The sequence below is a fragment of the Camelus ferus genome, unplaced genomic scaffold (genome assembly GCF_009834535.1).
Source record: "Camelus ferus isolate YT-003-E unplaced genomic scaffold, BCGSAC_Cfer_1.0 contig299, whole genome shotgun sequence".
Classification (NCBI taxonomy): Eukaryota; Metazoa; Chordata; class Mammalia; order Artiodactyla; family Camelidae; genus Camelus; species Camelus ferus.
The window spans coordinates 1-288,358 of NW_022588424.1; the positions used below are offsets into that span (position 1 = coordinate 1).

A 288,358-nucleotide genomic window follows, 5' to 3' on the forward strand; every position below is an offset into this window, starting at 1 on the left:
CCTTCTTGGGAGAAGCTCTGGGTTTTGAGTTTTCTCTAGTTGTGCTGGGGGTGGGGCTTATGTCAAGATAGTATGCCTGCTCCCATGTGGTTTTCTTCTTGTTTGCCAGATGTGTAGTGATCACGCAGCCAGACTTTAGCTTTTTTTTTAAGAGAAAAATGTCCCACATGTGCTGCAGACTCAGTGAGTCTTATGATAGGGAGGAGGTGAGTTCAGGATCTTTCACTGTTACCACCTTGAACCTGAACTTTTCTAGACTGAGTTTCAAACACTCTTCAAATCATGCAAAAGGGATGAGCTTGCTGCCTATAGGTTTTTAGAGAAAGTCATAGGAAATGAACTTTTTCAGTAGCATCAATGCTAAAAGAATTATCCTGGAGGCATAAAACATTGTCAGGGTTTTTTCGAAGTGCTTCTTGAGACAGTGGGGCCTCAATGATTGAGATTTGAACTCCCATGATCTGCTTAATACTGACAAGGTTATTCTAAGGGCTTTGTGCTCTCAAACGTGAGCAGCATTTCATTACTGAAGATTTCAACAGAACTTCTGAAATGCCAAGAGTTTGCCTGCTGTTCCCAAGCTCGGAGAAATATAGCCTGGTCCAGCAGGTCAGAGGACCTTACCTTTGGAGGTGGCCCTCCGTGAATGTGAAATGCTAAGTCTTTATACCCAGAGCATTTGAAATGGCCTTTCGGTTCTTAATTAGTAGATGCTTTCTCTACCACCGACTCCCTGGGAGTGACGTAAAGAGCATTTGCCTGGTTCACAGGGGGTGCCTGGGAGAGCCATTATCGCTCACAGTGTGTTAGAAATGAAAGATTGAGGCAAAGATGATTAAAGCCCCAGCAGCTGCCTTCACAAATGAATTTCAGGAGAAAACGCAGTTTAGTGTAAATGTGGCAAGTCTGCATATTGGAGCTTGATGAAATTAAAGGCAATGTCGGGTAATATAAACCATTGTTGAGTCTTTCTTTTATTAAAACTGGGCTAAAACAAGGAGTAGGAATTTGTCAGGTGCAGGAATTACTTTGGTACTTTACTGATGCAAGCCCTCTTGGGCAAAAGCCTTCCTCTCATCTCTTCTCCATTTCCCCCTAAGTTAGACTTTCAGCTGCTGGAGGAGAATAAATATGAACCGAGGAAAGGCTAACTTCACAGCCTGTTTATGAATTAAATATTTCTAAAGGTAACACTGGTGATGTTTTTCTCACTCTTTCTGTTGCCCTGAATTACAACCTTGAGAAAACCTCTAGATGATTTGGCCAAATATATCCTCAGGAGAACAGAGAAACATACATGTTGCTGACCATAGAAACAGGGAAAAAAAACCCTGATGCATGTGAAAATGCTGTAGCACAGGTACTGCAGCTGGGGAGGGAAATGGAATGATACCAGGGTGTTAACAGTGGGATAAAAGGAACTGGTGAGGAAGAGATGGCAAGTCTGTCACCTTGCTGCTTGCAGTGTGGTCTTTGAAGCAGCATAAGCATCTCCTGGAAGCTTGTTAGAAACACAGAATCGCAGCCCTTACCCCAGAGATGCTGAGTCATAATTTGCATTTTCGTGTGATCTGCAGGTGACTCACGTGAACATTAGAGTTCAGGAAGCTCTGGTTTGTGGACAGCCCTTGAACTGCACGCTGTCAAAGCCAGGGAGACCCATGCAACCCAGGGGACCTTCACAGGTTCTCAGAAGGCATGTGCAGAGGGCGTGCTGGTGGAAGGAATTACACATTCAGTGCTGGTGAAGATAGGAAAAAAGAGTTAGAAATATTTATAGTTAAGGCAAGAAAGCTCTCTGCTTTAAGGTCTGAAATGGTGCAATAGTAGAAGGGAGTTAAAACACTTTGCAATACATTTACTTGTTATGAAAAAAGGCACTGAGTGGTCCAGACAAGGGCAGCATCGTTAAGTGTCAGACATGGAGCTACTGGAAGCAGGAGAAACACTCAGCATTAGGGAGCAAGACAGGGATGTGGTCCAGGATAAAGATCTGCTTCTCATCACTTTTTTTTTTTTTTTTTTTTTTAGTTATTGGAAAACATTTAATATGGTTGAAACTACTTAGATGTGTGAACTGACTTTTTTAACAGTGAATTTTATGAAACCTAAATACAGATTTTTAAAATATATATTCTTTTTCATTATAGGTTACTACAAGATATTGAATATAATTCCCTGTGCTACACAGTAGGACCTTGCTGTTTATTTTATATATAGTAGTGTCTGCAAACCCTAAACTCCCAATTTATCCCTCCCCACCGTTTTCCCCCTGGTAACCATAAGTTTGCTTTCTCTATCTGTGAGTCTGTTTCCATTTTGTAAATAAGTTTGTGTCATTTTTTAGATTCCACATATAAGTGATGTCATATGATATTTGTCTTTCTCTTTCGAATCACTTTTTGCTGATAGCTTTTGTAGTGAGGTGGAGTTAACAAAAAATCCAGGCCATGGTTATCTATGTTAATTCTTTGTAATTTACTGTGTATTCTTATGTATTTCAATGTACATTTAAATTAACTCTTGATTAAATTCAACATAATTTGTTCATAAATGGACTTGGTTTCCTCACAAGCATGGGCTCATTTCCCAGCTTTTACATGCCGTGCGACTTGGACAACCTGTATCTTAGCCTCACTTGCCTCAGTTTCTTCAGCTGTAAAATGGGGATAACAGTAGTACTCACCTCATAGGTTTGTTTGAGAATGAAATGAATTTGTACATATTATTTGCTTAAAAGAGCGCCTGACACATAGTTAGGGCTTGATAATTATTAGTTATGATTATTATTTATAAAGTCGTGAAGTAAAAGTATCCATTCAGGTACTTGAAGGAGAGGCAGCTGAACCTGGAGGATTTATCCAGCATTGGCAATCACTCTGCTGGAACAGATCACGTTGGTCGGACATACAATTTTTAGGTGCTCCTGACTTAAATATGGGCGATAACATGAAAATCAGGTAGGATTTGGAGTAGTCGTAACTTAAAATGTTCTTTTATACAGCTAAGAAATGAGCTCCCTAGAAATAGAAAATCCATTACTTATCTTTGCTTCCAGAAATTTCATCCATTTTCTTGGATCCTTTTTATTCTTGCTCACTTTGAAGGCCAAGTCCACACCAGTCGTTCTTGGATAAATAGTGACAGTTGAAGTATTGTGGCTGAATTTCACTCTTTATAAATTTACTGAGGAATTGAACTTAATTTGTAGCTGTATTATGCATCTTGATCCATTGTGACAGGAATACTAGGATTCAATTAAAATGCGGTGAAATTGTAAAATATTTAAGATCAGCTGGATCTCATTGAGAATGAGCTATTTATGCTCAAAACCAGCTTTAATGAAAAACTGTTTTCCTCAACTACTTTGCAGGGGTTTTTCACGTGCACTTTGAAGATTTTCCTTCTCTTCCTGTTTCTTCTCCTTTCTTGAAGGGTATTTCTGTAAGAAAATGTCATTAAAAACACCACTTGTCAGTGGTGATGGCAGTAACCTCCGAAAGCAATGAGTGTGAATAGCTCTCCTTGAAGAGGCAGAACAAATATGTAAAGTAAATAAATTTGGCCCATGTGGTAGACTGGATATCTGAAAACTTTCCTCCTGGTCATGATTCTGCTCTGATGTTTTTATCATCTCCCTTCTCCAAGCCTTCAGTCTTGGTGAAATCTGAACTAAAATATAAAATTACATATTCAACCAAACTGAAAATTCTAGGCCTCTATGATTAGGACCCTACGCAAAGGAATTATGAAAAGCATTTCTAACCAGTTAGTTAAATTTCATCTGTTTTAGGAGACTTGTGGTCAGGAACCCACACGAGACCACCCTGGGGAGAAATGCACGTGTTTCCCTAAAGATAAAATTTTCCTTGGGTAAATGTGATTCCTGAGAATAATTTCTTTACCTGATTTTCCTTCAGTCTGGGGCCATGTTGGTCAGTCTTTTTGTAATAAGAATTTTCATTTACAAAACTGACTTTGTTGCATCTGCTCTCGCTGTACCATTGAAGATGCTGTTGACAGCCTATACGCAATCAAGAGAAAGAGGTCCTTGGGATGCTAATGCGTCACACTGAGAGTCGCTTGGCCCCTGTGGCCCAGGTTTGGCAAGAAGGATGTGGCAAAGATGCAGGGAGGTCCTGAGCCAGCAGGGATTATTGTAATTGAATTCCTGGGCAGCCCCTTGCTGCCTTCCAGCCCAGGCACACGTCTTTGCCTTTTTTCTATTTTCTTTCTGGCTTCCATAAGTAATCTGCAAAGTGGGCAATTGGCAGCCAGAAAATCAGCTGGCCCTTATATCTTCTCTAATTAATTTCTCATTGTCAAGCACTCACAAGGCATTTGTAGGGAATAAACTAACTCTTCTACCTGTTCTGGTGCTTTTGATAGGTGACGAAACAAAGATAGATTCAGGGTGGAAAAAAGAGGTAAAATTCTGTAACCGAGTACACTCTCTCTGGACTCCCTTTTACCTTGTGTATCTGTGGAGGACAGTGTTTTCCCAAATAACAAATTATATAAATAATAATTTAGATTTAAATATGTTAGCTTTTTTGAACTCTACTTTTTAAAAATTACGTTTTAGTGTTGTGTGACAAAAACCAATTCTATATAAATAAATAGAAAATGGGGATGACAAAATGAGGAATAAAATCATAAAGTACATGAACATTCCTCAGGCTCTGAAACATGGATACGAGGAGTCCAGCAGACACATACTAGATGCTTAAGAAATATTTAACGTGTGAATGGATTTTCCAAAACAGTTCTTACTTGTATTTCTGCCTACCAGCAGCTTAGGGGATAACCTATTTGTTTTATACTTGCCAATGCTGTTCAATTCTTTTCCATTTTTGAATTATTTAAAAGTAATGTATTCTTATTATACACTTACTAAAATGGCTAAAATTAAAAGGCTGAGAATACCAAATGCTGGGGAGTATGTAGAGCAACAAGAACTCTTATCCATTGCTGGTGGGAATTCAAAATTGCACAGCAGCTCTGGAAAACAGCTTGGCAATTTTATATAAAGTTAAATGTACCCTGATCATTCGGCTCAGCAAGCACACCCCTAGGCGTTTGCCCAAGAGGAATGAGACTTTGTGTTCATGCAGAAACTTTAGCTGTGAAATGATATGGTTAGACTAGGTGAATCCTAAAATTCTGCATTACCTCCATTTACAAAATGAGGACATTGGAGTCACGGAATTGAAATGATTTGCCGGTAGTCACCCAGGAAGTAGGGTGTAGAATTGAGCCTTGAGCACGTGTCTACAGATTGCAAATCACGGCTGCACCGAGCCAACCTGAGAGTAAAGGGTACACATCCTCCCTGAGCACCGGTTCCTACCATGTGTGGACGCACACAGAGGCTGGCCCAGGAGGCTGGCCCAGGAGGTCGCCTCGTGGCCCTTCCACGCCCGGCTCCCGCGGACAGAGCTGTGCTGTGGGGCGCTCCCCGCGCCGCCTCTCCCGGGCGGGGGCGGGGGCCGGGGTGCAGCTCGGGCTCGGCCGGCACCGAGGAGCTGCGCTGTACAGATGGCGGTGCGGCTGCTTGCACAGTGGTCGGGCCTCCCAGTGCCGCAGAGCAGGAGGGGCTCGTTCCGAAGTCGCTCTGACAACGTTCCTCTCCTGGCAGCCGTGTACTCTCTCCTCCCGTCTTGTGCAAGCAAATGGCTTTGCAGCTGCTCCCCTCAGTCTCGGTGTCAGCTCGGACCGAGCACCAGGCCCGTGCATTTGTACACTTCGCTTACTTGAATCTTTCCACGAGGCCTTCTCCAGATTTTACATCCTCCTTCCTTTCCAAGGATTTCCCTTTGGCTTGTATGAACACAGTTCTTTTTAGTCAATGTTAGGATTATTTTTTTTTAAATTCCCAACAAAAAACTCCAGCTCCTCCAAACACCCAAAGAAGCCAACAGAAAATCAAACCCGGAAACAAGCATCCCACAAACCCATTTAAAAGTGCTTCTTCCACATGATCATACCGGCTTCTAATTAGGGAACAGTTTGCTTGTTTCTGACATGGTTCAAGAGTCAAGCGTTGGTCAGTTGCCACACACCTTTAACTTCTTCTGGATATGAGCTTTCAGAATTCAGATTTGTAACTTTTTCTTTCTGGCAGACTTCTTCCTTCTTCATTACCTGGTTCTGTCCATTCCTCGAGTCTTAAGCAATTATACCATCTGGCCAGCCTTTTTGTTACTCCAGACCAGCCGTTCTCAACTTTGGCTGTATGTTAGAATCACTTGGGGATTTAATTTGTCTTTGTCGGATCCTAGGTGTGTTTATGTTTAGATATACCTCAAGTGACTTGTAGGTGGAGAAGAGTAAGAGATGGGTAGTATTTGTTAAAGATCAACTCCCTCCTTTCTCTACCTAGCTAATCTAGACTTTTCCTCTTTCAGTGATTCTCAGAAAATAGAAGGTTCCATTGGGTGGTTGTTGGCTTACAAGCCTCTGATCTGACAATGCATTTATCACTGTGTCTGGAAGTATAGTACCCACCCTATGGACTCATAGACACTTTTAGAGGTCACGGGATGAACACAAGGTACAGCAAGATTTTTTGCTTGCTTTTTAAATTTTCACTATATCACTGTTTCATTCATAGTTTGGAATCAGTAGATGAACGATATAGGATTTTTAGACTCCTCGATAAAATGAGGGAAAAGGGTTGCAGAAATTTGCATAGAAAGAAGGTATGCCCCAGTTACTGCACATTTCAGAATAAATGGTATCAATATTTGCAAATTATTTTGAGTCTGATTCTTTTTAAAATACTTGGGGGCATCCTGGCTATAACGACACAAGGCATTTTGCACAGGGTGTATGTTTAAGCTCATGGGAAGAGAGTCATAAAGCACGTCTTCCATGTCCACCTTCTGTTGGGTGTTGAGAAAACTCTTTTCTCTTCATCTAAGCACCTGTGTTGAATTTGGTAGCTGTGGTGTTTGGACTGATTCAGCAGTAATTAATCTCCAGGCTAATTATGAGCTCTGTTGTCATTTTGCTAGATGTAATTAAACTGCATAGCTGGAGAAAGTTGGGGAACTACGGTTTCCAAGAAAACTCTTCCCTGTAACTTGGCAAGGAGCTCAAGAGTGACAACATAATCAGCCAATTAAATATAAGCTGGAAGCCTGATGTCCTTCAGGATGAGTTTACAGGAAGAAGACAAATGTATGTTCACAGGAGGCACCTGCTGTTTTACTGCTGCCTTTTTGGAAGGAGCTTGGCGTATTCTAGAGGTTTTCTCTCATTAATCCTTTTGATAGCTTTATTAAACAGGAAGCAGAACAAACATTTTAGTCCCTTTCAAACAGATGAGATGATTAACATCGTGAAGGTCAACTGTCCTGTCAAAGAGCATAGTGCCCATGGGTCAGAAGAAATTTCAATAATGTATTTCCTTAAAAAATGTGATGATTGTCTACGTAGATTCCTAGAGTGACCATCAAATATATGACAATACTAGCCCAAAGATGTGAATTGGTGAATAAACTCTTAAAGTCTTTTGGGACCAAGGTTCTGTTTCCTTTTTTAGTCTAGGGTAAGGAGAAACAGACCTCATATGCCAACTGTAACCTAACAAAGGTGGGTGTTACTGAATCACACTGGCCTTGGTCTTGCTCAGAGGGGCCACTTTGAAGAGATGAGGAAGAAAGTATATCTGGTTCATATTTCCATAGAAATCAGTCTTGATAACCTGTTTGGCAAATAGGCAATAGTCTTCCAATGCCTGATATAGGTAGAAAGACATATTGCACATTGTAATTTTAAGTAGTTTTTAATGCTTTACTACAACTCTAAGCTGACTCTTTGCCTTGAGTATACACAGAATACATAGGCAAGGAGAAAGCATTTAAGGCATGGGACAGCTACTAACATCGCTGTGTTTCTAAAAGCATATGTGGGTGTGTATATGGGCCCCCCCAGTGACACTCAAGACCTCAGGATGATTTGGAGCGGTGCATTGACTCATATAGGAAGAGTTGTATATTGCTGGCTATTTTTCATAGTTCTATTTATGGCAAGGGACTGCTATTAAAAATAGTTAGGAATAAGTTTCCTTTTGAAAATAAATTTATCTCAGTAAAACTGTGAGCCATATAATTGTTAAATAAATAATGATATGGGGGGTAATTTGCAGGTAGAGGCACAGTTATGAAGGTGGCACTTGAATGACTAAAATTTGGGTAACAGGGACCTCTATCCATTCTCTCCTGGTAAGAGGTCTAACTTCTTTATTCCTTTGCCTCAACAATAATTCAATTTTGCAAAAGATGGGCTAGGTAAGAAAACGAATGTATAGTGTCATTAAGTCACAAACAAGTATGCCACTGCTATCACAATAATGAAAACACGAGGAAAACCACACCCAAGCTCTGCCTTGAGTCTCCCAATTAATTTTAGTGCCCAATCATTTAACTAACAAAGATTTGGGTCTTATGAACATATGACTTAGTGCCTGTAATAACCACAGATTATGATTATCCCCTGAGAGTGTTTTTATTCTTTCCCTGGTATGCTTTATGAACAGCCAAAATAAAATACCTGTCCCTTCTTAACCGTGGGCAAAGCTGTAAATGGCAAGAGACCCAGGTTTTGCATAGGGACTTTGGCTTTGAAAAATAAGGAAACCCTGAAGGACAGCATCCCAGTCCACATTTCCTGAATGACTGACACAACATGGATGAATCTCACTTCCCTTGTGCTAAGTGGAAGTAGCCAAATTAAAAAGGTTATGTACTCGCTGATTACATTTATATGACTTTCTGGACAAAGTAAAACTATGGGGACAGAAAACTTACTAGTGGTTGCCAAGGGGCTAGAGGTTGACTTCCAAGGGGCAGGGAAAATATTTCAGGATGCTAGAACTGTTCTCTGTCTTCGTTATGGTGGTGGTTGCATGACTATATCCATTTGTCAAAACTACTAGAACTGTATGCTAGAAAGGATGAATTTTCTGGCTGTAAATTATACCTCAATAAACCTGACCAAAGAACAAATAAATGTTCTTAGTGTTCCGTAAGAAGAATTACAAGTAAAATGTGAAATAATAGTCAAACCAAATGAAAGGCCAAGAAAACCTGCAAATCATTTCTTGAGGGTGGAGAAGGCAGGCTCAACTTTCAAACTGATTTACCTTGATAGACAGCCTCTTAATCGGGATGTCTCTAGTGGAAATGTCAAGTGTATGCTTTTATACAAACTGTTCCCATTCAATCATTTTGATTTGTTCATGACTAGATTCATTTCAGCCCTACTGCTCCTCATAGTTTGAAAAATGTGTCATGGCAAAGAGTGGTTTCTCGGGTTGGGTATCATGTTAGTAAATCGCTGTTAATTACTTGCCTGTAGCAGTCTTTCCACATAGAACACACAGTTTTTTGTACACTTCGGGAATTCCTAAGAGTGGAAATGATGGAGAAATTAGGAACGTATAAAGCTTTGGAGATAACGTACTCAGAATTATTTTGGGATGACTAACTTTTTTTTTTAACCTTAAATATCACAATTTATATATGTATATTTAATTATGTTTTTATATGAAAGTATAGTCGATTTATGATATGTTAATTTCTAGTGTACAAAATAGTGATTCAGTTATACATATATATGTATAACTTTTCATACTCTTTTTCATTATAGGTTATTACAAGTTACTGGATATAGTTCCCTGTGCTACACAGTAGGACCTTGTTGTTCATCTGTTTTATATATGGTAGTTAGTATCTGCAAATCCTGAGCATGATCAAGTACAAATAGAGTTTGTAGCCCTCTTACCTTGCATGTCCTTCTGTCCCACTGTGCCTCATACTGTGTGGAGGTTTTTGCTCACCTGGGTGTCTTTAGTCCATGAGTGCCTTAGGAGCAGGAGACATATTTCGTTCATTTTTGTATCCTCCTTTCTGGCAGTGTTTGTAGGAACTAAAAATTGTTTCTGCATTAATAAGTGAAAAATGACAGGTTTCTAATTATTTTAAATGAATCATTGCCACGTAAAAATGGACTTTTGCAAGGAGTTGGGCAAGTGGCATGAATTGTGAGATGCTGAGATTGACATGTGCAGCCTTTTGTCTGTGATACTGTAGGTGTAGCTTTTCCTGGAGGCACATGGCTGGACTTGAAGTCTTCTTGAAACTTATTCTAGTTCCTGGTTGGGTAAAGTAATAATTACTCAAAGCTTTTAATGCATTAATTAAAATTTGTTTAAGGTAATATGATAATAAAAATTAAGTCATTTAAGAAAAAAGCATTGACACATTTTTACACATTTTCAAAGGTTTCTCTACCTTACAAATATACTGCATTATCAAAGTTTATGTGTCTTTTTATAGGCATTGTCTTTACAAGACGAATTGATTTTTTAAGTATATATATTTTATTGAAGTATAGTCAGTTTACAATGTGTCAATTTCTGGTGTACAACATACTGCTTCAGTTATACATGAACATACATATATTCATTTTCATATTCTTTTTCACCATAGGTTACTACAAGATATTGAATATAGTTTCCTGTGCTATACAGTATAATCTTGTTGTTTATCTGTTAAATATATATATATATATATATATATATATATATATATATATATATATGTGTGTGTGTGTGTATATATATATGTGTGTGTGTGTGTGTGTGTGTGTGTGTGTGTGTGTGTATTAGTGTCTGCAAATCTTGAACTCCCAATTTATCCCTTTCCACACTTTCCCCTCGGGTAACCATAAGTTTGTTTTCTATGTCTATAAGTCTGTTTCTGTTTTGTAAATAAGTTCATTTGTCTTTTTTTTAGATTCCACATATAAGTGATAGATACCATGTGGTATTTTTCTTTCTCTTTATGGTTTACTTCACTTAGAATGACAATCTCCAGTTCCATCCATGTTGCTGCAAATGGCATTGTTTCATTATTTTTTTATGGCTGAGTAGTATTTCATTGTTTGAATATACCACAACTTCTTTATCCAGTCATCTGTTGATGGACATTTAGGCTGTTTACATGTCTTGGCTATTGTAAATAGTGCTGCTATGAACACTGGCACACACATATCTTTTTGAATTACGGTTCCCTCTGGATATATGCCCAGGAGTGGGATTGCTGGATCATATGGTAAGTCTACTTCTAGTTTTTTGAGGAATCTCCAGACTGTTTTCCATAATGGCTGCACCAAACTACATTCCTACCAACAACGTAGGAGGGTACCCTTTTCTCCACACCCTCTCCAGCATTTATCATTTGTTGATAACTCATTGTAGTTTTGATGTACATTTCTCTGATAATTAGCAATATTGAGCATTTTTTCATGTATCTATTGGCCATTTGTATGTCTTCATTGGAGAATTGCTTGTTTAGGTCTTCTGACCATTTTTGGGTGTGTGTGTATGTGTTTTTCTTATTAAGTTGTACGAGCTGTTTATATATTCTGGAAATTAAGCCCTTGTTGGTTGAATCATTTGCAAATATTTTCTCCTATTCTTAGGTTGTCTTTTTGTTTTGTTTATGGCTTCCTTTGCTGTGCAAAAGCTTGTAAGTTTAATTAGGTCCCATTTGTTTATTTTTGCTTCTATTTCTATTGCCTGGGTAGATTGCCCTAGGGGAACATTGCTAAGATTTATTTATTTATGTTTTCTTCTGAGAGGTTTATAGTGTCTTGTCTTATGTTTAAGTCTTTAAGCCATTTTGAGTTTATTTTTGTGTGTGGTGTGAGGGAGTATTCCAACTTCATTACATGTAGCGGTCCATTTATCCCAACACTGTTTGCTGAGGAGACTGTCTTTAATCCATTGTATATTCTTGCCTCCTTTGTCAAAGATTAATTGACCAAAAGTTTCTGGGTTTATTTCTGAGCTCTCTATTCTGTTCCATTGATCCGTATGTTTGTTTTTGTTTCAATACTATGCTGTTTTGATTACTGTAGCTCTGTAGTGTTGTCTGAAGTCTAGGAGGGTTATTCTTCCAGCTTCATTCTTTACTTCAGTGTTGCTTTGGCAACACTTTGGGTCTTTTGTGATTCCATATAAATTTTAGGATTATTTGTTTTAGTTCTGTGATAAGTGTCCTGGGAAATTTGATAGGGATTGTATTAAATCTGTAGATTTCTTTGGGTAGTATGGCCATTTTAACAATATTAATTCTTCTAATCCAAGAACATGGGGTATCATTCCATTTCTTTAAGTCATCTTTAATTTCCTTTGTCAGTGTTTTGTAGCTCTCTGCATATGTCTTTCACTTCCTTGGTCAGATTATTCCTAAGTATTTTAGTTTTTTGGATGCAATTTTAAAAGAGATTGTTTCTTTACTTTCCTTTTCTGATATTTCATTTATACAGTAAAGAAATGCTACTGATTTCTCTATGTTAATCTTGTATCCTGCCACCTTGCCGAATTCTTCTTTTTTTAAGACTTCCAAAACAACAGAACATTTATTTTGAGATTTGATAATAATGGAAAACTAAATAATGGGAATTGGACCCTCATCAGGGTCTTCTGGGAAATCGGAAGCACCACCCTTTTCTGCTGCTCGATGCTTCTCCAGTTTAGCAATCAGTTCTTTCGCTGGATTGAAGACACCATTGGTCTGCTGGTCACAGACGTAGCAGCGTTGGGTGGTGCGGAAATGCTGCAGTGCACAGCTCTCACAGAAATAATGCCTGCACTTGGTGACAACTGGGTTTTGGAAGGTCTGGCGACAGATGAAACACTTGACTGGTATTTCCTCCTCATCGCTTCCCACTTCATAGTTTTCGTCCTCATAGACACCATAGCGACCCTCATCAAGCTCACGTTCGATCTGCCACCCATGCTTGTAATCTGAACGGTCATGGAGGAATTTGCAGCTGTCTCCGAAGCCACAGAAGCCAGTTTCCTTGTAGTCCTTACAAATGTCGGGCTGGTAATCCCAGCGCACCGTGGCACGTAGGTGCTTGGGAGCTCGGACGGGGCCCTTCCTCAGCATGCCAGAGGACGCATGGCTCGTAGACGTATCCCTGGGCTTCATGTATTTCTGATAATTATTGATTCCCCGGTAGATCTTGTCGTCGTCCTTGCCCCCCAGCTCCTCCTGGATCTTCCGGCTGCGCTCAAAGATGGCTTGTGCGTCTCGCTCCTTCTCTGTGTCTAGCTCGGAGACAGCAGTCGCCCCCATGTCCTCTGGCCCCACGGGTTTCGCGGAGTGAGTGGACTTGTAGACCACGCCGGGACTCTCGGGCTCGTTCTCCCCCCTCCCCGCCTCCTCGCTACTGAGGTCGCCGAAGGCCGCCTTCCGTTTACCGCTAACACGGGTCGTCTGCATCATCGGATTGTGGGTCTCCCGCTTCTTTTCCGGGTGAACCACGGTGCTGCCTTCGTCGCTGCTGCTGTCGCTGTCTCCGGACTCTCGGCCGCAGGTCGGGCGTTTTCTGCGGCCTGTAGCCCCTTTTCGCCCAGGCTTTTTGAAAAGGAAGGAGCACACCTGGTCCGTCGTCTTTTCTGGAGAAAGCTGCTCTGCCATTGTAAGAGTCTCGGGCCCCCAAACGGCTGGGGCCTGCCGGGCGGCGCCGGGCTGCACGTCACTGCACCTCGCGCGCTAGGGCGCGAGGCGGCGCAGTCAGCCCGGGAAGAGGCCTGCGGTAGCATGAGTGTCCCTTGCTGAATTCTTTCATCAACCCTAATCGTTTTTGTGCGGAGCCTTTAGGGTTTTCTACATATAGTATCATATCATCCGCATATATTGATTATTTTACCTCTTCTCTTGATTTTTTTGTTTGTTTGTTTGAAGTGTTGGTGTATCGTTGCCAATTCAGATCATCCTGTAGTTCAAATAAGAGTGACCTTTTCCTCATAGCTTTTTTAGGGAAACCCTTTAAAGTGATACACAAAAGCTTGATTAATACATAGTCTGGTTTTCATAACTGTATCTGTTGGCATCCACAGAGTGATTTTAAGATTTCTATTTCGTTTTATTTATTTTTCTTTTCTTGTGTCCTGGCCATCACAGTTAGCCATGTTCATCTTCTGGTACCTGTGATACCGTTTTCATATCACAGAAGGCAGAACTTAACTTGAGCAAACCCTCAGGGTTGTTTACTGATTACAGACTCAGTTAATCCTTCTCACACAGTGCAGACAGTGAAGATCAGCTGCGTTTTGTTGACTTATCCAGGCAGGCTACTGTCCACCTCTGTAGCTTCATTTCACAATTTATCTTGGCTGTGTTTCCCTTCACACATCGGATCTATCATCGTCTCACTTATTCCAGGCTTACTAATCAATACATCAATTAACAAATATTTGCTGAGTACTTTTTATGATGGGCACATGATGTTTGTCTTGCCTAGAAGACATTTTCTTTTCCAATGGTAACTACATTTAGGTTTCCCTTTGGGAAATCTCCCCATACAGCTCTCAGTCGTGAGCTTTGGATCCCTCACGAGCTCCAGCGGTGGGCATGTGACTCAGACTGGCCAGTCAGTGTATTCCATTCATCTGGCCCCAGCGACTTCTGTGGTGATGGACACACAACCTAAAACACTCCTTTAGGAATGAATTCCATGACTTTTGACAAACATTGGTGGGGAGAGAAACTCTCTTTCTGCCAGGATTACTCTCCAGGTGCAATATTTCTGGGGTTATTTTTAATCCCACTATTAGAGGATCTTTGAAGAATGAAGCCAATATAGAGAAAACCATATCCAAGGAATGCAGAAAGACATTCTTATGTCCTGTTCAAAAAGCCTGGCCCAGCTGTGCCTGCAGCTGATATCAGGCAACACCTGTATTTTAGATGTACCCAATGTCTGTTCTTCACTAAAAAAGACAGCTGATTTAAACACCTATATATGCAAGGTTTTGGAAAATACAAATTTCTGGTTTTCAAGGGTTTATAAGAAATTAGAAAGTATAAAATATAATCACATCAAGTTAGCATTGCTCTTCAAAACTATACCATTTTTCTCTCTATCCCTGAAATTACTGCTTGATGTCAGAATTATTTGCATATATCATTTTCTTCAGTGATAGATTTCAGAGGAGCTAGCCTGATTTTCTATTTACCTCCTCGTTCTTAATATCTAGTACCATCCTTTGCACATGGAATGTATTCAGCAAGTTTTTATTGAGTTTATCTGAAAAGATAACTAATGTTACTCAGAGATTTATGGTAAATGCCAAACGAGTAATTTAGATCATAATGTCCTACTGTTTTCAGTCAAGGGGCATTTTTTGGTCCTCTGGGCCAGGTCTTCATTCAGATTGCTACCACTAGATGATTTGTGTTTTGTTTTGTTTTATTGAGCAAAGGCACGACTCGGTCTAGACAGAGACAGCCTTGTGGAGATAGAAGAAAGGGAATTGAGAGATTAAGTATCCAAGGATTTATGTTTTACAAGGAATGTGCTTCATTATCAAAATACTGTTAAATTATCTTGTTCACTTACCAAACTTACATTCGTTAACATTTTAATTTTAATGAGAAGAAGAAAATGAAGGAAAGCTCACTCCCACGCATCAAAATATATGCAGTAATCACCATATCTTGATTGTAATCGTTGTTTTTTGACCTTCTCTAGCTCAAATGATTCAGCTAATTTTACACAGTTGCACTGTAGAACAATTTTGTTACTGGTTAATTAGAACCAAATGTCCTGATAAGGTCTGATTCTTTCTTTATTCTCAGAACTGTGAATCTTTGTTCTTCCTGGATCAAACCAAAGTGAACTTCCCTCATATTGGAGATTTCTTCATCTTCACGTGTAAAAACACCTGAAGCTTCTCGGTCCAAGGTATACAACTAGATATCTCCACCGAACACTTCTGTCTTTTAAATTTTAATCAATACAGGCAAGAGTGGTCTTATTATATGAGGATGGACATAACACAATGCTCAAAACAATGCTTTTAATTATAACGGTAGCTAAAATTCAGAGAAGGAACTGAAAATGCATGGGTGATATTCAAAACCTGTATCCTCTTCATCTTGGGGGTAATGTCATTCTGTAGGTTGGGAAATAATGATGGTTTAAGTTTAATAATTCCTTTCTGTGGTTTTATTAGATAAATAACATCAGAGTTGTTTTTTTTTTTTTTTTTATAAGAGAGGGACCCTTGAAATCATACAGACCCAAGTATGAATCCAGCACCACCAGTTTGCCAGAGCTCTTCATTGTAGGCAAGTCACTTGCCTTTTTCAGCCTGTTTTCTCATCTGTTCCTCATGGGCTTGCTGTGAGGACTAAGTATTCTAATGTTCTAAGTATGTCTAATGTATGACATCAAAGCACAGTGGTAGTAGTAGCAGTCATTACATTAGCTGAAATAGTATTTGTGGTACAGCTTTCCCTATATCCTTCCTAGGAAACTTGATGTAAAGGCAGTTCCATTTCTCCCCAGTGTTGAGTGGGCCATATGGCTGGCTAGGACCCCTCTTCCTTCATATTCCTCCTGTGTCCCTTCAAGGATGCAGATGGGTTTGAACTGGGGTTGTCCCTTCCAGGATGGAGGAAAGCTGTTCTTCAGTTCAGGGTACACTTCTAGGAAACAGGAGAATGACAAATAATAGAGAAGCACCAGCCCCAAATGCTGTCAAATTGTGAGAGTAAACCTAATGTTGGTTTTTGTGTAGCTGAGTTTTTTTGTTGAAGGAATTAAATTCTAACAAAACTAGCTTTGATCAAAGAAGTTGACCCAATTTCATACAAGAAATCAGGATGTTACTGAGGATTGAACGGTTTATTGCTAGAATAATAAAGACCACAAGAGGAAGAATTTTGATCTCTTTTGCTCCCTCCTGAATCGCAGCTCCTAAAGTTGTGCCTGGAATATGAGAGGTGCTCAATATATAATTATTGAGTAAATGAATGAATGCTGCAAAAGAAAGGGTGGACTTGGGCTGAATTTTAAGCCTGATAACTACAGCTGTATAAAAGAGACAGAAGCCACATGGTTAAGGCAGGAAGCTGAAGTTCCTCTTTTCTGAAAATCTCTAAGAGTAGGTTCAACTCCCATGTGTCCAAGATCATGTTAATTCTAGAACGTTCTAGACCTCTCATGGAAAGCCCCATATCTGTATGAAAGAGCTTTCCTCATCTTGGAACTTAGAGGGCTTTGCCAGGCAACACAGGCATCTACCTACAGTTAATCTTTTACCCCAATCATACCTTAAGACAGATTTCCCTGCTACAGGTCCATTTTGCTTCTTACACTATTTTCTTATCAGCTACCTGTTACCTGTGTGTACAGGTTTGGTAATGACTCCCAGTGATACTTATTCATAAAGTTCACCTTTTTCTTCACGGAAAGCAGAAAACAGTTCCTCATTAGTAGTTGGGCCGTATGTAAATAGCTGAATGACATTGTTGCTTTCTCTCCGCAAAGGAGAGAAGTTTTGCTCAAGGTTTCACAGAAAATACTGATTTTTTGTGTCCCAGATCATCTTCAGTCCAGGGTGTCATAATTCGTTGTGGTTTTACTTTCCTTTGGAAAATAGTGTAGTAGATCAAAGTACTTCTTTCCTTTATGTGAATAATGCTTTATTCATTTAAACTCCTAATATGAAACAAGAATATTTACTAAAAGATTTCATGGGAATCTTGGGTAGAAAACAGTACTTATTTTATAATCAGTTTGAAATAAAATGGTAATTACTTTGAGAAAGAGATTTCTTATTACCATGGTGGGCTACTGACCACTTTTTAGGACAAGGTAACTAATTTAATAAGTGACTATATTTCTGTTGCCAAAACCTCTGAATCTGGACAGGTTTCATGCTAAATGGTCTAATGTATATGAAGTCAAAGCGCAATTTTTGTTGTTTTTCAAATTCGGTTACTTAATAGATACAGTACCAGAAATAAACCACAGCCTGGAAGCCCCATCTTAGCTGTTATACATCTCAGGAAAGCATAATTGGAAGACAAGTTTGAACCAATGAAACCCACAGAGCAGAAAGATACCATTACAGATTTCAAGATCATACATCATCAAAAATACCTTATGATGATGTTGATGAAACCAAAGGACCAAGCTCACTAAAACCAATTTATTTTCATTGCATATGTAGATAAAAGGCAATGGGTCTGGTGAAACTGAGATGACATAGTGAAAGACTTCAGTGCTCTGCAGTTTGCTTTGAAGGTGTAATTTATGAAGATACTTTAAAGCCATATGTAATACAAATGACGGTATTTCTGGAAATATATTTGTGCTCTGTAGGACTCATGAGCAGTAATGCCTGGAGTACTCCAACAAAGGTTGTTGCATGAATTAATGAAGCAATCTGGGCATCGGTCCAATAAAAATGTTGGCTGAATGCTTCCTTGGTGGGGGGAAAGATTTTGAGAACAAGATATCTATAAGTAATTGATGCTGGTTAAATAGAACATCTTTCTTACTCTTTTCCACTCACTTCTGAACTAAGTCAGCTGTGTACCTTTGAGAGAGGAAGAAGGCTTCAAGGGGCATGTTTACTTTGATGCAAAGAGTCAATTTTCAAGTAATTTACTTCTTTTGGAATAGACCAACATTGAATATGAACACCCAGGCTTAGCAGCCCTTAGAAATAAAGTCTCTGCATTTAATGCTGGTATCTCAGATTTATGCTGCACACTTTCTGTAAGATCAAAGTACTATATGTAATTCTCAATTTCTATGCAACTGTATATTTGAATATTTATTTTGTGTTGGGAACAGTGGGAAGAAATGGAATCATATTAACTGAATCTAATAGGAAGAGTACCCTTCTCTCTTGGCTTGAGGTAGATTCTGTTTTCTACGGGGACATAAATAAAAATGCTAGGCTCCTAAGAACCTCTGTGTCCTTCTTGCCAATCAGAAGTAGAAGGGAACTGGACGTCTTTAAGTGGTTGGTAATACGCTAGGAAGAGAAGAGTATGGTGTGAAGTAGCTGAGCTGGGTGGACTGTCACTTGCTTTTTAGAAACTGGTCTGAAAGTTGCTCTCCATTCACAGCCACAGAGGATGGAGACCCAATTCAGTGTCATAATATTTTAAATCCGTCCTTATTCTATTACTCTCCAGCCACGTTACTCAAGGCAGGTCACTTAACTTCTCTAAGCACCACTTTCTTTATCTACATAATTGGAAAACTAAAAACTCTCCTCTGTGTCTCACAATCATTTCCTGAGACTCCACTGAAACCGTGTTCGCAGACGTGTTTTGCTGGCTGTGGAGAACCATGCTGCTGTGAAGTGTGGGTATTATCCTCTCTAATGGAAAGCTCCCTGAGGGTTTATACTTTTCATAAACCTCTTCCAGCTGCCTACTTTATTTCCCAAACACTCCTCCTTTGGCTCTTCCTTCTTTTTGTTCTAATTACATCCAGGAGGAAGCCTCCATTAAGAATTAATGAGCTTTAGTACATTCATTTACCATCTGCTCCCCCTCCCCCTTCTAACAAATGAAGGTGTGTCTCAGCCTCAGGACCGTATGTTGGCTGTAGCCAGGCAGATGGGAGTGATGTAGATGAGAAAGGTTCTTTATTCCGTGGTACCAAGGTCACGTTAGGATTTGGTGCTGCTTTGGGAAGCCAGATGGTGACTAGAAGGTGAGAAGACCCTCTGTTTAGAGCCCTGCTATGGAGCACACTGGCCCCACTGGTACTCATTTATTCATTCAGTTAATGTTTACCATGTGTCTGTTGTATGCCAGGCACTACGCCGGATGGTGAGCATGTAAGGTTGAATAAGACAGACTCTTTTCCTTGAATTGCTCACAGCCCACTGGAGGAGATAAATACCTGTACTCAGGTAATTATAGTGCAATATTTGATGTGCTATGTGATGTGGTATAGCACTGAGTCTAGATTTGGATATGGGGAAAGTTAGAGGAGTGGAGTTACTCTCACAATTTGGGCTTTTCAGAGAAAGGACTGTCTTCTCAGTTCCCTCCGTGTCTGTTAGCAAAGGGAACTGGTTTGTGAACTAGTGAGTATCTAGTTGATACCCTCAAGTCCACATCTCTCTTTTTCTTTATGCCTATAAATGCTGTGTCCAGCTTGGGAATCACCCAGGACATAACTGAAGCATCAGAAATATTTGTTCATGGAGTGTACAATAATCTCCCCATCTCTGTTTGGAATATCTATATGCCATCTTTGTTTAATGAAGAGCATGGTAACTAGGATCCTAACAGAAAACAGATGGCACACAAAACTATTACAGAGGTGTCAGTACAACCCCATACAAGGGCTTGTGCAGGAATCTGGGGAAAGCAGCAGCTGAGCTGAAACAACCTGTGTCCGAAGGCAACAATAGAGGGATCAGTTTTGGGAACGCAGCAGAGAAAGGTCTTGTGGAATTGGCCTTCTTGACAGGTACAGTAACCTTCAGTGGAGAGTCGTACTCAGCTCACTTTGAGACTGTCTAGTGGGGAGAGAGCCAGGGAAACAAATCCCCTGACCTCACCTTCCTCCTCCCTTCCTCACATTTCTTCGATGCTCTCCATTGTCCAGACCCAGTCAGAACCTACAGGGGCTGGGATCCTGGAAACCTCACCCTGGCAGGTCACTGGAGAAGGGTGGAGAGGGGTCCTGGAGGGGCAAACAGAAGATAACCACTTATGAGAGATCAGGATCCTCACCTGTAACATGAAGGTATAAGAATGCAGGCTTGTCTGCTCCAAAAAGTTGTGTTATATATATGTGTGTATAACACAAAGTTTCATGCACATATACTTTTATTATGCCCATAGATATATGCGTGATATATATGCAAAATTTTCTGAAAATAATAGCACACAAGTTCTGAATAACTCTTTCTTACTTGAGATGCTTACCAGACACTCTTTTTCTTTTCTTTTTCTTTTTTTTAAACTTTCTTAGTTATGGAAAATTTCAAACATACACCAAAGTGGAGAGAACAGTATAATAAATCCCTAGATGCCCACTGTTTTGCTTCAGAACTTATTGATTCATGATCAATCTCATTTCATTCATACTCTCATCCAATCTCCACAATCCTATGATTTTGAAAAAATCCCCTGTTTGGCTTTTGTTAGGCCAAAGGGCATGTTAAAACTATTTCTTAATATCAAATTAAGCATATGTGTTTAAGAGCTGAATCATAGGCAGTAATGTATTTTTTTTAAAATGTTAGTCAGCCCTACTAAACCCCAGATTATTTTAAAGTGATAAAGAAATGATTGCAAAAATACAATGAAGTCACATGATTTATATAACTATTTACTGTGTTATAGTTTAAAAATATTGGTTGGTACCTTTATTTGCCTCTTTTTCTTTTATTGTTTGGTAATTAAATAAAACTGAAGACATCTTCATTTAGGAATTTAGTTATCCCCCACCCCTATATTGGGAACCTTTTATGGGATACCATTTACTCTATAGGACATTGTTTCCCTCTGATTTGTAATGTCATATCCCCCAGATATCAATACACGAATGGACCTGTATTGGGCACCTCTTTTTATTCTGTTGGTTTATTATTTTTTAGATCATTGTGCCAATATCACACTTTATAATATACTATAAAGTATCACTTGATAATAATTCTTCATATCTGGTGTATGGAGTCTTTAAAGTATCCTGGTCCTTCTTGGCCTGCTCCTCTATATAAATAGATGCAGTTTGTCAAACCCCATGGGGAAAACAGTCCTGTTGGTATATGGCAGTTGATTTCTAAAATGATCTGCAAAACGTATTTGTTGAGAACTTTGAAAGTTTTCTGGAAGTTTATGAACTGAAGACTACATGAGGCTTAAGACAAACAGGAATAAAATATGATTTTTCTCTTGTGCGTGTTAAATCTTGATTGAAAGAAAAAGAATGTATCTTTGCAATATTTGTATTTTGAGCATAGGACCCATATATATATTTTTTTCCCTGCAAAAAGCGTTGTGTTTCTTTTTGGTCCAAGGCTTGGGAGAAGGCTCCAGGGTAGTTAAAAGGCTGCCTAAAAAAAAATAAAAAATAAAATAATTCCATGTGCAGCAACATGGATGGACCTGGAGATTGTCATTCTGTGTGAAGTAAGCCAGAAAGAGAAAGAAAAATACTATATGATATCACTTATATGTGGAATCTAAAAAATAATAAATAAATAAATAAATAAATAAATAAATAAATAAATAAATAAACGAACTTATTTACAAAACAGAAACAGACTCAGACATCAAAAACAAACTTATGGTTACTAGGGGAAAAAGGGGTGGGAAAGGATAAATTGGGAGTTCAAGGTTTGCAGATACTAACATATATAAAATAGGTAAACAACAAGTTCACAGTGTATAGCACAGGGAACTATATTCAATATCTTGTAGTAACTTGCAGTGAAAAAGAATATGAAAATGAATAGATGTGTGTTCATGTATGACTGAAGCATTATGCTGTACACCAGAAATTGACACAACATTGTAAACTGACTATACTTCAATTACAAAAAAAAAAAAAAAAAAAAAAAGCTGCCTAGTGGCTGCAGAGAGAGGCTTCTGGCAGAAGCCCTGACCAAAGGGGCTCCTCAAAGGCCACTGTGTTCAGAGGCTCCTAGTCGTGCTCGAGGGTGAGCTTTTTGAAGAGATACTTGCCCAGCCCAGACTGGAGACCAGCCAGCTTGAGGAGGTAAGTCAGGCGCTTGCCATCTTCTTTATGAGTTTCACCTGCTCACCCAGGAGGTCCTCGGTCTTGACGAGTTCCACCTGCTCACACAGGAAGTGGCTCTCCCGGAAGTCAGAGAGGCGGGGTCTGCGTGGGCAGAGCCCAGGGCATGCTGGTCTAGAAGGGCCTTGTTCGGTTCCGCTCCAGGAGAATGGCGGCTTCCGTAGCGTCCTGGGTTTTACCCCACTCTTCTCCGGATGGCGTCTGCACGTCATGGAAGGGGGCACGGCTGCAGTGCTGGTTTTGCATTTTCAAGAGACACTTGGCACCGCTGAGCTTCTCCTCGGCCCATTCTTGGAAAAAACAACCCACGCCTTCCAGAGCCACATCGAAGCGGTGGAAATAGAAGCCCAGCGAGAGGTAGGAGTAAGAGGCCCGCACGCACGTTGACCTGGCGGTTGACGGTGCCTCCACCTCGGCGGAATAATTCTGACGAATCTAGGAGCTCATGGTTGGTTGGTAATAAGGGTCTAAAGCTCAAAAAATGGTGTTGGCTGGTCCCGCAGGCCGTGGGTAGCTGAGTGGCTGGTTCCGAAGGTTGCGACTGGAAGACAGGTTGGAGGGTGGTCTGAGGCTAGAGGAAGGGGCGTCCCTGGGTCTGTTTGTCCAAACGCCATTGAAATGAGAGGCAGATACTTGGGACTGCCGAGCGCACAGCCGACCCGTCTCTTTGTTTAGTGTAGTTTTCCACTCACTAAGATTTTTCTTTGCAATATGGGCTGTCTCAGTGACAAAAAAAGGTATGAGAAGAAATGGTTGACAGAATATCTCAACCAGTGATCTCAAAAAATATGTACCATGGACCCAAGGGGCAATGCATTGAATAGGGGCAATTAATTGAATATTAATTGGCTGGTGATTTAAAGATACTGATGATGAGGACCATGGCTGCAATACAGCTGAATCACCAGTCATTTAAAAATGTTGGCTCTGAATGCTTAGGAATTGGCTTAGTTACTTGTTTGTTGGGTAGCAAATTAGTGGCTTTAACACAACACAGGTTTTATGGGTCAGGAGTCCAGGCACTGGGTCCTCTGCTTAGGGGCTCACCAGGCTCTGATAAACAGGCGGACCACATTTTCATCTGGACGTTGGCTTGGGGAGAAATCCACTCCTGTGCTCGTTCAGTTTGTGGGCAGAATTCATTTCCCGGTTGCTCCATGACTGGTGGCCTGGCTCTCATCGGAGGCCACCCCAGTCCTAGAGGCCATGCAGTTCCTCCCTGTGGGCTTCTTCAGCGTGGTGGCTTACTTTGTCGGGTGGGCAAGGAGGGTCTCTGACCTATAGAGGGAAGGCCCAGTCCTTCTTTCATGAGGTTTCACTTGATTAAGGCTACCCAGGATAATCTCCCTTTTGATTTACTCTTTTGACTTGGGACCTTCATAACATCAGCAAAACCCTTTCACCTTTGCCATACTCAGTTTAGAAGAAAGTCACAGATCCTGCCCATGCTCAGATGGAGGGGCTGATCATACAGGGTGTCAACACCAGGAGGACAGGCAGTTGGAGGGCCACTTTAGGGGCTCTTTGCATAGGGATGAAATAAAATAGCAGAAAAATTGTCATCTGTGGTCACAATTCCGACCTCCTGGTTCTTTAAAAGTAAAGGGCATTTCTGGGATGAGAACTGCGAAGGTGGAGGTGTTTAGGGAGATGCGGGTCCAGCCCATTTTGTTGTGAGAAGCAGAAGGAATGCACATCACCCTCCCTGAGCTGTTCAGAAAGGCTGTGCTGTGGGGTCGGGAGCATGCTGTGGGCTGTCTCACCTTCAGAGGAGTAGATGTGGGGAGGCACGTCCGTGGCTCTGACTGGCAGGCAACAGAGATCTCCTTGCAGTCAGCAGCCCAGGAAAGAGTTAAGCCTTGACTTTTGTTCCTGAGCCAGGAGTTTTTGATTAGATGCTTAATTGCCCTGGGAAGCTTATGTGGAGGGTACACGCTTAGTGAGCTGAGACATTCGGAGACTGAATTTAGTACCTACTCTTAAGCCTGCTCCCAAGGACGAGAATAAAAGGAGTTGTGGGACGTGTGTTGTTGGCACAAACGCTGGGCAAACAATCGCCTTCCCGGCGGAGCAGCAGTTTCCCGGCGCAGGTGATTCTGTGTGTGGCATTTGTGCTGTACATCTCCCTTCACCTTTCTGGCCCTGGTCTGCAAAAAATTTCTGGCACAGCAGGGATTAGTGCCTAATGGCAAGAGAAAAGGCAATTAGCATTTCCTAACAGCTAACCAAACACAAAAGCGTCCCCCAGCCTTGCACGGAGCACCTCTGACCATCCATCCCTCCTCTGTGGCAAAGCCCTGCACCTTACAATTTGTACTTAATTATACAAGAAAAGAGAAATCTGTTTCTCTGGGAGAGACTCTGAGAACCTGTTGGGGAAAGCTTTCAATTTTAATTACAGAAGAAATAAGTGGCTGAGGGAACTTTGAAAGGGAATTACCTTTCCTTTTCTTCCGATTTTGCAAAACAGCTGGCCAAACAGAGTCCCGAGGCTCTGTTTAGGCCACCAGTGCAGGGTGGCTGCAGGCCGTGCTGGGGTTCATTTTGCAAATCAGCTGGAAAGATTTCTTTGGGGCTTAAGGAAGCTAATTTAAACATTGCCTGTGTACAGAAACTTTAATCCCTCTTAATGTGTCAGCTGTGCTGTCGGAAAAGCAGACCTCCTGTGCTGGCGTGCACGAGAAAGAAAACTAGCACCGTCTTCATTATTCAAACCATCAGCCCATAGACAAAGGGGAGAAACAAGAAACCCATCATCCCAGTGACACCCAGATCTTTCGTGTTTCATTTTGACGGCATTTGTTTCCATGTGGCGTGGGCTCCCCCCACCCCGTCCTGCCTGTTACTCTTTATGGTAATTGAAGCTGGGCCCCAAAGCCCTCAGAGGCTTGTATTTTCTTCTCACATGAGTGACGCTTCAGTGATAAACTTGAACTTAAAGTTACTGAGGCGGAACTGAGGGTTCATTTGATAGCTAGTGGTTTTCAGCAGCTCCGCGGGGCTTCGGGATGCAGCGTGAGGTAGATTGTTAATGTCCTGTGAGGGAAAACAATAACACATTTCATTAATGCGTTCATGTGTGAAGCATCCATTAGTGCACTGGTGGTATTAATGACGTTATGCTTCAAACTGACATGCGGGGCATGACAGGAATTGCAGGGTCGGATGGGAACAGATGACATGATGAACAAATATTTGAATGGCTTCATTTGCCTGCGGGTCAAATGGTGGGTGCAAGGAATGGAGGAGGTGGGGGCTCGAAAGGAATCTTTTGGTTTTGACCCAGAGCAGTGGTGGCAAAACCAAAAAAAGAGAAACCCACACATGTGTGCACGGTATGTGCCCTCCCTCCCAAAGAAAACCAGAGTCGGACGGTAGTTAAAGCACAGAAACAGATTTTACTCAGGAATGACTGCAGTCGAGGAAAAGAGACCTCAGTTTAGAGCTGGGCTCAGTTCCAAGGACAGCGTAGACAAGATAGGATTTACAGCTGAGGAGAAGGGTCGGGGGCGATGGATGGAAAATTGCTAAGAGGAAACATCAGGAGGAAGGGGCACTGTGGCTAAATAGACTGGACAGGATTCTTGCTGAAGGCTGGCCAGGTGGTCAGGGACCAAGGGTGGGGGTTGCGGAATTTGGTCAGATACTGAGGGTTGTCAGGTATGGAGGGTGGGGATTCTTTCTAAACTGACTTAAAATTCTTCCTAAAACTGGGCCATGCGGGTCTGACGAAGATGGACACTGAAGGTTGAAGCCTGGAGCCTTAGAGGAGCCTGGCAGTGAGGGAGAGAGCCTCTGACACCCAAAACACACACAGAGCTGGGGGGCTGGGGAAGGCATGCGCAGAGAATGGGCAGGACTAGCTGAAAGCCACAGGTCATACAGGAGGGGGCCAGGCAGACTCTTGACTGACAGGAGACTTTCCTCAGGCAAAAGCTTCCTCCAGAAAATGTCAGTATCGGGGCAGGTTGGAGGTAAAACGGTACATTCTCTGCCCAACCTGATAATGAAGGATGAGGAATTTGGAAACCCAAGTGCTTGTTGGATTCTTCATCTGGCGGCATGAGACAGTCACTGAATGGTCCTGGGAGAAAAAAAAAAAAAGAAACAGAATTAACACTGACCTCTAGTAGCAGGGAGTTGGTTACATATTTAGCAAATAATGCAGAATGTGACAAGTATTGGAACAGGGGTCAGTACAAAGTGCCTTGGGAAACAGACCGAATGTGACTAGTATTTACAGTAACGTACGTCTGGGTTTGTCACAGAGAACTTGGTTTATGCCTGTTGTCCCAGCATAATAACTGGGCCTCTTAAGTATCCTAGTTGGAGGTCGAATGAACCAGTGGTATTAGCAGGCAGGAGAGTGATTACCCTGGCTGTGAGGAGGAGCAGGACGGGGTCCCAGGGAGGGGGTTCTGTTCTGATTTTAATCTGGGTGCAGGTTCCACAGGAGTAGTCACTGTGCACATATGACCAGTGCCCCTCTCTATGTGTGTTATATGCATCAGTCAAAAGATTTTTGGAAGTTTCCCAGTTGGGAAATGCCCTAAACGCTCTGCCCATTACTTCCTCAACTTCCATACTCCTCACCCAAATAAGATCTTTAGCTAAAAGGAGGAGGGCATATACATCTTAGCTTGCAGTATTTTTAGCTCAGTTTAGCTGACAGAGTAGAACTGTCTACTCCTTGATCAGGGTCCCAAAGACTGAGAAAAATTGCAAAGGGAACCATGTGAGAAAGAAAGGGAGCGGAGGAGATCCTGCCATGACCACTCAGACTCCAGCCTGGGCTCCAGGTGCAAAGACCTGCCATTCTGCTCAGGGAGCCTCTGTTGCTGCCCTCTCAGTCCCAGAGATGCTAATGTTTGGATTTTTTTCCCCTCAAATTCATGGCAATGTAATTCACTGAGTTTCTTATATAAGCTGAATTGAGCAATTACTGTTCCATTTTTGCTTTAATAATGAGACGTAGAGAAAGTATTGGATTTTCTCCCTGGGGTTGCAGCAGTTGAATGCTCACTGTGGATTCTGCGTGGGTCAGGTTTGATGGCTGCAGAGGGGGTGGGAGAGGCCAGCAACACATCTCAGGGTGACAGGCGTAATTCAACATGAAAGATCTGAGTGTTTGGCAGCTTCTCTGAGGAGTGCGCCCTTTGTTTTCCTTCTCCGGATTCCAGTGGTCTTTCCCAGCCAGAGAAGACAATTCCCTAATGCTGTCCTAAAGCAGAGTGAGGGCTGACCTGCAGCTAAATTAGCAAGAGAGTGGGCTCCACTGGCTGGGAGAATGGAATGCCAGCTGGGCACTCTCAAATGGCAACCCTGCACGAGAAGGTTAGTGCAGGAGTGGATTTATGCCTTGCACTTTTTTTTTTTCCCTGAAAGTGAATTTTAGGACTGTTTTATATTATTCTAAGTGACCAGATATCAGGCACAATTTGAATGGAACTGGAAGGGATTAAAATATTTGTAGCAAGATTGAGTACCCGAAGTATTTATCTAGTCAATTCATATGAGATGGGTCCCCAGACTAAGTAGAAACAATTATGAAGCTTCAAGAGATTTTTCCTCCCCAATTAGAAGCTGAGGATGATGAATCTTTCCTGATGGTATTTTAATATTGCTGTTTACTCATTGCGACCACTGGCCTGAGTTAAAGCTGGAAAAGACAGGGTTATAATGAATCAGAGTAGGAGGAATAAGCCAGAGATGCTGTGAATGGAAACATTTTGTGCCAAACTCTTTTGGAAGCAGGACTGCTAGAAGCTGACCCTGTCCTCACCACCCCCTTCTCTCACTCTGCTGACTCTTGGACTTAAGTTTGGCTCTCCTGACTCACCCTTGAAAACCCAGCCAAGATGCTGCCTCCTCCAAGAGTCTGCTTGGACCCCTCCAGTAGAGGCTGAGTGGATCTCTGATATATTCCTGTGAACCCTGGCTTCCCTTCTGCAGATCCCTCATGACGCGTCTGTCTTTTCCATTAGAACAGGGATATCACTGGACACCCACGGCAGAACTTGGAATAGGTATTCAATTCATAGAAGTACATTTCCTTTCATTAGGCAATTGCCACAGTCTGAAATGTTTCTGCAGTAAGATATTTGGTTATTGTGTTACATGTCTCTGGGACACACTCACAGTTCAAGTCCTAGTTAAGTATGTGCCAATACTGGTGCAGACAGTCGTCTGTACTCCGTTAGTTTGAACCATATGGAATTGCTAGTAATTGACTGTCATTGGTGTAGAAAAACGGCAATTCCATGTGGCTCAACCTATGGCTTTGCTCTTTGCGTTAATTCTAATTGGAAAAGATGTGCTTTCCTTCATATGGATTTTAGTTGAGTTTTGCCAAATGGGTACAAGCATCTGCATACTTTTCTTTTGAAGGCAAGCTCAGAAGTTGTTGAGCTTTCGCCACCCCTAATTGATGATACGTGACTGTCTGATATTGACAGCGATAGCTGATGCTGGCTGGTGTTGGTGCTGGAGAGGTGAATGACTTGGTGGAGGGAAGCCGGGATCCTGCCTGAACCCTGGTGTCTGTGTCATGCTCAGCACCATGACCTTTCTGCCTAGGAGATGCCTCCTGGCAGATGGTAGTGAGAGAAAGGGCAGGGTTGGCATTAATTAAGTAAAAAAACTAGGTCTGAATAATTTGAGAGGAGAACGTTATAGTGTTGCTTTTGGTGGTAAAGGGGACTTTTTTTTTTGGTGCAGAAGAGCTTTGCTTTTGCAGAATTTCTGTCATCCCATAGTTTATGCACAGCAAAGAAATTTTCGTATGTTGGAGAAAAACTTTCTGTTTTGGAAGTGGAAGAGATTAATGTGCCCTTAAAGGAGGGATAATGACCAAGTACAAGTAACTTTTGTGAAGAAGAGAGGGTCAGAGAAGTAGGGATAGATGAGCTCAGGAATTAACATCTCCGACACTCTGCTTTTTGGGTACAGCAGTCTGATTCTGTGATCAGTAGCTTGTGAAATGATCTCTTCTAGATGAACTGGCATGGAGCAGAATGGTAGGTAGGAAGGGTGTGTCCACAGCTACACTTTCCACTGTAGGGAAAGCAAAGACGTGGCAGGAGGGTAGCACTGCCTCTCCCAGTCAGACATCACTAATCAGTGGCAGCACTCCTTCCCGTTGAGCCTGAGCACAGACATGACCTCAGAATTCTTCTCAACACGGAGCTTGGGTAGCCTCTATGATGAAATCTATTTACCATTCCTGCCAACATCCTGAACAAACTCTGGGAAAAAAAAATACGGCAAACAGACAAACTGGCTGGCTCAATAGCTGAATAGCTTATCAGTTAAAAATGAATTCAAATGAATTCCTCATAGTCTTTCTCCTTATTAGTGGTCTCCTTGCAAGTGCTACAACGTTTGACATCCTGTGTGCTCTAGGATTTGCAATTTATTTTTGTCTGCTTTTCATGTAAACCTAAGAATTTAAGATAGAAGAGCACTGAACGATACTCACTTGGAATTTCTTCAAAAGATACCACATAACTTTTATCTTCAGTGTTTTGAGGATGAGATCTATCTCTTAATAGTCATTTTTTTGTTTGAATCCCAAATACTTGTAGTTAAATTCTTTTCAAATTTTATCATGTTTCCTTATGAGCAAGAAGGACATTGCCTTGATAAATATTTAAGAATTGGCTATTGAGACTGAACATTTAAAACACACATTTTTCTGAGTCTATATTTGTAATTCCTCTGTGTACTATTTTATTTTTTTCTGCTCAGAATAGGTCTGTATGGGATTATTTCCTTCTCATTTAATTGTTGAATTCTTCCCATCCAACTTCCAGTATTTGGAAATCAACATTAATTACTAATTCTGGGTGCCCCTGCTTTAATGGAAACCAACAGAACACTAAATATACTTTAAATTGATTCATATTGTATGAAACATCTTCTCTTTTTCTCTTTGGTGCATCATACAGTTGGCCTCAAAATGCATCCAGTGCAAGCAGCCAAGCTCTCTCCAGCCTAATTATTAGCCATGCCTTGAACTCAGGTGGCCAACACCAAACACAAACTATCCAAAATGGAGAAGCAGCTGACTGTTTAGCCCCAGGGTCTTTGTTGGCTAAAGCCAAACTATTTTTATGTTCTTTTTCCTCCGTGTTTGAAGGAACTCCAGAAATGTTGGTGTATGCAGAACAGAAGAGGTGAGAAAGGGCCTTTCCTGCGCTCTGTTTCGCCCTTCTGAAGTGTTCTTTTAGAACTCAACACATGGCATGTATCCCCTCATTCTGTTCTATGAAGTTGCCATCTCTTAGACCACACTGTCTATGAAAGGCATCACAGGGGCTTGTGAGTTTTGTAGCCCCTGAATGTCTGGCTCACATGTTCCCCTTTGTCTGTTCAGGCATGCTTTACAGCAATTGAGGCAAACATTGGACTCACCTGGGGGCTCTGTGGTCCATCTTAAGGCTCACACAGGCACTTACATGGAACAAGTGCACTCTTGAGATTTTGGTTGTGATGCTTTCACAGCAACTCTTTGTCTAAAAAAGGTCATGTGATTTAACGTTTCTTTTAGGCCCGCTAGAATTTTTATTTACCGTACTGGTATGCTTTGATGTTCAGGCAACTTGTAACAAAGGGAAGATGTACAAAAACGGAAGTCCCGCTGTTTCGCATCTCCCGTGCCTCCACGTACTTTGTTTAGTGGGATTGTATTTCCAAGTCATTCTCACAAATGGATCTGTTATTGTCTAAGGCTGCACTTCCCAATAAAAACATAATGTGAGCCAAATATGTAATTAAAATTTTCCTAGTGGCCACAGTGAAAAAGTAGAAAGTTATACTCCATTTAAAGTTATTTCAAAATAGGGGCTGTAATTCCCTGTGCTGTACAATATATCCTTGTTGCTTATCTATTTTATGCATAAATAATCCTATAACTTATAAAAATACTGAATCACTCTGCTGTACACCTGAAGCTACTTTAATAGTGTACATTTACTCTACTCAATAAAAATAAAAAGTAAAAAACACATGAAATTAATAAATTTGGCTTAACTCAGTATATCTCACATGTAATCAATATAACATGTTAATCAACAAAAAACAATTGACATATAGCCTATATAAAACTTACTGAGATATTTTCCATTCTTTCATACTGCCTTTAAAATCTGGTGTGTGTCTTACACGTACAGCACTTAATTTAGGCTGGCCACATTTCATATGCTCAATGGCCACGTGTGGCTAGTGGCTACCACACTGAAGCATGTAGAATACTGATACATACTCATCTTGTAGTTGTCAATAGCAGTAATAACCGAGGGGAGCATGGAGTGATGAAATCCAGACATAATTTAGGTTTTTAACCTAGTCTTCCCAAGGACTAGGAAGGATCATGTCGAGTCTTATTGTCATATTTTAATTATTGGCCTAATTAAAATTAATTACTTGTATTATATGGTGCTTTTTACTTTTTCAAAGTATTTTCACATACCTTTTTTCATTTGCTGCTCTTAATAACCTTGTGAAATTGGGGGTGCAAATGGTGATTGTCGTTTTACTCTTTTGAGATGAGGATACTGAAGCACAGTTAAATGGTGACTTCACTTGTATGACAATGACAGTGACCATTTATGTGACACTAGAACCTGTGACTTCTGATCTTTCTTTCTGGTAAAGGTGCTAAAATTGTGGAACTTCCTAAAGAAAAACCTGGAAGTTTGTTGTTTGGATGATATACTCTTAAATGAATGAAAGCTGTCATTTACTAACAGGAGTCTGTGGTTTAATTACACTCATAAGTCTCATTGGTAGCATGTCTGTGAGCATAAGGCACTCTTCCAAGAACTTTACATGTGCCAATTTATTTGAACCTCTCTACAACCCTGAGTAGATACCATTATTAGCCCTATCTCATAAGTAAGGAAACCAAGGCACAGAGAGGTTAAGTAATTTACCTGAAGTCACACAGCCAAGAAGTGGCAGAGTTTGAATCAAAACCCAGACTGACCTTGTTCCAGAGCAGTGTCCAGAACCACTGTGTTGTTCTATTGCAATGTCTTATCTAGGATTAAGGAATTCAGGGTCCCAAGTTTTTCTCTAAAAAAAAACAAAGAAAATTTGTCTTTGGAACACAATGGACTGAAACATACTATCCAATGGTGGTCTTCCCCAGGTCGCCTGCTGTCCAATTCCTCCCTCCTTTCCAGGACTGTCTGTAATAACAAAATGTGATTCATATAGTGGAATATAAGGTTAAGGAGTTTTCCTTTAATGCTCTTTTCCCACTAATTTATTGTTTTTAACCTTTTATTTAACTCATGTCATTGAGTAATAGAATTGTGGTCCAGGTTGGAATTTTATTCTTCTGATACTTGAAAGATGAGCAGAGGATAGGAGTGTTATTCAAGGGTGTTGGCAGCTGGTGGTCAGTCATTAGTCCTGGGCAGGGACCAGTTTGCAAGTAGGGTGAGGAGCAGGGGCTGAAGTTTATATTTTTAAAAGAAGACCATACTTGGCATTTATTTTCTTTGTTTTTGTATCCTTCTAGAACAACATTGTTTTTCTTTTTTAATTTCAGAAGTTATAATTTCAGAAGTTCTTGCCTTAAGAAATTTATAGGAATAGAGTTCATTACAAAGAAAATAAAATCACCGGTACTTCCACCTCTCAGAGATAACTTTGATTAACATTGTGAGTGTATTTCCTCTTTACAAATCTGTCTACCTCCTGTCTGTCTGTCTATCTACCGATCTATCTGTCCATATCCTTCATGTCATATTATATCCTTTTTCACTTAATATTTTGCTATATATATATCACTATCTTGTGATATCATTGAGAATTTTTCATAAAGGAGACTTGTTTATTGAAGAGTCAGTTTTTTGGGGTCTACATGTGACACGGTTTCAGCTTCCCAGTCACTGTTTTCAACCTACATTCCTTTCCTCCTGGGGTGTTGGCTCTTAATGACATCCTGCTCAGATTCTCCAACTTTCCCATTGCTTTCTCCTTCTACAGCAGTCCTGGTTTTGGATCTTTAAGGGGGAGTGAGTCCTGCTCATTTTAATACTTGGAGTCTCAAAGCCTGGTTCATTTCATCTGCAGAACAGATAGCTCTTTGACCCGATGCTGGGGGCAGGAGGTGGGGAGAATGATGGGCTTTCATCATTTTCCCTCCTGGTTCTCAGTCTGTCACCTCCGGTACTGGGGGCAGGGAGTAACTGGTCTCAGGTATGTGGGTGGGGGCTATGTGTGGCTTCCTTGGGGTAGTGGTCAGCTTCATTACGACCCCCCGCATCCTGGGGGCCGCCTCAGAGGGACAGCTGTGTTTAGCTTCTGCATGGGCCTGTGAGCCATTCAGGACTCTGGTACCTTCTCTTGGATAAGCCTCTTATCTCCCAAGAGTCCAGTCCCTCCCCAAAGCTTGACCCCCTTCATGAGGAGCCCTGGGAATTGCAGAAGGTGACTCCTGCATACTCCAAGGCCACAGGGAACGGCATGTGGTGGACCTGCCCTGCTGGCTTCCCTGGAAAGTTGCACCTTGGGCCCTTCAAGCTTTAAAGTGTTGGCTCCTCTAGGGGGCACCCACTCCTTCAGAAATCTCCCCACCAGATGGGGCACCACTTTCTGTGCCTGTCACGTCCAGAGTGTCAGAGGGCAAACATCAGACCCTCCCACTAATTCTCACTAGCATTGGATTGGGTGCAGGCTGCTGCACCTTGGCAAGCTTCCTCAGGGAAGCAAGGTTCTCCTCCCTCCTTCAGTATATCCTGCAGCCCTTACAAGCCTTCCTCTGTGCTTCCTCTCTTGGTTTTGGGGATGAAGAAATCTTCATCCCACAGGACGGGTTGAGAGAGCGTCTCACCATGAACTCAGCACCTCTCCAAGGGCTCAGGATGACTCCCAGCCTCCTGCAGGGTCTTCAGAGAGACATTGGGAAGGGAGAGGTTGGGAGGAGAAGGGCTGATTTTGCTGCCTTTGAATAAATCAAAGGAGGTGATGTCTGACCACTGACTTTATGTGGCAGCTCTGTGGTCCCTTTAGAATATCAGGGTGTATCATACCTTTGGTTTTCAGTCATAGGCATGGTCACCAACTTGAGCACTGGAACCAGCGCCAACCTGGCACATGGACATTCGTTTTTATTACTGCATATGAATTTATGCATATAGCCTAATTGTCTTACCTTGGGCTCTCCAGCTTGAGACAAGGACTTGGTAGTTTATTTGGAGCCAACCCCAGCCACCACTATTGATTAATGGGGAAAGTGAGGCAGGAAAGGGAGTAGTACATTAATGAGAGGTTTACTACAGGGTCATCGGTGGTGCACTCCCACTGGGGGCCCACTGAGACGCCACGTGGTACATCCATGGTCTCTCATCCCGCATTTCTTGAAGTGACTCCTGGAAGCGTTGACTCCTGGCCCTTCTGTGGTGCCAAAGACAGCCCTCAGATGAAAAGGAAAACACACAGGCACCCACAAGAGGAAGCTGCTAGCATGCTGGAAATTCTGGAGCAACAGCTGCTGAACTCAGTGGGAGGGGCGGGCAGGGGATTTGGAGCAGGACCCTAGGGTAGACAGTCAGCTACACTAATTTAGTGAATCACTCCCTGGATATTTAAGTTGTAACCTTTTAATTTTGCTGTTATGAATCATGCTGTACTGAGTAGACGTATTTTTATGTATGTCTTTGTTTATTTAGCATATGTTCTTAGATGTTTAATTATTTAGTCAAATGGTGTGGCATTTTGAGTTTATTGATACATCTTGGGGCAACTTAGCTTACGGACTCAAACTTACTGTTAGTAAGAGCGAATTAAAAAAAAAATTCCTCAGGCAGCCCTACTCCTGTATTCTGGGAGGTTTTGGGAACACTGCCTCATGTTGCACCTGTAGACCCTTGGTTGGAGTAAGTACTATGGCTTTGACAGATGCCCCTGTCCAACTGCAGAGGTTAAGCCTACGTGTGTGCAATATATTTCTCAGAAGGGAGTTCACTTTCATCATTGGATTCTCCCTTAGCTCTTATCCAGTCTCCAAAGAGTATTTGTAGAAAATGATGCACATGGGTGACACTGAAGGATAGGACTGGGAGAAATTAAAAGTTTAAGAGGCAGCTCTTAGTAGAGAGAGGAAAAAAAGGAAAATCTTTTCAGCAACAGTTAATTGAGCACTCACTGCATGTGAGGCACTGTACGTGGGTATTTGGGAAATGCCAAGGTTGGGAAGCATACTCTTGACTCTTGAAGAGCATCTAACCCAGCTGAAGGCATTTCTGGATCGTTTTGTTATAGAAGGTCATCTGAGTTGGAGATCATTTGACTGGAACATCTTAAGAAAGATGCTTTGCAAAAAGTGACATGCAGCGCCTGCAGGTGTCTTGTAGGTCTCTTGTTAACAGACGAGGAATCGAGGCTAGATCTTTAAGGTAAAAAACGCTAGAGAAATGCTTAGGAAGAGCAGCTCAAAAACTGCCGAGCTCATCTTGGCAAGCGTCTTTTTTTTTTTTTTTTGCTGAGTCCCCTAATTGCAGTTCTGCTTCATTATGGATATTAATGATCCAGCATCTCTAACTGTTAGGAAATGAACTGAGCTGGAATTATGGTCCATAAGCATGATACATTTTTAAATAGATTCAAATGATAATTAGGATATGCATGCACATTGGGATCTGAGATGAAAGGCAAGCCTTTCAGCTTTACAGAATTAGCTGAAATTATTTTAGCTGAAATTAAACCTAGAGTTTGCCAGGCAGCCTGTCTTTCTCACTCTTCCAGGCTGTCATAGCCATACCAGTTGCACTAGGTGTCACTGTGTGAACTTCTACTGAATGAAAGATAAAATAGAAAAGGAAAAGGGAAGAAAGGTGAGAGTATTTTAATCTGGTGAGACTATTTTATATTAAGCATTCCTCTTCTCATTTACTTCTTCTTAGCACTCACTATTTTAAAGACTGTAGAACACATTCCTATACACATTTTTGAATGGCTAGGTTGTCAACTAAGAATTTTTCTCTGACTTTGGGAATTCTTGTCTCTTTAGGATACATAAAAACAGCCCTGTTTACCCATATGTTCAGAAGCCTAGTAGAAAAAGACATGGGATTTTATTTTTTAAAAATTAAGCCTTGAATGTCTTGTTCTGAGTCTTATTGTATCATTTGCACAGAATTTCATCTTACGGGCATTTTCTGCTTTTAGAGGAAAGAAAAAGGATAGTAATGGAAAAGGACAGTTAAAGAACAGGGTAGTAATGATACAATGAGTTAAAGTATTTTGACTTTAAGACTCCCCAAATGAAAACTCATTTTCAAATATTTTATTTCATTTGCAACTTTTCCTTCCCTCCAACCCATCCCATGGTAACATAATTGAAAATTTTATGGTCCTTTGGCTGTGGTCTGATATTTGTAACACACAGTGTCATCTCATACCCCAGTGCCTAACCTCAAAGAGGAGAGATCTTTAGTCTATGCAGTAATCCCATAATTGGAAGACGTGCTTGGGTCTGTGTAAAGCACCACTCATGCTTTGTATGAAGGCTGTGGGCTATTCAGACTTGGTGCTGCTTGAAGAAGAAACACAGCACACCCCTAAATACACCATAAATACTGCTGTCCCTTAAGACTGTACGATTTTTTCCTTTGCCTAAAAGCCTGGAATCTTTTATTCTCTGTTAAGTAACTCAGTAGCATCTTTCCTTAAAAATATATGGCCCATAATCAATTAGGGCCTGGAGAGACTGTTATTTTATATTTTGTGCAATGCCTACAGCATTTTGTGGTGCCAATAAATATTTTATAACAATAGCTGCATGCCAGCTATATAGTATGTCAGAGATAACCTTTACTTTCAGGCAAATGCTGGGTCTCCACCTCAGTTTTTGGACACCTGTGGCTTGCATGGTCTTCATTTCTCTAAAAATTGTGACACGTGGGAGTCCTCAACCTTTTTCTGAGTCAGATGACATTCTGTAGAGCTAATCAGTACATGTGTGATGCAAAACTGTAGAGTTAGCAGACAGGTGTTGGAAGCAGAAGTGAAGCTTCAATTTAGGGGGGTACTCTTGATGGCTTTTGTAATAATAATTGTAGCGAACACTTAACTAGCATTATCTCTATATTGTTCTACACACTTTCTATATGTTGACCAATTAATCCTCACAGCAAACCATTGAAGTAGGAACTATTACTATCCCCATTTTGCAATGGTGGCACAGAGAAGTTAGGTTACTTCTCTATGCCATGTGTCATGCAGCTGGCAGGTGGCAGAGCTGGGGATTTAGATCCAAAGGGTTGGGATCTGGAGATTCTGATATTTCAGAAAAACTGAACTGTAATGTCTGTTTTATGAACCCTCTCCCTCCAGTCCCTCGTCCCCCGGAGGTATCTTCAGGGGCTTTGCATCTTCTGATATAACCTCTCTGGGCGTCAAGGTCCTGACGGTTGAAAGGTCTGGAATGGCAAATTACCTCTTGGGGCCTTCCCTCTCCAGAGTCCTATGATTCTGTAGTCTGGAAGAGGTGTCCTAGAGAGTGTTCGATGGAATCGCCTAGATGTGGATTGGAATCTGGGTCCAGTGGGGGCAAGGGAGAGAATCAAAGGTATCTTCTTAGATGCCTGGAATTATGGTAATGCCACTAAGGGAAACAGGAACATCAAAGTCTGGCAAGTCTGTGTTTGCTTTTTATGTTTAGTTTTTGGTGGTGGAGAAGCATCGCATTGGGTTCACGAGGCAACAGCATTTCTCAAACCCTGGCTTACAAACTGCATGAATTGGAATCACTTGTGTGCTTGTAAGATGGAACTTCTGGGTTCCTCTCCAGATCTACTGAGCTAAAAACCCAGACGGGGACCCAGGGATCTGCATTTTGTCAGGCTTTCTGGGAGATACTTGGGAGTCACTGCGTGAGAACTTGAGGAGTGTCAGTTGGCGATGTCAGTTCAAAAGCTACGAAAGGTTATGAGTTCTGAGAGGGGGAGGAGTATCCCAGGAGCGTGTGCAGTGCAGACTCACCCTCTAGAGGGAGGTCAGGGGGAGGGGTGTGGGCAAATGGAAGAGCTATGTTTCAAGGAGAGAGGGATCAAAAAAAGAGGGGGAAGGGTCTTTGCAAATGTGATTCATTAAGGATCTTGAGATGAGCGAGTTATCCTGTATAATCTTAGGGGGCCCTACATGCAGTCACATGTGTTCGAATAAGAGCGCACACACACACGGAAGAGAGGAGGCGATGGCAATGTGACCACGAGGGCATAGGCTGGAGTGGTGCAGCCCTAGCCAGGGAGTACCGACAGTGCCTGGCAGCAGCAAGGGGCAAGAAACAGATTCTCCCCTAGAGCCTCTGGAGTGAGCATGGCCCTGCTGACACCTTGATTTTAGTCCTGTAACAATGACTTAGAACTTGTGGTCTCCAGAATGGGGAGGAAATAAATGTATGTTGTTTTATGCCACCAAGTTTGTGGTAATTTGTTATCGCAGCTGCAGGAAACTAAGAGCGTCCTGTTTGGGAAGGGATAACATGATGTACAAAGAAAGGATCTTTTTTTATGTGCCCCCAGCCCAGCGGCACCTTTATTTCTAGGTGGGTTAACAATATCATCCCTGACAAAGGCACTTTTAAGCGCTCCATCTCTCCCTGTCTTCTTGACAGTTTGGAAGGAATTAAAGCACTTTGCTTTCCCCACAGTGACTAATGGGGCTTGCTGTGCTATTAGAGCAGTGTTTTACTGTCCTTTTTTGGGTAAATTGTGGAACTCATTACTGTAATACTTGAACAAATTTAAACACCTAACTCACACTCCTCTTTTATTCCTTTCTCCCTATGTGACTAACTGTAGATACTGCATAATGAAACCAAATAAACTCTGTGAAGTGTGTAATACCTACTTAATTCTGTCCCTGTTCTCTACATCAAGAACTTCTCTTTCTGACTGGAGTCAGTCATTTCACACATACGTAATACTCATTTGTCTCCTGTTAGTGACCTGGAGTGTGTATATAGATGGAACTCGAGTCCAGTTAGATGGCCCGGGCCCCTAGTGATTAATGGAAACAATCTTCACGTTGGTGTAAAGATAAGAATGAGAATTCCTAATGCCCTCTGATTGCAGTCATGTGTGTCTGCCTTCTTGGAAAGTTTACTCTAAGAGGGAAACAAGGAAACACAAAAGTGATTGTAGAGATAAGTGTATACACATACGAGAACATACACTACCAGAAAATTTAAAAGACAGGTAACAAATGATACTCAATTTTTGCTCTTAGGCTGCCAGTAAGTGGTGAACTCATTGTCACTGGTAGATGAGAACAATTTGGATTGAATGTCAACTGGTTTAAAAATCTCAAGTTCATGTTTACAAAGGTTGGTGTCTCTCATTTCCTTTGTACCGCTAGTGCATAGCGGTACAATACGCTGCTGTACTGTAGTGTATACTTAATATGCTACAATACTTCATATGCAGTATTTTCTGTATTGCATATGAGACTTGAAGGAGAAAAAAATAACTGAGTGAAAGTAAAGCAGAATAATACTTGTTTCAAACTAAACATCATGCAGATCAAATTACTGTTTCTTAGAAATTAACAGGCCTACTTAAAAAAAATTTTAACCAATAATTTTAACTTAAACTTGGGGTATTTTTGAAGTTCTCTTTTTTGTCTTGATTCTTTCTTTTATACTGCTGTTTTTTGAAATACCTGGCCCAAGCCAAATTGGACTGAAGTCTGGACTATATTTTATGCAAGCCTATTCTTACAGGCTTATCCATTTGATTTTAATGGCTGGGAAGGCTGGAATTATGAGTTAGGAAGAAGAAGCCGACTGTCTGAGTATTCATGCATTCAGCCCTGAACCCTTTTAAATTTACTCATCACTATTCAGGAAGCATAATTCATGTCTCCATCAAGAAAGCAATTGCTGGGATAAATTTTACAAAAATGTGGGAGGAAAAAAAACCCCTAAAATGAATGTATGTCTCAGAACTCCATATGCTTAAATCACCAAGGCTCCATCTTTTTCTGATTACCTTTGTATCCCCAAAGCCAAAGTAACTCACCAAATAAAAATGGTCTTTAAGCTTTCTCAGTCTGATTCAGATAGCTCTTTCTCTTTCTGAATCTCTTAAGTGGTTCCTACAGCTTTGCCACAAAAACTCCTGACTTTTCTTCCCCTTCAGCTCCATTCTGAGTGGCTATGCATTATGTTGACTGCTGTGATTGGGCTCATGTAGACTTTGGATAGCTCTTTGATTGTGATTTTATTCTCTGAAACCAGGTATGCTTCCTGGCTTGGTTCCCCCTGTCTGCATCAACTCTACACTAACAGTGAATGGAGAAGTGAGGGCATTGTGCCCACTCTTTACATGGTGTATTAAAGTCAAAACTAGCAGATCCAGGTAGGTGACCACTAATTATAAGGTGCTGTAAATGAAAGACCCTTCCTCCAAGAGGAGGAAGATTACAGGAGGATCTAACCATATTTTCACCTAGTGTGGAAAGGAGAATTACCATGTGACTGAACAGACTGTCTTATGTGGAAAAGGCCACCAGGCTCTAACATTTGTGGGCCCAGAACAAGAGGATCCCAACCCTTCCCACTTTTGACTCCCTCCCAAACCCTGAGCTGCTCTGAGTGCTTGCTCAGGGACACCCCCACCTGCACTTGTCAGGCCCCCATTCATTTCTCCACCCAAGCAGTTGCTCTTTGGCCATTCCTGAAGTGGCCCAGTACATCACCACAAGTATAGACACAAGAAAAGGCCCTCACAAGCCCCACAGGCGAGTCAGGGTCTTACTGGCAGGGATTTCTGGGCTCCTGAGTATTTGCAGCATGATCTAGAAGGAGGAAGGGGGACAGGCCTCAGGTGGGCTGTCCTTTTAGACCCACAGGCTATTTCCCTTGGAGGGTTGTGACAGCTGAAAGCCTGCAGGTTGGGGGCCTCTAAGTCCCAGGGCTTGGGGCGGGCCCCCTGAATCACCAGGTGGTGGTACTGGAAAGATCACTTTTTTTCCTGGATGAAATCAGACATGTATTTTCTTCATAATTCATAGCTCATAACTCCTCTATATCCCTTCTTCTTATTTCCCCTCATTTCCCTTGCTCTTTCTTTGCTACTCTTTCTCTTTGTCATTAGTCTTCAACACCCTTTCTTCTTCGTTCCAGGAGCATTTAACAGTTTTTGTTCTAGACTCCTGCAGTTGGGATGAATACAGAGGGTTTAGCCTGAGCTCTTTCTCACCAACGTGCATCTCTAGAGTTTTTGTATTCCGTCAGCAGCCCAGGTGAACCAGGGAACAGAAGGAAGTCAGCTGGTGTAGTTTGGAGACATTTTTCCAATATACCCCATAAGACATTTCTTTTGGTCTTTAGTTTCCAAGTTGGATGAACCCAGACTCTCCCATCTGCCATGTTGCCTTTTGTTATTAATAAACTTCCTTTTTATTGGCTCAGATGCTAATGGCACAGAATCTGCTCGACAGCACGCACACACTGGGCCTGTATGTTTGTGGAGGGTGGAAGATTTAAAATGCGCGGGAGCAGAAACGTAAAGCCTTTTACTTTATAATGATAGTGAAAGGGTAAGGAGGAGGCAAAATTTTGGATAACAAAATGATAAAAGATTTAATTTCTAAATACTCTCAGTATGGTATTAAACCATGAGTTGGCTTAAGGCCAGGACATACTGGGAGAAGCAGAAGTAAAAAAAGCACAGACATGGCATAGTTTCAGCTTTTTTCTCATTAGCTAAGAAATGTATTAGCTAAAATCTAACTTTTAGACATAGTATTATGCAAACTCTATAGACCTGTGCCACCGTGGTGCCCACTACCCAGACATGGCTATTGAGTCCTTGAAATACAGTTAGTCTAAACTGAGATTGCTTCAAGTATAAAAGTCACATTGGATTTTGGAGACTTACTTGAAAAAAAAGGTAAAAAGTATCTCATTAATAATTTTATATTGTTATATTTTAAAATATTAATACTTTAGATATATCAGCTTAAATAAACTGATTAATATTAATTTTACTTCCTTCCTTGGAATTTTTAATGTGGCTAGAAAATTTCAAAGCACGTATATACCTCACATTTTCTTTTTCTTGGACAGTGGTGGTGTAGATAGTTCAAAAAATTGAAAGTTGATGTGTGTCACGTGATATATATATATGTACATTATACACATATTTAAAATTTGGGGAAAGAGCAGATTTCCTTTGGGTGGGTTGGTTTGCATGCTAGCTCTACAAATTGCAGTCTCTCTGGAAGATGGGTGACAGAATGACTCTTGGCCTGTCTCCTTTCCAGGTCTTTGTGTGGGCGGCTCCGTCTTGTCATCCCCTTAGCTGCAGGGTCAGCCCCTCATGGAGGATTCCCTTTGTACTCCAGCTCAGAGGCTCAGTGCTCCCTTTGTCCTATTCCCTGATCATTCTGACACAATTTCATTTTTTTTTGGTGACACTTACATTACCAGCAATTGTCTTGCTTGTTTTCTAGTTTTCTGTCTCCCCTGCTGGGATGTAAGCCCCATGAGGACAACAGCAGGATCTAAACCGGTTATCCTTGTGTCTGATAAGGGGTTAATATCCAAAATAATATAAGGAACTCATACAGCCTTGTAGCAAATAACAAAATAATCGGTTAAAAAAGTAGGCAGAGGGCCTGATAGACATGGACGTGTTACTTGGCTTGACTGTGGTAATCATTTTCAAAATGTTTAGATGTATCAAATCATCACATTGGATACCTTAAATATGCATAATTTTTATTTGCCAATTATACTTCAATAGAGTTGAATAAAATTTTTAAGATGTGGGAAATGCTTAACAGTATACTACTGCTAAGGGGGAAAAGAAAGGGTATAGACAATATATTAATGTAATCACAATTTTGCAACAGAAGGTGTGTGCCTAAGTTTAGAAAATACTAGAAATAGATACATTAAAATGTTAATAAAATGGTTACTCTGTGTAAAAATAAATACATAAATAGACTGTCCTTGTATCCCTAGTACCTGACCTGGACAGTGATGTTCAGATGCAGAGCAGGTAGTGATGTCACTCAGTTGATTTTACAACCACCCGTGCATTAGATTGTGTCCACGTGTATTGATGGGCAAACCCAGAGATCAGCTGAAATTTTTAATGTTTTGCTTATTCCAGTGCTTATGAGATTTGCATACTTAAGACCAGGGCTGATAATATGTTTTAATAACTAGACTCAAGTTCTAGGATGGTCTTGGCTTTATCTGTGGCATTGGGCAAATCAGTAAAAGTTTTGGGTTTAATTTCCCCTCTCAAATGAAGGATTTGAAATAGATGATTGTTCAAATAGTCTCCAGCTCTGAAATTCCATGTTATGAATTTCCTCAGAAGGTTGGATTTCACTTTAGTTACTGCCTGCCTGAATCTTTACCTTCCATCATACGTGAGAAGGCAGAGCCCTGAGAGTAAGCATTACAGGAGGGGAGGGGTTTTGGTTTACTGGCTCATCACTGGGGCAATGGAAAGCGAGGCTGGGGGATGATACAAAGAAAGGGCTTGAAGCTTCAGGATTCTGGGTGTCAGAGCAGAGATCTTAAGAGGAGTCTGCTGTCTTCCAATTCACATTTATGAAGCAACTGTGTGTGCATGTGGTTGTTCCCCTCTTGCTTCTATTATATTGTGCCATTTTGCCTCTGTATACAGAGGCAGAATAAGACAAATCAGGAATAACCCTTTGCTTTGGAGAGTCATCTAGACGGATCATGGCAGGAAATGGATGAAAGACATTTAGAAAGAGAAAAACTTAGAAAAGAGGTTCAAGGATTAAAGTGACAGGCCCTTGAGACTCCCCAGGAAGTGCTGTTCAGCTTCAGAGATGACGGCATTACTGCGAAGGATGTGTCTAAGAGTCTTTCGAAAAGGACAATTTCTCTCAAAATGTGTGGAGATAAATTTCTCTGTAGCCCTGAACTTTTGGCAGCAGGTGGTCTTCTCTGTATTTCAATTTATTTTTATAGACACTTCCTGATGAAGACCTACTCTCTTTTCGTCATTGTTTATAATGGGTCGTTCAAATATCCGAATGCACAGTGATCAGGCATCTGAATCAGCAATACTCTCAGTAATTTTTAAACAAACTCTGCTGATAGGATACATAAGCCATTAAAAAAAAAAGAGAGAGAGGGTTTCCTTGTTTTGGAGGAGGTGGGATGGGGTGGGGGGAGTCTCCTGCTTCTATTTGGTAAAGTGACAGGAGGGCCAGGGGGTGGTTGAGAATCTAGATGCTGGTAAGGGAAGGGAGAAAACTTTTCGAGACTTTCATTTATCTTGTTTCTCGATGTTAGAGTTCTTGAAGAGTTCAGGTATAATCACAGCCTTCTGTTGCAACAGGAAGCACCATCTGCTGGAGCATTCTGTAAGCAATATAACATCTCTCCAGAGATAGTTTAGCATTCAATTCACAAAGAAGGATGGCAGGGACTTGTAAACAAAAGGAAACAACTGAAGCAGTGAAGGATGGGCTGTGCTCTAAACATGCAATATGTTTCTTTATAGCTGAGAAATCCTGTAATGCTACAAAACCCTGGCAGAATTCTCTGATGTATTAATTGTTTTGTTTGTTTGTGTGTGTGTGTGTGTGTGTGTGTGTGTGTGTGTTTAAACTCTAGGCTTTGAGACAGCCTCTTCTAAACCACTATTTCTGGTTTTGGTTTTTGTTGTGATTTTTGGTTTTGTTTTCTTTCACAATAAGCCAGTTTTCATGGAACAGCTAGGTCATGAGTTACTGGTGAAACTAAAAAATATATATATATATTAAAAAAGTTTGTAAACACTGTACTTTGTATACAGCTATGTGTTTAGGGAAGAAAAACTAATGGCACATCAAAGGCTGGGAACATTAGGCACTATAATAAGAAATGGGGTCTTAGCAGGAGAGTGTTCCTGTTTAAAGCTTTGCTCTCTAGTCATAGGGGAACAGCAGACAGTTCCCAAATTTCTGTAGGTATCAAATTAATTGAAAACACCGCATTGTACCCTAAAGGGCAGTCTTGTGGAAAATAATCTGCATTGTTAAAAGATCAAATGTCTAAGAAAAGTGGCCACAGTTTTCTACACTGCAGCCTGTCTCTGACAAAAACACACGGTGAGGGGAAATTGCGAATACTGTAGAGAGAAAAGACATCAACCTTTTGATTTAATTCAATTCTGTAAACAGAATAGGAGCTCAAAAATTAAGTGTGAATGAATGAATGATTTGGGGGCAAATTTTTACTAATAAAAGCCCTCCTCATTCAGCTTCTTCTTTCATTTGATATGCAGACCAGGAAGATTTTGATCTTTAGTGGCAGATTTCCCCCAAATATTCAATCTTATTTTATGGCTTAAATGGCCTAGAGAAATTTATAATAGCGTTGACCATGATTTAAAACCTTCACCTCAGAACCTAGACTGTAAATGTCCTGAATTGTGAAATTACAGGGGAAGAAATCCCCACTTTAAATGTCTCCCCCCTCAAACAACAAAAGTATAATTCTTATTGCTGTATCGTTTCTATAAATTAGTGGTATCGTGTGTGTGCACACGCATGCATGCACTGCACCTCAATAATTGTTTTATCTGATGGTCTTTATTACCTTGTAGAAATTATACTGTCATAATTAAAACAAGTTTCATTATTTTCCACTTCTACTCCCATATAATAGATCACTACTGTTTTTGCGGTGGGCCATTAGGCAATACAGATTGGATTGTTTTCCCCTAGATTTGTCTGTTTCCTGCTTTTAAAAGAATTAATCACCTGTCTTATAGCTTTCCTTGTAACTCCGCTGGCTTCCACTTGGAGGGAACTCTTTACTTTTTAGAATTATGGAATGTTTGGGGAGGACCTCAGACAACACCCCCTCCTGGTCTGGGTAAAGGAAATTGTTTAATATTGTTTACAGAGTCCAGGGAGGTGTTCTATTGGCTATTTTAGTTGGTTAACAGAGCATTTTAAGCGGTTGTGTATCCTTTTGACAACCTTGTGAAGTAATTGCTATTGGAGACCAGCTCTGTCTGGTTGTGAAATAAACACTTTGCAACTTTGCTTTCTGTCCTCCCTGAAGCCTGCGTTTCTTGCCTGTCTGCCCTCTGTAGGTGTGTGGTCTTAAAACTTCTGGTCTATACACGGGCATGTTTGTCCTTGATTATAGAGCAGAGCAGGATTTAGGCATTCCTTGGTTCCTAATAATGGCATTATGAAACATCATACCCAGACACATGCACGCATCATCCCATGATGTGAATATATAACTTTGTTGACATACAGCATGTTTCGTCACAGTGGCCACCGATCTTCATTAAAAATCAAGTTCCCATTTTTAGAAGTTTAAAAATATCCCATATAAAACATAATTGTGTAATTATGAGAGAAAGGGCCCCCGAACAGTATTCATTCAGCATCCTTCTTAGGCTTGTTGGGCATCCATTACGTGCTGGGTATTGAGTTCTGGCTCTGTGATGGCCCTGCATGGATTTGGTACCAGTGATCACTGTATAGTTTTGTTGACTATGGCATCAGGTGATAAAACTGACACAGTGTTTTGGGGGGATTAGCTTTAATCTGGCACCTTGTGGGGTAGTCTGTGTTCCCAATTCTCTTGTCTAATGTCGTTTCCTAGGAGATGGTCTTTAAGTTAGTTCCTGTGGGCGCTAGTTCAGTGTGTGTTCCTAAGTCTAGTTGTCTGATTTATCATCTGTGGGTCATCCATCTCTCTGAATCCTTCTGTTTTGCCTCGGTGTTCCTGGCTATGAGTTCTGAGTGTCCTGACTGTGGGAATTGGAGAGCCCTTTGGCATCCCCTTGTGTAGGAGGGGCGTTGAGTGGCTATAGCCTGACTTGCAGGAGGAACCCCCGAGGGGTGCCCTGCCAGCTTTTGTGAAATGTTGTGTCCCCTTCACCCTAGATGTTAAGTGTCCCCATACCCTGCTGGTGTAGAAGGGTAATGGTCCCCCAAACATGTCCAGGTCCTAATGCCCATACCTGTGACTGCCCCATCTCTGTGCCTCTCATCTGTGATTAAGCTATGAGAATATCAACATTATTGATTGCTCTGAAAAAAGCTGGGCCGGCAGGGGTCACAGACCCTCGGGTGGATCTGTGAGAAAAGCAGATGCAGAGCTTTCACGGCCAAGCCCATCCATCCAGGTTTTCTACACTCCAGATTTTCTCACAAATACCTTTTCTATTATGTGAACTTGTGAGATTTGCCTCAAATCCGGGTCTTCTGAGTCTTTGTCCAGTGTCCTTTCTATTACATCACGGTTGCTTCTAAGAGGACTGGAGCTGCCCAGAAGTAAGAGCCTGTGGTGAGAGTTGTCTGAAGTGCTGCTCTCCTGAGTGAGCAGGTAGCCTCAGCTTTGGGCTGTAACATCCTTCCACATCAGTGCTTCCGTCCTTAAAGGCTGTTATAGTTTTCTTGGTATCTTCTCTGTCTTCTTAATTTGTAGGGATCCCCTGACAGGGTATCATGATATCTGTCTCATAGTGAGTGATTTCTCATTGCTTGTTGAGACACGAAGGAGGGTCTGATGGCCTTGGAGTAAAATTGCTCTCGTAGGCCATTTTCCTCATCCTTCTGTCCACCCCATATCACTCATCCTTTTTGAAATGTAAGCCCAGAGAAACTTCTGGGCATCATAAGGCTGAATTAGTGATCCTACCTAGCAGATCTGGGCTTTGCAGAAATACCTTCCTGATTTTTTATGAAGGAATTCCAAAACCCCATTGGCATCTCTGAGCACCTCTATGCATGCCCTAATCCCTAAACACTAATAGTTTTGTTTCCAAATCCCAGCACTTCCTCTTGGAGTATTACTGTATTTGGGGACATTGAAATGCAAGGAAGTTAAGTGAATTTCTCATACGTGTCAAGTGGTTAATGACCCAATTTCATATGGCAGAGATCCTAGCCTGGAGTCTAGGTCTGTTGACAGAGTTGTTGGTGGATTTGGTGAAAGAATTTTCCATGGTGGTCATTAAAAGTCCACGAACAAATTTAGAAGCAACATTAGATTTTGAAAGCAACATGTCTGGAGAACTATGCATAAAACCTCTCATTTAGAAAGGAGGTCTCTGAGTTCTTATTTAGAAATAAAAGAATTGTCCACAGAGATCCAGAAAACTGTCAAATAGGTTTGTTTATTTTTTGAAATCACAAGCAGTTTTTTTTTTAACTAAAAATACTTGTAAAGCTATGTGCCAGGGGTTGTTATACTCTATGAGGTTGGTACTCTTACTATTTCCATTTTATATATGAGGAAATCAAGGCATAAGAAGGTTTCATAACTTCCCTATGTTCATGCAGCTTGCAATGGCAGAGACAGGATTTGAACCCAGGCCATCTGGCTCCAGGGAGCATGTTATTAAAGCTACATTATTCTGCATCTTAAAGACAGATATCAAGAAGAAAGTAAATCCAACAGATTTGGCCATTATCAAAGGCTGACTGCTATGGCCATGGTGGTGGTGGAAGTATATGAGGGGAAGAGAATTTATCCTTCTATTTATCTAAAGAAAACAAAAACACTAACTCAAAAAGATATTAGCACCCCCATACTCATTGCAGCATTGTTTACATAGTCAAGATATGGAAATAACCTAAGTGTCCGTTGATGGATGAATAGATAAGTGTTTGTGTTTGTGTGTGTGTGTGTGTGTGTGTGTGTGTGTGTATTTCAGCCATAAAAAAGAATAAAATCTTGCCATTTGCAGCAACATGGATGGACCTTGAAGGCATTGAAATAAGTTGGCCAAAGACAAATACTACATTATATCACTTGTATGTGGAATCTAAAAAAAAAACAAAGACAAACTGAGCTCATAAGTACAGAGAACAGAATGGTGGTTTCCAAAGACCAGGATAAGGGATGGGTGAGTGGGTGAAATGGATGAAGGAGGTCAGAAGGTACAGACTTCCAGTGGTAAAATAAATAAGGGTAAATAGATAAGGAAGTCCTGTGGATGTAATGTACAGCATGGTGACTATAGTTACTAATACTCTGTTGTATATTTGAAAGTTGCTGAGAGTAGATCCATTTTCAGAGACTGAATATTGTTGAATTCGAGGAAGCACTAGCCAGAAAAATACCTTCTACTTGTACACTGTGTGGCAGTTTATAAGCCACTTTCCCACTTGATATCTCTTTTACACCCACAATAATCCTGGGGTTTAGGAATTATCTTGACCTGACCTATGAATAGCTCTAGCTCAGTGAGGTTCAGAGGACTGATGGTCGTATTAGTCATATGCAGTATATCTGGGCTTCAACACTGGGTCTGCTCATGCAAGCCCTGGGCTCTTTGTACAACAAGGCTGCTGCCCTCATTCTCCCCTTTGCACCCCCAGGGAAGAGTGACCCATGTTTCCAGCTCTCTGCAGACAGAGGAGGCCAGTGTGGTGTGCTTTTATCCTCTCTGTGGACCCAACATACATTAAGCACGCCATAGAATAGAGTTTCATGTTTTGGTGGCCCCTCATATTCAGATTTCCTTTTGCCATAGGTGATGTGTGGCTGGGGTGAAACTCCAGCCTCGTTCAAGATTTGGTCCATGTACTCAAGGCTGACCTGAAGTTGTATTAATCTCAAAAGTAGCACGCCACGCATTTTGCCATCCATTTACTGCTATGGTTCTTGTTGAGGGATGCTTGTGGGTTTCCAAAGACCATAAGCAAAAATTCCTTGTGGCAGTTGAGGCTTGACAATATCAATCTTGTTTAATTGCTAGTCACTTATTTCTCACATTGCTACCTGTGCCTGCTGATGCAAAATGCAGGGGATATAACAGTGATAAACACACAGTCCTTGCTTTTAAATAGCTCATAATCTAAAATGAGGCTCTTACAGTCCTACTGACATAGAATTATTCCCAGAACTATAACCAAAACGGTTAAACCGTGTCTAAATTTCTTATCATGGTGTTTAGGCTTTGCTACATATTTACTGTTTGCCTCTCTAGATCAACTCTCCATTCTTCTCCTGTTCTCTGTCGTTGGGGCTGACTTTTATTGACTGAATCACTGGGCGCCCTTGCTTTCTAGCTTCTGGCTGGGTTTGCCTTTGGGAGAGAGAGAGACATCAAAGTATTTGTTCCTTTGCATTCCTCCTTGTTGGGCTAAGACCATAGCTCACTCCAGGGGACCCAAGTCTATAGCTGTCGCCACCACTTTCTCTTTAGGTTTCTGAATCTCTCCATCTTCAGTATTCTCCAGGGGCAAAAGGACTCCCTGCTCTTGGTAGCCGTAGAATATTTCCCTATCCCTTGTTAGTTTCCCTTAATCCTCCCCACACTTTTGTAAATATTCCATCATTAAACTTTTCTTGATTATCTCATTTGAATATTTGAATCCGACTCTCAAAGAACCCAGAGTCATTGAAGACTTTCTGTGGTCTGGATGTAAACTCTCAGTCCAGCCACATCTGTCAATGCATCTCATTCAGTCTCTACCCTCTCCTCAAAGGACCTGACGATGGAGTCCTACTCTGGAGGGCCTACACATCAACCAATGCTCCCCTGTTTCGTGAAGATTCACAATCCCACCCCACAGTCAAAATTATTATTATTTTTAACACTTTTATTCTGGGATGGTTCCTGTACAGTAAATGACATATATTTCAAATGTACAATTTGATGAATTTTGATGTATACACCAATGAAACCACTACCACAATCAAGATAGCTAACATTTCCATTACTCCCCAAGAGGTGCAAGTTTTGAATTCCCATTTCATCCCTTCCCACTCCCTTGACCCCGTGGTAACTATACGTTTGTTCTCTGTGTCCCCACAGTCAAAATTAAACCCATACTCTCTTCTACTTCTGATACCAAATCAAAGTACTGCTTATTTCATTCAGCCATCTCACTTTTTATTTGCATGCCTATCTTCCTTATCAGGCCACTGGCTCCTGGAAGGCGGGGGCTCCATCTTTCTCACGTCTGGAAATCAGTCCACAGTGAGCAGTGACTGCATTCAGTTGATTAGGAGTGGGCTTGCTTGCGGGGTGAAATGCAGTCACTTGGTGGTTAACTGTATAATCTGGAAATAATCTAGACTACTTGCTTTTCTTTTTCTCTTCCACTACTTTGCTGTGGATGAAAGATTGGAGGAGGAGATTTGAAGTGAATCACTTGTATTTATCATGAACAATTCTGATGAAAGCATAAACTGAGAAGGCTGAAACTTTTCAAGGATAACCATGTTTTGGACTCTGTATAGAAGATGAAGGGGTTGCTCTTCTATTGACAATGATTTTCAAGTACTAGCTCTCCTGTGGGAACTCTGTGATAGCATTTGCTTTGTGAGGGGGAAATGTGGCTTAGCTTGAATTGGTGGAAATGAACAGTATGTATAGAACTCTTCTTGGAGAGGGCTTCCTTTTACCAGCCACTACCCAGTTTCCAGAGAAGACCTCCAGTACAGTGGCTATGGGCAGACAGCGGGATGAAGGGGCTGCTTGTCTCTAGGGCCGGGGCCACTCAGCTTCGGCTAGGAATGTTACTTTCCTTTTCGTTTCTCTTGCTGACTTAGCAGGCCTATGCTCCTTCTCAGTAAGATCGATGCCTTGTTTTGTCCTAAAGTCAGCCCCTTTCCTAGCCGATTCTCAGTAGTTTCCTTCCTTCTAGCTCAGTGCTGTGCAGGAAGGTTAACATTTAACTGTTTGGTTGCCGGCACCATGTGAGTTAGGGAGCAGCTGTTTGCCCCTAGAGCCCCTGGACATGAAGGCTATCCCATGGGCTTTCTTTATTACTAGATCAGCGCTGTCACCAATGCAAATCTACTCCCCCACATGAGAGCGGCATTAATTTTATGTTGTTTACGTACTCTTGCCATAAGGTTAAACAATTCCTACTATTAAGCTTGATGAAATTGCATTACCTTAATGAAATGCACTTTACTGATAAAGAAGAATGTCACTTTCACAAGTGGAAGCACTGTTAGCAAATTTTTACGAGAGAATTCCCAAAATCATATCTTAATTGCTTGGACAGCTGTATAGTTTACATAACGAGCAAACAATGCCAAGGTTTTTTATTTCCTTTGTCAGCTGTACTGGATGTTAGTATGCATGGTGGACCTTTTTTGGGCCTTTTATTACTTGATTGCAAATCATTCTTCATTGTTGCCCAAATTTATGGAAGGACATTGCTCCCTGAGGTGCCATTTCCTTTCAGGTCTGTAACTGAACATGACTGATGGCGCCAGAGTAACAGTTGCTTATTACTGCGTTCACTGAGCTGTGATTGCTCCAATACTTTATGTTGGCAGATGTGTTTCCCTGGGAACAGCATCTCCGAGACAGAGGTCATTGATCAAACCCCCTCTGGCTGTTCCATTATGTGCAAATTATTGCTAAAAGCAGAGAGGCTGCAAGGGAGGTGGTGTGTACTCCTTGCAGATATGGCAGAGGGAAGTCCAAAAAAAAAAGGCAAGTGTAATGAGGCAGGAAAAAAATTCCACCTAAACTAGAACAATGTTTTTATAATGTGAATTAATGGGAAAAGGGGGGAATTAAGTGACTTTGGGAGACACACAATGGGAGAAGAATCAGATTTTTATTGTTCTGGGATAATTCTAAAATCGGACTTGCTGACAGCATCCTTGGCGGCTGTCTGAGGCTAGAACGGGGCATGTGTGTGGGCTGTACCCAGAGCGCTGTTGTCCTAATAGGGTCAGGATTAAGGTGGTTAAGTGGCCAATACACGGCACTCTCTTATATTCATTTCCGGCCAAATATTTAGGAAATGCTGGAGACATACAGGGGACATATGCTGAGATCTCCCCTGTCCCCCAGCTTCTCAGGGCAGGGATGGAAGTGATAATGGATTGACTAACAAATGGGAAGCCCTTGAATCTAGACTGTCCTTTGCTCAGGCTTGAAAGAGTGGGACTTCTTAGTTTTCTGCTCAGCTGCAGCAGCTGCTCTTCTCAGCAGATTTCCGTTCCAGGAAAGATGTATGCTCCCCCACGTGGGGGTCTGTCTTTTGCTAAATTCAGTGAGACTGTGGGATGGCTCAGGTAGAGCATGTGGCATGGACACTCAGCAAGACTCCCCTGGTTCTGGGCCTTCCCTGCCACAGATGCCTCCCCCACACCCCCATTTCTCACACTGACTTGCTTTTTGGTTGGTTTTGGCAAGACTCATCTTTTTATTATTGCTATTCAGTTCTCCTTACCTGTAAAATCTTTCCTTATATTGAACCGGATATTTCCCAGGGCTTAAGACACTCCCTTGACACATATTAGAGACTTCAGAAACTGTGTGTGCTAATTCATGTAGCCTTCACGGGGTTGCTAGGGCCTTCCTAAATATTGTATTTACCCCCAAGGTAACTTGATGCCATAACCTCCAAGGAAAGATGAAGGTGGGTATAGAAGCTCCTTTACATGCAAACACAATGTGTGCCAGTAGGCTAAGCAAGGCTTTATGTTTGTAATTCCAAAGTGACCACTAATGTTCTCTGTAGGTGGCAGGCAGATTTGACACCCTTCTTCCCTGGTGGTAGTTGTAGTCAGGGTGATGAAAGTACCTGTTAAAGAATGCTTTTCAAAAAGAGGTAAGTACATCTCTCATATAGATATAAAATGTATGACTCTCAAAGACATTGTTTAACTCATTAATTAATTGAGGAAACTAGTAAGATGTTAAGACCAATTTAAAGGAGAATCCAATGAACAGATGCATGTATGGATTAGAAATATTGGAAATGAATTTGCAAATGGATTCAAAACTGGCTTGGGGGGACTCAAGTTATGGGAAGTTATGGACAAGAATTCTTTGCAGTGCTATGCGTTTGTAAAAGTTAAGCTTAATCTACAGAATTGTGAAGAGCTTAATATTAGGCTAAGTCATAGCTGTAATAATAAATATCATTTATGTAGTGCTGATGTTGTGTTAGAATTTTTTTTTAAACCCAATCGTTCTAATGCTATTTAAGAACAAAGAGTATTGGCTTCTTGAAAAATATGTTTGTCTTCCTCCTTCATCCAAATCCACTCACAGAACAGCTGGAGATTAAGGATAAAATAGTTTCCTAGAATAGACAGACATTTAAGTAGGTAATTTAAAATGATAAAGTAAACATTAGTACAAAGGGCACATAAAGGAGGAGGAAAAGACATTTTTCAGTTTTAACCTATCAGTATTTTTCTTCCAGCTTCAAATGATTAGAGCATGAGGACAAGTAGAATATATGACTTGAAAACAGGCTGGGGCCATATTGTAGAAGTCCTTGAACACCAGAAAGGAAGGTATGTGGTTGACAGTGGGATCCCATTGACCCATTTTGAGTAGGAGAAATTGTATTGTTAGAGCCATGCTTTTAAAAAGATGAGTCCAACAGCAGTATCTGGGATGATACAGAGAAAGAAGAGATGAGAGGGGAGGCAGTCGAGCTAGTCTAATAGCCACAATGTGTGGTCCCAAGAGTTTGAACTGAAATATAAAGTGAGTCATTACAAGTGTGACTTCAGATAGAGACATAAAATTTGGAAGATACTGGCTGTTAGACAAAGCCTGGATGTCGAAGCAAAAGGTGAGGGATGTATGGCTTGGTAACTACTTGGAGGTTTAGTTCTGTGTGACTTAAAGGATAGTAAAGAGTATTAAAAACTAGAAAATTCTGGGGTAAGGGGAAAGAAGATGTGTTCACTTTTGCAACTACTGATTTTGAGATCTAAATGGGATGTTCAAATGAAGATGTCTGGGAGGCTATTGAAAATGTTAAGAGTGAGGCAATCACTGAAGCAGAGTATGTAAAGAAAGAAAATCCCTGGGCCGAGGATAGTCATGAAGCTGCCTACACTTGGGGAGCAGGGTGAGAAAGTAGAGCTAAAAATGGGGCCGAGATTCATCAAGGGGTAGGAGGAGGGCCAGATTCTGGGGAGGCAAGAGAGAAGTTTCCATGAGGCCAGGGTTAGCAGTGTCAAATATTACAAAAGGCAGGGGGGTTGGCACTGAGACATGGTCACTGAGAAGGGAAAGCTGGTCCTAGATGGTAAGAGTTAAGTGAGTGGGAAGCCAGTGAGGGGAATGAAATTAGAATACTTGTTCAGTAAATTGTTATTGAAAAGAGAGGGTAAAAAGGAAGAGAGAGACATGGAATGATAATCTGACCCTGGTCAGAGTGGAAGAAGTGTTTTAGGATGTTGGAAAATGGAGTGTGATGCTTTCCTTAGTTGAATGAGCTCGGAGAGAGAGAGATTGAAAATGCAAAATGGAGAGGGAAAAATTCTGGGGCAAAGAGATGGAATCAAGGAGCAAAATAGAGAAATATTTGAGATCAGGTAGAGGGAAGTTGAAAGTTGAAAAATCTTCTGTCCTATGAATCGGTTGGGTGAAATTGAAGGATCCTGGATGGGTTTGGGTGTGGAGGTTTAGAACAAAGAAGTTTTGATATCATGCTCAAGAAATGGGAGAAAGATCCAACAGGGGACAAAAGGATCCCCAAGCAGCATTGGGAACTCATGTCAGGTTAATAAAGCTCATTTGCAGAAGTGTGTTTCACGAAGGGCTTGGTGGTGGGTAATGGGGCTGTATTAGGAGGGAAAGCAAAAGGTTGGAGTGTCAGTGAAGGTAGGATGGAAGAATATCAGTGATTGTGACTGTGATGAAATGACTTGCCATTGGATCCAGGCCAGTTAGAGTGTCAGGTGAGTCCAGAAGAGGGTCCTTGCACGCCTGTGATCATAATGATCATGAAAAACAGTCATTGAAAGTGTGGAAATTAGAAAAAATGGAAGGAGATGAGCTATCATCTGGGGAAAGAAATGACTGAAAGTGGAGACCTTCGAGGGGAGCAGTGTCCGGGGGTTACGGTGAGTGAGATCTGGCTACGGGGCAGGCGATTTGCTCAAGTGGAGTGGGCCCGTGCGTGGGGCTGAGATGAGGGAGAGCCATCATCACGTCCAGGGCAAAGGCTAAGGTCTGAGGCTGGTGCTTGACTTGGGTGTTTGAAGAGAGAAGATGGCTAATTGGAGGGGAGATCTCCAAAGGATGAGAGGTGGTTGTGTGATGGTAAAGGGCTTGGGAATGGTTCTACCTGTCATGTTTATGAGAAAAGTATGGGGGCACAGTTGAAAAGGGTTTTGGAGGCCAAGGACAATTCTTTAGAAGAATCTCCCTGAAATTTTTAAAAAATACAAGTGGACCAAAGCAAATTAAAAGTTAAAGGTATAAAGAATGTATTCCTATTTTAAAGTTAGGGATGGATTTGATTTAAAATTATCAGACAGGACAATAGGGTGTTTTCATAGAGTGTGTGTTTTTATGAGTGTGTACTTGGCTGTGCATCTGCACATGTTTAAAGCCAAGATACAGATGCAGGAGGTGGGCAAGTTATAGTGGTAACATTCTGTTACGAGACCACGACCAGATATTTTCCCCTCATTTTCTTGCTAGTCTTGGGCCATTTCACTGCTAATCTACACATCCATCAAACAAACAGGAAGGGGAAATGGAGAGTTGAATTACAAATCTGTCAATTTTGTTATTCTTGGCAGTTCAGGTTGAAGTTTTGGTGGAGGCAGAGTTTGAAACAAATGACAAAAATTAGATTTCCTGATTGTGGAAACATTCTTATGGATAATGAGTTCGCTACTTGAAATGCTACACAGAGGTCAGATTTATGGCTTCTTTGGGTGTTCTAGGGACTGGAAATATGTTTTTATTTCATGTAGTCTAGTCACCAAACTTGCTTTTCCTTAAAATTTTTATGCTTGTGGTGGTCTCAGGTGGAAAGCAACAACAAAAAGCCATAGGGCACCTGGGGAAGTACAGTGTAGACGGTATGAATTTCACAGGCCACAGACTCAGGGGTGCACAAATAAAACTCGGCTTCTGTTTCACACCTCTTTTGCACTTGAAAGCAGAAAACTTAACACCCTGATTCCAGATAAACTCAGTCAACTTTATTTCCCAGACTTTTAAAGATAAAATCATCAAAACCAATGTTCTTGCTTCCGCTCCTTCTCCCTGTCATAGCAGCTAGGTTCCCAGGGGCTTTGGGGCTTCGTGGTGTTGGGGAAAGGGCTCTTGGTCCATGATTGTCCTCTGTCCCCTGCTGGGACCCACAAAGATGTGTCTCACCTCAGTCACTTGCTCATTGTCCTCTATCACTGACTGGTATTCACCGTGATTACCCATCGGCCAGGGCCTCTGGCTAACATATCAGGCCATCTGTTTCCTTTCTGAACCTCTCATGAGGTCTTGCTGGTCTACAAGCCACCTTTCAGCCAGGTATGAGCCCCTCTTGTGGGGTCCTAGAGATTTTTTTTCTTTGCTTTTTAAAAATATAATGAACATATATAATGAACAATTTAATATATCAACCTATAACCAGAGAGAGGAAATTCAGAGCACTCTATGAATTTCCTTAAACAAGACCAACAATTGAGACATGATAGTAATTATTTAGAGTAATGCCTCCTAAGGCTTGGTGTTGGTGATGACTGTCTAGTGTGTGTTGTAAAAATAATCAAGTGTTAGAGCAACACTTCCTGTTGTTTCAATTAATTATTCTCCAAGAAATGTTGTGAGACTTTGGATTTTTGTGAATATAATGGGTTTTCAAATTACAGCCGTAAGAGGTAACCAGTTTTCACATTTGTAAAAAGAATTTTGTATTTCATATTACACCTGTCAATCACTTAGTGCAATACTAAAAAACTCTTTTTTTTCTGATGGAAAAAGTAATCAAGTTCCATGCAAAAAAATATACATTTAATCCCAACATTCAGAGATGAACCCTGATTTTGGTGCACACCTTTTCTTTCAAGACACGCCGTTATATAGGCACATGTACGTATTTCCCAAAAGACATCACCTTTTACATCTGTGCTGCAGAATTTAGATGGAGAAGATGGGGAAGTTACCTAGCTTGGAGGCTGCAATATCTACTGCCATGACGCTAACACACCTGACGTGTCAGAGAACTTAGTGGGCTGGTGGTCCACAAGAAGCATTTTCCATGAATTAGTCTGCATGGAGAAAGAAGGAGAAAAATGAGGTCCTAGAGATTTTCTGATGTTCTGTTCAGACTACTTGGGTTGCCTAAGTCTTTAAAGGTTGCCTTTCCTGCCTGCTTGGATCTCTTACTCAGCCTTTGACAGTCTACAGCTCTAACACCATAATGGGTACAGGGTTTCTCTCTAAGGCCTGTAGCTCCCCTTCAGCTCTGCCCTGAGATATGGTGCAAAGTACCCTCTGACCTGGTATCTCCCCAAACACATATAAGGTCTTCACAAACCTTAAACTAACTTCACGCAGAATCTTGACTTTGCTGGTCTAACATGATATCCTTTCTCAAAGACACCAATACACCCTCTTTCCCCCACTTCTCCTCCCCCATTGTATCAACTCCATTTCCTTCTATTAGAGAACTTGCTTTTACACCATCAAGTCTTCTTCCCAAATCTATTATTTATACTATGAAATTCTGTGTACTACAGTCATGTTAAAATCAAGGATTTGGGGATTCAGATAATCTTTTCTTTCTTACAATGCCTTGCAAGGGCAGACCACATGTCCATTGATTTCAGTATTTATTTATTTTCTTTATTATGGATCTTAAAATTATTTCAGAAATGAAGTGGAATTTTTTTGTTGTTGTTATTTATAGGTTCTTTCGATAGGGAACTGGCATTTAAAAGGTGAGCCATGAATAAGGCAAGAACTTAAACTTTGCCTCCCTCTTGGTCATAGGCTTTAAAGTCTACATATAATTGTTATTCCAGCTTTAAGGTCCCCTTTGACTAGGGTGACCATAAAATTTAATCTTTCAAACCAGGACAACTCTGAGAGTTAAAAGAAGCTAATAATAATTATGCCAAGAAAATAGACCCACAACAGGACTATCCCAAGAAAACTGGGGTGTGGGATCCACCTACCTTTGATCTGTGGGGACAAGCTAGGATTTAGTCAAAGATGCCTTGGTCTGCAGGGCATCATAAGCTGAAGATAACAGAATAGGTTCAGGTAACTAAATCTCACAAACTAGGTTATCTTTTTGTATGTTCTTTTTCCTGCAGAAACTTTAGCAAAGCTGGGTTTAGAGATTTAAGCCTTAGCCTTAGCTATTTTTGGGGTGTGTGCATGTGTGTAACATGGCATAGATTTCAACTGTGAAGAGTGCCTCCTAGGGCTGGCATGGAGAGGTGACAGGAAATTAGCAAGAGGAAAGAACATGTTGAAAGATAAGAGGGATGTTATCCTCCCTCCATTACCAACCAGAAAGGACTTGGACTTGACTGGATTAAGGAAGCATGTCTTACCGTTTAGCTTCTGAGCAATGATTATTTCCTCAGGCTTCCTTTGATCTCAGAAAGCAATGCTCTAGTGAGATGGCTGGAGTCTAGTGAGGTAGGGCTGAGAAAACTAGTATGATTTTATGTTATGTAACATATAGATGTAACATAATGTTCGGTGTGCTTAGTGTCAACATTTAAAAAAATTAATTGCCAAAATATAAACATTAACGTATTTCACATAAATGTATAGATTTCTGATTTTTTTTTTTGGAAAAACCAGGAAATCTGGCAACTCTGGGTCAGCAACTCCAAGAAGCAAATACTGGCTGGAGCCATATTTCATTGATTTATGTTGGCTATTGTCTATTGCAGACTTTCAATTTTGTGATCCCTATATTTTTACCATGCTGTATGTTGGAAATTTCCAAAATAAACAGGACTAAATATGGCAGATATATCAGGGTTAATGGTTTTCTAAGAAATCCCAGCTGTCATTATTCAGATCAGGTTATTGAACTATTTTAATTATTTTGAGGTAAAAGCAACATATAGTGAAATGCACAGATATTAATTGCAGGGTACAGTGATTTCCCAAATGCATATTTCCTTCTATTGAATATGCTAATCAAGATCTTGAACCTTTTCATTACCCTAGAAAAGTCCCTTTTATCCTCCAGTCAATACTCGCTCCTTCCACCCATAGGTAACTGTTGAAAGTTCTATTGCCATACTTTAACTTTGCTTATTTTAGGACTTTACATAAATAGAATCATACAGTATGAACTTCTGTGTTCAACTTCTTTCTTTTAGTTTTAGTGTAATGAAAAACATTTAGTGTAATGTTTTTCAGATTCAAGCATGTTGTCCAAAGAAGCAGTTGTTTACTCTTTCACACTGCTGAGTAGTTTTCCGTTGTATAATTATATCGTCATTTGCATTGAGGTTGTTTCCAGTTTTTGACTGTTTGGAATGAAGCAGGTGGAATATTCTTGTGCATGTCTTTTTGTGAATGGATGTCTTCACATCACTAAGGTAATCACTTGAGAGTGAAATGTTTCAATGACAGGGTGGTTATAAGTATAATTTTATCAGAAACTGCCACCATTTGTAGAGCAACCGTGCAGTTTTATACTCTTGCCAGCAGGGGATGAAAATTCCAGTTATTCCACATGCTTGGCGACAATTAATATTGCCAGTCTTAAATTTTATCTATTCCAGTGGATATGACTGGATCTTACAGTTTTAGTTTACATTTCCCTGATAACTAATGATACTGAGCATTTTTCATGTACTTCTTGGCTCTTCTACATCTTCCTTGGGGAGTGTGTAAGTCTTTTGTCCATTTTTATTGTATTTAACAACTTTTTTGATTTGTATAATTTTTTATATATTCTGCATACAAATCCTTTGCCATATATAATCGTGTGTATATATACACTGACTCATAGTACTAACCATCTAATTCTACATGGTTCTGTCTTAAACATTGTAAAAGAACCATACATAGAGGCAGATTGTAAATAATGTCAGTCTTAAAGTACATAAAGTGACAGCAGCATTGCTACAAGTTGTCTAGACTTGAAAAAATGGGCACAACACCTTCTGCTGTGATGGGCTTAAAGCTTGGAATCTGTGTCTGTAATAACAAGATAAGTCACAGGAAAGGCTTACACCTTTGTGTCTCTGCGTGTGTTTGTATGCTTGTCAGAGAGGTGGCTTCTAAAGTTTTGCCACTAAATAAAAGGAACAAGTTCAATTACGCAGCCCGTGACTGTACCTGTTCCTGGGGGCAGGCTGCTCTCCTTCGAGAGCCTTCGATCACCTTCCTGCCGTACACGAATGCAATTCACCAGAAGTGGTGTCAGCAGGACTCTTCACCCCGTGCTGATAATAGTCGTCTCCTTGTAATGTTAAAAGATCATCTCCTTCTGTGGTTCTTGGGAGGGAGAAGCTGGCCTGAGGAAGCAGGCTGCAAGTTCTGCTTTGGTGAGCAAGGAAAAGCAGGAATGGGGCTGGTTTGGGTGCGTAATTGAAGAGCAAGTCCCAGAGTCTGGCAGCTCATGTCTATGAAGTGAATTCAGACTGCCACTCAATCCGTTAGTGCCATGGTCTTGCTCAAAAACTTCAGTGGTTCCCGATGTCCTAGGACATGGAGTTCATAGTCCTTCAACGTTAAGTACGGGCTGACGTCATTGGCCTCATTAACCACAGATCCAACCTCCAGACTAGATGCCACGGTTATCAGTGCTGCCTACCAAGTATTTCCACCTCTCCTCTTTCTGAACACATGGGAATTAGTGTGATCGTGTGACTTGCTTTGGTGAGTTAAACATGAGAGGAAGCGGCATCTATCACTTCTGGCAGAAATGTATGTGATTCATCAGGTCCCCTTTCCAACGGCATGTTAACTGTGGCATTCCAGTTGTGGCACTGCAGTGCGGGACACGGTGTTTCCCAGCTCTCCCAGGGGAGTGCTGAAAGTGTGCATACGATGGTGGGTAGAAAGATCAGGGGCTGGGAGTCAAGTCAGGCAGCTCTCAAGTAAAATCTGCACTCCATTACTCCTGTCTGCTGCCTTGTCTCTTTGGTTATTGAGTTCCACATCTGTAAAATGGGATAATTATATTTACTTTGTGTCTTAGTCTGTTTGGGCTGCTATAACAAAAATACCATAGACTGGGTGGCTTGAGAAAGAGACATTTATTTCTCACAGTTGTGGAGGCTGGGAAGTCCAAGATCACAGTGCCGGCAGATTCAGTGTCCATTACGGAGAGGTGGCTTCCTGATTTATAGACAGCCGTCTTCTTGCTGTGTCCTTACATGGCAGAAAAGAGCAAGGGAGCTCTCTGGGGTCTCTGTTACAAAGGCATTAATCCCGTTTGTGGTGGCTGCATTGTCATGATCTAATCACCCCAAGGGCCCCGTCTCCTCTAATACCATCACATTGTAGGGTAAGATATCAACATCTGAATTTGGGGGGGGCACATTCAGTCTATACACCTTGAAAGCACTAGAAACAGTGTTGAGGAACTCTGACGTGGTACGTTTGTGTTACACATCTGCTTTGTCAAGCAAACCAGTCGAACAGATTACTTTAAGTTGAATTTTTAAAAGGAATGATAGGCGAGGCAGGCTGAGAAAATCTGCATTTCTGATTTCCGGCTAGGGTTTTTAGTCATGATAAGAATATTTACCAAGTGTATTTTCATTTTTGAAAAGCTGTTTTTGTGAGGAGAATCCAAGATAGCATTTTATTTATCAAAAACAAAAGAAAAGTAAACAGTCTTTTATTTCCTAACAAATCATATTTGAGGCCAATAGGTTGGTAACCAAATGTAAACTGGGTGTTAACAGGACATAGTGACTGATGCCTAGGTCATGTACACTTACTAAATTGTCCCCTGGTGACTGGACTTAAAACACCTCCCCAAATCTCTAAGTTACATTGGGAGAGACACATTTTGACTTAGAGCATTTACAACTGACTTATCTTCAGCAGTTTTAATAATAAAGACAATTCTTTTTGTAGATTTTGCCTAAGAATCATGAGTTCTTCAGTGGAATTTAATCACTAAGAAAAAATTCAGTTGTTTTTGAAGTGAAGCAAACGTTTTATTTTTCTAATGTCACTAAGCAGAAAGAGATATAAAGAATTACAGTGAATTTTTAGACATTTCCAATGTAAAATATAATTATTTTATTATCAACATTAATTATCATGCTGCTCAATGACTTGACTCTCTTTTAGTGTTTACAGATTTCAGACTGTCAGGGAAATTACATATAATTTGTTTCCCAAATTAAATTATTAGGCAGTGACATGGCTTGTGCACTCAAAATTTAACTTGGAAAAGCATTTAATAATTAAAATGCCTATTATAGGGAAGAGGGAAAACATCTCCCCACATTTCCAAATTACGTTTGTTGGAAAAGCCAAGTTGAAAAAGTTTGAGCCTAACAAGAGATAAAAGGAAGGGAAGGAGGTGTTGTGGCTGAGGACTCTTTCAGAAGTCTGGCTTAGTATAAATCATTTATTTTTAGTATATAATTTAACCCTTAAAGTATAGAATATTATATCCTGAAGTCTGATGTAGTCACAAATGTGTCCTAATATTTACAAAAACTGCTGGCCTTTCAAAGAGAAGGGTTAATGGTGGTCATCTACCCAGTTCAGTTGGAGAATTGGAGGCCCACACAGAAAATTGTCTTGCTTTGCTTCGGACAGTGGCAGAGGAAAGATTAACTACCAGGTCTGTTATGTGTATTCCTGGCTTGGGGCTCTCTCAGCTGCACCAGGCCCAGGCATACCCTGAGCTGTCACGTTTCTGTAGGGCCAAAGCTATGAAAATGAATAAAGCAGGGCTCTGTTCAGGCATCAACTGAGTGACTGGTTTGCATCATCTATACAACCTCTTCTGACTACAGATGGCGTAATTTCTAGTGGAAGCTTTGTAGGATGAACACTCCATAGATTGGGCAATCTCCATCTTCTCCAGGGAACCAAACAAAAGCAAGCAACAGAGAGATGTAAAAATTAAAACCCAAAATCCATTGTCTGAGAACCTAGACAAGAGAATGAGAAATAATTTGTAAAAGGTGTCAATATCAGTTTAGTTTCATTCAAGAGACATTGGGCATGATCCGGAGAAGCAGAGGAGAGAGATGTTAGAGACAGAGATGGAGATGGGAGAGAGAACACACCCTGGAGAAGCAATTAGGTTCAGAGAAGCAGAAGATACTCTGTTACAAGCAAAACCCTACAGACCAGTTATTTGCAAAAAGCTGTGTTGCTTTGTGGCAGCTGAAGAGAAAGCCTTCTGCTATGTGAAAGGCTAGTGTGTGGCTCCTCCCCATGGACAGAAATTCCTTGAAAATAGTTGGTCCATAAAATCCCAACTCATTTAACAATGAGCAGCAAAAAAAGAACTTGCACAGCACCTATAAAAAGATATTATAAAAAATAGAAATTAGCAGTAACATTTATTGGCAAACAGTATTCACCAGAAAAATGTTACCCTGGGATAGATGAAAATTATGAATAAATATTTCAACATGAACGAAAAACCTTATGATCCAGTTGCTTCATGGAAGTAAAACCACACACACACACACACAAATCAAAGCAAAAACTCAGGGAAGAAATGATGAGACAATGAGAAGAAATACATATGAGCTAGTAGAATTCAGGAAATAAGTAGAAGAAACTATCACAAAAGAAAACAAAATTGGAAGAAGGCTAGTCTGACGTGCATTGTAGAAAACACAGTAAGATACATAGAAAGGAGAACTGAAAACAAATGGAAATAATTGAAATATGAATTAAAGAGAATTTTAAAAGGATTAAAAATATGTAGATCAAGAGGATAGGAAAAGGGGACCCAAAACAAAAGCATCACCATTAAGGAAAAAAATGATATAATAACAAAACCTAAGATGTAATTAAACAAGTCTTCCCTGAAATAAAGGAAACTTGAACCTATATGTTTGTGTCTATTTTTATTACAAAACAGTCAAAAATAACAAGTCAATAGGATAGATTTGATTTTTATATGATGCAGTGGACTGAATTGTGTTCCCTCTAAGTTCATATGTTGAAGCCACTAACCCCACAGTGTGACTGTATTTGGAGATAGCGCCTGTAGGAGGTAATTAAGGTTAAATGAGGTCATAAAGGTGGGGCCCTAAAACAATAGGATTGGCAACTTTTACAAGAAGAAGAGAGAAGTCTTTCCTTCTTCTGCACTCAAAGGAAAGGCCCCTGTAAGCCTTACCAGAAACCAAGCTGTGCCAGAACCTTGATCTTGGACTTTGCAGGCTCCAGAACTGTGAGAAAATTAATCTCTGTTGTGTAAGCCACTCAGTCTATGATATTTTGTTATGGCAGCCTGAGTGGAATAATACACATACTTTAAAAATTGGAGACTGTGTGATTTTTTCCCCCCAAATGTCCCTGGGATTGGCGTAAAAGACTATGGGGTTGGCCCTATGTTCTTGGCCACAAAATAATTTTTATGATTTCCTATAAAATTAGAAATAGTACAGACTGATAACATACTAAAGTGGGAAAGTAGCAAAAATAGAGAAGATAACGACCCTACCTTTAGAAAATTTGGAAAAAACCCCTAGACCTTAAACAATTTTCATTCAAGGAGGAGGTACAAGCCAAAAATTGTGGAGCAGCTATAAAATAATGATAATAAAAATATCACAGGATACAGCTAAACTGTTCCAAGAAGAATATACTGACTTAAATGTTAACATCAATAAAACTAGTATTAATGAAAATAAAGTATGAAATATTTGATTCAAAAAATCAGAAAAGAAACAACAAAATGAACCAAAGGAAAAAAGAAGGAGAAAATTAAATAGACGATAACAACAACAACAAACCCTCTTGAAGACAGGAAAAAATATGTAATACACAAAACTAAAAGCTGAGTGTCTGAAAAAAACTGAACCTACCAGTCATGTTTTTTAAAAAATAAAGGGCAGAAAACACAAGCATAAATAACTCGGATAATAAGGCAATTCAAGGGATCATAGGAAATGAATTTGATTCTAAGAAAACAAATATGAAAATATAGACAAAATAGATCATTTTTAAGTGAAATATAATTTATCAAAACATACCTAGATGAGACTATAAAATCTAAACAAACTGAATTTCATGGAAGGATGTAAGGGAACTTGACAAGCGGTTCTTTTCCCAAATTACTGTACCTGATGGTTTCATAGATGAAATCTATCAAAGCCATTAATAAGCGGAGATTCCAGTTTTTAAAAAAATTGTTCCAGAAAATAAAAAATGAAGAAAACTTGCAAATTATTTTAATGAAGCAAACATTATGTCAATGCCAATTCTTTAGACCAAGAATGTTTAAAAATGAAAACTGAAGAACCACCTCAGTTATAAATATTGATATAAAATGCTAAATAAAATATTAGCAAATAGAATCTAGTAGTATGTTAAAAAATACATTGAGTCCAAATGGTGTTTATTCTAAAAATGCAAGGATGATTCAATATTAGGAATTCTATGAATATAATTTATTATATAAATATTATAAAGAGAAAATATTATATCTGTAAAGTCATTTGACATCAAAAGCATTCTTATTAAAAGCTCTCAAGATCATAATAATGTCCTAGCCCAAATCTAGCATCATGCTTAGGTAGTAACAAAGTATTCTCTCTAAGAGTGAGGAAGAAGACAAAGATAGAATGTCACCACCGTTAGTTAATGCTGTCATACGGTGCCTTCACATGGAACTAAAAAAGAAAAAAAGACATAAAAATTGGAAAAAGCAGAAAAATCTCTGCCAATATATTTGTATACCTAGAAAAAATAAGAGAAACAACTAAAAAATTTCAGTGAGTGGGTGAGTTAAAAATTAACATGTACACATCAATGGCTTCTATATATACGCAAAACATTGTTAGCTGTCATTAAAGTATTACATTTTGTATTTGCAGCAGATTTTCGAATACCTGGGAAGGTTTCTGATTCTTGGAAGATGTAGTAGATGTAGTTCTTTTCCCTGTTCTTTTCACTGAGTCCCACAAAACACTCTGGCTATTATACGTAAAACACACCAGAAGGCTTCTGAGAGGTGGAGTGAAGAAGGCTGTCTGGATGAGGATCTTGGAACCATTTAGCATCCCAGTGGTGAGAGCTCAGGGATTCCTTTTTTTTTTTTTCTGACTTGGAACAAAGAACTGGTAACCCCAAAATGCCAGATAAAATAAGGCCCCACAGAAGCCTACTCGCTCCTGCTAAAGGGTGAAGAAGGGTGTAACCTAGCGAGATGGAAAACTCTTAGATAATAACCTGTCTACTCCAGCCACCATCATATAGAAGAACTATGTCCACCCGCAACCCCCACCCGCCAGTGCCGGCAAAGACAGAGAGGAGACCCTGGATTTCCAAACTCACCAGGCTGATCTGAGCATCCAAAACTGCCCGCCCACTCCTGGCTGGGTGTAAGAGAAGACCAAACAGGGATCTGGGACTTCCATCCCCCCAGGAGATATTCTCTGCCTCCCTGCTGGGGTGCTGTCAGAGGAAGCCTCATTGAGCGAGAGTCAGGACTTTCACCTCCATCCAGTGACAGCGAGGCCACCCCCACTGCGCTGTCAGTGGAGACCAGGTGGGACCCTATTCCTAGTTTGCTGAGAATACATGTAGAATTTTGTCAAATGCTTTTCCTGCACCTATTGATATGACATGATTTTCTCATCTCTAGCCTGTTGATGTGGTGGATGACACGTACTGGTTTCTGAGTGCTGAACCAGCCTTTGATATTTGGAATAAATCCCACTTGGTTATGGTCCATATGTTGTTGGATTCAATTTGCTAAAGTTTTGTGGAGAATTTTTACGTCTGTGCTTGTGAGCGCAATTGGTCTGTAGTCTTCTTGTAATTTCTTGATCTGATTCTGGTATTAGGGTAATGCTGGCCTCATAGAACTGTTCCCTCTGCTTCTGTAATCTGGAAAAGATTGTAGAGAATTGGTATAATTTTTTTTCCCTTAAATGTGTGGTGGAATTCACCTGTGAAACCATCTGGATCTGGCACTTTTCTGTTTTGAAAAGTAATTAATTATTGATTCAACTTATATAATAGATACAGGCCTATTCAGAAAATCTATTTCACCTCGTGGCAGTTTTTTATAGATTGTCTTTCAAGGAATTGGTCCGTTTCATCTAAGAATAACCAAAAACTCTATAAAAGAAAAACAAGAAGGGGAACCAGAGCTATCACATGAAAAATAGGCCACATTACTCGAGGTATTAAACAGGATGACACTGGAAAATGAATAGTCAGGCAGACCAGTGCTATGAAACAGAAATCAAGAAATGGACTCCTTATGTGTCATAAAGGTTTAATCTCAAGTTAATGTGGAAAAGATAGACCAGGAGGGAAATAATATTGGGATAGGTGAAGATCCTAGTATATTTTACAATATTTAGCATGAAAATTGCAAAATTATTAAAGTAAGTTTGAAAAGTGAAACCCATAATAATAATAGAAAGAAAGCAAGAGAGAATTCTGTTCAGTTTGGACTGGTTAAGTCCTTCCTGCCTGGCACAAAATGAAAAGGCTGTAAAAGATTTGTAAACAAATTTAATTTGTGTACAAAGTAAAACATAATATTCTGCATGGCAAAAATGCTGAAAGTCAAAAATACAAATGACAAACCAAGAATAATATTTGCAAGTCACATCACTGATAAGTGGTTAATTTCCCAAATACAGAGTTTTTAGAAATTGGTTAAAAAAAGAGCAACAAGCCAAAAGTAAAACAGGCAGAGAAGGAGAACAGAAAGTTCACAGAAGATGACTTCCAAATGGCTTTTACACATATGCAGTGATGCACCATCTGATTCATAAAAAGAAAAATAGAAATAAAAACCAAAGGTGCCATCTTTCCCTATAGTATTGGCAAAAATCTAAAAATTTGATAACACATGATACTGGTGAGGCAGTGGAGGAAACATACCTTCCTTACTGGTGGGAATGCAAATTAGTGCAATTACTGTAGAGACAGATTTGGCAGTATATATCAAACTTACAAATGTATTTATCCTGTCACCCAGAAATTCCACATCTCAGTGTGTATCCTGTAGATACAGTCAAACATGTTCAAAATGACATCTGTACAAGATTATTCACAGCAGCATTATTTATAATAGAAATATAGAAACATCTTAATGCCATCAACAAGGGACTGATTAAATTAGTCATGCTATATACTTGTAATGGGACATTGTGTTACTATAATATGAAAAAGCTATCTAGAGATTAATGTAGAAAGGTCACTGGTATACATTATCAGGGGAAGAATTATGGCAGGGAAATAAAAATATATACACACATACACATACATATGTGTGCATGTATACGTATATACATACATGCATATAGTAAGCCACTGTTTTCTAAAAGTGTAAAAAATAGATGTGTGTGAATCTGTGTGTCTCTGTAGTATGTATAATTTCTATATTCATAGATTAATTTACAGATTATCTGGAAATAGAAATATTAAACTTATAACAACACTGTGGCAAGACAGGGAACTGGGTAAGTGGGGTGAGGGGGTAAAGCTATGTTTTACTGAATAACATTTCATATTTTTGGTGTTTGAACCATGTACGTATCTAAACACAAATTTTTAAAAAATCTACAAAATAGAATTAAAACAAATTCTAACATGACTTTCTGAGCTTCAGTTTACTCTTGAGACTGTAGTGGTGGCATTACAGCAATGCTTCTCACGTGGCATCCTGTGAAACCGTCATGCTTTTGGGTCCACCAAGAAGTCTGAGCAGTGTGGAACTCTAGACTTTTCTTCACCATTTCAACAGGAACAGCAGTGTGTGTGTTTCTGTTTGAAAGAACTGCACCGATGATTTAAATAATACTTGAAAAAACTGGACGATAGAGAACCACCATAAGAGAATTCTACTTGCTGCTTCTGACATAAGTTGGAAAATCTAAGTAAGAATGGGTGGTTTCTTAGGTCAATTGATGTACTGTCATAGACACATTGAAAATGTTTTTATAGATCTCACACGAACAAAGATAACACAACATGATGACCTCCACATCTCTTAGGGCACTTTCCACAGCTCAGAAATCCTGACTCGAACAAGCTTAAATGGTCTGGGTAGTTGTTATTTCACCTAACAGGAAATGCAGAGGATCCACAGGCATCAGGAGTGTTTCAGGCACTGGTTTAATTCTGTCTGCCTGCTCTGCCAGCCTCATGTACAGCTTCATCCTAGGACAGGGGACCCTCAGATCTTAATTGTGGTCAGGACGATGTGCTTTCTTATTATGTCCAGGGGAAAAGAGAGAAGTGTGCTTCCTGACCAGGGAGACGTGGGCGACAGTGGTTAGAGCAAAGCAAGTTGCTGGCACGTGTGCTGGGTGTATTGCTCCCTGTCGGGTCAGTTCTGTGGTTCCCTTACAAAGGGAACAAATTTAGAACAGATGTGACAGAGCTAACATCTATCATGTTTAATGGAGTTTTACAAATTGGTAAAAACAAACAAAAGAGACAGTGTAATAGAAAAATAGGTTAAAAATGAATAAGTAACTTACAAATGAACAAATACAAAAGGCCAATAAATATATAAGAACATGTTCATGTTCACCAGCAGTGAGTAAAGTATAAATTAAAGCAGCCGTTAACTTTCCCTTTATACCTATCTGATTGTCAAAAACTAAAATGAATGAGAATAATAATTTTAGGTGGGAAAGTAGGGAAATGTGTATACTCATAAACTTCTGAAATGTGAATTGCTACATACTTTTTTGGCAAGTAATTTGACAGCATCCTCTGAAATTAAAGTTACAGTCTTATGGTCTGTTGCAGCTCTCACAGTGGGTAACTTTTGTCAGTCCATGTGGGCTCCTGGAGAAAGCCAGGCCCTCAGTGTATACGTGTTAGGGCAAAGAGGGGCAGGAAATCAAAGGAAACACCAAAATTAAATTTTGGGGATCTGATCCCACCATATATCATTTCAGAGTATGTTGGGTGGTTGTCATATTGACTCAGCCTGCACATTTATCAAACCCCTGATATACACCCCGTAAACCACTCAGTTTTAGGCATAGAGTAACAAAGAGAAACTGCCTTCCCCTTCCCCGTGCCCAGGGAGTGAGTGTTTGGAGCAACGGTGTCATTTGGAAGAGGACAGATTCCACTGGGCTTGCTGTCCAGGCTCCTCAGTGGTGCCAGGGTTGGGGGCTACATCTCGGTTTCTTCTTCCCTGGACCATCTCCAGCTTCTCTGTCATTCTTTCCATGCCCTCGGTTTATACACATAGGTCTGAACCTGAAATCCCCAGGATCCTGTCATTCTTCCGTCCCTGCTCTGCAGACACCTCTGGGTTTCCGTGAAGCATCCCCCAGTCTGACTCTTCCAAAACGTAGCCCAAGTGGACTTTCAGTTTTCCCACACTGGATTTGGCCTCAGATGGTTAATTCTAGTAAAACTCTTTTAGAATGAGATTCCTTTGTGCTGTCTCCTTATCTGCTTATCATTCTTACCAGCCCATCTGAAAAACATTTTTCAACTCTACCAGAAAAAAAGATCTAAAATCCGCTTTCTTTTAAAATGCTTACTTCCCAATAGATTCTCACCCTCAGTGTGTTACTCCTAATGACAAAGAACCTTTTTAAAAAGCATGTATGTATCTCTGTTGCCACTCCTTTTATTTAAAAAATCTGTATCTCCACAGAAATACTGAACAGAATAGGTGCTGACCTATAGGCGGGTGCATTTGAGAAAGAGCTTGTTGTTACCTTTATAGTTTCCCTGACAAGTACCTCTATCCTGAAGGAATTTCAGAGAGGTGTAGGGTCATATGCCTTATTTTCTGGATACAACTGAAGAAAGGAGGCTAGAAACTCAGCAGCAACTGAGTAAGCTGTGCCGGGGTGACTTTTCCAGATGTCTTTGGGCTTTGCAGGTTGGTACTGTCTTTAGGGAATGGCTTGGATTTGATTTAACATTTTCTAAATTGGTTCACCCACCTTTGAGTTTGGAGGATGTATTGCTTCGTGCTCCCTCAGATTAATGTACTGCCAGCAGGTCCGACGCTCCCATTTCAGGAAATTCATTAACACATTGGGAAATCCGGAGACCAGGTGTGGCACCGAAAGGTTAATCTATCCTCCTTCCTTCCTCATAGCAACTTCATCATGAATTATATTCTGGTCGTTTAAAGTGAACAAATGAAGGCAGTATAACTTCCTGTGCTTAAAAGTGGAATTCACATGCTCCTCGATTTTAGTTAAGATACAGAGACATTGTATGTGTGTCTCACACATCCCATAATTCCTAAACACCTTAAATATGTGTGTATCATGATTTCTTTTAACTTTTTAAAGTGTGTACTCTTTGGTTTCAACTCACGAGTAAAGAGAAATCGTCAGGCACCACCCCAGAGGGACTTTCCAGGCCATTCCAAAGGCACAGAGGGAAGAAAAACCCTCAGAGTTTGAGGAGGAGAAATGGACTTTGCCTTGATGCCTTTGATTGGGGTGAATTTATTGCAGCACCTTAATTTTGTCTGGAGTTTCTGGCTGTCATACCCCTCATTCCTAAAGATGGTTACATTTCTTCTTGCTTTATTTTAGCACATTTTCTATCTACAGCCGAGAAACAGTGGTGACTATCTTGACCATGGGGTTCCATTATTTCTTGCTTCCCCCATGGAAGTGAACCCTGGGTCAGTACAGCACAGAGCACCCGGCTTCTTCAGCCCTCACAGACTCAGGCCTACTGCCAAGAAATGGGAATTTATTTTCTCTCCCTGTTACCTATTTCCTTCCACACCTCTTTCAAGCAGCCTCTCTCCCAGCCTTACCCAGCCTAACCTTATTTTAGAGATTATCAGGTTTACTTTTTGATTTTACTGCTTTCCATTCAAATTTTGCCCATAAAACTACTTTACTATTACAGAATGAAATATTATTTTCATTACTTTCCTACCCTAAATATGCAGAGCAATAACACACTTGTGATATATGGGAAGCCCTATATTAAAATAAATACATGATAATACCTAATAAGAATGTATCATTTTAATGAAATATTTTATTTCCTCTTTTGTTACTTACTGTAATTTGGTTTAATTTGGCTCAACTAACCTTTTTGCCCACGTGTAATTCTTAAAATGCATTCTTACGAACACTGCATATTAAAGAAAGAAAGGAAGAAAATAAACCAGTCAGCATCAACTAAGTATCAAGGTGAACATAAGGTCAGGTTCAAGTTTGGAGGGAAAGAAGAGGAAAAGTACAAAGAAATTTAATGTGAAAATCTCATCGAGGAAATGTGCACAGCATCTTGGGCAAAATGTTTTCACCAGGACAGACTGTTATCAGTGATCTCCATCTGTACTCGTGTATCCAAATTCTGCTGCTGCTGAGATTGGGGGATAAAGGAGCATGCGAGGACCCAAGAACCTGTCTTTTTCACAGACATAGAAGTATCAGAGGAAAGACCTCTCAGCTAGCCTATCTGGATAGGAGAGCTAGTTCCTTTCCTTTTCAGCCTAATCATTAAAGTGAAAAATGCTCACTCATGTAGCAGAACAACTCCACAGGCCTGGCTTATTTAATAGAGTCTTAGTAATTTATATTAGTTCTTGAATACCATCCAGGTCCTTAATGATGATATTTCTGAAGGTGACAAGCTTCTGTAGCTTGGAAAAGTTCATTGCAGTCTCTGGTGGTTGTGATTTCATCCTGATAAAATGATCATTTGTACACAGGCCTTTTAGCTATGGTCTAGTTTCTTTCAGATTCTGGAACCTGGGGCTCTGATCATGTGATTTGGAGAATCCTGTGGCCTAGAGTGCTAGCTCTCAGACTCTGGAGCAGTCAGCAGCACCCACAGGCTAGTTATGCACAGCTGCTGAAAAGGTCCCTGTCCTGATCCTGACACCTGTGAATACTCATGGCAAAGCCAACTTAAAGTTGCAGATGGAATTAAGGTTGCTAATCAGTTGACCTTAAAATAGGGAGATTCTCCTGGATTGGCCCAGTGTAATCACAAGGTCTCCTTAAGAGCAGAAGAGGGAGGCAGAAGAGGAGGTCAGAGTGGTAGTATGTGAGAAGGACCTGATTCACTGCCGCTGGCTGTGAAGATGGAGGAAGGGACTGTGAGTCAAGGAAAGCAGGTGGCTTCTAGCAGCTGGAAAAAGCAGGGAATCACATTCTTTCCTAGAATCTCCAGAAAGCTTAGCTCTACTGACACCTTGATTTTAGCCAAGTGAGACATATTTTGGAATTCTAACTGATAGACTGTCAGATAACAAATCTTGGTTGTTTTAAGCCAAAACAAAGCAAAATTAATTAAAAATGCATTTGTAGAATCCCTCCCCCAGAGTTTCGGAGTTTCTGCTTTAGGGGTGGACGTGAGAATGTACATTTCTGACAAATCTCTAGGTGAAGATGATACCTATGCTAGTATCTGGAGCCAAATATTAAGACTCTAGAAAAAAAGAGGCTTCAGCTAGTCTGAGGATTTCAGAGTGAAGGATCTCACAGAAGAGCAGTGACTGCTAGCTAATTAGCTACTTACCGTGTGGAAGAAGAATGAGGTTTCAGTGTGGTGCTGGGCTAATACCACAGAAACTGTCCACCCTCCTCCCGCTGCACTCTCTGCTATGTGAGTTTTGGTTCATTTCTCTTTCCCATTCTGTGGCTTTTTTTCTCTTTTGCTTTATTATTTCCAAATCATAGAGACTTGAATTTTAATCCTGACTCTATGTGGACAGATACTAGTTATATAGCTTCTGGCAATTTACTGAATTTATGACTTGCCTTTAGCTTCCCCAAGATTGCCACATCAGGCTTTGCAGAAATTTACATATTCACTGAAGGTTTGTAGCACTTTGCAATGGGAATTATAACACAAGGTGGTCAAGTTTAAAGTTCTTGCTACATGTCTTGCCTGGGAGACCAAAGACAGCCGCCTGAGAAGTCAAGCCATTTGTTAACCTGCTCCTCTGACCAAGGTTTATGTCTTTTTATTGAAAGAGTTTATCTTCTGACAATCCTAACCCACCTTCCTGGGATCTTCATGCCCACCCATAGGAGACCAAATACTTGGAAATATTCCTTATCCCACGTCTGGACTTTGGGAGGAAGGATCAGTGGTGCCTAAAAACTCTTGCTAGTTGCAGAAGAGGGATCGAGTGGAAGCAGGAAAAACTCTGATGCAGGACCGCAGTGGTCCCCAGGTGGGAGGTCCCCCAGTGCCCAGGGGTCTTCCAGCTTGAGTTGCAAGGGTATCTATTTCTTTAAAATTAAACACATATGTTCACTCCTCTCCCAATAACAAACACTCTCCAGGACAATTCAGTCTAACTCATATTGAAAAAAGAAAATATGCTTGTACAGCCTCATAACTCTGAAGCAGGAAATAGCGTTCTACTCCCATGAAACCAATGGGTCATATTTATGCTCTGAATATTATTTGCCTCTTCGTTGCTTCTACTTGGGTGCCTACTGGAATAAGACTGGGCCCCCATTACCCTTTAACGTCTGCTTCCTTATTTCAAATTAAAAATGCCTCTTCTACCAAGGGCTGGATTGAGTTCTTGAAATGGCTTTTATTCTCATCAGTCTTTATCTGGGGATGGAGTCATTATTGCAGTTACAGGAACATTTCCCTTTCCCCAAACAAAGAGGTAAACTTACTGTGGGTACCTCGTGATGTTTTCCCTTCTACCCTTGCCCTCTATTGTTAACATACTCTCCAGAGTGATTCTTTCCATTCTTTTGAGCTATAATTTATATACATATATATACATTTAAGTGAATAGTTCAATGAGTCTTGACAAATGTATACACCCAGATTACCATCACACCACCTGTAATATACATTTCTATGGTTCCAGAAAGTTCCCTTGTGTCCCTTTGCACTCAATAACTCTTCCCTCTTGGCACCAAACAGTCATTGATTTTCTTTCACTAGAACTGGTTTTGCCTATTCTAGAACTTGTCTGACCTCTTCTGTTCAACATGTTTTAGAAAATCACCCATGTCACTGCTTATAACAGTAATTTCTTCTTTTTATTGTTGACTATGATGCCACTGTATGATCATTCTGTGATGTTTTTATCTGTTCCCTTGTTGATGTACACTTGGGTTATTTTCTCTTTGGGGCCCGTGTGAACAAAACTGTTGTGAACATTCTTGAGCATTTTTTGTGGCGGGGGGTGGGTAGACATATATTTTAATTTCTCTTGGGTAAATACCTAGAAGTGTAACTGCCAAATCATGTGATAAGTGTGTATTTAACTTTATAAAAACTGCTGAACTCCTTTCTACAGTGGTTGTACCATTTTATAATCCCACTAGGAATGTATAAGAATTTGGTTGCTCCATATCCTTGTCAATACTTAGACTTTTCATGCTTTCAGTTTTGGTCACTCTAGTGGTATCTCACTTTTGGTTCTAATGTGGTTATGATGACTTAATGATTGTGCATCATTTCATGTGCTTATTGCTATGTTATATCTTCTTTTGTAAAATATCTGTAAAAGTCTTTTGTCCATATTTGATTGTGTTATATGCATATATATTTTGTGATTATTTTATTCTAGTGAATGTGGCATGGCTTTTTATTTTCTTAACAATTTCTCTTGAAGAGGTCTTAAATTTGGATAATATCCAATTTATAACTGATTTTCATATATACTTATCTTGTATCTTGTGATCTTGCTAGATTTGCTTATTAATTCTAGTAATTTTTTTGTGGATTCCTTGGTAGTTTCAATGAGATAAACATTTGACAATACAGATGGTTTTACTTCTTTTCAATCTTTATGACTTTCCTATTTCTTGTCTCATTGCACTGGCTGAACTGCTAGTACAATATTAAATAGAAACACGAGAGTGAATATTTTTGCCTTATTCCTGCTCTTGGTGTTCAGTATCTGATCATTAAATATGATTAGCTGTTTTTATGTTTGCCCTTTATCAAGTTAAGAAAATTCCCATTTCTGGATTGCTGAGTTTTTATTATAAATGTATGAATGTTTCCAGTGCTTTTTATGAAAGTACTGAGATATTCATTTGATTATTCTCCTTTGTTCTGTCAAAATGGTGAACAACAGTGATTAATTTCCTGAAGTTTAAATAAACTTGCATTCATAGGATAAACCCCACTTAGTCATGAAGTACTATCATCTTTGGTATATATATATATATATTGCTGAATTCTATTTGCGAAGATTTTGCTGAGAATTTTTGCATAAATGTTCTTGTTGGGTAATGGTCTATTATTTTCTTCTGATATCTTTGTCTGGTTTTGTTATCAGAGCTGTACTGTCTTCATATAATGAATTGGGAAGCATTCCCTTCTCTAATATGTGAAAGATCTTGTGTAAAATCGGTGCTATTTCCTCCTTAAATGTTTGATAAAATTCAGTAGTAGAACCATCTAGCTCTGGATTTTGTTTATTGGACTAATTTTTCTTTTTATTATAAATTCAATACCCTTAATAAATATATGGCAATTTGCCATTTTATTTATTCTTGAGCTAGCTTTGGTAAATAGTACTTTTCAAATAATACGTTCATTTGATCTAAGTTATTAAGTTTATTGACATAAAGCTGTTTATTTTATTCATTTATTATCCTTTTAGTATAATTACAATCTATAGTGATAGCCCATCTTTTATTACTGACACTGAATTTATCTTCTCTTTCTTGATTAATATTTAAAGGTTTATATCAATTTCCTTATTTCAGAGAACCAACTTTGCCTATGTTATTTCCTTTATTGTTTGTTTGTTTGTTTTAATTTCATTGATTTCTATTCTTAAATTTATTGTGGTTTTTCTTCTAATTATTTTTGGTTTAATTTGCTTTTATTTTTCTAAAATATAGATGTAAATCATTTATTTTAAACTTTATATTTCTAATATAGTCTTTTAAGATTATAAAGTTTCTATTTTAAGACTATGATGTTTCTCTTATATATGTTTTAGCTTCATCTCACAAATTTTGAAATGTTGTGATTTTATTGTTATTTTGTGTAAAATATTTTGTAATTTCTGTAATGATTTCCTCTTTGGTCCATGGCTTATTTAGTGTTCTGTTACTTAATTTCAAAATATTTTGGATTTTACTATATATAACTTGATTTTGAATTTAATTCCATTGTTGTCATAGGACATGCTCTCAAGATTTCCATCTTTGGAATTTACTGAGACTTCTTTCATGAGCTAGCCTATGGTCTGTGTCAGTGAGCATTCCATGTACACTTGAAAATAATTGTATGCACTGCAGGTGCTGGGATTGTGTTCTATAAATGTCAGATCAGGTTAGCTGATCCTGTTGTTCAGATCGTCAGTATCCTTTGAGTTTTTGTCTACTTGTTCTATCAATTATGAAGAGAAAGCTGTTAAATATCTACAAGTATGATTTTGGACATTTTGATTTTTCCCTTTAGTTTTTTTTCATATATTTAGAAGTTCATTATTTAGGTATATATACATTTAGGAATATTATTTCTTACTGATGAATTGTCCCTTTCATCATTATGAAATATTCTTGGTCTTGAAGTCTACTCCTTCCTATTCTAATACAGTATGCCAGCTTTTTATACATCCTGGTTTCATGCTACATATTTTTCCATCCTTTTATTTTCACTCTATCTGTGTCTTTAAATTTAAAATTTATTTATTTATTTTCTAGGGAGCATATCATTGGGTCTTGCTTTGTTATCCAGTCTGAAAGTTTCTCCACTTTAATTGGAATGTTTAGTATATTTACATTTAATGTATTTTTTGATATTGATGAGTTTAAGTGTACTATTTTACTGTTTTTCGTTTTTGTTTCTCTGGTCATCCTTTCCTGCCAAAGTTTGGGTTCATCAATTTTTTTTTGTAATTTCAAATTATGGAACACAAATTAGGGAATATAATTTTGGAATACTTTTTTTTTTGTATTTCAATTTATGTCCTCTGTTGTCTTTATAAGTATAATTATTTTGATTATTTTCTTTAGTGGCTGCACTAAGTATGTACTAACAATACATAACCTTAACTTATCAAAAATATATTTAGTGTTAATAGTGTATCGTTTTGCATTTTATACCTCACTTTCCATTTCTACTTTCAAAGTAGCACTTCACTGTCCATAATGTAATATCCTAACAATAATATAATTCCATTTATTTGCTCCCTACTTTGTGCTTTTATGTTTACATTTTAATTTATTTAATTTCTACATGAATTACTGATTGCAGCTTAAAATATTATTTTTACTTTAATCTTTTAAGGAAATTCCAAGAATTAAAAAAACCCACACTTTTAATTTGCTCACTTATTTAGCATTTCTTTTTCAGTATGTCTCACAGGTCTAGGTTTCCTTCTGCTTTATTCCCTTAAGTTAGAAAAATATCCTTTGAATTTTTTTTTTTCTGTAGTGCAGACATGCTGGTAACAAATGAAGAATACTTTATTTCTATATAGTATTCTGGGTTGAAACTTTTTCTTTCAGAATATCAAAGAAGTTGCTTCATTGTCTCTTCATTTCCCTGTGTATTCTGACGAGATGTCAAACATCATTGACATTATTCTTCTCTATGTCTTGTACCTTTTAAACTTTGGATGCTTTCATGACTTTTCTATTTTTTAAAAATGTTTTTCAGAAGTTTCACTGATACAGGGTTAGGAGTTGCATTCTTTGTATCTATTCTGCACAAAATTAGATGAACTTGTTGGATCTTTAAGTCAGTGTTTTTTTTTTTTTCTTTAATCAAATTTAAGAAATTTATGTCCATTAATTTTCTGTAACTTATTTTTTTCTCCATTATCACCTTCTTCTTTTTCTGGGTCTCCAGTTACACACACTTTAGCCCATTTGATGTTGTCTCATAGTTACTGAAGCAGTGTTTATTTTCCTGTATCGTTGGTCCCTTTTTTCTTCAGATTGGACAGTTGCTACTGATGTGTCTTCAGTTTGTTCAAATTTTCTTGTTTTATATTCAATACACTGTTAAGCTCATCCATTAAAACTTTGATTTCAAATACTGTATAGTTCTATAGATAGTTCTATAGTATCTACCTATTTTCTTTTTTTCATTTCTCTGCTATTACCTTTTTTCCTTTGGAGCACCCACAGTTACACATTCTGTCATGGCTCTAATAGTCTCTGGCTTGTAGCAACTTTATTTTTGTTTGTTTTGCCATGGAACTGACTCTTACTCTTCTGAATGATAGTTCAACCCAATATAATCCACATTTTTACAATTATTACTTTACTAAACAAACTAAAATTTAATTTACTTTAAAAAGTGTCTGAGATACTTGGTAGGTAGGAAATTCAACGATTGTTTCAACTAGGTCTTTACCTTAATACCTTAATGCCTAGTAGGGGAATTAGACAAATTTATCAGGCATTTTCCATATCTGAGGCAACTCACCTCAGCTCCATGTATTTCTCACCAGCAGGCTAGCTTGGACTTGTTCTTGTGGTTATAGCAGACATAAGACAGCAAGCTTCACTTAGTAAGCTTTTTTCTAGCTGCTGTTTATGTCACATCTGCTAATATTTCATTGGCCAAAACAAGTCAAATGGCTATGCCCAGTGAAAAGAAATGGAGTAGATCACCCCACACGTGGGGTCAAGGTATTGCAGTTACTTGGTAAAATGTAGGGGTACTCAGAGGATAAAGAATGGAAACCATCAATACAACCTACCACTGTCTGCTCTTATGACCACAAATTTTCCCATCTTGTCTGAATGCAAAATATTCTTATCTTTATCTCAGATACACCAAAAGTATCCAATCAACACAGTGAGCTCCAAGTCCAGGATATCATTTTTATCAGGTCCAGATGTGACTCCTATTGATTCAAAAATCTTTGAGCTAAAATGATAAATTATTTACCACCATACATCCAACATATAATAATGAAACAAGTACAACATAACCAACCAAACCCTCCCATTTGAAAAAGAGATCATGAGGCACTTTGACAATGGTCCATAGAAACTTTGAAATTCCACTGGTCAAATACTGGCAGGTCTTTCTATTCTGGGACAGAAAATGTTCCTTAATCAGGCTCCAGTCTGCTTCCTGATCTAGGTTCTCAGTCCACTATTCTCCATGGTTTGTCTTTGCTCTCTGGAACATCTTCCTTTTCCATGAATGTCCTTGGCCACTTCTGAAGAGGACATTAGAGAATATACCCTTTGACCAATAATTTTTTTCAACCATCTTCCTGCCTGTAGGAAACTGGGAGCCCAGAGGCCCTTTTCTACATTGTGAACAGCTTAAGTCACTTTTACCACAAGATGGTAACTCTTTTGCCTAAAGTTGTCTCAGACTGTGGGTTTTCAATATATTTGGATTCTGTTTCACTCTGTGTGACAGACCACATCTACAGTTCTTTTTGAGACATTTCTATCGATCTAGACTCAGTTACTGTTGCTTTGGGTATTTCAGGCTATTTTGGGACAAGGAACTTAAGACTTGTAGAAGCCCTTTTATCCAGCTGAAATGATCTATTAAGCACCACCTTAAACCTTTCAGAGATCGTAAGATATCTTCTTACAGCTACATATTAGACTTCATGAGTAAATTATAACATCTTATTGAAGAACACAAAATGAAACCCAAATATATGGAGAGGTATATACCACATTCAGGGTGAAATATTTAATATTTACGAACTATTCTATAAATGCAGTGCAATTCCAATCAAAATTCCCAAATAATTTTTTTGCACTGAAGTTGTGAACAGAATTTTAAGATTCATATGAAAGGGTAGATGTTTAACTGTATGTAAGATCATTTTGAATAAGAATAATAACAGGGACCTGCCATATCAGATAACAAAACATTATTATAAAATTGTAGTAAATTATGTAACATAGTATTGGTGTAAGGATATAGAAACAAGATCAGACAAAATGATCTAAACTCACTTGTCAACATATGTGTGATTTCACTGTATGTAAGAAACGCAGAGAGTAATTGTGAGTTTAGGTAAAACTATAGCCATTCTAAATGTCAAAATGGTTTATTTCCGTAAGTATCTTTGCATAGCCAATCTCTGTATAATCTCCTTCATATATTCCACAGCAGTGAAGCTTATTGCTACATTAATTGTGGATGGCATTTAATAAATACTTGTTGAATTGAATTCAGTGTACATATCAAATGCCTCCATTTCATCACCCTTCGTTTCCCAAACTATACCTACTACTGTCACCTGTGCAGAAGAAATAAAAACAAAAAACAAATGTTACAGTTGTCTGGTTATTTTCTCTGACAAAGCTTTGCAATGGCCAAATTTTTAAAAATACACTAATATTTTATGCTAGTAAATTAGTGCAAGTACATTTGATTATTGTAAATACATGTATATACATGTATGTATACATGTATATAGATAACTATTAAAGTATTAATTTTCACATATATCAATAAATGAGAGAAAATCATGCCAAGTTTTCTTAAGTATAGGATTTTGCCATAAGTTTTATTGCTCTTTCTAAACAGATTTCCTTAAATCACTTGGAAATTAGGATAATGAATTTTGTTAAGTGTCTGTGTTCCAGAGGAATACTCTCTCCATTTTCAGCATCAAACGATTATATTTTTAATATTCAGATTAATGACAGTATTTGGTGATAAATTTGTATAAATCAATCAAGTTAAAATAGAATGCATTGTAAGAAACAAAAATGCCTTTATTTCTTAAACAGTCGAGGTCAAAGAGAAAAACTTTCCAGGTTGGTGGGAATCATGTTTTGACTACACTGAGTTTCCTACAGTAGCAAAACTGTTGCTTTATTCCTTCCTGTTCAGCAATATCTGTTAAGTCCCTAGGAGTCATTTCTAGATTTCATGTAAGAATTGGATGTATCCTGGAAAAAATCTCGTTAGGTTCACTTTATTCAAGGTGATCCAGTCCACTGGATTTAGCTCTTTACCAAAGTATTGAAGATATAAATTATTCAAGTATAAATTAAGAAAAGAAATACATGACATCCAAATATTTAAAGGACAAACTTTTGCATAAGATGCAAGTTTGAGTCCTGTTTAGCCCTGTTGTATTTAAACAGTTAATGTGTCTGGGAAACAGTATTTCAGCTACTTCATGGTATAAATATATAGACACTGAATTTTTAATTGATTTATATATATTTCCCCTCCATCAAATATGCTGTGGACAAGGTCCATCGAAGTGCAATTTACAAAGAACCAATTATCAAGTACAATTTGCTAAACACTAGAGAATTTTATTTTATTAGTGAGCCTCCAGATCTAGAGCAATTCTATTAGCTAATGAGTTTTTAAAGCCTCATGAGATTCTATGAACTCAGGCAAAAGTGAATACTGTAAGATTCCAGCTAAGAAAAGAAACTGTTTTCCAGTATTAATGGAGTAAATTTAGAATAATGAGTAATCAGTTAACAATGCTTCTGAACTGGTTTTTAGTATCTTGAAGGAAAATAAATATAATTGCCATCTCTGTTGTTGCCACCTATTTGCCAGTTTCTGTTCCTCTCTCTTTACCTGTCTCCATCTCTTCATACACCTGTGCATGTGTACACACACACAAAATCTAGACATTAGAAGAAATCTAGACTTCTGAGTCTCATTGCAGTTATGGAGGACTTTCCACTGTCTTTGTCTTAAATACCTGAAGTTAGATAATTATTCACAGCCTGAAGTGTCCATTAAACTGTAGTAGGTTCTTTATAAAAATTATTGCAAAATGTGCTTAATTTGCTTATGATGAGGACTAATAAATTTGATTTGCCTGTCTTTAAGCGTTGCTAAAGTGTTTCTAGTTTCTAGTCACTTGCCCTGGACCAGTACATACAGAGTTTTGGAAGTGGGTTTGGCAAAATTTAATTTGTAATTGGCTGCAATTCAGTTTACTTCATAATTTCTGTAGAACAATAAGCAATTATCTAATAATTTAGAAAATCAAACTCTAAACTCTGTTTACCCTCATGACTTAGTCAGAATACTGCCTCAACTTGATTCTACAAAAAACGTTCAACAAAAAATCTTTGAGGACCTATACAGTTTCTCTAGTTTATGAACCAGGCTGATAACTTGATGTTTATCGCTAGAGAAGGAAATTGCATGGGATGCAAGAGTCTACTTTGTTGTTTCTCAGATCACTTTCCCCTCTTTTGTCACTAAAATAGATTTGGATCCTGTCTAGTCATACAATGAGAAAAAAAAAAAACAACAGATGATTTGTTAGAACAGTTTTATGTGCTGTAATTAAAAAAAACTAAAATGTATAAAGTGTTTCAACAATTTGGGATAACTCTAGAGCAGACCTTTTTACTGTGCCTTTTGTTACTTAAAATACAATTAAGCACATTTTAGAAGTCAATTGATTCTGATGTGATGGATGCATGCGTTTTCTCTGATTATGTCCATTGTGTGCCAAACTTTCCCGGATATTTTCCGCTCTGTTTTTGAACATTTTACAGATGTAATACTGGCATTTTTCATCTAACAGTTACTTATCATTTAAGTAATATTTGTTAGCATCTCTGTATATTTATGTTGTATGTTTATAACTGTTAGTATTTATTAATCATATTTAGCAAATGCTTCTAACACTTTGTGATTAAATTGTTCCTTGTGGCTATGTGATAGAGGACTCCTAGGACTGTATTCATTACAGTCTTCACTTGAATAATCTTCATGTGTGAACTGGGGATGTCTGCTCCACCTGCTTCAATGGAGTTGTTAAGTTTATTAATGAAATGGCATGTATGAAAAGTGCCATGCCGATAAAGGTAATGATGTGAAGAGGGCAGGTTGGAAAGAGGCATGGAAAGCTAAGTGGACGTGACAGCTGCTCCTTTTCACTTGGTCAGCAGCCAGAGAGCTGCTGACCTTCCTGTTCTTCACTGTGTTTAATGAGGGACAGTAAAGTGTGGGTTAGGCTGGGAACTAAGCATCTGCTTCTTGCAAAACTCACTGCCTTGACACCTCCCATTGCATCTCATGCCATGAGGTTTCCCACTGATTCCTGATGATAGCCTTCTGGTTGTTACATTGCAGGCGAGGTCAACTCAGGCAGGACTGGGAAGGAGATGAAGTCTGTCTTTTGCTTTCTCCCTTCCATCCCTTGGTCCTTTCCAACATTCTGCTTCTTGGCGTCCTAAAAGCCTCTCTGAAACATTTCACTGATGGTTTTCCCACAGGGACAGGACTCCGGGACTCTGAACCTTCTCTCCTTCTCTTTATTGAAGTTCATCGCTCTTAATGCTCTTCATTCTTTGGGTGGCATAGAGGTAAACAGGGTTCTGCCCTGTCTACAAATACTGGTTAAACAAAGTTAAATATGGTTTATTTTTCTATCTCTTAATGGTACAACTTGGCAAAGCTTTTAACGCACTAAAATCACACTGGGAATATCTGAAGAGGGTTAAGACATGAGACTCTCCCTTCACTTATTTGAGTACAGTTCTCTTTTCTCCTTTCCACAGCCACTATTAACCTTTTGCTGGACTTAGAACAAAGCCCAGATTCTTAGCCTCGGCCTTCAAATTCTTTCTGATCTGGATGTTGGAAACCCTCTCCTGTACTTTATGCAAACTGAACTTCGTGAGTTGATCCCTAAACAAGCCTCAAACATTTATACCGTTTGCATTTCCCTTCTTTTTCTTCTTTTCCCTCAGAAGTGTCTTCCTAGTCCACGCCTGACCAAATCCGGCATATACCCTGGGGATCATCTCATGTGCGATGTTCTTCCTTAACTTTCCCTAGCCCCCAGCTGGAAGCAATCTCTCCCTCTTCTTTTTTTAAACCTATTTTTATATATAGTGACTAACATTTGCAAATCTCAAACTCCCAAATTTATCCCTTCCCACTCCCTTTCCCCAGTAACCATGAGATTGTTTACTATGTCTGTGAGTCTGTTTCTGTTTGTAGATGAGTTTATAGTGTCCTTTTTTTTTTTAAGATTCCACATGTGAATGATATGGTATTTTTCTTTCTCTTTCTGGCTTTCTTCATTTAAAATGATGATCTTCAGGTCCATACATGTTGGTGCAAATGGCATCATTTTATTCTTTTTTATAACTGAGTAGTATTCTATCATATAAATATACCACAACTTCTTTATCCAGTCATCTGTTGATGGATATTTAGGTTGCTTCCATGTCTTGGCTATTGTATATAGTCCTGCTATGAACATTGGGATGCATGTATCTTTTCAAATTAGAGTTCCTTCTGGATATATGCCCAGGAATGGGATTGCTGGATCACATGGTAAATCTACTTCTAGTTTTTTGAGTAATCTCCAGACTATTTTCCATAATGGTTGCACCAGACTACATTCCTACCAACAGCGTAGGAGGGTACCCTTATCTCCACACCATCTCCAGCATTTATCGTTTGTTGATAACTCATTGTAGTTTTGATTTACATTTCTCTGATAATTAGGGATATTGAGCTTTTTTTCATGTACCTATTGGCCATTTCTATGTCTTCATTGGAGAATTGCTTATTTAGGTCTTCTCATTTTGGTTTTTTTTTTTTTTTCTTATTAAGTTGTATGAGCTGTTTATATATATTCTGGAAATTAAGCCCTTGTTGGTTGAATCATTTGCAAATATTTTCTCCTATTCTGTAGGTTGTCTTTTTGTTTTGTTTATGGCTTCCTTTGCTGTGCAAAAGCTTGTAAGTTTAATTAGGTCCCATTTGTTTATTTTTACTTTTATTTCTATTCCCTGGGTAGATTGCCCTAGGAGAACATTGCTAAGATTTATGTCAGATAAAGTTTTGCCTATGTTTTCTTCTAGGAGGTTTATAGTGTCTTGTTTTATGTTTATGTCTTCAAGCTATTTTGAGTTTATTTTTGTGTATGGTGTGAGGGAGTGTTCTAACTTCATTGATTTACATACAGCTGTCCAATTTTGCCAACACCACTTGCTAAAGAGACTGTCATTCTCCACTGTATAGTCTTGCCTCCTTTGTTGAAGATTACTTGACCATAGGTCTGTAGATTTAATTCTGAGCTCTGTTCTGTTCCATTGAGCCATATGTCTGTTTTTCTGCCAATACCATGCTGTTTTGATTACTGTAGCTCTGTACTATTGTCTGAAGTCTAGGAGGGTTATTCTTCCAGCTTCGTTCTTTTTCTTCAGTATTGCTTTGGCAATTATGGGTCTTTTGTGATTTCATATAAATTTTAGGATTATTTGTTCTAGTTCTGTGAAAAGTATCCTGGGTAATTTGATAGGGATTGCATTAAATCTGTAGACTGCCTTAGGCAGTATAGTCATTTTAATGATGTTGATTCTTCCAATCCAAGAGCATGGGATATCCTTCCATTTCCTTGTATCATCTTTAATTTCCTTAATCAGTGTTTTGTAGTTCTCCATGTATAAGTCTTTCACTTCCTTGGTCAGATTTATTCCTAAGTATTTTATTGTTTTCGATGTGATTTTAAAAGGGATTGTTTCTTTACTTACTTTTCTTGCTAATTCATTGTTAGTGTAAAGAAATGCAACTGATTTTTGTATATTACTCTCCCTCTTCTTAAAGCACATTGCTATTATTTTTTAATGGCAGCAGTTATCTTTTATATATTTACAAAAACATGTTTACTCAGTTTGCAACAAATGAACTAATCACTGAAGCAAAACTCTTAAAAAAAAAAGGCAAAAAAAAAAAGTAGAAGTCATTCATAATTCTATCACTAGGTGTAAACACTATTAGAGTATGTTGTATCTTTTCTGTTATTTTATGCCCACACAGGTAATTGTTTATATTTAAAACAAATTAATGTTATTCACCATATTCTATTTCGTTACTAGTTTTTCGGATTTAACCATAAATTCTGTTTTCTTACAGCAAAATATTCTTCTACAATGTAACTTTAATACTTGTATCCAGTTTTATTGTTACAACAATGATAACTATTAATTATGTGATGAGTACTTACTATATGCTAGAGTCTGTTCTGCATAGTATAACTAAATTATAGAATTTACTTCCCCCAGATTTCTTTTTTATAAAGTGCTGTCCCCATTTTACAGATGAGAGAATAGTTCTTAGAGAAGTTAGGTATCTTGCCCAGGATTGAACTAGTCAAGAGTGAAGCTGTCATTCCAACCCTATTACACGTGGCTCCAAAGCCTTGAATTGTTGACTCATTTGTTTTTTATCGAAATGAACTTAAATTATTTCCTGTTCTTGGACATTTAGATTATACCTACTTTTTCAGTGATTTTATTAAAAAGAAAAAACTGTGATTAACATCCTGATAGAAAAATCTTTGTGCACATCTGTGATTATTTTATTTGAATAAATTCCTAGCAGTAAAATGGTGCAGTTCTGAATTATTCCATAACTTTTGATACTTAATTAAAATTTGTCTTATATATATATTTTTGGCATTCCCCATCACAACTAACTTAGGGCTGAGGAGCTGATGTCACACATGAGAACCTGACTCTGGTGGTGGGGATTTCAGCGGAAAGGAAACTGGTGGGCCAATATTTCTGAGCCTTGAAACCATCCCTTTCTCTGATGTCACAGTTCTTCATTTTGTACAAAGAACCTTCCTTCCCACATACTTTGTCTCCCTGATCAAGCAGTTTGAAGCTGGAACCCTAATTCAGGGTAGTAGCTTTTAAAGGGAAGTAGTTAAACTTGAACAATGACAGTGTTTCCTAACAAATAGCTCTTGTGCTAGCAGTGAAATTTTTACCCAGAGAGCCTTTTTTGAATCCTCCTGCTACTGAATATTTTCTGTGCACTGTAAGCGGAGGCAGGTAGTAATTTTCTTAAGAATTACTGCACCACATTGGGAGATTACTGAAGTGAAAATTGTTAGGATTCAACCATACTGATGTTTGAGCTCCGGGGTTCACCTTCCATTACATCCCTCTTAGATTAGAGGCCACTGTAAAAGCCAAGGGCAGCCTCTGCCCTGTCACTCTTCAAAGTGCAGCATCGTAGAAACCAGGTTGCAAGGAACTGTTGGGACTATGGACTCAGCTTTAAATCTCATTCCCAGTAATACATGATCTGGGGAATCCTGCTTGGAATTGAAAGAAAATCATGTACTGTTTTAGTTGAAAGTATTTTGGATCAGGATATCTCAAGTAACTCATTTAAAGGTTTATTTAATAAGAATAACTTATAGATGGATTTAAACTTTATCCTGTTTAACAGATACAGTTTAATTTATATGAATTAATAATGTATGAAAAGGGACACCTTTCTGACAAATTAAGCTTTTTGGATTGAGAATCCTGTCTGCCAGGGTGGGACAAGTGATAAACAACTCCCACTTCAGTGGACACAGAAGAGGTTTACTTACTGCTCAGGCTTCATGGCTAAAACAGGCCGGCAGAAGCCTCTGCTGATCCTCAACTCTTGGAATTCATATTTTTTCCAGTTTTAGACAGATAATACAATATACATTATCCAACACCTCTAGGGAAATCTGGAGAAGCACCTGATTATCAAACATCCTGCTGTTTCTGTGTGGGAAGATGTAAAGAGTCACAAAAAGTGAATTATCAGAAAGGAGGGAAAGAGCTTATGGAAATGAAATTATAAGAAAAAGTTCAAACTTGGGAGGGGGAGCAGGAGTTGTTTCTGGATCCATCTCATTTAAAAAAAAAAAAAAAAGTGAACTGAGAAGGCAACAGTTTCCCTAGATGAACTGAAGGCACAAAGAAAACCAGAATGTGTTTAAAGGGAGGTAATTTCCAGCAGCTCACACCATCTGCAGGCCCACGACTAGAGAGCTCAGGACTGTATTCTGTAGTTTTCGGCACCCAAGAAGCAAGTACCCCATCACCTATGAAGTGAGTTAACTTTTTATGAGAGAGGCTTTTATGAACCACAATGTTCAACTGAGGAAATTTCTGCACTGAGTCAGTGAGCCCCCCACCATGCCATGTTCTTTTGCAGAAATAGGTTGTTCCTTCTGTCCCAGTGGCCTCTTGGTGGCCCTGTGGGTGGAGGGTGTACCCACCAACATCTGCTCTACAGCACCTGCTCACCCAGAAACAACCTGAAGTGGAAAAAAATGCCTCCCTGATCGTTTCTCCAACCCCTGGATGTCAGGGAAACTGCCCAAAGCTGTGCTTGGGAGCTGATGTCAATCTGAGGCTCTGATCTTGGTCTATGTAGGTATCTTTGGCTAGAGACCTAATGTCCTGTAATGGAGAAAAAGGATAATTTTGTTACCTATTTCTATCAGCGGCCACCAGAAATACTCAGTTTGTGATCAGTTTCTAGCAAATGCATATACATGCAGAGACCATTCAGATACAAAATGGGGAATGTGTGCCAGGGGGGTTAAACTGAAGGACTCTACAATTGCTGCTTTTTGAAGCTGTAGATAAAATCAGTACCTCTTTTTCTAACACAGTGAAGATAAGGTCTAACACAGTGAAGGCAAAACTGGGAGTTAAAGGGAAAATACGACACCGGAGTTAGGAAAGGACTTTATTTTGAAGAATGTTTTGAGATGACCTATAAAACAGATCTGTGGATATCAAGACTTTGGGGTCGTTTTGGAAAGCAATTAAATGTGGCTTGAGAAAAGGGAAAAACTAAGCTAAATCAGTTATTATTTTTTAATAATTTATTTTTATTTTTATTATTTTGATTCCCAGGGCTTATTGAATGTCAGGCCTATAGCTTATGCAAAAATTGAACTTAGTCTCATTGAATTGAATTTATATAATTGTCATGTATGTTATCAGTGTGTCAAAATCCCAGCTGTATCAAGAATTAAGAAAGACTCCAACGAGATGAATGGTATTAAGGTAGTAAGGTAAACATGTTCTTGTCACGCTTTAGTATGTATTTTCATTTGATCTCAGTATACGTACTTCACATATGAAACACTACATATAAGGCAATGCACGCACATATATTCTAAACAAGTAATTACTGATTGGAATAATCATATGAAATCTGTTTATAGATCACTCTAAATGTGTTGCTAGGTATTTGTGGTACAACAAACCTGAAATGAGTGAGTTTGGCATGGGGAATGGCCGAATATATACCTAAAAGGATAAGAAAATAAAAAATTTAGTACAAGCTACATAGAAATCAAATTTTGGAATATGTAAAGACACATTTCAAATTCTTAGCTTCCTGGTTAAGCTTTCATTGAATGTACAAAATAGAGAAACAAGTAAACACCAGGAAATCGAATTTTAATTTTTTTATTGTACATTTATTTAAGGGGAATTTTAATCCATGCAAGTGGTTTTCATTTTCCAGAAGAGCTATTTGATTTCTGAGAAGACTCATTATCCATTTTCTTGCCTGCTAAGTCCTATTTGTTTAGAAATATTAAGTCCAGTTTCCCACCACATCAGTGGAACTTGTTACTGAGATTCCAAAATTGTCAGGGTTGGTTGGGAGCCTTTAAAAGCCCGCACGCTTGATGTGGATCTAAGTTTGGCGAGAACATTTAATGAAGCAAGGCTGGGTGAATATCATTGGTGCTGGTTCACATCACAGTTTGAGCTAAAGGAGAGCTGTGAAGCCCTTGAAAGCCACTGCTCAGAGTGGGTTCATTGATTGGGAAGGTCTTTTTCTGGTACTTCAGACCATGGTCAGTCAGTTGAGATCGGGTAAGCAAATATTTTCCATCACCTTCTGATCTCAAGAACTACTTGACAAGGAGGCACCTGCTCTGACCGCTTTAATTTCTGCCCCTTCCAACTGGGGTCTCGTCAACAGGGCAGTCTTTCATATGAAGCCTCCCAGGTTGCAAGGATCTTAGATACTCCAGGGTTACAATAGCAAATCGCCTTTGCTGCTGCTGCATTTGATAGCTGTTCAGCTTACTTGTTTCTTGTGTGAATCTTTGGTGTCAGTGAATCTCTCTTTATAAACCATTTTGTGTCCTGGACTTGAAAAAAATATCCTCTATCCTTCCCCCTTGATTTTTGCTCTAGAGACAATAGAAATATAACTCCCCCTGCCGCAGCAATCACAGACCTATCTCAGGGACAAAGATAAATGAGAGTTTTATATAAACTAATATTAAAAGAGAATGACACTGTTTCTCCTGCAAACATTCTACGTATTCAGGAAGGATTTGCTGAGCGCCTGCTGTGAATTAAGCCTTGTACTAGATGTACGGATAGAGCAGTGAGGGAAACAGACAAGGTCCCAGCTCTGAGAGCATCTGAAGGGGGATCTGGGTGTGGGGGCAAAGGATTATCACAGGCAAATAACAAAGAAGGAAGTAAGTAAATCAACAAAATAACTCCAGGAAGTCATCAGTGAATAAAAATATTTTAAAATGTAATGTGTAGGTGTTTACTTCTGGGGAGGCCATTCTTTTCACTGTAACAACCAGAAAGGTGTGGGGAAATCTTAAAATCATTTTTTAAAAGACACTGTAGAGTTAATGAAGCATAGAGGTACATGAACTAAACTGCCCTGGAGAAAGAAATCTTTGTTTTGTAAAGGTGAAATTCAGAAAGCATAAAAGTAAACATTTAAAAATGAACAGTGTGCTGGCATTTAGTACACTTGCAATGTTGTGCAGTCTCTACCTCGTTCTGAAACATTTTCATCATCTCCAAAGACAATCCGATGGCCATCCAGATACCGTTTCTCATTCTTCTCTTCCCTGCAGCCCCTGGAAGCAACCAGTCTGTGCTCTGTCTCTATGGATTTACTTCTTCTGGGTATTTCATATAAATGGAATTATATATTTGTCTTTTTGTATTTGACTTCTTTGACTTAGCATAATATTTCAAGGTCCACTTGCACTGTAGTATATATCAGTACTTCATTCTTTTTTAGGGCTGAATAATATTCCATATGTATACTACAATTTGTTATCCATTCATTTGTTGATGGGTATTTGGGCTGTTTCCATATTTCAGCTGTTATGAATAGTGCTGCTATGAACACACATGTACATGTATTTGTGTGAGCACCTGTTTTCAATTCCTTTGGCTCTATACCTAGGAGTGAAAGTGCTGGTAATCCTATATTAATTTTTTGAGGAACCACCAAACTGTTTTCTACAGTGGCTAAACCATTTTACATTCCTATCAGCCATGTAGAAGGGTTCCAATTTCTCCACATCCTCATCATTTGTAATCTCTTGTATTTCTGATAACAGACATCCTAATAGGTGTGAGGTGGTATCATTCTGTGGTTTAGATTTGCATTTCTCTAAGGTCTAAAGATCTTGGAAATCTTTTCATGTACTTGTTGGCCATTTATATCTATCTATCTATCTATCTATCTATCTATCTTTATTTGAGACATGTCTCTTCAAGGCTTCTGCTCCCTTTTTTTTAAACAATGTATTAATTTCTGTTGTACAGCATTGTGATTCATATATATATATATATATTCCTTTTCATATTCTTTTTCATTATAGGCCATTACAAAGTATTAAATACAGTTCCCTGGACTATACAGTTAGACCTTGTTGTTTATCTATTTTATATATAGTAGTTAGTATCTACAAATCAAACTCCCAATTTACCCCCCTCCCCCCATCCCTTTCCCCGCTTGGTAACCGTAAGTTTGTTTTTTATGTCTGTGAGTCTCTTTCTATTTTAGAAATAAGTTCATTTGTATCCTTTTTTTTTTTTTTATATTCCACATGTAAGTTATGTCATATGGTATTTTTGTTTCTTTTTCTGCCTTACCTCACTTAGTATAATTTCCAGGTCTATCCATGTTACTGCAAATGGCATATTTTTTTTTTTTATGGCTGAGTAGCATTTCATTGTATATGTAACCATAACTTCTTTATCTAGTCATCTGTCAATGGGCATTTAGGTTGTTTCCATGTCTTGGCTATTGTAAATAGTGCTGCTGTGAACATTGGGGGGCAGGTATCTTTTCAAATTAGAATTTCCTCCAGGTATATGCCCAGGAGTCAGATTGCTGGATCATAGGGTAAGTCTGTTTTCAGTTTTTTAAGGAATTCCCATACTACTTTCCACAATGGCTACACCAAACTACATTCCCACCAACAGTATAGGAGGGTTCCCTTTTCTCCACACCCTCTCCAGCATTTATCATTTATGGACTTTTAAATGATGGCCATTCTGACCGGTGTGAGGTGATACCTCATTGTAGTTTTGCTTTGCGTGTCTCTGGTATTAGCAATATTGCCCATTTTTAAAGTTGAGTTGTTTGAAGAGCACCTTTTGGATGAGCTGAGACGTGCATGCCTAGGGGCATTTACCAGGTCTGGGGACAGGTTGAGCTTGGCATAGGCATAGAAGATCTACTGGAAGAAAGAGAAACCAGCAAATATTTTTATGTGGAGTGACATTAGGACTAGAATCTAAAGGATGCCTAAGTATTTGGCTGATTTTCTCTGGGTAAAATTTGCTTAGTTCTAAGGCATGATGGGATGTTGTGGATGTGAGGCTAGACAGGCTGAGTCAAATATCCCACAGTCTCCTGGCCCACTTGATAGAGAGACCTGATCTCATGCTCATTACTACAAAGCTACAGTCATCAAAACAGTATGGTACTGGCACAAAAACAGACACATAGCTCAATGGAACAGGACAGAAAGTCCAGAAATAAACCCACACATCTGCAGTCAATTAATCTTCAACAAAGGAGACAAGAATATATAATGGAGAAAAGATAGTCTCTTCAATAAGTGGTGCTGGAAAAGCTGGACAGCTACCTGTAACAGACTGAAACTAGAACATTCTCTAACACCATATACAAAGATAAACTCAAAATGGATTAAAGACCTAAATGTGTAAGACCAGATACTATAAAACTCCTAGAGGAAAACATAGGCAGAACACTCTTGGACATAAATCACACAGTATATTTTTTGAACCAGCTCCTAGAGTAATGGAAATAAAAGTAAGAATAAACAAATGAGATTTAATTAAACTTAAAAGCTTTTTCCCAGCTAAGGATACCATCAACAAAACAAAAAGACAACCTACAGAATGGGAGAAAATATTTGCAAATGATGCATCCGACAAGGGACTAATTTCAAAAATATACAAACAGCTCATACACCTTAATATCAAAAAAAAGAGGCAACCCAATCAATAATAGGCAGAAGACCTAAATAGACATCTCTCCAAAGAAGACATCCAGATGGCCGACAAGCACATGAAAAGATGCTGAACATCACTAATTGTTAGAGAAATGCAGATCAAAACTACAATGAGATATCACCTCACACTAGCCAGAATGGCCATCATTAAAAAGTCTACAGACGATAAATGCTGGAGAGGATGTGGATTAAAAGGAACCCTCCTACACTGTTGGTGGGAATGTAAATTGGTGCAGCTGCTAAGGAGGACAGTTTGGAGGTTCCTTAAAAAAACTAAAAATAGACTTACCATATGATCTAGAAATCTGACTCCTGGGCATATACCTGGAGAAATGGATAAAGAAGATATGGCATATATTTACAGTGGAATACTACTAAGCCATAAAAAAGAATGAAATAATGCTATTTGTAGCAGCATGGATGGACCTGGAGATCATCATCCATGAAGCAAGCCAGAAAGAGAAAGAAAAATGCCATGTGATACTGCTTACTTGTGAAATCTGAAAAAAAAAAAAAAAAAGGACATAAATGAACTTACAAAACAGAAACAGACTCACAGACATAGAAAACAAACTTATGGTTACCAGGGGACACAGGGAGTGGGAAGGGATAAATTGGGAGTTCAAAAATTGCACCTCTTGGGGAGTGATGGAAATGTTAGCTGTCTTGATTGTGGTGGTGGTTTCATGGGTGTATACATCTATCAAAATTCATCAAATTGTACATCTGAAATATATGTAGTTTACTGTATAGGAACCATAACACAATAAAGGTGTTTTAAAAACTTATTTTTTAGTAATTGTCTACTCACAGGAAGTTACAAAAATAGTCCATAGAGTGTCCCATGTACCCTTCAGCTATGTTCTCTTAATCGGTGACATCTTATATAACTGCAGTATAATATCAACATGAGGTAATTAACATTAATACAATTCTATTAACCAGATTCCAGATCTTACTCATTTTTCACCATTCTTTATGTGCACTCATCTACTTGTGTGTGTGTGGGGGGTGGCACACACCCAGGTGTATGTGTAGTTCTACACTATTTGATCCATGGGTTACTTTTTAAATGCAATCTCTAAACAGCCCCAAAGCAGTAGAGCATTGCTTAATTAGCTGATGCCTTTAGGACCTTGCACTCAGCTGACCCTGTAATTTCAAGTTTAACAAGAAGAAACCCATATCTTTGTCTAAATTACCTGAATTTTCTGGGTAGACAGTCCCTAAAGTACCAGATAACTGTGTCATCTGCTAAAGTTTGACTTCTTAAGGATGACCTGAAATATTCCTATGTGGAAGAAATGCATTTATTCCTTCTAATTCCTTCTAAAGAAATGTAGGCATCTCTGTTAAGTGACTGACTGTGAAAACAAGTTAAAGTCAATACACGGTATTCAAAATAACACTGAAATGTTATTTTTTATGATATAAGCCCTTAACAGTGTGGTACTTTGATTATTAGAGGCAAATGCTGATGGGCAAGACATTTGAAAAACCTGTTTTGATAATATTTTATTTTTAACTGATAAAACAAATTTTAAGTCAATTTATCACAATCTGAATCCTGACAGAAAAGTTCTACATTGTTAAGTTTCTAAGTAACTTAAGTCTCTATTTTTGTAACTAGTTACTGTATTCCAAAATTATGGTTACTGAAACATAGTATTATGTTTATATGGGATGTGGTATATTTAATCACAAAGCATTCTGTTCCCAATTATCTGCTGGCACATGAACTACAGCGTATCTTATTTCCAATGTATTTACATTGATACTTAATCTGCTTTCTTTCTGTCTTTCCTGGACATAAGGATGAAGACTATTTGAGGACAGAACAGAGGGAGAATAGTTTAAACTAAGTTACCTAGTTTTATATTGACTTCTTCTGACCAGGTGAGGAAGTGGTTGCAGTCAGGGAAAGAAGCCAGGTTAGTTTTAGGCTAGTTCTTTGGATTAATCATGTTATGTTGTCTGTCCTATTGTGAAAGAGGAAGCTAAGTAGTGAGCTGGGAGAAACAATGGGAAATGTGTCAGTTTTACCAATTCTCCTTAATTGGATATTTTCAGCATATATCCATTATTTAGTTGTAATATCACAAATACAGAAAATTGAGTTGCTCCCAGAACTTACATCCAATTAAAGAGCAAAGTACTCATATATTTAATATAAATTGTTTTTATGATATATTCTTCTGGGTTATTCATGCCAATACTTTTCTCCATTAAAACATAGTAACTTTGACTTGATTGAAATGATAAACATCTTCTGATTACTTATTAATTGATTTTAATGTTACATTATTCAAATATATTGATTAGACATTGCATTATTTCATTACTTTATCTGTTCCTAGTGTAGCTTCTGAAGTCCAGTATTTGTGATAATTCGTATTATTAATCTGCTTTTCTTTCATTTTGATAACATATAATGAGAAATTTATTTTTCACACTTCTCATTGTGGTTCTAAAATTATACAAATGAGTTTCCAGTATCTTATATGGAAATTAAATACATCCAGCTTTGTATACATTTGTGGCCTCTGGTATTAACATTTTAAAAATGTGAAAATTTAATGAAGTAAAGCATTGGCTCCTCAAGAAGAGTTTTATATTTACCTTGCTTATGCCTACACCACTGATAGCTCATCTCTTCTAAAAGTGTAGATTGCATTTCACATGAAAAAAATTACTGCCTAGTAAGTAGTGGAAACTAATCAAAGTACAGTTACAGGAAGCAGTATGGCAATAAATTAAAATGTCAAGCTTTTAAGTTGTTTTGTTAAAAGCCTTAAAATCATCTGCAATTTTTGAAATTGACAGTGTCACTTTAGCACCCACTTTTAAAGATCATTTTGAAGCATGAGTTATTTGTCAGGTGTGATTTATTTAAGACAATAAACTTAGATTATTGAGTTGAACAAATAACTGTTTGGATGCCTGCCAAGCATTTAGAGCAGATGACTGAATGTAATGAGACTGGATCACTCAGAGGGATGAATAATCAAAAGCTGTGGGATGAAATTAACTTTGTTCAAAAAGATACATCTTTTCCTTCTCTCCTTAGTGAACACTGAGCAATGGGGGAGTGAAAAGCATCATGGGAAATGCTGTCCTCTCATTCCGAAACAACAGCAGCAAATATACCATATACTTGCATAATGCACTCCAGCTCACATGTGTTATTTTACATCCCATTAGAAATACTTCAAAGTAGTTATAATTGCAGCATTGCAGATGAGAAGACCAAGAATCCAGCAGGTTAATCGATTTGCTCAGGTTACATAGACAGTGAAGGACAGGGCTAGAATCTGAACCTAAGTTCTCCCCCACCCCCCAGTTTTTTAAATTGAAGTGTAGTCAGTTTACAATGTTGTGTCAGTTTTTGGTGTACAGCATAATGTTTCAGTCATGCATGAACATACATATATTCCTTTTCGCATTCTTTTTCATTATAGGTTACTATAAGATACTGACTATAGTTCCCTGTGCTATACAATATAAGCTTATTGTTAATCGATTTACTATCTGAAAATCTTCCTATGTCTGTGAGTCTGTTTGTAAATAAGCTCATTTGTGTCTTCTTTTTTTTATATTCCACATATAAGTGATATATGCTGTTTTTCTTTCTCTTTCTGGCTTACTCACTTAGTATGACGATCTCCAGGCCCATCCATGTTGCTACAAATGGCATTATTTCATTCTTTTTTTATGGCTGAGTAGTATTCCATTGTATACATATACTACAACTTCTTTATTCCGTCATCTGTCAGTGGACATTTAGGTTGCTTCCATGTCTTGGCTATTGTAAATAGTGCTGCTCTGAACATTGGGGTGCATGTACCTTTTCCAATTAGAGCTTCCTCTGGATATATGCCAAGGAGTGGGGTTGCTGGATCATTTGGTAAATCTATTTTTAGTTTTTTGAGGAATCTCCATACTGTTTTCCATTATGGCTGCACCAAACTACATTCCCACCAACAGTGTAGGAGGGTTCCCTTTTCTCCACAGCCTCTCCAGCATTTATTGTTTGTGGACTTTTAACATGATGGCCATTCTGGTGTGAGATGAGACCTCATTGTAGTTATGATTTGCATTTCTCTGATAATTAGTGATACTGAGCATTTTCTCATGTGCCTATTGGCCGTTTGTATGTCTTCATTGGGGAATTGCTTGTTCAGGTCTGCCCATTTTTGGATTGGGTTGTTTGTGTTTTTGTTATGAATGAGCTGTTTGTATATTCTGGAGATTAAGCCCTTGTCAGTCCCATCATTTGCAAATATTTCCTCCCTTCCGTAGGTGTCTTTTTTTGTCTGTCTGTTTATGGTTTCCTTTGCTGTGCAAAAGCTTAGAAGTTTAATTAAGTCCCATTTGTTTATTTTTGCTTTCATTTCTATTGCCTGGGTAGACTGCCCCAGGAGAGCATTGCTAAGATTTATGTCAGAAGATGTTTTGCCTATGTTTTCTTCTAGGAGGTTTATAGTGTCTTATATTTAAATCTTTAAGCCATTTTGAGGTTAATTTTTTTTAACCTAAGTTCTAGGTCCAGATGAGCCAAAAGGGGTTAGAGGAAAAGCAAAAATGTGGAAAAACCATATCTAGTTTAATCTTAATTCTGACACTGATGAGATTCCCTTGGCTAAGCTACTAAATGTTTCATTTCTGACTTAAGTTCCCTCACTTATAAGTTCTGAATGATAGTGTCTACTTTCCTGGACCACCTGGGACATTACATGAGATGGAGTTTTAGAATAGTGATTGGTTTTGGAAGATTATTACCTATTTTCTACTCCTAGTTCCAATACTTAGTAAGTGTCTGATCCTGAGAAAATTCTGTAACCTGTTTGTATCTTATTTTCATCATCTTTAAAATAATACTTTTATAGGATTGTGGGAATGATTAGAAGAGCTGATGGATGGGGAGTACTGACCATGAGGGCTGGCACACAATAAAGCTCTCATTATCATTAACATGAGTCACTTGGGAGCTCAGAACACCCATTGCCTCCACAACTAGAAAATGTGGCTCTAGTTTCCTAGTTTCATGGCCTGTGGAAGCCCAAAGTCCCCCCTGCTCTTCCTTTCAAGACTTCGACTAATCTCTGAAGATCCTCAAGCTCTCAAGATTCTTTAGTCATCCTTCTGTTTCTTTTGCAATAGTGGCCACTATTCTGTGTCACAGAGATCCAGGGTGGCATTCCACCCTTGTTTCTTCTGAGTTTCACAAATACCCAATCACACAAATCTTGTTGATAATCCTGGGAGTTAAGAAAAAGAATCATACTGCACATCACAAAGTTTGTTTCCTGCATCTTCTCCCCCTTCTCTTCTCCTTGCTCTAGCCTGCCTAAATGACTCCTCACAAATCAAATTCTTCTCCGCCTTTTACGTAGAACAGTTATACTTATTTCAGAGGTACCTTCAGTCCTGCTTCCCCAAACCCATCCACTTGTCCATGAAATAAAGGGCCATGCAGCTTTGTGACTGGCCCTGAAATGTGAACCAATTGCTAGTTTTCATGACTGGTGTGAAAAGACCTACGAAGACATTGTTCTCCTGTGCAAAATAGATATTTTGGATAAATTAAAGATAAAATGCTAATTTGCCAGTGGCTAAGATGGGGATAGGAAGGGGTTCACGCAAATACTAGATATTGATGTAAGAAAAACAAGATGGGGAAATAGTTTCATTGTGTCTGTTTCAGGGACAGGCCTGGTGAAGGGCAGTGAGAAGTATTTCACTGGGGATTTGCAGGGGTCTCTGATGATGTCCCCCTGTATGTGAGTCTAGGCAGGGGCCCCTCAACTTCATTTTGCTCTAGGCCTGGCAGATTGCGTAGCAAGTCTTGAATGAAGGCTTACTATGCTTGGGCTTTGTTGAGTAGTATTCATAACAAAATTTTAAACTAAAAATCCTTCTTAATTCTTAGGAGTTGGTTTTTTTTGTGATGTGAGTGGATTACAGGAAGAGGCCATGGTTATTGCTGGAATTTAGCTCTTCCTTGCTGTTGGGACAAAGTGCCTTAATAATTAACATTTCCTTTAGCTAGATTCCTGGAGATATTTGGCCAGGAACTGTATTTTTTTCTTTTCTAACCGCCTCATTGGGTTTACAAGATAGTAAACTTGTAAACATCACAATTTTGGCTGTCGCTAAGAAGCCAGAAGGGTGTGTGTTTGCTGTGTGTGGAACAGAAGAGTAGGATTTAAGACATAATGCCTGACCTAGAGGGGAGTACAAAATATGTGTTACAGTTTTTAGGCAGCAGATGGGCAAGTGGAGTTTATCGTATTATGGAAACATATTGTACTCTTTGTAAAAACAAAAACAAAAACCAACCTAATAATTGGAATAAAATTCCTTATAATTTGGGGTTGATTGTTATGATATATATTTTGGTTTTGAACTAATAAATTATACAGTTCTGAAATTGCTTAGTTTAATTGCCCACTTTTTAGGAAAACAAGATTGTACAGCATGAACACTTGTCTTAATAGACCTGGAACTAGCAGACTCCCACACTGCAAAATCTGCCCCCACGGGCGGTTGTATTTGAGAAGGAAGTTAGTTTGTTAGTTTGAACACTGTTGAGCACTGCCCAAATGACAAATGTGTTTATAGTTGGGGTAGAGAATTCAGTAAAAACAAACAATGAGGATAATCTGTACAATGTGGTGTATTTAAAAAATATGCTTCTGATATAATTTTTTTTTCTGAGGAAATAATTATTCGTATAACAAGCCACAGCTGCTTAAAAATAAACTTGGAATTTTAGAGTTATTAATTGAAATACTATTGCCATCAACATTGTATTTTAGAGATTTTATAAACAGCACTGGATTAGTGAGTGAGATATCACTGATGCCATTACAAGTATAATGTTTACTCACGGGAACACAGATTGCTTTTTTTTCTTGTTGTTGTTCCTTGAGCATGAGTCTATATGCACCTCTCATCAGAGGTAACTGAAGTGAATCTTACTCTTCTTCGTGAGCTCAGAGTTAGCAGAACATCAGTACTTGAGAAAGGTAACTGCCACTATACGCGTATACTGTGTTATTCATGTCTTTTGTTCCTGTATTTTGATGCTTTGACATATTGGAGCCTTGCTGACTCTGAAGAAGACTGCGCCTCTCAGGGTTGGTTAATTCCTAGAGATAGCAAACAACTGTGTCTTTTATATGCAAACCAACTAATCTAGAGCCTGTACCCCAACCACCCCCAGTTTATCTGGGCAAAGTTAGCACTCTATTGACTTTCTCCTGCCAACAAATAAATCTTCCTTTAATTGGATAATCATTAATTCCAAGAAATTTTTTTCTAAAATCATAGCATTTGCAAAATTCTCTAGCAGAGCTACTGCAGAAATCTCATAAATTTGATTGCTCCTAAGTCCTCTTTTCATATATTTGTAGCTGAAAAAACTTTTATTTATGGGTCAGAAGCTCTGTTGTAGTTACTCTACACAGAATCACATGCCCTGAATAGACTGTATAAAGCATGCTGAAGTCCTTGTGGTTGATGTGAGCAACCTCACTAATTTGGACTGGATAATTCAGAGAATATATTAATTTGAACCTTGTCAAATGAAGTAAATCCCACCTGTATGGGGAATAGGAGAAAGAAAATATTTGAAAAGACAATTCAGAGTGTATAAAACTTGTGGAAAATGTCTTATTTAATAAACAAATAGTTTTCATTCATTTCATTTAATTCCGAAATTTAACATTTAATTCAAATAATTTTTACCTATTAATCAAAAGAGTTTCTTCAACACTGTGGTCATTATTAAAAGCATTCCTGCATCCTCTTTACAGTAACAGTGCTGGTGTGATACAATGAGAATCTTTCAGTCTTTGGACTCAGAGACGCATCAGCTCGAGTTGTGGGTGATGTAGGGCAATGCACGAAACTAGTCCTGGTTCTGAGTATTCATATGAAAACAGGGGGAAGGAGGGCAGCATCAGGCATTCGTGAGAAGCAAGTGAGCTAATTGTGTGAACGTTCCTTGGAACATGGTTGGAATGGAACAAATATTTATTGAATTAATTATTTAAGGGGTAAATTAAATTAAAATTTAACTTTCTTAATTTAGATATTAACTCCCATCCTATTTTTAATTAGCATGGTTTTATGTACGTGGGTCATACTAATAATTCCAGCTCAGGCTATCATCTAAATGAAAGGATGGCCAACTTTTTCTGTAAAGGGCTCCGTAGTAAGTATTTTAGGCTCTGTGTGTTACGTGTGGTCCGTGTCTCACAGTCTTCTGTTTTGTTTTCCATAACTGTTTAAAAAGGTAAAAACCTCTCGTAGCTGTTGGGCTATACAGAAAGAGGCAAGACCAGATTTGGCCAGTGACTGAAGTTTTGCTCATTCCTGATCTAAACTTTCTGCATTTAATCTGTTTTATTTGTGCTCTTTTAATACAAATTACTAATGTGCTTACAAGATTTAGAAGGCTAAAAAAACCCAAGCTTAGATTTCTTGAATAAAATTCAGATGAAGATGTTAGAGAAAGTAAACTTTGCTTCAGGAATATTTCAGTGATTTCCAGAAAAGTACAAAGAGCATAACACAGACAGTAATTTTTCCTTCTGTCTGTGAAACAAATGAAAGACCTTTCTGAGCCTGTGTACATGTAGGGAAACAAGGAAGTTTGTATTTTGTTTGATTAGAAAATGTGAATTCTTCAAAGGTGCTTCTGTTAGTCTCATAGGTATACACATTGATTAAGATTTCTTATTAACATACAATCATCTCCAAATGTTTCCACTTAATTGCTTTTTATTTCAGTTAAGTACCAATGTTCTTTATTCTCACACGTAGTTTAATTAGCATGGAAGGTCACTGAGAGGTGTTAAGGCACAAACTTGCCCAGAGGAAGAAGTTGATGCCTGGCTGGCTCCTAATTATAGAGCATCCTCGAACAGCAGAGGGAAAGGGAGCTTAGAGGGGAGAATAATGAAAGAACTAAAAATGAAGCAGGAGCCTTCCCTGTGCAAATGATCACCTAGTCTTATTTTAAGGTCACAGGTGCATATCGTTATCAGTAGGACATAAAATACAATGTACAGTAGTTTATAGATTATTTATCAACATTCACTGAACACCTACTGTGTCCAAATACTGTGTTCAGTGCTTGTAAGGGAATCCTAAAGTGTTGAGTAAAATGCTGTTGAGAAAGATGTAATTGGTAATGATTAAATGTCACAATCATATGTGACAGGTGAGAGTATATTATTCCTTATTATTTATTAAATAAACTTTCATTAATAATATTAAGAAATTATTTTTGATTTTTACAGAATTATTGCCAAATTATACCAGAATCTATTTGGCCAGACAGTCCATAGTGTTAACCATATATAGCTGTCACTAGAAGTGTTGTTTACAGCTAATAACAATGTATCTATATATAGATGGGGTCTGTCTTAAAACTATTAAATTCCAATAATAAATCAAAGGAGGTAGCTATAAGTGCCACAAAATTATTTTTAATGTTATCAAATAATTCTCTGCGTAATTAAACAAGAGGTATATTAACAGCATTAAAATAAATGAAAGTGTTATACATTGAGTTCTATCTCCAACTTTTCAAAGTAAAACCTAAGGGATAAATCCAGGTATTCCTGTATTTTATATTAGTGCACTTCAAGATGATAATTCCACTATAAGCAACTGTGCCTTCAGCTAGCAGGGGTGATAACAGCATACAACTTTGTAGAATACTTTTAATGTTCCAGGCTTGGTTCCAAGAGCATGATAAGCATTATTCTGTTTAATGCTATCCCAATTCTGAGAGGAAAATATGTCCTATTATTGTCCCCATTTTCCAGATAAGGAAACTGAGGCCAAAAAAAAGGTAATTGCCTGAGTCATACGCTTAGAAATTGAAGAGTTGGGAATTAAACTCTGTATGAGTCTAGCATCTTTCACTAGTAATTCAGCCTCAGTGTTGGCATCTACACATCATAAAAGGTGGAGATTGGCTAACAGTCACTCGAAAGCATGAGTGAGTAAACAGCATTGTGTGTTCATTTTGTTCATTTAATAAGGAGGATTTCTTTGGTGAGAAAAGTTTAGCTGGTATCTCTGCTCATCTCTCTGGGCGTCAGTTCCTTCATATATGAAAAGAGGGGATTTGGGCTGGATGCAGTTCCTTTTTTTTTTTTTTTTTTTTTGGTAAGTATTTTTGAAAGTTGTAAAATCATGAGTTTCTTATAAATATAAATTGAATACATGTCAAAGAGTTTATTTAACTCATTAAGTAATGAGAAAACCAGTAATATGTTATAACTGGTTCAATAAATTATAAATACCATACTTTTATAGCTGAATCAGAAATGCAGAAATTAATTTATAAATAGATGCAAAACTGGCCTTTTTGGGAGAATAGGTCAGTTGTCCCTCCACTGGATAGACTATGCATGTCTGTGGAAAAATTTGCATGACTATCAGTTATCTATAATTTAGGGAGTTGTAAAGTAGCTCTAAGATAAGGAAAGGCCCAGAGTCCGCATAGAATAGATAACTCAGAGGCTGCGTTCCACAGTGCCTTGTGTTTCACTGCAGATGCCCAGTCATCTTTTGGTCTAATTTCAAGTCTTTCACAATTTTCCCCCACACCTCAAACCAAGCCCTGTGGGAAGTCCAACATATGAAACAGGTGCAGTTTGGCTGCTTTGATGGGAGCAGTGAGAGAGCAGAAAGCTCCTGTCAATCTGCCTCAATCACCCACCAAAAATTACAAAAAGTTCCCCCTAACAGTTGCCCTTGAGGCAGCTGCTGGGACTGTGATGGCTGTATGGTCTCTCATTGTTTCCAAAGCTAATATTCTGTGTTTTCCTGATTCTTCCCTTTGGAGGCAAAAGGCTGAGTTGTCAGAGATAAATGTTTTTTTGTCATCTCACAGTGGTGCTTCATTAGGTCCCGATGAAACCAGGAGCATCTTTCTGGGTCAGGAGCCTGGGATTCCTTCTGATCAATCTTCAGAGACACTCCTAGGCTCATAAGAAATGGGCAGAAATTGCTATGCCCAGCACAAAGCCTTCTTTTTGAGGGCTGTGCCTGTTAAACCCCAGGATTATTTTTTCAGCGAGGTCCTGGAAGGTCTTTCTTCCATCCAAGGGGCCTCTGACCATAAAGCATTCATCACATTATTAGATAATGTGTGGACATTCAATGGATAATTCATTAACATAATTCCCAGGTGTGGACAAAAGAAGGGGCTGATCTGGCAAGGTTTGTTTAATTAGACTGGAAAAATTCATAGTGAGTTATAACTAATTTGTAGGAAACTCTGTGAGATCAAGGCTAGGTTTAGTGTTGACATAAATTTAAATGAGCATCTACATCATTTTCTCTCTGGTCATCATTATTGGGAATATACAGAGGTGTAGATAAAGGTTACCAAATTAGTTGGTATTTTCTTTTACTATTTCAGCTCTTTATCAATGCTATTCACAATATCCCCAGGAAGAAATTTCCTTATAGATTGATTTGGGGGTGTGGTGGGGGTTAAACAATTTATAAGCATGCCACATCTCTTCCAAATTTCCTGCAGTTTGCAACTCTCTTCTGACCACTTTTCTTTTTCACCAACCAAACCAACTTTCTTCCTGTCGTGGTTCTACCTATTCTATTAAGTACTTAAATTTCATAAAATGTATTTATTGAGTGAGAAACATAACAATAGCTGACATTTTTTATAAGAAAAATCAACTGTATCAGTTCAACAACAAATCGTTTATTTTCTTCTTTTTTTCTTATTCTTTACTATTCCTTGTCAGTAAGCCCATCTGTTTTGAAGATGCAGCCGTAGTGCAGTTGTCACTTTATTGGGATTTTTTTCTCATAAAATATCATAAACATTTTCTAGGTTGCTATATAATATTTATAATTATCTTTGTTCTTATTTTTATTTACATGAATGATTTGTATTATAGCAGACACAGACATAGATACATGGTAAACTTGAAAAAAAAAATCCAGAAAAGTACAAAGGAGAAAGTGAAAATCATCTGAAATTTCACCAACCAAAGATAATAATTACTACTTTAACATTCTTTCATTCATCTTTTTACACATACATACACATATTTAATTTTACAGAAATGGGTTCATAGATACATGCAGATATATAACCAACTTCTTTTTCTCAATAGTATGTTTGGGGCCTTTTTTTTCCTATGTAAACGAATATAGATGTGCATCATCACTTTAGGTGCCTGAAGAATACTGCATTGTAGGTGTTTGCTACCAGCTTTTTAACCAGGCTTCTCTTGCTGTACAGATGGAATGGTTCCAGATTTCTGCCAGTGTAAATAAGGCTTCTGCACACTTCTGGGACTTCTCCTTGCTGTCAGTTTTGAAGTACTATGATTATTACATCTAATGGAAGGCTCTCTTAAACTTTAAAACATAGTTTAAAAACTGTCCTTTTCAAAATTTTAACATCTTACACTCCTATCACCAGTGTGACTTATCTTTTTCACTGCACCCTGCCCCTATCCTGAATTTCAGTCATTTGTTTAATATTCTAATGTTGTGGGGGAATCTGAGAATAATACCTCAGCATTTTAAAATTTGCATTTCCATGGTGACCTGGGTGTTTGATTATCTTTATATATATATTTGTTGTCATTTGTGTATCTTCTTTTATGACTTGGCTATTCATATCCTTTGTCCGGAATTTCTACTGAAGTGATTGTCTTTTTTCTGTTTTCCCTTTTGTTTTTCTGACAATATGTCAACTTTCTCGTATATATTAAAAAAGCATCCTCATTTTTACTTTTGACTTAATTTTTATATACTAAAACGTGTTTATGGAGGTTATTTTTTGGTTGTTATTTTTGCTGATGTTCATGTATTTTAAATTTACACAAATTTATCAGTGTTTTCCTTTACTGTTTTGAGTGTTAGTGTCACAGGTGGAAAGACCTCTCACTAGATGATAAAAATATCTAATTTATTCTTCTAATGACTATGGTGTTTTATTATTTTTTAATATTCAAATTGACATATCTAGTACTTATTTTGGTGTACAGAGAACGTGAAAATCCAAGAATTTTGTTTACCTCTATAGAACACTGGAAAAATAAAGACAGGTGGACAGTCAGGTATTATTTGGACAGAAAAATATAAGTAAATTACAGATGATGTCAGATTTGAATAGAATATGCCAGAGGAAACTGATGACCAACATCATTACTGAGATTGTGGGCATAATTTTACTTGGCAATGGGGACTCAGTATATAATATTTATTATATTAGGTATGTGTGCGCTTATGAGTAAAGGAACAGTTGGAGAGAAAAAAATCAGATTTAGACATCATACAATGTTAATGAGATTAATGAAATATAGAGCATGTTTTCTATAGATTGTAACTATTTCAGCAGTATAGAGAAGTGAGCAACCACAGACAGAAGGATTCAGATTTAAGTGGGTGAAATATAAGTTTGTAAGTTTCATAGAGGATTGTGCTAAGTGAAGTATAAATTCCATCTTCATTCAAAATATATGAACTGTGAGGCCGATAAGAAAGGATTGGCCTTATGGGTAGGACTCTGAGGAATTAGAAATGTTAACAGACAATAAGTTAGTAGAATGCCTCAGGCAACTACAATTAACTAGAAAACAGGGTGGAGATAGACTTCACTGAGGATGGGACCGAGGGATTATAAAATCATAAAGGCACATTGTGTTAGTGGACCCAACTGCTAGATGGCTCTATCAGGGGCAAGTCTACTGAGAAAAATAGAGAAAGTGCCTCCATCTCAAAGTCTAAGACTCTGGTTAGCACTACAGGGAGACAGGAATGAACACAGGTAATTAGAAATGAGACCTTTAGTTCATACTAAATTTTCATTTATTTTCACATCCATTCTCGTTCATTGATCTGTCTGCCTATTCCTCCACTCTCAATTGTTGTAACTTATATTTTAATATCTATAATAGCAGAAATTTGCTCTTTATCTTTTTCAGTTTTCCTAAGTGGTTTTTATACTAATTATTACGTTTGAATTTTTGAATCAGTTTGTCAAGTATTCTATCCTCCTTCAAGTATCTGTCACTACTACTTGCCACCTAAGTTTTACTCGTAATCGGGTATATTAAACTATGGTAGCAGACAACTTCTGAATCTCAGCAGGTTAACACAACAAAAGTTTTTTTCTTACTCAGAGTTTACGTACCACATAGGTTGGTGTGAATGGGGCAGGGGAACAGATGTGCTCTGCAGAGTTTCTCAAGTGCTCAGGCTGACTGAAGTGCCCACACTTTATGGCTACACTTCCTAGAACATGTGGTCTCCTCAGCTCCCAGGCATCAGAGTAGGGAGAAAGAGCTGAAGAATTGTGCATGTGTTGAAGAGGTACATGTTTCCTCCTCTCACAACTCATTATCTAGAATGATGCGTCCAACAGAACTTTCTACTATAATGGAAGTGTTCTATCATCTGCACTGTCCGATACAGCAGCCATCAGCCATGTGCAGCTAATAAAATGTGAACACTTGAAATGTGGCTAATATGACTGAGGAATTGAATTTTAAGTTTTGGGAAAAAACTAACTCAGTATTCAATTAAGCCACATGTGGCTAGTAGCTGTGGTATGGGACAGCACAGGTCTAGTACTAGTCACCTAGTCTTGCCTGAATGCAGGGGAGCTGGGTGTCTAAGGGAGTAAATGAAATATTCTGTAAGCAGTATTTATCTCTGCCTTCATTCCTTAAGCAAAACACTAACCCCACCCCCTACATTCCCACTGGGAATTCCATTGTGATTGCAGCAAAAGCATATATTAATCTTTTCAATATAGAGTATTTCTTTTCAAGAACAAGGTAAAGCTTTCCATTAATCTTGGCATTCTTTTGTTTCTAAGCCATGTTTCTTGATTTTTTTTTTCATATAAATCCTATATATTTCTTTTAGAGCTGAATTTTGAGCTAGATAAACCCACATTGGAATTTTAGCTCTGTACTTAATCTTAAACTAATGTAACCTCTATGTACCTTTTTAAAGTGTTAGTTACCTCCTCTAGAAAATTAGGAGAATAATAGTACCTATTTACCCAGTGCTATTGAGTATCAATGCTGCTAATATTAATGTTACTCTTATAACTTCTATTATGACTATTATCTTATTATTACTATTCCTTTCATGATAATTTTTATTATTATTAGGTAATAATCACTTTATGTGAATAATATTGCATAGTTTACACAAGAACCAAATGAGGTTAATACATTAAAATCTTATAAGAATGAGGTAAGCACAGTGACTGGTCCATGTTAAAAAGTGCAGTACATTTTGGCTTTTATTACTGTTGCTACTGTCAGTGTCGTCGTTGTCATCGTTGTCATCATTGTCATCATCAATTGTGGTTGCCTTCTTAATATCCCTTACATCCTACCCAATTAAGAATGAGCAGGTTTGGGTGGGATTGCCCCCATCCCCAAACCCAGAGGTGGATAATTCTACCTATTGCTACAACGACAGGTTCAGGATGGCCACATAATCCAGGCCAAACCCAATTAATACATGAAATGTCCTTAGTCACAATGACTTGTTGATAGGTTCATGGCCTAAGGTGATCCAATTAAAAAGAAGCCCAGAACTTTAGTTTAGTGGTTGGAGGAAGGGTGATCTTTCCTATAGGACATAAAAGAAAACAAAAGACCAACAGATAGAAACAAGCTATTTGTTAACACTGTGCCACTATATTGAACATCATTTGAAGTCTGCTTTACCTTTGTACATTCTGGATACATGAGTCAACAAATTCTTTTTATTGTTTAAAGTTCTTTTTTCTTTCACCTACTATTAAATTCTGATTGAAATAATGATCATTCCCCTCAGAATTCCTTAAATATACTAATTGGGTATATTCAGTGCATTGCGGAGTTATATACAATGATTCTATAATCTCTTTGTAATTGAACATCTTATCAAATTCTTTCTGTTTGTGTAACTTTTTTGGATGCTTCTTTTGGGGTTTTCTAGGCATATAATAATGTAATTTGGGAATAATACAAAATTTGTGGTCTCTTTTCCAAAATTAAATAACATTTTCTTTTTCTTATCTAATTGCATTGGCTAGAAATGCCATAAAAATGTGAAATAATAGTAGCAAATATTATTCCCTTATTTTTGCTTTTAGTAAACTTTTTTCAAGGTATATCAACTTAAAGAAATATTCTTAGCTTCCTATTTTGTTAGAATTTATAATAGCAGGGCCAGAAAAAATATAATTTCTTCAAAGATGACTAACCAGAAAATAATAACAAAGAAACATAAAATTTCCTACAGCTAAAAGACAGCAGAATGAGATGTAAAGGGAACTGAAAAGAGGGGGAGAAGTAAAGAAAATTGTTGCATTGCAGAACTTCTTCAAAGTGAATTAGAAGCAATACAGGATTACTAAAAGATAATCTGAGACATACTGAAAATTTTAAGGAGTCATTTGAGCATTTTTCAGTTTGAATTGGGCAGTGCCAAACTGGAAGTGGTTAGGAGCACTTCACTGACAGGAGATCCAGGAGGGACTTTGATAGAGAAGAGGCAGAAGCAAAGCAAAGCAAAGCGAAGCAACTACTGATTGGCTACAGCTTAAAGCCTAGGCGGCTGTTTGTGATTAGCTGTCCTTAGGTTTCAATTTTGTAACCTTGAGGCCTTTACAGGCTTAGAATTTTGGTTTGCTTATGTAGGCATCATGGCATTAAAGCTACCTCTATTTAATGACCTCCTTGTTTTAAATTAAATTAAAATTAAACAGGATCTCTATATGGCAGAAATGTAAATCAGCAAAGTGGGGACACACAACAGAATCTGAAAGAAAAGCAGGAAGAAGATAAAAGAAATACAAGAAATTTTGGAGGAAATTATAGATTATAACAAACAAAATGTAAAAATCTAACGTGTATTTGGTGTGTCTGCAAAAGAAAACAAAGACCAATTATGGACCCAAAATAATCTCAATAATATAAGAGAAAAAGGATTGCTTTAATGATGGGGAATGACTCTTCAGATAAAAATGCTTATAAGACATAAGAAATAATGATAATATAGTTATATAAAAAAATAAAACCTGTGGAACGAGATGTTGAAGTTTTATTTAACAGAAAAAATATTCTGTCATTCTGATTGGCTTTGTTCCACTACTCCTGAATTGGTTGGCAATTCTGGTAATGATTTGAGTTAGAATGAGTCCCCAAAGCCTTTGAGCTTTTCATTTTGTGCTTGAGCTTTTCAGTCACCTCTGGTATGCAGCTGCAAATTACATTCTTTTCCAGACTCCGCCCTTCAGCTAAAAACCCAATTGTGAGGAATAAAATAGGGCATAGTGTCTGCTGTGGGTTTTTTTCTCCTTCCCTCTCTTAACTGCCAATTGAGACAAGGGCTGGCGGAAACTCTAAGTTGGTTTTTCTCCATCTGGTATGCAGCCTCTGTGCAGTAATAGGCTCAGCCCCCATCCCACCCGCAGTTGAATCTCTGCCCTGGAGTCTGAAGGCAAACAGGTAAATGTGAAACACATAAAGGGCTTCCTTCCTCATTTGTGCCTTGCTCCACTGCACTATGTAACAAAGCGGGAAAGGTCTGTGATGGTTCTGGAGTTCCTTCACCATTTGGTCCAATTTGTATTGAAATAAGCTAATGTTCTCTAAAGTTGTGCAGGAGGATGGGGTCATTATGAGTTTCTGCATGAATGAAGTTTGTTTCTGCCTTTTCTCTATGTCCCACTTTCTCACTTGTTGTCCTATAGGACATGAGAGGATATTTTAAAAATATGTATTTATATTTATAAATATTTTCCTTTTGTCTTATTCCTTAATCCTATCACAAATTATATCTTTTTTATTCCCCCACCTTGGTCCAGTACCTAATCTAGACCCTCTACAGAAGAATGCTCAGGGTGCTCTTCCCTCTGATACACTTCCCGCTGTGTTTCTGTAGTCCTATGCTCTGTACAGAGAATGGTGAATAAAGTGCTCTGTGTTCCCATTTGATTTGAAGATGTCTACAACATTTCAAAGCATACATCAAGAGCCCTAGCACAGTGCATCAGGCAGGAAAACAGAGTCTATACCAGGTGGTTTATTAGATGGACTTTACCACAGGGAACTTTTAACAGAAGTCTTTGAATTGATGGCAGAGCCAACAGGCAGGAACGGCAACTGCAGGGAATTGCTCTCACTGCTAGAGATGGGAAGACAGAGATGGTGGCAGTGGTGTTATCAGAATCCGGGAGCCGGCAAAGCTCACGTGTGGAGAGCTGGAAACGCATGTGTACAGCTCAGGAGAAGCAGGGACCATGAAGGAGACACAGCCACCTCTGGATACAGTGCCCAAAGCAGAGTGAGAGAGAAACACCCTGGCATTTTTCTTCCTCTCTTGCATATACCTCCCGCTGTTGTCTCCCATTGGCTGGACCCAACTGAAAATGTAATTTTGAGCTATTAGCCCCCTAGAGTTCAGACCAGAGCAGGGAAAGACAGAGAATGGATCTGAGGGAAAAGAGAGGCAAATGTGACACATAAAAAGGACTCTGTGCAAACACAAAAGGCTCACAAAAATTTGAGGAAAATTAAAAACGAAAGAGCCAGTCTTGCTTAGATCAAGGGACTTGAGTGCTGTGCTGTGGGAACTACAGGACATGAAAGAAGATGCTGCTTCTTTCATGAAGCTACCCCACCTTCTCTTTGAAGCTTGAAATCCCTTTCATAGGAAATGAAACTTTGGTTCCTCAGATACTAAGCAAAGTACCACATACTCTCTCCTGGAGCGAGAACTCCTCTATCTTTTCCATTCTTTCTGTTCCTTTCTGCCTAGAAAAACTGGTGCCTATTTTTCAACAGACACTGCTCTAAGCTCCAGAGATTGAAAAAAATTTGAACAATGTGCTGTGAGACCAAAGAGGAAGGGATGTTCCATATAGTGAATGGTGTTCTGTACAATGAAGGGTTAACTCTATATAGTGATAACTGATGCAGGGGCGTTTTAGTTGAGTCTTGAAGAACAAATTGGAATTAATCAGTTGAAGTAGGGAAGAAAAGATAATAGGATGTAGAAAGACTGATGTATCATCAGAGCATGGTGAGGAATTCTGGGGGCCTACTGCTTATAAAGGAGAGGAACAAAATCTAAACCTCATTAATGCAGCACTGGCCTTCCATGACCTATTCTACACAGCGCCACACATATACTCACGGTATGCATTATTTTTCAGTTCCAGTACATTTGCCAAAGGAGCCTACACATACCTTGGTGCACAGGGCCTCTGACATCTGTTTCTAAGTGACCAGTGAATGTGTTGTGAAATAAATCCCTCTGCAGCAGTTTGTCATTGATGGGCAGCATGTTTTCCACGGCGAGGGCACAGGGAACTGGCAGAGGGTAGGAAGGGAGATTATGAAACAGGGAAAGGGACGCAGGACAGGGAAGCTGACAGCACTGATACTTCACAGTTCAATGTGTGACCGTAGAACAACCCTGTGATCAGACCAAAGATGGCGTGCACTGGAAGCAGCGGGGCGTCAGGCTGTGAACTTCCGCTTGGTTGTACACCCTCTGATGACCCTTTCAGGGTTCTGTCTGAGTCTGTGAGGGCTGGCCTAGGGAAGAGCGTCTGCCTGCAAAGATGGTGTGATATTTTGGATCTTTCCATACTGGGGAATGTAACTAGGTGGGCATATATGTAACAAAATAGGGTGAATAAAAATATTCTGGGTTTCCTCCTACTCCCCCAAGTGCCTCTTCTTGGGTTTCATCGTCGCACCATTTTCCTCCAGGCCTCCTAAATGTGGGTACATGACAAGGAAGCAAATCAGGGTAGTACTTTTGGCACAGTGAAGAGAACAGTCTGAATTTTAGGGCGAATTTTCTTAATCCAAGCAGATTTTCTCCTGGGATACTAGGGTTCAGAAACTTTAGGCTGTGGGGTGGCTTGAGGTCTGTAATGCTTTTGTGCCCATATATAGTCCTGCATCCGGAGATCAGCATCTCTCACTGATAATATTAAACCGATGTAATGAATAGAGCACCTCAGGGTACCTCAGGGTACATATTTTGTACTGTTTATCAAAAGCTTTAATATCTTTTTATATTAACTAGACATTAGCTGAAAAATTTTTGTACATATTATTATAAGAAAATGACTTACTGCCACCCCATGCATTTCCTGCTGATTTCTAGTGGCCTCTAACACTAAACAAAGATGCCTAAAGAACCCTGAGAAAAAGAAAATTCCAGACATGCATCAATAACCATTTCATGAATGAACCATTTCTTCCTCTCGTGTTATTATGTAGTTTCCCCACGTGTCCAAGAGGTTGAAATTTGTGTGAACCGTTTTTTTCCCACATGAGGGCATCAGTGCTCTAAGCAGGTTTAGAATTCACCATCCTAAGTTTGACTTTAAGAGCTCTATTTTGAGAAAATGAAGACACTTTATGAGCCTCATACATCTTAGACTATATAAAATTAACATTTTGTGTATCTTCCTGGAAAAAGTCATTCATTCTTTGATCATTTAGCAGTGTAACTGTACCTTCTTACATGGGGTTGGGGGCAGAAAAGATGACACATCTGTGACATGGCCACTCCCTGTGCCAATGTATACCTTCACAGGCAACTAGGGTCAATTAGTTTCTATTATATTAAAATGACTTGTAGAATTTAGATGAGCAGTAATACTATAACACATGTTCATTTGCAATGAAAATTAATCCATTTAAAAACTCTCCGAATGTGTGTTCATATTCCACAGATTTATTTTCACAGCCTAGGATACTGTCATCACACATTACCCTTGGTTAATTCTAAATTTAACACTTTTAGTTGAGAGTAGTTCCAGGTAATAATATAGATAAAACTAATATAGATAGGTCCCAGGTATATTACTCTCAGTCTAGTTATTGGCATAAGGACTAAGAGTTTGTCAGTGAGAACTTTCAGTGGCTTGACTTTTCCTTACCAATTAATAAATTAATCATCTCCGCACTGAAGTCATTCAGAATAAGCCCTGACCTGCTTTTCTAGCCTTATCTCTGCTGACTCCCATCTCAAGTGGTGAGTAAGGTCCAAAAGAACTGATCATTCACACAGCTTTCAGCACAGGGCAAAGGTATCCCTAACTTGATTGCCTTTTCTCATTCTGTCCATTCTGCCTAAAATAGCATCCTTAGCCCCCATCTGAATCTGTAGAATCCTGGCTCCCTTTTGAGGTCCATGATGCAGCCCAGATCCTCTGATTGTCATTCTGACTTCACCTTACCCATCGCCCAGGGTGTGGTCTCTAATTGGAACACTGGGCATGTTGTGGCACACTGTCTTTGATTCATTGCCGTGAGTTGGCCCCATTTTATTATTCACAAATGTACCTGATGTCCCCCTAACGTCTTATTGCAGAATGATATTGGACCATCTTTGTGTTCCTTTAAGGCAAAAGTACTTAGCTTTTTACTCAAAAAGGTGGAACAACAAGTTCCCTTCTGGGATTTTTGTGAGGTCTTTCTCTTGTCTCTTCCATGATTCTGCCCCTTCCCGCACTGTCCAGTATTTTCTGTATGATGTGGCTTTGTAACTTTTTTTGTGGCTTAAACAACAGAAATGCATTTTCTCACAGTTCTGGAATATGAAGTCCAAAATCAAGGTGTCAGCAAGGCTGATTTCTTCTAAGGACTCTCTCCTTGGTTTGCAGACGTCCACCTTCTTGCTGTGTCCCCAGATGCTCCTCTCCGGGTCTATGTATGCACATGAACGTGTCCAAATTTCCTCTTCTTACAAAGACACAGTCACATTGGATTAGGACCCACCCATATGACTTCATTTTAACTTAATTACTTCTTTAATGGCCCTATCTCCAGATACAGTCACAGTCTGAGGTACTAGGGATTAGCGCTTCAACATGTGGATTTGGGGAGGGGGGCACTTTTCAGCTCGTAAAACCATGTCACTCAATTTTGTTTCCTTTTTGAATGTTTGAATGCCTCTTTTATGGAAGTTTTTCTCAAACTGAAATCCTAGTACATTAACCCGTGTCTCTCATGCTACCAGTTCCCAGAGGGCTTTAGGGAAGAACGAAAATGGTTTGCAAACAAAAATGAATAGAACACCATTCCTTTAAAAGGCTCTGTCCTTTCCAAGCTGCTCATTGGTGCCATCAGTGAGTGTGGACTTGAGTGGAGAGAGACTAGGTGAGAGACCACAGCCTGTGGCAGCCTATGGAGAAGGGGATGAAGTGTGACTTGGATCAGTGTCAGGGAAGGGGAGGAGCAATGTTACAGAGGGATGCTCGAGTTGGAATCCATACACCTTGATGAACAGTGGGGAAGAAAGGGAGGAGTTCCATCATGACGTAGTGTGTCACATGGTTCAGCAGATTTATAATTACAGATCTCAGAGAAAAATTATGCAGTATGTCCTCCATTCGACCCATCATGTCAGGAAATAGCCATTCTCCATGCCCCCTGGGAAGTTGTCAAAATCTATCTTCCAACTTTCATGAGCTTTGATAAATAAATGTATTTTTATCTGTAACATTGTCTCCTTGTCCTCCAGTGATCCTCATGGAATGTCTTTCCTGAAGAGATGGTGGTGGGGAAGATTTGACACAGGACACAGCAGGGCTCCGTATGGTTATCACTCTGGTGCTTTTCATTCTGTCGTGTAGATCCAGCCAATATAATTATCCTTCTGTGAAAGGACTTCCTTTAACATTTCTTGTAGCGCAAGTTTGCTAGTGATGGATTCATTTATACCTCTGCAATAGAACTGAAGGGTCCAACCAGCTTTTAACTGTTGACTTTATGGATTCCTCTGTGGGGATGAATTTGTTCACTTTTTGTACATCTGCAAAAATCTTTATTTCATGTTTGTTTTTTGAAATATATTTTGTCTGGGTATAGAAGTTAGAGTTGACGATCTTTCCAGTACTTTAAAATTTTTGCTTCACTGACTTCTAGCTTCTGTTGTTTCCAAATGGGGCTCTGTAAACTGTAACATCCTCTTTGAGAGTCAAAATTAGCAGATTTTGCTTTAAGTGAATGGTATAGCCTCAGCTTGCTCAGCCCTGGAGATGTGAGGTCCGTTCCCTCTAATTCCTTCTTGTAACATTTCTATCATGTGGCTGGAGTAGGGGTGTTAGAAATCGTACCTCTAGACTTTATTGCTATGAGAGAGTTTTGAACCTATGATTTTTCTCTTCTCTTTGCTGGTGTATGGTTTTCCTTTGTAACCTAGAAATTATGACAATTGTTTTTTACCAGAAGATAGTAAGAATAGTAAACAACGGTTTCCGGAGTCCCTCAAGTCCTTTACTACATACCCTTCTTAGAACTATAATAATGACTCCTTCCCTTCGTAACTTTATAGTTCAGTCAGCAAATGATTATTGTGTACCTACTGGGTGCCAGGTCCCAAATGTTCTTGTCTGTAGGAAGCTTACATCACCAAAACTACTTTCGTGAAGTCTAAATTTAACCTTTGCCAGAATGTTCCTTTCTGGTAAAATATGTTATTCAGTCCTGGAAGAACAACTCTTTGAAATAGTGACTCTATTTGGAAAAAAAAACACACACAGAAATCACACATACATGTATGTGTGTATATGTATGCACACACACATATACACAAAGTACATGTATGTGTATACACGTATACATATATAATATACACAATGCGTACATACACACATGCATGTGCGTGTGTGTGTATACATATACATGTGTATAGGTGTATACATATTTGTGCATGTATTATATATACAATTTTTTTAAGTGAATAGAAATTTTTGAAAAAATAGTTTTAATTTCTTGTTAAAAGTAACATATATGGATGGTTAAGCCAATCTAATCTTCTACCATTTCTACCATTTAAGGTCTGAGACTGGTTATTCTGCTCAGTACTCTATTCTGAACACCTTTTGTGTGGCATCAAAGACTTCTTTAGTTTTATTCTAGGTTCAATATTTTCTGATTCAGTGTGACTGAGTTTTCTAAGAACTTTTCCTCCTTCCTTTTGAAGCTTTGAAAGATTTTGAAAATTGCTTTGGTCTATTCAGGAATAGTCATGCAGAACGATGAACTGTCTTTGTTTTATGGCCGAACAGCTTCCCTTCTTGGAGCACCTCAAGGGGAGCACATGTAACTGATGCCATCATCAACCTGTCTCATTTCTTTTCCTCCTCCTCTCTCTGCTAGTAAACGTCACAAGTTTGAGTATTTCCCAAATAACCTGGTGGTTTTATTTTCCTAAAAATGCTCATGGGTCTTTAAAAAGTGGGCAAAAGTGAGAAACAGGATATAGCAGCCAGATGTTACATATGTGGTCCTTATTGTATCCTGCTGTTTTTCATTTCCCCAATTGATTCTTTAGCTCAGCTAGAATTTAGGTCTGTCAGCAAACAGTGAACTTCAAGAATTCCGAGTTCATGGGCACGGCACTCATCCTCAGTACAAAATAACAAAGATGTATTTATGTGATGCCTGAACCCTGAATTTATGTGGTCGCTGTAGTGGAGGGGTAACTACAGCCTGGGGTTAGGTTTACACTAGTAAGACCAAATAACTGAGCAAATTCTCAGTACAGCTAATGCAAAATTCTTTTCACCTCTGTCTTAATTACCATTCTAACTAGGTTGTTACTATCAATTATTATAATACTTATCTCTTCTTTCCTCTTTGCTCTGTCATTGAGAACTGACCTTCAAGTTGTGTGGTTTTCTTTTCTGTACTTTGTTTATCTGACCTATTTGTTCACAATGAACTGATGCTTCCAACATAGTTCACTTTTAAGGGACGTGTCTCCTTTCCTTCTCCACCTCACTGCTCATTTGCTTAATAATTTCTATACTTCGTTTCCTGCTATCTGTTTTGGTTTCCCAAAGCCATTTTTTTCTTTTTATATTATTTTCTCCTGAAGCTATTTTTTCCCCTCTTTTCTTCCTGAACTTTCAGTCTTCCTTTCATCCCTTGTCTTATTTTCTTCACTTTCTGCCCTTATCTGCTTGTCTGAACCTCAGTTCAAAGGCCTCTTGCCTGGATAGTGTTCCATCTATTTGTCCATATGTTGGTCTATAAAAATGTAGAAGAGGAAAGAAAAAATGCTGTTTCCATCATTAACAATATTTACTCTTCAAAAATCTCAAATAATTAAGAACTTAAAGACTCATGAGGGTCTCTGAATCAACAGGCCATAGACAAGAAAAATTTATACACGTGATAGGCTGTGTTTTTGTAAAAGATACATTATTCAGTTCTTGCTGGTGACACTAGTGAATTTGTTTCTTAACTCTGGCCAGGAGGTCCCCTTCCACTGCATAAATATTAGAAAATATTAGTTTATTTCAGCAGAGGCAGCTGGCAGTTCATCTTATAGCTGTCTTAGCACGACTTTTTTGCCCAGTATGCTTTGTTGCTGCAAGATCGAAGGCAGGCCATATAAGACATTATCTACAGATAATGATTACTGGAGGCCTGGCCATGCTCAAATAGCGGGGGATGGGCCTTTCATTCTTGTAGCTTCAAAAATCCCCCAAGTTCAAGAGAACGTAGAATACATAGAAAGCAAGGATGCTGTATCGTAACCATGTGAATGAGTATATATCCTGGTTAGCAGCACTAAGTTTGATGGGGAACAGTATGTACTAAGAGTTTATAGAGTCTACTATGGCTACTCACTGTATCAAAGATTTGGGATACATGTGTGCATCAGTCAGGATGAGTTGAGTTATGCAAAAATAACAGATAACCTTAAAATCTTAGTAACATAAATGAACATAGGTTTATATAGCATTCATTCTGTGTGTCCATCATAGACCAGTGGAGGGCTTTGCTCATTGTATTTTGTAGTCCCTCAGGCTGGCCCTCTTGAGTCATCAGGTAGGCACCATCTTCAGTGTTGCCATTCACTGAAGGAAAAAGACCTTGTCGTGTATCAAATCAGCAGCTAAATACTGTCCTGAAAGTGACTCTCATCACATCTATTGATGATTCATTGGTCAGATGGTCACATGGGCCCACTCTACACACAGGGTGTCAGGAAGTTCAATCCCACCATGTGCCCAGAGAGGCAAATACATGGTCATATGAGGTGAATAGCAGCAACAATTATCACAGGCTGTGACAAACATGCATCTAGTTCTGCTCCCAGCAAGCTTATAGTCAGCAGTGTGTGGAAGGGTGAGAGGAAGAGGAGGGAAAGTGGTGGGAAGTAGATTCAGACACATGTACAAACAACACAGAACAGGATGATAAGGCAAACAGCCTGTGTACTTGGAGTGCGTAGATGGAGATCTGGCCCGGGGCTGCAGGTCATGAAAGGCTTCCTAGATAAATCTGAGACTTGAGGTGGAGCATGAGTCAGGCTGGCGGCAAAGCACGTTCTGTTCTGTCCTTTAATGTTTTAAACACTTTAAAATGTAGGAAAAATAATTCTTTTAAAGGCAGTGAAATCAAGGTCCACAGGGCTGATGTAGAATGAGTCAAAAGTAGAATCGAAGACCAGCTCACTCCAAAGCCCCTCCTTTTAAACACAGCTAGATCTGAAGGAGGTGCCTTTCCTGGTAAGCTATTTGAAAGAGAAAGCAATAGCAGTTATGTTTAACTTTAAAGAACCCAGGTTAAAAATACCTCAAAAGAACACCTGTGATCTCAATCTAGGTTAATTTTCCATTGCACAAATTATAACACAATTTCAAAATACTAATTGCTACATGAGGCATTACATCTATCTTGTGGGGTAAAATCCAGTGGTGCTAATTAAATAGTGTATTTCTCCAAAAGCAATAATTGAGGCTTGGAATGGAACAAAACAGTTCTGGCATTCTGCTGTTCGCAAACCTAAGTGAATGAGTACAACAATGGTCTGTTTATGTCATGCTGAAACCGTATGCTGCATGGCACCTTGCAATGCAGGAAATAGACTGAATACAAATACATGAACCTAACTGTTTATTTCTTCAGTTGACTGTGGGTTACTAGTGTTTAGAAAAGCATAGCGTCACTGAAAAAAATTTACACAGAAAGGTCGATTCAAGTCCCCACATGCAGGAGTTTATGAACAGAGAGAGCTTCGTACATCAATAAATGCATCCATCCCCTGAACAGCAATAAAGAAGGCCGGGTGGTGCGAGCAGGCTATAAAATCAAGGCAACACACAACTGAAGGTAAAAAGTGCTATATATCCTCCAACGCCTAAGAGGGCAGCCGCGTAACAACTTCCTAGAGGAAGTAGTAGATGGCGCTTGAAGGAATGCATCATCTAAGGCAGTTGCTGGGGAAAGGAAGAGAAAACAATTTCTCTTCATTTTAGCAATGAAGAAATGTGTATAAATCTTTTGTTTTCTAAGCTTTCTGGCAGGATTAAAAGCCATTTTATTGCTTTTACTTGGTTACCTACATTTTCACAGATCCGTTTCATCTTTTCATTTCTCTTGGCAAATCTTCAGAGCCAGACAGCCCAGAAGTGGGGCATCTGTTCAGTGCTTTGAGGCCCGAAGAGGATGCCTGTGATGCCATTTCAGATATTATAACTGACGACCCCAAATTCCCCTGAGTCTCTGCAGAGGCAACCACCTATTGATTTCCTAATTTCTCATCACCAGAAGGCATGGATTTCCTTTTTCACTAATTATATACTTAATTTGAAATCAGAAAAGGGCAATGGGTAATGCATGTAGTGTGCGGGTTAACCTTCTTCAGTTAACCTTCTCAAGTCCCTCTTCATGTTGAGTATGAGGAGAGAAAATTAAAGAGTACACAGAGGGAGGCAATTTACATCTCTAAGACCAACTAAGAAAGGGCTCCGATGAACTTCAGGAAGGAGCGCAGAGGCCCTTCTTTCCTCCTTCCAGTTTTGGGATTTGACATGGTTGGGAAGTTTATGATACCAGGACTGCTGGCTGTGATCTCTGCCCAAAGTCTCAGGGTGGAACTAAATTGATCTCTCATGGAATCATGGAATGGTAGCATTAGGAATGTGACTCCCTGGATCCAGAAATTGATTTTACAGTTGAATATTGTGCCTTGAACCAGGGGAACACTTTCAGAGTGTGAAGAATATTATAATTTGAATAGGGGAAAAACTGTTATTTCTCTTAAAAGAGGGGAAGAGGGACAAGGTCAGACCTGTTAAAATCAAGGAGGCGGCTGTGCCCAGGCCTGTACTCACACATTCTCTTTTTGAGTTTTGTGACAGAGTGAGAGGGAGTTTTATTCTTCTGGGTAATTTGAGTATTTCCTATTTAAATGGAAAGGAAATGGGTCAGGGGTCATGTTTTCTAAGTTTTATAGTTTCAGGAACATTGTTTGAATATATTTAAGATCGTGGTAACAGTCATTTTCGTGACTGTCATCTTACTACCATTTCTTACAGTACTTTAAGGCTTGTTTTGTAATCAGGTCACACTTTTGCATATGCAAAGGTGAAATGAGTGAATTTTTAAAATATACTTAAGCTCCAAGAATTATCCGTCCTATTTTCCTTTCAATTTGGCATTTGTGGTTTAGGAACGGAGTCAGACTATTAAAAATCTTGCCAGGTATTTGAGCTTTGAAATTTGAACAAAATTGGAGAGCACTGCTCAATTGAACATCGTAAGTCATAGGTTCGAGGACTTTTGAGACTTTCCCATTCATTCCTCTTACTTACTGCCACTACTTCTTTTTATAGCTGATCAGATTTATCTGCTTACTCCTTAACACCTTTTTAAGCTGGCCACCTGCCAGGGTGTGTGTCATCTGGGGACACATTAGCCATTGATTCTTTCCTTTACTGGGATCTGCTGTCACTGGTCACAGATGAGACACAGGAGAGTTTAACATCAATGCTGCATCTGTGCCCACGTGCAAGATTATTCTGCCTCATTAGAGAATATGATTTTTGTTTTGTAATTTTTCTGTGGCTGTCTTTATTTTTCTGAAGGCTATCTTTAAAAAACCTCTACCCAATTCTGATTTAATAGGTATTTAGAAATTGATGCCTCTCAGTGTATTAATTTTCTATGGCTACTGAAACAAATAACCACAAACTTAGGGGTTTAAACAACACAGATTGATCACTCATTTTTACAGTTCTGAAGGTCAGAAGTCTGGTGAGTTTCGCTGGGCTAAAAATCAAGGTGTCTACCAGGCTGCATTCCTTTCCGTAGGCTCTAAGTTACGTTCATATCCTTGCCTTTTCCAGCTTCTAGAAGCTGCCATATCCTTTGACGTGTGACTCTTTCCTCCATCCTAAAAGCCAGCAATGGCAGGGTGAAGTCTTCTCATGTCCTATCACAACACTGGCTGTTCTTCTGCCTCCCTCTTCCACTTTTAAGAACCTTGTGATTACATTTAGGCCACACAAGTAATCCAGGATTATCTCCCTATTTTAAGATCAGCTTATTAAGAACCTTAATTCCATCTGCGACTCCCAATTCCTTTTGTCACAGAAGACAACACATCCCAGTTTCCCATGATTAGGATGTGGATAGTTGGGAACATTTTCCTACCTACCACCCTGAGTTGGATTTTTTTTCAGATAAAAAATTATTAAAACACAGAAACTAAAAGGTTTAAAAATGATTATCATACCACTCAATGAATCTTCAAAATTCATTCATAATGTGGTCCTTTGTGACTGGCTTATTTCATTTAGCATAATGTTTTAAAAATTCATCCATGTTGTAGAATGTATCAACACTTCTTTTCTTTTATTGCTGAATAATATTCCGTTGTATAGATCTACCACATTTAAAAATACTCATGTGAATGAACATTTGGGTTGTTTTCATATTTTTTTGATTTTATGAATAGTGCTGCTACAAATAAGACTTCTGTACGAGTTTTTGTGTGGACATATGTTTTCATTTTCCTTGGGTATATTCCTAGGAGTGGAATTGCTGGATTGATCCCAGGGTAACCCTATGTTTAAACGTTTGAGGAACCACCAAACTGTTTTCCAGAGTAGGGGCACCATTTTACATTCCCACCTACAGTGTGGAAGAATTCTGATTTCTCTATGTCCTGTGATTGTCTATCTTTTCAATTATAGCTATCTTCATGGGTGTGAAATGGTATCTTATTGTGGTATTGACTTTCATTTCCCCAGTGGCTAATAACATTGCATCTTTTCATGTGTTTATTGGCTATTTGTATCTTCTTTGGAAGACTGTTTATTCAGATCCTTTGCCCACTTTTAATTTCAGTTGTCTTCTTATCACTGAGTTGTAAGTTCTTGTTATGCATTCCAGATATCTCATCAAATATATGATTTTAAAAGCTTTTCTTTCATTTTGCGGCTATCTTTTCATTTTCTTGATGGCCATTGAAGCACAAACATTTTTTAAATTTTGATGATGTCCAATTTATGTTTTCCTTCTGCTGTTGTGCTTTTGATATTGTGTTAAAAAACCACTGCCTAATCTAAGGTCATGAATATTCATGCTTCTATGTCTTTGATCTATGTTGATGTAAGTTTTGTATATGGTATGACGTAGGAGTCCAAATTTATTGTTTTGCATGTGGATATCTAGTTGTCGTAGCACCATTTGTTGAAAAAATGATTCCCATTTCACCTGTTTTTAATGAAATCAGCTACTAAATAGATTTTCTTTTTACTGGTTTCTTTCACTCAGATTTGTATTATGTGATTCATCCATATCTTTCCATGTAGTTTCTTTATTCTCATTGCCTTCTGCTTTTCTGGTATATAAATATATCATAACTTACTCATCCATTCTACCTTTGTTGGGCATTTGGGTAATGTCAGTTTGTGGCTATTATAAGTAGTGCTTCTATGAAAATTCTAACACATGTCTTTCGGTGAAAAGAAAACCTTGGGGATTCAACTAGAAATTTTTCAACTTATTCATTAATCTAGAAGAGGTGCCTTGCACCATCCAACTGCAGAGCTTTCTTGGGCAATTTCCAGGTTTGGTATAATAGCAAAAAATGGTAATAAAGGTGGTGCTGGAGACATGCATTGTTAGGATTTTTTTTTTCCAACAAAACTCTTGAGTCCCTATGTATTCAAGGTTTTGTACCAGGCACTGAGAGGAAGTCAGTGTAGGAAAAAGACATGTTAAAATGTAAATAGGAAATTGCAGGTATTGAATGGCTTGCTGAGTTCTTTGGTGTTCAGTGTACAGTTGGTGTGCAAAGTATGATATTCTTGCCCAGAACCCTGGGAGTGACTGAAAGTTCTCAGAAGAAGTGGTATATTATCCAAACTGAGATCCAAATGATGGATAGGAGTCCCCAGATGTGGGGAGGGGGGTTGGAAGAATAATGCTACAGTCAGAAAGTAATGCCCACTGTCTGTACTAGGTAGACACATTCCATTTCAAGGATGAGGCGAGTCCATGGTTTACCTAGAACTGGATTAAGTGAAAGAAGTCTAGTGTTTTCTTAGCTGGCTGGATTCCTCAGATTCCTTTATTACTGGCAGATTTAGTTCAGAGTTACTTGGAATCCTAGAAAGGCATTCTTGGCTTCTTTAAAAGTTTGCCTTTTGGTTCCTCAATTCCTGTTTACTCAGAGAACAGAGGAATGATGAGGAAGTGAAGAAGTAGAGATGAAAAAATGGAGACAGCAGAAAAAAGAGACATTAAAACATTTTGACCACTGTATTTCAGTAAGTTTGGTTTATTTTGTACTCACATGTATTGTATTCATATAACTTAATTTGTGAATTCAATAACCTTACTCTGATAAGGGACCCAAAGTCATCAGCAGACTGCTGAATAGGTCCATAGCACAGAAAGGTTCAAACCCCTTAGCTTAGAATATAAATGCAAAAGCTACTTATGCTTAGAGTCAAATGCATTATTTCTCTTTAATTTTTATGGGTAGCTTACTTTAATTATCATTATGAATTGATCTAAAAGATCAGTTCTTCTTTACCACTGTCTGAAAAAGATCATTAAGTAGGACTGATGCCAGTGACTTTCTACAGTGGAAGCACGTGGCCTGGAGGAGCAGCCCAGTGAGGGAGCATATGAATGGCTGGGGTTTACCCAGGTAACTAAGTCTTCCAGCACTCCATTTTGCTGGTCTCCAGTCCTTTGGTAATAACTTTTTCATGCACTCAGGTTCCTCTGAGTCATAGTTTAATTTTCTTTTCTTCAAGTGAAACTAAACTCTGAATAGGAGATAGAGGTCACTATGCAGTCTTACAAGGAAAAAGTCTATCTTGAATTCTCCGAAAACTCTAACCTCTAAGCCTCTAATCAGTACAAATCCAGTTTTAGCAAGAAAAGACCTGGACAGGACAAAGTAGAAGTGGGCAGATACACATCTGCTGGTTGTATTTTTCCAAGAGGATCACCTCCTTCTCCTTTAAGAAGGTGTCAAATTGGAGCCTTCCATCAGGATTACCATGGAGTCTCTGATACAGGAAGTTTGTCTTGCTGTATTACGTTAGGATATCAAATTAGCTTCTTCCTGTTACTTTTAAGCAAGGTATATAGATTCTGATTATTTGAGCATAATTAGATTTCTTATTTAGCATACTTTGCTGTGAGTTACTGGGGGTATTGCTGAAAACTGAACCGAACAAAACCTGCACTCAGATCAGTGGGACTCCACAAGAGTCATGCTGCCTCAGTGCTGCATTTTGGACCACTCTACCCTAGAGCAGGGGGTCCCTTTTGTAATTTGGCTTTAATAAAAGAAATAGTTGTGCTGTTGTTGGCATGGTGAGTAAGAGCTTAATTATTAAGATGGTAGACTTACTTTGAACGTCTTAGATTTTTGAGAATAGCATCTATTTATCTAGACCAGGGATTGGCAAACCACAGCCTATGGGCCAAATCTGGCCCACCATCTGTTTTTATAGATAAAGTTGTATTGGAACACAAGTATAGAAGAAGCACAAATCAACCAAAAATATGGTACACCCAGAAGCCAGAATCAGACTGACAGACACCTGTGGATATCCTGGGAAGGCTAGTAATTTGTTACCTTTTCAAATTAATATTCTTTAACTACTTTTGCATACAGTATGTATTATATATACATAATATGTTATATATACAGTGTGTACTACATGTGCTATGTAGTAGAAATGGGGAACAGGAGGATCCTGTTAAGAATTTTGATAGAGATACTTAACAAACTTTGCTTAGAATATGACTGAATAACTGTTGGTAAAAAGGTATTATTTATATTTTTGTCTTTGTGCCATCGTACAAGTAAAAAATTAACATGTCATGAAAAGTACCCCTTGGCATTTCTTAATGAATAAAATGTGATATGTAAAGCATATTGAGGAAGATGAAGTAAATCATAGCCTGTTTTTAGGGTGGGGATTTTTAGAGAGCCAGCAGGTTAAAAAACGAGAAAAAGTATCCTGTGAAAGTCAGAACTGAGGATTTGGGGATCTCAAGGGACCACTAATGATGAGGTCCGAAGCCAAGTTTGACTGAGAGAGCAAATCTAAGTTGGCAGAAAGGACACGTGAACTGTAAAGCTGCAAAGAGGGCTGATTTGGCACATAAATATTACTGTGATGTACTGCCTAAGTTCTCTTTAGGGTTTGGTTTATCTTCTTGGCTTAAGAAATGATAACAGGCTTTCATAGAGCTCTGATTTCTGCAGCTTACCTGAGATCTCAATGAGATATAGTGTTGGAGTAGCGGTTGGTGAGAGTTGGCTCAGGAGAACGACTCAGTTGGAGACTAAAGACAATACAAAGGATACTGACATAATGTTTATGCTTAGTTAACAGTATATCACTACCTGCCGCACACATATGACTGACATCTATTGGTGCCCGCTACTGGCAGATCGTGTGCAGGTACAGAAACATTGTGTTGCAGAAGCACAGAAACGGAAGGAAAAATCTGCTTCCTGTTATTGTCGCAACAGTAATGGGAGAGAAGGCTTATGATTACAGACTGCATGATTGATGCTATTTTAGTTGCAGGAGAGCATTATGCTAAACGTTACTCGGAGTAGGGGTATCTAAGGGAGATTCAGGAGTTTGGTGTGGAAGGTGATCAGGAGAGTCTTTCCAAAGATACTCCCATTTACATTCAAGATTCATTTCATAGTAAGTCAAGGGGATTCAGGGGGAGGGAGGCATCCTTAGTGTGTATGCATTTTAAACATGTAAGGGAGTTAATGCCTTAGAGGCAACTGTTAGCCAAAAGAAGATGGGAATTGATGGATGGATAAATGCTGGTAACTCTCATCCTTTGAATAGAGAAGTCTGGGAGCCTTTCTGTAGGCTTCTTATTAGGTACCAGTGAATTGAGTCTCTTGCTCACAGCAGTAACCATGATAATATACCCCTATTCTGGCTTTTCTTCCTTCTTTCTCTCTCTCACACATTTTGCTCACTCATTCCTAATCCCTTCCAAGAACAATAAACAGCTGTCTGAAGGCATTGAGACCACAGGTAGTGCTATGTGTTGCCCAAACTGCCAGGAAATCCCTATAGCTGGAGAGTGGTGCCTGTGGGCAAGAGGACAAGAGGTCAGCTGTGGAAGCAGGCAAGAGCTGGTTCAGAGAAGGTCTCAGGTGCCACACTAAAGGATCGGAGCTTTGTTCTGAAGGCAGTAGGGGAACCATGGAATTTTTAGTGGTAGAACAACATGATCACATTCCTATTTAAGCACATTTGCCCTAATTAAATGCTATAAATAACATGCCCTACACAGCCTTGTCCACCTGTTGCAAAGTTTGCTAGCAAAAGGCTCCATGGGTCTCAGGGCAACTCTTCCAACACACCTGGATTGTACCCAAAGCAGATTCATCATTATGTATACAAAATGCATTTGGAAAATGCAATTTAAAACATTTTAAGAAGTTTACAATAGTAAAGGAAATATATACTCTTAATAGCAAATTTAGGAAATAAAGCAAAGCAATAAAATTAAAATTAGCTATGATCCTATTGCTAGCAGGTATATTGTTACAATGTTGATACAGTGTTAATGTTTTAATTTATGTGTGTATATTTTGTGTTACATACTATACTGCACATTCAAATTTGTATCTTTTTTCACATAATCTTATACATGAACACTTCCCAATGACACTAAATATTTTTGAAGTCATGAATTATGATGAGCGTGTAATAGTCCATTACATGGATATGCCGTACTCTATCTAATGAATCACCAATTGTTGGACATTCAGTTAATTTTCAATTATATGCTATTATAAATAATAGGACTTTTTTTCCTTATGCCTTAAATCTTTGTCTGAATTTATAACTATTTCTTTAGGAAATTCTTCCTGGAAGGCTCAAAGGAGTAGTTTTGAATACTTTCCTGGGTAAGGCAAGACCCAAATAAACAGATTAGCTAGGCAGCTTTGCAGTCTAAAAATACAAACTTAGGAAATCTTAGAAAATTCTTGGTATGTATTCTTAATACACATTAATCCAATAGAAAAGTTTACCAGTTTAGACTTCCCATAATATCCGTTGTATAGTATGCAACTACTTTGCTACCCTTCTTGAATAGTGTGAATATTGTTATGCCATAAAAACTTCATTATTTAAAAAGTGAAAATTTGTTTCATTACGATTTATATTGCATTTTCAATTTGCAAATAAGGCTTAGGAAAGTAATTTTCACTTTATCATGGTTTATTTACCTCTAAGGTATCTGAATCTCTAACCAATTAATGGTGATTAAAAATCCATCATGGTTAAGACAAAACCAAAAATCTCATAGGTTCTAGATGGCCCACTCTCCCATCTGTATTTATCAGGGTAACCTAGACACTTAGAACAAGCCAAGACAAACCAAACCAAAGCCCTAAAATGCAGAGACTTGACCCAGTAAAAGCTTCTTTTTCATTCATGCTGTAGTTCAGTGTGGGCTGGGTTGGTGGCAGAGGGGTTGCTCTGCTCCACACTGTCTCTCAGCAGACACCTTGCAGGCCCCAACCCACATACTTGGGACCTCCCCTCGAATGGCCAACTATGACAGGTAGGGACTGTCCTTGCTCCAGCATGCATCATGCTCCACGTCCTCTCCCTGGGTATCTTTGAATTGCCTGGTCCTTGAGGTGGGAGTGTGTGTGTGTGTGTGTTGGAGGGGCTCACTCAACCCTAGTACTTGTGCAGTTTAGAACAGTGGGGGGGGGGGGGGTTAACGCCCTGGAGGGCAGCTCTTGGTCTATGGGAGGACAGCATCTATGAGCTGATGCACAGATGCTCTCCACTCCCAACCTTTGGGCAGAAAATTCCAGGTGGCATTTTGCAGGCCTCTCAAGAAATCTCGCTAAGAAACTTTGCCCCTTTTCCCACTCCAGTGACCTGAACACCTCACCTCTTTAATAGCCTCCTTCACCCACTGTCTCACTATCTCTGCTTTCTCGTGCTTTCTGGCATCACTGTCCCAATAAACTATTAGTACTTAAGTCCCTTTCTGAGGCTGTGCTTGCAGGGAAACACAAGCTAAGATGTTCAAGGGTATCCCTAGGGTCTCTCCATCTTATGGCTCTTCCATCCTTGGAATCTTCCAAGAGAAAGTGCAAGAATGTGGAGGCCCGTATAGGAGGTGTCCATGGGTCAGACCTGGAAGGGCCAAATATCACTGCTGCCCACAGTCTATTGGCCAGAAGTCAGTCACATGGGAGGCTGAGAACTACTGCCTGTCTGTCCTCCCACGAGGAAAAGGAAATACCCATCCAGGAACACATGACATTCTCTGCCACACTACCTTAGTTAAGTTTCAAAACTCTTATTTCAGTATCCTAAGAAGAGAAACAGAACTTGTCCCTTTGTCAGTGATGTCAGGAGTGTTAGAAATTAACTATGATTTTCTGTTTATTCTGGAAATGTATAACTTATCTATTTCTTTCTCTTGTAATTATGGCTCCCAGAGGCTTTCAAAGGAGTTTGACTTTACCAAATGACTTGTCCCTTGTGATGGCAGTTTTTCTTATTGTCCTTAAGCACTCATCTAGTTACAGAAGTGATGGTCTTGATCGCAGTACCCTAGTACAGGTATAAATTCATTTGCACTGAGTATAAATTTAGTCAATTAATATTTTGAGTATCTATAAGGGACTTTGTGCCAAGCCATCTGTGAGGGATAAGCAAAATTTAGTGGCTCAAGCCCTTACCCGGTTCTTCAGCTTATTAACTGTATGGACATGTACAAGTCAGTTAACTTCTCCAGGACTCAAATTCCATCTTCTGTACAAATGAGAAAAGTAATATTAATCTTGCATTTTAATTTTTAGTTCTTCACTTACATAAAAGCATCTAGATATATAGCATGCACTCAAAAATGTAAATGTCCCTTTTGGAAGGCCTTGCCATTGTCACTAATTTATAGGAGAGAGAAAAAAAAAAAAATCAAAGTTGTTGTTAATTAGCCAACTTTCCTTTCTAATGAAGTCCTATGTTACTGAACTGGGTGCTCAAACTGAGAGAAGAACTAAATCGATAAAGGGCATTTGAGGAGATTGTAGAGAAAAAGGGAGAAGTAGTTATAAACTGGGTGATAAAGGGGAGGGAACTCTTGGGAAACAAAGATGTCTAATAAAATTGTTCTGTTAGCTTATGGCCAAGTCTGATATGTGATGTTAATTCTCCCTTACCATATAAGTTAGTAAAATTAGCATCAATTTGCCAAAGCTTTTGGAGTTGGATTTGTTTGTTCTGGTACGTTGCACACAACTGAGTCCGCTCCCAGAGGAGCGGGCTTGAGTGGTCTAAACAAAGGCTACTCAGATGGGCTGGCACCTGTGAGACGCCCTCCACGTCTCAGAAGAACTTTCTTCACTTTGAGTTTAGAAAGTCTAAGTCACACAGTCTTATTTACTGAAACTCAGATGAGAGGTGAGATGTGGAGTGATAAAACGGAAGCGGATTCATTACTTCCTTTGGTCCAAAGGCCATTAAGCCTGCAAATCCATAAGAAGCTTACAGGAAAACTAACGTACTGCATAATGGGATGTATAACAGCAAGGGATTTGGAGGTAATGAGACCTGGATTTGAACCCTAGTTCCAGCACTTATCATCTGGGTGACATTGGACAGGCTCGGTGACCTCTGTAGCCTCAAGTTCTTCATCTATAAAACTGGATAGTGATACCGACCTTACAAGGTTTGGGGGAGACTTAAATAAGTAAATATATATGCTATGCACTTGTCACAGATTTTAGCATATAATAAGTAGCGGCTTATTATTATTAATAGAGGTAAAACACTGTCGTATCAGGCTCTGTCTTGCTACATTAAGATGATGCTGGATGCTGGATAAATTCTACTCCTTCTCCCCAGGGATAACTGTAGCTATCTGTTGGCATCTGTATTCATTTTAATGTTCAAATGTATAATAAGGCCACTCTGCAGATGAATTCTTTTTGTGTGGCAAACATGGGTGTAAAAATGATTCTTGGAGGCATCAGTCTAAAAAGCATACTTGTTAACTATAAAAATGAACAATCTGGTGCATTCAGACCCACCTTGTGTGCACACTTGTCATTGCCTAGGTACTGAGGAGGTGTAGAATGTGAGCATTAAACACACAGTGCTTTCATAAATAGACTGTATTCATTATCTGGTCATCAGGGCGATACAGTTCAATGGATCGCAGCACAGAAAAATGCCAGAGTGTTTTACATAATGTCAACATGCGCTTGGTAATTATCTTTCATTTACCTAGTGTCCTGTGTTTTCAGCATGGATTGCACTTACTTAAAGTAGGCAGGTAACATTCTTCCTCCTGGAGAGCCTTGGGGAAAATAAAGACAAGATGATGTAGAAACTAGGACTGTTTCTTAGCTCCTCATGTTTCATAGTTGAGAGAACTTAGCAACTGAGGTAGAGAGGTGATAATATCTGATGATCTTTGTTCCAATATGAACTTCTTATCATCACAAAAGATGTCTTATTCTTACTCATTTCCTCTCATTAGACAGATTTCTTTGGGCCAATGTTTCATAGCCCTTTGTGCTCCAGGTTCTAAACAAAGGTGGGGAATTGGCATCAGCAAAAGTAGGTGGGAGGGAGCATACTTTTAAGATAAAGACTCACATATTTTCCATAGTAGTCTTATATATATGTCACTTGACCCCTACCACACTTAAGAGTAATAAAGGGCAGGAATTATCATCATCTCTATTCTACAGATGAAGAAACTTCATTGCAGAGAGTTAAGTGACCTGTCTAGGTCAACTTAGCTAGTTAGTAGCAGATGCCAGTCTAAAACAAAGGACTTCCAATCTTAAGATTTTGGCTCTATTACAAAATCCCTGTGCTAGCAATGTTGGTTTTGTTGAGTGATGACAGTGGAAATTACAGTGCCAGCTGATGGGTCTGCTCGTAGACAAAGCTACAGTATTCCATAGGGCAGATGTGGAAAAGGCATCCCTTCCCATGAGTGGATTCAGCCCTGCTCTAGCCAAGGTAAGTGGTCTTTGGCAAGGGGAGCGTGAGTTGAATTTTAGCCCTCACTTACCCACTCATCCAGACATGCTGGTGAAACCCTAATGGTACTACTGCTGGTGAATGAGGGGAAGGAAGGTTGTGGTAACTGGCCTCCACAGATAGTTGTCAACCCTCCAGTTTCTATATGTTCGTGATGTACTTCCATCACGAATTGGAATATATTTCTCTTTTCTTTAAATACGGGTTGGTCATCTGACTGCTTTGAGAAATAGAAATCTGTCAAACTGATACTCTAATTAAGCTCGAGCCTTAAAAGAACTGTCAGATTCTTCCTTTCTCTTGAGATGATCCTTCTTGGAATCAAGTCAGCATGCTATAATGAAGCCCAAACAACCACCGGGAGAGGCCCACCCAATGGAGAACCATGGCCTCGAGCCACAGCCCTAACTGAGCTCCAGCCAGTAGGGGTCAACTGCCAACCGTACGAGTTAGGCTGTCTGGATTTTCCAACATCCTAGCGCCCCTACCAATGCCAAATGAAATAGAAGACCCGTGTAGGCAACTCCCAGAATAATGAGAGAGAATATTACTTACGATGTTAAGTTTTGGATTGATTCGTTATACAACAGTAGATAATTAAAGAGGAATTCACATAGGTTAGTGAGAACTGAGGCATGTATGACCAGATTTAATACTTCCAGAGTTAGTCAGTGCCCATGCTTTCCGAGTTCTCAGAACACTGCTGTACAGTTCTCTATAAGCATGCTCCCCCATTTAATTTCCCACTTGAAACCACTGACTGAAATAGGGCAGGAATGGGAGAGGACACGGAATGGGCAACCACAGCATTTGCAGTCCTGGTTCAGAGTCTTGCCATCCATCATTTCCCCAGGCTTCTGCTTTCCCTTGTAATAGAGGGAGGAGGGGTGCTATTTCTAGTCTCACAACTGAATCAGCTACAGTAATAAGGTGATGGCAGGTGTGGTGGGCTGAATGGTGAAAAAGATATGTCCATGTCCTAACCCTCAGAACTTGTAAATGTTACCTTGTGTGAAACAAAAGGGTCTTTTCAAATTAAGTTAAGGATCTTGAGAGCAGGACATCATCATAGATTATATGGTTGGGCTCCAAATCCAGTGACAAGTGACCACGGAGATAGAAATTGGAGTGATGTGGTCACAAGTTAAGAAATGCCTGGAGCTACCAGAAGCTGGAAAAGGCAAGGCATGTATTCTTTGCAAGATATCCTGGAGGGACCATGACTGTTAGATTTTGAACTTCTAGCCTCCAGAACTGTCAGAGAGTAAACTTCTGTTGTTTTAAGCTATCTAGTTAGTGGCAGTTTGTTAAGCAGCCTCAGAAAATGAATACAGATTTTGGCACTAGGAGTGGGTAGCTGCTATAATAAACACCTAAAAAACGCAGAAGTGGCTTTGGAATTGGTACTGCATAGAGGCTGGAAAAATTTTGAGTTTCATGATAAGAAGAAAAGCCTAGATTGCCATGAATAGACTGTTGGTGGAAGTTTGGATGTTAAAGATTCCATCAGTGAGGGCTCAGAGGGAAATAAGGAACATGTTATTGGAAACTAGAGGAAAGGCAATCCTTGTTATATGGTAATGAAACATGGTTGGACTGTAGTCTACAGTTGTGTAGAACACAGAACGTTTAATCAATGAACCTGAATACTTTACTGGGGAGGTTTCCAAATAAAGTATTGACGGTGTGGCTTGGTTTCTTCTTGCTGCTTACAGAGGAATGGAATATAAGAGGAAAAGAGAGAAACGGAAGTAGAAACTGTTAAGCAAAAATAAACCAGCACTTGACTATTTGGGAAACTCTCAGCATATCCCCATTGCAAAAGATGCTACACTTAAGGGAATCACTATTAGGAAAATGTGCTCTTGAGGGAAGGCCAAGGATGTGGCTGGATGTCTTTTGCTGAAAAGATTAGGCGCATGTGACTCAAAGACTCAGTCAACCATCTCATCAAAAGCCAGTAGTAGAGATGAGGTTATCCAGGAAAGATCTGTGGAGAACCCTCTTGTCTAATGAAGTGGATCCTTGTGAGATATACAGGAAACTCACAAGGTTTTTGAGAATATTTTATCAGCAGATATACTGCCAGCTTGAACTGAAGGGGATAAATATAGGAAGAAGTGAAAGCGCTAAGATGGACTTCCAAAACTGAACAGGAAAGAAACAAAATGATAGAGCTGTTCAGCTCATAGTGGTCAATATACGCTACTTTTCAAGAAGAGGAAGAAATAGTAGTAGTAGCAGGGGTGGAGAAAGAAGAATGCCTTCAAAAGTAGAGCCACGTGTCCAGAGGCAGAGGCCTGCTGTGCTGTGTAAGTTCAGAGGCCAACCAAGCTGCTTCCAGCCTAGAGGGTGGAGCCACTGGCCCAGATGATAGAGCCTTGAGCAACAGAGGATTATTCCCAGTCCTTGAAACTTAATGGAATCTGCCCTTCTGGACTTCAGAATTGCTTGGGACTTATGATCCCTTTATTCCTTTCATTTATTTTCTACTTTCTGGAATGAGAGTGTATATGTCTGTCCCACCATTATATTTTGGAAGCAGGTGACTTGTGTTCTAATTTCACAGGTCCATGGATAGAGAGGAGTTTTGCCTCAGGATGGCTCATACCTGAGTCATACCCTTATATAATTTAGAAGATTTTAATGATGAGATTTGGGACTTTAGAGGTGATGATTTCATTGAGAATTTGGATTTGAATTGATGCCTTTAATGGGTTGAGACTTTGGGAGACTGGGGATGAGGTGAATGTATTTTTCATGTGGAAGTGATGTGAATATTCTGAGTGAGGCCAGAGGGTAGATTGTAGTGGGCTTATAGTGAATTCCAAAAAGATATGTCTAGTCCTAATCCCCAGAATCTGTGAATGTTACACCTTATTTTGTAGATATAATTAAATTAAGGATCTTAAAATGAGAATATCATCTTGCATTATACAGGTGAGCCCTAAATTCAATGAGAAATGACCTTATAAGAGACAGAAGAGAAGGATTTTAGGCTTATAGCCTCTAGAACTGTGAAAGAATAAACTTACATTTTTTAAATTTGTTAGGTTACTGTAATTTGTTGCAGCAGTCTCAGGAAACTCATTCTGTGGTTGGGAGGAAGTGTTCCTGGCATAGAGATCCATACAGTGCAGAATAGACAGCTCTGGCCACGGCCACAAATGAGAATTGAGTACTTCAGTTCTTCAGTACTGCCTGTTGCCAAGCCCTTTGAAGTGTGACACTATAGCTCTTCCCATCAAGTGGTGGAGAGAATTCCCCACCCTCTGATTCTAGAATAATCCTTTGGCTAATAAAATGGTTCCAAGTGAGAGTACACTAGTGCCCAGCCTATGCCTTATTCTCTTGAATGCTTCCACTCTCTCTCAGGACCCTGTCAGCAGCTTGTGAACAAGCATACACTTACCTACTGAAGGACTGGAGACCCCAGCAAGAAGATTCCAACTGTCCAAACTAAGGCCTTTCTAGGCCAATATGGAGCCATTAGACACCCAAATATATGAGGGAGTCAGCCTACCCAATCGCAGACCCCCTAATCCAACTTCCAGGTGATGAAATCTCATGAGTAAGCCCACCTGACGTATAGACTCCTGTATAATAATTAAGCATCTAAGTTTCGGGATGGTACGTTAAGCAGCAGTTGCTAACTGATGCAGTATACAAGACGTCTTTTTCTAAAGGTTATTGAGGAAAACTCATTTCCTTGTGATCAAATGAAAGTCAGCCTGGGAAATTCTAGGGTCAGGTGACTCCCGTATCTCCATATAAGAAGGTTTTTTATAATATCTGCAACCTGAATAGAATGAGAAAGCAAGAGAACCTGCCTTGAAGTTGTATTTGCATAGCAAGCACACTGGATAGATTTCACAAGGAATTGACACTGTGAACTTCAAAAGGTAATGAATGAGTCAGCCTGAGTAACAAGGTGTAGGAGGAGTAGAGAAATGGCATTCCAAGCAGAGGTTTCAGCTTGAGCAAAGGCCCAGAGGCCTCTGTGGGTACTCAGTGTATTTTTAATAAGCAAATGTCTACATACCTTCAAGTGTTTTGCTTCATTACCGCCTTCAGAAAACACCCAAGATGCCTACTATGCCAGCTGTCAGCCTCCCCCTCAATTTCTCTCCCCTTCTTTTAACCTACAAAAACACTGCCTGCTGATGAGTTGTAAGTCATTTTGCAGAGGAAATTGGGTGTGCAAATCCTGTGATTAGACAAACATCCCTCATTAAAAGTTGTAATCCACTGGCCCTCCGTGTTGACACCTTAATTCTGAACTCTTTAACAGCCTGAGCACACTCACTGGTCCTGAACAACCCCACCTTCTTCATTCCTTCCCAGCCCCCTCCCCTCCTGGCTTGAGTCTCCACCAGAAAATGAGAGTCTTCCAGATGGGGTAACACGGCCTTCTCTTACTTGCAGTGATAATAATGTTTTCTCAGTTTTATTACAGTCTCTTGAGAGTTGGGCTGATTTGCATATTCCCTGACACTTAATTAACGATGTCACCTTCCCAGTGCCTTGAAAACAGTTTGCATTTCTTCTTCCTCCCCAGGCAGGCCTCCAACAGTTACCTCCCACATTTTCTGCTGCAGTCCTTTTTATTACTTTAATGACAAATAATTGGACAGATTCTGAGTAATGAGGGTGAGAGGCAAAGGACTGTTGCAAGGGAGACGGCTGCGAGTTACAAGACACTTTTAGTGGTCTCTAAATCAGACAGACAAGTAGAGTAATGATCATCTTGCCATAATGAGACACAATTAAGAATCACTGCAGCAAATGACAGAGCAGTTCATTGAACAGTAACCTCCTTCTTCACGTTCTCTTTCCCTTTTTTTTTTTTCCAAAGGAGATCGAAGCTTAATTATAGCATTGCCATTCGCAATGCTATTATTAAGATTGTGTCAGCACTTCCAATATAAATTGCATATTTTCAAAGGTTTATTACTTAAACATAGAAACTGGCTCCGTTTTGAAATTTAGGGTGCCAGATCTTAATCTAAGAGAATCAGAATATATAGATTCTCAGTGTTAGAAAAGGCCTTAAAGATGGTCAATTTGTATCTGATCTCTGAATGCTAGTATACATTTGATGAATCAGGGTGTTTTTTTTGCCAATATCTAAGAAAAGGCCCTTTTGTCCAGTGTTTCTCAAACTTCAGCCTGTGTCAGAAGCACCGGCAGGACTTGCTCTAGCAGACTGATGCAAGAACTTGGGGTGGGCAAGGCGGTCGATGCTGTGGGGCTGAGTCTACATTTCTAAAAAGTCCCCAGATGCTGCCACTGCTGCTGGTCCAGGCACCACACTCTGACAACCACTACATTAGTGGGGGATCAGAAACAAAACTCCAAACTACCAAACCACATACCTCAAAGGTTAGGGATGTTAATTTGTATTTAAAAGAGCAGATCCAAAGCCATGTAGGAAACAAACTGTCCCTTTCAGAAACCCACCCCCTAACCCCTCACTCTTTTCCAGTCAGTTCTTTAAAAAATAAGACAAATTAAAAACCAAATATCTACTTGATGAAGCACTACAATTTAAAATGAAATGTTCTTTTCGATTTTACTTTGCAAGTCTCTTTTCTAATAAGCAGAATGTCCTTTGGAATGTTTTCTTCTTCCCTATATAAGCTCCCTTTCTCCAGTGCTACCTGTCTCTCCCAATACAGTATGTTTGAAATGACCCAATCTATAACATTCTCAATTTTAGAGCTATAGCAATGGTAACAGAACATAAATAAGTTTGCCCAAAGTCATGGAGATTTTGTGGTAAAATCTTTCTGGATGCTTATTCTATTTGTACACACTCCATATTTTACAGTATTTATAAGTGGACGGATCCAATGCCATTATACTTAATTTCAGGTCTTCTGTGATTGGTTCATAGCAATTTGGTTTGCTATGGAATAAGACCGGTTAAGGCAATTGGAGAACAATTCATCGTTTGTATCCCAAATCCTTTTAGAAGAATGTAAGATCATAAATAAATAATAACAAAATCATCTCCATCCTCTTGTATTGGAAACCACATTGCAATTAGCCAGGTGCATTATACTGCACATTTAATAAATAATATAAAATAAATTTGGCATAGTGGAAAAATTTAGCAGTAATTCTGTAAACATGTCTGTGAAGGCACACTCATGAGTGAAGGAAAGTAACTTTTATTTCTTCTGGATTTACTAGACCAACCAATTTTTATAGCATTGTGAAGATGCAGCCTAATTCAAGTTAGTGAATTGAAGGGCTTGAATAATACAAAAAAAGTTTTCTTGGTTAACAGCATATATGCGATTCAGATGCCTCAAGTTCAGCATCTTCAGAGCTCTGTGGTTGTGTCATATGTAGAAACACAGAAGTCCCTTACAATGATCTCAGTGATTATACTAGTCAGGACAGGCTGAGTTATGTATGCTGTAGTAACAAAAATCAATAAGCAAACTCTATTGTGAATCCAAGTTACCCTCCAGGGCAGTGTTCCTCCATCTAGCAACTCATTTACCAGGTGGCTTTGATCTTTTTGTTCCAGTATCTCAACTGAGGCCTCCTCAGTCACCTTGGTAGGGGAAGAGAACGCTGGAGAGCTTTGCATTGGCAATTGAAGCTTTAGCCCAATAGAGTCAGTCAGCACTTCTGGTAACATACTGTGTTTCTTAGAACTAGTCTTGTAGCTCTGTCCAGTTCCTCTCACGTGTCCAGGAGGGGAGAGGACTGGATAAATGTAAGGAATATAAGTCACTACCATGGTGATTCAGACAAAATTTCATTTTTTTCAGTAGTCTTATACAAAATTACTTTTACTACCTAGCATCTATCTTTGCTTTCTAATTGCAAGATCTGGTATTTTTATTTGTTGGATCTGGTTGTCTCTGCTCTGCACTTTTATCATTGAAATATAATCATGTGAACATATGTGGCTTACAAAGTACTTTTATATATATTATCTCAGTTATTATAATCTTGCAGTAATATATAGAAAGGTATTGTTATTTCTTTCAGGAAATAGGCTCAGTGAGGCTTAAAAACTTCCTCACATTTTCCTAGTCATGTAAGCGCTGAAGGTAAGACCAAAACCCAGATCTTTTGACTAAAGCCTTATAGTCATTCTACGATACCATACTATTGTCTTTGTTGAAGCTCTCTGTGCATATTCCACTCAAATAAGTAATTTAAAATTATTGTTGTACCCTTAAACATGGAAGATTCTGTATCTGGTTTACTGTAGAGTTCAGAGTGTTTGTGAGTCTGGGGTAGTTTTGTCGTAAGATTGCTGCAGAAATCATTAGTCCATAATTTCTTTAGAAGTCTAAAATGTACACTGCTCTTATTCCATTTTACATGTGCTTTTAAAATTTTGGATTTATTAAATATCTGTAATTATAAGGTCTTGGCTAATGCAGTTCTGATATGTGCCATTTGTACTTCTTTACCAGCAGATTGAGATCTGTCAATTTTTATGGTGTCATTTTATAGTCCTCTTACCCCAGAACTTTAATGCTTTTTACAGAAACTAAACTCCTTGGAATTAGGTGCTTGCATTTTACCAAGGGAGAAAACGAGGCCCAGCAGGAGCCATATTGAAAATTCTCAGCTCCAGATCAGTCATTTTCCCATATTAAAGTGAACTATGAATGCAATTGTAAGGTATATAAATGTTCGTCCACAAAATCCAGTATATAAGAAATGTAACTTTCTTTCCCCTTAAGGCTAAGTATCTCTTACAAGCCCCTGTTTCACTGGGCAGTGGACACCTACCTGCAATAAATTCTGTTGGTGCCCCTACCATATCCCCTCAGCATTCACCGTTTCCATACTTGCCAACAGTGTCTTACTGCTAACTTCTATAACTCTCCACCTGAGGGCTCTCTCTCACCCACGTGGAGGGCAAAATGAAGAGGAGCCCTCAGCCATTATAGAGGCGAGCTGGAGAATAAATACTCTGACTCCCTAGCTTCTCAGGCAGAAAACTCTGAGGTATATTCCACAGTCTCTCCAAAGGTTGCTATTGGGATTGATTCAAAGTTGCCAACAGCAGTAACTTGTTCATTAATGCATGTTTGGTTTCCTGCTCTTCCCTATTTTAGGCCTTCCTGTAATCATCACCCAAATAAGCCTCTTACTTTCAGATCCTTTACTCAGGCTCCATTCTAGAGGGACTAGTCTAAGACACTCACCCTCCCAATGTTCCCAGCACTACGTCTAACTCCACTGGCTCTCAGAACGCCGCACAAGTGGAGGGACGACTATTACGTGGGACTGGGAACCACAAGGTGAAAGCAGAAGCGGCCTGCTCGTCATTACCCTCAGAGACCTGGGGGTATTTGTGCTTTCTCACAGCTTCATACTGCCCGTCTGGTGGTCCTAGTTCTTAGCTGCGGAGGTACTCCACCAGAGGACACAGCTGGAATCTCACTCAGTTTAAAGTTAAGGCTGTTACGTGGTCACTCATGCAAGTAGCAGACCAGTAGGCACAGAAAAAAATTACCAAACTGGCAGTGAGAATCTTCTCTGAGCATTGTAAGAGGTAGGAGTGCGCTACAAAGTGGGGCAGGGAAGAATATGTTTGGTATTAAGGTAATTCACTTAAGCTGAGAATAAGAATACCAAGAGATGCCTAACTGTAAATGGGCAGTTACAGCAACCATGACCTTACAAAGGCCTGACATCCCTTAGTGAAGAGGAGCTGGGTCCTCCCATCAGATAAGCTACCTAAAGTACCAGAAATTGATGGTAAAGGATGGAAATAGTAATGCCAGTTATGATCAGGGTCTAATTGTAACACCAAGTACTGTATAGTTTGACCCCCAAATTCCCTCTTATAAGTTCCCCCAGGGATTATGACCATAGAATCCTGGAGGGAAGTGTGCTTGGGTACTGGATAGACTGAATGGAATGTGAGAAATAAGTGAATTTGGGTAGTCCATGGGGTGAACTGTGTTAGACATTGTTTTGGTGCCCCACCCAATCCCTTTCAGCAGGCCATTATGAATGTTGGCTGTAACAGCTCATAGATGACCGTCTACACTGCAGAAATTGCTTTTATTTGATAGGTTCTTAAGTATCAGCTCCATCCCAAGGAAGGGCCATAGCTGATGGCTGAGTGATAAGGACTTGCCTCTAGGGAATACAACTCTGTGGTACAATTTATGTTCCACATCCTTGCTCAGTTCTTACCCTTTCTCTATCCTGCTTCACTCCCTCCCTTACAGGATATTTTCTCAAGAGAACTCCCTCAATTGATCACACATATTTAAAATCTCTGTCACAGAGCATGCTTCAAGGGAATTTGACCTAAGATATTTAATTACACAAGGTAGGTTATTTTCTGAGATTTGTATAATTTTATAATGAAAAAAGGCTTTTTCTCATTTTCTCAAAAGACAGGATAAGTCAAAGTTATGATTTATAAGGGTTTCTTTCATATAATATTTTATAATCAGTCATATTCAAGGTCATATTTGAAATGTCTTCTGTTCTTGGCTAACTATGGCCCTGCTATATGAAAACTTTAGCCAAAATAACTTCCCAGAATAGTTTTACATTTGAAAGGTAGGTTTGAGGCCATCTTGGTTGGAGATAAGAATTGGAAATAGTCAAAGACTGTAATGCACTCTGCTGGTGTTAAAATAAAAGAATGAAAAGTAGAGTGAGTACTTGGAAACCTTTTGTGTGCAAAAACTGTCTATCTTTCTGTCTGCCTTTTCTGTCTATCTGTCTCTGCCTATTTACCCATTTGTCTTGTTTTGCATGAATTTATATCCATAAAAGCTCTTTCTTCTTAAGCCAACATAACTATCTATTACAAGTATGAAAAAGCATAATCTATACCATGAAAAAACACTGAGCTACAGAATTTTAAGAAAGTACCTCAGTATCATAGTTTAGGGTTGGTAATTAGGGCAGTACTGATTGGGTGGGCTGTTCCTTCTCAATTCTTTTCAGTGCAATCTTTCTCAATTCAATTTCAGCCACAATAGCTTGGTTTTATTCTGTTGCATTTACTGGGCCAGTCAATGTTTGGTCCTGACAACCTCTCTAGTCCCATTCCTTGGCACTGTTGATTTGTATGCAGTGCTCCATCCATTTTTTGAAAAATTTTCAATACACTTTTCAGAAGGTGCCCTGCTATCTTCATCTTTGAACTTCACACAGGTCATTTGCCCCCTCTGCCTGATGCTTTCTTCCCTACCCACATTTTTGCATGACCAACTCTACTCATTCAACAAATATCCCACCCACTAGGGAATTTCTGATTACCTGTAGATCCCGTTGCATTTTGCCTATCTAGATCCTTATCTTTCAATTCATCTTTTTGCTTTTTGAGCTGTTTGCTGATGTGAAGGAATATATATTCAGTTCTGTATACATACTGCCTGACAGAGCACACATCTGAATTTTAATTAATCAAATTCCCACAGTTTCAAAAGGGCAGACATAAAACACTTTTACTGCTTAATATGGATGTGTAACCTACCTATCTCATCAAAATTTTTTTTCTTTTATTTTCCCACATTGTCTGATGTCGATAGATTGATTGTTAACAATACAGTGGAAATCAATGTGAGCTTACTGCATGGGAAATTTGCAAGTTATCTTGTAAACTATGCAGGATTTCATACAGTTGATGAAAGTGATTTTGAAGAACTACTAGATTCAATTCAAAGCCACTGAAAAACATGGCAGTTCAAATGAAGAATAAAGAAGATAAGCTTGCAAAGATGGCTCTATTGGTACTTCAAGCAAGAATAATTAGTATGATAAATATTATAAAAGATATGAAATATTGATAGTATGTTTATTATATCTCTAGACATTTTTTTGCTTCCTAAGAAAAACTAATTCTAGCTTATAGATGCAATTCTCAGCTAAATTTTATTAGTGGTAAAAGATAAATACCCTTTTTTTCTATAGTTTTAAGCTTCATTTTCAAAGTGCTGGCCCAGTCAAAACACTTTTTTCACTTTTCACCATGAGATTTTTGGTTCCCACTTGAAGTGGATTTCTTTTAAGTGGTCGTCTTTTTTGGGTACTGATTATCCTCATACAGTGAGAGTCTCTTATAGTTTCAGGGACAAAACTAGAACTAAAGTATAGCAATTATAGGTGGATGACTAAGAGACTTTTGAGAATGAAAGGGTACAGACTTAATAGTCATATCAGGATGATATATATAACCTAGAACTGCTCTGGGCAAACCAAAGCACACAGCCATCCTTATTTTAGGGAGTTCTGTGTGTTTAACTAACTCTTTATGGAAGAAATATTTCCTGGTGGTATGAGCAATCTCATACTCTCTAAATAAGGAGAAGACTATGATCACCTCAATTAAGGCAGAAAAAACATTTATCAAAATTCAGTGCACATTATTAGTATAAATTTTTTAGTAAGTTAGGAACAGAGGGGAACTACCTCAGCTTGATAAAAAATATTTATAAAAAATCTAGAATTAATATAGCCAGAGACAATGTTTTCCTTCTAAGATAAAGAATAGGCAAAGATGTTCTCTTACCATTCTTATTCAACATAGTACTGGAAGTTCTAACTATTGTAATGAAACAAGATGAAGTAAAAGGTATACAGATTGGAAAGAAAGAGATAAAATTGTCTCTTTTTGTAGATGACATGATAGTCTATATGTATAATTTCAAAGAATCTATAAAAGAACAACTAGAACTAATAACTAAGTTCAGCAAGGCCACAGTACACAAGATCAACACACACAAAATCAATCCCATTTCTACATACTACAAGAAACATTTAGAAACTTAAATAAAAAGGACAATACCATTTACAACCACTTCAAAGAAATTGAAATATTTAGATGTACACTTAACATATAGGATCTGTGTGCTGAAAATTACAAAATGCTGATAAAAGAAATCAAGGAAGACCTAAATAAATGGAGAGACATGCAGCGCTTATGAACTGGAAGACTTGACATAGTAAAGATGTAGTTCTCCCCAGATTGATCTGTCAGACTTTCTACACACAGAGACAGGCTTCTAAAATTTATATGGAAAGGCACAAGCCCCAGCATAGCTAAAACAACCTTGACGAAGAAGGAAAAAGTAGGAGGAGTCACTTCATCACATATTAAGGCTTAGTATATAGCTACAAAACCAAGACATCATGGTATCAACAATCAATGGAACAGAAAAGAGCACCCAGAAATAGACCCACGCAAATATGCCAAATTGCTTTTGGCAAAGAACCAAGAGTAATTCAGTAAAGGAGGGAGAGCCTTTTCAACAAATGGCACTGAAGCAATTGGACATTTGTAGGCAAAAAAATTAAACCTTGACTAAAACCTCATACCTTTTACAAAAATTAACTCAAATGAATCATAGACTCAATTGTAAAATGTAAGTCTATAAAAGTTTTAGAAAATAAAAACATAGGTTATAATCTTCAGGATCTAAGGATAGGCACAGATTTCTTATACGTGACACCAAAAGCATGAAAAGAGAGAAAAGGAAAAAATTGATAAATTAGAATTCATCAAAATTAAAATTTTTGCTCTGCCAAAGCTCATGTAAAGAGGCTGGAAAGGCAATCTACAGATTGGGAGAAAATTTTTGTAAACCACATATCCAATAAAAACTAATAGTCTAGTTCTTTTTATAGTCTAGAACTCCCAAAACTTAGCAGAAAAAAACAAAGAACCCAGTGAGAAAATGGGTGGAAGATATATAGAGACATTTCACTGACAAGGCTATACAAATGGTAAATAAGCATATGAAAAGATACTCAATAGCTATGAAGGAAATGCAGATTAAAAGTACAATGAGACATCACTACACACATTTCACAGTGGCTAAAATAAGAAAATAATGACAACCTAGAATGCTGGTGAAGATGTGGAGAAACCAGATCCCTTGTACACTGGTGGTGGGAACGTTTAATAACACAGCTACTTTGTAATAGTGGCAAGAGTTCCTTATGAAACCAAATATGCAAACATCATACAACCCAGCAATTGTGCTCTTGGGTATTTATCCCAGAGAAATAAACATGTACATTCACACAAAATCTGTAAGTGAACGTTCATAGCAGCTTTATTCATAATAGCCCAAAACTGGAAACAGCCCAGATGTCCTTCAGCTGGTTAAGTAGTTAAACTGTGTTACACACACATTGTGGAATACCCCTCAAAAATAAAAAGGAACAAAATATTAATATACATAACAACTTAGTGTGAATTATCTGGAAAATCATCCAAGTGGAAAAAAAGCAAATCCCCAAGTTACCGAACATATGATTTAATGTATATAGCATTTTAAAATGACAAAATTATTGAAATAGAGAACAGATTAATGGTTGTCAAATGGAGATGAAGGGAGTTGGAAGGGCAGTGGGAGGTTATAAAAAGGCAACACGAAGGATCCTTGTGGTAATAGAACTACTCAGTACCTTGGCTATGGTAAAGGATACACAAACCTGCAAAAATGATAAAGTTGTATAGAACTAAATACACACATATACACATAAATGAGTCCAAGTAACATTAGGGAAATCTCAATAAGATCAGGGGATTGTCAATATCCTGATTGTGATATTATGCTATAGTTTTGCCAATTTGGTGGGGGGGCTGAGTAAAGTATGCTTGGGATTTCTGTGTATTATTTCTTACAACTGCATATGAATCCCAATTATCTCAATAAATATTTCAATTAAAAAAACTTGAAAAATGTGATTGGTTTTCCTCAGAGAATCAAAATGGGATGTCACCTATAAAACAAGAATAAGTTGCTAAGAAATGAACAATAAGAGAAGACACAATACTCTTGGAAATGGAAAACATGATTGCCATAATTACACATTTAACAGAAAATTTGGAAGATTCCAGAATGTAGAGCAAAAAGAAAAAGAGAAAGAAAATACTAGGGGAATAGTAAAAGATACAGAGCTTGGTCCAGGAGTTCAAACCTCTTTCTAATAGGATATCCAGAGAGAGAGAAAGCAGAGGGAATGTAGAGGAAAATATTAAAGAAATAAGAGAGAAAAAAGTCTTAAGCTGTGGAGAGCGAGGAATCTCTGCAGTAAGAGTCCAGTAACCAACAAGGAGGATGAATTAAAAAAAAAAAAAAACCCAAAATTGAACAACAACAACAAAAAAAACCCTACCCACGTTGAGTCACATTCCGAACAAAACCGAATCAGTCTGAACATGCAAGAACAATGGAAGTTTACTTCATATTTACCATATCTGAAAAAATTACCTGAGGATATACTCCAGCACCCAAAGGAGGGAACTTGTTGAAATCATGAATTCAATAAAATGAAATACTAAGATAGTAGCTGAAGTAGTTGGCATACAAAGAAGAAAGTCCAAGTTAGAACAAGGGGTTAGTGGGATCCAATGGGATCAACTATCTTCAAAAGATAGGGATGTATATCAAGTAAAAGAGGAAAGTTTGCAAAACATTTGGCATATGATGAAGGTATAAATTTTTCTTTCAACTATAAAAAAGAGAAAGGTAATAAGAAATGCCAGGGAAAAAATACAACTCATGGCCCAAATACAAAAAAACCCAACTAACAATGGTTTTGATTTATTGTTAGAGAAAGGAGAAATTTGCCAGTGACTTCAAATATAGTAGGATCATTGTGATTCAAATGATGGAGGAAAATGTGATGTCATAGGAAGTGTAGACAAAGACGTTTAACTCTAGCATGTTCTTGGACTTCACAGCATGTTCTTGGACTTCACAATAGCAATATTTATATAGTTACAATCATGCTAGGATATTTAGTGGTTATAAACTTTTGCGATTAACCTGTAGTCAAACCAAGAGCTGCAATTATTAAATGTTTAAAATAGATTGGGAGGTGGGAGGATGGAGTGAGAGGGAGTGGGAAGGATAAATGCACTTAAAATTCTTATTTTTACAGATTTGAGGATTCAATCTATATTTTTTAAAATGTATAAAACATTAAATCAGGGGCTACATATTTCATTTGCAGTTTCAAAAGTAACTATTAGGAACACTAAAAATACTGCTACAACCATTAAAAATTGAGAGAAGGGAAAGAAGGTGTGGGAGACATTAGAGGGTATCCTTTTCAATCATATCAGGAAGTTAAACTGATATAAAGTATGCATATCAAAACTTAGCCCTAAAAAGAAATTATTCAGATCCATGTTGAACTCTCAAAAAAACCTAGAGACAGAAGTAAACACGATTGCCCTTGGAGAGAGGAGTAGAAAGTTGTGAGATGACAGACTCTCACTGTATTTTACACACCAGTCTATTCTATTTGATTTTCCACTACATGCATACATTACATTAATCAAGGGAAAAAAAATATACAAGATTCACTAGCTGTAACCTCATGAGAAGCCCTGACCCAGTATTCTGCAAAGCGATGTAAAGCAATACAAGGGGTGCACTCTCAGGAAACATCTGCCACTGTGGTGAAATGTTGAGACGGGAACAATAAAAGCTACAAATGAGAATCGCAACCCAAACACCACATGTAGGAACATCTGTGTTAATTCTGACAAATCCTGCTGGTCACGGTTTGACCTCATCCATCACTGAAAAACACCTAACTCGATCAGGGAAAAACAGCCTTCCATTGGAGATACTGATTCCATCTTATCAACATAGGTCCACGCACATATTGACTACATGATGGAGATTAGATATTGCTGGGGTAATTTCAGTGTGATTGCTCTGACAGTCCCAAAGGGCTCGAACATTCATAATGGCTAGTTATTCTATTTATGTTCTACATCAACTCTCATGAGAGACTAGCTTAAATGATTTCTGCTCTGATGCATATACATGGTAAATTAGATTTCTAGAACATATTCATCTGTTTTTAGGCATCCTTTTAAATACATCTATTTACATTTGCAGATTCTACCTCTGTCATGGTTGCCTTCAACTCTTTCACTTCCTGCGAGAAGCTGTGAGAGACGGCAGCCTGTCTGGTCTTGGCAGCCTCCCTGATGGCTGTTCACGGAGTGGGGTCCTCAGAGCTGACTGCAGGCCCCTGGGAGCAGAGTGGGTCCTGGTTCTGGGCCGGCTGGGCTCTGGGGTTTAAAGCAACCTCAAGAAGCACAGTAGGTGGAGCTCAGGTGCCACGGTACACCCTGCCTGTGGAGGGAGCGGCTTGCTGCTGCTTTTAACCAAACAGCCGCCTCCACTGACCCTTTCCATGCAGGGGGCTTGTCTCTGAGCTGGCAGGCACACAGATGTGAATCATTACGAGAAGAGAGCAATTCCTAGGGGGAAGGCTTTTGGGCCATCCTGTCAGAAGATCAGCAAAGGCTCCCTTGGAAGCTGCTCTTAGGAGGATTTGAGGGTCATTTGGGGGAAACTACACAAGTGAAAACGGGCTTCTGGCAGCATTTACCATACCCTCCTCCCTCTCAGGAATAGACATTTATACTGTATTTTGATTAATCTGCCAAGTTATAGATCTGCAAGCTTTGTGTCTTTAGGAGTGCTTTTTGTTTTAAGTGCATGAGTCTGGATTCAAATTGCCCTGGTGTAACCACTGACTCGACCACTTAACGAGCTTGTACAGGTGAATTAACTTCTAGGTGCTAGTGGCCACATCTGTTAAACGGGATAATGATGATAATACCCTCCCTACGGACTGCTGCAAGTGCAGGAGGCAGCCTGAGTGCCGGATGCTGGTAAATACTCAGAAATTAATAGCGATGATTATTTTTTTCCACAAAACTTACACCAGGCACAGAAGGTGTGACAAGAATATCTTGAGATTGCAAGTTGAAAATGGAGACTTGGAAGTGGGAAAATGGTGAGAAAATAACTTTTCATATAAATCCTTGGGGTTTCTTTTCTGGACTTTGCTGTATATGACACTTCCAGTCATCAGCCGTCTACATTGCCTCAAGGAGAATTAAGAGTGGCAGAAATATAAAGAGAAAGGAAAGCAAATTAATGTTCCATCTTGGTCTTCCAAAATAATGTGATGCCAGCCTCAGAAATCTACTTGGACAGCCAAACTTTCCATTTTCAAGAGCTGATTTTGTGAAGAGAGGGAGAGAAAAAAGCTCTTAAGACCCCCAAGCATAATGCCGAAGAGGAGGCAAGGAATCAAGTTTGTGCTGTAACAATGGATTGCAGACAATGAACTCCCTCCCCAGCAAGACTGGACAAGATTAGGGAGACCACATAACTTAATGTCCAAATGGGTCACTGTTGAGAGTGAAAAAGAGCCTTATTATACCATTTGCAGCAGCATAGATGGAACTGGAGATTGTCATTCTAAGTGAAGTAAGCCAGAAAGAGAAAGAAAAATACCATACGATATCACTTACATGTGGAATCTTAAAAAAAAAAAGACAAATGAACTTATTTACAAAACAGAAACAGACTCACAGACAGAAAACAAACTTATGGTTATCAGAAGGGAAAGAGGGTAGGAAGAGATAAATTGGGAGTTCGAGATTTGCAGATACTGTTATATCTAAAATGGATAAACAACAGGTTTATAGCACAGGGAACTATATTCAATATCTTGTAGTAACCTATAATGAAAAAGAATATGAAAACAAACGTGTATGTATATGTATGACTGAACTATTTATTATGTTGTACACCAGAAAATACCACAACATTGTAAACTGACTATACATCAGTAAAAAGCGGGGGGCATTATTATTCATTATGCTGGGACCAAATGAGCAAGTCAGGACATGACCCAGGCAAATCAGGGCATGTGGCCGCCGCAGCCAAGGTGCATTGGGCTGAGAAAGGGGAAGAAGAGCTGGATGGTGGGGGAAAGCAGCATCAGCAGAGAGAGCTCAATACCATCTCTTGCCAGGACCAGAGAGCTGTAGGGTATCAGCTAGGACCGGGAGCCCATTCATCAACATGAGAGTACATCCCACTCATCACCTGCCTCATAAACAACATGGCCCTCTGCGGGGAGCCCTCTACCTGTACCTGCCAGTGTATTGCCTGTGTATCGTCCAGCAGAAGTGATGTCCATGCCTCCTATAGACTTTGCTGAGCCACGTTCAAACTTCCCTGCATGGAACTCTCTTTTTCAATAGCCCAGAAGCCTTTTTCAATATTCAGAAGCCTCCAGGAACAGAGAAAGGTGGATGGGGGAGTCCCCAGCATCCATAGTTGGGTAGAAGTAGTGTTGGAACCCACCTCCTATTACAATAGATTCTAGCTGAGTTTCTTCAGCAGTGGCAAACAGCATCTGGGAGGATGATGGTGGGAGATGAGAAGATACAGCTTGGGGACGGGGTGGGGTGGGGGACTGAAATCTACCAGAAAAATCTTAATGTCAGTTTTCCCAGCCCCACGAGAAATGCAGCTAATTCCCTAGAGATGAACATAAAAGTTACATGTTGGTGGTTTTATTTTGGTATCAACATTGTAGGAGTCTTAATTTGACCTAAAAGGTATTTCTTACTAGACCAATAAGAATATTAATGTTCACAATCACCTACTCTTGTAACTACCAGGAACCTTTGGGAAAACATTTCTTAGAGTGAATTATGTATTTATATGTAAAATATCAGAAGACATCCTTATGGCCATAACTTTTGGGTGTTTTCAAACTGGATTATAGTAAGACAATGTATTTTATTCAGCAGATTTGTTTTAATCTAATTATGTAGGTGAATAAAAATTACAGCATGCTGGTGCATCTAATGTAAGTTATCTATTATTCACACCACATTTACTTTTAATATTCATGCAGATTCCCTTTGACATAACCTACTGTGTCACAGTTAATCCAATAAAGATAAAATATAGCTCAGCAAAACACCAGTCGATTCCAGCTTTCTGGTAATTATTAAAGACTATTTCACACTGGTTCCTTCAATCAATGTATTTCCCCTTGGATATGATGGCTTCTCCTCTTTGAAGCTTTCAATCCTCCCGATGGATTCAGAGGAATACTCAGGCCCCTTTTCAGTCTCTGGTCTCAGAGGCAGTTCAAAGAGCACAACAAGGCTTCACAGGTTTATCCTCAAAGGCTGACACTGTCTGTTTGATGTATGGTGACTTAAAAAGTCATCTCTGGCAAAGCATGTGTTTGCTACCAGTCTATCGAATCAGCCATTTATCAACTTATCTGTATTCACCCAGTGCACCTGCTAACAGCTCAAAAGAGAACACATACGGTCTCCTGATGAACTGACTATTGATTTGATTCCCTCCTCTAATTTTATATTGTTTTGCTGCCCTGTGGATGAAGCAACCTCTTTACTGGATGAAATGAACATGCAACCCGTGAACTGATGGCCTTTGCTTGTGGTGCTCAGGAACCACAACAGACTCTTCATAGGTTGAGGACAGCTGGCCTAGCAGAGTGGCTTTCCTGTCCCAGCCTGCCTTGCTTTTCACTTCCATCCACATTACAGGCATTTCATCGTATAGGCCTTGCTAGGAAACTGCAGGGAGATCGCTGGGAACTCCCAACCTTGTCATCAGAAGCTGGAAATATCCAGCATCTACCAGTGCATGCAGATAGAACCCTGGATTAAAGACAGGGATACCAACTTCCTCTCAGCTTAATGATCTCACCTTAACTATCTCCATGTTCCAAGGAAATTTTCCTCTATTCTTGGTAATCCTGAACACATGATTCCAGCTGAGACCTTCCCCTTCTAATTCTGTCATTACCTGTTTTCAATTAAAATTAAATAAGGCTACATCACTGCATCATGATAATTATTATCATTATGAATGCCTTCCTACTCAATTTATTCTTTGGTGTGGTGATTTGATTTGATTAACATTATAGGTAATGCTTCAACTATAGAAAACACTATTTTAATGGACTCTTATAGAAGAGGACAATGATCAGATCAGTATTTTTCTGTGCAGTATTATATATTTTAAGGAGAGCAGTTCTAATTTTGAGATGACAGTAATTCTATTATTGAAGAGTTAGTTGTAACATGAGGTAGGTCTAAGAGAGATTATTGTGTTTCTGATTCCCTTCCTATTTCTACATCATTCTCTCTCTCTTTTAGCATGCCCTATGGATGGTGCAGTTCACCAAGATGCTATCCACAATACTTTTATTCTTGTTTTGTATACATTCCCTGGATGATCTGATTCAATCGTAGCTCCAATTATCATCTAAATGTAGAAAACTCCCCTAAATCTATTTCCAGCTTTGATTTCTCTGTTGAGCACCAGCCTGTATTTCTCTCTGATAAATGTTTCCATTTAGATAGGTTGCAAGCAACTTAATCTCAACATACTCAATATCCAATCCATTATCTTTATACATAATTTCTCCTGAATTCTTTGTCAGGAGCATCACTAGATACTTATGTCCCCTTATCAATGGAGTCAACACCCCAGGTATAATTAATCTCCAAGTAGCATCCTTTTAATCTCTCTCACATCTACCACTTTCTCTATACCACCATTGTCACAGGCCTATCTCAGGGCCCTGTCATCTTGAGCTCTGACCACTTCAATAAACTTCAGTAAATACCCTTCTTCTTCTATGATTGTTAGTATTTTTGTTTAAAACAAGATTTAACCATGATACTCATCCATGTTATTCCAATCTAACTTCTTTATTAAAAAGCAATAAAAAATTCTAACTCCTTGCTTAAATTGTTTTACTGCCTCCTATTTGCCTTCAGGATAAATTAAAAAATTCCCTAGCAATGCATAGCAAATTGACCATAGTCAAGTAATCCATACAGTGAATCCTAGGTTCTTTACAGTAAGCTTTGGTAGTTTCAGTGGTTAGAGGCAGGTAAGAGGCCATCCTTACAAACTCCCTACCAGGTAGCACATGCCAATCAAAATCAGTCTCAGGTCAAATTTTGTCAGACGCACAATCTTGAACAAAATGCAAAGACTTTCACTATCAGATCGCTTATAATAAAGCTATAGTCATTAATAGTGTAAGGATAGAGAACTAGATCAATGGAACAAGTAGTCCAAACATAAATTCACATATACATGGCCACTGGTTGATGAAAATCTGACACCGCAGAGCAGTAGAGAAAGAGTAGTATTAACAATGAGTAGTGGATATGCACATGGAAGAATGATTCTTCAACACTTCCTCACATCCAGTGAGGAAGACTGTACGTTTAAATGTGAAACAAAACAATGAGGCTTCTAGAAGAGAGAGTCCAAGTGTGAGAAGTATTTGATGTGTTGCTGCTGGCTCTGAGATTGAAGGGCCATGTGCAGGGACTAATGAGAGACCTGGAGGAGCTAAAGGCAGCTTCCAGTTGATGGCCAACAAGGAAACAGGGACCTCAGTCCTACAACTCCAAGGAACTGTCTTCTGTCAACCACCAGAATGGGTAGGAAGCAATTTCTTTCCTAGAGACTCTGGATAAGATCCTAGGCCAGCCAACCATGTGATGTCAGCCTTGTGGGATCTGGAAGAAAGGAACTAGTGGACTTCTGGCCTACAGAACTGGGCGATAATAAATTTGTGTTGTTTTAAGTTGCTGAATTTGTAATCACTTATTATAGCAGCAATAGAAAATGAATATACTCATTAAAAAGAAAATGGAGAAATAAATTATGATAAATCCTGCAATAGAGCCGGGGTCTGTAAACTATGACCCACAGGTCAAATCTGACCTGTGCTTGCTTTTGTAAATAAAGCTTAATTGGAACAGAGCCAGCTCTATTTGTCCTTGTATCACCCAGGGTTGCTTTCGCACTCCAGTAGCAGAGTTGAGTAGTTTTGCTGGAGTCCTTCCAGCAGCCAAAGCTGAAAATATTTACTCTCTGGCTCTTCAAAGAAAAAGTTTGCTGACCCTGGTAGAGAGGAATGAAAAAACAGCAAACTATATACAGTAATGTGGATGAATATCACAAACATAATGGTGGATGAAGTTAAAAACTATTTAGACTACTTACTGCATGATTTTGGTTATATAAAGTTTATAGCAGACAAAACTAATCATTGCTTATAGGAGTCAGGATGGTTCGAGAAGGAAGAAGGGAAGAGTAGTGATTCAGATATGGGTGCGAGGAGGCATCTGGGATGCTGGCAATAGTCTCTTTCTTGGTCTGGTTGGTGGTTAAATGGCTTTGTGAAAAATCCACGAAGCATAAGTTACTCACTTATGTATGCTATCTACTTTCACAAAAAGAAATTTAAAATAGTATGACTTTATCCAGACATTAAAATATGTGTGTGTGTGTGTGTGTGTGTGTGTGTGTGTGTGTGTACGTACCTTTTGAGGTTCTTAGTAACGAAATAAAATTCAAGATATCTTGTGTCTAGAATGTCCTCTAGAGTCCGTGTGAGAATTTCACTTGTCTCTGACATCTTGCCGCTTGTCTTGGACCAGCAGCACTGACACCGCCTGGGAGCTGGTTAGAAGGGCAGAACCTCAGCCCTGCCTTCAACCTGCTGAGCCAGAACCTGTAACTCAGTAAGATCCCAGGAAATTCCTTTCCACATTAAAGCTTGAGAAGTACTGCTCCTATGGATTTGCTATTTTACTGCTGCTTATCCTTCATAAGCCATATTCCTACATGGACAAGAACACCCTTCTAGGCAGCCCACGCGCCCCACTTCTCACGTGCACCTGGACAGGGCTGCTCTGGCGGCAGACACACTTGCCCTTGCTTCCTGGGTTCAGGCTCTCTGATTTCCATGGGACTCAGGCATCAGAAGACACTAGGGCCCACATTTCTCTAATTTGCATTTGAACAGGCAGATAGACCCCAGATTTATCTTTTTTATAATAATAAAGGGAACAAACATGAGAAGTTTATCGGTAATAAATATGTCAGCCTCTTTCTCTGTCACCTTAGAATTCAGGCCTCAGGGGGAACATAAACATATCTGTGGATTATGTTTATAATCTCAAAGGGTCAGTTTTTCATCTTCAGAGAGTCACATAGAATGAGAAAAGTTGTCTCCGGGAGAATAAGATCTTCATCATGTAGGAAATAAAACGATCTTTTCTTCTCTAGAAACCTGAAGAAAGGTTATATATCACAAAATGAGATGTGGGAAATATAACAACATCATTAGGAAAGAAAAGCAAAGAAATGACCCTTGCTGGATAACAGTTCTTATGTAAATGACTCTGAGACTGTAAGGTAGAAAAGCTGTATTAGAAGTTTCTTGATAATTGTCCTATGACCTGAGGGGTCCTGATATTCCTTTCTTACACATAATACAGCTTTAAAATGGCCATTATGGTGACTGTCTTTGCTGTTTGTTGTTCCTTCCAATTCTGCAATGTCTTGTGTTGCTGGAAAAATCGCCCAATGGTACAAAATTTGAAAGCACGGGGGGTGAGGGCAGACTTTGAAGGAAAGTAGCTAACCCTGCTCTACAAAATTATGTAACTATGTCATTAAACTGGTAACGCCACCGTGGCAGAGCACGAGTAAGTAACCAGATGTGGAACCTCAGTCTGTGTGGAAGAATGGCTAAAATAAGTAGTATTCTGTTCAATTTTAGATTTTTCTATTTTGTGGCACAAAGCTCTCAATTTTGCCAAACCTTGAGTAAAGACACTCAAGGAGGGAGTCACTGAGTGAGGCAGTGACTGAGTGAGTGCAGGTGTGCATATTCTGAAAATTACCTGAGAGGAGCTAACTTCCATATTAGCGTCAAGATGATGAGAAAAACGTTTGGGACACATGGGAGCTGAACTACATGAAGTCCAGGCATCAGGCTTCATGTACTTGTCAGAGCTTGAGGGGACCTAAGTCTGAAAGGCTCCGGGAAGGTACTGAAGTTTTATGGAGGGTAACAGACTGATCTTGGCCTTTGGAATCGGGTTTTGAGCCAAACACCTAGAAGCTAGGAAGCAGAGTGACTCCCGCTGATGTGTGTTCCTGCAGCTGAAAAGGCAAGCAGGACGGCGGCTGCTCCAAATAGTAAATTGGTCATAGTGCGGGGTATGAAATTGTCTCGGAGTGGCTGGGCCTTCTTGTATTTATATAAATCATATAAACTATTCTATTTCTATTCTCTCATATTCAAGAAGAGAATATTGAATGTACTTAGCGTATAAATTGGAATGCATTTCATTTACCAGTTATTCATATTTTTAAAGAGAAAAGTTGTTTAAAAATATGATTTATCTTTTTGTTATTTGCTTATTATATACTTTAAAACACTCAACACAAGGCTAGTATAATATAAACATATGTGCTGATTTTACTACTCAAGGGGCAGTTGCTATGGATAGGAATTCACACTTCAGGGGTGGTTAACATTAGACAACAAAGGCCACACTTCAAGGATAACTCTTAAAGGCATGTTTTTCCCCCTTATCATTCATCTACACCAGTAGTCTTGTTAACAGCATAATGAAGATCTGAAATGCATTCTTACTGGAGAAACTAGCAACTTCTAGTCAGCATCATATTAGATACTACAGATGGGCTCTCACTGGCGAAATGATTGGTACTTAAGATACGTGGACTGGCTAAAATATTCAGAAGTGCCTGAAAGGACAGAGGATTAAGACTTTAAATGTAGTAAGTAGGTTGTATGAACTACTTAGTGTCAGCTTGCTAGTAAATTTTTGTTTACGAAGTCCTGGGCCACTTTGCTGAGGTATATTTTTTTAATACTTGTCTATGTATATGGCCGCGTTTTGTTTGAGATTCGGTTTGAGCATGAAAAGGAGGAATTGTCCTTCACCTACCTTCAGCATTTCAGCAACTACCATTTTTCAAAAGCAAATAACTAAGTTGTGTATGAACAACTTGCTAAAGTCAGTTCCCAGGAATTTGTTTAAACTTTCTTTACATGCATATTTCATTTGTATCAGTGTTCTTTCACCAGCCTATTGATACCTATGGGGAAGGATGTTCAGACATTGGAGCAGGGGGCCATGAGTGACATCCACTTTTAGCAATTCCCTCAGTGACAATAGCTATCATTTCCCAATTTGGTTTCCTGATGCCCTTCTGCCTACTGAGGTCTCTCCCATTAGTCTCCGTCTGTGGGGATATGAAGATTAACCTTGCTTGGTGTTATGTTGGAGATTTGAATTGGAGATCAATTTCCTTTAGGGAAGAGACCATCAATCAACGTCAACCTTTCATTTATTCAACACCCACTAAATGCACAGTACTGTTCTAAGTCCTTGGAGAATTATCAAAATTGCATATGTACTGTAGACCATGATTTTCAGAACTCGTGATCTACAGAGGCACAGAAGATAAAAGGGTGTATTTAATTTCATTATCTGAAAAAAAAAAAAAAGTCAGTGACAGCTGTCTGTAGATTCACTGCTGAGGGCTCTAATTTGTGGTGGATCCCATGTCTTTTAAAATTCTCTTTTTTCCTTTAACTCCTTTTTCCCTCCATCTCTTCCTTTCTGCCTTCATTTTTCCCCTTTCATCCTCCTTTCCCTTCCTCTTACCTCCCCCACCTTTCCTTCTTTCGTCTCTTCCTCCCTTCTCTCTCTCTCTTCCTTTCTTTCTTCCTCCTTTCCTTTGTCTGAATAGTTTGAGCATTTTTAACAAGACAGGAAAGCTTTTAACTCACCACTTTGTTCTCCTGTCTTCACATTATGAAGTTTAAATAGCTTCATTTAAAAACAAGTGTTCTCTCCTCTCAGAATGTGCCTGTGGGATGCTGGGTTTGGAGCATTTCCTCTGTCAGGCCATGCTGAGGGCACCTGGCCCTCTGCCTTCACTGAGCCTTGGTAAATTTCCTAATAACCCAGATTCACCCAAACCCTCCTACTCCTGAAAGTTCCTTGCCCTCATCTTGCTACTTGAGGACCCAGGCATTTTGGGACTTGAATTTTGGTTCTGCCACATTCTGACTCTGGCACTGGACAGGATGTCTAAAGTCTCTGAAACCCAATTTCTTCATCCACAAAGTAGGAGAGGAGACACAATGTGTACAAATCAATATGGAGATAATTCTATCCAACTTTGGTTACTGTCATCACTTCTGCTTTATTTTCACTCTAATTCTTGGTTTCTGATCTTACTAGACCCTGAACCCTCCACTCTACTGCACTGGGATAGCCTGCTTGCTTTCATTCACCAGGTATCAGACCCAGATGTGTCTCCTAAGCTCAGTATCCCTGTCTGCATCAAAGCATCAGGGCCTCAATGCCTGCAAACAAGGCTGAAGTGATCAGAGGCTCCTGGTTCTTTCCCTAATCTGTACCTGAATACTGAGGGCCATGCATGCCAATAGGATTCATTTTAATTAGGAAGATCAATAATTCTTCCTTTATTTTCTTTCAATAGATATAGATTTATATAATTGCCTTCCCAGAATATATTTAAGCTCCAGACTTCTACCTGCCTACATGGGAAGATTTAGAAATCCCAGTCATCCAAGTGCTGAAGAATTTAGGACCTGGAGTCAGAAAGACTGGCTTCAAATCCTAGCTTTGCTATTTAGTAGCTATGTGAATTTCAGGAAGTGTTTTAACAGTTTTTGCCTTAGTTCCAACCCTACCTATTTATCTCAAGACAGATATTTTGTGCAGAGGCAGGAGCATGTTATGGGGCAGTAGAGACATAGTTTCAAATCTTACTTCTAATGTTTATGGGATAAATGATTTTGAGAAAAATCTCTCTGCTTCTGTTTTTCATATATTGAACAGGATAATGATGCACAATAAAGGCCTGTGGAAAGACTAATGGAGGTAAGCTTCTTTTCATTTGGTCTTGGAGACTATCAGCTGCTTCAGCATCAGCTACTTCCCGGCCACTGGCTGTCAGAAGTGGATGATGAATGCAAACTTCATACCTTTATGAGAAGAATATGGACTCAAAAATTGCTATTGATACTCGTTGCAGAGTGGAAGGACTGTGTGATCCAGATTAGTGACGAGAACAGCAAACAAGGTTTCTCCATCAAGCAGGCTGTCTGGACTACAGCTGTGCCTGTCTGCCACTGAGTAAGGGACATTCATGTTATAGACCAAAGAGAACTGGAGAAAGGAGCATGAATCTGTTCAAGGTTGCATTGTAAATGCCAGTCTGAGTGGTCTCAATTTGGTTATTAAAAAAAAAAAAAAAAAAAGATGTTCCTGCACTGATACTACCATGCCTTGAGACCTGGGGCCAAAAAGACCTGGCAGAACTGAAAATTTTCAATCTCTCTGAAGAAAGTGATGCCCACTACTGTGTTGTAAGGAAGCCCCTGAATAAAGAAGGTAAGAAACCCAGGACCAAAGTGCTCAAGACTCAGTGTCCTGTTACTCCATGTGTCCTGCAACAAACACAAACATCAGTGTATCTCTCTGAAGAGGCAGAGTGCTAAGCAAACAAAGGATAAGCCTGCAGAATATGATACACTTTTGGCCAAAGGAATGAAGGAAGCTGAAGAAAAATGCCAGGAACAGTTTGCCAAGAGACAGGGCTGTCCTGAGAGCTTCTACCTCAAAATCTGAGTCCACTCAAAAACATGACATGATTTTTCTAGGAGTAACAAATTAACAAGATGAGATATTACAAAAGATTAAATGAGATGATAAAATCCATGAATATTATATTTAACCACAAAAAGACTGAAAATGTAAATGTTCTTTCTAGCTCCCGGAAGGGTGCCCTCACATAAGAGTCATAGAGGTGCTCAAATGGGTTAAAGGAGAGAAAGACAGATTCTCAGTCTTCAACCTGCTTTCCATGGTACTCCGAATCTCTCCTACTTTCTCTGTCTTCATGCCCTCTCTCACGTATTGCTGTTGGTGTTGCCAAAACATGGCCTCTGTACCCCACTTACTGAATTGAGACTGGAAGACAGAGTTTCAGATGAAGTAGAAAGGGCAGCTTTATTTCTTTGCTAGGGAAAGGTCACTATGGGTTAATGCCTCTAAGACTGTGAGCCTGCTAGGGAGAGACGGCAAGGGGTTTTATAGTAAAAGTTCAAGAGTTCAAGGGGTGGGGCTAGTTTCCATAAAGATCACATGGTGGGTGGGGGGGGGGGGGCGGCTAACAGATTGTTGCAAAGCTATTCTTCTTTTTGTAGATGCAGTGGTCCCCTTCCTTCTGCTAGGTATGAAATTCACCTCTAGTTTTAGGACCCTCTTAATATTCTTGTACCTAGAACAAAGGACTCATAGGAAAGGGCTCTATGGAAAAGAGCTCTAGAAAAACTCTTGTGCAGTTTAAAGTCAGGTTGATAAATGCTTTTAGCCTTTTAAGTGGGCTGAGGTCTGGGACCTCCTGCTGCATGCTGAAGTGTGCAGCTCAAACAACAGGATGCAAGGAAATCACAAGGGGTCAAGAGGAGGGCACTAAGCATGATCCCTGCACACAGCATCACAAGGGAGTTGGGCAGACTGCCCAAGCCTCCCTCCTTTCCAGCCTAACCCTGGTCAGCAAGAGCATGAGAAAAGTTTATACAGTTACAAACACCATTACAGATATCAGATGGTCACCGATGACAATAGGGTCCTGCTCAGTTTACACTGGGACTCCCTCCTTTCTCTTTTCTGGGTCAGCTGCCCAGCCCAAACCAATAAATAACAATAATAACAAAATCACCTGCCTATAAATCTCAGTTCTTACCACAGACTGCCCCTTCCTGCCTGAGGTTTTATTTCCAAGTTCTGATGCCTCTTCTCTGAGGGGCTTCTCTGTGAGGGATGCCCTCATAGGGCTGTGCTTACTGTGATAAAGTGCTGAGTAGCAGAGCATGCCTGAAAGCCCACACATCCCTGTAGCCATCCCAAGACAAGCTGCTTTTAACAGTAGGGCAGCTGGTTGAATGCGATTCTTTTGACAAAACTGCTGATGGATTGAGGAAGCCGTGTGGGAAGGGAAGAGCTCTGAAAAGATCTCTCTCTGTGTTTCTATTCAGGGTGAGCTCCCAACCAGTCCCAGAACAGAGTGCTTTTAGCATCACGTGACTTTCAAACTTTAAGAGAACATCCCTACATGGAAACCTGGAACATTTGTGACTCAGAAGGCATTCTCTTCTGATTTTGAATAAGGAAGGTGAAGAATAGATTCTTAAGTGCAAGGCAAAAGTTGTTAGAAACTGTCCCCAGACTAAAACACTGACAAATACAGAGACTATATGAACAGCCAATATTGGGAATGAGTTTGTATTAGGAGTATATCTTGTCTCAATTTAGTATCTCAGAATGTTGTAGCTGGATACTCTAGAATGTGAGTCCAGACTCAAATACTGGTAGGAGATAAGTACATTATCTCAATGAGAGAAGGTGCCTGGTGGGGACTGTGGCATCAGAAGAGGGCTCACATCTAGAGGGGCAGATGCAGCTCCACTTCTGGTGATTGTTGCTTTGATGTTTGTTGTCAGATTCTCTAATTTGTTAGGAAAAACTGGATTTTAAGATAAAATCCCTTTAAATATTTGCAGCTAATTAAACAAACAAGGTACTATGTGGGCCAAGTGGTTGCTGTGTTTTAACTGCCAATCTAGTTAATGGACTTTTATTTTTTTTAAAGAAACTAAGGCTCAGCAATGAGAAGTGACTGCTTCACAGAAAGTTGTCAGAGATAATTATTCGAGATGTGATTGTTTGTAAGCCCCTAAAATTCACTTATTAAGACCAATGAATGCCGTGGCCACTTGAACACTAAAAATATGTGGCTGGAACCTAAGGTGGTAGATCAAAAAATTAATTCTTCACTCCCCTTTAAATAGAACTGTACATTCATGCCATTACCATGGCTTGGTGGTGAGTGGAGTATATTTACCCATCCTTGACTTTGAGCTTCACCTTGTGGACTACTTTGACCAATGGGATGTTTGTGGATATGACTCAAGCATAGGCTTAAAATGTGCTAGTATGGTTGGTCTGCTCTCTGCTGCCATCACCATGAGGAGAACAAGCCCCAAGTGGATGCTGGTGCTGGAAAAATGCCACACCTGATTCTAACTTGCAGCCTGTAGCTAGGTCAAATGGAGTTCAGGCAAGATAAGCCAAACTCCAGCCAGTCTGCTGATGTGTGAGTGTGAAATATTTATTTATTTTTTTATGCCACTGGAATTTTTGTGGATCTTTGTCATACAGTGATATCTGATGAATACACCAAGGACTGTGCTCCCAGCCAACCCAGGCAAAATTTACATCCTTAGTGGAACTCTAATTACTACTTCTTCTATATAAGAAACATACAGTTAGCCACAGGCTGGGTGGCTTAAACAATGGAAACGTATTTTCTCACAATTCTGGAGGCTAGAAGTCCAATATCAAGGTGTCAGCAAGTTTGTTTCTGTTTTTGTTTTTGAGGCTTCTCTCCTTGGCTGGCAGATGGCTAACTTTTTGCTGTGTCCTCGTATGTCTCTCTTCTGTACTCATACATTTCTGGTATTTCTTAGTATGTCCAAATGTCCCCTTATAAAGATATAGACAGGCTGGTTTAGGGCCCGCCCTAACAGCCTTACTGTAACTTAATCACCTCTGTAAAGACCCTGTCCCCAACATAGTCATATTTTGAGGTACTAGGGGTTAAAGACTTCAACAGGTGAATTCTGAGGGGACACACTTAAACTATAACATAAAGGTTACCAGTTGAATAGAGTGGCCATTTCTTGTCCACACTCAGTCACATTGAGAGTGTTAAAATGCCAAACCACATCGGATTCTGGGACAACCTGCAGAAACTAATACCGGATATATATGGCCATGTCATCCTGGTGGTGCTGGTGAGGGTGGTGGGGGCGGTATTCAGCCTTCCTCACTTGGGATCAGGGTCTGCTCCAACAGTTCTGACTGCTGTTACAAAAGCTTGTCTCAGCTCTCAGGCTGAACTAAGAAAGGCCTTGGCTGACCAAGATAAAATGAGATTTAATTAACCTCCTTGAACACCATCCTCCAAAAGCAGCCTTGTCTGCTTTCTCGCATCTGCCTGCTGATCCTCTATCACCTGTCCTTAAAAATTCATGATGCACATTTGCCTGGTTCCTTGTGCAGCCTTTGTTTTCATGCTGCACGAACCCCGAAGTCAGACTCTAGTAGCACTGAATCCAGTCACATTTGAGAGCCCTATCGATTCTATTCAAGACTTTCCATGGAGAATGAGAAGGATGTTCCCCTCACTTACCCACCCATAAACACATCTAATTAGAAAATGACACTAGACTCTTCTTTTTTCTCCTTTCTCCTTGGTTTTCCCTCTCATCCTTGGATACCTCCCCAAATTATGCTCCCAGCAAGTGAGCCTCCCCATTAGGTGCCACCCTCCTTGGAAGTTTGGTCCAGTCTTTTTCTCTCCTTTTGCAGAGCGTCTATAGGACCAGCTCTTTCTATGGGGGAAGCTGGGACATGGAAAAGAAAGGCGGTCATTAATGGACCCTGGGGATGACTCAAGGAGAGTGCCTGACATCACGGAACATCCTGTGTGCTACTGATCACACAGCAGTGGTAGGAGGAGAGTGAATATCAGGTGGAAACCTAAAGCTAGAACAGGAGGATTATACAGGATGCCTTAGTACTTCAGAATGACTCACTACTGTGACCTTCCCTTGCTGAGTGTGGCTACGTGTGTGCTTACAGCATTGGAGGAGTGAGGAGAGAGACGTTTGGTTGCTGAACACCACCACTGAAGATGACGCCCAGTGCAGCCCCACTTGCCCACACTGTTGGAGTTGCAGAAACACCTGAAGACTGTTTCTGTCTTTTCTCAACAGCAGTGGTCCTCAGCCTGGGCTGCACTTCAGAATCACATGCAAAGCTTTTAAAAGCCCCGAGGCTCACACAGCACTCATGGCCAATTCCATCTGAAGGTAAAACCCAGGCATTGGTATTTTTTATTGCTCTGCTGGTTACTCCTTTAAGAACTAGCTCTCTAGACCCTGGCTGCTCAGAGTGTGGTCAGTGGTCAACAGCACTACCAGCCCTTGGGAGCCTGTTGGAAATGCAGAATCTCAAGCCCCACCCCAGACCTGTGGAAGCGGAATCTGCATTTTAATGAGATCCCCAGGTGATTCCTAGACACATGAATGTCTGATGAGTGCTGAGCTGTATCATCTGTTCTCACCTTTGGCTGCACACTAGTAACGCATGGAGAGCTTTTAAAATGCTGGTGCTCTGGCTGCACAGAAACCTGATTCAGCTACAACCATGGGAGTGAGAACCAGACACCAGATTTTTTTTTTTTTTTAAGATCTCAGCAGGTGATTCAAATTGAGAACCACTTCTTTAGGCTCTGACATTTATCTGTTTGAAACAAATTTTCCAAACACTCAAATGCTGAAGGCTTAATGGGTCTGTGAGCTATCCTCTCTCCCAATGCCACAGCACCAGCCAGGAGTGATGGTCCATCAGAGGGGCTGTTGAGTAACTACAGTTTGGACTTCTCTGCTCCATTGGTGCTTGCTCATTTCGAGAATCACTGTGGCTAGTGGGACCTGGAGGGCCTTGAAGTGAATTCTAACAGAGGGTCAGAATGATGGCCCAGATATTTTATTAGGAACCTTCAGGAAAAGTTCTGCTAGAAAGAGATCCAGACCTGCTCCCATCCTGCAGTTAAGCCTGGGATGGGCTGGACCAAGCTGCATTTGTGGACAGACATCCCAAGTTGTGAGGGCCTCAGGCAACTGGAAATGACTTAGGGGTCATATCACTGTTTTTGTTGCTGTTGAATTTTCTTAGCCCCACTTTATAAATAAATAATGAAATTATTATTAAATATATAACAATAAATATATCATGGATTAATTGTGTCCCCTTCCCACAAGGATATGTTGAAGTTCTAAGCCTCTGTACCTCAGAATGTGACCTTATTTGGAAACAGGGTTTTTATCAAGGTAATCAAGTTAAAATGAGGTCATTAAGATAGGTCCTAATCCAATATGACTGGTGTCCTTAAAAGGGAGGGAAATTTGGACACACAGATAGATGTGCACAGAGGGAAGACCATGTAAAGACACACAGGGAGAAAGACAGCCATGGGACTGGAGTGATCAGTTTACAAATCCAGAAACACCAAGGATTGGTAGAAGACACTGGAAGCTAGAAGACAAAGGATTCTTCCCCTCGAGCCATCAGAGGGAGCATGGCCCTGCGGACTGCTCAGTTTTGGATCTCTAGCTTCGAGGACTATGAAACTATAGATTTCTGTTGTTTTAAGTCACTTTATTTTTGGCACTTTGTTATAGCAGCCCCAGGAAACTAGTACCACAAGTAAGACTCAAAATGAATTAAAATGAAATTCTCCAAAATGAACCTAAAGAAAGAAAAAACTGGATGAGGAAATTCTAAAATGGAACAGCTCTTTTGAAAGATTCTTTTTACTGATAAATATAAGTACACAGATGCTTAAAATAAAAAGCTGAAGAGCTCTTTGCTTAAAGATGTCATATTTTCCAGCATTCAATGAATGGAGCTTAACTTAGAACCATTTGTGGAAATGCGTTTTCCCCTCTGAAATCATTAAAACATACATTGTTGCTCTTTATGTTAGTTTTATGATGCATGTTGGGATTCCAAATTAAATATTGTTTAGATGCTTAGGCATCAAGAATTGTTGTTTCTCAAGGAAACATAACACTGGGTGGGAGAGTATCTTTTTATATCAAGGCAGTGAATCTTTAGTCAATGGTCAAAATGTACTCTACAGTAGGATTTTACTATGACATCAAAATATTTTGATAGGCCAAAAGACTAAGAATACAGAATGACCTCAGTGTTCTACCAACCCTAATAGCAAGCACATTTGCCAAGAAGTCAGACAGCGCCTTTTAAAACATGCTCATATCTTTTGTTTTATTCTTTGCTTCTGTGTCAGTAACCCTGACAGTGCTAAATCCAAGGGACCTGGAAACCTTTTCATATTTCCCCTCTCGATAGCCTCAGATGAAAGTACACATGCTAACTTGGCTGAGCTTTTTCATCAGTTCCTGAAGTTTCTACAAAAGCATGTTGCTGACCAGGAAACTGGGTCAGGCAATTGTTCTGCAATAAAGACGATCTTTTGAAGTGTCTCAGCAGCTGCCTACCTTGAACAGGAGTCCCGTGGATCAGGCTCTTCACAAATTGAGCCTCAGGGCTCAGATATTATTTCTCTTGCTTTAATAACAATGGAAAAAAAAGTTGCCCCTTTTTTCCCCTACCTTCCTTTGGGCTTTCTGATTGATGAACCTATTCACTTAAACAGAGAGTTTTAAAAATTGCTTTAAAAAATACCACCACTTCCTGAAATATGTTTGTAAAGGAAGGCTATCTCTTGAAACTATAAAGCTGGTGCATAAGAAATACCTTCATGTTGCCATAGGACACCCACCACTGACTTGGGCAGAATCTCTAAGAGGCAGTCTGATTTAGACTGGAACAGGATTTGATTTTTCAGAGTCAGAGGTGTTTTCCAGACTTTGGGATTTCCCACCTGCCCCCAACAGAGGCATTTTTTTCTCCCTGAATTTCCTCAGTCAAAAAAAGAAATAAGTTGTGGTTTTATTTTGATATCAACTGACAACGTTAGCATATTCAGAGTGAAATATGTATAGCTCATCTGATCAGATATCCTTTAATGGGAACATGAATTATGAATCAATCAAGAGCTGTCACCAGCTATGTTACCTTGATATTAATAGCATGAACAGTCAGCATGGGAAGTATCTGGGGCACATTTTCCATTAAACCCATATTGTCTTCCAAGAATGAGACAGGGACAGAGGAGGGAGAGAGGGAAGCCGGGTCGGAGAGTGGGCTGGAGAGATCGAAGGATAATATTATATATGAGGATTTCTTTTAACAGCCAACAGAATTCAAATAACTCACTTGTTAGAGTCCTAAGCTGACGCAGTTTTGCTCAGATCATGCAACCTGAGCAAAGAGATATCATCAGGAGATTAACCTGTGTTACCTATGGCCGCGCCTCTTTTTGTATGGCCTGAAGGCAAAAGTGATTTTTACATTTTGCAAGAGTTGAAGAAAATTAAAAGAGTATTACTTTGTGACATGAAAATTATATAAACCCCAAATTTCAGTGTTCACAAATAAAGTTTTATTAGAACACAGCCACAACCACTCCTTTATGTGATGTTTGTGATCCCATTACAGTGGCGGTGCTGAGTGATCGCGACAGACCGTGTGGCCCACAGAGCCTGAAATACTTGCTGTTTATCCCTCTGCACAGATAGCTCACCGACTCCCTGCGTATTCAAGTACATGCATTTATACATGTGCCCATATTCGGACATATAAATGCAAATCTCATTCGTCCATCTATATATCTAATCTGTGTAGCTAATATTTTCCTTACAAACAAAAGCAAACCTTCCCTGCAGCTTTTCTTTCTTCTAGTTTCAAAGTAGTATAAGCCCTGAAACGTAGTAACTGTACATCTCTGTCCTCTTATTCCATTTTCATTGTTAAAAACAACACTGCAGAAAGAACTGTTTTATTCTACTGTGTGTATACCTTGATAAAACTCAAAGTTTCTGATATTTACTCTGGTTTGCAGGATAGTATATACACCCAGGTTCTGGGCCTGTAATGGAATCTGATACCCCTATAATAGCAACTTCAAAGGTAATATAAAAATGTTAGTAGTTAATATGCTGAAGCCTCAAATGCCCATCTGGTGTGGCAGAATACATTTCCTATCACCTGTAGTTAAAAAGAGACTTAAATTCAGGCTTTTAACTGGGGATTATTTAATCTGTGTTTTAAATGAATAGTCAAGGAAGAGCTTAAACATCATTACTTCCAGTGGGAGAACTGTGATCCTAGAATTAAAGACATCTTCATTTAATTTTTATAAAATGATTAACAGGATGCTGGAGGTAGCCAGCTCAACTGTTTGGCCAACGTACCTCAGATGATGTGATATAATAAAGAATATAACCAGTCTTTGTCCCTGGTTCCTGGCACAGAGCTCCAAAAACACTTGGAATTGTCCTGATAGGAGTGTCTGTTGTGAGTCATTACAAGCCCCTTTCCACCATACCTGAGTTTCTGTTTAGGTGATTCATGGTGGGCTCCTAGACAGTTTCCAGGGAGGGGCCGACCATGCCCAGAAAGACTAAGCACATTATTGGAACTTTCAGCAACCCTTCCACCTCCACCAGCCTCCATGGAGAAAAGTGGAACTGAAGACTGAATTCAGACATATGACTATGATTTAATCACTGCTGTCCACCTAGTGAAACCTCAATAAAAACTCTGAAAAGTGAGGTTCAGAGAGCTTCCAGCTTTATGAACATATTCATCAGTGTACCAGGAGGGCGGCACAGCCTGGGGTCCCACAGGGATGGAAGCACTGCACCTCTCTTCCCCAGACCTCGTCCTGTTCACCTCTTCCATTTGTCTGTTCTTAAGTTATAACTTTTATAATAAAAGGGTAATTGTAAGTGTAGTGCTTTCAGTGAGTTCTGTAAGTCATTCTAGTGAATTATAAAACCAAAAAGGTGATGTGAGAACCCCCAAATGTGTAGCCAACTGGGAAGAACTGCAAGTAGCCTGGGGACACCAGAGGCTAGTTCCTGGCATCTGAAGTGGGGACAGTTTTACAGGACTGAGTCCTTAACCTGTGGGGTCTGTGCTCACTCTGGTAGGTAGTTTCAGAGTATAGTTTAGTCGTATCAACTATACTTCAATTAAAAAAAAAAGGAATATAATTGAGTTGTAAGACATCCAGTTGGTGTCACAGAATTGTTGCTGGAATGTGTATGGTAACTTGGGCCGGGCCCATGCTATGTGCTGAGGGTGGAAAGATGGGTAAGTCAGTGATCGATCTCAAAGTGCTCACAACCTGGGTGTGTAACTGTTTAATAAGATCAAAATGTGATCGTAGCGAAAGAGGGTGAAACTCATCTCTTAAGAAAGGAGTGAGAGGAGTGGAACGTAAAGAGGAAGCAAAAGGCCTCTTTTTCAGTGTTTAAGGGTAAACACACTGTAAACTATGAAAGTTGGGGCTCTATTCCTGTGTCCATCCTGCAGTTTTATGTGTGCTCGCTCCCAGGATCTATTTGTTCCTGAGTCTGTGTTCTTGGGATCCTCTCCAGGTTTGCGTTCTTGGGGGTATTCTTCTACGAGGGATTTGTAGTGCGTGAAACTATTTGACACTAGAAAAAGGGAACATTTTCCCCAAAGTGAATGGATGCAGAAGCCCTCACTGGGGTAAGTTCTTCACTTGTAAAGAATAGTGTCCTCTCTAATGAGAAGCTGAACCTTTGGGCTGGAAAGCAAACTGAGTGGGGTGGTTTGTAACCTGGAGGGAATTGAGAAGGCAAGAGTTACGGCCGTGGACTCTAACTTCCTTCTGAAGAAAGGCAACATGGTTAAATCAGTTTCTAGTAAAGGACGGGAAGGGTTGGAGGGAGGAGGATGGGGAGCCAGGAAAAGGGGAGTTACCAGCTAGAGAATAAAATGACCACAGCAACAACAAAACTGCAAAGGAAAGCTGCCAAGGGGATTGTATCAGTATTATTCTAGTTATTTTAAGCAAGAAAGAATTTAATACCAGGACTTAGGTTTTTACAAAATTGTGGTTGGGCTAGAGGGAGCGGGCTCTAGACTGGGCCTCACAGTAGTGATTTTCAGCACAACAGAAATAACACACCCTAGTCATGGCTGCCTTTGTTGCCATAAGACAGCTGGGACATTGGGCATCAGCAGCCGAGTCCTGGCTCCAGGAGCACCGTGCTCCAGCTGCGGTCCAGGGCTGAGGGAGGCCGCACATGTCTGACAGAGCTTTAGTCTTGCTGGCAGAATGGATACTGTCGAAACCATCCCCTCTCTCTCCACCTTCTCCCCACTTACTTCAGTGCTAGTGAATGGAGAACCTATTTTGCATTTGCAACCCAATTCCCATCTGGGAAACGTTTCGTATCTTTCTAACTTCTGCAGTGTAGGTGGAAATTAGAGTTATTGAACGAATGAACCAGTCCACCGTAGCTTCTATGGGATGCTGAACGGGTACTAGGACACCAGCGCTTCTTAGTCTTGTCATCCTAAACCTGTACTAGAGAAACTTGGTAGCTTTTATGTTCTTGGCAGTTTGGGACAGCTATTGTGAGAGTGTGCAAAGAATGAGATTTCAGTCCATATCTGAGGTAAGGTTTACAAGAGGGGGTGGGATTATTATTATTATTTTGGGGGAGGTCCTACGTGCTGGTTGGTGGCAGCAGAAACAATCTTACAGAGAGCTGGGAAGAGTGTAATAGAATTGAGGACCAGGCTTATAATGATCTCTTTCCACCTAGAAGCTCTAATCCTGAAGCTATTCTTTGTTTCCACATCAGATGAATTTATACTGTTTTAATAAAGAGGCCACTTTCTCATACTTCCATGTTATGGATGTGACCTATGCTCAGAATATCAAGTCAAACTTCCAACAGGTGGGCCCTCCTTTGGAGAATTTTAAAGAACCCTAGACGTGTTTAGCACAGTAATTAAATAATTGGTATATTTAGGCATGAGCATCTTATTCATTCATCAATCAGCTTTATGATTTTTAATTTTCACTCTATTTAACAGACATTTACAAAGCACCCATTGTATACTAAGCCCAAGAGAAAATAGAGACAAAAGACTAGTTCCTCACCTCAAATTGCTCACAGTTTAGTGACAGATATGACAGTAAATATGCCAAAACTATGTAGTGTTACCAACTGGTGATTATTAACATCTATGGAAAATTTATAATGATTTGGGTACTGTGCTAAGTTTTTTTACTTATGATGTTGCATTCAATCTTTACAGCAATCTTTGAATGTGGTACTATTAATACCCATCTTATAGATAAGTAAACTGAGGCAGAGGGGGGCATATAAATACTTTAAATGGACTCGGCTATTAAGTGGTTAACGGACAGTTTAAACCTTGCTACGTGACTGCAGAACTGAGCTCTTGACTACCTGCTCTGCTGTAGTCAGTGGTGAGAATACTAGCCCATACTTTTCATTCACTCTGGGTAAGATGACTCAGAGAACTGAACCAGAGAGAGGAGATACAAATGGATATTTTCAGCTGAGTTGAATGGAACTGGCTATGTAAACAGTTGAGGGACCATTTTGGGGGCAGAAGGATCAGTATGGAATGCAGGCCCACAAGAGTGAGAGGGTAAGGCATGTTCTGGAATTTGCAAGTAGTGTACATGGCACACAGTGTGGAGCTGTGTAAATCAATAGTGAGAGGAAGGCTTTGTGAGCCTTGGCAGGAGTTTTAACTAAAATCAGCAGGTATGGAAGGATTTTAAGCAAGTGAGAGCTAAGATCCTTTAGAAAGGCCTCTCTGGTAATATCTTATATGCAGGGCACTGATCTTGGAGCAAGAACTCTAAAAACAAAAGTAAAAATATTGCCTGCTATTTCTTGGCAAGGATTTAATATTATATACGTTGAATGTTAATACCAAACACCCTGGTTTTAAAATCTCATTTAAAAAGTCAGTCTCCCATTGACTCCCATTTCTAGCACTCTACAAAAACTATCCTGGAAAAGCTGATCCAGACCTAAGGAAAGCTGAGAAGGATAATATAATGAGCCTGCCTTTTGAGGCTCCAGTCTCTACCTACTCCTGTATCCAGTCAGATGGGCTGACTGTTGATTCCTCTCTCATGTGCAGAAACTGAGGTGCATTGATGAGCTCTGGGATGGGCTACACTCTACTCCCTTTCTCAAAGTCCATTGTGTCCAAGTATGCTGGTGGGTTAGCCCTTCCCACTAAGATCTGTAGACTGAGAGATACCGTCCTGCAGGACATATTGATTCTGCCTGACTGCTAAGGCAACTTCAGGAACGAACAGCCCATTCTAGCTCTCTCTGCTCTACTTTTATAGATGAACCAAATAAAACACATGAGACCTGAAATTTAAAAAATGGTGGAGGAGGGTCTACTGAATGGTGGTGCTGTGCAGGAGTTACGTATGCAACCTCTGGATTCGGTAGTATCTAAATTCAAATATTAGCCTCAGCATTTAGCAGCTGTCACCTCCCTCTAAGCCTCAGTTTCTTTAACTGTATGAGGTAAAAATAGTACCTCCTTTACAACATGTGGGAAAGTAAAAGAGATAATCCATGTAAATGTTACCACAGTCCCTATCACAAAGTATCTACTCAATAAAACATGTTTATTATTGTTGTTGTTCTTCTGGACAAAGAAGGAAATGGTACATTTGGGGAAATTTCTCTTCTCGCACATTCTAACCCAGGAAGGATGTTAAGCAGATGAGATAATCTCAGAATCTTTGCATTATCTTCCCTGGAACAAATGTGGATAGCAATGGAACTACTTTGGGAGATGTCCCTCCAGCCACTTTTTGACTAGCTTTATCTAACCCCACTCTTCTGTCCATTCAAAGAAAAATGGGTTACAAATTGATCTACAGATTGAGTGCAATCCCTATCAAAATTACAATGGCATTTTTTCACAGAAATAGGAAAAACGATCCTAAATTTTGTATAGAACCACAAAGGACCCTGGATGGCCAAAGCAACCTTGAGAAAGGAGAACAAAACTAGAGACAATACACACCCTGTTTTCAAACTATATTACAAAGCTATAATAATCAAAACAGTGTGGTACTGGCATAAAAAAAGACACATAGACGAACGAAACAGAATAGAGCACCCAGAAATAAACCCAAGAATATATAGTCAACTACTCTATAACAAGAGAACCAAGAACACACAATGGGGAAAGGACAGTCTCTTCAATAAATGGTTCTGGTAAAACTGAATATCCATCTGCAAAAGAATAAAAGCTAAACCCCTATATTATACCACATACAGAACTCAACTCAAAATGGATTAGAAACTTAAATGTAAGACCTGAAGCCATAAAATGCCTAGAATAAAAGAGAGGGAAAAGCTCTTTGACATTAGTCTTGGCAATGATTTTGGGGATTTGACACCAAAAGCTTAGGCAGCAAAAGCGAAAATAGACAGGTGGGACTCTATCAAACTAAAAAATTTCTCCATAACAAAAGAAACCATCAATGAAATGAAAAGGCAACCTATGGAATGGGAGAAAAGATTTTCAAACCACATACTCAATAAGGGGTTAATATCCAAAATATACAAGGAACTCATATAACTCAATAGCATAAAAACAAAAATGGGCAAAGGACTTGAATAAACATTTTTCTAAAGAAAACATGCAAACAGTCAATGGGTACGTGAAAAGGTGCCCAATATCACTAATCATCAAAGAAATGCAAATCAAAACCACAGTGGCATGTCAGCTCACACCTGTTTGGAAATATATGATCAGAAAGATAAGAAATAGCAAATGCTGGTGAGGATGTGGAGACAAAGGAACTCCTGTACACTGTTGGTCAGAAGGTAAAATGGCATAGCCACCAAGAAAACAGTATGGAGTTTCCTCAGGAAATTAAGAATAGAACTACTGTAAGATCTAGCAATGCCAGTTCTGAGTATATATGCAAAAAACCCCACAAATCATTATCTCAAAGAGGTATCTGCACTCCCATGTTTATTGCAGCATTATTCACAGCAGCCAAGGTATGGAAATAATCTAAGTTTTGGTTAGTGGATGAATGGATAAAGAAAATGTGATAGATAGATGACAGACAGATAATTATTCTTTAAAAAAGAAGGAAATCCTGCCATTTGCAACAACATGGAGAAACCTGTAGGGCATTATGCTAAGTAAATTAAGCCATACAGATAAAAACAAACATTGCATTCCAGTTGCCAGGGGCAGGATAGACGTTAAAAGGGTACAAACTTTCAGTTGTAAACTGAGTAAGATCTGAGGATCTAATGTATCACATGGTGACTGTAGTTGATACTACTGTATTGTATAATTGAAATTTGCTGAGACAGTACATCATAACTGTTATCACATCAAAAAAGGTACCTATGTGAATTGATGGATGTGTTAACTTGATTATAATCATTTAACAGTATATATCAAACCATTACACTGCACATCTTAAATATTTACAATTTTTATTTGTCAATTATACCTCAATAAACCTTGAAAAAATAAAACTATCACTAAAGAAAATTAAACTCTTACAATACTTGCAAAAACAAAACAACCAACCAAACAAAAATATAAAGACAAATGGGTTAGTGGGGTCTCAGCACATCCTCTGAGAAGGACTTGCTGCCTATAGCAGTTCCTTTCATCCCCTGATATGAGATGTAGTCCTTGCTTAATGTTAAATAACATCCTTCTTTCCTCTCTCCTTCTGCACCCATACCTTACTCCTCCAATCAGAACACAATTGGCTGCCCATTGGCGCACTGACAATGACGCTTCCTTTTATTGGTTTATTAATTCTAAGGCCCGTGTAAAGAGTTGGCACTTCGTTAATGGACCATCTGCTTTAACTTAATTAAATCATATTAGATTGACTATTAAAAGATTAAGCAGTAAAGATTAAATAGTACTAGATTTAAAAAAAAAAATGCCAAATTGCAGTGTACTGATCTGAACAAAATTATTTTTGCCTCTATTAAGTACCATACACACTAAATCAAAACCTCTCAATATCTAAACCTAAGCTTATTGTGAGTGATTTTTACTTCCTTTTTTCAAGGTGAGAGGATCATAAATAATATTTCCAGAACTCTCTTCCTTCCTACCACCACTGTCCCAAGCACACCAAGGCTAATATCTGCTCTTCTTTCCTTATCTCCAGGATAAGATGGTCAGAAACCAAACTTTAGGAGATTTAAACTCACCCACATAGAACACAAGGAGGAAATGTGAAGACAATAACCAACACAGAAACAGGCAGTAAGCTGAGGTCAAAGGTCACCAAGCAGAGGAAGCCAAGGTCAGAAGAGCCAGCCTTGGCAGACACATTAAATAATTTCAGTTTGCTTTTTGGTGCTCTCTGCACCCAGTATTGTTCAACAAATAAAGACCAATGATACGCTAGATGTGTTGGGAATTTATAAGTGTCCATTTCTTCAGAGTTTATAAACCATGTTCTGTGCTTTGGTACCCTATTAAAATCAGCCAGTCCACTGCCTCACTTCCTCCATCTCAAGATGACAACAAGCTAATCTGATAGCATGCTAACATGTGACCTTCTGAGCCATCTCCTCTCTTTATTTGCAATGTAAAAGAAACCTGAATAAATTGCGATAATGTCTTAACTCCAAGGAATGCCTCTAAAGGGGTGTCAGGTTTGTGGGCAGACATTTTTGAGCAAATTCTGACTTCACTGCTTACATGCAGGGCAGACTTTGAGTTGCAGGGTAGGATGACTGGGGCTTGAGGAAGTGGTAAGGTTTCGTTCTTTTTGATCAGTCTGCAAAAGCATCATTTCAGGCACCATACAGATGTATAGATGTTAAGTTCTTCTGGACATTTTATAACTTCCTGTGAACTCAAATGCTGAATTACGCTAACTTAGAAACTGATAGAAGTGACTCTTAAGCAGTAGGGTTGAATCACAAGTCAGAATTGTAATGCTGATGGTGAAGATCAGTTAGGATGTCTCTATTTTATGGGAGCTTTATTACTTCAATCAACAATTGTTCTTTTTATTTTCAAGAAACAGAAAGAAGCAAACAACAATAAGATGCAATGGAAAGGGAGTGGATTGGAGATTGCAAAGTAAGTGGAAAATACTTGAACGTGCAGAAGATGAGAGTAGGAAGGAATACATTATAGACTTTGTGATGCTAATCTGGGTCAGGAATTACAGTATACAATTTCATCAGCATGAAGTGAAACACCCTCTCTAAAACACAGGGCATGTGCCTTTTGATAGATTGCATTTTGAGATCTTTTAAGGGAAGCCATTGACATCTACATTGTTATCTGCATAGCAGCCTGTGTGGGGATTTGAAACGTGTATGTGAGGAGAGTGGGGATAAATCATTTCCTGAAATATTGAAAATTAAATATATAGAAGGAAAGATGTAGTAGATGACCAGGTCTATAAAGGGACCTGTAAGACTAGGATTTCACGGTGAGATTTTGCATGATGTCAGACATTTGAAGGTTTTGGGTTTTGTTGTTGTTTTTTTATCTGAAGAGACACAAGACATTTACATTTTTTTTTTTTTTAAATAAGCTTCCCCAGTAAAATGGGTGCAGACTTTTGAAGGAACATTCTGAGAAACAGATCTAAGATTTGTGTTGATGTTCTTGATGGTCATCACTGTTTGCTGTCACAATACTAAGCAGGGCAGTAGTGCAGAAGTTTGTCTGAGTTTTTCTCCACACTTTTCTCCTTATCACAGGCAAAGATAGCTCTGCCTTTCCCAAGTACCTGGTGTTAGGTTGAAATTTCATGTAACTCCCTGGCAACTTAGAAATTAAGCCAAGTTGGAATTTGACAATTACCTAGAATGTGGCTGTAATAAAATGGATGTGAACATAGACGGTGACTTGGGAATAATAAAATTTTAGAGCTTAATTTAGTCATAGCAAGAAAGACATCAATGTCACTTTTCAATTTGACTTCCACTTTTGGTTTAGCCCAAGTTTTCTATGAATGCTCACATCTTCTTTCTTACCCATTTTAATGACCTGTAAGCTTTGAATTTTGAGAGGATAGCTGAGATGCTTCCAACAGAATAAGAAATGGAAGTCCAAGGAACAACTGAGTTTTTCCATATAATCCTTTGCATTTTCTAAAGCTAGAAGGTACTAAATTTGAATCCCTTGCTTTCAGATGTCTTGAATGGAAGACCATAATTTTGGAAGGCTGGAAACTGCAAAAGTGAAGATTTTTGACAGTTTTCACACTGATTACCTTCAGGGTAAGAATAATGATGATATAAGCTGAGTAAAAAAAAAAAAAATGTAATTTCATAGAACTCTTAAGCTCAGTTTTCTACGAGCACTCAAAATATTGTTCTTATTTTGATGAGAAATCCCTTTGCCTTGAAGTGAAAAGAGTAGTGTAATGAAATCCAGCTATTAATGAAATAATGGAAAGAAAACTTATTAAGAAGACCCCGGGCCCAATGCATTTGCAAAAATGTCAGTTAGACAGGGGGCAGAGGTGATGTTTCTGACAAGGTCACTGGCTATCAAAGTCTGGAGAACAGACACTGAAGGTCAATAGTTGCATCCATGTAGAATAAAAATGAGCAAGGCTACACGGTACCTCAGAACTAAGTCTTGCAATAAGGGCAGCAACAATTAAGCTATTAAAATGGCAAAGACTAAGAAAAAGAAGTGTAAATAGAGCCGGTCTGTTCTGCCTCCTGCTGCTAGAGGTCCTATATCCACAATTCTGGAGAGTGATTCAGAGCTGCTATGATGTAGGACTTAAAATTTAACTCCCTCCTCCAGACATACTAGTGGGTGGATGAACGGTAAAAGTTTTCTTGGGTTTGTTCCAAACACTTGACCTTGGAAACTATGGCCTCATATTGGGACTTCCTTCCCAGAACAAATGTTTAGATTTCTAATACACTTCCTTCTATTACCAGGACCTGTATATTTGATTTTCCAGGTCTTTCTATGTTTCTCTCTAAAATTTAACCCAAAGTAAGAGAGATCCCTGGAGACAGAAATGCAGCAGTAACTTAAGGAATACAAACAAGTAGATGTGGTTTCTAAGGGGAGGCTCCAGTACTGGGAGGAGATTCACATCCTGTCTAGTTGAAGAGGAAAGAGAAGACACAGAAGTGCAAAAACCACTCTTCAAATGTCTATAAATATCTAACAGGAAATGAGTGTTGGATTCATTCTGGATGGCCTTAATGGGTCATACCAACCCATTGAAGTTTTACATAGAGATTTTTTTTTTTTTACCTCAGTATAAGGGAAAAATTTCCAAAACTTACAACATTTTAGAATTAACATTAATCTCTTTCAGAGAGAATGTTTAACCATGCAGGATGACTATTTATTGGACTGTTTTAGCAAAAAAGTTAAGATGCACTGGATGGGAAATTGGAAAAATGACCATTTCTGGTTCTTCAACCATGGGATTGTATGATTGTATTATACTATAATTCTAAAAGGCAACAAATAGTATGACCATAGAGACATTTCTCTGGATTTACAGATGATTAAAACTTCATCACTTAAATGCTGGGGAGGGTATGGAGAAAAGGGAACCTCCAACACTGTTGGTGGGAATGTAATTTGGTACAGCCACTATTGAAAACAGTATGGAGAGTCCTTAAAAAACTAAAAATAGACCTACCCTATGACCCAGTAATCCCACTCCTGGGCATGTATCTGGAGAAAACTCCAATTTGAGAAGACACACCTACTCCAATGTTCATAGCAGCACTATATACAATAACCAAGACATGGAAGCAACCTAAATATCCATCAACAGATGACTGGATAAAGAAGTTGTGGTACACATGTACACGTACACACACACACACCAGAATACTATTCAGTCATAAAAAAGAATAAAATAATGCCATTTGCAGCAACATGGATGGACCTAGAAGTTAACATACTAAGTGAAGTAAGTCAGAGAAAGACAAATATCATATGATATCACTTATATGTGGAATCTAAAATAAAATACAAATGAACTTATTTACAGAACAGAAATAGACTCACAAACATAAAAAACAAACTTATGGTTATCAAAGGGGAAAGGGAGGAGGGATAAATTAGGAGTTTGGGATTAGTAGATACAGACTACTACATACAGAATAGATAAACAACAAGGTCCTACTGTATAGCACAGGGAACTATATTCAATACCTTGTAATAGCCTATAATGAAAAAGAATATGAAAAGGAATATACACGTATAACTGAATCACTATGCTGTACACCAGAAATTAACACACTGTAAATTGACTATACTTCAATTATAAAAAAACTTCATTACTTTCTCCCAGTCTTTTGCTGCTTTACTAGTGTTAAAAATTTGTAAGAACCCCAATCATTATTTTAATTTTGACTTTATACTATTCTCAAGTAAACCATTTCATGCATAATCATTGCAATGTCCTCAGAAGTTCTATAGGATTGTTGTTGTTGTTGTTATTATTATTATTGCTGACATTGGGCTGTCATGTAGGGTCATCAGATGTTCACCTGTAAATGTCATCATGTTGCTGGCCTGGAACAGCAACATGTTTCGGTGTTCCTATATGGAAAGTCACATATTAACTCCTCTGTCTTCATGATATGCTTTTACAAATACATTTACTTGGAAAATAGCTATGATTATACCCAGAGTTGTGAGGTTGTTTGCAAAAATGAGTTTCTTTAGGGAGTGTGAAAAATAAATGAAAATTAAATTAGAAACATGACTCGTTTGACTTAAAAATGGACAGACTGGGAGATCAAAATTTGTAGATATTGACAGTCATGTATAGAATAGATAAACAAGATTATACTGTATAGCACAGGGAAATATATACAAGATCTTGTGGTAGCTCACAGCAAAAGGGAATGTGACAGTGAAAATATGTATGTTCACATATACCCGAAAAATTGTGCTGTACACTGGAAATTGACACAACATTGTAAACTGACTATAACTCAATTAAAAAAATGGTAACTTTCAATATTCATTAATCAATCAACAGATATTATTATATACTATGTAGAACATGTTGCAATATATATCATGAGGAGTATAAAGATGTGTATGCTGTGAATGTGGGGTCTCAAGAACCTTGTAATTTAGTGTGGAAAATCTGAAATTTAGTATCATAAAGCAACAAATACTAAGTGGGTAGTAAGTGACTGATTATTGAGTCTGAGTTATTAGAAAACTGATAAGGAGAGATTTTGGGTTTTTTAATAAAATATAAAATATGGTTAAAAATAATACAAAAGAACTTCCAAACAAAGAAAGTCACTTTGAAGCACCCTGAGATCTACTCCCCAGTATCAACTGCTTTTAATCACTGCTGCTTCTTTTTTCCTTTTGATGTTAATAGTATATCCTAAACACATATACATACCCTCACACAACTGATTTATTAACTTTATAGAGTTTTGTTTATTACACTTTGCTATACAGACGACGATCTAGCTCATTTACAATACCACAGGTCAGCAGTTGGTTAAGGAACAAGTACAGACTTTGGATACTGAAGCACTTTATACTGAAAAGTGAGTGAGATGGTCTATTCATTGATTTCTATCATTCTGTATGTATGGGCTTGTGGTCTATTTCCCAAAATGTCCTTTCTGGTAAAGCATTTCTTATGAACATGAAGTACAGCCTCTTCATTCTTGCATTTATTTATTAATTCACTCAATAAATCTTTATTCAGTGCTTACTATATGCCAGGAACTAGGCTGGGTGTTGGGAATAAAGTCCAGAACAACATTTTCCCTCATGAAGCTTATTTTTATTCTGAGTTGACAGCCTCTTTGCTTTTTATCTGTAGTCTGGTCACTGAGACAGATATTGAACAGATAATTATAATTGTGCTGTGTGCTATGAAGAAGTGTAGGGTAATTTGCAAGTGTAATAAAGGGGTACCTTCAAGTTACCCTGAAGGTCAGGGAATTTATAGATGATTAAACTTATTACTTTCGCCCAGCATCTTACTGCTTTCATTGGTTTTAAGAAATAAGAATTCCAATCATTATTTTAATTTTGACTTTATACTTTACTATACCCAGCCTTTATGAGAAAATGGCATTTCATTTGAAATGTGAAGGATGAAGAGGAGTGGATGACAAGTCATAGACATGCACCAGGAAGAGGATTCCAGACAGAAGGAGCCATTGTGAAGTGAGAATGAACATGGTGTGCTGGACAGACAGGAAGTGACTTCTCAATTTGACAGAACTTTAAAATCAGAGGTGCCTTCAGTTCATTCTTCAAATGCTCTTTACAATTCTTCAGATCTTTAATTTCTTTAAAATAGAACTTGCAAGTAAAGAATACCATGCCATCCTTCCACTCAGATAGGAAAGGAGGCATTAGATATTAAATACTTGTCACACATCCCTCTTAGCTCTTTTAAAAACTGTGAGATACACATCCTAGCTCCTTATTTATGGACAGCCATACCCCGGCACCTACTTACAAATGCTCTTGTTACTTTACTGTAGATAAATCCAAATATCTAATGAAAATCATCTAACTTAAGAGACCAAAACCAAGCTGTTCTAAGAATGTGTGCTGAAGCAGAAACGATAACGTGCCATTCAGAATTCAGTCGAAGGTTTTCATGTCCTTCCGCATGACATATGTGGGATCTAAGAACTGAGAGAGTTGAGTGAGCATGAAAAGAACACTTTTAAAGACTCTGTTCCTGCTTCTCCCTCCACCTCCCAGCATTGCAGAAGCACAAATAAGAGAGGGGACTTGTGGATTGAGCATGAGTACCAATACAGCACTTTTAAGTGCTATTTCCCCCTTTGAGCATCAGTGAATCTAAGAGCTAAGAAAAGGAGAGAGTGCAGGTGTATAACCTTCCACTTGTTCTCTCTCCAAAAACCCTCTGAGGTGCTTTCTTCTCCCTCTTTCCTTATGATTTCATATTTAATATATGATCAGTAGAAAGAAGGGAAAAGGCTGTCAACTCAGGATAAAAAAAAAAAACAACTAGTTCTACCTGCCTCCTTCCTTTTTTTTTTTTTTTTTCCCAGAAAATCTAGCATTTGTTTTTAGATCAAAGGCCCATGTGGAGAAAGGTATACACTAAAGAGCTGAGGGGAATGTGAGGGGTGATGTTTATGGGCAAAATCGGGCCATGTGGTTATAAGACCCATGGTATCACATAAAAATGGGGACTTAAGGTATATGTTAATGGTTAAAATGTGTAACTCCCCTATATTGCTTTACTAAATCCACATATCAACCTATGATGATTTAATCTTAGTCAATAGTGATTCATATTCATTCAGGCACATTTCTTAAATTTTTTATCAATATTAACTTAATGAAATAGAGTGGAAGGTAGTTTACTTATAATGTCTGGGAAAGGCTTGATCTAGTTAATGATATTTCTGGAGTTCAGCTGTCATAAGTCCAAAGGAACACTGTCCAGTCATATAATGTAAGCCACATATACTTTTTAAAAATGTTGTAGCCACATTAAAAATGTAACAATAAATAAATAAAATTAACTTCAAGGACATATTTTATTTCATTCCATATAGCCAAAGTGTTATTATTTCAACATGTAATCAATACGAAAAATTGAGACGCTTTACATTTTTTTTCATGCTAAGTCTTTAAAATCTGATTTGTATTGCACTCTTAAAACACACTTCAAATTGAATGCTAAGTGTTCATAGAAATACTTGATCTGTAAACTCCAGAAAATTTAGAGTTGAAAAAGTAGATCCACATGGAGAGAGTAAAAAGATCGTGGTTGCAAGGGGTTGGAGGGAAGGAGGGATAAACAGGCAGAACACGAAGAAAGTTTAAGGCAGTGACACTATTCCAGAGGACAACATAGTGGAGACATGCCATTGTACGTCTGTCCAGACCCACAGAATGGACATCATCAAGAGTGAACCCTAATGTAAATTATGAACTCTGGGGTCATCTGGTTGGTTCACCAGAGTGGTAACAAATGTCTCATTCTGGTGTCAGATACTGATAGTGGAGGAGGTTGTGTGTGTTGGGGAGAACACGGGGTATGTGGGAACTCTTTACTTTTCTGCTCAATTCCTCTGTAAACCAAAACTGCTCTAAAAAGTAAAGTCTATCAAAAATTAAATTATGAACTGACCAGCAAACTTTCTCTTCAAACTTTCATTCTAACTTCTGTTTCTTCTGAGAACTTAATATATGTTTATATAATGTACCATACAGTTTAGCACTTGCATAGTATCTTGTAATTAAAATTTTTTTCTTCCCTTTTAGTTATGTCAACTACTAGGCAACAGAAGTTTGTGCTCATGTATTGTGCTTATTACATTGAAATTTACCTTCCAATCTATTAGCAGAATAGAGTAGACATAAACATATACCTTTGAAACCATTACCACATCAAGGTAATGAACACTGCAGGCCCCAGTCACTGAACCTAAGAGAGTAGTGAGAAAAGTTCTTTTCCTCTCTTACATTTGCTTTTCTGATTATAAAGGTGTGCACTTTAAAATGGATCAGTAAAAAAATTTTCCTAATAAAAATTTTTGACTCTTGAAAGTTTATGGTATTGAGATCCCTGAGCAGAATCCTATTGCTATGACGTAAAATGGTGTTGCTCCTTCATCTGAGCCCATCACCTCTCAGAGTCTGTGGAGAGTGGTAGAAGGAATAGATTTTCCATAGCACTCCTTTAAAAATTAACATTTGTGAATCCTCACAATTTTACTCAGGGAAGTAGGTGAGGAAGTGTAGATTTAAGCAAAGAAAATGCTTTCAAAATAAGTGCATTATTACACACTTGCTTCAGGGATTAGCAATACCTCACTACAGACAAATTGGATGCCTGAATCAATAGTATATACTGTGAAGCCAAGTGCTAAGTGAGTCCTGATTTCTGGATCCTTCTGTTCTGTTACAGTGATTTCAAATACCATGACCCCTTCTATCAGGACTTTTCAGACATGGGCTGGGCAGAGCAGTAAGTATCAGGCCATTCAGTTCATTTCAGAGAGCACTGATTGGAAACATGACACATTGATTTGTGTGTAGAACAGAATAAAAAGTGCATAAGACATAGTCCTTGACTGCAAAGAGCATTGCTTGTCTGGAAGTTGAGTTCTCTAATGAAGATAGGATACTACCAATATACTATTTTATTAATAGCTTCAAATTCTAGGCTCTTGGGGAAATTCTTTTTTTCTACTTTTCTTCCTTATAATGATAAATGAAGATTAAAATGCTACCTGATGTTCTAGAACACTGTCTTCCATTTCTCATGTCCAAAAAATTCTGGGCAGAATTGAATCAGAAAAGCCCTTTCAGAACCCATAATCTCGAGTTTAAATCCAAAATCTTTGCTATTACCTCCAGGGGAACAGACTAGAAGATCTCTGACCTTCTACTGCTACTACATCATCTCTTTCTAGCTACATTTTGTCTCTACTCACATTGGTCTCTTGATCTTCCTCAAATGCACCAAAGGGCTCATGACCTTTGGGTTTGCTGTTCTCTCTGCCTGGAATTTCTCTTCCTATAACTGACTCTTTTATCAGTCAGTTTTGTTCCGATACGATATTTCTTCAAGGAGAGTTTCTCTGACCACTTTTTCTAAACTAACCTTCGTCATGCCCCGTTTCTCTCTACCCTCTTTCCTTTTTAATTTTCTTCACAGAACCTAACCACTCTCTTCATTCGGTTATTTTCTGTATCCTATACTGATATCTAAGGTCCCAGAAAAGGGCTTTGTCTTACCCAAAACAGCAGTAGGCATCTCATACTGGGTGCTCAACAAATAGCTATTAAATTAATGACTTTTTCTCATCTATTCACTGCTTGAGGGGTGCTGGGTAAGTCAGTTAACATCTTTTAGTCATAGTTAAATATTACACAAATATAAGTTAAGTATTGTTATTTTTCCAGCTGAAGTAAGCTGGGCCTCCAGAGAACTACCAAACTTACTTAGATTCCAAACAGAAAACACCAGTGTCTGCTTTGCACAGCAAAAATGAATCTCTACACTTCAGCTAGCAAATGGAGGTGGTGTTGTGGGAGGCATGCCATGAGGGTTTTCCACCTTCCTACAACCATAGCAAAAAGTCCTTTAAAGAAGAAACAGACTAGAATGTTTTAAGATGGTGATTCATCCCAAGGATGCCATGTCTTTTGTGAGTCTGTCTGTTGGGAAAGCAAAGACCCTTATGGCATTCTCATACACTCATCTCAGTAACTTCTTGTCCACAAAGGTATTTTGTATTTAGCCACCGTATTTTTATCAGCTGAGGCATTATTCAGTTTCTGAAAGGCACATGTAAGAAAATTGAAAATGAAAGGCAACCAGCTAACACTATTTAGATAATGACAGTAATAATGTGGTAAATTGGTATATTCTTCAAGGAAATACGCAGGGAGACTCATTTCAAACAACCTACCTTGTATTAAATAGGATCTACTTAAAATAATCATGCAGCTCAGATGGACAGGCTATGGGCACATTAGCAGCTATATAGAAACACTTCAAAATGACGATAGCTAAATTCTAACCCTCAATCTCAACAATGTTCATATGATGTATAGGAAAGAAAATAAGGGGGTAAATTATTAGCTGACAGTGCATATTAACTGCAAAGTCACTAAAACCTTTTCACAGTTGCTTAAACTGATGGTAGTACAAAGCCACGTGCTAATAAACAGAGGAGAAGCAGCTTGCTGTGTACAGTCACTCCTTAGTAAGGTTAACAAACTACATTAACCATTCACTCATCTGTAACTGGTAATTAATCACTCCTTGAAAATTACATTGTATAATAAATGAGGACAGACATGATTCATTAAAACTTCTAATTAATTCTATTTAATACTATTTCATAGTTCATTGATAAGTGCTGAGAGAAAGATTACACTGTAGGATATTTGATGCATTACTGCTGAAGAAGTAAATAGGGGGAACATTATCTAAAATGAAACACGAACACTTGCAAATGAAAATGTCAGATGTTTATCACCACAGAGCTTAGTTCTGTACTCAAGGGTCTCTCAGCATTACCAGTGGAAAACTCCATTTTCAGAGCTGTATCAATTGGTTGTAAAAGCTCTTCTGAGTTCAACCTTGATGCTCAGCATCTCATGCTGGGGATGAGCTGATTCTACTTTGTTTTTCTAATAAATATTTGTGCCTGTTTTGTGGGCTAATGGCAAGACTGTTGTTAAGCAAGTATTTCCACAAGAAAAGCAAATTTACCTAACAGGCAGTTATGGTTTGGGGTCATTTAATTGCACTCTGTGTGTGCTTGTGTTTATGTGTGTGTGCATGTCCATGTGTGTTAAACTAGACATTAAAATAGCAAGGATATTAGTGTCAAGAAAATCCCTGTGCATTAACTATAAAGTACTATTTTCCAGAGAAGAATCAGACCGTGAAGTACATAGTTTACAGCCTGGGCTGAGGAGAAGGTAATCACTGCTGATAAGTGAATAATGTATACTTTAAAATTAAATTATGGAATAATGCATTGTTAACTTTTTTTCCTTTTGCTTTACCAGCCATATAATATGCCTCAAAAATGGGTTATAGGAACCATTAGTCGTTCCATGGCATCAAGAGTGAGAACTCTTAACAGGAGAAAATATTCACAAAGCAGATACCTAAAAAAAAATTTGTATCCTGAATTTATAAAGAACTTTTACAATTTAATAATAAGGAGACAATAAACTCCATAATTTGAACAGACAAAAAAAAAAAGAGATGTCCAAATTGCCAAACACATAAATATATGCTTAACATTATTAATCACTGAGGAAATGATAATAAAGGCCAAAAGATACCAATATACACTCGTTAAACTTGTTAAAATTTAAAAGACCAATGATACCAAGTATTGGCAAAGATGTGGAGCAGTTGGAATGTTCATATGCCACTGGTGGAGTATAAAATCGAAAACCTTTGGAAAAATTTGACAGTTCTTAAAAATAATAAGCATACATCCACTATACAACCCAACCATTCTACTCCAAGGTATTTACAAAAGAGTAATAAAATATTTGTTTACAATTTACTCATATGTGGATATTCAGGGAAGCTTTATTAATAATGGCCCCAAATTTTAAGCAAACCAACTGTCCATCAAGAATCAAATATATAAATCAAATGTACTATATTCATACAATGGAATACTACTCAGAAGGAAAAAAACTGTCAACATGGATGGAAAAAGTCAGACACATAAGCCTACAGAGAATATGAAAATCTAGAAAATGCAAATTAATCTAGAGTCACAAAGAGCAGACCAAGCATTGCCTGGAGCTGTGAGCTAGAGGAAAGATGAGTTATAAAGGAGCCTGAGAATTTAAAAAGATACATGTATCCCAGTGTTCACAGCAGCACCATTCACAATAGCCAAGACATGAACCCAAACTCAATGTCCATGAACAGATGAATGGATAGAGAAGAGAATTACTCAGCCATAAAAAATAAAATACTGCCATTTTCAGCAACATGGATGGAACTAGAGATTATCATACTAAGTGAAGAAAGTCAGGCAGAGAAAGACAAATACTGTATGATATTACTTATAGGTAGACTCTAAAAGAAAGTAATACAAATCAGCTTATTTACAAAACAGAAACAGACTCACAGACAAAGAAAACAAACTTATGGTTACCAAAGGGGAAAGGAGAAGAAGAGGGGTAAATTAGGAGTGTTGGATTAACAGATACACACCACTATATATAAAATAGATAAAACAACAAGGATTTACTGCATAGTACATGGAACTATATTTAGTATCTTATAATAACCTATAATGAAAGAGAATCTGAAGCTGTACACCTGAAACTAACACAATATTGTAACTCAGCTATAGTTTAATAAATAAAATTGAACAAATATAAGTTAAAAAAATAAAGGAGCCTAAGGAGTCTTTTGGAGCTGATGGCAATGTTTGTATCATGGTAATGGTGGCAGCTCACTGGTGTATGTCAAAACTCATCACATTTTATTCTTTAAATGAATGCAGTTTATTGAAAGGAAATCATTTTTTAACAAAGTTGGTATTTTAAAATGAGTTATAAATTTGGTTGAGACATATCCCACTCAAAATAACAGGACTCTTTAGTAAAACAATTACTTTAAAGCTTCAACTAAATTATACCTGCATAAGTGGCAGTAGGAGAAGTGTGCTACAGGAGAGGGAACAAGTTCTGAAAAATACAAACTCCTTTCTGATTCTGATCAGGTGGGCATCTCATCAATATGTTTCATTTTTCAGGAAAGATGATTCTGCAACTTTTCCTCAAAGTGAGTGACTTGAAAATGCTGATGTAAACGGAGCCTCCAAACATCATCCTTCCCTTTGTTTAAGGAGGAACTGGTTGAGGGAGTTGCTGCATGGAATCCAAAGAATGGCAGTTTAGGTATTAGACCCTGTGCCTGCCTCTGTCTGTGAAAAACTGTGTGATTTTAGACTTTAACATCTTTGGATACATTTCCTCATCAAAGGAAAAAGGGCTGAGCTAGTTGTTTTTTTGAAGCCCAAGGACTGTGTAGAAGTATGTGCGTACAAGCTCACTAGGGACTGTGAAAGGGGATGAGGAGAGGAGTTTGCGGGGGGTCATTCTAGGTACTAGGTCTCCAGTTTCTGAGAGAAAAACTTTGTTGTTTAAAAACTTTTTTGTTTAGTTGTAAATCACAGGACTTGATTCTTCCTAGCCCAACATTATACAGCTCAATAAGTAGGCAAACTCAAAAAAACATATGCTTCATTAATATTTTTATTGTATGTTGGAATTACACTTGAGAATACACTGTTTCAACTAATATCATTTTTAATAATACTATCAAATTTAATTAACACTTTCCTAGAAGAAAAGCAGACAGCCTCAAAGTTCTTCACTGGTTTACTTTTCAAAACACTTTAAAGGTAAGATCTTTGCAATTCTCACAACCAGAGCCAGTGCTTATGAAAGACTAGTATAAATGTGTAGAAAGTGAAAAGACAGTAAATCTTATGTGATGCTGGATTATTAACTTCACCTATTTTTCTCTTCTTACTGGATTGACCTTTTAGTGGTCTAGATTATCCACTCATTTTCAATTAAGTTTCCATATGGCATATTGAAGCTGACCCTGTTACAATTAGAAAACTACACAGAAGGAAGGAGGCCATAAATATTGTTAGAGAAATTATATTTTGTGCATTATGTACTTAAACTTTATGAGCCAATAAAAAAGAAAGAAGGAAAAGGAAAAAAAAAAAAAGAATGAAATGGAAGGTTGTTATAGTACAGTGGATAAAACAGGCCATAAGTTAATTGCTTATATAATTATATCCTCCTCTCATATCGAGGTCTTATTTGTTCCAGTTTTATAGACAATTGATGTAATTTCCCCATACAGGCTGTGAAGACGTTTTATTTAGGTGCTAAGTAAGTATTTTAACAAATTTTAATTGTTATTAAGAGGCAACAAAGTAGAAAAATATTAAGCCTCAAAGGAGATAAACTGGCTTTTAAACTAAGTTCTGCAACTTACTAACCTGGGCAAGTCATTTATCCTTCCTAGACCTCAGTTTTCTTATCTCTAAAATACTTGTTTCTGGGGAGTCATCAGGATTAAAGAACACAATATATGTGGTGCCCTTACAATTAATATGTTGATATCAATTTTTATATTTTGATGAAATCATTTCTTACATATTGCTTCTTAGATTTCTAGTCCCTTAAAGTGCTTGAGGTAACCCAGGGGAATCCAGACCAGATGATGACAAAGGAGGCTCCTGAATTTCTCTCCTCCCATGGATGCACTGAGTGCAGTCACATGAAGCAATTCCTTCTGAGAGAAATCCAGAAGTGAGCTGTTTGACTCTTATGTATCAGGTGATAGAAAAAACCCACATCAAAACAGGTAGGAAAGGCTGAGACACACTCTTGCCATAAACCCCACCCTGGCACAGTGCCATACAATCAGGAGGGAACCCCTACTTTCAGCTTCTCCCTGAGGATTGAAGGATTTGGACTGCAATTTCTTTTGTGCACCAACTTTTGAGGCTACCACCCAAGGGACAGGTACCCAAATCACCTGGCTAAGTCCCATAGGACTATAACAAAGAAGCAGCTGTTAAAGAGCATGTAAGCACTTGTCACAGCTAAGGTCTCAGGGCTCAGTGTAGTGAAAGTAGGCAAAAACACCTACCCCCCAGTCTTCCTTGGAAAGGGTGTGACTTCATACTTCACAAACTGCTGCCTAAGGTTACCGGATGGACCTCACAAATATGTATATGTATGTGTGTGTGTGTGTTTGTGTGCATATATGAAATTCTACACAACAGCTGCAGAATATATATTCTTGGAACACATGGAACATCCTCCAGGACAGATCACATGTTAGGCCACAAAAAAAAAGTCTTAAAAATTTAAGAAGATTGAAATCATATAAAGCATCTTCATGGACCACAATGGTATGAAACTAGAAATCAATTACAAGAAGAAAACTGGAAAATTCACAAATATGTGGATATTAAACAACATACTCCTTATCAACCAATGGGTCAAAGAAAAGAAAAGAAATCAAAGAATATCTTGAGACAAATGAAAATGGATACACAGAATACCAAAACTTATGGGATGCAGCAAGGCAGTTCTAAGAGGAAATTTTATAGTGATGAACTCCTACATTAAGAAGAAAGACAGATTTCAAATAAACAACCTAACTTACACCTCAAGGAATTAGAAAAAGAAGAACAAACTAAGCCCAAAGTTAATAGAAGGAAGCAAATAAAATGAAATAAGTGAGTAGAGACTAGAAAGGCAATGGAAAACATCAATAAAAGCAAGAGCTGTTTTTTAAAAAGATAAATAAAACTGACAATCTTTTAGCTAGGCTAACTAAGGAAAAAGAAGTAAGACTAAAAAAATAAAACCAGAGATGAAAGAAGAAATATTACAACTGATACTACAGAAATACTAAGGATCATAAGAAACTACTATGAAAATTATATGCTAACAAAGTAGATAACCTTTAAGAAATAAACTCCTAGAAACATACAACCTATAGACTAAGTCATGAATAAACAGAAAATCTGAACAGAACAATTACTAGTTAGGAGACTGAATCAGAAATCAAAAACCCTTAAACAAAGAAAATTCTAGGGCCAGATGGGCTCACCGGTGAATTCACTAAACATTTAATTAAGAATTAATACCAATCTTCTCAAACTCTTCCAAAAAACAAAAACAGAACAGGAGAAAACACTTCCAAACTCATTTTACAAGGCCATCATTACCCTGATATCAAAGCTAGACAAGGACAATAGTACACTACAAGAAAAGAAAAAAAAAAAAAAAAAAAGGCCAAAATTCCTTATGAATCTAGATGCAAAAATCCTCAACAAAGTATTAGTAAACCAAATTCAACAATACATTCAAAGGAAAATATGCCATGATAAAGTGAGATTTATTCTTTGGATGCAAGGATGTTTTCATATATACAAATTAATAAATGTGATATAATACATGAACAAAATGAAGCCAAAAAAATCACATGATTATCTAATTAGATGCAGAAAAAGCATTTGACAAAATTTGATACTCACAATAAAAACTATTTTAACAGATTGGTTATAGAAGAAATGTTCCTCAGTATAATAAAGACCATATGTAGCAAGCCCACAGCTCACATCATACTCAATGATGAAAAGCTAAAAGCTTTTCCATTAAGATCAGGAACAAGATAAGAGCACTCATCTCATCACTTTTATTCAATATAATAATAGAAGTTTTAGCCAAGGCAATTAGACAAGAAAAAGAAATAAAAGACATCTGAAACAGAGAAGAAGCAAAACTGTTTGCTGATGACATATTATATATATAAAACCCTGAAGACGCCATCAAAAATCTTTTAGAAGTAATAAATTAATTTTGTAAAGTTGAAGGAGACAAAATCAATATAAAAATTAGTTGAATTTCTATAAATTAACAACTATCAAAAAGAGAAATTAAGTAAGCAATCCCATTTATAATTGCATCAAAAAGAATAAAATATTTAGATGTAAATTTAACTAAGGAGGTGAAAGATCTATATAATGAAACTACAAAACATTGATGAAAGAAATTGAGTAAGTCATAAATAAAGATATTCATCTTATGAATTGGAAAATTAATACTGTTGAAATGTCCATACTACCCAAAGTAATCTATAGATTCAATACAATCCCTATCAAAATTCCAATGTCTATTTCACAGATAGGAAAAATAATCCTAAAATTGGTATAAAAATCACACCCCTGAAAACTCCTGAATATCCAGAGCAATCATGAGAAGAACAAAGCTGTAGGCATCATATTTCCTTCCCTCAAACTACATTACAAAGCTATGATTAAAGAAACAGTACAGTACTGCCAAAAAACAGACACAGAGACCAATGAAACAGAAGAGAGCGCCCAGAAATAAACTCATATTTATGGTCAATTAATTTTCAACAAAAACACCAAGAATATACAATGGGGAAAGGACAGTTTCTTTAATGAATGACAATGGGAATATTAGATATCCACATGCAAAAGAATGAAACTGCATCCTTATTTTATACCTTCTCCAAGGTCTGAATTCCAGACTTGGAGAGGAGCACCTCCCCTTCTGAGTGTGCTCTTTTCTTGTGTGCTCTTGCTCAGCCGAGGGCATTTTTTGTTTTCTTTACCCCTTTGTAGTTACACCTCTGTTACAGGTAACAATTATTTGTATTAAACTTTCCCTGTTTACTGTGTGATTTCTATCTTCTGTTTGAACTTTGACTGATATAGATTGATAAGGAGAGTGGTTCCAGAATATAGAATTGAAAAGATACGGTTTTGGGATTGGCTTGTTTGTGCCCTTTGGCTTGACTACAATGCTTAGCCCTTTGCCAATAGGAAATGGGATACCAGTAACCCATGGCATGCAGGGATATCATAATAAATCAAACCAACTACCAGCATTAGATTGTGATGAAGTACACACTGCAGCAAATGCCTTGAGAACCCAAGAAGGTTGGTGCACGTGACAACTATGACAGTAATGACAACTGCAAAGACTGTGGAGTGGGGTGGATATTTTTGAGTGCACTTGAGTACACGCAGAAAGAACATGAGAGTCCCAGGTCTCTTAACATTCAGCTCAAGTCACAGTTTGAGAACCAGAGCTTCTATGATAGCCCTAAACACCCTCTAATTCTTACAGCCTCAGAGTTAATATTGCTGAAAATCAAACACAAAATTTAGTTGCACGGTTGCTGAACTACAACAGTTTTATTCAGAGTCTTGTAAGGTTTCTTATAAGAAAGTGAGAATGTAGATCGGAAAATAATGAGACCCTGAATCTTGGAAATTAGGATATATGGTTGGGTTCATAAAAAACTGGTAATTTTGACCCCCCAAGTTTATTCTGAGCTTTACTTGTCAGTGGAAATAGCTTGCTTTCCAATGTCTGAGGAAACTAGCTATCCTTCACATGAGAAGCCTCTGGTAACCTCACTGGGGAAAGATGTCTTGTTCTCCTCAAGACACAGCACAACCACCTCTTGTTGCTACTAGACTTATAGCTAGAGTCAGATACTACCAGGCTATAGGAAACAGGAATACACTATGGCCCAGGAGGAGATAGTTTACATATCAAAATAATTTTAAGACTTTCCTAATATGCACCAGGAGAAACCTGTAGAAAATACATGGAAATGGAGTCTAAGGGTCTTAGACCCAGGATGACAGAATGTAACATTAGATTGGGCTGAATTTTGTTGATATGGTACACTTACTAGAGATTTTGGATTCGTTGTGTTAGGTCATGCAGCCTTGGGTAACTAATAGTTAATTAGTTGGTGGGCAGAAAGTTGGATTCCATGGTAAATATATAGTTTTAAAGAAAATGAGATTCCAGAGCTTCCCTGTCATGTTATAGAGGAGAGAATTCAAAGACTTTGGAGAAAATCCAAACGGCAGGTTGAGTTTGTCGTGTGTGATCCCTCCACCCCCAAACTATGATCCATGAGAAACCGCAGAAGGCACCCCTTTCACTAAGCATTTAGAAATGCATTACCGGAAGGAGCACCTGGATCCTTGAAAGGTTCTACGCTACTCTCTTTTGCAGGCTAGGCATACCTGTACATATAAGCTCCTTGATTTCAATGGGGATGAGGAGAATCCAGAGTGGCAGAGACCAACAGCAGTACCTAATCACCAGAGACAAGGTGGCACATCTACCATGAGGGGCAGCAAACATGAATCAGTAATCAGAAGTTTTTTAGCCTGCAGAGATATTTGGCAAAGGGTTATTTATAGCAGTGTTTCTAGAAACACCACCAGATAAGCAGCCTATTAGAGTATTGCCGGACCCACGGAAGAGGAATACTCCAGCTCTCATAGACCAAACACCTGACCTGTGGGTAGTCATGACCTCACCAAATGAGCACAGATTGTGAGGATGTTTATGCTCCATATGAATGTCCACCAAAAGGAAATCACTATAGAGAGGATTCTTAATAACCAGGTGGATAAAATTATATTCTCAGTGGCTATCAGTCAGTCTTTTGTCACAGCCACTCAGTGCTTGCTCAAGGGTCCTTATGGACCAGAGTGGCTATGGCAGCAGGATGGAAGCTATGTGTCGACTCACAAACATAGATTTACCTTCACCAAGGTAAGTCACTGCATGACTTGGCTCATGCAGTGCTGAGTGTCTAATTTGCCAAAAGCAGTTTACATCCCATTCAAAGACATGAATGGAGGTCCCTTTAGATAGATGTTCAGCTGAGTCATTTATAAGAAATGCTATAGGCACACACACACTGGGTGTGTGTGTGTGTGTGGGGGGTTAGATTGAAGCAGTGGAAGTTTTTAAGCTTCTCCAAGATTCTACTGGGAAGCCAAGGGTTGAGAATTACTATGTTAGTAAACCCCACGACAAACATATGATTCAGTCAATTTCTTTCTCTCCCAGAAAAATAAGATTCTTTGACAATAATTGCCAATCTCTAATTATTGTTGTAGGACAAATTTAAGTCAATTCAATACATGTCAAGGTTTAAATTAATAAAGATGTTTAAATAAATGTTGAATAGATTTTACCCCTAATTTCTGCTTAATCAATTGCTACTTAACTTTGACTTTCTACTCTTAGGCAAACTTTTACTATTTAGAATCTTTTCAGCTTTGGGGGATTCATAAAACCAACCAACTAACCCTAGAATTCCCTGTCTGTTTTCTTTCTATTAAGCAGGTAGAGCAAAGATTTAAAGTTCGGGGTAAGACACAGTGCAGCTGCTGGTGCTGTGAATTTTGGATGGCTTCCTCCAGCCAGTGCATGGCGAGTAAGCCACAGAGGCTGCCTGGCTGGCTTTGAATCACAACTCTGGCTCACTTACATAGGGTTATCTCATAGCCTTGTGATCGTACAGAAAATTGATTAACCTCTCACCCCTTCAATTTCCTTATTGGTGAAATGGGAAAATAGTACTAATCATCTCATAGATTTGTTGGAAATAGTAAATGGAATATTACAGGTAAAAAAGTTAAAGCAGTACCTAGTACACGTTAAGTGCTCTGTAAATCATAGTTATGTTATCATCTCATTAATTCTTAGAAGATTTTTTAAAATACTGGTAAACCTTTAAATCACTCTACTCCCCTCTCCGTATTACTTACTATTCCAAAAGCTTTTTCCTTTTGCCTGTGGAAATAGAAATATTGAAGAATTCAGCTTACCCTACACCGTCTTCAGCTCCATCTTGCGTATTCCAGAAGGATGAGATCACTCAGACACTCCAAGAAGTTTGTTTCTAATCAGAAAACAAAATCATACTAGCAATTAGTTACTAAATTTAGCTTACTCAATTATCATTGAATCATTGCTTTGTTAAAAACTCAATTCTGCATCATGTTTGTGCCATGTCTCCAACCACTACTCACACACTTAAACACATTAAGATCAATTTCTCAATTTCAATCTATGAGAATATGCACCTTGAAAACTTGAGTTATATGGTAGCCACCATGGAGCATCAGCTATTGCTTGAGGAAGGAAATCATGGAATGGAGCACAATCTAGAGGGAGGGGCATGTACGGAAAAATTTTGGGTAAGAGGAAAACCAGAAAGGGATGCTGAAAGGCTCAACACCTAGTCTTCTTCATCTCTGTCCAGTCATCCATGGAAGCTTTCCTTTGAAAAAGTAAGTACAAAAGGAAGAAATATTAACCAGAGCTAAAAAAACCTGAGTCTCGTGTATGCTGCAAATTTTGGGGAGGAAACAAACACTGTGGTCATGGCTAAAGCATATCTAAGGAGGATACTCCACAGAAAATAAGCATCCTCAAGTCAGAGCCTCTTACGCTCCAACTTAGTACTGTCCACTAGCACTTGTGTGCTAATGGAAGTATCTATAATCCACGTTGTCCTATATGGTAGCACTAGCCATGCTTGGCTCTTGAGGACTTGAAATATGGCTAATGCAGCTGAGGAACCAGTTTTAATTGGATTTAATTTTGATTAATCAATATGTAAATATGAATAGCCATACATGGTTGACTCAACTGTTGTACAGTTGCAGTTCTAAACCCTGAAGGTAAATTGAAAGGAAAGGCAAATCTCTACCAAATTTTATAAAGCTATGAAAAGAATAGGAGGGTATGTTGCAAGTTGTGTCTGCCTCCCCAAAACCCATTCTGCCCCTCCCTCATGGCACAGCAGCCTGTGGTTTGGGTAGACTTGTCCTCACCCAAGTAATTTCTGTTCTATTCAGACAATTCATATCGAAACCAATCAGCACATGGTATCTGGTCAGGAGGACTGGTCAGATATGGTCCGGTGAGCTCAAAGCTCATTGACTGTAAGAAGCCCCTCTCGTCTTCCCACAATTAAGAACAAGAAGCAGGAGGCTTCCTTGATATAGGCAGTCATCTTGCAGTTGAGGAGGAACTTAAACTTCAGCTGACAGATGAAGGAAAAGCAGCAAGAAGAGGCATGTCCTGATCATACTTAAAGCTCATTCCCTCTGCTTTTTGCATTTTCTAATGATGTGCTGTTACTGAATTTCCTCCTCTAATGGTCCAAGTGTCACCCAATCCCTCACCTCATGCCAATCAACCAAGAATGTTCCTTATGTGAAGATCAAATGGATTTTCCTTTCCTTTCTTTTTTTTTTTTTTAACTGCATATATTGTTGAAAACCATGCTGAATTTCAGATTCATACTGGCTCTATAGTTTTCTTATACAGCATTTTCCTCCCCTGGAGTTTCTGATTGCTTTGCTTTTTTTCTTGGGAGATGATACATATACCTTTCTCATCATATCCCTAAGTAACCTCGTTTCTTATTCATTTTGTTTTTTCCTAAAATCCTTTTCTTTTTCTTGAGGATATTTTAGTTGGAGTGTACTGACTTACTGATCTAATGTGATGGTCAACTTGCCAAATACTTAAATCATTAAATAGTTGATTTTCAGGGAATTTTTGTTTACTTTTTGAAAGCTTAATATTTGTTCTTTTCATCCCCCGGCATCTTGCCCCTGCATTCACTCCTACCATTTTATAAAGGAACAAATAAACGGGCTTCCCATTAGCACTGTTTACTGGCTTTTCTATTTGTTTGAACTCATGTCCTGTCCTTGCCCCTGCTGTGGCAAAACTGCCATGACAAAGTATTTCAGACCAAGACAGTACAAGAGAAGAGTAGAAGTCAGCAAACACCCCAGGGGATTGCACTGAATGGAAAGCTCACCCAATCAAATAGGCTGGAGCAAAAGAAAGGCATCAGCCAAGAGGCAATCCTACCATTTGCAACAACACGAATAGGCCAGGAAGATTTTATGCTAAGTCAGTCACAGAAGGTCAAATAACTGCCTGATTTCACTCATATGAGATATCTAAAAGAGTCCAACTCACAGAAGCAGGAAATAGAATGGTGGTTTCCAGGGGATGAGGAGCAGGGAGTGGCGCATTGTTGTCAATGGATCTAAAGTTACGGTTATGCAAGATGAGTAAGTTCCAGAGATCTGCTATACAACATGGTGCCTACAGCTGATAATACTACCAGTATTGGGCACTTCAAAGCTTGTTAAGAGTGTAGATCTCATGCTACGTGTTCTTACCCCCACCTCCATATACCCACAGCAAGGGAACACATGAAATCTTTTGGAGGTGATAGATGAGTTTATTACCTTGTTTGTGGAGGTGATGGTGTTATGGGTGTACACATATTCCAAAATGTATACACCAAAATGTATACATTAAATATGCTCAACTTTTTGTATGTTAAGTATATCTCAGAGAAGTTGAAAAAAACATTAAAAACAAAAGCTTTCAAAAATTCCTAACTCTTCAGCAAACTAACCCTGTGGTGATTTTGTCTGCTTCTACTTTCGTTTGGACTGACTGGCCCCAGGCCACCCTCTTGGGCTTTCTCTTCACGGGGCTTGTGAGTTATCTCAGTGGTTTCTTTCTTTTCTTTTCTTTAATTGCATTATAGTCAGTTTACAGTGTTGTGTCAGTTTCAGTGGTTTCTTGATCCTATTTCTTCTCATGCTCCTGGGGTTCATCAACTCAAAGTATTCTCTTCAAAAAGGGTTCCAGAGAAGTGACATTTTAAGATGTTGTCCTACAGAAAAGAATGTCATTTTACCCTCAGTATCCATCTAAAAATTGGCTAGGTTTCAACTTATAGGCCCTAAATCATTTTACTTTCAAAGTTTGAAGGACACAATTACTGCCTTAAGCTTGTATTTATTCTGATGGAAAAAAATCTGATGCCAATCTGGTTTCACATTTCTATAGGTCCCTTATACCAAGAATTTCCTCAGTCTCTTGTCTGCAGACATCTCCATGCTGGCTCCTGACCCTCTCATGAGTTGCTGTTTTGAATTTATAGAAAAGAGAGATGACAAATGCAAGTGCTCAGCCCATGTTTTGAAAAACTAGCTCCTCCTGATTTTCCTTAATTAAGTCAACTCCTTTGGTTTACACAGTGTATAATCACGTATAAATGTCTACATTCAACAACAGATTATGTGACATTGGTGGGAAAATTAGGTGGCTTTGGATCAGTCCAGTTGGGTCAATTGTAAATTAGATTGTCCTGAGAGAAAAACTGAAGCAAAAAGGAACTTAGAAATGAGAGAAGAGTTAACCTCTGCATGAGGAAAGACACTAAGGAGAAGCAAATTGAAGTGAAGCCAAGCCAAGCAGTAATCTTGTGGTGTTGCTGTTTTGATCAATATTTATGTTAGTCCCTGGCTGAGTGATAATTGCGTCAGTCCATGAGGAAAAGATAAATAGAAACAAGGAAGAAGTGGAGTTTGACTGTAAGTTGTTTCTTGTTTCATAAATTGCTTCACCCTGATAATTTGCTTGATCTGAGCTCCCACCAGACTGAATGCAAATGAATTGTAGCAAAAGTGAACTGGAAACAAAAGTCCTGAGTTTACAAAAAAGCACCTGTTCTGCAATTATTTGTGAACTCTCTCTCTCAGCCAGTCCAGACTGAATGTCTCTGCATTTAAAAAATTTTTTTCCACTTTAAAATAAAAAGAGGGCATGGTATTCCCTGAGGTAACATTATATCCTGAGTTCTAGAAACACTTCCCTTCTATTTTCCAGTAAAGCCCATTTACATTGATTAATTAAGAGAGATGTTCTCTTTCGGCAATGGAAACACCGGATTGCCCCTTATTTAGTACCTTATTAATAAGAAATACTGGGCATGAGATACACATTAGCAGAGCAACATTTCGGTGCTAAGGCAAGGCTTTTGGCCTTCCTGCCTTTGAATTGCTGGCCTTCTAAGTTCTAACTGTGACTCAGGGAGACTTCTGAGATTCTGGTGGAGTCAGTAGTAAGGCAAAGACTTCCCTTCACAGTTAATCCATTAAAAGATTTAACAAAAGGATCTGAGAAGAAGAAAACAAAACATCTGAGACTGTGTTGGGAGAGTTGAGAGAGGAATGACCCATCAACCAGAAAGTAGCATGGGAGAAAATAAGTAAAGTGAGAAAGGAAAACAGACACCTGTAAATAGATTTTGTCGTCTATGAAGAAAAGTAACTACCAGCTCCCACAGCCCCCGAAGTGTAACAGCTATGGAACCATTGATAGGTTGGAGAAGACGGTTGAAGTCCCTTCTTAAAGAAGTCAGAGAAGTGGCCGTGGCCTTTCAAGACCTGGGTAGGCCAAAAGACACACAGATATCTGGGCCACATGGCCACAACCGTACTAGAATCTAGTTGGAAACAGTAATGTGTAGAATGGACACAGCAGAAAAGAGACTATTTATGAGCTCAGAGGCTGGGAACAGCAGTGTGTTGTTGGAGCTGGAGCTTCTTCTCACCCCCTGGGTCATCTCTATTTACAGCAGAGAGAACATGGTTTTCTGTTTTGCTTGTTGTGACCAGGGTCATACGCAAAGCACAAACATACATGTTCAAAAGGTATGATCGCCATGCCTCAAAAGGAACACCTATGCCTGCCTGCTTTCCTCCTAATATTTCTGTGGAAAGAGCACTGTAACTACATTAAATAACTTTTATCACGAACTTAGAAAGAAACATTAGATTTTATAGTTGACGCTATTCAATGTAACCCCATGTTATCAGTTTCACTTAGTAAAAAATAATTATAATAGCTTAAATACTCAACATAGGCCATCCACATACAACATGCTTTACCTACACAATAAGGAATTTATTTTGTCACTTAAAATTACCTTTAGGGAGAGCTTACACCATGATTCATTTAAATGGTATGTTAAAAAAAAACAGTATACTCAACTGCATATAAATCATGATCTCAAATATATGAAAAACACATAAATATGTACTAAAATGTTACTGTAAAATAGATAGCTTTAGATTTTTAAAAATGTTTTTCTCAAATTTCCTGTGGTAAGCTTCTAACACTTTTATGATTAGAAAAAAAAATCTTCATTTCATCTATAACCCTAGGATTCTAGGATTCTTTGAAACCAAAATGACACTGGTTTCATTTTGCCTATTTCTTTTCATAAGAGAATGTAGTTTTATTCATCAGTCTGCCTCATCAGATGTTCTTAGGCCTTAGAAAGCAGACAATTCAGTAGATAAAAATCATTAATACTAAGTGGCAGCTTTGGGCCCATAATGGGCTGGTTAATTTTATTCCATGCCAACGACACAGAATTCATCCTGAATTCTGACCATATATTCCAAACAAATGGAAAAAGCAAAATGTATAAGGGCCCAGACAAACCTTTTCCCATCTTATCAGCCTTTTCATCCCTGTACATGGTGAAGTTTTATAAGCACAAAAACTTCAGTGATAGAATTGATTCTATGCAGAATCATGTTGAGGAACTAATTGGAAGGTTTGCGTTGATCCTCCATTTGAGATATAATACATCTAAAGGCACCAGGATGACATTTAGTACTGACACCATGGGAAGAAAAATGTATCTGATGGGTTCATGAATCCTCTGAAAGTGTTAATTTACTTATTTACTTTTATTTTTAAAAAACCTTGTACAAAAGCAAACTAATTAAAAAGGAATACTACAGAAATCTGAGGGAAAGTTTTTCGTGGAGTACTGTTTTGGTTTTATAATCAACCCACAAACCTCCTCTCTTCAGATGTTTGTGGGGACCCTGGAAGGACCAAAATGTAGCCCATAGATACTCTGCACCCAGTTACCACAGATGGAATTGTGTTGCTCAGGTCAGAGAGTCACATGAGTGAGAAACACCTTAAAAATGGTCATCTGAAATCCCACTCTCTAATTCCCAGTAAAGAGAGAACTTCCTATCTTGTTTCTATTAACCCCCCCTGATTTTGGGAAGTAATGGTAGGGACCACCATCATGTCACTTCTCTCCCAAACAATAATCCTAGATACTGTTTACCCAAGATTGTGGTTTTTTGACTGACATCCTGAGGAACAATCAAGAGCCCTCAAACCTCTTTGTTTTTCTAGAGAACCACAGTGTTGGTCTCTTCCTTGGACTCCTGTGGAATCGAAAGATAATGAGGATGACCATGTGTACATTACTGGGTGGCTGTAAGATGTGAGGGTGAAGTATCTCCAGGTTGTTTGAGGTCTCCTTGTACTTTCAGATTTAAAAAGAAATGCTACGCTCCCACTCTTTGTTGTGTGTGAAGGGAAAAGCCTTTAAGACTCTTGGAAACTCCATGGAGTGCTACTATCCTATGTCGATTCTGTGTCTAGGGTGCAGTTTCTGCTGAATCTCACCAATTTCTCACATCTAATGTCTGTCTTCTACACGGGCTCCATTCTGACTTCTAGAACTTGAGCCCTTCAGCTCACAGGTTGTGTAGGTGAGGGGACTTTACATATCTACATGGCTTGGTAAACTTTTTGGCTCTATATGCTCCTTATATTGCCCTCTCACTCCACTTTTTTTGACTCCCTCAAAACTGGATGAAACCTCTGGGAAGATACTTTATCTTAGCTTATTATCCTTCCTTCCACTTGAGTGGAGGCCTATCAAACTTACTGAGTGATTCATGAATACCTCTAAACCAGTCTTATCTTTGCAACTCTGGAAGAGACTTTGAACTGTCAATCTTTCCATGTCTCCTCCTCGATCAATCTCTGAAATGGGAAAGAAAGAGTAGAGAGAACGACCCACCTCCCATGATATGAAATTATGCCATCTGAGAAGGCAGAAATGGTTGAAGTCCATATGGGTTTTAGATAATAGTCTATCAGCTCCATTACACGGATAAAGCCTGTGGAAGCCCTTGACAGAGCTCATGGCCTGTGGGAGAAGCTCAGTAAATGGTGTTTACGATGATTATTTCTCTTTATCACACTTCATAATCACCCTTCTGTGGTTGGTATTTGACATTGCTACCAAATTTCTCTTTCTAAATTCTTAAACAAAATCACCTCCTGCTACAGGGAACGTCCTAGTTTACTACAGACTATGGACAATAAAAAATAGATGCTCCACCAAGAATGAATCCCTCTGGATTCTAACACCACCATTTTATAAATCAAGAAACTTGAAAACCAAAATACTTCCAACCTGCCCAAATACACAAGTAGTTGGTGACAGTTTGAATGAGAGACTGGGGCTCCTAGCTCATCCTACTTGGATCTGCTGATCAAAGACTAAGAACACAGAGGATATTCTGAACCAAGACCCATGGGTTTTGTGGTTTCTTTTCCATTAGTAAGATTGTCATGTGCCAAAGCCTATCCTGCTATCTAATCTACCTGCCATTTAAAAATAAATTAGGTTCTTATGATTTGGTAAAATCTATGAAAATCTCCCATTTTGCCAGGACCATGTTGTCTTTGCACATAAATCAATTATATAGGAAAGCTTTAAAATTTGACCTCTGCAAGACTCCAGTCAACTTTGTTTATGGGAAGGGAAAAATGATGAGGGAAATACTGAAATTAAAAAAAAAAAAAACAGTTCAGCTTATGGAGAGGATAAGACAATTTAATGTGAAAGCAGGTCAGCTGGTTTGTGACTTCAGCAGGTCACAGACTTTAAGAAAAAAATCTGTCTAGTGGGTAGGTTATAACATCTTTCTTCACCATAAGCAAGCATTAGCAGGTTGTAAAACTGCCTGGAATTTCTCCACCCTGGATGGGGAGCGTGCACGCACACTCATAGCCACTGCTGTGTGATAGGGGCCGACTCTCCTTGTTTCTCTGGTTGTTTTTTGTCAAGTGATGTTTCCAAATCTGGCTGCCTGGCCACACAGCTCAATCAGCTTATTCTTCATTCCTTGCCTGTTGTAAATAGAGGCTCATGGGATCCAATTATTACTGTTTCCTCCTCCCTCGAAGAGTCATTATACATACGAGCTGTGGGCAGCCTCTACTGGATTCTTGGGGGATATCTGAATTCAAAGACTAGAATTCAGCTTCCTATCCAGGGATAAGGTAAAAGGACATCAGCCAAAGAGAAAGGCTTGAACTGCCTATTAAAGTGTCAGAACCCCTAGTATTGCTGAAGTCGGATCACTTCAGGTTTTTTGCCCTAGCATTTTCCATGTAAATCATTTTACCGTACACATTTACCACAGGTCTACTCTCTTAATCTCTTTTAAAATAGTTTAGATGAATTTTTTAAAAAAACTTTGAGACCAGGATTTTACATTTTTTTCTTTTTTGATATATATGAAAATAACATATCACTAAATTGTAGCTTATTAGTTTATGCATGAAAGAACAGTTGGTGTTTGTCCAATTAAAACATCTTTTGTAACCTCTGAAGCCCCTCCTCGACCTAAAGATGACTTGGAACTTGCTAACTGGCCATTCTTAAATTATTAGGCTACAATTGTTCTAAGATTTAGACTTGTGGGTGTAAGGAATTTGCCATGCTTAAAGCAAGCATCATACCAAAGCATGAATTCCTCTATGGAAAGTAGGACCTGAGATATTGATTCACTTTATTATTTTTAGTTAAGTTGCCCTCAGTTTAAGTCGGCTAGCTGGGTATCTGAATTTTGTGCTGTATTCTGGAATCTGAATTAACTCCCAAGGATTGCAAGTGGGAATTTAATGATACTCAGTAAAACAATGACAAAACGGTCCAATCAAGGACTTCTTGAAGCTTCTGCAGATGATTTTAATGCTTTTTCAGTATGAAAGGCCCTGCCAGTTAGCCACCTAATTAAGCAAAATGACTTGTCTGATAAATTCAGTCTTCTTAATGACGACCAGATGCCCACCAAAGCCACTTGAGATTTTATGAGTAATGATTATTAAAAACTGTTATTAACTATTTCACACTAGAATTTTTCATTCCCTCAAATAACTGGGATTACATTTTAAAATAAAAGGAGCAAACAGAAAAACGATTTTTAAAATACAGGTTTGCAGGATGTAATAGATAAAACTCAAAAAAGCAAAAATCCAGTGAGCACTGTCTTGGGATGTGGCTGTTTAGATGCAACACAAAGTAATATCTCAAACTATTCATATTCAAAGCTAGTCTCCATGTAATGAGGTATTATTTCAAACATGAGTTGGTACAGTTCCTCTAATTGGACCTGCCGCTTAACTGGTGCCTCAGTTTCCTAGTGGATATAATGGGACAATAGTTCCTACATTATTTGTGGACATTTTACTTGGCTTCTTCCCTATCCCTAGTCTGCTTCCCATGGCTTCTCGGAGAGCACTTCCATAACAAATCACTTGCATGTGAATCCTTATCTCAGAATCTGCTTCTGAAGAGAGCCTTAACCAAAGAGAACAGGGGAAGGAGAATTAGATAGCAGGGTGAGGAGGAGGACTGCCTTCTCTTCAGTTCTATGACATAAACATGGTAGTGGTGGGGGAAGGTGACCATCAAAGCTCAGAATTCTTCTTACTAGAGAAGAATATGTTGATAGCGCCCTTTAATAATTCTTTATACTTTTATTTGTTATTTAGAGATTTAAGAACTGGATGCTATAGATGATAAAATGCGGTGTAGACACAGGAAGGGATTTGCTTAAGGACATAAAATCCATGACCAATGTAGAACTAGAACAAAAGTCTCCTGATTTTTTGGGCCATGGCTTCCATCCAGCCTGGAGTCAGACAGAACAGTTCTCAGCTCAGCTACTTATTAGTTATGTAACCAGCGGTGCACTCGTTTAATGTTTAGCAACCAGCTTTTAGGGGCGAGGGTATCCTGATTTGTAGTGTTTGATTATTTCCATGGTGTAAATACTTTCACGGTGGCCAATTTTAAGCTACTCATGGTGGCCAGTTAATTTTAAGCTACCACGTGATGTCATTGAATGCAAAGTTGGGAGAGATGTGCAATTAGTTCTTGGAGGCTGGTGTGGGTCAGCTCCGACACATCCCTGTCTCTAGCCGTTCTAAACCTCTTTTGTTTCCATGTTGTCATCTATTACACTGATATACCTAGTCAGTCATGTTTTATGAGGATTAATGTTATGATATATAATTGCCTAAAACTTATTATCGTCAATAGTAACGAAAGCTAAAAATAAGAAATGATACAAAATACGATAAATTTACAGCTTACTATTGATATTTGTATTTGTTAGATTGTGAAATACAAACTGTAGCCAATGCTACATGCTAAAATATTTAAGGAAAAAATTTTATAGGGGAAGGAAAGGGTGATACAAATGATGCTAAACAGCAGCAGCAATGCCTTTCATTGTTTTCCACTCAGCCACCTGAGAGACCTGAGTGTATCACCTAAACTGGCCATTTGTTTCAGAGGTCACGTCTAACTTTAGTCTATGTCTCTGGAATACACAACGTCACAATTGTCAATGTCACTTTGTACACTATCTGTTAACAACTGACTATTATAAAGCACTTAACAGTAGATATATCATGCAGTATTCTTGTTTCTGAGATCAAATGGTAGTAAATATCAGGTTGTCACTATTAATGGGATTTCCATTGGAGCCAAATCTGTTTGTATTATAGCAACTGGGAATAATTACCTCAAAATATCAAGAAAGATACGGGATTCTTTTTCATCACTGTCAGGAGACAAAAATAACAAGAGGCATCAAATAAATGTAGGGCATGTTGCAAAACTTGTTGTTGTGTTAATAGAAGCCATTATCAGAACATCATATCAGTGATTAGAAAATTGTTAACATTCACAAAGCGCATGAGAGTTCCCTTTGGGATTCTGCTTCTATTTTGTAAGCGTATTTTCCAAAGAAGTGAATAAGACACTAGGTCTTTAACTACTGGGCACACTTGATAGGAATCCTACTCATCTTCCCTCCCTCAAGAGCTGGATCAGAGGAGCTGTTCAGTAGCTATATTTGCACAAGTGTTACCTCTTTCTCTAGCACTGTGGACTCTGGCTTCTCTGTATCTTAGAAATCTTCTTCCATCTTGATTTACTGCATATAAACTTTGATTAGAGTTTGCCCTCAAGACAGGCAGTAAAAAGGAGGGAGTCTAGCAGAGCTGAGAAGATGATGAAAGAAGGTGAGAGTAATGTTGGCCCAAGAAGGGATCTTATTCATCAAAATATTTTCCGAGAGGAAAGAAATGTTCATCCAATTGCCTGAACTGTGTTTGCTGGCATTTATTTTTAGGTGCAATATTTCTTTCATGACCACAGTCTTGGTTGTAACTTGTTATCCATACTTTGGACATGATTTCAACATGAGTCCAAAGAAGAAAAGGCAGCCAAGGCAAGAAGATATGAGGTAATGTGATGATGTGAAAGGAGGGTTTCTGTGAAGTAGAGGGTAAAGTCAGCCTCTACTTTTGTGAAGAAAAATCTTACAGAAATTCTACTTAGTAATAGGAATTGGTTAGTAAGGAAAAGTGGCCCCTTTTTCCTTAATAAAATTTTTATATTTTAAGGTACACAACCTGGTGTTTTGCTATACATATACATAGCAAAATGACCGCCACAGTCAAGTGAATTAACATATCTACCTCCTCACAGAGTTACCGTTTTGTGTGTGTGTGTGGTGAAAGCACCTGAGATCTACTTTCTCAGTAAATTTCCAGTATTTAGTATGACATTATTAACAATAGTCTTCATGCCATACACTAGACCTCTAGACTTATTCATTGTACGTGACTGAAGCTTCACACCCTTTGACCAGCATTTCTCCATTTTCCTCACCCCCACAGCCCCTGGTAGCCACTACTCTACTCTTTGGTTCTGTGAGGTTGGGACTTTTAGATTCTAAATATAAGTGAGATCATGTAGTCTTTTTATTTTTTGTGTCTGGTTTATTTCACCTAGTATGATGTCCTCTAAGTTCAACCATATTGCCACAAGTGGCAGTATCTCCTTCCTTATTAAGATTGAGTAATATTTCATTGTGTGTGTGTTTGTGTGTGTATTATCTCAAAATTTCTTTATCTATGCTTCCATCAATGGACACAAAGGAAACCTTTGCATGCTGTTGGTGGGAATATAAATTGGTAGAGCCATTATGAGAAACTGTATGTAGATGCCTCAAAAATTAAAAATAAAACCACTATGTGATCCAGCAATTTCACTTCTGGATATATAGCCAAAGTAAATGAGATATATGTGCTGCCATGTTCACTGCAGCAGTATTCACAATAGCCAAGATACAGAAAAGTGGCCTTCTGATTGGTCTCTTCAAAATGCTTCTCTAATGAAAACAGCTATTTTTACTAAATTTTTGTAAGAATTGGAGGGGAGTGTTAATACATGAGGGGAAAAAAAGGAAAGAAAAGAAAAAATAAAGGAGCCAGGTGCTGTATTTCCATCCAGTGGGATCTCCACATACTCACAGAGGGATGGTTGCTGTCTGTTTCCTCTGACACAGATGCTAAAAACAATCCAAAACAAAAATCTCTACTCTCTCTCTGTCCTGTTGTCCTCTCCTTTTTGGGACTGAAACTCTCCTTCTACTTCCCACAGTGTGCAGTGGGTCATTCCGGCTGCCTTGGGCATCCTCCAGTGAGCAGAGCAGCGGTCCTGGCTCTCTGTCACGCCCCATCTCTCTCTGTCTCTTAGAGGCCTGAGGAGAAACAGCCCAGCTGGCAGGAGTGTGGGCTGCTGTCTGCCTCTCAATGGCTTGTTTCCTCACAAATGGGCTGGAGGCTGTCATCTGCGCAGAGAGGGAGCAGGGCCAACAACTTCAGTGAATAGTCAATTCTTCTCTGCCCAGCAAGGTTGAGAAAGCAAGAAGCATTTTTCCCTTGATAGCTCTGATTTTTGTTAGAGGCATGTCCCTTGTGTTTTCAGGTCAAGAAACCCAGAATTGAACTCTATCATCCTATATGCACACCCTGAATCATGTAACCAATGTGTATTGTGCATGGAGCATCTCCAGGCACTGTGCTAGGTGTGGGGGTACAATCTGTGGAAAATTCAGCTCTGGTCCTCAAGTTGCAGCTCACACATTAGCATGGAAACTAGTCTACTGCAGATGGCACGGTAGTGTGACCGCAGAGTATATAAAGAGAGAGCGGAAGTGCAGTTTTGATTCGCATTTCTCATTGTAGTTTTGATTTGCATTTCTCTAATAATTAGTGATGTTGAGCACCTTTGTCCATCTGGATGTCTTCTTTGGAGAAATGTCTATTTAGGTCTTCTGCCCATTTTTCGATTGGGTTGTTTGTTTTTTGATATTGAGCTGTATGAGCTGTTTGTATATTTTGGAAATTAAGCCATCATCAGAAAGTCTACAAATAATAAATGATGGAAAGGGTATGGAAGGGAACCCTCCTACCCTGCTGGTAGAAATGTAAATTGGTGCAGCCACTGTGGAGAACAGTATGGAGGTTCCTTAAAAAAACTAAACATAGAGTTACCATATGATCCAGCAATCCCACTCCTGAGAAAACATGAAAACTCTTAATTTGAAAAGACACATACACCTCAATGTTCATAGCAGCACTGTTTACAATAACCAAGACATGGAAGCAAACTAAGTGTCTATTGACAGATGACTGGATAAAGAAGTTGTGGTGTATATATACAATGGAATATTGCTCAGCCATAAGAGAATGAAATAGTGGCAACATGGATGGACCTACAGATTATCATACTAAGTAAAGTCAGACAGATGAAGACAAATGCCATATGATATCACTTATATGTGGAATCTAAAAAAAAAATGACACAAATGAATTTATTTACAAAATGGAAATAGACTCACAGACATAGAAAACAAACTTATGGTTACCAAAGGGGAAAGGGTAGGGAGGGATAAATTAGGAGTTTGGGAAACAAGGTCTACTGTATAGCACAGTGAACTATATTTAATATTTTATAATTACTTATAATGAAAAAGGATCTGAAAAAGAATATACATATGTGTAACTGAATCACTTTACTATACATTAGAAACTAAGACAACAGAGTAAATCAACTATGCTTTCATTAAAAAAAAAAAAGCATAGAAGTGCATTTAGGAAAGCCTCTGAATGCTGTTGGTAAAGGATGACAGGGTAAGCCTGGTCATGCGTGGGGGGAGCCCCTGGGCAGCACATTCCCTGCAAATGAAGCCCTCTTCTTATTTACCCAGCCCACCCTGAGTACAATGGCTGCGCCTGACACGCAGGCCATGTGCAAGATGCCTGCAAGGCGTAAAGCAGCAAGTGCAGCCCTGCCCTGTTCCCATGGCTCATGTTCCCAGGTCACCATGACTTTCTCCTTCTCTGGTCAGCACTTCATCCTGTCCTCTGTGTTGATTTCAACCACAGGCAGGCACTCTCCACAGGAGAGCCCCCACAAACTCCAGGCTATTGTCATGTTCTCCAGCTAGAAACCTCAGCAAGACTAGAGACGGTGTTTCCCAAAGTCTCAGCAAAAGTCCCAAACTCTGATTAGACCCACAGGCTGTGGGCCGGCAAAAACCAAACCGCACACCACTTATATTCGGTCTGGGCTTAAGTTTCTTTATCCATTAGATTAGGTAAATGCTCTTTAGGATAGTATAGGCAGAGGAAAAAGCAGGACAAAAGGAGGAAAAAAGGGAATCATCATATGGATAAATCAGTCAAGAGAGCAGCGACCTTGTAACATTTGAGATGTCTCAGACTTGTTTAAAACTTTCTTATTAATTTGACCCACAAGCCAAGACTCACTTATCTGGAGCATCTAATATATGCTGGGCACAGTTCTAAATGTTGTGGAGGAGGAAGGCTGCAAGCTCTCATGAAGTTTATGTTCTAATGGGGAGATAGGTAAACAAATGAGAGAAAGAGAGAGAGGGAGAGAGAGAGAGAGAGGATGTGTGAGGAGGGAAAGGAAGACAAAACAAAGTAGAGGCACCAGCCTTGACCTTCAGGAATTTATACTTTTAGGGAAAAAGTAAACATGCATAGTGAAACAGCCGGAGACAATAGCCCAACACTATATAAAAGTATATGAAAGTGCACTCACTATGATCTAACTAGAGGCTGAAATTTTTTATAATAGGAGAGAGCAGATGGGTTGAGGTTATTTGAGAAAGGTTTGGTGGTATCATTCTTCAGCCTTGCAGCTTTGTTTGGCGAAGTTGAAAAACATTCAAGTATTGTAAGAGGAAGGGAACAAATGCTAGCCAGTGTTTCCCAAACTTGCTTGAAAATAAGACTTACCTCAAGTGTTTTTAAAATAAGATTTCTGGGCCCTATCCAGACCTTCTGATTCATATCTTCCCCCCGGTAGGCTGGGCAATCTGTATTTTAACCAACACCCTGGTTGCTTCTTATCATCAGGAAAATGTGGGAACCCTTACCTAGGGGGCTGGCAGGCTTTCAATGCAAGGTGAACTCAGCGGGCGGGATGCCCTAAGGGCCTCATTCATTCTCAGAATTACTCCTTTTGTCTTTTTCTGGCAAGGACCACAGAACTATTGCAAAAGACCATCTTTTCCTTTCCTTTATAGAATGTGAGGATGCAAGAGAATAAGAGATGGCTATTGGATTTAGTAGAAGGCACAGAGAATAAATCCCAAATGCTAGCAGATCATGTGAGCAGGCAGGTTTTCTCTAGCAGAGAGGGGGCTGTAAAGATTGTAGACCAGACTATTCAGCGTGTGTGCTTCTAATTCAATTAAGTCCCCCTGTTTTCCATCTTGCCCACTTCCCAAGTGCTCCATTGGCATATGCTGCTGCACTAACAATGCCTTGTGGACACACAGCCCTCCTTGCAGCAGGAGAGGACAGCTGCTTAACAGTCACTGTACACAGCAGGGCAGAAGGTGAAGAACAAACCCAGGGTACAGCTCGGAAGGCCCTAGGTAGACTGCAGGGAAGATTCCTGACAAGAGAGAAACCAGAACGGAAATTCTACTAAGGCTATTACTGTACTCCACATCCATAATCTGTCAGGAAGTATCTTGGGTGTTTGCAGCTATATAAACAGAGAAGACCTTAGGGCCTCCTAACTAAGCTTGTGGGAAGTAATAGCATCACCACTTGCTGCTGCGGGTGGGGTCTGACTTTGAAACCTTTTTCCTGATCTCTAGGTCGTTCATGAGATTCAAGGCAGCCGAGATCACACTGCTAATGAAGAAGCCATTACCAATAGGGTAAACGTTAGCGTTGTTCACAGAAATATTTCTGGTTCTGACTGGACACACAGTAGGATCGCAATTCTTTACTCCCTAGAATTTGAGTGGGGCCACATGATTTACTTTGGCTAGTGAACTACAATGTTCTACTCCAGACAGATGCTTTATGAGCTGGTATGTGACTGGCTACTGTCTCTTTCCCTCTATCACAGTGAAGGGCAAGTGGTGGCAGATGGTGGCTGAGCTTTCAGCCTGATCCTAGAGCCAGGCTGCTACAGAACAGTGCCTTCTGCTGACTATGATGGCCCCGTATGTGAGTGAGACTTTATCTTTGTGGTTTTGAGCCTGTGAGATTTGTGGGTTATCTGTTCCTGCAGCACAGCCTAGTCTGCAGTGAACAGTGCTCTTCCCTCATTCAAATGTAGCAATCATATGACCAGGAATTATCAGGTTGCCTTGTCAGATGGATAGGAAGTAATCTATAATTAACAAATTCGTAGGATTGAAAATCCCACATTATGTCTGACTAAAAACAAGGTCAACCTTTCTTTGCTCTCTGCCAATAAAATACGGCTTTTCATTAGTTAAACAAATAGGTTTCTAACTCTGCTAATGTGATACTTTCATTAGTCTATCCAACATACCTTTTGGTTCTACTTGCCAGTTTCTTGAGTTGGTTTACATTATTTTTTGTCTAGATTATTACACTAGCATCCTAGTTGGCTTCTCTGCCTCAGTGACTTTTGTCTTTTCACCCAGTTTCCAGTTTCCAGGCTGTTTTATTATTAATATCAACCTCAAACCTCAGTTTACTTTCCTTCAATCTCCACCATACTCCCCATTGCTAATATAAAAATACTTGTGATATACAAAGAAGGAGGTTGATTTTTAAATTGTTCTTATAAATGATCTAATTTTCTTTAATAGTGAGTACACACAAAGAAAACACAGGAAGAAGCTAAATCATCTGTTAACAAAATGTTTGAATAAAGACCTTTAACGTTCTTCCAAGTTCCCAAGACTTGTTTCCAAGCCAGGTAAGCCTCAACCCAGGCTCAGGCTCCAAGGGTTCTTTACTCTGTGCCTCCATAAAATCTGGGGTGATTAAAAATTCCAGCAATTTTAATGCCTCATGTGTTCTTACAATAAACCACCATATCATGAGCTTTATAAAGCCTCCTCCTGTAGCTGAAGAAACCTCACAAACACACCCACTTAGTCTCTTACTTATTGTTTAGGGTACTGATAGCTGGGGTGTTTTTGGAACTAGGAAACTTGTTTTGGTCTACACTGGGTGCAAACTGATTAATTCAACTCTGTTCAACAAATGGATTTTGTATAATGTCTGAGTGTGTGTATATGTCACCAAGTGATCTGTAGTTTTTAAATTCCCTGATTTTATTCAAAATAAAATTCATTAGTTTTTCACTAATCAAGTAATAGATCATATATATTTCTTATAAAAATTTGGAAATTAAATAGCAGTAGAAAAAAAGGAAAACATAAATCATGTTTTTGGTTTTTGATCTTTCAATTTTCTTCAGAAAGAGAAAGAAAGGCTTTAACATTATTTTAGATTTGGGGTATTTCCTCTCAGTCTTTTTCTTTCTATGCATAATTGCCACTCGATCTTACTCCTCACCTTCCAGACTGGACAAACTGCACTGTAAGAGTCATGTCCTGAAAAGCTAGCGATCTTAATGGGGCTTAACTGAATGAACTGCATGGTCTACACTTCCATCCCCTAATCCCCTTTTAGCAGTCAGGGTTCAGTCAGGGAAGCAAAGCTCTCATAAGAGTTATGGGCATAGGGGTTTTATTATGGAAATTAGACCCTAGACAAATGTGGCCCCCTGCTGGGGAAATGAAGATCTGGAAGTGGACGTTGAAGGATCAGAGAAAGAATTATTAATACATCCTCCTGATGCCCACTGGCAATCTTCTGAAGTCAGCGCTTAAAGAGAAATGTGAGAAGCCCAGCATATCCTACCACCAAACTGGGACAACTAAGTGGGAGCTCAAGGAGATACCCTTGGGAAGCTGTTGTCTCTAGCAGACACACAGCCGGTGATGGGAGGTGGGCCTGGAGCAGGGGCTGTAGGCTTGGTGAGTGGACATTCATGTTGCTGAGTCCATGTATAACCTTCATCCCTGCTGACATGGCCACTATTTTTATTAGCCCAATGGACAAGGATGGTGTCTCTTCAGAAAGAGGTCAACCAACATCCACAGAATAGGTCATCTTGCTCACTTGATCATTAAATCTCTCTTTTGTGAGACACAAAGATCTTTTCAGAGTTTGCCTATTCTGAGAGATCTATCCACTTATTTCTCCCCATACCTCCTTCAACTAGTTTTTAAGAGGTATTCCTTCAAATCCCTAATCACCCAACAAAATCATGAGTCACTGCCCTTGAATCCATATAGTTCCATACCTCTCTCTCCTCCTAGGCAAAAATGAATAACCAGGTACACTGCTTAAAAGTTCTGCCTGTTGGCAGGATGTCCCCTCACCACCATCCTCAGGCAGCTCCTAAGTGAGGCTGTGTAGCAACCAGCTACTTTTAGATGCTGCCAGCCTTTCATGCAGAACCATTTATAAAGCAAACTTGAATTTTTTCTTTCTTGGTCAGCTGGTCATAGGGAACTTCTTGGTGGTGGTGGTGGTGGGGTTTGAGAGAAAGAAGGAAACGCAGCAAGAGCAGGAACCATGAACGTCTGAGCCACATGCTCACGGGGAGTCTCAAGCGCAGCGTTCCCACTTGACGGAGTGCTTCTGTGCCTGCCCGGCTGTACGGCTTGGTGTATCAGACAGCTCGGTGTTCACGGATTCCCTGGTCTGAAGCGCTGCTTTGTAGAATGCCATCATGGTAACAAGGCATTCTGTAAGGCTATAGCCTATTATCAAGCATTCAATCTTTATTATGACCAAGCACCAAGCCAGCAGCTGTTTCCTAAAAGAATTGTTAACTGCAGAGGATAGCCTAGCTTTGCTCTTAAACCTTAAAAGTCTACACTGTGGTTTTCTGAGAGGGAGCAAAAGCTCCATGTACACTCCCCATCTGCCAGTGAAGCTCTATTTTTCTCAAACTACATGAAAGAATGCACCTTTCCAGGCCTCCTCCTTTATGCAGTACTGTTCAGTAGAACTTCACTGCTCTCATTTTGATACCTACTTCCAGTGGGGGGGCTGTTTGCCCTTCCTGTGCCATCACATGATGAGGAAACCACTTTGGAAACCTGTGTCATAGAGGGAAACTGAAAGATCACAGTTTTCTAGGATAGACATGGGAAGAGGAAACAGGGAAAGAGTTTTTCTTAAACTAGAGCCCTCTAGAATCCCAAAGGCCTCTGTAAAGAGCAGCTTTGACTCCTGTGATTTGGTCCTCAAAGTAGGAGTGGGGAGTGGGGTGGGGCGGGGATGGTGTCTAGAAATCCTTCCTGTAGACTGGCAGGCAAGACCCAAAAGAAAACATGATTCAGAAGCCAAGGTTAGAAGGGACTTCTAAAGACCATCAAACACTCAATAAATTGGAAAGAACACTAGCCCAGGGAGAAGAAAGCCGTATTTGTTCCAACTCTGTCATTAATCAGGTAGAGAACTGGTGGATCTGGCCAGACTTACCCTTTTGTCTGGAAATACAAGTGAGGGAGGCTGACTCCCTGATCATCCTTCTGGGGGAGACACAGTAATAGTAAGGGAAGCTGGACTCAGAGCTCCAGATTCCAGGTGTCACCTTCTCATCACCTATCTTAGTAAGGCGTGGCAATAATGTACAGTTCTTTGCTCTGATTGAAATTTCAGCCTCGAATGAGCCCAGTCAAAAGGATTGGGGGACATCTGGGAGGAGATAGGATAAAGAGTGCTTCTTACTAATGAAGTGATTTAATCTCTGTCAAAACCCTGGTGTAGATCAGATGTCAACTCTTCTGGGAAGCGTCCCTGTGTGCCCCAGGCGGAATGTATTGTTCCATTCTGTGTCCCCTCATAGTCTGCTGCTTGTATTTCTGCTAAGCCCTTCTTTCAATATGCTTTGGATTGCAGTTAATACCTGGGATGTCAGCATTTTCCTTTCATTGGGCCACTTGTTCTCCTCTGTGATATCCAAACCCAGGATGTAGCAATCAGCAATGAGGTGTGTTGTACATAATTTACAACTAACGGTAGGTAAAATAACAACATACAAATGATTCAAGGTGACATCAATGGTATGTTTCAAATCTTTTAGTGCTTCTTTGACTCACTATATTCAAACACAATGTCTTAGGTATGGAAGACGTGGGTAGATAAAGAGAAAATGCACCAGAAATTGCTCATAACTCCAAGTTGGCTCTTCAGAGCGTCTTACACATACTAATGCCATCCATTAACTAAGTCAAGATAAAAAATAGAGAACTGCTGTGTTAGAATGAGAGCTCCTTGAGAAAGTTCCCTGATTCACCAGTCTCTGTATTATGTTGCCCAGCACAGTGATATGTACTTAATAATAATATGTGAAATAGAATGAAGAAACTGAAGAAAATTGAAAGACCAAAGTAAATAAAATATGAGTGAGGTGTGGGACAAGGGAAAAAGAGAGTCATAGTTTTCTGATGGGATTTGAGTTATTTATGTAATGTGTATAACAGTCACAAGACCTTATAATAATAAACATAGACACGTATTTCTCAGGTGTCTAGGGTCAGCCGGGTTTTGGCTAGGTGTGGCTCTGCTGATCTTGGCTGGGCTTGTTCATGTGTCTGGGGGTCAGCTGGCTGTCAGCTATTCTGTCTGGCATTGATTGGGACAACTAGGGCTCCGTGTTCTCTCCTTCCAGGAGGCTAGTAAGGGCATGTTTCCACGGTGACAGCAAGGGTGCAAGAAAGGTTGAGTGGCAAAATGCAAGGACTTTGAAACCAGAGGCTCAAAATTGGCCTGCCATCACTTCTGCACAATTATTGGCCAAGGAAATCATAAGACTGGCTCACATTCAAGGGATGAGGGAAGGGTCTATGCCTTTTTAATAAAAAAAACCACAAATTCAAGTGAGAAAGGGTGGATATGGGGGCTTTGAAGAACTAGGGCCATCATTGCAACTGACCACAGAATCTCAGAAGACTACCCATAAAGGAAGATTGAAGCCTAGGATTGGGGACTTCTTTTGTTTAATTAATGCCATCAGTTCGAAAACTCTTCTGGTACAATTTCTAGTGTTGGAATATTCCTCAAGTGTGATGTCCACTGGGATACAAGTGCTCTGCACAGATTTTATCACACAGCAGCAGAAGGCAGCCATTCTTTTACATTAGACTATATCTGCCAGGACTGTACAAGCAAACATTGTGAAGGGAAGGGGATATGGCTCCTGGAGCCTGTCCCTTTTCCAAGCACGGGCCACTGCACATGTATACTCCTGCCGCTGGCAAAGGACCTTAACCAGAGCTCTGACGCCATTTCTGGTTCATTGTTCCTTTTAAGGGCTCCCACGGGGGTGTGGGGAGGGAGTCAGAAAAATAAATCAGAACATATAAGACAGTCCCTCCAGCAGCTCTTGGGTAGCAAATATGTATAACAATGGAATTGCTCCTGATTGCTCTCCATTTATTTCTGCAGCTACCAGTTTCCCCTCTTGCTTGCTGTAAAGTTTAAAACAACATCAATTTTTAAGGACTTAAAGTGCTTTTCTATTTAAAATCAAACAAGACAAGCATCATTTTCATTCTGGGACTGTGCTTTGCTTCTTGAAGTGTAGTGAATATATAGACACCCACTGAAAAATAATAATAATAAAAAAGCTAAGTGATGGAAATGAGTAATTGCTTGGCGGCAAGTCTGCAGGGAGACCACTGACACTGCACGGCACATATTTCATGAATAATGAGAGGAGTCTCAGAGCTGTGCAATCACTGCCTATTGGGTCAGAAATTTCACATTAGTGGATTCATCAGAGCAGATCAGTGTCATAAAGACACTCTTTCCTGAGGTAAACACACCTTTCCCTTCACTGAACTGTCATCTCTTGGTTGTATACTAGATACAGCTAAGACCTGAGAGAGAGGAGGGACGTAAGTGGATTAGGAGTAGTTTATATCTCTATCATTCTACCTGCTTATTTAGATAGAAAGAATGTTTTTAGCAGAGATGAGCTAGTAAATTTGTGGTTAACAAAGGGGTTAATAAAGCATTAGAGAAATAGAGTCAAAATGCACACTGAGTTCTATGAATTTTACTTAGGGGTAACTGAAACTTAGAGAATTTAAAAGCTGTGAGAGGGACTTTAGAGCTTTTGTTCTAGAAATACCTTGATGTGGTAGTCACTACTACTTTTTGTCAAATGCTCCTGTTCTTCCTGGTCCATTATAGGATTTTACTTCCTGCCCTCTTGCAGCTAGGGGTAGTCATATGACTTGAGTTGAAGTTGAGTTCAATGAATTGTGAACAGAAGTGATGCAGTTTCCTTTGGATGAAGCTTTAAGAGCCAGTGTGCAGTCTGTCATACTGCTTTTCTTCTACCAATGCGGCTACAGTGCAGATGGTGGCTGCTTAATCAACCTGGGTCCCGGAGAGAGAACAGGACAGAGCAGTGCCCTCAGGTAATCCCTAAAGGACATGTAACATGACTGGGAAATGTTTTGAGCCAGTAAGATTGTGGACTGTTTGTTACTACAGCACACCTTAGCCTATCCTGACTGATATATTAGGTACTTTCTTTGCTGTTTTTGCTCAAAGCATCCTAGAGATGGCATGGAGGTTGAGAACATTGTGTTTTACAGTCAGAAACAATTAGATTTGAAAGACAGTTTGAAGTGACTATCAGTCCATATAAAATAGAAATAATAGTTTTGTTAGGATTAAATAAGAATGCATTTAAGATGTTTAGTGTAGCACCTATATAGAGTAATCTTTCCAGTCATCATTAACAAATGCTGTTAGGTAAGGCAGAGGCAGTTGTGTTAAACCAAGAGGCAAACTTTCTCCTCAGAAATAAGTGATATTGTTTATAATGAAAAGCATGCACATTCCTAATCCTTCAAACACTACATTTTCTTCTTTTACCCTTAATGGAACATAGAATATTGGGATAAAGAGCACCTTAGTTACAATTTCATCCAAACTCTTGAGAAACCAAGTCCAGAGAGGTAAGGGATTTATCCAGAGACATGTACCTACTTAGTGGGAACAGGCAGAATTAGGGCTAGGGCCACTGTATAATTTACCATCCAAATAGGACACTTTTGAAAGCAAAGGGACAACACTGTTAGTAACTGTAACAGAAGAACAGGTGGAAACTTGGACTTTCCCAGGCAAACCAGAACATATGGTCACTCTGATTAGGATTTACTTTCCCAGGCTCTAGGCCTGGTGTCACTTTCCTTCCCAGCAGATGTCTTAATCCTATTGGTATAAGAAACTCTTCATCATTCTACATTTAAAGATGTAGGGAAGGAAAGAAGAACAAAACAACAGTTTTCCGTTGTTAACATTCTTTATAAATCATCTTTCCTTCCCCCTCCCCCCCTACTCTGCTTTCTTTAGCTTAGTTTCTTTGTCACTTACAAGTTTAACTATTTACTTCAGTAACTGACTTGCTTTAAGCAGTAATGGCTACTGATTATGCTAATGGGCCTGCATTTGAAAAAAGTTTCCACCAAATGGCAGAGCCCAGAGGCGATTTACTGGAAAAACAACAATAACCAACAGATAACCTTCAAATAATGAACAACATAGAGGAGAATACAGCCAAAAATGGGTACTGAAATGATCAGTGGAACTTGCCCAGAAATAACATTTATTCATATCCAGACAAGTTTCTAAAGGAGACTGGCCCTTTCCCTTTCTGTATGCAGAAAAGAAACCATATTCTTAAAGATACTAGAAATTAACTCACAAGAGAAACCAAAGGCTGTAAAACACTGCGATATTCTCTCCAAGTTTCCACTCCAAGGGTGAAAACAGGCCACACAGAAGAGAAAGGCCATATGACTAGTCTAGGTGCTGAGGACCCATGTCCGTTCCTGGACAAGGATGCTCCTCCAGCCCCCTCACATGTGGATGGGCTGCCTGCTTCTGGCCAGTTAGTCTGTTGTGTCCCTTTTTAAAATTAGAGCTGCCTGTCCTACAGTGAAGCCTCAGCAGAATGTGTTGGTAAAACATGGCCTTTTATACATTTCCCTATCAAAACTGTAAGAAGAAATGCAAATATGTTGGATAATGAAGAGGATGGCAGAGGAGATGTACCCTGGGCAGCTCTGCTGTGGCTTAACCGAATCCCTGACGCACCGTAATATCATTGGACACGCTTGCACTGTTGTTTCCATCTGCTGACTTACGGAGCAAGGTCAGCATGTAAAGACTGAACTCAACAAGCTGCTGAACCTCCCGTTGCAATGTGCTTTTTCCCATTCTTTGGAGTTTGCAGATGTGGTTGTGAGCATCCCCAAAGCCCTGTGGCCTGCTCGCTTCCTTCCTCTCCAGTCTCAGACTTTACTAGCTGGACTCACCACCCTCCTCTGCACCACCCTTCATGCTCCTCACACAGGCCAAACTTGGTCAGACTTCCAGGGCCTTTGCATCCCTCTCTCTGCCTGGGATGCTCTCTCTGCTGACCCTCTCATGGCAGGCTATTCTTAATCATTCAGGGACTTTCCCTGGTTATGGTTATCAATGTCAGTTATAAATATATTTCTAGAACACTTCCTGGAATCTAATAAGTCCTCAATAAATATTTCTTAAAAATATGAATGAATGAATGGGTAAATGAATGAAGTCCATATTGGTTCTAGAATCAAATGACCAAAGAGCCAATTCTTCCTTTAGCATGCTATTTCTAAAGGATATGTATAAAATGCAGTAGAACCAAAGGTATTCATAATGCTTAGGAAAGAGAGTGATCTAGAAGGATGGAAATTCAGATGGTCCAGAGTCTCTACTGTACCTTATTTAGGGTCATCCCTGCTGTGCCTGCTCTGTCTCCTTCTCAGCTCTGGCCACTTCTCTGCCTGCTCTAGTTTCTTCTCAGCCCCTCAATTACCAAATGCTTCCTAACTTTCACTCTGTTTCTTGAAACCAAATGTTTTTCAAAATGTACTTTATCTGTAAGACACTTAACATGAGTCTTTAAAACGATGTTTCATTTGAGCTTACTGACTCTCAGAAAAATCTATAGACTCTTTTTAGTGTTCTGGCCAGAGGCTTTTCTGAGTTTATCTTTTAGGAAAAGGACATCACATTTTCTCCTATCTCTTGACCAAAGTCAAAAAGCTCCAGCCCAGGAAAACTCAAATTGTGTTGGATTGGAATGATTAGGCTCTGAATAATGTGTATATTTCACCAAAAGGGTTTTAGCACAATGAGCTTTAAATCAAGTTCAAGTTCAGGGGATGTTGTGTGACTCGGAGTCTCAAGGGATGACAATTTTTGTCTTCCATGCCATTACCTATTTGAGAATGGGGAGGGGAAAGCATTGATGGAGCTACTCTATTATCATGCTTTAGGTCAATCATTCCATCTTAGGAGTGATCTGTAATATCAAGTAGCGCAGTTTTTATTTCATGGGTGACAGAACCAGGAGGTGAAGAAGTGGCTTAGTAAAGGATATGCAATGATTTAAGTGATGACCTAAAATTTCCTGATTCCACTATAATCTCCAATTCTCCCTCTCTTTTTCTCTTTCTCTTCCTTTCCTTCCACCCCCAACTAGTCTAGTCTATAAGGTGCTAAAATGCATAGACATGCCCTTTCTTTTGCTTTGCTTTTAATTCACTCCACACACATCGAAAGGCACCACAGACAGAGAAGTGCTGACAATCAGATCAGTCAGGCGATCTGTTGAATCTCTTCCATTTGTCCCTCCAGATTCAATTCCCACCTTTCTCCACCTTGATCTGTGCCCTAGGCAGCTAACTTTTAAGGACCCATCAACAGGCTTCTTGCCTGGCATCTAGTTGGGTTTGGTGAAAGGCCGTGCCTGGCAGGGACTGGAAGGCAGGAGCAGAGTGCAGTGGAGACATCTGTCCTGTGCTCCCTACCTGCCAGCTCACCGTGGTTGGTTGGGACCTTCTATAGAAAGCTCTGTCAGCAGCAGATCTCTTGTCCTAAATGGCTGGCTTCCTTCTCCTGCCCCTTCAGGCACAGAGGGGCTAAGGAATCCCTGCTGTTGTTGGACTGCAGCATGCCACTATGCCTAGTTGGTTTGCTAAACCTGCCAGCACGTATGGAAATGGTGCCTTTTTCTCCTGAAAGACCAAATTTGGTGGTACAGTCTGTTTCCTGACTTGTCTCTGGTACAGATGGGTAGATGAAGGCAATCAGTATATGTCTCTAGTAAAAGTGGGCATTTGCTTGGTGCTAGCCCTCTGCGAGGACCTCTCCATGTGTACTTGTTTTTCAACTTCACAATAACTGTCTGAATCAGATATCATTGAGCCCACTTTACAGCTGGGAAAACTGAGTCCCCACGAGGTCATATAGCATGGTCTGGATCACACAGCTGGTAGTTAGAGACTGTCATGAGATCCCCATAGAAGCTCATCTGGCCCCAAAGCTGTTACAGTGATTACATATGCAGAACAAATATTTTCTCACAGATAAGGAGAAATTAGGAATGGGGAAAAGATTAAGTTCCCAAGGAGTGAGGCGCACACCAGAGAGACTGACCTATCTGTTCCTTTGGAATCCACCAGCAAGGTAAAGAAACAATGGCCACGTCCTCTTCGCCAACAATGGTGATAGATAAGCAAGTGCCGGGGGCCTTCCCTGGCCACCAAACTTATCACAACAGTCAGGTGTCTCTGAGAAGGTTCCTGCTGGCTCTTTGGCCCTAAACCCTACTGGCCACCTCCTGAAGAGGCAACTCTTCTTTCCATGCCTTTCCACCACTCCCCTTGATGCCTGCACAGTCTGGGACACAAGTGTAGCTCCTAGGCTCCCATTTAATCTGGCAATCAGCACCTTCATGCTTCTCCCGTCCCTGTGAGTGTAGAGCTCAGCACAGCCTGAAATTCCCAGCCCTGATGGAGAGCTCTGAATTATTCATCAACCCAATAATGGCAGGTGATGAGATCTTTTCCCGATATGTCCCTGTCAGTAGGTGTTTATTAATCTGTTTCACCAGCCGCCCCGCTCTGACTGCGGGGCCAGAAGAACCCCACGCGCCGCCTGACATGTATCGGCAGAGACAGCACTTTAAAGACTCCCTTCTGCCTGGGAGGTCATCTGAAGGTTATTAGGAACAAATTATTTCTTCATTTCCGCTGACTGAGTAGATAGCCTTAATGATCTGTCACCTAGCAATAGCCTGCCTGTTCAAACATAAAGAATGGCAGGCTGATGGGCTTATAACTAGAATCAGTTCATTTTAGCTATTCTCTTGTCAAGCATGTTTCCAAGATACATATAGTATTTACATATTCATGAGTCTCTGCCGACATTGATGCCATGAGGGGGCCTGTCTGATAATGTGATACAAGTTTGTACTGTGTCCTCAGGCACTTAAAGTCTATTAAGTGAATAAAGTCTACTCAGGGCCTCTCCTCTTGGAGGTGTTCTCCATTTTAAACACAGAGATGCTCTCCCAATTTTAGGCACTTGTCTCCTCCTCCTTTTCCCCTTCCCTGCCCCCTAACATCCACTGGAATCTATCCTTACTGAGAGGAAGATCTGCTTTAAAGAAAGTGAGCAAGCCACTGGGAGTCTTCCCTCCTCCCAGCAGGGCAAACCCATCCATGAGATTTTTGCCTTACGTTCTTTTAGGCTTTGTGTAGGTAACTCAAATGACACTGTGTAAAGCGAAGCTGCAGCTGGCTTTGCAATTTTGGACTTTGACAGCATTTTCGAGTTTCCTTGGGCTACTTGTAGCTAATTACTATTTCATGCCTTTGACTTCGTGATGGCCTATGGCCTTGTCTCAATCTGTCTAGTTGAGGCTGGTGCTCTAGGCATAAATCTTATTATGAAACCAAATCACCTCGGGAGGACCTGAGATTTGTCATTTGGAGAGAGATTCTTATTATCCTATCTCTGATCTCCCATCTCCTACCCCACCCAAAACACAATCTTCCTACCCCTATTATGATTCTTAAAAGAAAAAGGTGTAATTAGTATGTATGTTGTTATGCCTATTTGGACCTCTCTGTGCTAAATAAATAAATATTTATATTCATTCATTCATTCGACAGCCTACGAGTTGTGACATGAAATTCTGGAAGGCCTAGGAATATGATCTGTCCTTTAATTCTAGGATGTCTGTATCCAGTATGGGTTTCTCCCGTTTCACTCAGGGCCCAAGTTCCATCTTCATGGACAGTTAAGTGCCAAAGAAAGCAAATTGCTTTTTAAAGTACTACTGAGGTGTCCTTGAGTGTAAGAACCTTAATTACTTACAGAGAATAAGTACCAAGAAAAAAAAAAAAAGATAATATCCCATAAGGGAGTTGCTGGAAGACTTCAGAAGTTGCTCATTTCCTTTAAGAGTCAGTTTCTCTACATGTGAAATGGGGATAATTACTTGAATCCTTTTTCCTGCTCAGAAAGTCATTACAAGGATTAATGAGATAATAAGTTAGTGAGCATACTGGGAATTCCTTGAGAAGCTGCATTAAAATGGACCCAAAGCGTAACTGTTTGGCAGATAAGTAACTGTTCCATAAACCTAATGATGTGCCATTCATTCAAAAATTTGTCAAAGCATTCTGAGTTATCTTTCACAGGAGCTTTAAGGATGTCCCTGGATGGGCATAGACTCCAGTTGGTACAGAGACCAAAATATCAAGGGAAAGCCCAGGGTCACCAAGAGGGAATCGCTCTAGGAGAAAACAGTGGGATTCTACGAACATCATATTCTGGGTCCCCACTTCTGCCATGACTGAAGGAAACTCTAGTTTTAAGAAGAAAAGTTTGAAAATCAAGGCTTTCATGATCTAATATGGTAACTACTAGCCCCAACTGGCAATTTACATGTAAGTATAAATTAATTAAAGTAAAATAAAAAATTCAGTTTCTCAGTCAGAGTAGCCACATTTCAAATGTTTCATAGCTGCATGTGGCTTATGGCTACTGTGCTGGACAGTGCAGATATAGAACATTTCCATCGTTCCAGAGTTCTACTGGACAGCACTAGTCTAGGCCATTCTCAGACTTGAGTATGCATAAGAATGAGTCCAGTTGCTTCTTAAAATTCGTATTTCTGAGACTCACTCTCAGAAATCCTGATTCAGTAAGTGTCAGAAGAGTCATGGAAATCTAAATATTTATGAAGTTCTCCAGATAATTCTGGTGATGGTGGTTGGTGACAAAATCTGGCTTTACTAACACTACTTCAAGTGTGTTCCATAGACCGGCAGCATTAGCATCACCTGAAAACTTGTATGAAAGGCAAATTCAAGAATTTGGGAAGATGGCGGAGTAGAAGGACGCTCGCAGGTCACCCTCTCCCACAAATACACCAAGACCCACATCTACAGACCCACTCAGCCAACCAGAGCACCTGTGGAACTCCGACAGAACATCACCCTCTTCAAAAGATAAAGACGCCAAAAATCTGGTAGGAGAAAAGGAAAAAAGAGAACAAAAGGCAAAGCAGCGCAGGACGGTCCCGCGGGGAGGGAGCGGCAAAGGAGGACTGGCGCTGGCTCGCTGGGTCTCCCCTCTCCAACTGAGAGGCCAGCGGGACGGAGGGGGAGCCTCCCAGGCTCGGATCTGTACAGAGCAGCCCTTGACTAACAGAACTAAGTTAAACGGGCACAGAACGTCCCCCCGACACCCAGCCTGAGATGCGGGCCGGCAGCGGCGGGCAGGGCCAGGCTGCACAAGCCCGGCGGAGGACGGAAGTGGCTGCACGGAGGCAGCCCCGGGGGAACGCAAGGGGCTGCACACCTTGACTGTGGGTGCACAGGGCAGAACAACCTGGGCCCTCCATAAAACAGCAAGGTTGATGTGCTCTCGGTGGAGGGGTGCACACCCCCATCTCTGAAAACCCGCGGAAAGTTTTCGGGGGAGGAGAGGCGGGGCTCAGGCACAGCCTCCATATCCTCCGCGCTGAGCACTCAGGAGGGGGCAGGGGCGAAACCTGCATCCGCACCCAAGGGCTTAGCAGCCTCGAAGGCCAGACTGAGACAGGCCTGCAGCCCGGGGCAGATGGGATCCTTCCATCCTGGTCCCTCAGAGAACTTGCTCCACAAAGACAAACAAGGAGCTGGGTTTTGGCTCGGAGCAGGGACAGGGCTGTCCCTCGGTCTTCCCCGAGCCCACCTGCGGAGCGCCGACCAGGGCGCAGCGCGCAGCCGCACAGAGAGCAGAACTACCGGCTGCGCAGGTAGAGGGAGAGCACCCCCCCCCCCCCCCGCCTTTCGGGTAGGAACACAGCCCCTGACCGAGGTGCTGGGAGGGGGCACGACCCGCCCTCCTACCCGGCCAGTCTGCAACATCTGACTGCGGCATCCGGAGGGGCAGCGACCCGCCCGCCCACAGCAGAGGAGAGCTGCACCTGACCCAGTGTTAGGAGGAGGCGCGATCTGCTTGCCGACAGGTGCTGGGAGCAGCACAGAAGAGGGCGCCAACGGAGGGCCTCTGAAAACAGCAAGCTGAGCTTCCAAAACAGGACGAAGACAGAAAGACTTCACATTAAAAGCACACAGACTCCAGGAGAAAACAGACAACCCCCCCCCTTTTTTTTTTAAATCTGTTTTTACCTGTTCTATTTTCTATTACTCTCTTAATCTTTACTTCTTAATTCATTTCTGTTTCTCTTGGGTTTTGATGTCCTGCTATTGATTAGACACAGGTTCCAAATACATCTATTCATCTCCCCCCCCCCCCTTTTTTTGTAAAGGTTTTAAAAGGACGTCTCAACCCGATTAATACTCTGCTTCAACTCACTCTTCTATTATTCATTATACACTGTTTTCAAACCCTCTTTCTCCCTTTTTTTAAAATTCTTTCTCTCTCTCTCTTATTTTTTTTTCTTTTTTTCCTAAGTTCTATTCCTAAATAGGCATCAGATAGATAAAATCCTTAAGGACCAAAATAAACAACTGATACTCCATAAACCACAGTGCCAAAGAGGTATGAGCAAGATGAAGAAGCAGAAAAACCTTTCCCAATTAAAAGAACAAGAGAAATCCCCTGAAAGAAAGATCAACGAAATAGACATCGATAGCCTACTAGATCAAGATTTCAAAAAAGGAGTGATCGAATTGCTGAAGGAATTAAAGGAGGTAGTGTTTAGAGATATAAAATGTCAAAAATGAAATTGAAGCTATAAAGAAGAGCCAAGTAGAATGGGTAAACTCATTGACAAGAGATGAGGAATCATCTAATAGCTGTGCAAAGGCGACTAGATAATGCAGAGGAACGAATTAGTGATCTACAAGACAGGGCAATAGAAAGCACCCATTCAGAAGAACTACAAGAGAAGCAAATAAAAAATAATGAAAATAGCATAAGGGACCTATGGGATAATATAAAGCGTCCCAATCTTCGCATAATAGGGGTCCCAGAAGGAGAAGAAAGATCAAAGGGGATTGAAAAGGTTTTTGAAGAAATCATGACTGAAAACTTCCCAAACTTAAAGAAGGAATCAGATATCCAAGTACAGGAAGCTCAGAGGGTCCCAAACAGGAAGAACCCAAATAGACCCACACCAAGACATATCATAATCAAGATGGCCAGAGTCAAGGATAAAGAAATGATTCTAAAGGCAGCAAGAGAAAAGCAAAGAGTAAGTTACAAGGGAACCCCCATAAGGCTCTCAGCTTATTTCTCTACACAAACACTACAGGCCAGAAGGGAGTGGCAAGATATATTCAAAGCCCTGAATGAAAAAAAAGATGCAGCCTAGGATCCTTTATCCAGCAAGGCTATCCTTGAGGATAGAAGGAGAAATAAAGAGTTTCACAGACAAAAAAAAGCTGCAGGAGTTTAGCAACACTAAACCCATGCTAAAAGAAATATTGAAAGGGCTATTCTAAATAGAAAAGCAGCAGGATGCTACAGAAATGAGAAACACACAACTGGAAAGGTGATAACTCATGAATTACAAATAAAGTAAACATGAAATTATAAAAGAAGACATACAAATCACTGAGAGTGGGAGAGGGAGGCAGGGAAATATAGAATATTTTTTTCTTTCTTTTTTAAATTTTTTTTAACAGTAGGATGGGTTTGAGATCATGTTACTATCAGTTTAATAAAAACAGTTATAGTAATGGGTTGATAGATTTACAAAAAAGGGTAACCACAAGCCAAAAATTTACAAAGGAGTCACAAAAATTAAATAAAATCCATCATAATACAAAGGAAAATTACCAAACCACAAAAGGAAGAAGAAAGGAACAAAGAGGATATACCAATTCAACTGCAAAGATAAGTTCAAAATGGCAATAAACACAAATCTATCATTAATTACTGTAAATGTTAATGGACTAAATGCTCCAGTCAAAAGACACAGAGTGGCAGACTGGATAATAAAGCAAGAACCTTCAATATGCTGCATACAAGAGACCCACTTTAGGGAGAAGGACACATATAGATTGAGAGTGAAAGGATGGAAAAGAATATTCCATGCAAATGGAAAAGCCAAAAAAGCAGGTGTTGCAGTACTGATTTCAGACAAAACAGACTTTAAAACAAAGGCCATAAAGAAAGATAAAGAAGGACATTTTATAATGATTAAAGGAGTGATACAAGATGAGGATATTACACTCGTTAATATATATGCACCCAATATAGGAGCACCTAAGTACATACAAGAATTACTAACAGAGATAAAGGGGGATATTGATGGGAATACAATCATAGTTGGAGATTTTAACACTGCATTAACATCACTAGACAGATCTTCCAGACAGAAAATAAACAAGGCAACAGAGAAATTAAATACTACAATAGAAAAACTAGATTTGGTGGATATTTTCAGAGCATTACACCACCAAAAAATAGGATATACATTCTTTTCAAGTGCACATGGAACATTTTCCAGGATCGATCATGTACTTGGGCACAAAAGAAACCTCAGCAATTTTAAGAAGATAGAAATTATCTCAAGCATCTTTACTGACCACAATGCCATGAAACTGGAAATCAACAACAGAGAAACAAAGGAGAAAAAAAGGAAAGCATGGAGATTAAACAATGTTATTGAAAAAACAATGGACCAATGAGGAAATCAAAGCTGAAATTAAAAAATACCTTGAGACAAATGATAATGAAAGCACAACCACTCAAAACCTATGGGACACAGCAAAGGCAGTGCTAAGAGGGAAGTTTATAGCGAGACAGGCCTTCCTCAAAAAAGAAGAACAATCTCAAATAAACAATTTAACCCACCACCTGAATGAATTAGAAAAAGAAGAACAAAAAGCCCCAAAAAGCAGCAGGAGGAAGGAAATAATAAAGATCAGAGAGGAATTAAATACAATAGAGATTAACAAGACCATAGAAAAAATCAACCAAACCAAAAGCTGGTTTTTTGAAAAAGTAAATAAAATCGACAAACCTCTGGCCAAACTCACTAAGAAGAAAAAAGAGAGAGCACAAATTAGCAAAATAAGAAAGGAAAATGGAGAAATTACAACAAACAAAATAGAAATACAGAATATCATATGAGAATATTATGAAAAACTATATGGAACCAAACTGGATAACCTAGAGGAGATGGACAAGTTTCTGGAAACATACTGTCCACCAAAACTGAATCAAGAAGAATCTGAACACTTGAACAATCCGATCACTAGAAAGGAAATAGAAATAGCAATTAAAAACCTCCCTACAAATAAAAGTCCAGGACCGGACGGCTTCACTGGGGAATTCTACCAAACATACAAAGAAGAACTCATACCAGTCCTTCTCAAACTCTTCCAGACGATTGAAAAGGAGGGATTACTCCCAAACTCATTCTATGAAGCCACCATCACCCTGATACCAAAACCAGGCAAAGACACTACAAAAAAAGAGAATTATAGGCCAATATCACTGATGAACATAGATGCCAAAATCCTCACCAAAATTTTAGCAAATAGAATCCAACAACACATAAAAAAGATTATACATCATGACCAAGTGGGGTTCATCCCAGGGACACAAGGCTGGTTCAACATACGCAAATCAATCAGTGTAATACATCACATCAACAAGAGAAAGGACAAAAACCACATGCTCATCTCAGTCGATGCAGAAAAAGCATTTGATAAAATTCAACACCCATTTATGATAAAAACTCTCGCCAAAGTGGGTATAGAGGGAACATATCTCAACATAATAAAAGCTATATATGACAAACCTACAGCCAGCATAGTACTCAATGGTGAAAAACTCAAAAGCTTCCCACTAAAATCTGGGACAAGACAAGGATGCCCACTATCACCACTCCTATTCAACATAGTCATGGAAGTCCTAGCCACAGCAGTAAGGCAAGAGAAAGAAATAAAAGGGATCCAAATTGGAAAAGAAGAGGTAAAAGTGTCATTATATGCTGATGACATGTTACTATATATAGAAAACCCTAAAAGGTCCACACAAAAGCTACTAGAGCTGATTGAAGAATTCAGCAAGGTAGCAGGTTACAAAATTAACGTTCAAAAATCAGTTGCATTTCTTTACACTAACGATAAATCAACAGAAGAAGAAAGTAAAGAAACAATCCCCTTTAAAATAGCACCCAAAGTAATAAAATATCTGGGAATAAATCTAACCAAGGAGGTGAAAGAATTATACACAGAAAACTATAAACCATTGATGAAGGAAATTAAAGAAGACTTTAAAAAATGGAAAGATATTCCATGCTCTTGGATTGGAAGAATCAATATTGTTAAAATGGTCACACTGCCCAAGGCAATCTACAGATTTAATGCAATCCCTATCCAAGTACCCAGGACGTATTTCACAGAACTAGAACAAATCATAATAAAATTCATATGGAACCATCAAAGACCTAGAATTGCCAAAGCATTACTGAAGAGAAAGAAAGAGGCTGGAGGAATAACTCTCCCAGACTTCAGACAATACTACAGAGCTACAGTCATCAAGACAGCATGGTATTGGTACCAAACAGACATATAGACCAATGGAACAGAATAGAGAGCCCAGAAATGAACCCACAAACTTTTGGTCAACTCATCTTCGACAAAGGAGGCAAGAATATACATTGGAATAAAGACAGTCTCTTCAGCAAATGGTGTTGGGAAAACTGGACAGCAGCATGTAAAACAATGAAGCTAGAACACTCCCTTACACCATATACAAAAATCAACTCAAAATGGATTAAAGACTTAAACGTAAGACAAGATACAATAAACCTCCTAGAGGAAAACATAGGCAAAACATTATCTGACATACATTTCAAAAATTTTCTCCTAGAAGAAATAAAAGCAAGAAGAAACAAATGGGACCTAATGAAACTTACAAGCTTCTGCACAGCAAAGGAAACCAGAAATAAAACAAGAAGAAAACCTACGGAATGGGAGAAAATTTTTGCAAGTGAAACCGACAAAGGCTTGATCTCCAGAATATATAAGCAACTCATACGACTCAATAAGAAAAAAATAAACAACCCAATCCAAAAACGGGCAGAAGACCTAAACAAGCAATTCTCCAAGGAAGACATACAAATGATCAAAAAGCACATGAAAAAATGCTCAATATCACTAATTATCAGAGAAATGCAAATCAAAACTACAATGAGGTATCACCTCACACCAGTCAGAATGGCCGTCATTCAAAAATCCACAAATGACAAATGCTGGAGAGGCTGTGGAGAAAGGGGAACCCTCCTACACTGCTGGTGGGAATGCAGTTTGGTGCAGCCACTATGGAAAACAGTGTGGAGATTCCCCAAAAGACTAGGAATAGACTTACCATATGACCCAGGAATCCCACTCCTGGGCTTGTATCCAGAAGGAAATCTACTTCAGGATGACACCTGCACCCCAATGTTCATAGCAGCACTATTTACAATAGCCAAAACATGGAAACAGCCTAAATGTCCATCAACAGGTGACTGGATAAAGAAGAGGTGGTATATTTATACAATGGAAAAGTACTCAGCCATAAAAACCGACAACATAATGCCATTTGCAGCAACATGGATGCTCCTGGAGAATGTCATTCTAAGTGAAGTAAGCCAGAAAGAGAAAGAAAAATACCATATGAGATCGCTCATATGTGGAATCTAAAAAACAAAAACAAAAACAAACAAACAAACAAAAACAAAGCGTAAATAAAGGACAGAAATAGACTCACAGACAGAGAATACAGACTTGTGGTTACCAGGGGGGTGGAGGGTGGGAAGGGATAGACTGGGATTTCAAAATTGTAGAATAGACTACACTGTATAGCACAGGGAAATATACACAAAATGTTATGATAACTCACAGAGAAAAAAATGTGACAATGAGTGTGTATATGTCCATGAATAACTGAAAAATTGTGCTGAACACTGGATTTGACACAAAATTGTAAAATGATTATAAGTCAATAAAAAATGTTAAAAAAAAAAAAGAATTTGGTATGGGACTCAGAAATCTATTTACAAGTTTTCCAAGTGATTCTCATGGATGCTAAACTTTGAGAACTACTAATCTAGACAACAGAAAAATATAACTGTAACCTGAAAATTACTGAAATTTAGATGCAAATATTCACAGTCTAAGATGACTACATTGGGATTTATTTAAAGTTACATGTCATCAACTTATATAAAATTCATCCATCCATCCTTCCATTCTTTCATTCATTCACTGCTTTTAGGATATCTATTATGTGCTATGCATTTGTGATGAGACTTGGGAATACAGCAATGAACATAATTGTTATAATCCTTGCTTTTAATTTAATTGTTGCTAACTCAGTTTTGATCATTTTTCCTCCAGTTTTTGGTGGGATGAGTACAAATAAAATTATTTATTCAACTAGAGGCTGGTTCATTGCATTGGTGAGCCCTCCAGTTCCTTGCTTAGCACGTCAATAGGTAGCATACTTAGGTTCACGCAGATATTCAGGAGGAGATAAAACTAAAAGTCAGTTTTCCAGATCCAGGCCAGGACCAGCAGTATTTGGGGAAAAAAATGAGTAACAGAATTTTCTAACTAGTTCATAGTCACATGTTCTAGTGCTTACTTTAGTGGCTTTAGCTACTGAATATTTTCAATAGCAGTTTGTATATAACAAAGTTTTATCATAGCATTGATGCATACTCTGATACATAATGAATTTCTCTTTCATATCCTTTTTCCTCAAAATATATTTTATTACACATTATATTCATTTATCACATTATTACATAGAGAAGTAGAAAAATATTAAAAACTCCTGTGTACCACCACCTAGATTTAATCATTCTTTCAACTTATGGCTAACCCCTTTACTTCTCTCTACCTCTATCCAATTCCCTCCCCCATATTATTTTGAAGCAAATGTCAGATACCATTTCATCTTTCAATATTTCCAAATGTATCTCTAAAACATAAGGGCTCTATCACACACACACAGACACCCAATCATATTATCATTATGACCACAGTAAAGATGTGAAAATTTTTCTGATATTATCAAATATTCAATGTTCCAATTTCCATGTCCTTCAGGAATATAGTTTTTTAGTTGATCTGAATTAATATAAAGTCCACATGTTGCTATTAAGAGTTTTTTTTTAGTCTCTTTCAATAAATTGATAATCCTTTCATCTTTGTCCTCTTATAATTAATTTATCAAATAAATTGGTTTGGCTGTTCGGTAGGTTTCTACATTCTTGAGTGTCACTGACTGCATATTGCTGGTATCATTTAGCATGTTCCTCTATCCTCTATATTTCCTGTAAATTGGTAGTTGGATCTAGAGGCATAATCATATTTAGGTTTGATTTTTTTGGCAGTCACTTCACAGGTGATGTTGAGTTCTCTTATCAGAAAGTATATGATGTCATTTCGTGATGTTAACAGCTATTTATGATTAATGCCCAGATACATTTATTAATTTGGGTTTTCAAAATAGTGATACCCAAATTCTATTATCCCTTTTCATCTGTTAGCTCGAATACTTTTATAAAGAGAAGCTTTCCATAGCAGCAGTATTTACAATAGCCAAGGCATGGAAACAGCCTAAATGTCCTTCAGCAGATGACTAGATAAAGAAGATGTGGAATATTTATACAATGGAATACTACTCAGCCATAAAAATGACAACATAACGCCATTTGCAGCAACATGGATGTCCCTGGAGAATGTCATTCTAAGTGAAGTAAGCCAGAAAGAGAAAGAAAAATACCATATGAGATTGCTCATATGTGGAATCTAAAAACAAACAAACAAACAAACAAACAAAGCATAAATACAAAACAGAAACAGACTCATAGACATAGAATACAAACTTGTGGTTGCCAAGGGGGCGGAGGGTGGGAAGGGATAGATGGGATTTCAAAATTGTAGAATAGATAAACAAAATTATACTGCATAGCACAGGGAAATATACACAAGATCTTATGGTAGCTCACAGAGAAAAAAATGTGACAGTGAATGTATGTGTGTTCATGTGTAACTGAAAAATTGTGCTTTACGCTGGAATTTGACACAACATTGTAAAATGATTATAAATGAATAAAAAATGTTAAAAAAGAAAAACCAGAAACAGACTCATAGACATAGAATACAAACTTGTGAACTTGTGGTTGCCAAGGGGGTGGGGAGTGGGGAAGGGACAGACAGATTTCAAAATTTGTAGATACTGACAGGCATATGCAGAACAGATAAACAAGATTATACTGTATTGCACAGGGAAATATATACAAGACCTTGTGGTAGCTCACAGTGAAAAAAAATGTGACAATGAATATACGTATGTTCATGTATAATTGGAAAATTGTGCTCTACACTGGAATTTGACACAACATTGTAAAATGACTATAACTCAATAAAAAAAATGTTTAAAAAAAAAAGAGAAGCTTTCCTTCATCTACTATTTGTTTATCTGGTATAACAGTCCATTTAGGAATGATAAGAAAAATACTTTATTTTTCTCCTTTATTTACTAGTTGGCAAAAAATGAGTTGGTTGGTTTACTAGCAGTTAGTTATTTTCTCCTTCCTTCCTTCCCTCCCTCAGGTTGGTTCCCAAGTCCTTTTGACACAGTGGTAACTTCCTTGTTATCCATCTGGGCTTATTTTGTATATTCCTAGGCTTATTTTGTATATTTCCTCCTCTGAACATGGAGTTAGACATTTGTCTGATGTGACTTATTTTCTTTCAGTGAAAAACGTTATTTGGAGTAAAAAATTTGTGGAGGTTCATTGCTACTGAGTTGCTCAGTATTTCTAGGCCCTTTCAGGAAGCAGATCTAGAAAGTACATTATCCACATATAAAATACAACCTGGGTTTATGCTGATTTTTCCAATTCCAATTCAATACTCTAGGGGTTTTTGTTGTTGTTGTTGTTGTTGTTGTTGTTGTTGTTAGCTTCTTTAATATTATGTATACTACGAAACGTACAAAAATCCCTCCCACTTTCAAATGCTGGTATTAAATTAGCTAGCTGCACCTTCCAAGGGATGTCTGCTAGCTATGTTGGGGTTCGTGCATTCTTAAGTCTGTTGGGTTTCCTCTCACACAGATGCTGATGTTACGTTGATTTTGTAGATCCTGTGGTGCTCCTTTCCCCCTACCTGCTCATATTTAGGGGTTCATGGGGATAACTTACCACCTAGTTGTGTTTCAGATGTAGTCAGTGGATTTTTGTTTTGCCTTCTAGTTCCTCTGTCTCTTTTAATGGAAACATTTGTTTAAATACACAAACTTGAAGTGTATTTTAAGTTTGATGCTACATTGAAAAGATCAATTGTTTCCACAACATATTTTAATAGAATTTGTTTGTGGCTCCAGGTTTCAAAGGTTTAAAGGAAAAGAACTGAGTTTTCTCAGGTGATAGTTGGGATGCTTAATAAACAGGTCACCGACAGAGGCCTCTCTCATCTTTATGAGTGACTGGAGATTTCATAGAGTCCTGAAACTCAGCTGAAATGACTGTGCTCAACATTGTGTAGCAAAATCCATTTTAAAAAAACCTTAATATTCCAAAGAAAAGAGAAAATGAAGGAGGATACCACAAAATACTTTTCTTTTCAAAAAAAAGCAATTCTCAATGGTTGAAAGGTAGGATAGGAGAAAAACTTTAGGATAAAGGAGAACCAACTAACATCTCTGAAAAATAACCAACTATAATAAACTATTATGTGCACAATTCCTTTAAGTATCCATTTTTGAAGACAAGATACAATTTAAAAGTCCAGGCCTGAAAATAGATTATAATATTATAGCAAATAATCCAGAGCTTGCTATAACTAGTTTAACTATTAGAATGATTGCCAGTGAACATTTTAGTCTCTGGTATTACCTCGGGTATTTTCATTTTTACTACATAAAAACTATAAAATATTTTAGAATAACATTAGAAACTTGTGTTATTTACCATCTATTATCTTGTGCTTCAATAACTTTTTGTACTGAGATATATTCACATACCATAAAATTCACCATTTTAAGTGTATTACATTTATATTCACAGGGTAGCACAACTATCAGAATTATCTAATTTCAGAACATTTTCATCTTCCTCCCCCTCAAAAAATGCCATACCTGTTAGCAGTCACTCCCCATTCCCTTCCCCCATGCCCTGACAACCAGGAATCTACTTTTTGTCTCTATGGATTTGCCTATTATGGACTTTTCACATACATCCCCAAAAGTGGGGCCTGTATACACAACACTTCTAAATTCAGAAATATTTTCCACCATAGATTGGGAAGTATCTCTTCCTAGGTGAAAATCTCTACACGTATATCTGTTCTGTCTTGTGCAGCACAGTGCTCCATGTTGTATTGCTTTGGTTTTCATTTTTTGAATGCTACTTAATAGCTAATATTTACCACTCTTCTCTCATTCAACCTGTTTCCTCTATTGTTTGGATTATAGAGATATAAACCCCTTTTACTCATCCTGATTGACCAGAAAAGTTATATCTCTTCAGCCTGGTCAAGGAAATCATCAACTGGTCAGATTTGGAGTGTTTCAATGTCCTTATCTTTGAGATCTTCACTAAAGCTTTACTGGAAGCTTTAATGTCTCTACTATTCATGTTATTGATTCATTTATTCTTCCATTAAAGAATGATTGCATCCCTACTATATGCTGTGTACTATGTACCACATACTAAGTGCTGGGAAAACACGAATGCTTCCAAGTCATTACACTCTAGGGATGTCATACAAGCAAATAGGCTATTGCCATAGAGTATGATAAGAGCTACAAGAAGAAATAGCACATGGCACTCTGGAAGGACATATCAGTTTTGGCAATTTGCAGACAGTGTCCTTAAAAATTTGTTACCTAAACCAAAATTTAAGGATGAGTAGCAGATAAACAATAAGGGGAAATAAGGCTGGGGGCAGAGATAATTCAGCAAATATTTTCTTGGATTCTAAGTACATTATTTTAATAAGATTAATTTTCACCTACTCTGAGTACCCCATAGGGTACTACCCTACCCTATAGGGTATAGAAAGGAAAATGTAGAGTATATAAAAATGCATATAAAGTTAACATTTTTGAATGAATACATCCTAGCCCATGCCTCGAACTTTCCGATCTTATAGAAGAAATGTAACTTGTTGCCACCTTTTACCCTCAGCACTTACAAAAAGACCAACACAGACCAAGAATACAATACTAGTTTGTTAATGATCATGACAATGATCAAAATGGGAACTGGCTCCTGAAAAAAATGTTTTGTAAAAGAATAAATATACTCAGGGAACCAGGAAATGAAAGCTGATGCATTAGTCAGTCTAACTTCACATAATTCTCCTGAAACAAATGAATTCTGAAATGTCAGGGGCTTAATGCAACAGATGATTACTTGCTCATATCACAATCTAATGTGGAGTGGGAAGATTTCCTTCACATTTTCCCAATTAGCATAGAATTGAGAATCCAAGCTGATTCCATTTTTTTTCAGCTTCACTGAGGTATATTTGACAAATAAAATTGTAATATATTTAAAGTATACAATGTGATGAGTTGATGTACACATACATTGTGAAAGGATTCCCACTGCCAACTTAATTAACACATCCATCAACTCACATGTTTGCTTTCTTGTGTGTGTGAGAACACTTAAGTTCTACTCTCTTAGCAAATTCCAATTATAGAATACAATTGTCTTATCAACTATAATCACCATGTTATACACTAGATTCTCACACCTTATTCATCTTCTAACTGAAAATTTGTATTCTTTTACCAGCCTGTCCCTATTTGCACACTCCTTAGAGATTAGATTATAAAAGACTATTACATCTGTCTTGCTTATCCTGTTCTCTCTCTCTTCTCCACTGTGTTGGAGTCCTCACTCTAGGAGAAACCAGCTGCCATCAGTGTGTAGCCCTATGGAGAGGCCCACATAGCAAAGAACTGATTCTCTAGCCAAGGTTCAGTGATGCCCTCAGTCCTACCATCAGGCACATGAGTGAACTTAGAAGCAGATCCTCCTTAAGTTGAGCCTTAAGATAACTGCAGCCCCTGCTGAAATCCTAAACATAATCTTCTGAGAGACTAAACCAGAGGCAACCAGGTAATTTACATTTAAATTCCTGATCCACAGAAAGTAAGATTGCTTAAGTCACTAAGTTCTGCAGTAGTTTTTTGGCATAAGATATATAAGCGTATGGCAAGATACGATGGCAAGAGAAGAGGGATGCAGAAGATCAAGTGGATTTTTTTCTTTACATCCAGGCCTGGAAGTAGCTTTCATCACTTCCACTCACATTTACTGGCTTCAGCAAAATCACCCTGCTCCAATCCAACTGCAAGAGAGGCTAAGAATAGTAGAGCAGCACATGGATATCTGATACTACATTTGATGTTAAATATTTAGTGGGGATTGACCAGTCTAATCGTAACCTTGAAAGAGGATTCAATCATATTTTGAAGTCATCAAACATTTAAGTAGGAATTTACTAAAGAGGGTAAGTATTTTTTTCCTGTTGCTACTGAATTACTAATGGGAGTCAAACAGTCAGTTGCTGCTGATTCAAACCACTCTAGCATCAATCAGTTGACAATACAATAAAACATTTAGAAAAAATAAACGCATGCTTGTAAATCACACAAACATCTAAAAATCTTCATTTGTAGATAGTGTTCAAACCACTGACTCTTCCAACATGACAGAATCAAAAGTATCACCTATACCAGCCTCCAGAATACAAAGAAAGTATTTCAACCTCCCGGCACCCTACTCTAGCACACCTCTAAACTCGTGGTAACTCATGACGAAGAAAGATACCTAAAACAGTCAAAATGCTCTGTGCATAAAACTGGTGTGAAATGATAACTGTTAGAATTAGAGACAAAGTTTTAAAGTTTCAGCCCAACTAATATGTAATTCATAAGACTGGATACTAATAATTTTAATGTATTCGTTTAACTTTAGGAAAAAACTGTACAAGAACTCCTGGCTCCTACCTTTCTTGACACACTGCAGATGGAACCGTAGTTATCTCATTACTGGAAGAAGTGTAGACTAATTTATCAAAAATTGCTCTCTTTATCCATTTTTAGAAAGATTAAACTTTGGATAACAAAAAAGACGGCCAGAGTTTCCTAACACCACATAAAGCAATGATTCTCCCTTTCAAATGTGTTTGAGGAATAATTTTAAGTGATATGGACTTGACATATACCAGCCATTTCTGTCACACTGCAGCAGATTAAAGGGTAAAGGGGCTAGGGATGGTTGACTGTTGAAAAATTGAAATGATTAATTATCTACAACGCTCAGGATGAGGAATGTTTGAACTTTATTTTTTGGTCAAATTGCCCCTGAAACACTGTAAGCATACGTCAGATTCTGAAGACAGTAAGCTGTTTCCCCCTTCCTTTTTACCCCCAGAAGAACCAATGAATGAGTTATGCTTATAAATATAGCAGCAATGAATTTCAAAGAGAAGAATTTGATGTCATTAACTTTTGTGCTTTGTGAAGGACTTTGAGGTTGTATCAGCAGGTATCAAATGAAAGAGGAAAGTGAGGCAATTATCAGGTAATACAAGCAATAAACCCAATATTTTGTCATGATAAACTGTGTGTTTTCAAGAAGAGACGTTAATTTGCCTCGAATAACTAAATAATTGCTGAAATTCTCCACTTATCTTGAGAATATACATTTGGCCTTAACTAAAAATTCACACCATAAGACAGATCAGTTGATTTAAATCTATATTGCAATAAGATGGCTGTCCTTTGGAAGATTCATTTAATGAACTTAGATTCTGAAATTTCCCCTTTTCCATTGGTTTCTGTTATTTTGAGTGCTTTGGTGATAGGAATAGTATTTTTAAATAACCTTATATTTGACCCAAAATATATTATTTTCCTCCATTTTATTGAAATACCCTTCATAGAAACAGGACATTAACACAGAATTTTGCATGTCTGTGAAAGTAGTTTCATAAAATCGCCCCAACCCTCCTCCCCAACATGATATTCCTCATTCTGGTTTAAAAGACTTCTGATTTCAACCAATTTACTCATAATTAACCTAAGAATCTTTGGTAGCCATTAGTAAGATGGATAGAAATCAATGCTTTCATAAACTTCTCTCTCTGGTATTCCTAGCCCAGGCTTGCCCCTCTGTAACACATCCTCTATATGAAATTATCTTTCTAAATCAACAATCTGACTTGTCTCTCTCATGCTTACAACCCTTCCATGGCTCTCCACTGTCCTACACAGAATGATATAATGCAAACTTCCTGGCAAAGCCCAGAGAGTAACTGGTGATCTGCCCTAGTGTCCCTCTCCAGGCCGTCTCTCACTCTCCCCTTGCTGCCCACAGTGGTTGACACTTGCTTACTGAACTATGCTCTCTTTCCCAACTCCAGGCCTTTGAACATTCAGATCCTTCTCCCAGAGATTCTCCATTCCTACTTTTCCCACCTGTTTCTCTTCCTGGAAACAACTTGTAATGTTTCTCCTTAAACTTGATTTCTTCAGGAAGGTCTTCCCTAACCTCCCCAGATTGGTTTAAGTATATTTTTTATGTGTTTTCTTAGAATTTTCTACTTCATCTTATCATAACACTTCTGAGCTATGTTGTAATTTTAACCACCAAACTCTCATCTTTTGGAGAGGCAGTTATTATATCTTAACCATGTTTTAAAAAGTATTATTAAGTGAATGTGTGTTAAATAGGAATAGCTCAAGTGATTACTTTATAAACAACTAACTCCTTAGAAGTATAATATATATCTACTAGACCTATGGCTACCAATTAGTGAACTTGCATCAGGGACACTGCCAATTATCTCTTGTTATCCTCTAATACTTTTCTTACTTTCAGTAATTGATCCCATAACTGACCAAGATTTGGCTGATCCATGGCTATCCAGCTAGACACTGTATTTCCCCATCTCTGTTGCAGCTAGGAATGGCCATGTGAGTTCAGATGAATAAGATATAACAACTTCTGAGTAACAACTTTATGAAGAAAGTCTCTTCACTTATAACAAGATAAATACAAATTAAAACTACATTGAGGTACCACTTCTCACCTATCAGAGGTACATCTGTGGGAAAATTGGAACTCTCATGCATTGCTGGTGGGAATATAATGTGAAGGAAAATTTATTAGTTATTAGGGAAACTACATATGTGTTTGCTTTTTGACCAAGTAGCCCATTCCTGTAAATTTACTCTGAAGATACTTCTCCAATAACACAAAAATTCATATGCACAAAATTATTCTTTGCAGCATTATTTATAATGACAAATTAGGGGGAATATTTTAAACACTTAATATTGGAGATTAGTTGAATAAGCTATGGTTTATCCTCAAAACAGAATAATATTCAACAGATGAAAAAGAATGAAAAAGACCTATCTGAACTGATATGAGTAATTTCCAAGATATATTAGTAAGTGAAAACATTAAAGAGCAAAAGAGATATATGCTAAGTTTCCTTTTGTGTTAGAAATAACTAAATAACATATTCCTACTTATTTCTGCAAAAAGAAACAGATTGAAGGATAAAGTACCGCTGAACCTTGAAGAACACAGATTTTAATTGGATGGGCCCACTTATATGCAGTTTTTTGTTTTTGTTTTTTTTAACCGTAGTAAATACTACTGTACTACAAAATTAGCAGTTGGTTCAGTGGTTTGGAGTATCTATGAATAAGGAGGGCTGGCTATAATATTCTGATTTTTGACTGCACCCCTAAACTCCCACACCCCTACACTGTTCAACAGTCAACTATAATGGGATTGTTAGAATGAATAAGTAGGAGTGGGGAGAAACGGATAGAGGGTGACATTTCCCTAAATATAGTTTTTGGTACAGAATTAATGGAATCATGTTAATGTTAAAAAAACAAACAAACAAACAAAAAAACAACTAAATTAAATGAACAAGGATGAGAGAAAACATAAAATGGAATATGAACATTAAAAAAACCCCTACTGCATTTTCCATGACTAACATAACCACACCAAAGGAGGGAAAAAAAGCAAGTAATTTTTAAGCACAATGTTTTGACTTTACATTCCCAGTCCATAAACAAAGAACTGTACAGAATGCAGGTTCGTCTTTTCACAGTGGTATAGGCTAGCAATTCTGAAACTATTTTTTGTGCATTGTAGACTTGAGCTCACTGCTAAGACTAAAGTAGTTGTTCGGTATGCATATACTGTTTAATCATTATTTTATTCCAAATATTGATCAAATAATTATTCTGACTTTGTTTACATTTCATTGACAAGTTTAAGATGATGGAGACATTTGAGAGCACATGTTCAATTTTGCCAGACTGTTAAAATAGCTGCAAAAAATCTGTTCTATACAAAAAAGATTCCACTTTTTCTCTTCAGCATTATCACAGCTAAAATGAATTTAAATTTATAATTTAATCACAGTATATCTATGGGTTGGTTAACCTCTAGTATTTTCCTGAATGTCTGTTCTATTTGATGTGGAGATACTTAAAACAGATATAAAATATGGGAAGAATCCAAACTAACCTAAAAATGCTAATCAAATTCAAATCCCAACAGGATTGTTTTGTCAAAATTGAAAAACCGATGCCTAAATTCACATAGAGGTGTGTAGGCCCAAGAATATCTAAGACCAAAAAAAAAAAAAAAAAAAAAAAAAAAAGAATAAGAAGGAATTGTCCTATCTGATTTCAAGATTAATAATAAGGCAATAATATTAAGGTAATGTGAAAATGACACAGTGTTATTAAGTGTTGAATTAGATCAACAAGAAAGATGCAAGAGCCAGGAAAGACCCATGGGTATTTGGAAATTCTTGGATGATGGAAGTGGCATTCCAACTCAATGAGAGATAAAGCACTGCTTCATAAGTGGAATTAGGACCTGTTACTTACTATATGGAAGAAAAATCAGATTACTTATCATCTCATGAATGAAAATCAGTTCAAGGTGCAATAAAAATCTAAATTGGAAAAATAAAACTGTTGCAAATTAAATTTTAGAGAATATCTTCATGACCAAAAGACATATTAAGAAGCAATTTCTTTAGTAACACATGTAAGCCATTAACCTTAAAGGTAAAACTGGTAGATATGATTGTGTAAAGACTGAAAACTTCTGTAGGATGAAAGGAACCAGAATCACAGCTAAAAGACTACAGTAAGACATTTGTACCACAGAAGATAGGCAAACAGATTAGTATCCAGAAAATATACAAAAAGTTTTGCAATCTATTAGAAAAAGAAGAGCATGAAATGGCAATGCACAGAGGAGGAAGCACATGGGAAATAAACCTGTGAAAATATACTCAACTTTGCTAGAAATCAGGAAACCATAAATTAAAACAACCATGGGATTGTATTTCACATCAGTTAGCTTGGCAAAAATTTAAGGTGCCTTACAATCTCAAAGGTTGGAGAGAACGTGGTATCTCTGGAATTCTCATATTCTGATGGAGGGCATGTTCATTAGCACAACCACATTGTGGGGCAACCTAGCAGTTTCCAGCAAAACTGAAAATGTGCATAGCATGGTTCAGCAATCTCCTATCTAGGTAAATACTTCAGAGAGATTCTTCCACCTGTGCTATGTGCACAAAGTTGTTCACAGCAACAGAAGAATGTGGAAATAAAACATGATGGAATTGTATCTGTATTAAAATTTATCAGTTAAAATAACTGTAAAGTGTATCAGATCAACATGAACAGTACTCAAAATGATGCATAAAGAAATGTGCAGAAATATATGTACAGTATGTTTAAAAAAGAAAATATTTATATTTATTCTTTACTTTCATATACAAGTGCACAAAAGCTAAAAAAATAATAAAACAGCAAACTAAGCATGAGCAAGAAAGGTAGGTATCAAATTTGTGGAGAAAGGAAGTTGAATAGGAGTGAAAAGGGAATGCCAGTGAACTTCATTTTGCCTGTAATAGTTTATTTCTTTTATCTAAAAATAATTTAAGAAAACAGGATATAATGTCATTGTATATAAAATTTGGGCAGCGATAAGTGGGGTAATTTTTATGACACACTTTTAAGTCCCTTAAAAATTTCCCTGAAATACTGAAAAATAAGTACATATACAAATATCTAAGTAAAACAAAAATATGGGGTTTGGAAAATACTATTCTTTATTTTAAGACTTATCAATTTGTCTTCATTACAGTATTTCTCCAGAGAAATGTTTCATAGATTGGTCCATATTTCCTTCACACATTGAGTTTTATAATAAAATTTCATAGAATTATGGATAGGCTACAGAGGGGAAGACAAAAGCAGTGGGTGGTAGTTCGGTCTCAACTATGCCATTATGTCATTACATTTAAATAACATGGAATTCAGGATTATAAAGACCCTGCTTAAAAAACATTTTGCTATGTTACTTGAAAGTATGTCATATTCTTTTAAAAGTTTTGTTTAAAAACTTAAAATATAAAACATCAGTGTTCAAGATCACTCCTTGTGTTTATTTGCCAATGTACTTTTAAAAATTGTTGTTGTTGTTTTGCTCCTTCCATTTCAGACAACTGACTCTTCCTCTTATATCAGCCTCTAGTTTTAACCCTACATGTACTTTTAGCCTTGACGAATATTGCCACTCAGTTTGGTAGGTTCCCTCCCTCTTGCATTCAAAGAACACTTCAGTTCTCTTTGAGGAGGCCTCTGCTTCTTAGGAGAATGATGGTAATTATATTTGACAAGCAGCTTCTTCTGTCCTACCAAATGAACTCATCAAATGACAGTAACTTTACCAGTATTTAATTTAAGGTTTATTGATTTATATTTGCATGCTATATCTTCAGTTTATAGAAGACAAGAACCTTTCTGATTAATTTACTTCATACAATGCCTAACAACTTCATTTGCATTCGAGTTCTGATGTATGTAGAAGGTACTGGCCTTAGAACACCAGGACACCAGGCAGGTACATTACCTATTCGAGGGTCTTGCTAATGATGTTACAGGTCACTGATTAATGTGGGGCAGGGAAGAGAAGACATAATGGCAGGGGTAGCTCAAGTATTTCTACACAGGAGGAGCTTAGACTTGGCAGTTGGTTTAAAAGTTGAAAACAGGATATTGGTGTTTTGGAGGGACTTGCGTTGGTTGAGCAAATGTTGAATCTTCGTTTCAAAGGTGAAGACTGAAGCAGATTATCAAAGAGCTTAACATCATCCTCCTACTCCCCCGAGACCATCTAATGGCACTTCTGCTATCAGCCTGATTGCACAAAGAGGAGGGCTACAGCTGGATGCTTGGGAAAATCTTCATTACATAAATCTGATTAAATAATAGGAGTGAAATGAGAGCTGGAAAGATGCCCAAGAAAACTGCTGGTCTTCAAAAACGTCACAGGATCCAGGCTTTCACCCAGAAAAGAAAGAAGACACCTTCCTCATCTGTCTCTCCATCCTTGTTCTCTTCAGGAAATGTGCTGGAACCTTGCTTTATAAGATGTTTAGTCACCAATTGTATCAACCAAGATCTAGAGAGGAAACAGAATTCACCCAGATAGTCCAAATGAAGAGACTCTAACGAGGTTCTAGTTATGGCAGGGTAGGGTGGGGGTGGTTTAAGTGAAAAAAGCAAAGGATGAGGCACCCAGAGACAAGCATCACAGGAAGCTATTACTATCTCTTTACATCATAAGGGTCAAAGGGTGAGATAGAGTTAATGACGCCCAGGTCAGTCTGGGGCAGTGGAGGAGGGGCTTCAGGAGTGGGACTTTAACTTGCCATCCAGTGAGGAAGCAGGAAAGAAACCTCTTCCCACAACTTCCTCATGTCACCTTCCTTTTGTCCTCTAATCTCAAATTTACACAGCCGGAGTGCCTGAGAAATGATCTATGCAGCCTATTCAGGACTCAAAGCTGGGCAGAAAGTCTAAAGAATGGATCTAGGGAGGCAACCAGAGACTAATTAGCACAACAGTATAACAAAGTGCCACTGTAATCTAGTAAAATTTTATATTAAATCCAAATGATATATTTATTTATATTCATTTTGTCGCTTTTGTATTCATTTTACATGTATATGTGTGTATATCCTTTCTGGAGATGTTAGCGATGAATATCATTAAGAAATTGAGAAACTGATACCTAATGAGATGTAGATAATCCCCAATATCCTTAGGAACAAAAGTCAGGATTCAAAGTCAAGTCCACCTAACACAAAATCCATGTTCTTCCTATTTCACCACAGTGATCACCATGGAAAAGGATAAGAGTCATGTACTCTCACAGGCAGTAAGGAGGAAAACACCCTAATTTATGAGGAAACAACTCAAGTGCAAAGGAGTAATTTCTCCATCAAAGATAGATCTCTTGTTTCTTGAAATCCCAGCTAAATGTTTGTTTTTCCATCACATTGAGTATCCAGTTATCTTCTCCTTAAGCTTTTTTTGGAGAATGTTTATGCTTGTTGCAAAAGCTTGTGAGCAGACCAAGTTAGCACACTGAATAACTGCATTTATCCTTTCTACCTCACAAGATCCTAATACAACAAAATTAAAAAAAAATTGGTATAAACCCCAAATAATAAAGATAATGGGAAGGGAATGGGCATAATATAGGACAAAACATTCCATCAAATTTCCAGAAGATGGAAAAGGATGGAATTTTCAATTGATGAAGCTAAGAAGTAGAAACCAGAGGCTAAAACATACAAACAAAAGTCTCCAAGAATAAGGCAGCTGCTTTCCCCCAGCAGAACACTGACGAAGCTTCTAATTTAAATTTTCAAGTACAATGGGGCATGAGTGAAAGGTGGATCTAAAACCATAGGGGATAATTAATCAGAAGGCTATACAAAACAATAAACCACCCCATATTGAGTTACAGAAGGCTGGCAGCCAGGTATTTAAATCTTGGACCAAATGAACCTCAGATAGATCTCATCCCAAATGAGTTGAACAAATTGTCTTGGATGATTATGGAGCAGCCAGTATGAATAACTGAGCCCCAAAATAAAGTCCTTCATTTTCTGCCATTTGCAGAGCCCATCCTACCTTACTTATCTTAAAACCAACCGTGGCAGATATAAAACTTTTCCCAGTAACATAGGGCTCCCAGCCAATCTTCCTATTGCCTTATTGTTATGTATGACTAAAGAACCAATTTTAATCAAACATTTGAGAACAGCCTAAAACAGAAAAGTTATGGATCATAAACAAGTAGAAAACTGATCCATGACTTAGAACACAGAAATGAACTTAAATGGGCAAAAAACAAGCAGTCAAGAATAACTAAAACTGAGCACCTCTCTTGTTACTGTATTCAAGAAAACTGAGAAGATACGAACTGCCAAATCAAGGAAATACTATAAAACTGGAACAATTAGGTAATATGAGATTTTTATAACTAAAAATATGGTTGTTAAAGTAAAATGTTATTAAAGATAGAGTAAGCAAATTCCCCTAAACTGTAAAACAAAAGACAACCATTAAATGTGAGAGAAAGGAAAATATATTTAAGGTCAACCCAAGAGATACAACATCTGAATGACTAGTTTGGGAAAGGCCTGAGTGCCAAGTAAGATACTTGTTAGACTATCAATGAGAAATTTCAGGATAGGGGAAATAAAAAAAAAAGTAAAGATCATACAAGCTTCCAGGGAGCAAAAACTGATCACCTCAAAGAATCAATAATCAGAGTATAAAAATTCTCAATGACAAAATTGGAGCAAAGCCTTTTAATTTGTAATGGTGAAATTATTTTAAACTTGTATCTCTACATATTCAAATCATTAGTTTTTTTTTTTTTTTCTTTTTTGAGACCAGAGTAAAGACAGTTTTCAGCCATGTAAAATATACAAAGTTGACCCTTACTCCTCCCAAAGCATTTTCCTATGAGGGTACCTAAGGATATGTTCCAGCAAAGAGGTAGCCCTAGAAGGAGGAAGTTATAGGATTCAAGAAACAGTTATTATATACTAGGAGAGCAGTAAAAGATTCCCCAATAGGCCTAGGAAGAAATCAGTCCAAATCTGAGGAGGAGAATGGAGGACTCTTTAATAATGAATCAGTGAAATCAGTTTAAATATGACAGAGGCAGAGAACAAGAAAAAAAAAAAAGATAACTGGATACTCAAGAAAGAACAACATACTATGCAAAAAAGTCATGGTCCAAATTGCAATGAGAAATGAGTAGGCTTCAAGGAAACTAGCTCAATGGATTCTACCAGCAGAAAAAAGATGTAAACTCTGGAAAAGTAAAGAATATGGTAAATATTGCATATGTGTCACCTTCATGCAAAGAGAGAAAGCACATCAATAAAAAACACTGTAAACAATGAATAAATCTGAGAAAGACATGGTTCAAATATAAAGCAAAATGCAGCATGCTTTTGAAGAGTTACTGGCATGTAAGAAATGGGAAACCTTCTGAACATTTTTCTTTGAGTACTGTAGAGGATTATGTATTTAAATTGAAAAGAAAGAAATGTAATCATAGCACAATTTATGATTCTCCAGTGAACATTACACAGCCATTGTGTTGTAAATATAAAATTTAGGCTCAACCTATGGGCTAAGTATGAGACTTTCAGAATTATGATTTTTGAACACAATGTTGTCAGCATTATGAACATAAAAATAAATGCATATCTAAATTTAGAAAGGAGGTAGAAAAAAGTGTAAGTAATAAATCAAGAGAGAAAATGAAATGAAATCATAAAGATCCTCAATTAACAAAAGAGAAAATAAGAAAAAGGGGAAAAAAAAGAGTGGAGATGTTAAAGCAATAATGCTTTAATGTGAATGATATAAACAAACCATTTAAAAGACAGAAATTGTGAGACTGATGAAAAACCAAGACTTAACTATATATTATCTACAAAAATTCACTCTAAATATAAAAAAAGCCCAAAAGTTTAAAAGGATGGAGAAAAGTATACTATATAAATGCTAACTAAAACAAAGGTGGAGTAGCTCATTTCAGGCAAAGAAGACTTTAGAACAAGAATGCTACCAGGGATATAAAGAGATATTACATAAAGATAAAAAGGGCAATTTTTCAATAAGCAGTACAAATTCTAAATCTATGTGCACTTAATAACAGAGCTTCAAAACACATGAGGCAAAAACTGATAGATTTGAAAGAAGAAATTGACAACCCATAACTATAGTTGGGAGACTTCAACACTCTCTTCTCGATAATTAATTGAAGAAGAAGGCAGGAAATAATTAAGGTGAAAGATGAAAAGAACAACACTATCAACCAATGTGACTTATTTGACATTTATGGAATCGTTCACCCAACAACAGCAGAATACACATTCTTCTCAAGTACACATGAAACATTCACCAAGATAGACCACATACTTAGCCATAAAGGAAATCTTAACAAATTTAAAATGATTTAAATAGTACAAAATATCTTAGTCCATAACAAAATTAAACACATAATCAATAACAAGAAGATATAGAAAATGTTTACAAATACTTTAAAATTAAGCAATATAATTCTTAATTACTTACGGGTCCAATAAGAACTCAAGGGGAAATGTTTAAAATATATTTTGCACTCAATTAAAATGGAAATAAAACATATAAAATTTAGCATGATACAAGTAAAACAGTGCTCAGAGGGAAAATTAGAGAATTAAATGCTTATATTAGAAAACTAAAAAGATCTAAAAATCAGCAACCTAAGTTACCAACTTAAGAAACTAGAGAAAAAAGAGAAATTAAACCAAAAACAGCAGAAAGAAGTAAATAATAAAGGTTAGTACAGAAATAAGTAAAACTGAAAACAGAAACAATAGAGAAAATCAATAAAACTCAGAGCTGGTTCTTGAGAAAATGATTAAAATGAGTAAATATCTAGCCAGAATGACCAGGAAACAAAAGAGAGGAGACACAAAAGAGCAGAATGAGATAAGGAAGAGAGGACATCACTACTGACACAGATTGAAAGATTAACAAGAGACTAGTAAGAATACATCTCTGACCGTAAGTGCTACAGTAAAACGGACCAATTCCTTGAAAGACACAAACTGTGAAAAGTCAGTTAAGAGGAAACAGATAACCTGAATAGTCCTCTATTTATTAGATAAGTTGAATAAGTAATTAATAACCTTCCATAAAAGAATACTCTATGCCCAGGTAGCTTTACTGGCTATTTCTTTAAGGAAAAACAAATTAAAACTATAATAAAATACGAGTACATAATTCTTACAATAGTTAAAATTAAAAGCAAAAGCATCCCTCCCCCCCGCCTCCCCAAATCCTGACCATATCAGGTGCTGGAGACAATGAGGAGTAACAGGAACTCTCATTCATTGATAATAGAAATGCAAAATAGTACAGCCATTTTAGAAAAATTTGGCAGTTTTTAATAAACACACACTTAACCATATGACTAAGTAGTCACACTCTTAAGTGAATTATAATTTTATGTTCATACAAAAACCTGTTTTCATAATGGTCAAAACTGGAAGCAACCCAGATGTCCTTCAGTAGGTAAACAAACTAGATGCACCCATACAATGGAATATTACTCAGCAATAAATAGAAATAAACTATTAATTCACTCAACAAAAAGGATGAATTATATGTGTATTGCTAAGTGAAAGAAGCCAGATCCCAAAGTCCACATATTGTATGATTCAAATTAAATAACATTCTGGAAAAGACAAAACTATAAGGATAGAAAACAGGTCAGTAGTTGCCAGGAATTGGGACTAGGAGAGAGGTAGACTCCAAATGGGTCACACAAGGCAATTTTTAGGGCAACGTAACTCTTCTACCTGTTACTGTGATGGTGGACACATGACTTTACCACAGTCCATAGCACTGTACATTAATTTTTATGGCATAAACTCGTTGAAGGGAATGGGGAAGAAAGATGCCAAATAATTCTGAAAAACAGAAATGGTTAGATTTTCTAAGCTTAAAGGAAAAAAAGAACTGTACCCAAAACTATATTATACTTCATAAATTTATTTCTTACAGGAATATAACTTAGCAATTCTGTAAGTACTGTATCTGTACACTAGATTTAATAAATAAGTAAGTACATTTCAGATTATGAGACCCCAGTCACTTTTACTGTCAGAGAAAGGATTTACAAATAAGCAAGTTGGAAATGCTAGAAAGAAACCTATAGTGACAGATTAGAGTTTGAGATATTAGCATGAACTCATGTTTACAAGCGCACACACACACACAACATATACTGACAGGTAAAAAAAAATTAGTTATTTGTGTACACATAGGTTAGTGTACATACTTTACTTCCTAGCTTTGTTCACTGAAAGGGACCACAAGCCATGATACTTCATTTACAATGAGTACGTCTAGTGCTCAGATATTTGTTTCTAAATGCCATTCTTTAATAAAAGGAGTCAGGGAAAACTTGGAGAAATAGCTGATTCTAGGGCTGGAGTAGGGAAAGTGAGTTTTCACTATCTTGTAGTGCCAGAAAGTAAAGAAGTCCTAAAAAAAAAAGATGGGGCAAGTCAAAAGGATGTGTGTTAACTTGATAAAACTGCCCATGGTTAAAAGCTGGAACAGCTTAAGTGAGAAAATAAATTATATTATTTTATTATAACTGAAAGAAAAAAAATAAATATCCATGAGCCCATACTAATATAAATAATGTTTGAATACATACATACATAAATGACTAAACAGAAGAGAGGGAACGGCTTCCTTACAGAAGAATTCTAATTTATAAATGTAAAAGGAATGAGGGAAATAGAAAATCACCATTAGAAAAACCATAATAATAATTACTGCGGGCAAGATCCACTGACAAATTCTGAATTAGTGGGAGAATCCTTAAGGCAATATTTGCATAGTCTCAAAGTATCTTCCCCACCAAACTATTATTTTTTTGTGGTGACTTGAGCATAAACCCACAACTCTTTGAAATCCATGACAGCAAGAACTGGAGCTTAATTCTTTCACCTGTGAGTACAGTTGCACTCAGTGACTCACTTCTAATGAATAGCACCATGGAAAGGGAAAAATGGTAATTAACAGTCGAGAAACCTTGTTGATGGCCCCTTATCCAAGTGATTCAGGTTAACATCACCAGTAATAAGTCATGTTGATATCATGTACCCCTGATATGATAAGGGTAGCCCTGTGGTATTCTTCCCCCAAACCCATAACTTCAGTACAATCATGATATAATATCAGACAAAAACCTGACCACTACTCTTTGAAAGTTTTGAGGTTATGACAGACAAGGAAACTAAGAAACGCTTACAGATTGGAGGAGAGTTAGGAGAAAAGTTGACTAAATACAATGTGGTATCTATGATTAGATCATGAAAGAAACAGAAAAAGAATGCACCAAGAGAAAAACAAAGCCTCTCATTTAGTTAATAGTGTTGTACTAGTGTGAGTTTCTTTATTTTGATAAGTGCACCATGGTCATATAAGATGTTAACATTGTGGGGAGCTGGGTGAAGGGTATATGAAATCTCTCTGTGCTATCTTTGCAACACTTTTCTAAGTCTAAAATTACTTTGAAATAAAAGAAACAAAAAAATGGATTGGGTTAAGAAATACTTTTGTGTGTATTCATTTAAAGTTACAAAGGTCATGATTAATGTAACTAAAAATAATTATACCACTATTTTAAAAAGAGAGTGGAAAGAGAGTGGATGCATGGTGTAAGTGAACTAAAAATTCCCAGCTTGCAATGCAGATGGTCAAAAGTTCATTTCTAAAGTTCGATAATAAATAACTCTAAATGTATTATTTAGAAAAATTGGATAATCACCAGAAAATCTTAAAACAGACCTGGTTAAAGGAAGTTTCCTATTAGAGCAGAAATATACTGACCAGAAATGGGAGGTCAGAGACTGCGATGGTCGTGACCATTTCATTGGCAATATCTGATTTTGTGACCATATGCATATATTATTGCAATAAACATTAAAAACAGTATTTTTCCATAGAGGGATTCCTTGGTCAATAGTTTGAAATATATTTAGTACTTTTCTTTTCTTTTGGAGAGTCACAACATGCATTTCCATATTAAATACTTAGAGAAACTGTAAATTAACAACAAAACAAGAGTAGCAAAATTTCTGTAAATCAGCATGCCTTGAACTTATTTGACCACAGAAACAAGTATTAGCCTTACTAGCAACTAACACGATGTAGAATGCAGTTTGGGAAACGCTGCACTCTGAATCCTTGCAGAGTAAAAGAAAACCACAACTAAGAAATTAATGTGAGTCCTCTAACTGGTGGCACAGATGAGCTCCTCCCACTCTCTGGAGCCCATAAATTACTAAACTCATCACCGTGGTTCCCGTCTGTCTTCAGTATCTATCCCAAATACTGATTTCTGGCACTATTTTGCCTTCTTAGATTCACTGTCCTTACTGCTACTTAATCATTTTGCAGGTCTTTAACATCCTCATTCTGATTCCTGACATATGTAAATGACCCCTGAAGCATAATGCTCGTGCTATTACCCACAGTAAGAGAGACAGACAGAGCTCTGGGATTCCTTCCTTGGATATCACCTCTCCTATGTGGGAGGAATTTCACACTCTGCCTTGAAACTCAGTAATCAAAAAGGTAGGCTTCTGCCCCCTGGGTCCTTCGAAGCCTCTAGTGCTTTGGGGTCATGGGAGGCTCCCTGTCTTACCTGGATTTTGGTCCCAAAGGGATGGTTTCTGGAAGCCAGACAAAATCTATGACTGCAGCTGTTGTAACTTACATGGTCCTGAATCAAGGCAGGTGGATTATGTATTCTTTTTGTTCTCACTATGGATTTATGGGAAGGAAGGGTTATTTTTCCCCTTGTCCAAATATCTTAAATCATTCAAAGGCAGAAATAGACTTTAAGCAGAAAAATGCAAATGTAACTGGGACACTTACAATGACCTAAATGCATGCTGATTACCTCTTCTGTTATTTTCTGCCCTTAAATAAAGAAAATAAAATAAATGTCAGCAGTAAGGAAAATGAAAGTAGGTCAGACTACAGAACCATTAGATCAAAAGCAGTTAGAACCAAACACACCTTTCCCAAGTGGGAAGCGAGAAATCAACATGTAAATGAAAAGCATTTGAAGAGTTGTAGCAGTTCCTCTATTAGCCTTGGCAATTAGAAGGAGGGCATTAAATTATTCTGGGGACTGCATCTTGTTAACTGGAACAAAGTGGAAATGCTGGTAATGTTACTGAAAGAGATGAGTCACTCCAAAACAGAACTTTCATTGGGTGGGACTCACATTCTTTAGAAAATGAGAAGAATGAGCAATGAAGGATGTTCCCTGCTGAGACAGTTTATGGGGGAAGACAGTTAAACTTTACACTGTGTGTGTGTGTGTGTGTGTGTGTGTAAGGGTCTGCTGGTTCTTTCCAATCAACTGTGACTGAAAGCCCAATACACCACTATGTGGTGATCAAATGCCTACAGCATGACCATGGACGCCCACTGAAGACACATTGTGCTCATGCCTATTAATGATTGTTATGCTATGCTATTCTCTTTTGAAATTTTGCTTTTAATGTCCCCTCATATGGGATCAAGTTAACACATCCATCCTTGTCCTACAAATTTTAACAGAGTTAATACCATTTGTACAGGCATGAAGGAAAGAGAAGCAGCTAAATAAATATGGAACATGCCTGCCAGTGAAAAAAGGTGCTCACAAAGTGTTTTTAGAACAGAGTAAGATTTTGGGAGATATCCTCTGAAAGAAGGAAAGGGAGCAGTTCTGTGAATTTAGTCAGGTAATGCAATAGTAAAGAAGGCTCTAAGAACTGATAAAAGACTTTAGAGAATAAATAATGAATGATTTAATTGACTACAGGTACTAACTCTCAAAAATTTGAATTCATTTTTGGTCCTAATACAGATAGTCCCCATAATGTTTGTTCTCCAATAGTGCCCAAATTACTATGAATCTACAGAGAATCTTGAGTTTGTACCTGAAAAGTCAAAGGTAACATACTAAGACCCAAAAGACTGAACTTAGATAAAGAAGTATCTCAAATTCCCTTGTGCTTAATATGTAGGAGGAATAAAGTCCTATCTTTACTACTAGTTGTTAGCCTTTGGAATGTACCATTTTACATATCACTCAAGAAAAATGTAGGAAACATAACAGGGCCCACCATTTTATACATTCTATAGTATGAGTGTTGGAAATTCCTTCTGATCTTCTGTTCCCTGAACTGACAAATGGGACATTCAAATAGCAAGAAAGAGAAATTTAGCATTCCTTAGCAACATAGCTCATAAGATAGGGGCTCCTGGAAAAACTCATTTGAGTTTGTGGCAAATAAATCATTTTTATTTCTAAATGATCACCATGATGTTTACTCTGTTACATGTAAAAGTAGAAGTACATGCTTTCATTTTGATTAGTGATCTTTAGACTTTTTAGGTTGTATCCTAAATTTACACAAAAAACCCTCACGAATAAGGTTATACAGAAAGGGAAAAGATTCACAATGGCCAACATAATACTGCAGATGAACGAAGTTGGAGGGCTGACACTATCTTACTTCAAGACTTAATATAAAGCTACAGTAATCAAGATAGTGTGGTACTGGCACAAGAATAGACAAATAGATCAATGGAACATAGAGCCCAGAAATAAACCACACAAGTATGGTCAACTAATCTTTGACAAATGAACAAATGCAATCCAATAAAAAACAATAGATGTTTCAACAAACGGTGCTAAAACAATTGGATGTCCACAGGAAAAACAAAACAAAATAAACTAAAAAACAAAGAAACATAAAAGAACAACAACAAAAGAATTTATACACAGACCTTACATCCTAAAAAATTCTCAAAACAGATCACAGACCTAATGGAAAACATGAAACTAAAACTTCTAGAAGATTACACAGGAGAAACTCTAGATGACCTTCACAATGTGTTTTTAGATACAGCACCAAAAAAAGTCCATGAAAGAAAACTTGGTATGTTGAACTTCATTAAAGTCAAATTAAAAACTAAAAACTTCTGCTCTCCAGAAGACATTGTTAAGAAAATGAAAACAAGCTACACTGGAGAAAATATTTGCAAAACACGTATCTGATAAAAAAAACTTGTATCCAAAACAAACAAAGAACTCTTAAAACTCAACAATAAGAAAAAAAATCCAATTAAAAAATGGACGAATAATCTGAACAAACACCTCGCCAGGGAGGATATACAAATGGCAAATAAACATATGAATAGATGCTCAACATCGTATGCCATCAAAGACATGCAAATTAAGATGACAATGAGATACCACTACACACCTATTAGAATGGCTAAAATCTGAAACCCTGACAACATCGAATGCTGGCAAGGACCTGGAGCAACAGGAACTTTCTTTCATCGCTGGTAAGAACACAAAAGGAACAGTCATAGTAAACAGTTACTATACAATCCCACAATCATGCTCCTTGACAGTGACCTAAATGAGTTAAAAACATATAATTTCAAAATACAAACACATAGAAACCAGCACAAAAATGTTACCAAAACTTGGAAGCACCCAAGATGTTCTTCAATAGGTGAATGGATACACAAACTGTGTACATCCATAAAGTAGACTATTATTCAGTGATAAAAATAAATGAACTATCAAGCCACACACACACACACAAAGAAATGGAGGAACTTTAAATGCACACACTAAGAGGAAGAAGCTTGAAAAGTTTGAAAAGGCTGCATACTATGTGATTCCAACTATATAATATTCTAGAGAAGACAAAACTATGGAGATAGTAAAAAGATCAGTGATTGCCAGAGGTAGGAAAGCAGGAGAGATGAGTAGGCAGAGCATAGATGATTTTAGTGTAGTAAAACTATTCTGTATGATACTATGGTAGAAGTGTACAAAACAGAGTAAACCCTTATGTAAACCATGGCTCCAGTTAATAATAATGTATCAATATTCATTCATCAACTGTAACAAATATACCATACTAATGAAAGATATTAATAATAGGTGAAACAGTGGCAAGGGGTGGGAGGTGAGCAAGGGGTGGGGGGCATTGGGAAGTATCTGTATTCTCTGCTGAATCTTTCTCTAAACTTAAGGCTGCTCTAAAAATAAAGTCTATCAATGTAAATAAAATACACAGAAACATACATAAACAAACCAATCAATATTTTAAAAGTTGCCACTTTTCTAAAGGAGGCACGTGGCCTCCTCGGTGAAAGTTAAAGATCATCTGCTCCAGCAAGCTGGTTTACCTCCCTTCCCTATTCTTCTTCCACTCCATTTCTGCTGCCAGCTCAACTCCTATTAATTGCTGAGACCCATATAAGTGATATCCTGAGTCAGGCTCTAAGACAGGAGTCATCCTGAATATAATCATCCTATGATACTAACCATCCTATGATTATAAATGAATAGAAAAAATGTTAGCCAAAGAACATACTTTGTCAGCAAGTCCCTATATCCAGAACATATGACTAAAGGTTGAGAGATGGGGTGTGTGAGAACCCCCTCCATTCAACTACTCTGTTTTGGACTTGAGAGGATGCCCCTTGTCCTCTTTGCAATATGGAGGGAGGAAAGTTTCCTTCCAGAGCTTCCTCTGAACTGGTTTTCCAATATGGCAGAGTCCTGGAATAATTTATTGGTGGCTCTCAGAACTTTACCCCTGGCTTTGTAGTGACCAACATTCTTATACTCTGTCCAGAGCAAATCAAAACAAAAATACCACATTGAAATATTTGCCACTTATAACCTGTGATATGAATAAGTAACACATAATTGGAAGGTTGAGGTAGAGGGTACCACTAACCAATCCATTCAGCTTATCAACTTTTTTCCCAGAAGAGATTTTGTATGTGTTGTATCCATAAACTGAAAGGATATACGCTCCTTAACCTCCACAACGTCAGAGAGACCTGCAACCCCCGCAGCCTTAAGTCAATTCATTCCTCTCCCCAGTCTCCACTTTGCCATGGAAAAACCTGGTACGGCTTGAGCAGGGGAAGCTAGAAGTCACATGGTCCAAGTCTCATTCCATCACTTTAAGGCAAAGATATTAAGTCAATTTTATTTCATTCTAACCTGCATTATCAGCCAAATATATTGAATACAGGACCTCTAATAACACAAAATACAGAAATTCAGAGCAGCCCATTGAAAGATTAGCTTTTTAGTTTGTTTTTCTTAAGAAATGTTTACAGCCCTTTGTAGTGGGCGTCCTCTGGAATGAATAGAAAAGATTATTTGGGCTGCAGATTTTCAAATGACATAATATACTGTATTATAGGTGCTGACACACACAAATCCTAATTAATATTTATTGACTTCTAAGGAACTTGGGTTCTAGCCAATCTGTTCAGAATACTTGTCTAGAGAATGACTGCCCTTGTGCCCTGCCTTTCAGATTTGACATCCCATTCAAGGTTAAACTAAGCAAAGAGTTCAGGAATTTCCACTTGTGGCTTGCCACTAAGAGTTACATCTATATTTCTATCATAAACACATTATGTCCCAACTTCTATGATGACAGACATATACATAAGGACATTCGGTCAACTCTTGGGGAAGGGAGCAATTAACAGTACCTCCAAAACCGATCAGACAAAGGAGAAAATGGAACCTAGAACTCTTGGGACCAATGAATGAATCTGGCCCTTGGGGCCATGGAGTGTCAGTTTGCATTTGCGTTTGAAATATATGTGTGTTCACATTCCATGTATGTTTTCTTGCTAGGCTAACCATGCCATAGTCCCTGTCACTGCTGCTGCTTTACTTTACATCTGTTTTCTTCATTAGGGAGATCATTCGGTTATAACCAGTCGAAGAACTTAGTTTCCTGAGCACATTTACAACCCAAATCACTCCCTGAAGTGTTTCCATAAGCTCCAATTTGGCAAAAATACACAGCTTGACTTGCTTCTGGAATTTCAGGATGCTAAAATATGGAAACCTTTCCCTAAGCACTGAGCACAGTTACGTTGTTGCCATATCCACCCAAGGAATCAAAGTGCTCCCCAGTTAAGAGTCTGGCTACACTTAATTTGGTGTATTATTTAAAAGGATGTGAGGAGAGAAAATATTGTGTATGAGCTGTTTGTGAAAGAAGACAGGAAAAATCATTCTGAAATGCTCATTGCAGAAACGATGCTTTGGAAGCAATTTTTAGAATGTGAAATAAGCAAGCATCTTGGTTATTCTAGAGTCCCCCTTTTCTCAGTTTATAAGTACTCTTACTGAAGATCTCTAGCAGAGGTTTCTTAAATAGGATTGAGAAAATGTCTTGTCCATCTAAATTGGTTGCTTTAAATAGATCATGCTTCGTCTATGAAAAATTAATTCTGACTCCAAATTTGACAGAATCTATGGTTTTTTTCTTTATGTCTGAAAAGCTGCATGAAACTTTTCTGTACGATCTGCCTTTGAAGTTTAATTCTGTAGGAACCATGTTTTATTGAGGCCTATTGAGGCCCAGAAAAGGTACAAAATACTATAAGAAAATGGTATTCATAGAGCTTCCAGGGGAGAAAAGATGGAGGAAGGAAAAGGAGAGAAAAGAGAAATCCTGCTGGTCCAGTACTCCCAGCCCCCTGCCAGGATTTTTTGTCTCAGGCAGCAAAAATAATCTGTGAACCTGTGGGCACATATCTAAAGTCACTTAGACCTACACATTTTCTGATTGTCTCTATCTGATTAAATAAGCCTCAAAGACATAATGAATAATTTATGATAAATCAATGTCTACATAGAATAAAAGCACATTTTAAAAAGGTTGTTTTATGTCTAAGTCCAAAGTGAATGCTAAGTTTGTCCTTGTTTGTGAGCTCTTTAATTACCATTGTTTTAGTTTTATTTTCAATTTCAAATATAATTAAGAATAAGAAGTAAATATTGAATAGCTCTTTTACAGCCTGCAAAGGAAGCTACATATATTATCCCACGGAATCTCTGCAACACTGTGGTTAGGTTGGTTATCAGCATTATATGTGTCAGAGATACGAGGTCTACAGGTGAGTCAATGGAGATGTGTGATGTGATTATACCAAGGTGAAATATCTGACTTAAGCAGCAATATCAAGTCACAACTCAAATATTTGACAATCCAACTCTGGGCCTTTTTAATTATATAAAGCCTCGTTTTTAAGAGGGCTTTTCTCAGGCTGTGGGGTGGACCCACGCATGTGCTGAGGAAGCTCTACATCGTCTTCGAAGGCCAAGATGGGAGCCACGGAAACTTTCCACTGTGTGTCAGTTCTAATTCCCACCCATTCCGACACCACAGCAGCCGCTGGATGGGAGGCTTATGGGGTGTACTGAGGCTCTGCAGCTCTCAAAACTTGAAAATAGAAAGGCTGTTCTCTGACTTGCTTTGCATTCTTTTGATGTGATATGGCTGAGTCCTTTCCATTATCCCCTTAATTCACTCCCAGATACAGATATTCAGGAAAGGAGTAGGTCCCAAACATCAAAAGAGTATCATAAAAATATGTTTTATTGCTCTTTTTCCTATATCCCAACAATTTCAAATGGTTGTGAAGTTAATGTTACCTCTTCTTCCCTCCTGTATCTTATCAGAAAGGAAGAGCAGGAAGTACATACAGTAGAAAAGCTCAGTTATATGGAGCCTCCTCGGAGTATGCTGAAGTACAAGGTTGATGAGTTTTAGGCCTGAACTTCTGAACGTATCATTCATTTCTAGTTTTCTTGCCTCCAAATTTCAAGCCTCCTTTTGTAGAACTCAAAGCACAACTCCTCTTTGGCCTTTTATTTTTAAGATTTTCAAGAGCTCATATAAATATTAAGCAGTAACAGCAGCCCCAACATTTCTTGGGCACCTACCTTGTACAAAGCACTTGTCAGACATGTGACATAGCACAAGCGCAGACACTTTAGCCACTTGGAGCAGACGGTCCCCATCCTCCAACCCCTACCATCTCTACTGCTTCATTTTTTTTGCTGCAGACTGGCTAGAGAAAAGTGATGTGGTCTGACAACCAACTGTGCAGAATATACCTAGTCATCTTGAGTAGTTTTAGTCCAATCAGAATTTATTTGGTCATTATTAGGCAGTAATAATGATATCCATCTTATGGAATTTTTTAAAAGGAAAAGAGACACAATGTATGCAAGAACCAAATGTACCTGAAACAGTAAACATTTGGGAAATGGTAGTTTTAAATGTTAAATCATGAAGGAAGTTGGAGTGATGAAATGATAGGAAGTAGGGCCTGTATAAATAATCCCACTGAGAGCTTGGACTTGGAAAAGTATCATGGCATTTCTTCCTGAGCACACTGGCAACTACTGAGGACTTGTGATCAAAGGTAACTTGGGATCTTGCTTTTAGGTGTCACTGGTGGTTTCTAACGAACTACTTGATCTAATACATAGGGACTTAACTCAGTGGCTGCTTCCTGAATCCTTAACAGGTTTTTTGAAGTCCAACATTTCAGAGAAATTGAGGATTGTCTGAAGTGCTTGGCAACATGCATTAGCTCTGTAGATGTCTAATGCTTGCGTCTTTCATATCTTTCGAACTGAGATACCTGGGAGAGCCGATGGAAAGGATTACAGCATTGATGAACCTAAAGAAAGAACTTTGACTCAATCTTAATACTCAACAATTGCATGTTGTACAACAGAGGCAGAGATAACTATAACTAGAATTTCCATGGAAGGAAAAGAGGTATTAATTCTGAGAGCAAGGATCAGCAGCCATAGAATAGATGGCTTTAGAGCCTAGTCTTGAAGGTTGACCAGGGGGCTGATAAATGGAAGAGGGAAAACAGTATTTGAGACAGAAAGAACACAAAGAATAAAGGCATACATATGGATGGCAATAGAGGAAATGACTACAGAGAACTGCAGAATAAATAAAATCACAATATTTGAGAGGTATGACCAAAGGGTAATTCCTGGTAACATTTCTCAGAGGTGGGAACAGGAGGGCCTCTTGATAAACAGTAGAGATGTCTGCAAGTGGAAAATGTCAATGTCATTCCACCCGGTAGGGGATGCAAGTAATGATCTGCCCACCCAGCCACTGCTGATTGCTGCAGCTCTGGGAACTCAGCTGGTCCAGCAGCTACAACAACGAAGAAAGGAAGCTGTGCAATTGATTGACAGTTTCCCAGAAACCTAGCAACTGCTCCCTTCATTATCTGTTCTCGCTTCACTATCACTTGGCAATTTATACCATTTGGGTGTGGATGAAGGAAATTAGTTTGAGTTGTTTTATTGAAAAGAAAATTTAAAGATCCACAGACTCTGCATTTGCTTAGTGATATGGTAATTAGGTGTTAACTCTTTTCCTGAAGGTCATCTTTGAGCTGAGTGGAGGCAGAAGTGTCATTTTCGTCATGTTACTATCATGTCCTCCTTCTAAGAAACTTAAAGAATTTTTCCGATGTTTAGATTGCTTTGCATGGGCAATTTATCCATTAGGTGTAGTAGGCACATTACCAAGGACCCTGATACATTTTGGGGGCCACAAAAACATTTTAATTAAAAAAAATCAGGAGACAAACTCTTAGAGTCAAAGAAAAAGTTTAATTTTCTTCAAATGAAAATTTAGAGAAAATGAACATTTTAGTGCCCTTGGAAATCTATTACATTTTATCTAAAATAGGGGAAAAGTTGAAACATTTAAAGTTACACTGAAAGTAATGTTTAATATTATTATGGAAGAAGGAGTCCATGAAGGCAAAAGTGCCCAAAGCCCACAAAAGTCATAATGTGGCCCCACCTGCTTTTTTTACCCCAACAGATCTCTTCTTTCCCTGACAAAACTTCCCATCTCATTGAAATACTACGATGCAGAAGTTATAGAAGGTAAAATAAATGATTCAAATCTGAATATACTTTTGCCATTTACTCTCTGTGACCTTGGGCTAGTTGACAGCCTATCCAAATTTCTGTTTGTTCATTAGTAAATGAGTATCACTGCTATTATGTTGTCCTACCTTTGATCTTTCCGTATTCAATAAGCTCACCCTTTATGTTCAATGCAATTATGGAAGGAAAAACATGACCAAAAAATAGAATCAGATACTTGTTTGTTTTTGTTATTCCCAAGAATACAAAATTCTAGGCCCCCAGAAGAACAGAACATTTAATGTACATTGGAAATTAGTAAGAAGAAAAAATCCTATCCTCAAACTAGATGAATTTTATGACCCCACCTTTCCCCCACCACTATCTCCTAAAAAACACTGATCTGTTCTCTACTATAATTTTGTCTTTTCCACAATGTCTTATAAATAGAATCATACAGTTTGTAACCTTTAGAGTTTGGCTTCTGTCACTCAGCACAATGTCTTAGTGTGTACATCAACAGTTTCTTTTATACTGCTGGATGGTATTCTATTATCTGGATGTGCCACAGCTTATTAAGGGACACAACTAATTTCTAGTTTTTCATTATTAAGAATAGAGCTGTTATAATCATTCATTTACAGGTTTTTGTGTGAGCACACATTTCATATCTCTATAGAGAATACCCAGGAGTAAGATCCCTAGGTCATTTAATAAATGAATTTACTACATAAATAAGTAAATACATTTAATTTAATTTTATAAGAAAGTGTCAAACTGTTTTGCATAGTGGTTGTGCTATTTTGTATCACCATATCAATGTACAAAATTTCCAGTCGCTCCCCATCCTCAATAGCATTTGGTATTACTAGTATTACTTATTTTAATCATTCTAACAGATGTATAGGAATACATCATTATGATTTTTATCTCAATTTCCTTAGTGGCTAATGATACTAAACATCTTCCCATGTGCTTATTTTCCTTCTCTATATCCCTTTGCTACCTGTTAAAATCTTTTACATATTTTTCAGTTGGATTGTTTGTTTCCTTACTGTTGAGTTTGGGGAGTTCTTTATATATTCTAGATAAATGTTTTTTTCAGGTATGTGAATGGCAAATATTTTAGCCCTGTCTGTAGCTTATCTTTTAATTCTTGTAACAATATTTGTCATAGATGAAAAGTTTTAAATTTTAATAAGTCCCATTTATCAAATTTTTCTTCTATATATAGATCACATTTTTGGTGCTGCATATAAAAACTCTTTGCCTACCTGCAGATCATGAAAATAGCCTCTGTTTTTAAAAGCATTTTAATCTCTAAATTTACATCTATGATCTTTTTGGAGTTAACTTTTTAATAAAAACTGTGAGTTTTAGATCAAGATTCTTTTTTCTTTCCTTTTGCATATGGATGTTCAATGCCATTTGTTGAACACTGAACTGCTTTTGCATCTCTGCTGAAAATCAAATGGCTATATTTGTGTGGGTATATTTTTGAATTCTTTATTCTGTTCCAATGATCTACGTGTTTATCTCTTGGGTAATACTGCACTAATTATTGCTGTTTATTAGAAATTTATAAAATGGGATAGTGTGATTCCTCCAACTTTTCTTTCTCAAAATTGATTTAGCTACTTCACTTCCTTTTCCTTTTGTATATAAATCTTAGAATCAGTTTGTTTCTATCTTCCAAGAATCCTGCTGGGATTTTGGTTGGAATTACATTCATTAAATCTATAGATCTACTTGGGTCACAGGTGAGATTTCCAATCTGTAAACATAGCAAGTCTCCATTTATTTAGATTTTTGAATTCTTTCATTAGCACTTCATAGTTTTCAGCATACAGATCCTGATCGTGTTTTGTTTTATAACTATGTATTTAATTTTTTAGAGATACTATAAATGTCCATTTTCAAGATTTCAGTTTCTGTACATTGTTAGTATACAGAAATATGAAGGAAGTTTTGTGTCTGTATTGACTGTGTAGCCTATGAGCTTGCTAAACTCATTTTAAGTTTTAGATTTTTTTTTTGGTAGATTCTGTGAGATTTTCTACATAGACAATCATGTCATCTATGAATAGGGGCAGATTTAATTTTTCCTTTCTGAAATGTATACCTTTTATTGATTTTTATTGCCTTTTTGCAATGGAAAGTCCTTTTGGTATGATGTTCATTGGGGTAGTGAGAGTGGATACCCTTACTTTATTCCTGATCTTGGAAGAAAGCAGTCTCTCACCATTAAGTGTGATCTTAGCTGTAGGCTTTTGTAGATGCCTTTTACCAGGGGGTAAAAGTTCCTTTCTATTCCTAGTTGCTGAAGTTTTTATCCTGAATGAATGCTAAATTAGATCAAATTTTGTTGTACTCTATTAATAGGATCAAGTGGATTTTCCCCTTTGGAATGGGATTTTAGTGGATTACCTTGAGTGATTTTCAAATATTGAACCAGTCTTGTATTCCTGGGATAAGTCTTACTTTTTAAAAAATAGGTTATCATTATTTTTATGTATTACTGAATTCAATTTAGTAATATTTTGTTGAGGATTTTTTTTTGCATCTATGATCATGAGGGATATTGGTCTACATAGTGCTTTTCTTGAAGAATTTTGTCTGATGTTAGTGTCAGAATCATGCTGGCCTGGGAAAGATTGTTTGCAAAATGTTTCTGACTCTTTTATTTTCTGAACAATATTATTTAGAATTTAAAATGTTTTAGTAGGATTCACTAGTAAAATAATCTGGGTCTGTAGATTTCTTTTCTTGAGATATTTTAACTAAAAAATTCAGATTCTTTAATAGTTAAGGACTTTAATCTACTTCATCCTCAGAGTTTTGCTCCTTTATGGTTTTGGAGGAGTTAATTAGTCCATTTCACCTAACCTGTTGAATTATGTTTGTAGCATTGTTTGTAGTCTTCCCATATTATCCTTTTAAAGCCATTATGATCTATAGAAATATCTTCTGTATCATTCCTGTTAATGGTAATTTGTACCTTCTCTCTTTTTCTTTGACTCTGTTGCTAAAAGTTTATCAATTTGTTTTTTAAAAACAAGATTTTAGTTTTATTAGTTTTCTCTAATATTTTGTTGTTGTTTTTAACTTTATAGATCTCTTTTTGCTAATTTTGTTTCTTTCCTTGCACTTGCTTTGGGTTTAATTTGCTTTTTTGAGACAGTGTAGAAGCTTAGATTGTTGATCAGAGATTTTGGGGGTTTTTTGTAATACAAACATTTAATGCTATTAAAAATATCTTCTGATTACTGAGTTAGCTGTATTCTACAAATTTTGATACATTGTATTTTTATTTTCATTTAGTTAAAAATGTTTTCCAATTTCCTTTGATATTTCTTCTTTGACCCATGGATTATTTAGAAGCATATTGTTTAAGTGCCAGTTTGTAGAGATTCCTGTTATCTGTTTTTGATTTCTAGTTTAATTCCATTATGACCAGAAAACATACTCTTTGTGATTTCAGTTCTTTGAAATGTATAAATATTTATTTTGTGATCTACGGTATGGTCTATGGTAGTGAATATTCCATATGCACTTAAAAAGAATATGTATTCTGCTACTGTTTGGTAGCATGTTATATATGTCAATATACAATCACAATGACAAATTACTGTATAAATGTAAATTACATCTAGTTGGTTGGTAGTATTATTTAGTTCTTCCATATTCTTACTGATTTCTGTCAACCAATTCTATCTATTACCAAAAGAGTAGTGTTGAAATCTACAACTATCAGTGTGGATTTGTCTGTTTTTATTTTCAGTTCTGTCAGTTTTACTTCCTGTACTTTGGATTTGCATTATTTTACTAGCACTGCCATAACAAAGTACTACAAACTGAGTGATTTAACAGAAATTTATTTCCTCTCAGCTCTAGAGTTTAAACATCTAAAATCATGATGTTAGCAGGGTTGGCTCTTTTAAAGTCTCTCTCCTTGGGCAGCTGCCTTCTCCCTCTGTCCTTATGTATTCTTCCCTTCGTGTCTGTGTCTTAATCTCCTTTTCTTATAAAGACACCAAGTCATATTAGATTAAGGCCCATCCCAATGACCTCATTTAATTTTAATTATCTCTTTAAAGACCCTGTCTTTAAATATAGACCCATTCTGAGATACCAGGGGTTAGGACTTCAGCATTTAAATTTTAGGGATATACAATCCAACCTATAATACTCTTCCCTCTGGTTCCCTAAAATTCACATGGTACTTCTTAAATGCCAAGTGCATTCACCCCATTCCAATAGCTTCAAAAGTCTTAACACATTCCAGCATCAACTATAAGTCTAAATCCTTATCTAAATATCATATAAATCATGAATGGGTGATTCAAGGTATGATTCATCAAGAGAAAAAATTCCTCTCTGAGCCCACTTAGGGAGGCAGCCCTGCCTTCCAGGTTTGGGGTGTGCACACATTTTGAATTGCTATGTTTTCTTAATGAATTGGCTCTTTGTTACTATAAAAGTCCATTACTGCTCTGAGTTCTTTAACTCCTATGTCTTTTATCTACTAGGTTCTCTTTTATCTACTAGGTTCTCTTATTTACTAATTCTATGGAAGTAGATTCAAGCCATAGTAAACCAGTTTTTCTCAAACAACTGAGCTGGATTAAGACCTTTTTAGAAGCCTTGAGCATTGGGAAGATTATGATGTCTCTAATATTTATTTCACTTTATTACATAATACAACTATGTAATAAAGTAGCATTAGACTTTAAAATACAAATACAAAATACATATTAACTAAAATTAAAACTAGCTTGTTTTCTAGAAGAAAACACACTCACTGAAGCTAAACTTACTCATTTGCTGATATCCCTAAGTAAATTCTTTCTCTTCAGATCAGGTAATTAACCACTATCAATGAGCGTTCCATAGAATTAGTCAAAATGGTCCTTTGGTCCAAAAAATTTGGGAAATACCAAATATAATATCTCTCTAATAAAAGCCTATTAAATACTTCTACAAGTTTAAAATTTAAAAATTAAAATTATTTAACTTAGTATATTATAATTAATTTGACCACAGAACTATTTTTCATATAATTCCTAGTAATGCCCCACAAAAAATATTTTTCTCTTAGTACATTTTGGAAAACACTTCAGAAATACTGCATCATTTTCTAAGCAGTTATTACGTGTTGGGGACTATTCTTTAAAAATGTGTACACTTTAATTATTTACAACACGTCAGATTTGGGGAATGAGTAGATTTTATGAGGTAAATACTGTCTTCATTTTATAGATGAGGAAATTGAGACAGTGAGGTCAAATAGCTTTTAGTAATGGAGCTGTGATTCAGATTTCATCTATTTCTCTCCATAATTTACCCCAGCATGGAGCAGCAGCCCTTCAGTTTTTCTTTCGTAGGGACTGATGTCACATTCTCTTCTCATCAAATTTGATCCAAACTTCAGAGCCCCACCTCTTATCCACATGTGCTATTCTAGTAGACTTTCTGCTGTCTGGTTCATCAAATCCTTATCCCTTAATTCCCATTCGGTTCTGAGATTATATTCATTCTCTGGTTTTCAAGTGAGACAATGATCTAGGAAAAAGCATGGGGTTGTACATTTTGCCTCTGTCCTGCCACAGCCCTGCCTCAGCCTTGTAATAAACATGTATCACCTATCCTGAAGGGCTAAAGAGTTGCTGTGGTGTTAGATGACAGGAGAAAGGAAAGAAGAGGAAACAAATAAGGTGGATATCTGGAGAGAATAAGAGGTGAGGGGAAAGCCATTGATGGGTTTGATATACCCTGTCCACAGTTCTCTCTCCCCAAATTGGAGAAAAGAATTTGACAGGATCAGAAAGGCATATCCAGTAATCCTGGTCATCTCAAAATATTCAAGGGACTCCCAGCAAGTCTCTTCCAAAAATGAGATATAACAGGGTTTGTTGACAACCCTGTAATGTGACTCTCATGTTAAAAAGTATATAATTATCATTTTGTAAACTGTTATGTCTATGTTTATTTGTGTATATTCATTAATAAAAATGTTATTTGGTACCATTTCTTTAGTAAATCCTACAAAAAATGTAATTTCTCTTTTCAGGAAATCATTAAAATCAATCAATGATTGTCAGTTCAGCTTAAGTCAAGTGATCAATTAATTAATTATAAAATTCATTGAGTATCTTCTAAGTTATGGCTTCTATAAGCTTAGTCAGCTATTAAAAGTTTCAGCTGCTTGATTATCTGATTTGGAAGGCATTAAGGTCATATCAGAATTGTAGCTAGATTCATACTTCATGATCAAGTCAGGTAGGCTTCTGTCATAGAGACTGGTGACTCTCCAGATAGTTGGCAAAGGAGTGGGTAAGTTAAAGAAATGACTAGGGGAAGACTAGAAATAAACTAAGCTCTTCAGGTTGATTGTGGCAAATCAACCAACAAGCCACCTTTAAAAAGGTCTGAAAAGCTGAGATTTGGACCTGCTGCCTGTTCAGGCTGAGATTTCTGAAGTTTTTTTTTTTTTTTTTTCCCCTTGTAGGCCTCACCACATACAGGAAGCAGTCTTGATTCCTCTTAACACTGCTAATAAACTTGGTTGGACGTATACTCATTTGTCTACCCTTTGACGGGCTTTCTTAGCTCGTGTTTGGGCTGACAGTGCACAAGCCTAAGAGCCTATGGTCTTGCCTCAGGGGTAGAGCTTAAAAAGAAAGGTCAAAGCTGAAGACTAAATGAAATGCCCACAAATCTGGACCAGAGGAGAGATGATCACTATTAACAAGTCATTATTTTGAAAAGAAGTAGGTGTTGTATTTGACAGTGTTTCTTAAACAGGGAGACTGAGGAGGGTTAATACATAGACAAGGTTATGAGGGTGCAGTTTTGTGCAAATGCAAGGCTGGGGGAAGAGCACACCGCTGGATTTTCAAGGTGCTAAAACAAAAATCACTTCTTCAAACAAAGCCTATCATTTTAGAGTCGTATAGCTGGACAAAGGTATTTTTAACAGCTCTATTGAATTATAATTAACATAGAATAAACTGTGTATATTTTGAGGGTACAATTTGATAAGTTTTGACATGTTTACACCTGCAAAATGATCACCACAATCAAGGTAGTAAACACAGCCATCACTGCCAAAAGTTTCCTCATGACCCTTTGCAACCCTTACCCACCCCCTCACTCCTTCCTCTTCCACCTCCCCTCCTCTCTCCACCATTCCCAAGCAGCCACTGATCTATTTTCTTCTCCTATAGAATAGTTTGCCTTTTCTAGATTTTATATAGTATAACCTTTATATACAGAACCTTTTTTCCTTGCTTCTAATCATTTAAGATTTTGAGACTCATCCATGTTGTAGTTCAATAGTTCATTCTTGTATATTGATGAGTAGCAGTCCATTTTATGGACAGAACAGTTTGTTTATCCAGTCTTACTGATACACACATGGGTGTGTACTGTTTATCTATTTTTTGTGTAACAAATCATCCCACAACTTAGTCTTAAAACAACAAAACATTTGTTATCTTTTAGTTTCTGTGGTTCAGGAATCTGAGCACAGCCTAGTTGGGTACCTCTGGATAAGGGTCTCTCACTAGGCTACAATTAAGGTGTCAGGCAGGGTTACAGGAATCTCAGGACTCAACTAGAGGGGGATCCACTTCTAAGCTCACTCACATGGCAGGCCATGTTGGCAGGACTCAGGTTCCCCAGCGAGATAGACCAGGCTAGGCTGTGGTCGTTGATAAATCCTAAAACCTCAGTGGCTCAATACAATAAAGTTTATTTTTGGCTCCCACCATTGTCAAATGCAGGTCAGGCAGCTCTTTTGTACTTGAAGCTGTATGATTTGGAACATGTGGCTTCCATGATCACCATGGAAGAGAAAAGAGTGTTGTATGGTCATGCAGAATGTTTTCTGAGGGTCAAGCCTAGCAGTGCCTCACATCACATCTACCTCCATCCCATTGTTGGTCCAAAGTCCCCTCATACGATATCCACCTATATCACATTGTTAGACCTCAGTCCCCTCACATCATACCCACCTACATCATATTGTCAGAACCCACTCCCACAGTCCCCTCACAATTAGGTTGAGGCTAAGCAAATAAGTGTCTGTGAGCATAACTGGCATGTACCCTGACTCCAATGTAAGCTTCTGAACCCTATTAGGTCCAAGACTTTGCCTTTCTTATTCCCAGTTGAATTGGCAGTTCATATTCAGTTCCAGGCACATAATAGGTGCTCAACAAATATTTGTATTATGCTTTCATTTATATAGTTTCAAAACCTTATGAGGCAATTCTTATTACCATTTTCACATGAATGGCCTGAGGCTCAGAGAAGCCACATAGCTGAATTAAACCCTGATTTTGTGCCTTCATGTTCAATAAACTTTATGTGATACCACTCATTTTTCTTAGTGGCTTTGGGTCTCTTGATCAGCCCTGTGCTAAGTGGATTCTAACATGACTTTATTCTGAGGGTATAGCTGGGGGGCACAGATGGTGACAAAGCTCCTTCTACCTACCATAGACTTTCTGCTCTTTTTTTGTTGTTCATTTTCCTTTCCCTTCAGGCCTCCCTTTGGCTTTTGTGTCAGGGGACAAAGAGTCTGAAATCTGCCCCAACCTTTCATGGTCTGTTGTTCTCCCAGGTTTCTGGGGTGATGCCCAACTGCAGTTCTAGCTCTGCTACCTCTGTGCCACCCCAGGTAGGGTTGTGGGTTCCCATATGCCATTCCTTGAAGATGGGCCCTGGACAAGCAGCCTCCCAGAGGCTAAGCCAGTGGACTCACTTCAAAATCACAACCTTTCTCCTCCCAGAGGACTGAACTGCTCCTTCATCTTTTGGACTGTCACTGGTTTCATTCGTTTACTTTTTGCACCAGTGCCCCTTTCCATGAAGAGATCTCATTCATTACTCTCTCATGAGGTGCCCAGCATGGGAGCCCTCCTTTCAGTTTTCCTCCTTCAGAGAATGATCCCAAACTCTTCCCAAAAGTCACAGCATCCTTCATTCTACTTACAACATACACACACACAACCTGCATCCTTCCTTGGTGCTAAGTCTTGTGTTCCACTTTAAAGCTCTCACTACAGGAATATGTTTATGCTGAATCAAACTTGTATCAAGAGGGACAGATTTCTGAAGGTTTGGATCAGCATTGCTGACATCCATCTTCAAGCTATGCTCTTTCTCTTCCTCTCTCCCCTTTTCTCAACTCCTTCACCCACCATGACCTCTTTCTTCGGGTCCATTAAGTAATATTTTAGGGGCATAACTTCATTAATGATGGTCATGGTTATCTAGTATTTCTAAAGCTTTCCTTTATATATCACTTTGCAGTCATCATTCTCTTAATTCTAAAAAAGTGGGTCAGTGAATTTCCCATGTTATCATGTAATGTGCAAAGAGGGAGAGGGATTCAATCCAGGGTCATTCAGAGGGTCAGGCGCAGCTATGAGATGTGAAATTTTGACAGCCTGCTTTTTGCTTACTGGAGGCTGACGGAATATATTGCGGAAATTGTCTTCCTCTCTTCATCGGGCTATTTGTAATCACTCAACAAGATGGTATCATTGTAACAGCAGCAATAGCATGCAGGAACACAGCACTGAGATAATTACAACCAAATGGAAACCTGAAGAATGGGTGGTGAGTGTAATAAGACTTCATTGCCAGGAGCCAGTTTCCTCAGAATCCTCTGAGAAAAGGGTTAATGTGAAAACCTTTCCAGTCAAGGACAACTTAGGATGGCAGCCAGAGAAATGAATACCTACCTGCACTCTCTCATTGCCCAAGTGAGCACTACTTTATCACAAGCTGGATGTGTGGTTCATGTTTCATTACCTGGGTCAGGAAGAGTATAAATTTGGAGGCCATATATTACAATTTTCCCCTAACTTGAACTTTTAACAGCATACCTCTGGCTTGGGTTGCAGCCTTGAAAATCTATGAGCTCTTTTCTACTTCGTTGGAGCATCAAAAGTGTGCTGGCCCAAGAGCTGGAGCAAATGCAATTATGGAAATAGCCATGCTTTGTTATACCATCCTGCAGAGACTCTCTTAAGTTTATATTGGAGGAGGAATTTTGCATACCCTGCTCGGCTCACCATAACTCAATCCATGTTCCAAGACTCTTCCTTATAGTTGATGAATTGCCCTATAATTGAAGTCGCTTTGGGTTTTCACTTTGTTCACTTTAAATTACATAATTCAGGCATTAAAAAATTTGCTGACAGATTCACCATCGAACAAAATGGCCCACTCTTTAAAGCTAGGGCTGCATTATAGGATCAGGGATTCTAAAGAATTTGTGTGTTTAAGGATGTCAGCCAGTTTTGGAAGTAACCGTTTTTAAGACTTATTAATGCTTTCATCCTAATATATTGCCTTCTATCTCCCGCCTAAACTATCTGTTATTGGCTGAATTATGTCTCAAAATTCTTATGCTGAAGCCCTAACCCCCAGTACCTCAGAGTGTGACTGTGTTTAGAGACAGGGCCTTTGAAGAGGTGATTAAGTTAAAATGAAGCTGTTATGGTGGATCCTAAGGATCCTAATCAAATCTGACTGGTGTCTTTATCAGAAGAGGAAATTTGGACATACAAAAAGACACCAGGGATGTATGTGCATAGAGAAAAGAATATGTGAGGACACAGAGAGAAGATGGCCATCTATAATAAGCCAAGAATAGGGGCCTCAGAAGAAAGTAAACTTGCCAACACCTTGATCTTGGACCACTAGCCTCAAGAATTGTGAGAAAATAAGTTTTTCTTATTTAAGCCTACCAGTCTGTTTATTTTGTTATGGCAGCCTTGGCAAACTAACATACTATTCAAAGACCAAGACCTGATTAAAACGTAACCTAAAGTTTCATTATGGGAATGATTTGTTCATCTAGAAATGGTTTAAATGGTTTAAGCAGATGTTCCCAATAGAGTATCAGTTATTCCTGGTGGGCTGACATTGCTATGTATGCTTTTTCTTCATACATCTAGCACACTTTAATTTAGACCTTATTGTGACTCTTGCATGGTGCTAGGCACCAAGAGTGATGCAAGTATGCAATAAAATACATGACACTTAAATGACTATAATATGAGTAGAAATAAAAACTCTGAGTAGTACAAAACAACTGAAGCAGGAGTTCAGACTAGTGAGAAAGAACTTCTGGCAGGGTCAGTTTGGGACGTGATATTTGCAATAGCAGAAGTGAAGCTGCAAAAGAGGAAAGATAATAGGCTTAAGTAGACCAAAGAGCAAGAAGAGCATTGTGGCAGAAAAGTAAGATTCACAGAGTATCAGTTAGCACTGGGACTAGATGAGGGAAGGCCTTTGATGCTAGATTTAGATGTGGAAATTAACCTGCATGAGTACACTCATACTCTCAGCAAATTGGAAGCCAGTAAGATTTATGAACATGAAACATAATAAGGTAGCTAAGAGCCCTGTCTTCAGAGTAACTGACCTGGTTCCATTCTTAGCCCTACCCTGACCTAGCTTTATGGCCATAGTAATGGTTAGTTAATTAACCTCTTTAGGTCTCAATTTCCTCTTTTATAAAAAGTGTAGATAATAATACTAGCCAACCTCATAGAGCAGTTGTTAGAAATGTGTATATATAGCTTCTACTTAGTACCTGGCCCAAAGTAAGCACTCAGTAAATTTAACTTTTATGATGATAAGAAGAGTGATTTAAATTTTCCTTTCAGGAAGATCAGTCTTGAAGTGACATTATTAAGGACAACAAGGGCTTTTTTAATTTTGTAAAATCTCAATCATTCTAGATGGGTGACTTTTTAAAATTTTTATTTTTCTTAAGATTAAGTATTTTTTCCTTTGAAAATAAGGAAAAAAGAAGAGATAGGAAACCTAAAGACTTGCTTCACTAAACAAATAGACTAGAAATGAACAAAAATGAAAATAGTGTCTACATAATGCTAAACATTCAAATAAAAACAATTATTTCTGGTCAGGAAATCAGCTTGGGCATGATCTCACCATCAAACAAGGAAATATTTGAAATGCAGACAATCTAAACCATGTTTTCAAAATTTTGTTTTGTTTATTTTATTTTAATTTTGATTTTGAATACTCAATTCCTTGCATGCAGAGCCAGGGAACTGAGTGAGGAGAATTTGGAATAGGCAGAAAGTGGATTAACCTTTCTGTAATCTCATAGAAGCCATTGTTCTCAGATTCAAAGAAAATTCCTGGTTGGAGTGCATGTCACCCTTCCCGAGCTTGGCTCTATTACTCTTTTGTTTGGCCTCTACATTTGGCAGATCCTGGTGATGGGACCATGCATTTCCCCCATCACAAGACCAATAGCAAAGTGGAGCCTGAAAGTTCCTGTGCCCAAGCTCTCAGCACTTTCTCTCCCGGGAGAAATTTTGGAGTGAGCACATCCTCTCATAACTAAAGCTGTTATTCATTAAAGCAGAGATAAATTGATGGATTCAGCAACAGTGGACCAAAGTTGAGCTCTGCTGCAGGATGCTGAAGACCTTGTCAGATGTGTGCAGCCAGTAGACAGCTGTAAGGCAACCCCTGACCTGAGCGCTCTGCCAGGGTAATTAGTGTTGCAAATGAGTCAAACTCACTGTGGTGTAAGCTGAAATCTAAAATAACCCCCTCAATCACTACCCTCGTGTTATAATGATCTTGACTGCTGTTGGAGTGTGCTAAATGCATTCTCAAAGGGTTAACAAAGCAATAACAAAGAGGCTAACAACTGTCTCGACTACGCCCTACTTCCCCACCCCAGATGATTTCCCAAACCCATTTAAAATAGAGATGGATTCCAGTGAGTCTTCTATATACCACAGCCTGATCTTTGGCTGGATAAGATTACTTTTCAACAATATAAGATGCATAAGTGCCTTTTCATCGTATGAAGAAAGCATGCCCACTGGCAAATGAATCATATTATAAAAATTGATTGTATCCCAAAAGGGAAAAATGTTATTGAAGATCCAATGGCCTGGGATGATACACCATTGATCATTGTAAGAAATACTTCCAGAAACTGTTTTTAATCTTTCCGCCAGAGCATTAGCAATTATTCTTTAGCCCATGGTGAGTAATGACTTGAGTTTCCCAGCTTCTCAATCGATAAAACATTTACCCTACCGCTACAAATGTGCTCTTCGCTTAGACAAGCAGAATTTTTCTTCCAATTACTCTTTTTTTAGTGTGACCTCATAAAATATTTTAAAACATATTTCAAGGCTTTAAAAAAAAGGCAAAGGAAAGGAACAATACTCTTCCACGTGCTTATATTTTCTCCTGTTCTTTCTTTTGAGAAATAAGTTATGAAGATTTCCTAGTTCTCTGGATAGCTAAGACTGCTTTTTTATCATCTCTTGCAAACTTAAGACATGATATGAGTCCAGCTAACTGCTACATTTCGCAGTTGGCCAATAATAAAACACTCCCCCCTTTCCACTTCGCCTGAACAAAGGTTTGAATTCCTTTGAAAACTAACAACAATGAAACAATACTACCAAGGAGGCTGAGCAACTCCTCCACTTTCTCTGCATGGCTCATAAAACTATAGCACTGGCTAATGGAGAGCAGCCATGAAACACACTATTATCAGGGTAACAAATAGCTGTGCAGAAAATTAGAGATAAAGACAAACGTCCAGAAATACCCTCTGACAACTGAAAAGTTAACATGCCAGCAAGTTCTCCCTTCCAAAGAATTCATGCTGTATTTCCATTTGAAATTACTACCGCAACTCAAGCAAAGTGTCCACTACTATTTCTTATCACGATTGCTTTCTGTCTAGAACAAAGTCTACTGGGGCATATTTATGAAACTAAGGTTCTTGCACAAAGGAATTTGCAACTTTTAAAAGAAGACTGATTCTTGCTGGGTTCTTGCATGAGGGTTTGGTTTGTAATCACAGATGCTTTTGTCATTAGGTTTAGAAAATCAAATCCAGCATCAGTAAAGGACATTATTCTTTCTGTGGCTAAGAGTGGCTTTAAACATTGTGTGCTTGAACTGCGTGAACAAAGTAGAAAGGAGTGAATTTTCATCTGTTGTCACAAGTTTAAGACACTGCTGGTAAGTGGTTGAGAATTCACAGCCTTACTGGTTTAAGGAGCCCAGTCGTAGAAAACCCAAGGTGCTTTTGACTCTAAAGTGGAAAAGGAATTACTGGGATATATACCTCATTGGTATTAATCTGTGAAATGTGAGCAGGAGAGGCAACTGCAGACTTTTAAGCTGCTATGCCTTTCATCAGATTTTTTTTTCATAATGAATAAGTCCTATTTTATAAATCAGGCACAATTGGCTGGAGTAAACATTTATGAAAATATGTATTACCTAAGTCATCGACATCAGGTCTGTGTTAAAATGATCACTTCAAGCTAATGACAACTCTTGGGTTAAAGAGTCAGGAACAACTGTACGTGAAAAATGCCCATAAGTTTCCCAACATGTGTTGGATCAAACCTAGGTGCCACTGGGCTTGACTATTTCATGGTAACTCTTCTAGCTTTCTTGATTCCATTTGTTCATTTATTCAGCAAACATAATGCAAGTACCTACAAAGTGCTAGGTGTTTCACTCCACCCCTGGTGACCTGGAACTCATCATCCATTAGGTAAGAGAGCATGTAAAGCACACATATGACTTATAACATGGTAATCATGCCTGGCACACTAGAACAGACGGAACAGACAATGTTGTCGGGAAGACTGCAGGGTGAATATGGTATCTGAACTGAACAAAGGACAATTACGGCTATGGCGTCGAGGGCTAAGGGGCTATAAAGACAAAAGCACACTTTTCTTGAGGGACTAAAGAGCTGCCTCTGATTAGTCCGTTGTCATCTCGTAGCAGCATACTGAGGGCAGCATCTATTGCTGGGTGTCTGGGGGTGACGCTGGTCTGGACCTCATTCACAAAAATGTCAGGCTCTAACTTTACACTTGATTGCTAAATAATGCGATATTTAACAATAGGATTAAACTATTTTCATAAACTTGATAGTTTTTTGGGGTTTTTTTTTGGTTATTGTACCCGGAACCCCAGAAACAGATGTGACTTTATACTTTCTTTGACCAACATTTTCAGGAAATGCCTTTCTAAGCCACATGGTTTTATCATTCCCTAGCCAACCCAATATCCTCCTTCCCTACCCAATGTTTCTTCCCTCTTCATTGTTTATACCTGAAGAAATTGTTAAAGAAAAGGCCAGGGCAAGGAAACAGTGCATTGACAGCTAATTAGCAGGGTTTATTTGAATTGGGAAAGTTCTCCTCAATTCTAACCCTTTGACACAAAGGACAGTGGTGAAGATCAAGTGGGGGTGGTGGCCTTGAAGCATTCTGCACTCCATACAGCATCACTCAGACATAAGAGATCATTGTATTGTTACAAACATTTTGAAGAAAGTGAAAGCCCAGGTTGGGGATGTCCTTCCCCCAAAGGCTTGCTTGCTATCGTATAGACACAATCTTTACTTGTTACACTAAGTCAGCACCCTGTGCTGTGACTTTTCTTGCATCTCCTAGGAATGCCATATTTTAAAACTACTATTATACCATGTCACGTAGCTGCAGACCCCTGGCTGCCTCCCTTTCTCTACCTGGAAGGTTAATCAAATGTAAGCATTTCCTGATTCTGTAGCAGACATCCTGGGGGCACATAATTTGGGATTAGTGACTGACCCTGCTGTTCATTCTGACAGCACACACTCCAGAGTGCATTCTCCTTTTAATAAGCAGAGCTGGTAGGAGAAAAGGCAAGAGTCATTAACTAAAAGTTCTCTGAGGACTGAAACACGGCAGCCTTTGCTTCTAAGAAGCTCTTCTGAAAGGAAATCTTTTGTCCCCAGCAACCATGTAACTGCATCTTTAAGGATTTCATGATAATTTGTCCTGACCTTTAGCAAAACGCAATCTTATACAGTGATTGGTCATTTATTTTTTTGGTTGCTTACCTGTTATTTTATTTCTGGCACTGTGGAAGAGAATGAGCTAAGGAAAGTAAGAAAGCCTTATGGAATAAGCTTGTTTATGGAGTACCATGACATAGTCACAATGCGAAGGATTAAGCATAATAGCCTAGCAGGCGGTTGTCAGTGATTCATGTTTGGAACCTTCCTCGCTGAGCTTCAGGTGCAACTGAAAAGCATTCCTGTGAGAGTTCTTTTCACTTCCCTTTATTCCATTCCCTGCCTTCTTGCCCAGTGCCACAAGTCACTATTTCCCCACTTTCTTATAGTCTTGGGTTCTGGGTTGCTTAATCATACTGTGGAAATGACACAGTGTTTGGGTACTAGGTTGAGTGACTGGAGTTTGTTTTTTTTAAAGCTTCTTGCTACTCAAGTGGTCTCACTCCATAGCTATAAAGGCATATTTTCCTACATTTTTTTGGCAGGTTGATTTTAATTCATCAGAGTGATTAATTTTATCACAAGACATTAATGTGGGCATTTTTAAAATGAACAGTGTGATCTAAAGAAAATACTATCAAAGATTCAGTTTAGTCATGGGCAATAGATAGAGGTATAGAAAAATTCTGATCTCAGGCGTAGGTGGCTGGGATACAGAAAGCAGGGCTGCCATGTAAGTTTGTGTAGTTTGTGGACTGAGCAACTTCAGGGCATCATTTGCATTTGAACATTGTACCGCCTGCCCAGATGTACAAGGTATCTTTAAGTAGTGAGCCTGCACTCCTGTTTGGTGGGAAAAGCAGCACATAAAATAAACCCTTTAACTACCTTCTTTACATGTTTTTCATGGTCTTTCAGTCATATGGCCTTGGTCTAACATCTTCTCATCAGAATGTAAAGACTACCATGATAACATATGACACAGAGAAATAATTAGACAAGTGTCATTTTGAAGAATGTGCTTTGAGATAGTGTGTTTGGCAGAATCTCCAAAGGTGTCTATACCCTAATCCTTGGAAACTCTGAATATGTTGTTTCACATGGAAAGTGTGATGAAGTTAAGGACTTTGAGATGGGAAGATTTAGCTGGATTATCTAGGTCTGGGTGGGCCTAATTTAACCATATGGATCATTAAAAGCAGGACTGTGGTCCCAGTTGTGGTCAGAGATGTGTGATGACAGTAGAAGAGTCAAAGAGACACAATATTGCTGACTTTGAAGATGGAGCAAAGGCCCTTGACCCAAGGAATGCAGGCAGCCTCCAGGAGGTGGAAAAGGCAAGAAAATAGTTTCCCCTAGGACCTCCAGAAAAGAATTCAGCCCTGCTGATGTCTTGTTTTAGCTCAGTGAGGCCTCTTGTTAGACTCCCAACCAAAAGACAGTAAAATGTGTTGTTTTAAGTCACTAGTTTTGTGGCAGCTTATCACAGCAGCAGTAGGAAGCTGGTACAAATAGCTACCCTCCCTCTTATTCTGCCCTCTCATCCCTCTCCCAGTCCTCTCCCGTGTGCTTCTGCCAATGACTAATGTCATTTATTTGTCTGGAACAAGAAAGAGAATGGTTTAGAAGAGGGGTCAATAAACTCTAGGGGCCAGAGTAAATTCTGCCATTGTAGCTGGAAAGCAGCCCGAGACGTTATGTAAATAAATGGGGTAGCTGTGTTCCAATAAAACTTTATTTACAAACACAAGAAGTTTACCAAGGGGCAGGAAATAGTTTGACAACCCCTGGTTTAGAGGCTTGCTACTCAAAATGTGGCCCCCAGACCAGCAGCATCCCCTGGGAGATTGTTAGGAATGCAGAATCTCAGGCCCCTCGCCAGACCTACTGAATCAGAATCAGAATCAGAATCAGAATCAGAATCAGAATCTGTGTTTTAACAAGATCTCCATGAGTTTCATATGCACATTCAAGCTTAAGAAGCATGGCTTTAGAAGATCTAGCATTCTAGGGATGAAGCAGAATTATCAGACCCAGTATTATTATTAACATCCTGTTTCCAGCTGCAGAGCACCACTGGGGTAAAGAAGGCAGATGCAAGATTTTAAAGAAATAATATGAGCATTTGTCACGCATCTACCATGTGTGGGGTGCTTTCAGATGTTATTCTGTTTAATCCTCATAATAACTCTTCATGTCATTTCCCCCAGTTATAGATGAGAAAACTGAAGCTTTCCCAGGGTCTCTAATGAATGAAAGCACAGATTCAACGCTCAGTTGCTTGGACTCTAAAACTCAAGTTTTTTCTACCACACCATACTGAAGTGTCTGTTTTCCAGACCTGGCTTAATACCTGCAACATACGTATTTTTGGCTTTAAATGTTCCTAAAATATGTGAGATCTAGCCAAATATGACCTCACTGGAACTTTGGATGTGTATCGTCCTATGTTTATAAAAAAAACCTTCAAGATAGTATACATTTTTTCAGCCGTTCTCATCATGAACTGAAAGACTCCTGGATGACCTTCTGCTGGACAGACGACCACTTAATTAGCATCAGCAAAGAAGGAGCTCTTGTGGCCTATGATTTTGAGGCTAACTATAATAGGTGTTGTTTTTGATTTATAAAACATTCCCGTAGTAGCTGAACTTCTGGGCACAGTTACCAAATGGATATGCGGTTAATTAATTCTCAGCCACTTCAGTCTCAGCTCTGCACCTCTCCAGCCAGCCTCTTCACATCCATCAAAGGGCTGTCTGATGGAACAGATGGTCTTAGCACAGGGCCCTGAAGGACAGCTTTGGGGAGAAAGAGGGGGGGAGGGATTTCTAAACTACACACTTCTCGTGGAAACACTAGAAACAATATGTTCTTCAGATCTAAATTTCATAAATACAGAGACTACTGGTCCTTCTAAGATGCAGGAACAATACTCAAAAGCTGATACCAAGTGTGCCCAGGATATAGAAACAAGTTATGCTCAAGCAGAAAAATGAAAGTCAGGTTTGAGTTTTATGAGGACTATAAAGACTCGATTCTCACATAAAATGAAGGACTTTTGCAGCTTTCACTGCCCTACAGAAGGACTCTTTCCCTTCTGGCTGATGCTGCAAGTTGAAAAATCTTATCTGGCCTGCAATGCAGTTTCCACTTCCAGCAGATGGGATTCTGTTATAACAGCAAGTTAAAGAAGACTCACTCCTGCTCCAGGGTGGGCAGGATTCTGCCCACTCACTGTCGTTAATGTCTCCTCTGGTCACCCAACCTTCAGTAACTGGAAGACTTTCAGAACCGGACCACCTTAAGCTCCTTGCTCTGGCCTCTCTTTCCTAGATTCAGGGGGCGCCTCCCACCTTGCCAAAGCAAGCTGGAGCTTCTTCATTTGGCAGATAGCTACTTCTGTTAAAGAGCAAGCTCACTGAGGACCAGGATGTTGGAACGCAAATTCTGGTCTCTAGATGGCAGTGTCGCCCTGCTAAATTTGGGTGAATTGCAGAAGCCACAGTTAAAAATTAAACCTGACTAAGGAAAATCTATGGAAAGGGCATAACAAGATTCAGATGTTAATTTCTGGTTGATGGCAAATAAATGCTTGGGTTTGAGCACCAGGTTGAAAAAAACATGTCGATGAACATGCTAAAAATGCTGTTTGGCAGTCCTGATTTGATGGCAAATTTCAAACGTGATAATTGTGGGCAGTTCCACCATGGAAAGAGGAGCTTAAATATAGAGAAATGTCTGAAATATTGTTCTACACCAGAAAGACAAGAACCTGGCCATCACCAAATTACTAAGACCTCTTTAAACATTGCCTATTTATATAGAAATCATTTAGTCAATCAAATCTGGGTGGGATAACTAGTTTGATAAAGAACTTACTCAATTTCTTGAAAAAAAATTTTTAGCAAGAAGGAATGGCTGTTGGCATTAGGTGTGAATAAGACTTTTGATTGATTCACTTTTCAAATAGTTGTACTAGCCTTGTGTAAATGGAGCTGATGAATTCGGTATTGAGTTTGATTTGGGGTTTAGTTGAGGATTACTAAATTTTGATCTGGAAGAGGCCTTAGGGGTCATTTATATTCAATCTTCTTACTGTACAGACAACAGAGCTAAGACTTAGATACCATCCAAGGCCAAAGATGTGGGGCTGAACTGGCTTTCAGTGACTCCAAATAGAGATCTGGACTTGGGACAGAATCTGGTCTTACGCTCAAGATCACTAATTATTAGAGAAATGCAAATCAAAACTACAATGAGGTATCATCTCACACCAGTTAGAGTGGCCATCATCAAAAAGTGTACAAATAATAAATACTGGAGAGGAAGTGGAGAAAAAGGAACCCTCCTACACTGTTGATGGGAATGTAGTTTGGTGTAGCCACTATGGAGAACAGTATGGAGGCTCTTTAAAAAACTAAAAATAGAGTTACCATATGATCCAGCAATCACATACCTGGACATATATCTGGAGAAAACTGTAATTTGAAAAGATTCATGTACCCCAATGTTCACAGCAGCACTATTTACAATAGCCAAGACATGGAAGCAACCTAAATGTCCATCAACAGACAACTAGATAAAGAAGATGTGGTATATGTACACAATGGAATACTACTCAGCCATAAAAAGGAACAAAATAATGCCATTTGCAGTAACATGGATGGACATAGAGATTATCATACTAAGTGAAGTAAGTCGGACAGAGAAAGAAAATATATGATACTGCTTATATGTGAAATCTACAAAAATGATGCAAATGAACTTACAGAAAGAGATTCAGAGACATGGAAAACAAACTTATGGTTACCAAAGGGTAAAGTAGTGGGGAGGGATAAATTAGGAGTTTGGGATTAACAGAAACACACTAGTATATATAAAACAGATAATTACCAAGGACCTACTGCATAGTACAGGGAACTGTATTTAATATCTTATAATAACCCATAATGGAAAATAATCTGAAAAAGAATAGATATACATGCATAACTGAATCACTTTGCTGTGCACCAGAAACTAACACAACATTGTAAATCAACTATACTTCAATAAAAAAAAAAAAAAAGAATCTGGTCTTATGTGCTCAGTTTTTTTCTAGTCATATGTAAATACTATGTGTCAAAAACATCTCTCTATTGAGTGTAAGTTGTAATAATGTATCCAAACACTATTCTCATTGATTCTATTCATTTAAAATATGCTTTTGAGATTTTAAAAATACAGATGTTAGTAAGCGTTCTGTGTGTGTAAGAACTCTGACAGGAAACGTGCAGTTCTCTAGAAAAGGCAGTGGAACAAGAAGTCTGGACTACATCAGATAATTATAATAATGTGCAATGCTGGATCAGCTCTCCTTGTCTCAGTATTATCATCTGTAAAATGGTAATAAGGTCATCACTGCCTAATATATCTGATGTTTGGAGGATCAAATCACATGAGATATGAGGGAGGAAATACACTTTGTAGAGAGCTGTACAAACAAGGAGTATAGTTATTGACATCCAAAGTAAGATTTTTGAACCACAAAAATATCATGGTAAAAAATATAGACTCTTTTTCTTTATAAAACTTAGCTACATCAAAGAAGCAGACACAGAAGGTCACATATTATATTATTCCATTTATATGAAATCTCCAGAATAGGCAAATTTGTAGAGACTGAAAGCAGAGTGGCAGTTGCCAGGGGCTGGGAAAGGAAGGGAGATAGGAAATGACTGCTTAATGGGAATAAACTTTCTTTTTGGGGTGAGGAAAATGTTTGAGAGCTAAATAAAGATGGTGGTTACTCAATGCTGTGAATGTACTAAATGCCGGTGAATTTTTCACTTTAAAATGGTTAATTTTATGTCATGTGAAGAAAAAAAAAGATTTGGGTGTGTTTGCAGGGTTGAGGGTAGTGAGAGGGGCCTAGATCAGGCGTGTATGTCCAGATGATTTAGTAAGTGAAATCTCAGACTAATAAGCTCCTTCAAAAACGCATGTTTGTAAAGTTTAATTTCAGTTGCTGTTAGTGTTTGACTATCTCCATGAAACTAAGCCCGCGAATTCTGTCCACAGTCCACACCATGTCATTGGGTAATTTCCAATGATAACATGTCCAGTGAACTCCACAGATGTTTAGACAAGTGCCCTTTGACCCCTTGGGTCCTCTGATCCTACTAAGTTGTTGTTATAAGAGCAAAACAGGAGATTTGGGGAGGAAAGCATGGTTTCATTAGTTCTCTTTGGGCCACTCAACAATTTACCACTGCTAGAAATTACTCTTTTGCTTGAAGTGATTTCAGATGCTGACATTTTTTTCCCACAGTTAGCAAATCTTGACTTTTGTGTGTTTAACTTTCCTCAGTAGACCTCTTCTCTGAGCTTCAAAGAGAATTGCTGTTTCATGGTATCAATTTTCTCACTGTAGGACATTGCCTTCTGATCTTTGCAAGGGTCCTGCTTCTATTGCAAACCTATGAGGTATTTTCAAAGGCTGTCAATATATCAAGAGGATTTTTTTGCCTTCATTTACACTACAAATATTAAGAAGTGATTAGTCAAGTTATCAACATGCTTCTATTTTTCTATGCTTGATGGGGTATTATATACATGATTTGTAGTGCAAAATTTCAAAGAATGACTTATCTGATGTTTTTCATGAATCATCTGTTAGTCTGGAGAAAAATTAAGCTAAATAAAAACAAAAAACCCACAATCTAGCTCATATCAGATATCGCAGAATTAGAGAATCTGAACAGTAAAACAGACTTTTCTATGTATTCGTCCAACTAATAGCATGACATCTGAATATAACTCAACAAGTTCCCATTAGATTGTTGTCTGCCTTAAGCTTCATGAGGAGTATTTGAACATTAGAAAATTCTTCCCTCAACTGAATTCTATTACCTGGTCTTGAGTGTATCACCAGGAAACATTACATTCAGAGTTCAGAGTAAGTCAAAGCTGTCTTCCATATGGAGGATTTTAAATCATAAGCAGCAGCTAAATAGTTTTCTTTTTATTTTAGGCTAAACATACACAGTTCTTACAATTGACTCTTATCTGCAAAGCTTGAAATTCCAGTGTTGTCATTATCCTCTCTATAGACTTATGTTTACTCATGACTCTAAAATAGTATAATTTGGTACCCAGAACCAAGTACAATATATCAGGTATCTAAAGCATGCATAGGAGAGACTGTAATCATGAACATCTTTCTAAACAATAGGCATTTATGAATGAACCAAG

General features: G+C 38.6%; 1 protein-coding gene, 3 long non-coding RNA genes and 2 pseudogenes across 4 annotated transcripts; 2 read left to right on the forward strand and 4 right to left on the reverse strand.

Moving 5' to 3' along the window:
- Positions 1-12,401: 12,401 nt before the first annotated feature.
- LOC102523427 (E3 ubiquitin-protein ligase RNF113A) lies at positions 12,402-13,499 on the reverse strand. The gene has a single exon (XM_006187871.3). The coding sequence runs from the start codon at positions 13,497-13,499 to the stop codon at positions 12,462-12,464; it is 1,038 nt and encodes a 345-aa protein (XP_006187933.1). The 3' UTR covers positions 12,402-12,461.
- Positions 13,500-15,661: 2,162 nt separating this feature from the next.
- Positions 15,662-162,522, forward strand: LOC102507975 (annotated as a pseudogene).
- On the reverse strand, positions 22,341-23,488 carry LOC102523177 (annotated as a pseudogene).
- A 14,469-nt stretch (positions 162,523-176,991) lies between the features above and the next one.
- Positions 176,992-185,566, forward strand: LOC116662523. The gene is made up of 4 exons (XR_004318484.1): positions 176,992-177,429; positions 178,156-178,217; positions 179,284-179,371; positions 183,179-185,566. It is a non-coding gene; the product is annotated as an uncharacterized LOC116662523 (long non-coding RNA).
- A 63,314-nt stretch (positions 185,567-248,880) lies between these two features.
- Positions 248,881-258,360, reverse strand: LOC116662530. Its single transcript, XR_004318495.1, has 3 exons — positions 257,989-258,360; positions 250,383-250,387; positions 248,881-248,892 (listed from the first exon to the last, which is right to left on the reverse strand). It is a non-coding gene; the product is annotated as an uncharacterized LOC116662530 (long non-coding RNA).
- Positions 258,361-259,303: 943 nt separating this feature from the next.
- LOC116662529 lies at positions 259,304-277,078 on the reverse strand. The gene is made up of 3 exons (XR_004318493.1): positions 277,068-277,078; positions 271,004-271,018; positions 259,304-259,363 (listed from the first exon to the last, which is right to left on the reverse strand). It is a non-coding gene; the product is annotated as an uncharacterized LOC116662529 (long non-coding RNA).
- Between the last annotated feature and the right edge of the window lie 11,280 nt (positions 277,079-288,358).

What these genes read in the sequence shown, in the direction of transcription:
- LOC102523427 (XM_006187871.3), bottom strand. Translation starts at nt 13,499, where the DNA reads ATGGCAGAGCAGCTTTCTCCAGAAAAGACGACGGACCAGGTGTGCTCC.